Genomic DNA, 227223 nt, shown 5'->3' with positions numbered 1-227223 from the left:
TTTCCTTGGCTGCATGTTTTGGATCATTACTCTGCTGAAATGAAATGTCCACCTGGTTTCATTTTCATCATCCTCGTAGATGGCAGCAGTTTTTTGTCAAGAATGTCTCAGTACATTTGGCCATTCATCCTTCCTTCAATAATGTGAAGGTTACCAGTACCATTTGCTGAAAAGCAGCCCCACCTCATCATGTTCCCACCTCTGAACTTCACTGTTGGTGTGGTGTTTTTAGGGTGATGTGCAGTGCCATTTCTCCTCCAAACGTGCTGTGCATTATGGCATCCAAACAGTTCAGTTTTGCTCTCATCCGACCAGACTATATTCTCCCAGTATTTAACTTGTCCAAATGTTGTTCAGAAAACTTTAAACGAGCTTTGACATGCTTTTTTTCCCCTTTTCCTCAGCAATGGGGTCTTGTGTGGTGAGCGTGTGTACAGGCCATGGCGGCAGAGTACATTTTCCTGGTGACAACAGTACTTGCTAACTCCAGTTCTTGTTGAAGCTCTCCACAGGCGGTCCTTGGCTCTTGGACAACTCTTCTGATTATTCTTTGCACTCACTCCTCTGTCAGAACTCTTGCGATGAGTACCTGATCGAGGCAAATTTATGGTGGTACGATTGGCTTTCCACTTACGTATTATGGCCCCAACCGTGCTCACTGTAACATTCAGAAGCTTAGATATGGCCTAAATACACCCAGTACAATACAAAATGATAAAACGCATATAAATGAATATTTTTAAAAAATAACCGTTTGAAAAGTATTTAAGTGTATCCCAATTTACGTCGCTAATGCATGGGAGGGGTGATTTTGACTTCCAACTGGACACAATTTTCTGCCCGTTAAATCCAAAGTCCATTAAATCAATGTGTATATATAAATATTTGAGAGAAATAGAGCCAGCTCTTTTTAGTGAGCTGATCCAAAAGAGCGGGTTCTCTCAAAAGAGCCATAATTCCCGTCACTCATTTTAACCGCGGTTAATTTCTTTTTATACTTGAGAATGTCAAAATCCTACTTAAACCATTGCGTGTACACTTCATAAATCTTGCATTGTAGACACAGTTGTTTCCATCTGCACTGCCGAACGGAGTGATTCAACATCGGAGGTGCCGCCATGTCCACACGCGTCGTCCTCCGCGGTATAAGAAGCGAGGGAGTCGGCTCCATCACGATGCGTTTTTCTTCTGCCGAGTCCGACATTTAACACAGTCCCTCTGGGAGCCGCCCTCCGGAAAATGTGTCTGAATAGCAAATGAAAACAGAAGTTCCCTTTTTGTTTTATTAAGTGTTATTATCAGCACTTGCAGATAGGCCATGTTCCCCTGATAGATGAGGAGCCATGTCATTATTTCGAAAGGCCAGTGGAACGGAGAAAAATGCAAGGCTGCCAGTGTTGCTCTTTAACAGGCCATTTGACTTGTAATGGAAGTGGCTTCCATATTTCAAGCTGAAGAGGTCTTTACTGGATGCACGGGTGACTGCAAATGCTCATTCGGGTCCGTGTTTTTTCAAGGTTGGAAAGTAATTAAGTACATTTACTCAACTTTTAAGCGAGAGAGCATGTGTACCTCGTGACATTGAAAGCACACATCGGTGCAGCTCGTTCCCTGACACACACTCTGCCTTGCAGACATAAAGAATGTTTCAGGTCATAGTCCATTGCATTCTCCGTTAAGTTATACTTAAAAGCTCTCCGCTGTGTGTGAGATTAACTCGCCGTTCCCTTTACATGTGCAATACATACTCAGTCGCATATCTTATAAACTGTTTCATATTTACAGCACGATGGAACAAAATCCGTTCCGGGCAGCTCAACTTCCAATTTCTTCGGGGTTTCAAAAGTTTTTTTCCTAGTAAATTGAATGAATCTCTTTCAGGCTCAAACTGTCTCCATCATAAAATGATCTATTATCTAAGAAGTAAATAATATTACTACAGCTTACTGAAGAGGTGTGACCGCCTTCATTTATATCCATCCATCCCTTTTCCGTACCGCTTATCCTCACTTTGGTCTTGGTGGTCTGTAGTCTGCATTAAGTCTGTACCATTCTGCCCCCAGGGTGTCCAAGTCGCACACACCAAAGGTTCATTGAGTTGAAGCAAAAAGTCTTGCAAACACGGTTTAATACGTTACATTGTGTCTAATTTATGTTTTCATAAAGTACTATTTTACTTATTAAAAACACAATTATAAAAGATTTTGGGGAACAGACTAATGGTACTTAACTCGCCCTATTTCTTGTGTTGCTGAAATAAGCCGGTTTGAGAGGGCAGCCCTGTTTATGCAAGTGACCAACTGGGCACCTTGCCCGAAATAATGCTGGGGCAAAGGAGAGTACGGATTCAGCTGCCATGACAACGCATAAAACCATCTTCTACAGAGCCCAGAGTCAAGGGGGAGGGGGGGGTGGGCGGGATGAGCTCCAAAAATAATGCCTGCACCTCACATGCAAATGTGTTAGTATAATAAATTGGTATTAATGTTTAACAATGCACAGTCAATTTATATCCGATTATTGGTTTAAGCAATGGGAAAATCAGTAGACTACTCGATTCTAAAAATATTCAGTAGCTGCAGCCCTAAACCAAAGCTCTACTGGGTTGTTTAATTTGACGTGATGTTGCCTGAATTCCAAATTGTAGGATTTATACCATTTGGGGTGTTTGACTTTTGAGATACCAAGACGAACAGCTATGACAGCCCAGACATCACTGTCGCCATCTTCATCCTCTTTCACTGACCGCTTGACCCCTCTCCATTTTGACTCTTGTCACCCATCCTCCCTGCTGAGTCGGGTCTGAATGTAAATCTCAGTTTTCACTTTTTTTTAACTTCACCTCTTAACACGTCAAAAGGGAAGGCGTTTAGAGTCGGACGTAACGGTTCAAAACTCAGACAGACAGCCTTTGTCTACCTGTGTGTGTGTGTGTGTGTGTGTGTGTGTGTGTGTGTGTGTGTGTTGCAGGGGCAACGGTGCTGTTCTGGGGTCAGTCAACAGCTCCAGTGGCTCTGACCTTTAATGGGTAGAGGGTGTCTGCCCAGTCCAAAGGTCAGGGGTGTAATCAGACTGCTAGCCGCCTTCCCAGGCACCTCGGCATTATTCATGCGCGACGTCTCTTTCTGCCATACTTTTGTCTTGCACAACACGTCATGAGGGGCAGTCCCCGACCACATCACGTAACTTTCTGTCTGTGGTTTTTCCAAATCAAATGCAATTTGTTCCGTGACGCTGGGGTTGATGGCTTCTTCATATTGGGTACAATAAGGGAACAGAATGCAAAACAAACTGCTTATATTACAGGAATAGATTTAATGACATTTTAATGAAACAGCAACAACATAAATATGTTCTTTTTAGGAAAGTGCAATATTAACAGTGCAACACTCCCCCCCCCCAAAAAAAAATGAATGATGCAAACAAGTGTAACAGTAACTCCAAATTGTAGAACTTTCCGGCCGTCCCAAGGTCTGGTTATTCAATTGTGCTCGATGAATTCTGCCTAGCAACAAGTGGCCATGCGAACACGATGTGATCACGAAAAAGAATTCTGTTTATCTACGTTGAAACAAACTCGTTCTTCTCTTGTTCCCTCCCCGATGGTGTCTTGGCCCGCCAGCTGGCCTCGTTTACGAGACGAACTTGTCTCCATTGCAAAATGATTGCTATGGGCTTTGAATGCTAATGCTGATTGCTAGCCAACTCTCTCTCTGTCTCGCTCTTTCTCTCTCACACACATGCACACATGCACACACACCTGCACACCCTTCAGTCGCTCGGCTCTGCTGCGTTTTGTTCCCTCCATCCAATCAACGATGTGGTGTGCAGAAGGAGAGCTTTAACAATCAGCGAGTGCAGGGGCCAAGCTGAAAAAAAGCACTGATTTTCCCCTAACAAGACAGCAATTCGAATACGCTGACTTCTGGAGCTACCATTGCTAAAACACATGGCTAACATAGACTGCTGATGCACCAGACGGATGAAATGAAACACAGTAACACACCAATGTTAGATGCTAATATAGGGATTACAAATGCTCATTAAATGGTAACAGATGTGTAGGAGCTAAATAGGACAGAAATGTGTATAACAATTGCTAACTTAGCGATTAGAGGAGCTAATACAGAGCTAACAGACTCAGATATTGTTGAGGGTTGCTAAAGGCTAACAAGCTAATGCGCCACTAAAAGATGCTTCCAATTGCTAACACAGAGATAACAGGCTAAACAGGTAACCCATTCCTACATTGTTAAGAGGTGCTAAAGTTCTGATAAAATTAGTTAAGGCAATGCTAACATAGCCTAATGTGTTGTTTATAGTAAGAGCTAACATGAGGCTCTAACAGGGCTGCTAAAAGGTTGATAAGACAAATAACCTTTGTTGTAAAGACCAACAGAGCCCCACATGCTGCTAATAATCGTATGAACTCCCAAACCGTGTTAGCGCAGTGATGATAAGGTATAACATGAGCGTACCCTCGGCCGCCCTTCTTTCCCCGGCTCCTGTAGCTCCGCCCCTGTCCTGCATACTGGGCCGATAATTTTACAAAGCCGCAAAATGTCCGCGTCTGCGTGTGGAGTGACTGGGCGTGAGTTGTAGCCGATAGCAGCTCTGCTATTAATGTGCATTCTGTTATCGCTCGTGGGAATAAAGCGACTGAAGCGCATCAGGGACTGTGTTGCCCTTGACACGTGCGAGGGCATTACAATGCTAACACTCATAGCACTTAACGTACAAGCTAACAAGGGGCTAAGAGAAGCTCATGGGCTACTGAAAGGTGCCTTAACATAACATAACATGGGGCTAACAGAACCTCAGTAGCTGCTAAAAATGCTGACATTAATAACAGAGGTTAACCTGAAGCTAACTGTGGCTGATGAGCTGCTAATATGTACCAACACTAAAATAGCACTTAGAAGCTAACATGGGGCTGACAGAAACTCAGGAGCCGCGAAAAGGTGCTAACACCAATAGCAGAGGCTAACTTTAGCTATCATCTTTTAAATCCGATTTCATGGTGAAAATACATGCGTTGCCCGCTGAGTGCCAGCAGAGTAAAAACGGTTTGCGACTTCCTGCTGACCGGCTTGTTGACTCTGCGCTCTCTTTCAGCAGGAGATGTGAAGGACTTCAGGATTTATCACCCTCGGTGTCCACAATTATTAGGTAGCCTAGTTTTTTTTCCCCCACTCTGCAGACACACATACTGACTGAAGACTTCCTCTTCTAATAGAAGAACGGAAATAAGCCCTTATGTGGGGGGGAAAGGCCAGGAAATCAAGCTGACTTTGATTGAAATAGACGGCGTCTTAAGTGACGGACCTTCGCGTCCTTCGACCGGTCAACCCCGCAGTCGTCTAACAAGGCGGTTTGGTTCTCATTAGTGCGATGTCCGCAAAGACCGCCTCTCAGCTCTGGATGGTCTCTCGTGTGATGGATGCCTCGGGTTTGTGTCCTCCTGCATGGCCAAACAAGCATTGCGGTGGAATCAGCCCCCCGGTGCACAACTGTATATAATAAAGAAGGGCACTAATGGTTTGCACACGTGTGTGTACACGCACACACACACACACACCATGCAGTCGCCACCCGTCATGCCAAAGGGAATGGAGTAGTCTGTGTGTGTGTGTGTGTGTGTGTGTGTGTGTGTGTGTTGTTTGTGAGGAAATGAGGTTGCCAGGTTGGTAGGCTGTCATCAGGCAGTGAGGAGGAACTGAGAGTCTTCCTCGCCTCGCATGATCTCACTGAAAGACGACCTGCACAGCTGCATGATCCCCATCTGGCCGCCACAGCTAATTGCTCAACTTGTGAGATTGCTGTAATTACTCACTTTCTCACACACATGCACACGCACGGGGAGTGAGTGGAGGAACATGACGCTGCATTTGTTTAGAACCCAAGAAAATACCTCCTTTTATGTATGAACAGTCTTTGTTGTCATATAACTATAATGCTACGCAATGAAGAGATGCCAAGAATCCAGTAATGGCGACAATCCAAAAGGGATGCGCTACTCCCTTTTGCTCACAACTTAGGAAATCACTGACAAGAGTCACAGTGCAGTCGGTTTTGTGCCTTCACAGGGCTACTTCCCGACATCTGTTGTGCTAGCAACATGCAGCTTGTAGGTCTTTAGGCCATACTCCTACGATGTAATTCATGCTCTGCTTGGGCCCACTGGACACTTTAATATAGAGTTTTTCTCGGCACAATTTACAATTTCATGCATTCTTCATTAACTCCTCTGTCAGACCTGGTGGTGGTAAGCTACAACTGCCTTGGGGGAGTCTGACAGAAGCGTGGCTGCCACTCTGCGCCTACGGCCCCTCCGACCACCACCAGACATTCAACCACATTCATCCGTAGGCAATGCGGGCTAAGTGTGTTGCACGCAACGACGACGTGCGTTTTGGTGGGGATACAAACCGGCGTACGCTACCCTCTGCGCCACGCCGCGCCGCGCCATGCCAAATGGTGTATGAATGCTCAAGTTCGGTACACTAGTCCGCCTCTGAGAGACTTAGAATACAATACAGTAGGGGGCGTACAAAAAAATTACATGGATGGAGTTCTGGATGAGGGAGCATGACGGGCTTGGGTTAAAAAGGAAGGTTAAAGCTTATTTCGCTCATATTACCTACATGAGACAGTGTTTATACGAAGTGTCTCCACCGCACAATGACCTTCATTACCACCTACCCCTTGAGAGGTTCAGGTACTAAAAACTAAAAAGTCTTGTAGAGCTCGAGCACATCCTTAATTGATAATGTCACATACATCTTGGTACAATTACATGAGAATACATTAGGACACTCTGGTCCAATTGTCAGGGATGAACTGGAGATGGATGCTCTCGATGATGTCTGGAGGTTTTCCGTTTCAACGTAAACATCACGCCAGGCCACTTCACTGATGCGTTTGTCCTCCGTGATTAATGGCGCTCACATCGTGACCTCGCCTACTGTTTTTTTCTAATTGCAATTAAAACCAGTCAGACACCATGACATAAAAAAAGAAAAAGGTGTATCCAATCGCTGCAGAAGTGAAAACAGACGCTCCCTTAAGGCGCGCCATGGTGGGCTTTACTTTGTTTAAAAGTGTCCACAGGAATTATGAGCGACGTAAAGATCGCGGTGTGATTTCATTCGATTTAAATTGACTTCACTTTGTGTTTGTTTTAAGAATTCCTTCCATGTGACCAACTCATCCAGTGTACATGATCTGGAATTGCAATTTGTTCGACACTGTCGGATAGGTGCCATTTACTCATGATGTTTAGTTCCATGATTTGAGTTTACAGCGGTACCAATGTACTGTATGGTACAGCTTTTCTAATTCAAAAGGGAAAAAGTATTAGAAACAGTTCTAATAGAAATGTATGCAGTACAGCGCTGCCATGAAAAATGGCAATTTTAAGACCAGCGGCGATGGGCGTAGGCGAAGCTAGCCACGCTAACCGCTATTCTCATCCACCACCATCGTATTTTCAAACTCCCGGCCCCACAGATGTAAGAAGACGTTGTCGGCCGGACATTCCGCTGCTGCACAGAGAGTTTTAGTCCGACGACCGCAGCAGGCGGGCGAGTCGAAAGTCCTCGCCGATTGGAAGATGAGATGCCAAAAACGTGATTTGTTGACTTGTAGCTTTAAATATCAATGAGAGAAAGTAAAGACTAATGGGTTCGGCCCCTATTACTTTGCTATTTCCTGCTCCATTTTGGCTGACGTGCATTACGTACAGTAAACACTAGAAGTTTTATTATTTTTCTTCAGTCCGCTGGATTGTGCAGGTGTATCTAATGAGGTGTCCAGTGAGGGCAATTTAAACCTTGGATATCCTTCCAGGATATTTTGGCACAAAGGTGAATAACACGAGGAATTTCTGGAAGATCCCGTGTTATTCCGGTTTATTGTCACAATTCAGATGTTTTCTTGCAACAAAGCCCCGCCATCACTGCACAGCTAACAGGAAGCAGCTTCAGATGCTATTTCCTGTGAGATACTCCCTTGTTACTCCATCCGTCTTTGGAGTTATTTTTTTTGTTTTTGTTTTCACCATCTGCCACGCTGGCACGTCGAGTGACGTACTCTCGCGTTCGCATCCTCCAACCGACCGCGCCGCCCCCCTCGTTCGAATGGGCGCTGGGTGTCTACCAGCACTTTAAAAGTCACCCGCACCCATTCATCCTTTCCCCACTTTTGTAGCTTCAGCACACTTTAAAGACCCCCCTCATTGCCCAACAAAGTGTCTTGAAGTAAGTGACAGAAAGCCCCTGAGATGGTGCCAACACTTTTTTCCGCCCCCCCACCAGTCCTTTATTTACTAGATGGTTTGTCATCCGTGATTAATATGGTGAATACCAAGTGGAAGCGCTGCTTGTTTATTCTCCTCGTGTCTGCACAGCAGACCTTTAATAACCCCCGCGGTGCCATTACTGGACGCCCTATCGCCCGTGAAAGCCTCTCCGAGACTGCCAGCTTCGTCTTCTCACCGCTAATGTGAGCCACGGTACACTAGTACACAGCAGTCTAATCAGTGGGACGCACGTAGAGGAGCAACAAGTAGCTCATAATCCGAAGACGTTTATGTTGCACTCACTTGAGGCGCAATTTAAAGCTGCTCTTCAGCATTCCGAATAACGGGATGAAATTACTACATGCAATGTTAAAGGGTCACGTTCGTTCACTTCACAGTGCTTTTTTAGCTTATACGGTGGATATAAAAAGTCTACACACCCCTGTTCAATTGCTAGGTTTTTGTGATTTAAAAAAAAAAAGAGCAAGATAATTTCAAAACCTTTCCACAATGAAGGTGACCTATTCCCTGTTATTTGAAGAGAGGAGAAGTAAAAACAAGCAACTGAGATGATGTGGTTGCAAAAGTGTGGACACCCTCTTATAACTGGGGTTGTGGCTGTGTTCGGATTTAACCGATCACATTTCCAACTCATGTTAAATGGGAGTCAGCACACACCTGACACCGTTTAAAGTGCCTTAACTGCAAAGAAAGTCTAGCTGTTCTAGGAGGCTTTTCGTTTATATAACAACTACCATTTACACTGATAAGAGAAACAGTTTGAGTTTATGTGCCCACAAATATTTGAAATATGAATATCTGGATAACTGTCAGCAGATGGACAAGTGCTCTAGAAAGTGGATGTATGGATGCTGCAGTTTAAACAGACGTAAGGTCAACTGCATCATTGATAACTAATGACTGGCAGATGACGCTGACATTTCAGGAAAGATGAAGCTGTCGGAGACGAGTGGGAGGATTGGTGGGGGTCTCGCAGTGAGTGTGTAAGTGGCAGACATTTTCCTCGAACTGTGTGTTTCATCTTGTCTGGCCTGACATGTTTCCATTCACGCAAGCGACACACAAAAATGCACAACTACGTGAGCGCCGCTACCTGGTCCCACATCGTCCATTGTCGCGACAGACTGATCGCCATCTCTTGTCCTTTGACCCCGACGCTGCTGACAAACATATTGGCAGCGCTGTACTCGAGTACTGCCAGTGGGTGCTGGAGGAGATGTCTCCTCAGTGCACATTTCTTCTTGTCACTTTCAGAAGTGGGAGTAAGTTACATATGCACAAGTAAGTCATAAATAAGTCTCAGTTTCAAGTCCCAAGTCACTGTGGCCAAAAACCAAACAAGTACGTCGAGCCACTAAATTTCTAGCAAGCGCACCCACCTGAAAAGGGACCTGCTCACGCTGGCTGACAAAACGTCTAATGTATGACCTCATCGATTAATTGAGTCGACTTGACTATCATCACGTTAGCGTCGGCTCCCCAAACATCGGAAGTCGTTTTCAATCTCTACTCTGCACTCCTCATCATAGCAACCTGGCGGGTTGGCAGGTTTGAAGGCACTTTGCAAAAAGAATGACTTTATTTTTGTGGCGACGTCTGCCGGTAACAGTCACAGGAAAGTTTGCTTTCATTTTCCGGGGGGTGAAAGGGTGGAGTCAATTTGAAGTTTCTTGAAATGTACAATTTAGCTCGGAATTCATTGGAGCACGATGTTTGTTAGAGTGGAGGCCGCTAATTGAGGAAGTCTGCTACAGTGCATCCACAACTGTCTGTATTTCTTGTTGTTGTTTTTAAATGTGCTCCTCTTTGATCTCATTTTGCAACTAAGTCCTTTTTGGCACGGGCTTGGACTTCAAGCATCTGAATGTAGTTTGGATTTAACCTGAATAAATCAAATGTTCCTAGAGATCCTCTGTGTGATTTCTTTTGTGGATTTGAGACTTACTTGGCAGCCTCTGGTCTTAAGGCTTTACCCTCGCTATAAAACTATGCGAGGAGCACGGTGATTAATGTCCACTGATCCCTCTCTCATTTATCTTCGTGAGATTTGAACGTTCCCTGGCTGTTAACGAACTGGAAGGCTTGTTAGCGCTGCCATAAAGATGATGGTTTTATTAACATATCGGATGGGATTAGCGTCCGGTCAGTGAGCTTGTGGTTATGTATGTGTAATAGCTTGAATGTCTGGACCTGTGCTGGGTGGCCTGACGTGAAACACGGCCGACTTGAGAGAAAGCCTGGAGTCTGTCCTCTCGGTGCCGAAATGCTCAATCGTGCACACTGAGGAGAAGATCTACAAGATCGTATTACTTCAGTGCCGCTCTACGTACAGTAATAATCTGTCTCATGAAATTCAGTGTCAGAACTGTGCCAGAAAATTAAGTCTTTACAAACATACTAATGCTTAGTTTGTATTAATACAGCACCGTTTATTATTAAGGTTTTAATTTTGCACTGTTATGCAGAAGCTCACCAAATCTGGAGTAAATGATTATTTTTATTTTTTTTTAACTGTACTGCACACAATGCACGTCTCGCGCACATTCCGGTGACTGAGGGGCGCGGCTTCGGTCCAGAGACGTGACGGGAGGAAGGAGGAGTCAAGGCAGGCCCGATTCAAAACTTGCTAGCAGCTTGGAAACCGCAAACTTCACCTTTAACACTCGAGGTTGAACGACAATGAGATTTTTTGGGGGGTCGGCTATAATGCGATGACAGTCGAAGTCGATTAATCGATGACGTCGTCGCTAGTTTTTCAACATAGTTCAGTGGTCACCGACGTATAGTTGTGCCGCAAATCGGTTTCATGTGACGACATAATTCGACGGACCGGCACAGAAACAGAAATGATTAAATATACAACTCACCAATAAGCTGAATGGAATTACTGTAATCAGTTAACCCCTAAATAACACACAGGTAAATTACCTTGGAAAACTATAAAAGAGCGATTTCATTCCCAAAATAAAAACAATTTACAATGTCAAATGCTAAAATGTGACACTGGCACCTCCGGCCCCTTGAAGCCGAATAGCTTGATTTCAAAAGCCGGTCATGGATCAGCGCCTCCGTTAGCCTTGACGGTTGCCGCCCATGAGCGTGGCCAAAGCAGAAGAAGGGGAAAAAAAAAAAAAAAAAAAGACAAACGGCAACAAGCAAAAGAAATGGCCAGGGTCCCTTCAGGAAACATTCAGTGTCGGACTGAACGTTTTCGCCATGACTTCACTTGACGCTTTGCTTATGCAGAAGGGAGAGCATTTCAAACAATGCGTGTAGTGCACATAACATGCCATTAATATCACACGGTGCAGGAATGCCCTCGCGCCAAGAGTGGCAGCTCGGGCCTATCAATTATGACACCCGAGCCGCTTGTATCAGTCCAAACATCTCGAGGGTGCGGCGGTGGAATGCGATTGAAGGCCCGAGGTAACGTAAGCCAAGGTCAGCCTGTCGCTTAAGCGTACGAATCGGCAAAATAATCGTGTGCCTTCGGGTTCGCCTACGCAAATAAACACTCGTCCTCGCCGAGCGCTCGGGTCGTTTTTTAAAAATGTCGGCCCGTGACGAGCGAGGCGCTGTTAAGAAAGCAAATAAATACGAGAGGACAGGAGGTGGGATCGAGGAAGAAAATAAGAAGAGGAAAAATATACAAAGGAGCGTATCTCTTAAATAATCATTTGTGGGCCCTAACCCCTTCAGGCAGCGCTAGCACTGCTAAGGAAGTGGGCATCCCTTTTTTTTTTTTTTTTTTTAAAAACAACAACCCCCTCCCCCAATATAATGTCCTGAATGAGTTCAGTGTTTTGTTTGAATCGATCAAAAAATGTAGAAGGAGGAGGTCAATATGTAAAATCGGTCTTTTGCTGTGAAAATGTCGGGATTTGGAGAATATGATCAATGGTTTCCAAGATGTCCTAAATAGGCTACATATTTTTAGGGGGAAAGATTTGTATCGGTCAAGAAATGTGGGAGCTGGTGTGTAATATAGCTCTTAATTTGCTCAGTTGACTGTGAAAGTGTGTGAATTGGGGAAACGGGATAATTGGTGCCACTTGTTTCTTGAATGAGATGAACAGTTTGAAGTCGGAATGGTTTGAATCGGTCGAATGTTTGTTTGTTTTTTCCTGTGGAATTGTGGGAAAACTGTCAATTTTTTTTTAAACATTCAAACCTGCTTGAAAGTCCTGAATTTTGGACCAAAGTTGGAAGAATGGTCTGATTGAGTTGAGAAATGTCGAAGGACCAAAAAGATTGAATCAAAACACGTAATTTTGGTGCAGAAGACGTCAGTGCGGAATGGCCATCATGTCATCACTGTAGCTGTTTCTCCCCCCGCCCACGCGGCCGGCCCACCCTCCTCATATCTGCAGTCCCGCTTGGCCGCTATAACCGAGAGGCTGCTGACAGCTCCGACCTCACGTTTACCCGCCGTCGTTCCCCTCACGTCCAGTCCCGCAGCAGGTGCCGGGACCCGCCGACGTCAGCCGCCCCTTTGGCGCCCCCGGGCTACCATCTTGAGAACTTGATTTCTCGGCTGCCGTTAACTTGAGGTAAAAAGCCAAAGCTTCTTTCTAAAAAAAAAAAAAAAAAAAAAAAAAAAGTAATAATATGGTGTTAGTAGTTGGAATGTTACAGAGCTCAGCATTCAATAGGAAATTTTATTTTGGCACATTTCAAGCACTGGAACTTTACCAAGGAACGTTTGGAGGCCCACAGGAGCTATTGCCCAAAGCTCTGGGGTCATTTATCGAAAGGCAAAAGAAGACCTTGTACTCTCGAAAGGTTCCTTCAAGCGGCACTTTTAATTTCAGGATTGCCACTAACGAAAAGTTCCTGGCTGTAGAAAGTCAGGAACGGGTTGGTACTCTTGGGAGGTCCAGAATTGGGGTCTGCAGCTCGAAACATACAGTAACTGAAAGTACCGAGGACTAAAAGTTCCTAGAACCTTAGGTGGCTTTAGCGAGTCAGGCTTTACCTGAAAAAGTGTATTTGCATTTCGACTGCAGGACCTTTACCCTGGAACAAGCACCTTTTGAAGGGTGGTCTCTGAATGGTCCAGGAACCTTTCAGAGGGTCTGCAACTCTGAACACAACTGATCGGAAAACTTTAGAACCAGGAACTACCAGTATAACCTAAACGTTCATGCCCCACCTGAACAAGTACAGGTGTAATTTAACCTTTATCCAGGAACAAGAAACTTTTGAAGGACGACAGTCCTTTGGAAAGGTTCAGAAACTTTTGGGAGCAGGATCTGCAGCTCTGAACACAACTGATCAGAAACCTTTAGCACCAGGAAGTAAAAGTACCAAGAACTGATAGTTCCTAGAGCTTTAGATTGTCAAAGGCCCACCCTGAAACAGCTGCAGGAACTTATACTGAAACAAGGAGCTTTTTTTGAGGTTCACGGCAGCTACTGCCCTATGGCGTGAAATTATTAGGTTGAAAAAAGACCATACTCTCAAAAGGTCCGTGACCCAGACCAGGTCCTTTGCGAGGAGGGTCTGCAGCTGTGAACATCTAATTGGAAACCTTCAGTTCCATAACTACATGGGGGACGGGCGCCTTCAGGCTAGGACCGTCCAGAACCAAACAAGAGCAAGTGGAGCAAATTATTTCAATTCTGAAGCACATTTGAAAAACAAGGATGCGATGAATTGGAACAAATGTCTTCTTTTCTACGACCTTGCCTCCCAGTGTAGAAATTCAGTAGTACGATGCGGCTGGGACCGGTCCCAGGCCGAGGTGGAGGTGATTGATGAACAGTTCCAAAGAAGAGTCAGTGTCAGCACAAAACTTTCAAGCATCGACTAGAAAACCCCGAAATTCTCAGGAAACACCTACTCGAACATCCTGAACTTTATTTGGGGTCAAGCAGCACTCATTTTAAATGGTGGCTAGTGTGTGCTGAGTCGCACTGAACATTTTGAACGTGATCGTTTGAGCGTCAAGCGCGTGAGGTGTGGCCTACAGCAGCTGATCGCGAGTCTTCTCATTTTGTATTTCAGTAAACGAAAGTGAAAGTGCGTTGCCGATTTTTTTATTTCTTATTTATTATGTTATTATATTTTTTTTAACCTTCACTTGATTGGCAGCGTTGTCCTTATTGGCTTTCTTCAACAGTGGCTTACAAATGACTTTTTGCATTTCATGCCCTTATCTTTGGTCTACACTGGACTCAATTTATGCTAATAATGCTGCTCGAGTCCCAATATGCTGCACAGTCAATAGCGACTACTTAAATACTTCAATCATTAAGAAGGTCATGCACTGGATTCAGTCATGCTTCCTTTTGCATGTGAAATTCCGAGACTCGAAAGCTCCTATTAGCATCCATTGACTTATTTGGGCTCGCGTCCCATTCCTCTTCCTGTTGCGCTGGGAGCCAAGCGTCCGTCGCCTGGAGTTCGGAGCGCTCATAATTTAAACCGGGAGTATAAGAAAAGAAAAAAAAAAAAAAATCCCATATGTCACAGTTTATGTCGGCGGTCGTAGCCAGGAGGAAGGGCTGCCTGAGAATTTGCCGCGAGCGACCCAAAAAATGTTCTCCTCCGTAGTCAGTCATTCATCTTTTTTCCCCCCCCAGACGCACCGACGACACGCGCCTGCTTCCTCTCAAAGTGACGCGACTGGCAGGTAAAAACATTTTGCCAAGTCCATGGAGGCTTTTCAAATCATACCTTATAACATGTCATCTCGATATGAATTCACATCCACGTTTACAACTGGATTCTGCATTGTATCATTTGTGTGTTAACTCTTTATCGCGCCAGGAACCATACTTGGTAACTTGCTGTTCAGTGTGTATTCACAGTGCCTCGCTTTGAGCCAGCAGAAGCGTGTAATTTCCCAGGCAATCAGCAAACAAAAAGAATGACTTTAAAGAAAAATGGGATCTGACCTACTAGGACATTATATTTGTAGATCCATCCATCCACTTTCTGTTCTCTGTGCAAGGTCACGGAAAGGTTGGAGCCCAGGAGGAGACAAATGAGGAGTATCTTGCTGTATCATTACAAAATTGGATCTATCTATCTATTAGGTCACTTGGAAAATTACGATTAATCGCATGATTAGACAGTTGATTCACGATTACTCGCAAATCTTAATTAATCTTGAATCTTTTTTTTTTTCTCATATTTTTCACGTTTTCATACTTCTGTCAACATGAGTGGACAAATGTGCTTACCTTATGCAAATGTATGACTGCAAAATTCCAATTTCTAGCCTAACAATAAGCAACATGGACACACACTATACTGTTGCTGTAAAACTAAACACGCAAGAAAAATAATTACAAATGTAGGGCTCTATTTTTGTCGACAGCGCATCCTGATTTTCATGTAAGCTCAAGGGCCGCTGCGTGGGACCGGTCTGCGCCAAGCTGGGCGTTCCGGCGCAGCGAGGGTGTGTCCTTAGGAGATACCCTGGCGGAGCAAGAATTTGGTGGCAGAAAGTCGGTGGAAACTCACGCCTGCTCAGACCACAGCTAACTGCCGGCGGAGGCGAGACTCTCGGTCTAACACGATTTTGGTGAATTTGATTGAGGACCGGCAGAGAAGAGAAATACTGAGCTCCGCAGTGACAATGCTCCACGCGGCACGGATCGCTGCGGTTACACATCGTCCTCTTCCGCGCGGGGATGCCATGCAAGACCGCGACTGTGCCACATTTAAAGGGAATGAGAGAAGCCCCTTTGATTGGCAGAACGAAGTCGGCTGTAAACAAACACCCACAGGAAACGAAATGACCAACACCCATCAAACCCGCCTCCGGCGCACCGTTGCGAGGCCCGCTGTGCCAGATTCATGCCCGTCACTATTGACGGGCTAACAAAAATTAGCATCAAAGTCATGGGAGTCCTTTCCCCTTCAATAACAAATATTCACACACAAAAGCTGTAGGAACGTATACAGACAGATCATATAGCGTATATGTCCTTCCTTCATGCAAAAAAAAAACATTCCTATTAATGCAGTTTAATCATGACTTTCTTTTTCTGGCTATTTAATTAATGCATTGTAGCTGTGTTATGTTCATGCGTGCACCACACTGCCACACACACACACGCAGCATCTTACAGCCTTTAGCTACTTGTTGTTTCATTTCCAACTAAAAGATCCCCCGTTGGCGACGTGAAAATTTCACTATAACTCTTAGGAATCCATCACCACGGCCGCACGTGGCCCTGAAACCTTCCCAAAGAGAGCGTTCAGCTGTAGGTGCAGCGTTCCGCCATGTTTGCGTCCAAGTCGAACCACACACACGCCGGACGAGCTGTCAGCTCGGGCCGATGTTTTACAGCTCACTTTGCAGACAAAACACCTCAGCGGCAAATCCCCTCAACGACATCTGCTGCCGATTTAGTTGAAGCATTCCTGCAGCCTGCTTAATATTCACAGGGGTTAGGATCGGCCTGGATGGGGATGGCGGGGTGGGGGTATCGGGGTCCAAGCGTCCAGGCGGGCTGAAAAATGAGGGGTTAGCGAGGAGTGATCTGGAGCAGAGGGCTGCTTGAACCGTGGGCTCATTTTCTGGGATAATAACGGCGCTCATGGCGGGCGCGGCCGCACAGGAAGTTTACAACACGGCCCCCGCCAAATCAAAACGCGTTTAATCATCACGCAAGCAGCCATTCTGGAGATGCGGACACTTTTCTCGGAGAGTGGGGCCCGACGCAATGGCCGATATAAACCCCTTAAGAGTTGAGAGGGTTTAAATGGGATTTTATTCAAAATGTCAAAGGTGCAACTGCTCCTACATTTACCCGTTGCCTTAAGCAGAAGTCTAATTCTTTTCATATGAAGCATAAAAGTGGCTGTAAACATGGACGCATTTTGACATCAATGGGGGAAAACACAATTTTGAAGCAGCACGTGCGCGCATTTAAGAGGGAATAACAAGCTAATGAATGGATCGTTAAGCCAGAGGCTCCTTTTTAATAGGCCCGCAAAATGCCCCGTGGATCGTTGTGCATCGCTTTATCCCAGGTGAGCACCAAAGGAAGCCGATTTGTTTATGGGCGCACTTATGAGAAATGTATTTGATAGCGCACGGTGTGTTTGTTTAACCCAGAAGGAAATGAAACCTCTCAAGACGAATATGGTTTTATTTGTTTTCTGCGGGATGCTCTTCTCTCTCTTTTCATTCCTGGGAAGATTTCTATTCCTCCTTCGCAAAGTGGCAATTCACGTAAAAACAAACGGAGTCTCCCTTTTCCGTGCTACGTCAACAAAGCCGGCCTGGACTTTACATGACGCGTCCTCGTTCCCGCACTTTGAGCGGGCGACCCGGCCCGGTGGCGACTCTCCCGACAGAGAAGCGGCGCCGCCGCCGTCGTCGCCGCCTCTCCGATGCCAGTCTTCGCGAGAGGGATCGGGAGTTGCCCGCGGTGACAGGCGCCGAGCGGGCGGAGGGATGACGATTGCCCCACCCGACACGTTCTTTTTCCTCGTTAGGCAGTTGAGAAGAGATTCTCATTTGCAATGCGCCCTCATGGCGGAGTTACATATTTACATCATACATTTCAGCATAACATAAGATAATAAAAAGTCGGGGAAAAGGTGGCACAATATGGTATGTATGGTATCGCTCACTAACTTTTTAAATTATGCTCGTGGGAATTTTGACATTCACTCATTAAAATTGCAACTTCTAATTTAGTTCGAAATTTAATTTAATTAAATTTAATGCTTTCTTTCTACATGTTTTTTTTGGACATAATGAATGAATGAAAAAGGTGTGTGAATGCGGTGCAGACATGAACAAGGCCAGTCCGGTGTCCTTTTATTGATTCCTTTTTTTTAACCTTTTAAGGACGGCGTCCTTGTCGGCAATGCACTAACGAGTCCTCGTTAGTCGTGATGGCGTGAATATTAGTCGTTCGAACTGCTCTAAGTGCTCGAGGACTCTGCATCTTTTTGCACAATTGTTTTTTTGTCAATGTCTTTTTGTCTCCAAAGTGTTCTGTAAATTGACCGTCTGTCGTACTCGAGCGGCTCCAACGACCGGAGACAAATTCCTTGTGTGTTTTGGACATACTTGGCAAATAAAGATGATTCTGATTCTGATTCAAGAGATTATGTGGGAGCCAGAATCCTGGCAGGGTTATAGTGGATCAAATACTTATTTCACTCAATAAAATTCACATTATTTTACTCCCCCCCCACACACACACACACACACACACATTTTGACCCATACTCTTTTACCACGATCTAAAAATAAGTATTTCCCCCACTGCGTCCGAGAAACAAACTCATCAAACGGAATCCCAATTCGGTGACGTCAACATCCGGCAACAGTGACGTATGCAAGCGTCTATTTGCGGGCATGCTATAGAAAGGTCAAGGTTATTAACGTCAACATTAAGGAAGCCTCTGGCTCGCTAGATAGCGCACGTTCGGAACATACCAGGAAGTGCGGGAAGGAAACCGTCTATCCAGCGGAGGTCACGTGCGGCTTTTGAACCCGTGATGACCGGAACACATGGAGCTGGCCACCAGCCGCACACAAACACACGATTCATCTCTCAACTTAAGAATGTGCCACTGAATTTCTCTGTATATCTCTGTTAAGCCCCATGTGTCAGACGTGTACATATTTGGGGATTTAACAAGTGGTCTGGTTTTACAAAGTGTACCCCCTGGAGCAGTTTTAAGACTTTTGTTGATCTAACAAGAGTCCACTTAGGTGCTCACTGGTGATCCTATTTAATGTTAGTGTCATTTTGGCATCAACATTTGGGGGTTAGCAGACCCCCGCACGGCTGCCCGGGAAAGGTCTTATCAGCCAGAGTGGCCGCAGGTTAGCTTTTAACCTCGCTGTTGTTCTGCCTCCTGATTGGCTGGCCTGGCAGAGCCTTAACGTGGGCCATCTGCCGCCGCTGTTTACTTGTTGTACGCGCAATCCTCAGCTGAATGCAAAACTTGGCCAAGGTGGATCATACTTATATATGGAGAAGGATTTTATAGATATATATAAAAAAAAAATATATATATATATATATTTATTTAACATTCATTTTTTGATTAAAAAAAAGTTTTCTCTTCTTTTTTCTAAATGTGCTTGAGATTGAAATTATTTTTATCCATATTGTTATTTATTATTTTTAAGAAATAAAATCCAAGTTGAGAAATATATGTTGGGAATAATTTCAATCGAAAAAGCTTTTAACATGAACGTTTTATGTTTAGTTTTTTATTTGATTCATACTGTACACGCCATCGTTTGAATGATGTATGCTTTGTATCGAATGCATACTCGGTTAATTACGCAAACAACCTCTTGCAAAAGCTAATTAGGAAATAGTCCACTTTGAGCTTAACCTTTTGTTCCATTGCAGACAAAATGTTAGCCATGGATAAATAAGTTTTACGTAAAGCGATCCATAGACGACGGATGAGATTATTAAGCGTTTGCCGCATGAACCCGCTTTACGTCCGTCACGCTCCGCGGCCGTCCTGACTCGTCGCTGCTGGGAGCTCGCAGGGGTCAACGGCCCCGGCGCGCGTGCCGCACAGGCACGCTCCGACACGCGCGCAAACAGTCGCCGAGGAAGAAATCAGACGTTATTGTTTGAAAAACAACCGGGTGCAGTTAATTAGCCGATAAGACGCCGCTTTGATTTACTGCGGGGACGATCGCCTGAGAGCACAGTCCCCCTCCGATTAGCATAATGTTGAATTTTTCATCAATTAGCATCCTGAAGGAGAAATGGGAAGGTGTCGATGCGCTCCGGCGGGAATGTGCAGCCAAGGACAATTCTCTGCTATTTGCATATGGCTCTTGTTTGCACTCTTGTGTACGTTTACAACGCGAACACAGACAAAACTCCCGGGAATTCTGCTGCCTGGCCTCACTGCACACATGGACTCAATTGCTTCCCAAAATGGCCACAGACTAACATTCAGTCAGTCAGCTCCTCCCACAGATGTTCAATAGGGTTTGAATCAGGTTTTGTTCTTAGCAATTCTCAAATGTTTTGAGGTGTTTGTTTTGTGTCTTTATCCAGTTTGAGGACTCGTGACCTGTAGCTAAAACCGAGCGTTTTGACACTGAGCAGCGCTTTTCCTTTTCAGAACGGATTGATAGTTTTGAGATTTCTTTAAACCCTTCACAGATTCAAGACACCCCGTGCCGGATGTAGCGAAGCGGCCCCAAAATATAACTGAGCCTCCTCCTTTGTGGCATTTATTCAGCGGTGCCCTGAGATACAACTTTGTCGTTCCGTGACCAAGTTCGTAAAGCAAAACACGTATGAGTATCTCAAATCATTGTTCCCCGGTGAAATGAAATGAAATGCCAAAAATGTTTTTTTTTTTTTTAAAGAAAAATAGTACTCTAAAATATTGTACTTCACAAAACATACATACATGCGTGTGTTTCTACCGCTTGTGTTCAAATATATTGTAATGATAGCTGTAATTGCCGCAGCGTCGATGCTAGTTCCATTATCCCTTCCATGGCATTTTGCATTGTGTGTTAGCATGAAGCCAGTGGACTTTCATACGATGTTTAGTGTGAAAGTAGACCTCAACCGGTGAAAAGCTTGAAGCCTTTTTGTTATCGTTCACTATCCGCCCAACTTCGGCCTGTTGTGAAGCGAGTCGAGTTCATTGTCACCGTCCAGCGCCCGCTCGTATCTCAGGTTTTTCCTTGAAGGTCGCAGCGAAAAATAGGCTACGGGGGCAAAAATCGTAAAGTGGGTCACTTGTAACAGTGATCACAAAATGTCACCGGTGCCTAACTTTTGAACAGGCGTTGTGGGCATACTGTATGTACGTATATATTCTGTAGCTGTGAGTTGATTGTGTATTTTCAATCCATTTTCCAATGGGCTCCAAGGCACTTACCAAGTGGTGAACACTCAGATGGTCAGCTGAGTCATTGTGGCGCTGCAAGCGCACGTACCTCTCCGCTGCGCGAGCAGATATGGAATCCGGCAGAGGCAGAGATGCTGATTCGGGCTTTTATTTTCTGCCTTTCTCTGAGCAGCTGCAGGTCTGCAAGCTTGACCTGTATGAAAGACTTCCCAAAGTGCCCGGTGGCTAATAGCGACACTTTTTGCAGCGCGTCCTCAGATGCCTTTTACACGGTGGAGTTTGGCCAGTGATTTCAAGGAAATCTGCTATTCGGTGTAAATAGAGTTTGCCTAATCTGGGCTGGCGCATTATTCATTCATGGCTGGCCGCGGCCCAAATGCTTTCCAGTTAACTTTCTCCACACGAATGTTTGATTTAGACACGCTCAAATGTTGTTTGGGCAGCCGTGAACCCGCGGTTAAAAATTCAAGCAAGACCCCCCACGTTCGATTCCCTCCCTCATAGACCGGTAGGAACAATTCAACACAAAACAGGTTAGGCAATTTTAAAAAGAAGGCGGCAGAAGTAGATTTCATCCTTTAATGCAAATGTACATGTTCAATAGAAGTCAAAAAACGTATCGGGCCCTAACCTAATTCTGACAACAGATTTGCCTTCGATAATGATAATGACATGGGAAGCTATTTATAGACGACATACTTTATTTCCCTATATACAGTAGACTGTAGCGATCCAAAAATAACGGGCCTACGTAAGATCACCGAGCTAACAGCCAACTGCTTCGTCATCATCGCAGTTGTTGTTGAAAGTCAAGTCTTGAGAGGTATTTGTGGGCCAGTTGTCACGAAAGAAGGAAAACAAAAGAGCACAGCAAGAGAGTGAATGCACATGTCCATTAACCCTTTGGTTAAAAACACGTCCGACCGAGGCCGATCAGCGATGGGGGGGAAATTGCTTCAAGTCGGTGGCGGGGCTGGTGTAGCTGTCTGTCTGAGACTGTTAATGCCTTCGTGGTTGACTGGCAAAGTGACGCCCTCTTGACAGGCGACGCGGCCTCTTAACTGTTCTTAACGAGATAATAACACTGCATGCTATTCCCCCTCCATCATAGGAAAAACTCTTTCTTTGGGGTTGGGAAGGCTGCAAAGTGGCGAAGCAAAGCTCATCCTGAGATCAACCGCGCCATGTTTTGGTTGGAGATGGGCCTCAAAAGCCTGGTTTGCACCAAGCAGAATGATTCAGTTCAGTTGGGTAAGGGCCAGATTTTTTTGGGGGGGGGGGGGGGGGGGGGGTATTTCGAAGCAGTACAATTCAAATCCGTTTGCATTTTTGCCGTTTTCAAACAGTACGGTTCAGTTCGGTGCGAGAATGTAAAGATTTTCCACCATTTCCGAGCAGTTCGGTTTGGTCAGGTATGCATTTTGGCCCTGTTCTCTTCAGTACGGTACACATTTCTAGTTCATTGTGGTACAGTACGCGTTTTCTGGCATTTTCAAGCGGTACGGCTCAGCTCCGTTAGGTAATGTATACGTTTTTGTAACTTTTCCAAGGAATTTGTTTCAGATGAGTTTGATAAAGTATGCATTTCTGAGTTTCTAGGGAGTACACTACAGTTCAGTTTGGTAAGGTGCTGTATGTATTATCAGGGTTATATCCAAACCATATCGCCACAATTCAAGCGGAATTTTTATCACGAGGAGTTAGCCGGATGGTTGCGAGGTCTCGAGACTCTCGGTTGAAATCCTCCGGGCTTTGCTTGTTTCCTTCAAATATGTAAGCAAAGCGGCTCGTGTTACCCCGACCGTGGATCTCCGCGGAGACCCGCGTAACCGTAGTCGGTGGCTAATGTTTCCGCGTTTAAGAGGAGTGGAAGTTCCCAATAAGAGGACACTTGACTTTGGGGCTCGAGGGACGTATAGAGCTTGTACACCGCGGCTGCGTCTGTCAACAGCGTGTGACGTTGTCACGATGGCAAAGTTAGGAGGCTGATTGAGTTAGCCTTCGGCCCTTCCCGAGTTAAGCCGTTTCCTCGGAGCCGCCCTTCACCATCTCCTTCCTGCGTTGTGTTTGTTGAACGAGCACTGCGGCGATCCGTCGCCGCTGGTCTCAACACAGCTGAGGTGCATCCCGCCACCGGTTTATTTGTGCGTTCGCCTCAGAAGCACGATGAATTGGCGACGGATGGTATCGATATTTCTCACGCGTATCAATTGGGTATCGACTACTCTCGTACGTTACCCATAAGGGGCTTTCGCTACCGCGGTAACAAGGGCGTAGCTAGGCTGTTGCAACTTCTTGTCCTCAACCCGGCTTGTCTGACGGGAAAACAAGCTCCCATCGAGGCAGTAAAAGGAATGAACTGTATTTTCACTCGTGGAGGCAGCACTTCATCACCAATCCGCCCATTTACACTTTGTCAACTCGTGTGCATGTGGCGCATGCAGTGGACACGCCAAACACAAATGCCCCGAGCCTCACGTGCATTTCAAAAGTCCATTTTCTCGAATGTGTCCACTTTAAAATAATTGTGCTAGCGGTACAATTCAGTAGGTGTACTTATTTTGAAAAAGGTGACCCCCCTAAATGGTCAATACACGAACATATTACACCCTTAAACAGGCTGCAACCTCTTTTCAGTCTTTCCTTTTATGTTTTGTGCAACCCGGTGTTATTTAGAAGCATTTTGATTATTACTGGTAATCAACCGGTGCCAATGTATTTATAATCTTAAGGAGTGGAACACCTGTGGGCTGGATACATTTAGATGTCACCTGATATCGCGCCCACTATGCCCATCAAAATGACATGAATAGAAACAATAAGAGAACCGTGCGTGACACCTGCTGCCCATTTTGTCCCACGTGGGTTTAATCTTCGCGAGGCTCGCAAATGTTTCCTGTGCAGGTGCGCCGCGAGCTCCGTGACGTCCGTCGTTCAGAGCTTCTTGGCGGTACCGCTGGTTAGCCAACAGCACTAAAAGTTTTTACTATGTGGCAGGAGTCGATTCCGGGCGTCTCTGCCAGATGATCCAGATGTTTCCCCTTGCATCTGTTTCAGCAACACACGCACAAGCACATGGGCGCGCACGCACGCACACACGCACGCACACACACACACACACACACACACACATCGTGTAGAAGCACTGATGTTTTTATATTTATCATAATGAACAAGCACCAATTGAGTCAAGTGGCAAACTAGATCAGAATTGCTCCATTTTTTGGAAGAGTGGCTTCTTGTTGCTAGGCAGAGTTCATAGTTCACTGCCCCTCCAGCCAATGAAAAAATGGAGCCCTACATAAAACACAGATTACAGATTAATTTTACAATTGCATTGCTGCTCTGCATTGACTATAAAATACATAATAAAAGTAATAACTGTAGAACTGATAGCGATAATAAAATGACTAACTGGCAAAATGAAATCATAATCATCATGACAATGCATATTATATTGCTGTTAATTATCCATCCATCCCTTTTCTTTGGCGGTTATCTTCACTGGGCTCGCGGGTGCGCTGGCGCCTATCTCCGCTGGGCGAGAGGCGCGGTACGCCCTGAACTTCTCAGGCGACCAATCGCGGGGCGCGTACAGACAAACAACCATTCGCACTCACGTTCGCACCTGCGGACAATTTGGAGTCTTCGATTAACCTAGCGTGCGTGTTTTAGGAATGCGGGAGGAAACCAGAGTACCCGGAGAAAACCCGCGCAGGCACGGCGTGGACGCCATCCAAACTGAGCCCGCATTTGAACCCGCAACCTCAGAGCTGTGAGGCGGACGCGCTAACCAGTCATCCGCCGTCGCCTGACACTGTTGATTATTTTAATAACAGCGAAGACGTTATATAAAAACGAACAATTCAAAAAGTATATGAATCTAAATGTAAAAAAAACCTCAATCCATCATACACAAAAGTACTGTATAGGTGCTGACTTGTTCATCGCTGTGTGTAAAGAATGTCGTAATGTGTGTTGTCAATCATCCCAAAGCAAGCGTGGAATATTATCCACACTGTAAATACGTCACTCGGTGTTTTATTTTTGTCTTGCAGCCAAGCAAACACGGAGCGCCCGAGGCCTCCCTCCCCTCTGCAGAAACGGGCGGCGAGCGACACGCGTTCCAACAGTGACAGTGAACAGGACCCGAGTCCCAATGCCAGATGGACCTTGAACTCTTTCAAGGGACGTCTGGCCTAGCAGCAATGCCCCGCCCGTCCCCTGTGCCCCCTCCTCCTGACCACAAACTGTAACCCTATCGCTAAATTGTCACGCTCCATATCCTCCCGCTGACCCCGGGCGCAATTATAGAACCGACCCAGGCCGGATGATCTAACCTCGGGCGTCTGTTGGGGGCCGCTGGGGATCGAGGGGGTCCAGCTCCTTGTCTGTCAACTCTGCGTGCACGTTAAGCAGACACTTCCCCCAGTGGTCCCGCTGGGGGTTCCGAGGAGGAAGAGGGGCTCCGATGCGAGGCCCGCTCCCCTCCGACACGTTCCCGCAAGACCAACAATGTGAAGATTCAAGGACTCTCTGACATACAAGATTCGTATTTGTATCTTTAATCAGGGATTTTCTTATATGATCTATATTTTATGAATAAGTCAATGTACAGTAAATCATATCTACAGTATATATTTATATTTGTTTTTCTTTCCAAAATAGCAGTCAGTATCAGCGAAAACCCTTCTGGCATCTGCTAGAAAACAGAAAATGTCAGGAAAAGCCTACTAGAACAGCTACATTTTGTTAGGTTAATCAGAGGCATTTTTTTTATTTATTGTTTTTTAATATCCACTGTATGCATATAATCCTTAGATTCATAGGTGTATATACATTCGATTTATAGGGGTATATACATTTATATACCTATAAACAAATGATGTTACATTCTGTATTAAGTATCGTATGAGTAAATAGTAAATCATTTTATTTATATCTTGGAAAGACGTTTCTTAGTTTTGTTTGATGATCTTAAAATATACCTATGTTTAAATTGTATTTGTGTTATGTATATTTTTGTAATCATGAATGTGACAATACAATGCAAAAATGAATAATAGACCATTTCAATTTTACTTGAATTTTACTACGAATCGAAAGATCTTTGTTTCTTTTGATTGGAGGAACTGGTCACATGATGTGCCTTTTTTTTGGAATGGAGAGGAAGTGAGTACTACTGCATTATGGGTCATATCCAAGATGGCGGCACAGATTCTCACGGTGTGGAGGAAAAGGTATATTTCCTCAATTTGTTATGATTTATGGTGTTACGTTTGTTTATTTTGACTTTTTTTTTTTTAATCCTAGCTCGGCAATTTTTATGTTTGATGCTAATTTCTTTGTATGAATGAGTCGTTTTCATTTTTGTCCGTGTTTACAATTCAAGTCACTTTATTCATTGCATGATACATCAAATAACACTGCGCTGTATACATATTTGAAATCACTCCAAATATGCTTTAAGATTTATGATTGTCGGCCCTGACCGTTTCCCAAGCGGATCGGGAAGGAGGAAGTCACTCTTAACAAACGCCCCACTACAAGATAAGATTTATCAGAAATTGAAATCAAATGCTCAGATTTGTCCCAATAATCAGGAACGAACTCCAAAAGCTATTTGCCGAGCTCAGTTAAAGGAGGAGAGAGGAATCTGCTTTTTAATTTATTTATTTATTTTATTTTTTATTGAACTTTTCTATTTGACTGTTTAGATTGGCATTCCTCGTACCCACGAGACGGCGGCATCTTCGTCATCGTCATCAGGTAGTCATCCTTTGTTTTCAACGTATCGATATGCTAACATGCTAACTAGATATGGCGAACTTATTAGCTGTTCGCCACCTGCGTGAATGTGACCACGTCGTTTTGTTTGCATTCCTTTCGGCCAAAAACGACTCAACACTGTGTTTTCTTAAAATAAGATTTTTAATATTACTTATTATCATAAAGATATATTTACACACTTTACAGAAATAGAAAATAAAAACACAAAGCTACGCATGAAAGGGAAAAAAAAAAAGTACTCCAAGAGCTAAAGCTTATCTTTTATAAATTAGAAACCAAAAGTTCAAATATGTACACAGTATTTCAACCATTTCTGACACACTTGTTTTATTTTATTTGTCATTTATTTTTGCCCACTTCAACATCAAAACAGAGACAGGGGACTGTACATTTGGCCTGGTGAGTAATATTGAGCACACACCTTAAAACGGAATATAGGAGTAATACGTTGTCTTTCTGCTGGAGACCAAGTAACACCGTTACGCCAGCCTGCAATTGACACGACACTTTTCACGCGGATGGAGAATGTGTCACAATCAGCGCAGGAGGGGAGCCTGTGCGCTATTCTAGGTGAATTCTAGTCTCATTTGCCAGGCTACAAGATAATGTCGTTTCCCACGGGAGATCAAACCTAGTTATCCTTTGGGCGGCCCAGGCGATGGGAATACACAGGATTGAATATCGCCCGCGTTGAAGGGGAACAGGATGCATTTTGGGAAAATGATAGAATGTCTCATGTGCCGACCTTCGGGTCTAATTTCAGATCGTTTCATAAATCAAAGTGTAAAATAATCGTGGGATTAAAGCAAATCTTCTTGTGTGAAGGGTAGTAAGTAACACAGGCCTACTGAAAAAAAATCTCAATCCCGGTCAAATCCTTATGGACAAAACAAATAAATCAAAAAGAACGTGGGGGCCATGTGTCAGAAGAAACCTTTTCTAGCAGGAAAACATGCTAACAAGTGCATAGGAACATTACTCAGGCCTCGTGATGCTCACAGAGAAGAAGAACCGGAGAGGAAACATTGAGAGGCGAGGAATGGTTTCTCTTGCGTAAGCCTTGCTGGAAAAGACCATTAGGGCAAATGGTTTAGCTCCCCGAGCAGAATGTATCGGTTTACCGTTGCAGCCCGAGGCCGAACGTGCTTGTCCTTCCACACCGCAAGGCCCATTAATCTGATGTGCTCCGGGCTAAGATCTACAACAAAAAAGGAGGATGCCTGAAAGCTTTCACGCGTCCACGACATATTGTGCTGCAGACTACTTTTCTATTTTGTTACATCCACAAAAGATACAACGTTTCAGACTGTAGTCAAAAAGGTAAGCTTTGGACCACCAGCTAGTCCCAAAAAAAAAAAAAAAAAAAAAAAGACAACAAAAAATGTGTCACAACACAGTGGAGAAAAAAAAAAAAAAAAAAAAAAACACATTCCAAGCCAAGAGACTCTTGATTTCAGGGTGTATTTTTCCAGCAGCATAATGTAATTGCAAAAGTGCAGCCTGGCGAACCCATGCAGAGAGGCCTTGGAGCAAAGCCACGTGTATTTGTTGAGACGACTTCAAACCGGACACTTTGGATCAGCGGGATATTTGGCTTGGAATTTTGGATTCAGTTAAGCAAGATTCCAAATGGGGCTGACGTCGGTTTGCTCTGGTCTCTTGAAGGGCAGCGCGGCCGATGCCGACGGCGAGGATACATTCATGAAGAACAGTGCGGGTACAGACGTTTGGTTCCGTTTACAATAACTTCCCAGATGGGGGCGGGCCGGAGAATATCGATTTGAACGCCTCATCGTGACCCAATCGACTTCTGGCATCGGAACTTCCGTCCCTCAGCTATCCTCCTCGCACCCGAGCACTTTTAATGAAATCTACATCTCTGTCTGAGAGGATTTAAAAAAAAAATAATAATGGTGCAACTGGAATTGCACTTCACGGTGCCCAAGGATTTAATACATTTTTAATCAAGCTATAATCTTGGCAGTGTCGACTACCACTGTGATTTTTTTTATTTTTATTTTTTTTAAATTCTCTCATAATAAAGGCTTGCAAGCCTGTACATTTGATTCAACATATTTGCATGAGACACGGCGACAGAGAGAGAAACAGTGGGGGGGGGGGGCCCCGGGTTTAAGATCAAAACGTATCCTAGATCGGATCTTGCGCTTTGGTCCTCGAGCCTAACAAATGACGAAACGTTTTGGTGTTTGACACGGTTGCACACTGAACCGGCCCGGCGATGGAGTGACGGAGGGCGTCGAGGGGATGGAGGGGGAGGCCGGGGTTCCAGTCAAAGCCAATTTAACCAACGAGCTCAGACTACGTGGCCCCGGTCAGCCGCGGGGAGATCCATCTGAGAAAGATTAACTCCGAGGTTTAACGAGGGTTAGGATCAAAGCCTGGACCACCTGTGCCATGGAAGAGCTGGCCGACTGGCAAGGCAACTGTACCCGACTCGAAGTAGGCAAAAGATCACAACTGGAAAGCGCCGCGACGTGGAAACGGTTATATTGTACTACACGCACTGAGAGTAATGCTGTTTATGAAAATATGTTGATATAAGCTTTAAATGTTCCAAACTCTGATTGTTTTATATGATAGACTGCTTTAGTACAAGCCTCTATGCTAGCACCCTGAGAAAAATAAAGACTTAAACACAGATAATAGATAAACAGTGATCTATTCCAGTATGATGGAAAGGCATACAGTATATCGTTTGGTCAAAGGTTTAAAGCAGCTGTAGGATTAGACAGTAGGAGCATTAGTGATGGACTAATCATGAGCCAAGGAATAACCTGGTAAAAGTGGGCGTGGATCCTGCGAGATTTCACATTTTTGACACTTTCTCATTGAATATTGCAGGGGGAACAAATCCAGGCATCCAGGATGGATGACCTCTTTGAAGGTTTACAATTCGGCTGATCCAAACTGGGAGTGTTCGGCCAGGGTCGTGGTGGCGTTGTCATTTTCTTTAGTCTAATTGAACTCATCGGGGCCAACATTGATTCACCCCTTACTTCAAATGCGTGTCAGTGTTTCATGACTTGAAAATAGAGGTAACTTCTTCCCTTCCCGGCAGCATTTGTGGAGCGGCTTCATTATTTGGCACTTCATTAAAAGGCAAGGCGGGCCTGTCAGTGGCGCAGACCGCCGCCGCCAGTTAACAGTCGTGTGGCAAGAAGGTGGTAGACTTTTTTTTTTTTTTTTTTTAGGTATGGACCGGGAAAGGGATTTTGGGTTTAAGGCTCATCCGAGCTGAAACATGCCGATACTAAGACTTGGAGCGCAGTTTCCCAGCGGCAAACTAGCTTCATATTACAGAATCTCCTAAGTATTGTCGAAGTTCTGTCGCTTATATCAATTATTTAGACAATATGTGTGCTCTTGTTTCAGTTGAAATTGATGGTGCATGTGGATGTCATTGGAAGATGCAAAGCACAGTCAGATGCAACACTCCTGCCTTTCTCATTGAGTATGAAACTGTTGACTCCTTTAAGCAGTCGACATCCAAGCTATCAAATGATAATAATCCTTGACTAATTAACCGTTGTTTCATCAGCACCCTCTGCCATTAGCGCGGCCATTAAGCTGCTACACAGCGACATCGTGGGCCGCTGTAACCTTAACTCTCATTGATGAGGAAACCACACCATAGAGAAGTGCCAGATGCTCTAAGATTCTGTAAGCGAGAGAGTTTGAACCGGGCTCCCTGTTGGCCGCATGTCATGCAACGTGTGTGAGACTCTCAAGGAGACCGCTGTGATTGTGTCTAAAAAAGCAAATGATAGGAGAAGAAAAACAACATTTGGGAGAAGACAGAGCTAGATCAAGTCGTTGAAGGTGACAGAGGAATTGAATCGTATAGCTCGGGGCTCAGTAACTCCCCCACCACCCATCACGGCCCTCCCCCGTTCCTCCGTAGAGCTGAGGGTTGAGCGGCTTGTCCTGATTTTTTCTTTTGTTTTGTTTTTGTTTTTTTTCTTGTGGAGAGAGTTGCTTGAAGAACCAGCAGGTGCTATGGACATCATTCTTCAGGCTGGGCAAGCATAGGCCCTTCGCAGCAAGGCCCCCCAAGGCAAAGGAAGAGCATAGAAATCAGAACCTGGGGGAGGGCGCTTAAAGCAGTGCCTACAAAACAAGAACACAGAAGTATCATCAGCACACGCCCTCTTTTTAGTTTTTGTTCTTGATTCACACAGACATTTCACTTTCATTTCAGGTACGGGTGCCCCCTTGGGCCATATTGTACAGAACTTTCTCTGTGTGGCACCACATGTAATCTTGCGCTTGAAGAAAGAGTGACGTAAAGGTTCATTCAGGCATGTCTCGACCAGATTTCATGGGCCTTCGGTAAAAAACAATTGCATATGTCTCATGTGCGACACAATCGCAACGTTATTCTATGCTTGGGGTACAGGATCAGCACTTGTCCAAATGATATCTTTTATCGTCCGCTAGCGTTTTATCTTCTCCCAGTCTGTGATCGTTTCCCAAGATTCCCCGTACATTTGAGCTCTGTTGCATGAAAACAAGTTGCCTTCACTGATAAGGGCCCATTCTTGAGTCAAGTTGGCATAGTTCTGCAGTCATGTAATGTCCAGTGAAGTGACGTGTATGTGTTTGATCTGCGCTGAGTTGCATATCTGTTTTGTTTGCCGGGTCCTTAGAATGATCTCACTACAGTTGCTCGAGGTCATACACCATATCCAGAAGGAGGAGTCGCAGACCTACTCTACATTTTTGATGCGGGAAAAAAAATCATTGGAAATCTCCATCTCGAGCTTTCTCACGTAGGCTCTCGAGGGGCTTTCAAAAATCGCCCGTGGCTTCCAAATGTGTAATATCCTGTCGTCCTTCTGTCTTTTCGTGGCTTGACATTTATCAAATTGGCCTAACGGAATGATTGAATGTGAGGGCTGGTGATCAAGATGATGTCTTTCATCACACATCTGGAATGTGTCAGGATGAGACATCCACGTTGCTCGCGGCGTCTCGAGGAATAAAAGCTGATCTGTCTGATGATCCTCTGACATCTGCTGGTTGACGGGTAATACCATCTACAATCACCACCTCCAACTATAGGTACAGTTTTTGATTCGACTCTAGTTTTGGATGTGGTTGGATTGTGCGGTTTGTCAGTGAAGAGACACACTTAGCCAAACTGTAGTTGATTGGCTGGTTGTCTCATTCCCCGGTTTAAAGTAGAAGCTCTACTTAAGGGGTAGGCATCATTTCTGTGTTCTGACTAAGAGGAACTGGCAGGTTATCTATCACCAGCACAATTTATTGGTGCATTCGGACCACCGACGAGCCACACTCTTGGCGTTGTAGTCGTTTCAACTCAACAGACTCTGGGTTAACTCTGGGATGTGGTTGCCAAGAATATATTCCCTCATGGACTCAAAATTGGGGAATACTCATTGATGACTTGACAACCAGAGCAAATGGGATTTTGAGGTCTGTTTAGTATTCATCATTACAACAAGTAACCGGTTACTTCTAGACCCCAAGCCATCCTACTTTTCCTAAAAGTCTTTAAATGATCAGACTTTGAAGCAGAGAGGGATGTTAAATGATGTTTGCAGAGACGGCGTTGTGATTTACTCAACCATTGAATTTCTAGAGCCACTTCCCTATTGTGTTGCAAACACTTAGCACTCACAAGTTGTTCAGAGGGTTCTCTTCTGTTGCCGTCTGGCCAAGAACACTGGGTGACCAATGTTCCGTCAAATGCATGTTACTTCTTAATGTCGCTCATTGTTTGCTATTATTAAGTCCTGAATGGAAGGCACGATGATAAACTTCAAAGAAAACATAACTCCAAAATAGAAAAACGCCATAAGGATCATAAGTCCCTGTGGATGGTGAAACCTCTGTCTCGCTGTCCAAATTGTGTGGCTCTTTCCTCTAAAGCGATTAAGCATGCCTTGGCACCCACGGGCTGCAGCCTCCTCTCACTTGGGCTTGAATTTATGGCGGCTCTTTGCGGGGCAGTGTTGTCTGCCTGGGCACCTCCTGGGGGGGATATTGTGTCTGGGAGAGTTCCCCTGTCTCTTAGCACGTTTGGGAAAGATGTCCGAAGAGATCTTGTGTTTCTGAATGCACACATATTCATGTGTTGCCGTTGCTTTCCACCAAGAGATGTGCAAACATTGGCGAGTGCAGTAGGCCAACCGTGTTGTATGTGCTGTACATTTGATCTTGTTGCCCTTGCATGTTTGAGTTTCTCAGTGACGCCTCGTCTGTTTTCTTTTGAAATACAGCAAGTTTGCTTTGGTTCAGTGCCGAAAATCAAACTGTGAATAGGTGAGAAGTAAAATATTGTCTCGGAATTTTGATGAAAGATTTTTCACACAAGGGATTGTTTGACTTGACAGCAAGTGAAACATTCTCTCAAGCACTGGAGGTGAAGCTGAGAAACTCAATCCTAGAAAGTGTTATCTTTGCTAAAGGGTTTTAATTGATTAATCAGATGAACAGAACTCACTTATTCCAGCGGAACGGACCCGAAGGTTAAGTTTCTAACAATCACGATGTCCCGTATGGTTAACCGAATGAGGTTTCTGCGGGACCCGCCTGTGTCGTACAATAAAGGCATGCAAGTTCATGAATCTGTTGAGACGGGCCCTTTCTTTTAAAGTCAACAATAGCATTCTTTCCAATGAATACAAACTTTCCGGTACTATTGTGAGAGTTTTGACTCTTTCATCACCACAAACATTCAAAATGATTCAATGCTGTCTAAGAAATGTTACGAGCCTCCTTGAACCTCACCTTGCTCTAGAACGGCATTGGCCCCTTGTGGGAAAGACGGGGCCGTGGGCGTCTCCTCTTCCAGCCGGCTGGTCTGTGGCTCTGACCGCCCCTCGAGGGGCTTTGCTGGACCAGCTTTCTCACTGGAGCTGCTTCCTCCAGCTCTCTGCCATGTTCCGTGGAGGCCATCGGACCTGCGAGATCCAAGCACAGGGAGAAATAAACCATTACATTTGGATCAACAAGTATGAATGTCACATTTTGATGATGGTCTATTAGAAGAATGTGTAGGAAGACAAGGAGATAATGGATGAGGCACCACGAGACATGTATGGATATATGTGTGTGGGCTATTTCAAGCCCACCTAGTACAATTGTCCATCAAGTGTGTGTGGCGGTAGCTAATGCAGAGCAGATTTACATAGTCGAAGCAAAAAAGAAAAAAGAAAAAAGCCCATCCCTTGTGTTTCATGTCTCAGTCACTCTGCCTGTAGATTCTAAGAAACACCTCGCAGTGACAGGACCTTGCCGAGGTGCATCCTATCGCTTTGTTTGGCCCCAAGATTAGAGATGAGCCTGTGCGTCTCTCAGAGTGTGTGCGAATGTTTGAAGTGTGTGCGTGTGAGCACTGGCGTGTTTAAGAGTGATCCCAGATGTTCTCTGTTAGCTATTGCTGAAAGCTGGCCTGGTTCGTGTAACAGCCTGTGGTCCAAAATGCTTTTGGTCCACCTCTGGTGTATCTCGGCGTGCTCAAACTGTCATCATCTGAAAGATCCTAAGCACCCTGTTCTGGAATGGGATATTTATAATGGTAATCTTTGACTCCATATTCAAATTTTATAACCCCATAGAACACGTAGTACAACATGAAAGCCTTGATGGATGGAGCTGTTGATGGATTGTTGAAATGATTGATGTTATGATATCTATTCTGGTGTCTAAGCCCCTCTGATTTGAAATCAATTTCTGTTTTCCTGGTTTCAATTTGAGTTCACCGATCTCCTCTGCACCTCCAAGGCTGCTTCAGAACAAAGAGAGAGGGAACACAAATTCCCACTGGGCACCGTCAAAAATCTGATTGACATCACTGACACGGGGTCATGACATTCCAGTTTGCTCGCAGACACTGGCACCATTTTTAGAGTTCCCCAAAGAGTGACCTTTGGAAGCTTTACAAGGGCTCGCTGGAGGACACAGCTTGAGATAAGTCACAGGGTGGACTGCAGCGCTGAGGCGGGGCGGGAGTGGCAGCTCAAGTCACTTAAAAAAAAAAAAAAAAAAGGTCGGAATGAAGGTGCAAATAAATATTTAGATGTTTAAGTTAACAAAGTGCAGCTCGGACTTTAAAGACTTTGAATGATTGACTTTGTTTTGTAGTATGTCAGAGCAGGTTTCGTCCCTATCTGGCAGATCTCATCAGATCCGCGTATAATTTGTCGTGCTTCGGTGGGATACACATAGCAGTTCGCCCCCTGAAATTCAGAAGAAATTCGGAATAGCGATGATTTCCCGTAAGATCCTAAGCTATAGATTGATTTCGAAGGTGGGCAAAAAAAAAATCACTTGATCATTCTTACTATAAAGTGAGTAAAAACTCCATCAAGCACTCAAAACACACTTTTCTTAAGTTCACTAAGGTTGATTTTACGAGAAGTTAGGAGGCTTTTGAATCTTTTCCAATGATTAGCAACCTTCGTCTGTGCTATACTGAAAGAATTGTCAACAGGAACAACTGAGAGAGCTGGGAAGGCGTTTGTGAACTGCGTCACTGCGCTAGTTCATTGAGTGTTTTCTACGTGTTATCCCTGAAACGCCAGACGTCTCGAGTTCCATTTCCACACTAATCCCCTTTAGCAAGCACATTACACGCTATATTTGTGGCAGAACACTAGCTTAATTCATGGACCTGGAGAGAGAAAAAAAAATCCCTGTTGCATATTTCCGCATCTAAAGCCCATCTTTGCCGCCAGGAGCTTTAATCTGCACATTATCCTTTTGTTATTGTTTCTTGATGCAGAGAGAGAAAATGGGACATTCACACATTCTGAAGATATTCTGCTCATTTCTTTCCAATCCAAGAGGCTGAACCTTAATGCACGCGTTGTTTGGGTAGGTTTTAGGGCTAACTGAAGCATCCTGGAAGGATTTAGCCTTTCCGGCTGGCAATCAGAAGTGACTGAAAGACTTTAGGCCTCACCTTTAATGTCACTTGCATACATACGTTCTTTCACCACTCTGGAGTTTGAATGAAGTTGCATACTTTTTCCTCAAAGACAAAAAAAAAAACAATGTCCAAGACACGGGTCAATATCTTGAACGACTGCTCTTTCGCACACTATATGAATTGCTTTGATTGGTGTTAATTGGTGATTTAGCAAAGAAGTGATAAAACTATAGCTGACTGTGTTTACGAGGAAGTTCCTTTTGGTGGCATTTTCAAGGTTCTCACAGTTTTTGGGGGGAAATCCACATTTTGGACGAGTTTCCATTTCCTTCCAATTCATCCATATGGCATCAATCTAAACATCCTAGCCTGCATTCACACCTCAATGGCCAGGTGATCTGTGAAATGACAACACCACAATCAGACTGCCAGAACCCGTCTGCTGTCGCAGTCGCTCATACTGTCACATCCTAGACAATTTCCACGTCCACTCGGCGACCGCTACGCACCGGGTCGAACATCCCGGCCAATCTCAATCAATCCATTCTGTCCAAACAGATAGAAAAGTGTCATGACAGCTGCTAAAATACCCTGCAGCCCCGTGATAAGACTGGCAGTATGGATTAACTCTCGCAGCCTGTAGGGAAAGTGACTTGTGTGACAGACGGCCACATCTCAGCTGTGTGGAATACAGACCAGCAACAGGATCAAACCTGATGGATGTTGCCGTGGCAGATACTATGCGTGCGTGTGCGCGCGTGTGTGAGTTATATGCACGCCTGATGCATATTTGATCTCCATCAGCAAGGATATTTCAGCCACCTTATTGCTTTGAAATTGGAAGCAGTCCCTCTTGTATCTTCTTTAATCTTTTCTCATGAGAGATACCCGTGTTTCTCCTAAGCTGCTAACGCAAAAAAAAACTGTCAGGATAACATATGTCTGACAACAATAAACCTCTTAGCTCTCCTCTCCGATGACCTTGGTCCCCCATTTCTCTCTTTGCACCAAATCTTAACTCTTATCCCCCCGTTGCTAATTCTCAAATTAAAATATAATGTATGGGGAATTTGAAGAATGTCTGGATGCTATTTCCGCATAGATGGATGTAGCGTGTCGCGGCAGGATGCAAATGAAGTTTGAGGAGGATGGGGAATAGTTGTCAGTGCACAGATGAGCCGCTCGATTCTCCGTCCTGGTTTCCTGAGGCGAGATGTTGCTGTTGTTGTTTCTTCAAATGGCTTTCTCGTCCGTTTAATCACGGCCCGGTGCGAAGAGGGGTACTGACAGCTCATCCGTGTTGATACTGCACAACCCGTCATCAGCATAGCAGCTTTTAGGGATTGCTATATATCTTCCAGGGAAGATGGGGGGGAAAAAAAATGGCCATCCTCTGATTTAACGCCAAGTTCATCGGCTGCCCTCGTGGCAGGCGAGAACAAACTGCACATCGCAGCGCTGCCAATGGGCCGGAGCTGCTTATGAATAGTCGTAAAGCTGATTTGTGTGAACCGAGTGCCAAAACAACCACATAACAAATGTCCGCGCTTGTAAATGGAGCGACAACACACATTTTTCTGTCTTTAGAGCAGCAGAGATGAATTTACGCAAGACTGCGAGTGGAACAATAGCGCTTCAGAGCTCATGTCGCAGCAGATGTACACGGGCGCCGCTGTCGGCCACGGACGCCGACATTTAATCTGCGTTCGATATTCTCCGGTTGATCGGCTCTCAGATCCTAACGGCCGTTTGTTTACCCGCCTCGCGCCGATTGTGAATCCGCTGCGTCGCAATCTCATCGATCAAATCTCACGGCCGGATGAGCTCCTCGCGGGCGTTTAATCTCTCCGCCGAGTTCACTTTATCTGACACCTCTGCGACACGCACTGCAGATTGGACAGATGTGCACGTAAACAAACAGCTAGCAGAAGAAGGAAGTTTGCCATCGGAGTGCTAAAGTAAGATACTTTAGGTACTGGAAATGAACGAAACTGCAGTTTTTGTTTTGGGGGTGCGCCCATTTTGCCAAGCCCACGGTACGATATGGCACTTTGGCATAATAATCAAGAAAAGAAATGCTAATTTTCCATCCTCCATCCTTTTTCTGTACACCCTGGACTAAGCACTAGTCAGTCGCAGTTCGGCATTGTGTGCGAATGACAGACGACTGCGTGAACCACTACACTATCATGTCCAAAACAAAAATGTATCCGTGTATCCCCCACCATATTGCATTTTTTTTTTTAAAGTATTTTTATTTTATTATTTTTTTTATGGCTTTTTACAGTACAGTAGTGCCTTGGGATACGAGTTCGATTCGTTATCGCAATTCATCTTTCCCCACTGAAATGAATGGAAATGTCATGAAGTGTTCCAGCCTCCCAAAAGAACATTTTAAAATGTTTTAATGAGAACAATAGCACTCTATAATGTTGTACTTTTTAAAAAACATACATTAATGACATTATTAAATCGAATTTTAAAGAAACAGTGTTCAAATATCAGTTGCTTGAGGGGTTATATATGCATTCATGATTATGTGTTAGCATTAGCATTAAGCTAGTGGACCAAGGCTAAGATGTTATTTACTGCAATGCCCTTGTACGTGAGAATCACTCGTATCTCAAGGTCGCCGAAGCCTTTTATCGAACGGCGGGAGAACAGTAATAAAACACAAACACAATTGGCACACTAATGCAGAAACTGCTGTCAGCCGCAGCTCACGACCAGACACTCACACGCATCAAACGCCACCCCATCAGGCCCCGCACGTGGGAGAATTAAAACTTGTATGTTTCTTTATATGATCCCTCCCTCTATATTGTGGATTTTCAGCTGCTGTGCGCGCGTCTGTAACGTATCACGTGCGACGAACTGGGGTTCGCTGTGCATACTAGTGATGGTGGATTCCCTCCAAATGTGTATGTGAATGCCGACAAATGCTATGACTGAAGACAGAAGGGAGTCGATGACTAGAACGCTGGTTAATCCATCACAGCGTATGATGGCAATCCCCAGATATCATGCAAAGACGCGGCCTAGCATTTGAGCAACAGGAATGTTTTTGCTTTTTGTGCTTTGGATGCTTTTGCAGAAATAGCACCAATTCGGAAACTGTTAAAATTATAGTTCCGCCTCTCCCAACTGGGATGCACGGTTTATGATTTGATTGAATTTGAATCCCTTTGAGCAAAGGATAAAAATGAGCAGTAAAAAGAAAGTCTATTTTTGGTCACACAATAGAATTAAGTGTCAATGATTGTCTCACTGCAACCGCACATTATAATATGTTCCTGGCAGTTATCGTTAGTAATAAAATACATCATAAAAAAGAGAATAACAAGCTCCGTGGTTGCGGCGATATTGACAATGTGCGAACCTCCTGGGTAAGCAAACATGATTTGCCTTCGCCGTGGAGAGGAAGAATGAGTTCCCCGGAGGGTGTAGCCATGGTTATCGCGTGACGTCGGAGGAGCAGACCCGCGGTCTCCCCTCCTTCATTCACTAAACGGAGAAGAGAGCCGCTAACCCGCACAGCCAGACGCGGCCGAGATGCTTGCCACGGCGTAAGAACATTAGAGGATCAGGATTATTTAGCCGGGATGAAGCGTTAATTGTGCTAGAACAATCCGGAACTCTCTTAGCCTCGAGTGAGCCCCTCGCGCTGTCACAGCATCACATTTGAGAGATTTGTCAGCTCTCCCCGCACACGTCCATCCCACACATATGGGAAGGTGTCGAAACAAGCGGGCAGCTCTTCGCGAGCCTTTTAGTGTCAGATACGATGCCCCCCCCCACCCCCCAGTAATTCTGGGCCTTGGCAGAAAGTGGCACCAATTGCTGACTTTCAGACCATGTTACCATGGCAGCCACCATGAAGGCGCTCAGTTCGGAGCAAAAACAATCACACGGTCGGTTGAAATAATCAAAGTTTTAATGCAGGGGTATCCAAACCATGGCCTCGGGGCTATGTGCAGCCGGTCATCCGGATTTTAGCGACTTCAATTTAGCATATACTTCAATTTAAAAATGACACGATTGTATTACTCACTTCGCACACTGAGCGGCAACGACGGCGAGACGAAGAAATTCACTGTCATCGCTCACGTCTTTGTTTCCCACCATTCACACATCATTCACAATCGCTAATGGTGTGACTGTGTCAAGGTCAGGTTAGGACCGATTGCTTTTGGGGGGTTTTCTGAATGTGATGCTGCTGCTGCTCAGTACAGGCACAGTTGTATTCTAGTAGGATACAGGACCGCTGGCCACCCAAAAATCTTATCCAGCTGGGATTTTGTAAAATAAATCGCTTTTGGGCAGACTCTTCGCATCTCCAAAAATCACAACTTTTCAGGAAATCAAGACCAAAACGCCATCTTGCTTAATTGACCAAACGCTGAATCATTCAAATTTGTATTTGACCTTATATTGCTATCATATACCGTTGCACACCAACATCAGCATACCACCACACTCAATTGCTCAATTATTACACTGTCATTGATGAAAACAGTAGGGCATGTCGCCCGCGGCAACCGATCGCATCAAAGTCGGCGCTCATGCTGAACAGCTGACCAGACAAAAAGCCTTTAATACTTCACAAAAGCAAATGACTGGGGTTCCATCAAGTTCATCAATTGTTTCTCTAAAGTGTGAGAGCCCTGATTTAGGCAAGAAACAAAACATGACTTCATGGCTGATCGGTTCTCTCTTCATCAACACATTAGAGCGATACATCTTTACTTACTCCAATGTATCTGAACCTATTTTAACTTATGATTGCCTAAAAAAAACACACACACCCAGACTTTCGATCTTAAGGCGGCGCAATGCCGCGGACGCTCCCGCAGAGTGAAGGAAGAGGCGGAGTTTTCCAGCGCTTCTCAGACAGTTGAGTGTTCAAGAGAAATCACACACATTTGTTCTCAAGCTATTTTCAACACGAAAATTGGTTACTAATACATAAACAGACATCGTGGGGACAGACCAATAGTATCAATTTGTGAAAAAAATATTCAATTGACCATATTTGGACGAAGAAGGTGATGATTAAAAAACAAAAAACATCATCATTGCATGACATGTCTTTCCCTAGACTGATGGATTGGTTTTACCGTGTTAAATACATCCAAGGTGAAGAATGTTAAAGCGGTCCTTTCTTACCCTTCGATTTTGTTTGTATGCGGCCCTCGGAAGAAAACCTTTGAGCCACCCTGTTCTAAATTCATAGATTTCATGATCTATGACGACGATATCTGTGATTTTAAGCCTCCTCGGTGTTTTGTACCATCTTTGATTTGGGCCGGGTCGGGCTGTTTGATATGCAGCATTGTTGCGCTGCGATAATGCCGCGCTTGTGGCCAAGCTGAAGGCCGCCTTTGTCCATTAGGACACCAAAGTGCACGAAAAGTTTCTCCCGCAACCCCCACGAGTGAAGGTTCAGAGAAAATGAAGATGAAAAACAAGCGGCCCGCGACTTTCTGCAGATGTCCCTTTGAGTCAGCCTTGCCTTGCGCCCGAATTAGCGAGCGTATGAAATGATGAGGTGTGAGACGGCGTGCTCGCCGATGATCAGAGCGCTGCCAGTTCAAAGGGCCGCCGGCAGCAGCGCCGAGCCGGCTAATGAAGCTCTCGACTCTCCGCGCTACTTGACTGCCTGTCGCTTTATTTGCAGTCGCACTTCTAGTTGGAGGGGTGAATTTGTGGCTACAAGGTTACTGCGGGTTGTGGGGGGGTTGGGCGGGCTTCTGAACTCCAGCAGCCAGACTAAATAACTCCCCCAAAACGTTCCACCGGTGAAGTAAAGCGACAGAATCTGAAGTCGCCAGCCGGACTGCGAGCCCAAACGGGATAAGCCGTTATGGAAGATGGATGCAGTTGAAGTCCACCGTCTCAGAATAAAGGGCGCACCAGACCAAAGCTGGCCGCCAACCAAGTGCTGCGTCTGTCGCTGGAACCATCCTGGTTATTGTAGTCTAAGCGTTTCATTAAGTGTCTTGAATGTCTTCTTATGTCCTCCTCCACTAAACCTAGCTCCTTCCCGCACAAAAAAAAATGTGAAACCATAAATATGCCGGGGTCATACAAACAGATAACTTGCTTCAAAGTTGCTGAACCTTTTGAAGGCATTATTCTTTTCGAGCTTCCACGAATCACCCAAGAACTCTAAACACAAACTTGTGTGGGGAAAGTTCCAGCACTGATTGCATCTTCAGCAGCTTGTCGTTTGTGTTGTTCTCTCAAATATAGTGGGTTTATTCTCTTGACATTTACCTACATGTACCTTCTTGTCGCCTGAGAAGAAAGTTTTCTTGGAGTCCAGCCATTAGTCCTAAGAGGAACATTAGTGCAGATTGTAGCTTGAGGGCCACAATTGCACTCCTGCTACATCCCAGACAGCGTCTGAGAGGCTAGTATCCTTAAAGATGGCATGTCAAGGGCAAAGGAAAACACAGCCCCGCCCTCTCCCTCGCTCTTGTGTCATCATCATCATCATCACCATCCCACCTCCCCCTGGGCTGTGAACCCGCTTTCTCCTATTTGACGGGCTGGAGGAAGCGAAACAGGAGGGGAATGTCACTATGCAGGGGCCTTTGCTCTCCCCACAACACACTGTATATACACTTGCCATGACAGGAAATAGCAGCCACGTTGCATCAGACTGCGTTGGCTCCTCATGCTTAACCCTGGACACACTGGGTGGACTACCTGCAGCTTAAGACGGTGGTAGCTTTGCATGATATCAGTGGAAACCGTTTGCACTTATTCTGAACCCAATCACGGTGATCTAAATTAGATGTGGATTTATGCTGTAATAGGAGTAGCGATAAATGAGGACAGATGGATCGAGATGGAAGCTGCCAGTGTTGCAGATGAACCGCAAGGTCTTCCTTGGTGTAAACTGTTTCCATTATATGGATAAATGTTTATGAATGGTTTTGCTAATTTTATAAACATCTGTTTCCATTCTCCCTAACACTGGCGAGGGGCCCGGTACTGATCCAGGGGAATCACCTGTGCGTAGGCTAGACCTGTGCTATTATTCAGTGACAGGTCATTTGACTGACAAGATTTAAATGTGTGAAATAGTCGCCCGGCGAACAACTACACCTGCATTCCAACGACGCAACAAGTGCGATGAATAATGCATGATTTCACTCTCCGGTGAGTGATCTCCACTTGTGTAGGAAACGGGAGGGACGTTGTGATTTTCAAGCGTTTCCTTCAAAAGTGAGAACACGGCGAACATGACAGTTTGAAACCACTTAAGAGGCACCACAATAGCTTAGTGATGGAAACATGTTGCCCACGTCCCCCGCGGGAGAAACTTTCAAAATCCAGACCGAATTCTCCTTTCTTTGACCGCGTCTTCGTTGTAGTCCCAAATCAGACTGAGAACAACCAACTATGCTTCGCTTTTAAAACACATCTGAAAAGGTGTAAAAAAAAAAAAAAAAAAAAACGTTGTTTCCTACCGAAACATCCAAAGCAATACTTTGTAATCTTCTTCAATTGAGCATGTAGGTAATTAAAGCACCTGCATTCCTAAAGAGTACAATATTTATTGTGGTCTGACATCTTGTTCATAAAAGTGTCCGCTCAGATCTTGATCAGTAATTTGATCTGCCACGACAACTGCTATAAATGTATAATGTTCAAAGAGGGGGTCATAAATAATAATCTTACTGGGCACTGCTGGGAAGCTGTTATTTGGGGGCGGGGGTATCTGTCTCTAATTAAGGGGGGGGAACAGCGGGTCCTCAAGAAAAGTTCTGACCATCACATGGGATTTGCTTAGCCCTCCCTCGGCACCGCGTCATGCCCGGAGTTCAGGTTATGCCCTCTCGATTTTAAAGGTGGCGTACAGGAGTTTAATTTGCTCCATGACTAATGTGTTCGTGTATCAAATCAATTTTCCCCATTGTAATACATTGAAATGCCATTAATCAGTTCCAGACAAAACATAGCAATTTTTTTGGTTAGGTTTTTAATAAAGAAAAATGACAAGGTTTTTCTATAAAACCATCATTTCAAAAAGAATGTAAAGAAATGGACTGTTTTTCAAAAGTCTACGTAGAGTAATCTTCATGTTTTGGATTTATGCCTTTAAGGGGTGTGGTCTAATGCAGCGATTCCGACGCAGATTTTCGTCTAACGCGGGTGGATTTGGAAGGTTTCCCCCGCGATGAATGCGGGGGGCGTTCACTGTACTCGGTGTTTATAATTTGGCACTTTATGGGTGGGCTGGCACTCCAGCACCCCAACTATCTTTTTTTACGCAAGCAATGAAAAAGTACCTTGTCCATAATATTTCCCCTTTAAGGGTGCGGTTCGCACCATCCACCAAATGAATGTCGTGTCCTGGCCGGCCATAACCGGCTGTGAGATTTCCGATGAGACAACCATCCGAGCTCCTACGGGGATAGCCTTGCTCCAAGTGCACCCTTTTATTTTAAAGTCCCTCGGCTTTTCTTTTTTTTTTTTGACTTGCCTTTGCTCTTTTTTTCACCCTCCCTCCCTCCCTCCCTCCGCTGCATCTGCTCTCCAGAGAAGATCGAAGTGAGTAGATTTATTCATTCAAAGGGTTCTGAATTGCATTACGGCAGCCCGGCGCTTACATATGCCAAAGTCTTCAACAGTCTCCAGGGTGCGTCGACCCGAAGGTTAGCCTTATATCCCCACCAAATGATTTAGGATTTTTCTCTCAATCGCTCCCTTAACTCCCACTTGCTGCGGAGCAGTTGCGGGTGCCATTCACTAAGCTCACGTCAGGCGATATTTCACAGACGTCTGCATGTCTTTAATTAATGCGCTGGTTTGAGCCTCGCACGTGTCTCTGTCCGGACGACCAGTGTGGCAGCTGGCACGGCATTCTTCACTTCAAAAACTATGGCCACAATATTAGGCACACCTCATCCCAATCCAGTGAGATCCAACGCAAGAGCATGTGTTTTTTTTCTTCAAGTTTATTTATTTGATACTCAAAGGGTCTCACAGGCCCACAGTCGGCAAAGATAGACGAATATGAGCCCCCCGAGGGTAAACTCAAAACCCCATTGGGGGAGAAAATAAGAAACCTCAAGAAGGGAGCACAGATTGAGGGATCCACCTTTCAGGATGTCAAGTGGGCAACGTTGATCACGCAGTACAACGTTCACCGAGTCGACGATTCACTTTCATGCAGTTGACCACATTCGGTTGTTTTGTTGAACAACCTTATGTAGCATAAGGTTGTTTAAAAAAACAAAAAAACAATATTGTCACCGTCCAAGAAAATGCTAAATCCATTTTGAATTGATTATGATGATATACAGTGTGGGACAGAATTTATGAATCACTTGTTTGTTGTATTTCCAAATGTGCATGTTTTATTGTTATTTTATTTTGGGATTTTGTATCCTAATGTGCTTAGCCGCTTATTTAAACATTTAAAAAATCTTCACAATTCGAGTATGGCGCAAGCTTAGAGAAACGTGTTCAATGTGTGAGATTGTTTTGCTAAAACACAGAACATCAGTGAAGTCTGCACAGTAACGGGTGCATTAATTCAATGTATACATTTGTGTGCTAACAATACATTTTTCATGAATTTATGCCTGGATATGATATGTGTCTCCTTGTTTTATAATATTTAGAGTGAGCGCATATCCTGTATCTAAAATTCATGAATTCTGGCCCATATCTCATTTAACAATGTTTATTATAGTAGGGCAGGGGTGTCAAACTCACATTCACAGTGGGCCAAAATTAAAAATTGGGGACAATGTCGCGGGCCAAACTCAATAATTAATGAAAAATCACTGCGATGTGCATGTTTCCCTTTTCTGCAGAAATGTAGCGTTAAGGTTTATCATTGACAACAAACTTACATTTTGCTTAAACACTGAATCTGGAATAAAAAAAAACTTTAATATTATAAACACGAGAGATCAAATTTGCAATACAAGACATCAGTGGTATTTGTTTGTTGTTTTGTGTTTAAATATATAACATGAATTCTTCTGTCTCTCCATCTTCTATTTATCTATCTCCAACTACCTTTCTTTTTGATGTAAATCTTTTTTCAAAGGCCAACAACAAAACAACCCAAAAAAATAAGAATGTCCCTCAATAAAAATCTAAACCTCAAACTATTAAGTCCCTGCCTAGGAGTTGATAAAGGGCATTAAAAAAAAAAAAAAAACAACATGAATTCAATGATGTTCTATTCTTTGTTACAGCCACGTTGCTGGTCTGTCTTTTACTTCAGTGAACAGACAGTCTCCCTCCCACCTGTCTTGGAGGTTAACCGTTTTCCATCTTTCGTTTGGCCATTTTTGGGAAGGGGAAGTGTAAATTTGCTCGAGGAGACCGGTAGCATAGTTGCTAACGACCGCGACAGAAAGGGAAGGCGCGCTCGCCGGTCTAGACCGATGGGCAGACACACTAGCAAAGCATTCTGGGATTTGTAATATTAGTGGCGCATGTGCTATATACTGGCGGGACAGCTCTAATACTATATCAAAAATTTGATATGGTCTTGCAGGCCAAATATAATTACATCGTGGGCAAAATTTGGCCCCCGGGCCTGAGTTTGACATATATATATATATATATAGTACGGTGTTAAATTGCACGACTGTAGATTACGTTACATCACTGTGTATCAAATATTTTGGTTCCCTCAGTTAGCTAGATGAGAGGCAAAATATATAAACCCACATTCACTGCCAGCCCTTGTAGATAACATGCATATCTGACGTGCGTATATAGCCGTCAATGGCAGCCAATGACTTCAGTAATAGTTAGAATTTTTAATGCAGCTCTTGTTTTGGATCCCATTAGATTGGTTAAAGGTGTACCTAATCAAGTGTCTTGTGTGCGTATCTAGCCATGTCAGTTATTGGTCGCCATGCAAACACCTTTTTAAAGCTCGAGTTTAGGAAAATCGTATTATTCTTGCAGTGGACTAGATCTGACCCGCTGTGTTTATGAGTGACATAATAACTCGTGCACGTCAATTTCACCGACAATCCCATGCTAACATTCCCACAGTCCGCCCCCTCCCTTCTGTACAACACTTATTAAGATACTCCTGGACATCTGGAAATGTTTAGCAGCGTTTGTTCTCTCCTCAGTCACCGAAATCACATCCAAAGGCACAAACACCTTCTTTGCATTAGCGCGCCCCGCGTAATGATTTACACTTGCCAATCAGATGCTGTTTTCTGGCCCCCTCTGAGATGCTTTGGCTGTACTTTGACCCCGTGACGCCGGGTTGAGCGCTGCAGCCCGGACAATACATCAAAGTTTCATACGGAATAATAGCGGCGCTGACAACTCGCATGGTATCGCCCGCTTTCCAGGCAGCCGATTTCTCGGGCTGATAAAAGCAGCGCGTCAGGGCCGCATGACTACCTCACCTGTTTACCCAGCTCGAACAATTACGCGTGTGTGCGGGCGCACGCGTGTGCGTACGTGTGTCAGCTGCCATGATGTGTTGCTATGGGCTGCAGAGAAATGGATGGATGCCCTCGCGACAGACACAAGGAAGGACTGTTCGCATCTCGAGAGTCCGAGCGAGAAAGAGAAAGAGCGATCGGCCTCGGGGATGAATTATGGATGGCACACGTCTAAAGCTGGAGCGCGCTCTTGAGCCAGAGTGCTTTTCAAGGATGGGTAATTGAAGTGCACAGCTAGAGGATGGCAGCATTACGCAGAGAAGGCCGCTGCTCTTTTTGGGGGGAGATGATTTAGAATTTTACAAGGTGCTTGGGTACCACTTCCACAATAGCATTTTCAGCTGCAATTTGTTTTTTGGGAGTGTGAAAGTACTTGAAATGGCATCCGAAAGTGGATGCCTTTTTGTTTGTTTGTTTGTTTGTTTGTTTGTTCGTTTGTTCGTTTCCCCAAAGAGATCAACCATAAGATGTAGAAAGCAAAGAAAAGGGACCATAGCACTTTTGTAGCATTGAAACGCTTCTCAAATGAAGTTTTTATTTATTTATTTTATTTTATTACTTTTGGGCAGTGGGGTGTTGGAAGTTATTGCGATGTAACGTTGTTGTTGTTTTTTTTTTTTTTTTGTCTCCCAAAACACAGCATCAAATATCTACAATGGATATCAAAGTTGACACACCCCTGTTTCAATTCCATGTTTTTGTGTTTTCGAGACCAAGATCAATCATTTGTTTAATGTGACTTATAACTTCTGTTTTTCATGAGGAAATCTAAAAATAACCAACGGAAATGAAGTAGTTGCACAAGTTTGCACACCCTCTTCTACCTGGGGTGGTGGCAGTCTTCAGAATTTACCAATCGCATTCAAACTCACAATAAATGGGAGTCAACACTCAACGACTGCCATTTTGAGTGCCTCTGATTAACCCCAAATAAAGCTGGAGCTGTTTTAGTAGGCTGTTCCTGGCATTTTCTTTGACTTTCTGAAGGTTTTGTGCTAACGTTGACTGGTATTTGGGACTGTTCAGAATTCCATCCACCCTGTCTGTGTCCCCAATTCCAGCTGAAGAAAAACAGAGAAGCCAGAACATGATGCTACGCTACCATGCTTGACCGCAGGTGTGCTGTTCTTTCGGTGATGAACAGTGTTGCATTAGCGCCAAACGTACCTTTTGTAAGTACGGCCCGGAAATTCAAACTTGGTTTGTTTTCGTTGGACCATAAAACATTTTCCCAGAGATTTTTTTTGTGACTTTTAAGCAGAATTAGATTTTTCTGGCTTTCACCACCTCTGCTTGACTACTATACTGATAATAAATGCTGCCATACCATATATGTGTTAGTTACACTTGTCTGCAAGATATATAAGATTCAGTTCAATTTCTTGATTATTTGCTTCAAAAAGTCTTCTTGCTTTCTGGGCGCCACCTAGTGGGTCCCAAGTGGCCGCTTAGCTCACTCATGCCTCAGGCTAGTGGCGAAGCATGGCACGTTTATAAGCGATGAATCTATTTTGAAGAAAGACCATCTCAATTCAACTTTGTGTCCTGCAGTTAATAAGCAGTTGGGGCGTGCATTGATTGACATCATGTTTCTTCATGTGGTGACATCGCCAACTATTGGCCTGGCATGTGAATTACAGTGTCTTCAGTCGGCGTCGCAGGGCCAGTGAGCGTTATGTCAACAATGCCTGTCCATAAGTGAAACTTTCTGAAAAATGTTTCCAGTGAACGTACCCTCGCACATGAAACCCTTAAATCCACTCTCGCTCCACAATGCAACACTGTATGCGTACATGCAGTCTCGCGCCCTCGTGCATGTTTGCCTAATTTCCCAGACACTTGCGCGGCTTAGACAGATGCCCGATAAATCGGAAGCGCATTTGTCTTCAGATAAAAGCCTTCACACCTACTGCCTACATGCAGAGCTTCTTCCGACACCTTCCCGCGACGGCGCATGCTGCTTGTGCCTAGCAGACGCACTCCAGCTAGCATCCCTCCCCACACCCATCACCGCCGCAACACACTTGCCTCCCTTCGTCTCGACCAGCTCCCGTTTTCTCCCTTCCTCCCCATCTACGGGGCTCTGGTACTATACGGTAGCAGCCCAGGGGTAGAAAAACGAGGCACATAAGCGGCATGACTGCAACAGACACTGAGAGGGATAAGCTGCGGTGAACAGCCTTGTGTGTGTCCCCCCGCGGGGCTACGCGAGGCGCCGGGCGTGCTTCGCCACACGCAGGGGTGCGAAAAACGACACCGGCCGTCATGATGCAAGATAATTGCTTCCTATTCCGTCGCGTCAGACACAAATAGCGCGTGTCGCTGTACGGCAAATGCGCAGGGAAGCATGTGAAGTGGACGGTGCCGCTCTGGCGGATCGATAAGCGGGATGGACGGCACCCCGGTTGTACAGCCTCTTTTTTCAAATCCTGACATGCAGCGTCAGTATGGACTCAATCACACCTCGCAGCCCGTAGAATTCTCCAGCCTGTGTGTGTCTTCCAGGCCGCTGTAGTTGGGAGGAAGGTGATAATCCCAAGAATGGCCCGGACATTTACACAAGGCCAAACTGTTTTTTTTTCACACCACGGTGTTACCTGCATCACATCTGCAGGCTTGGCCCATCCTCCACCCCCTGCCCCCTCAAAGAAGCCACCTTTAAACCCCCCCCAAGGCAATAATGTGCAATATTAAACATCACATACATCCACACACAGTCCGAGAATGGCTCCAGCAGCACTTTGCGGAAATGTACTGTGACAAGGCGTCAAGACTGAATCGCGGGAGAGAGGATCCACTCATCTGGAATGTGTGTCTTCTCTTCACCGACCTGTACAACAATTACGGTCCTCATTATTCTCGCCACAGGAGGCTTCTATAGGCAGCGTGTTTCTCTGCTGCACGATCAAAGTCACGAAATAATCATCATGCAACGCAGGTCAGATGGAACACAAGCCCGACAATTCGTCAGATTCCCGCCGAGGCTTGTGGAACATGTGCCGTGCATCGCGTACATTTCATAACAACAGACTGCCGTGCGCCCGTCAGCCGCACACACGAGCCTTCGGTATTCCGTTTGCAGCTCGGCTTCGCGTCGGGGTGAGACTGGGGGGGGGGGTCGTGATGGGGATGATAACGACGCACCTAAGCCAGGAGAACACATTCAAGTTGAGGCCATTTGAACCACTGCAGTGCAGTACTGTACCCGGCCAGGTGCTCCTGTATTCCTGCTGAGAGCCCACACATGCTGGGTAACTGATCAACCGCACACACAAACACAGATCAAGCCCGCAGCAGTACAGACGGGACAGAAATAGAAGGAGAGGAAAAAGCAAGAAGAAGCTGCGCGAGGGCTTGCCTCGCTTGTACTCACCAGCACTGGCAGAACACAGCAGAGACACCAGGAGCACAATCACCAGCGTCAGAATCTTCACATTCATTTCTGCACTCCCCTCTGGCTCGCCGCTAGTCGCTCGCTGATATACTGGCGTGCTGTGTGTGTGTGTGTGTGTGTGTGTGTATGTGTATGTGTGTGTGTGTGTGTGTGGATGGGAGGGAGGCGAGAGAGAGTGCAAGTGAGGGAGAACCGAAGAGACTGTTTGCTCTGCGCTCTCTCTCTCTCTCTCTCTCTCTCTTCTCTTCTCTCTCTCTCTCTCTCTCTCTGTGTGTGTAAGAAATGAGTGTTGTCTAAATGCGTATTTGTGTATCCGTGCGTATGTGACAGCACCAGTCCAAAGACCGGAGGCACGTCTCTATCCGAGCTCCCCCACGGAGATGTGTGTCAGGAAATGAGCAGCCGAGTTCACTGGAACTGTCTGTGAGCGTCTCTCTCTGGAGGTCCCGCTCGCCTCGGATAAGGAGGCCGCCCGGTCGTGCGGCTTATGTATCGCAGACCCGCTAGGTCACGGAAAAGCCACCTCCCCCCGCCCCAAGTCAGTAAGTGTGCAGGGGCCGGGAGTTGGCAAAAAGCGAGGGAGGGGTGTGACCAAGCAGAAGAAGAAGAGGGAGCCTGGAGGTGATGGCGGCGGGCGGGGGGGTAGCGTGCAGGTTTATGGTAATAGCCCGACAGATGCTCTCGTGGAAATTGGCAAAGCAGGGCAACGTGCCAGGAGGGCATCAGAAGAAGCGGCTGGAGCGGCCCAAAGAAGGGAAGGTGCGAGATGAGCTTCCTGCTTTTGTATCTGGAACCCTGGCTCCGTTCCTTCCAGCGCCGCTGGCTAAATAGCTTTGCGTGCCTTCAATCACTCGGCGCCGTTTCAAGTCGGCCTCCGTGACAGTTGGGGAGTGAACGAAGGAAATAATCTATCAATTATTGGGCTCCCGCCTCCTTTAAGCGCTCGATTTTTGACATTGATTGTATTCTTTTCACTAACAAAGGCCGATAAGAGAGCAAATTATCTTGGGTTTTGTTTGTTTACCACACAATAAACAGGAAAGGTTGCTTTTTCTTGCAATGAATTCTGAGAATTCTCAGTTTTCTTATCGCAGCGAACCATGTAGTGAGATCAAGGCGGCATAGTTTTTTTGCGTATGCTCTTGAGAAGTTTTTTTTTTTTTTTTTTTTTTCTTCTCAAAACTGGAACGTGTAAAACATTAGCGGTGTTTGATGGCATCACAGGATTTGGCTGGCTACCGGCGCCGTAGCGTTGAAACAATGAAAAAAATGAACTCAATCTCATGCAATCGTTGATGGTCGCACGTAGAACAAATGCCAAGACAGAAGTGCCCAAGTACTGCATACATCCCAAAATAACGGCACACGTGCAAAAATTCATCTTTTATAAATTCACTCTTTGAAATTGTTGGAATTTTGCGATCCCAGCCGATTGGCTGGGAAGCACATTCGGTGCATTTGCGCAATCCAATGAGATGCAAGACAACAACTTGATCAAGTCACAGAAATCCAATTTCCACCGTTCTGTTTTGTCTTGTTGTTGTCTTTAAACAGGCCACTCATTTAAAATACATTGTTTACCGCCCCAAAATGTACCCATTGTATTTCAATACTTTTTTTTTTTTTACTTATTTATTTATATGTTTATGTTTACTCGAGATACTGAAAAAAGAAGAAGCGCCGCCCACTTTTCATGACGTTTGACTGGGCGAAATCACACGGTTCGACTCCCTTATAGCGAGGCGTGTTCTGTCCATTTGTGGGTCGAAGCTACTGCATGTTACAAGGAAATATTGTCATGAGATCCAATACAAGAACTCCAAGTAACAGAAACCCAATTTCTGCCACACAAAAAATACTTGGGAATGTTATGGTTTTACACGTCATACAATACATTTTGCGCTAGAAAAGTTTTTGTTTTTTTCATTAATTAAGGCTTTGCCTGTATGCTGCTTTTACAAAGAAAATTATACTCCGTTTTCTATGACGTTATCAGATTAGTATTCGTTTACCATGCATTGAAATTGGGCATTATTACATTGATGAAAGTTTTGATAAACCTCGTGCATTAGATCTCAGATTGTGAAGGTATACGTATTACGTACCTACTTTTGTTTAGCTCAAATGGTGTGTGTGTGTGTTCACTTTTGGGGCTGGAGGTCCTGGTCCCCAAAGGCATGCAGTGACACATGATGGATGAACCGCCTTTGGGTCCCACCCTCCAGACCCCTGCCCCCGCCCCACCAACGAGGCTTCTTCGCTGTGTTGTCACCAAACAGTCACACTTTAGTGGTGCGGACCTGAGAAGAGGGGCCCTGTGACCCCTAACTCGCCATCTCCTGTTTCACAACAGCCTGGCCATTGTCCCCAAAGCCCCCCCCCCCCCCGAGTCCTGGAGGGCCAACTCTGTTTGTGCCACCCACTTGAGATTCAACAACAGGAGCACCTTCCATTTTTACACACGCCCATTCACGCGAGGGGATCCTCCTGGCCCTTATCCGAGCCCCTTTTCTTAGCCAGGAGATAATTAGCTTGGTTGCTTTTAGAAGAATTTCTTCACGACGTCGTCTCATATGTGTTCACTGATCACTGACAGAAATCCTTCTCAATCGACGGGGTGGGGGGGGGTTAATGGCGCCATTTCCAGCCCACTTAGTAGTTAGGAGTAATTCCAAATTCAATTAATCCAACATTCAGGAAGGATTTCAAAGCGAGACCGCAGATATATTTCAAATGAACAGTAATGTGCTTGAGTGGGCTATTAAACCTTTGCGCCCGATCCAGGTGCTTGAACACCCCCCGCCGTTTTGACAATTTATGACTGTGGATTTAGCAGTCATTAAAAAAAATCATCTGGCTATAGATGGGAATATGGGCGACATTGTAAAGTTGGCAGTACCAGCTCAGACATTTGCACTCTATTAGCTTTAATTGTCTTAGCTCGGAGCAAAGCCTCGTAATGAAACCGTAGCAGATGGCATTTGCCCGCCGTGTGCGCCGGGTGGACGTCAACCCCGAGCCAGGGGATGACTGCACGTTTACACGCGGGGGGGGGCTGGGAATAGTTTGAGGGGGGTCAACAGGACACGGGCCGAGGTCGGAAGGCAGCAATAGGCAATAGCCAAACATCTGCCTCAACACGGGAAACACTTGGCTGTTTACAGGAAGCGCACATGGAGGAATGTCGTGCATGTCTTCCTGATTCCCGACAGGCAAACGGACATTCCTCACATAACACGTACTGTATAATGCAAATGGCATCTTTTTCCTCTTTTCCGATGTCAATGTCCGTGGCAGCAATCGTCAACAGGTGGCTTCTCTATTCAGCGATGGGCTAAATCAAGCCCGTGATCTCATGAGTGTACACAAATAATTGCGTTTTCCTGTTTATTTTCCGCTTCCATACAAATTCCTGATTCCGGAAATGCTAATGAAGCATTCGGATGTTTGTTCGTATTGTTGTTTTGCTGATTGAAGGCGGACGCTGTTGCTCTTGCTGAGCAAACGTGGAAAACCTCCGCCTGTCTGTTGGATATCTTGCACGTTTAATGAAGAAAACAGTCATAAATTGGCGTCAGGTCTTTAATTGCTCCTTTGGAGAGATTATCTGCAGCGTGAAACGATGACATCTTATTTCGGATGGTTCAAATACTTTTTTTCTGATAAGCTGGGAGAATCATTTGTGGCGTTCGCACTTCTGAAGAGGGTAATTCTGGTCCCTCCCTTTCATCGAGCCAGGAAATGTCTTGGAATACAGTAAAGTCTTAAAAATAAAAGCTTAAAATATGAATTTGATGACCTTGAAAGTTCCACAAGAGGAACCTGAAGTTTTAGCCACGTACAGCGGCGAGAACGAGACGACGTGCGCGGTCGGTTAACTCGAACTTTGTCCGTGAGCGAGCGAGTGGCTAACACGCGTTTGGCGTCCAAGTACCGCGACAAGTGATTGGCTGACATAAGATTTTAGTATTTCGATTTTAAAATATTAGTGGCTGTTTTTCTGGTGGCATGTGTTTGTTTTGGCTGTGATTTAAATGTTCCTGAGAAAATCTGCTTCTGGAAGGCGACGAGAGCGGTTGGCATCTCAAGACCTCGCGAATCATGTGAGAAGACTTCAACGCAGTGACCATCGAAACACAAGGCCCGGGGGCCAGATCTGGCCCGCCACATCATTTTACGTGGCCCTCGAAAGCAAATCATGTGCGTCAACTTGCATGATGCTTGCTAAAATCTCTACCAAAATTAACATTTTTCATATTTAATTTAATAAATAGTGCAGTTGGGTTATAGCATTTTTTTAAACTCCTGGTCTTCTCTGTATTTGAGTTAAAAAAAAAAAAAAAAAAAAATCCCCCTGGCGACTATATAAGGAAATGTGGTGAACACATTTTACATCCAACCCCGGTGAGCATGTGCAGAACCTGCAGCAGGCCCTCATGAGCGTGTCAAAGGCAGATATTACAGAACCACAAATAGCCACTGAATCAGTCTAATCAGAACCCGGAATCTTGTGAGGGTGTGTGTTCGGGTGCCAGGTGATAGCAGCGCCCTCCTGTTCCTCCGCTAGCGTTGATTGCCTCTTCACTTGTCAGCAGCCATCTTCAGCTCGGCCTTTAACCTCACCCGTTGCGCGTCGGTCGGTACGCGCTCTGCAGTGGGGGCAGCCGGTGGCAGTGTGCCAGCTCCGGGCTCCGTCCAACCAGCTTTAAGAAAAACACACACCAGCCTCTCGCTTCCCTGAGTGCTCGTGTCTTTGTTTCTCAGCAGATACGCCGACGATCCGGCCTTGTTTTTCATTGTAAAACGGCATCAAACGCAGTCAAAACAAGCTCAAAGCGAGGAGGCGTTGTCTCCAAAGTGGCTCTCTCTCTCTCTCTGTCGCTCGCGCGCCAATATTGTTGCTCTTATCAGACGAGCGATCCGTTTGGAAACGGCTGATTTGTTTCTTGTGGACGTAGTCTGGTAGGCTGAGGGAAGAGCGTGCCGGGGCCTGGACTCGCCGACTCACGGCGGGACGGAGAGATGTGACGTGACAGATGAAAGATAAGCAAATGTTTTGTAGGAGCGGGGGGGGGGGGGGGGGGGGGGGGGGGGGGTTGGGTCGACAGCCCCTGAAAAGAGACATGATGTGTCTTTGAAAGAGATTTTGCGCCGCCCAAGTGAAGGCGCTGAAGAAAACAGAGCTCATTGAACCTTTCACGACATCCTCAGGCCTTCCGCCGTCAGCAGCGAGACAAAGAGTCTTTTTGTTTTTCATCTTATAACACAAGATCCTGAACTTTTAAACCCTTTTAATGTCAAAAATGGTTTTGCCTTTTCAGGTTTTATTTTATTATTCCAAGCACATACGGGCGTATTCCTTCCTCGTCCACGTACTCTCGCCATGACCTGTGCTCCTAGATGGTGTTCAAGTTTGTTCTTTTCTTTCATGCAAAATGTTTGTGTTATCAAATCATGTTTTTTGTGGGGGGGGGGGGCGGTACATCAGAAAATTGCAGTTTTGCAAACATCCATCCTTCCATTTTCGATATATTTTCCATTTTCTCTTCTGAAACTGCAACAACCCTTGTGAAATAAGGCACATTTGGCCTCTGTGAAATTTCCCCCAAATGTTTTCAGCCTTCCGTCATGATGCAAGGTGGCTACTCTTGCCACGACCTGCAATTTCCAAAAAATGTTTACCTTTCACCCAAAATCAGGAGATTTGTAGTTTTAAATCTCCACCGTTTGTTTATTCACATGATCTTATCATCGCGAATCCTGCGACCTGACACCTGATTTGCTTCACGGTGAGGAATATGATCGTGTATGAAGCGCATTCATTTTCTTCCGCCTTTCTTTGCACGTGACTCACGTCTTTGGTCTTTCTCCTCTGACATCGAACGTGAAGAATGAACGGAAAACAACTCTCAGTCATCACGAACGCTTTCAGTCGAGCGAGAGGAGAAAAAAAAACTTTGCTTGGAACAACGTGGCTTCTTTTGTTCTTTTGTCTGCTATCTCGCTGCAAAACTTGTCTTTGTTTTCTTTCCTATTATGAAATCTCGTCGCTGCCTCGCAATCCCGTGTTTCACCAGCTCCCTCAATTTTTCCCCTTCCTATGACGATATGGGCAATCAAATGCGATTATTGTTGAAGCATTCTCGGTTTATCGCGTGCTAGCAGCGTCTAGTGGCTGCTTCGTCTTTAGCTGCCTTTGTAATGACAAATTAGCTTTTATGTGAACTACGGCTCAGTTCGTTGCTCTTTTATGAGAGGCAGTCCGGCTCATGTGCCTCCATTAGCCAAGATGAGATCCATTAAACTCACCTGAATGAGGAACACATGGAGAGCACCTGACAGTATTTCTCTTTTTTCACATGGAGATCACCTGACAATATTTCTCCGATTACGCTTTTTTTTTTTTTTTTTTAATTCCATTTTAGTTGACCTTTCAAAATAAGGAAATCTGGATATCACTTTATTTTGCTAGCATTAAAAGCAATTTGTATCCGAATGTGAAAGGAGTTCAAAAGGGGGGAGAGAAAAAAGAAAAGAAGACAAACAAAAGGATATGGTGTCCTTTGTACTTGACACGCTGCTTGATGAATGGACGACTGTGAGGGAGTCACGTCTCCATCGAGGACGTTTGACCTCCTCGCTGACATAGCGACCAGCATTTCCTCTTTGGAATAGGATTTCAATGCTTTTTTGGTTTTGTTTTTTAACACGCACAAACTGTCCATTTTAATGAGAAGAATGACATCTATCCATCCATCCATTTTCTGTAGCGCTTTATCGTCGCAAGGGTCGCGGGCGTGCTGGAGCCCATCCCAGCTGTCTTCGGGCGAGAGGCGGGGTGCACCCCGAACCGGTCGCCAGCCAATCGCAGGGCACATAGAAACAAACAACCATTGGCGCACACGTTCACACCTACGGGCAATTTAGAGTCTTCAATCAACCTACCACGCATGTTGTCGGGATGTGGGAGGAAACCCACCCACGCACGGATTTCAGTTTCAATTTGTTTTCAAAAAACGTTTCCACTCTTAACGCTCCATTTAATATTATTCTATGAATTGAAACCCTTCAAAAGTAAAAACCTGGCGTGAGAAAGCAGGGCGGTAAAACTTGTCGAGATGATGGGCTGATGAGGATGATGATGATGATGAAGAGAACGCTCCAGATCGCTGTTCATAGTAGAATGGCAGAAGATAACAGTTTATCGGCTGCTAACGGCTAACGGCTAGGCACAGTCGGTGCCCAACTCAGGATTTGCCAAATACCGTATTTTAAAAATGAGAGTATTGATGAATCGGTGAGTAAAAAAAAGCTACAATGCCTAATAGGAAAGTAGTACTTGGTGTGTTTGCGACAAAGTACATGCCAGCGCCCTCGCACTTCCAGTGCATTGTTGGGGACTTTTCAATTCTAACATCATAATATTACTGCCTTATCAATGTGTTATTTTGGGAAATGTGCAGATTGGCGCTAATAGGTAAGGGTTTCTAAAAAAAAAAAAAAAAAAAAAAGAAAAATTGATTGGCAAGGGCTGACTGACTGTATGTGCCTCAGAAGTCAAATATAAAAAATATTGCGATATAAATAGAAGCTCAGTGAGCTTTCAAAACATTAAAGACCCTGTCAAGTGAATTCAGAGATTTGTTGCAAAATACAAAATAGGCCTACATGTTTGAAGATAAACGCTAAAAATATACAAAAACTGACAACTTTTTATTTCTGAGGTATGGAACTATAGCGTTAAACTGTTTTTCACCCTTTTGGGTGGGGGGGGGGGCCACTTGAGAGCGCCTCGTTGTCGCACGTGAGTATATGCACTTTCGCAGAGAAGGCGGAAGAACGAGGTCAAACATTTTTTTCAAAACTGTTCTACGCCACAGCCAGCGTGTGGGCCAGGTCTTCGGGCTTGTATGGCCACTTTAGAGTGCACCGTTGTCACGGCATGGAAAAGCCCCATGACGACCCAATGGGATATATTCTTGCCACCGGAGGCTTTAGACGGCTCAAAGACGTAGCGTGTGTAGGGATAAGAAAGATGTTCAACACAGTTTTTCCAGGTCGTAGCATTGGTATTATATTGTCGGTTGAGCGGGGGCGTGGTTTCAGTGCATTCAGTGGACACGCCCACAGCATTTGAGAACGAAGACAAGGGCTTGATTTTATTTATTTGTATTTATTTTAAATTAAATTTCAGGATTTTGAAGCCTCATTTCATATCTTGCTTGCATTCAGATTTGGTAGGGGTTGTGGACAACGTTCTTCTCTGTTGTCTGTCAAATTTCGATGACATGTGACCGTAACTTGAATAAAAGTTTTATGATGGTTTACGACAGTTTGAGTGTGGAACACATGAATTTACATGACATTATTTCCAATGGAGAATTGTTATGGACTTCAGCTGACTGGATTGTGTTCCCTTATAGAGCTTCCACACTATATGGTTTCACTTAAAGCCAGACGTTGTCTTTTCCGAAACTAGACGACACACGCAATGAACGGCTAATAAGTGCTAACCCGCGTAACGCATACACGCATCAACGCGGGCAGGCTGGAGTGTTTCAATCCGCCACACATTTCCGTGCACTGTTGCAATCTTGAAAATATTGTCTGGTGTTTTATTGGAGAAGAAAGATTCACATGCTGAGGCATCTGTTAACGCAAACTTGCAGATATGTTTCAAATCAGTCCAAGTCCTGCACTTTGATTCAAATGCCTCAGCCAATGTAATTATGCAAAGATGTTTGCAGTTTTGCAGTGCTGATTGAAAGAGACTTTTTTTTTTTAATTTTTATTTTTTTTCCCCCCAAACTTTTCAATGCGGTTTTATGTATTGTATAATCCATTATTAGTCATGTCACCCCAAACCCTAGCACTCCCATCTATTTCACTTTCACTGCCACTGATAAGAACTAAATACAGATATGCGTGAAGAAATGGATATTTCTTCAAGCACATTCGTTTGTTCGCTCATATTCTGAGTTCTGTGAGGTCATTCTATCAAAAACAATGAACAAAAATCCCGAATGTTTATATGTCAGCGCTTACAGAGTAATGAGTGTCACTCTGCGGACCCGTGGGGTGTTTATTGCTCTCTGTGGTGCGTTCTGGATGTGTTCGTGTTTTGCGTTGACTGCTTCCCATTTAACATTCCCATCGAACCGTTGCGAAGGCCCGCTAAGCTCCGCGCGAACATCGTCCGCGTAGCCCAATGCTCTTCGATCGCTGCAGAAGTTGTGAGTTCAGAGTTCAACAGGAACGAGTGAGCGGTCAAACCAAACTCAAAGTGAGAAGAAATGACGACTCTGTCAAAAATTGAATGAATAGTGAATAGCAGTTCTCCTTTGCCGTGATAATGTATTAACCTCGCAGGAGGAGCCAACCCCCAAACCACTGGATGTTGGTTTATCCCATCTTATTCAATCATTTTCTGGCTTCCCAAAAAAAAAAAAGGGAATTCAATACAATTATAATGTAAACGCAAAGGGGAGTGGACCAACATTCCACAGGCCACAATCGACAAAGCGATCAACTCTATGCAAGGGAGATGAAATGGTGATCACACCAGATACTAACTAATATGGCTCCTTTAATATATTTTGTAAATAACGCATGAATCTTCAAGGCCAATTCAGTCATATTCAAGCGGTGAGGTTGCACAGTTTGTTGTTGGCCCACATTTGGATCGTTTGACCTTGGCGGAGGTCTGTATCAAGCAACTTTTTTTTCTCTTTCTAAAAAAAAAAAAAAAAAAAAAAAAAAAAGAACAACAAAAAATCCTTATTATCCGTGTAAGAGGACGGTGGAATCCTCTCTATTTGCTCGAACTCGCAGACATCTAATCTCGTCTGCATGTTAGCGTGGCAGCGCGAGCAACGGCGGTCGACTTTGAAGTCCAAATCGTCGGCTCTGCGCTCTCACGGGCGACACGAGCCGGCCGCGCTCCTGCCGTTTTCGAGCACGTGACCGTGATGATGTCTGCGTTTTAACAGGCGGTACGAGGTTACGGATCGATCATGTAAGTTATTTCATTAACCGACTTTCAAATGTCTTTCTAGAACTGTCGGTAAGTTCATATTGTGAGTGATCGTCGGTGAGGTCGTTCGCGGTTTATAATGCGACTTCATTGTGGTTTTTCCCTCTCGTCCAAATATCTGCATTGTCATTTGCAAAGTTTTAGAAATTGTAACAATTTACATTTAGTCGCAAAAGGCAAGTATTTTTTTCTGGATTCGATCCAGTTTCGCTATGGTACACGATAGCAGTAAAAATGAAGCAAAATGTTTATTGTCAGTTCACATAACAGTATCAAATTCAAGCGTCGTCTTCGGTCTTTGGTGCCAGGCAGTCCCTTTTCCGTTATCCCTTTTCCAGGAAATCCAGTCAGACGCGAATGAGCTTTTCACAGCTGGACGCAAAATTGAAATGTGAGACCGCATAATTGCAGATTTGATTGCCTCGAATGTGCGCCGGGTGCAATTTTCCACAAAGTAAATCTTTTAATTTACAAACTGCCAACTGCTGGTGGAGAGATAGAGAGGCCATCCTTGGCTTTGACTGAAGATGTGCCACCGTGAATGAACATCCTTTTTTATGTGCAAGCATCACTTTTTACCGACGGATGTAAGCTTACGGAAATAACACCAGATGATGGGAATGTGACAAACAAATTTAAACATGGACAATTTTGCAGAAAGCATCCATTTGCGCCACTCGAAATTGTTCCTGTGAGAAAATACTCGACACGGATGAAGATGTCATGCAGAAAACATGGAGTGCTGTATTTCTGTTAGTCCATCATTTCCTGCTTCGGACGGACCGTACCATTTTGACTCGATGTTTGTGTTAAATGTTTCCTTTGATGGTAAACTCTACAAAAGTAAGACTTCTTTATATTTATTGGTCAGTGTGCAAGCAAACCAGATTTCGTCTTGCTTTTCCAACTAACCACTAGGAACTGCTCTAATTTCTGCCACAATTTGGGTGGGAAATGGGGTTATGTGGTTTCCATGTGATCCCCGTTGACTGACTGACTTAATTATCTGGTCTCCAACCGACAACTGGAAACAAGATGATGAAGGACGTGTGGCCCATCCTTCGGACAGACGTTTTACCCGTACTGACGTCTGGTGGTTGAGCTTCAGAATCTTCCGCTGAACGTCTTTGACCAACCTGAAGTCTGTACCGGTAAAGCTTTATCCCTCGCCGACGCATCTGCTGACTCGAGCTTTTGTTGACACTGAGTCCGAGTGCATCCGTTCAGATATACTTTCCCTGACTTTTCTTGAACACCTGCTTTATGAGTTTGTGGTTTTCCTCAGTGGTGGCAGTAGCAGGCCTTCCATTGTCTGGTTTTTATCAAGAACTTACCGTGTTTTGAGAAACTTACCATGGGTAGCATAAATTGTACTAGACTTTCGAGCAATGTGACGGCCGCAAAGCTTCTCAAAGTGGCGCAGAACTGCAGTCGGGCACAGAAATACTTCTTGGCGGGCGCCAATTTTGCAACTGTGCTCCAGTGTCGATTGGCGAGCCACGCAGAAGGCAATGATAAATGCTAAAGTGTCAAATGCCGATGGCCTCACGTCTGTCAGAATGAAGCCTCGAGCAAGAGTTGTTGAAACGCATTTCTGATCAAAAGTTCGTCGTCGCGCCACTGAAAAGGTTTGAAATCAGTCGGCGCATGCGAGCAAACCGACACCCTGAGGCCAAGCAAAGTCGGCGTGGGCCATCTGTGTGCTATTTAGTCCGGTCCCGGCAGTCCTGGCTGCTTAATTCCAAAAGTGCCGTTTTGTGCCGGCCGGCCATTGAAAAGTTTCAGGTTTCATTAGGGCACAGGAAGGGCCACATTACCCTCTGGATTAATGTCAAGTTTGGCGTTGCAGAGCTGCAGGATTGGATGGCATTTATGTGACTGCTTTGACCTGCCTGTTGAAATGCACCCCAAGTCATTAAGCTCAACGCAGAGCTTAAATAGCTCATGAATTATGGACATTTTCCTTCGAGCCGCACGTTTGTCGCAGCACGGAGGTCTCAAAAATCTCCTGGGAATGATTCCGGATTGCGGACCTCCATGTGAGGGGCGTTATCTCAAGGCAACATTGCATCATCACTGCCTGTTTCATAGCAACGTGCGCTCCGGTGCGGTGATGGGATGCGGGCTGGTTGTGTTTGATCATGCCGCACGTGTTCTGTCATGAAAGTTGACATGCGAGCTCACTTATGTCATACAAGACAAAACAAGAATAGAAAAGTAGAATGGAAATGAGTGCAGTACAAACCCAGTCCGAAGTTGGATGTTGTACAACATGTGCGCGTGTCCTGCAATAAGCCTCATTTGGAATCAGGAGGTTTCTATCAGACACTGGCAAAATGTGCTAAAACAAGATTTTTTGCGATAGTTCCATGACACTCCCCTCCGTCGAGGCAGAACAATCCTAAATTGACAACACCAGTTTGTACAATTCCTGCATTCGTCTGAAGTCTCAGGTAAGATTCGAGTATTATCCACAGAGAAATTCAGGAAAATGTGGACAACTACAAAATACTTTTTACAGAGCTGGAAAAAAAAAAGCTAGCAAAATTGACTGGCTTCTTTTTTTTTTTTTTTTTTTTAAATGGTAAATTTGCAATCCCGCAAACTAGCAAAAACACTACAATGGCACACGTTGGAGACTTCCGACTTCCGCCAAGGCCAAATACATTAGAATAGGACCATGTTTACAACATCAACAATGCCCACCCCTTTGCATACGCCAGACATTTTGGAGGCTAGCAACTGGTGGTTCGAACTTCAATCTGAGTTTCCACAAGTCTCCAATAACACCGCCAAAATGAACCTGGAGCCGGCTGGGTTTCATTGCATACATATCAGAGACCTTTTGGTAAGAAACCTGCGGGGAAATGCTTGTCTGCTTGAATGAATTATTCATCATTTACTGAGAAATGAAGAAACCTGACACAACAACAAACCCATCAAGCTACGTTTTGCACCACATGACGCGTTTCTGCGTGTATAGCTTCATCATTTTGTAACGCACGAAGCCCGGTGTTTGTGTTTTTCTGCGAGAACTTTTGAGGCCCTTCATCGCAGAACGATGTCGAGCAGCAGCGATTCGCGGAGAGCGCGGCTTGTTACGCTCCTGCACTGGTGGGATCTGCTTTCAGAGTTCATTTTCTACACGTTGGACTCACGAGGCGGCGCAATGCGAATGTTTGACAGGCGGTTTTGGACTCCTTTCGTCTGCTCTCCCCTCCACGCTCGGCCTGCGGACTGTTATACGCGAGAGAGAGGTTGTGCCCGTGATGTGCTTGGGAATCCTTTTTTTTTTTTTTTTTTTTTTGGCAATCAACACTGTTTGTGCTCACACAGGAGGGATGCCGACCTTTGCCAGAAATAGCTCAGTCAGATCAATACGTATCATATGTGCAAAAGTTAGGACTCGTCAACACTGTCAAGATATTTAAATGGTTCATTTGGTGAGCAAAATTATTATTATTGTTGTTGTTTTTTTTTTTTCATCAAATGTCATCATCGACCCAATGCAGCACGGTGGATCGTAGGGAGCGCATTTGCCTCTAAAGGCTTACTAATTGTGGAGTCCTACCTATATTTATCAATATCATGACCGTGTGCCTCAAAATGACATACAGGTACACTCTGTGGCCACATCATTAGGTACACCTGCGTGACCTAATGCGAGCCATCACCAGAGAAATAATCTTCACGACCTTTGTCACGATGCTCCCTTTAGATTGAAGTGCTGATTGAGCAATGTGCCTGTTATTCCGGTTATAGTTTGTACTTCACCATTAATCGGGCAAGTCAAAGGGAGCAGCAGGAATACTGTTGTCCTCTATTCTGTAATTCTGTAAACTTTACATGTCACCGGCTGATAGACTGGGAAAAGACATTGCGTTGACTAAAAACACAACCTTGACCCACTTTGAACAACAAGGCTGCGCCGTGGGAAAGGAACAACGCAGACAAACTCCATGAAATCCGCCCGGAAGCTGAGACAGACCGAGAGCGAGTTGAGTCGTATTTAAGTGGACGCCACGACGGTATCAACAAGTGCTGTTCACGACAGTGGAAAGATCCTCACGATGACGGAGCACTGAGTGAATTTCGATTGCAAGCCTCCCCGGAGCATCGTTTGGCGCTGTCGCTGCTCGGCCGCCAATTACTGAGCCGCTCCCGGGCGGCTGGCGTCGAACTGCAAGCGGAAAATTCGATGGCGAAAGGGGGTGGAGGGTGGGGGGGAATAAAGAGAGATTTGAAAAAAAAAAAAAAAAGGGTACAAAGCTTGCGGCTGGGATGCGATAAGGACCTCTTGGCACGTGGACAATAGACAATGCTGACAAAACTATCAAATTCAAGATGTTTATTGTCATATGCACAGTAAAAACAACAACAACAACAACGGGAGCACTGAAAAATGACGTTCTTACATTGTTCGTCTCCTTCCACTTACAGTATGCAAAGAATATAAAAGATAGAATTTAAAAAACTCACGCACACACCTTCCAAGTAGTCTATTGATGTGAATCGTTACAAGACTTGAAATCAATAACAACTAACAATTGATAGCTTTTCTCTGATTGGTCCGCTTGTTGCTAGGCAGAATTTGAAAGAAAGGAAGTCAGACAAACACAGTGAAATTCCAGTTAGCGCTGTATATTCATAAATATCATTTTTGCAGTTATTGGTAGTGTAGACCAGTGAAACTGGTATATTATTACATTGATGGCCAATTTATTAATTTGTGCAATTTGTGTTAATTGGAAAAAAAATATTGGTGAAATATCTCATGTTATGTCCTTGTGTACTGTATTTTGTGAAATATAGGAAATGTATTTGCACTTGATTAATTTTATATGCCCTGCTCAGTTAGTTACGTAATGACTTTTTAAATGCTTTTTATTCATGTGAAAAAAGACGTCCAAAGTGTTTTTAGAATATTTCGCTCGATTTCGCTTCCGTTAAAGATGGGTAACAACTTAATGACGGAAAAAGTAAATGAATTGAACACCCTTGATATAGTGGTTCCCATAGCTGACTTTGATGCGCAGCTGTGGTGGTATGCGCTCATTGTAATGATGAAATGCACGGATGACTTGATTTTGCAACGAAATCCCCGCTCTCAAAGGGGCACGGCCCCTCTTGCCCCTTAATGCTAAATCAGCATAATCGAATAAAAATAGGCCTTCCCCTCATTTCGTCAGTTTTCCAAAATGGAGTGAAGCTGCAGTTTCCATCGCGGTGTTGACTCAATGAAGAAAACCTCTCTTAAAAACATTTCTCTTTAGGGTTCCAGCGCAGCTGCCTTGAGCACTCTCAGGCGAGGGGAGATGGATAAGATTGCAAAGTGCCGCTATGTGACATTGGCGCGGGATGACTGTGTTCCTTGCGACCGCACACGTGAAGGAAGCGGGAGATTGGCCGAGGGAGGCATATGCCCAAACGGGGCACGCCCGCTTCCTCGCGGGGCGAACGCGACAGCTGCTTTGTTCGTCACCTCAAGCCTCCAAAAAGTCACTGGGGATAAATGGCCCCTGCTGGAGAACTCTCAGTTTTAGGGGTCCTGAGCTCCCAGCCAAGCAAGATAAATGTTACTGTTTTGTAGGGCTGGGAAATAAAAAAAAAAAAAAAATAAATTAAAAAAAAATCCAAAATCAAATAACTCTGCTAAGTCGACTTGAAACATTTCTACCTCAGAGCTCTGCAAGATAGATCACTGGACATTTCATTGGCTACACTTCTACAATCTACTGAACTTTGTTGAGAGTTTTCTTGTCAAGCGACAAGCAACACTGAGCGTCACCCCACGTGTTCATCGGAAACATTTTGCAACAGCTTTTTTTGTGCTTTATTGAGTGTGACTGTTCACGAAGCCACCATTGGGCCACAGGAGGTTCTGCGATGAAGAAGATAAGAAACACCGTAGAATTCAAGAACGAACTTGTCGCAAAATGTGAAAATGGCAGATTCCCCTTCCAAACAATCACTTCCTCTCTCGCCCCTCCTTGCTGTCTTTCGTACACCATCAAAAGTCTTCAATAAAGGTAAAAGTGAAGTTTAATATTGATTTATCAGTTTTTGTTTGTTTTTGTTTGTTAAACTATAGTTATTCTCTATAAAAAGGTATTTTTGTAAATATTTTGGGGTGTCTGGAACGGATTAATTGGATTTACGTTATTTGCTATGCAATGCATTGCTTCAGTTTTCATACGATTCGTACGTTTTCACGATTCATGGAAACTGAGCTTTTTCTGTCCAAGATAGGATGGGAGACGACGAGAACGTAGCATTGTTTTTGTGAATCGTGGTCTCAATTGCAAAAAGACAAAAACAAATGTTTGTCGGTCCGTCGTTGTGTTTGCAGGCGACTTCCGGATTCATGGAAAAATGTGTAAGGTGAAATAAATTCCTCAAATCAACAAACGATTTTTCAAAACAAAAATCACGGCGTGGCGTATTTGTGTTTGTTTGTTAGTTAGCAGGCCACTTCCTGGTTTACGGAAGATGCGGTGAGATGCCAAGACTCTGACCGTTTTTTCTTGTGTCGTGAGGTTAGCTGTTCCCTCGTGATTCAAGTGTCCAAAAAAAAACCAAGTCAAATTCCTTATGAAGCGCTCTGTTTGTTATTATACGTTTGTCACGTGGCAAAGTCAGCCAATCGGAGAGCAAAAATACGAAACAAACATCAATAAATGTAATTTCTAAACCTAACCTAACCCTCCCAAAAATAAAGCTGCTTTCTTTCAGTTTATAGGGCAGTGTTTGCCTGCTCAATCCATTAGCAGGCAACATATTTCACAGTGTGTTTGAGTTGTTGACTCGCAACAGATGTGCTGACGCTCTGAGTCATTTGTCATCTCGCTTGCGCATGCATCTTCCGGACAAGTTTGGTCTTTGCTGCAGCGGAGTGCTTTACGGTGCCACGTTTGGACAGCGTTCTTTGCGTTGTGACGACGGATATTTTTCTCTTTTTTTTTGTCTCGGCTGCGAGGTGCGCGTAAAGTTCGTCCCTCGTGGCTGAACGTGTTGTAAAACAGAACGCGCATTGCACCACTTGGACCGTAAGAGCTTGCATATACTGTCGATGATGACGGGTGGAGGTCGTCAACCTCACTCATTGCTGGCTTTTCTCTTCCAGAATGATGCATGAATGATGCATTTGGTATGTGGGACCACTTTCTACCAACACTATTACATCGCAATTATAGAAACCATCAATAATACAGCAAAAAAAAAACGCATTAGAACAGAATGCAACTGTGCCACGTAAACAGCGGTGAGTTGAGTACTGAGTAACTTCTGATTTCTATAACTAGGCCATGAACTAGCCCAAAAATATAAAATAGGAATTCAACTATTGCCCAAATATATCACATTATATCAATATTATTTGTAACGACAATAACAAAAGGAAAGATTTCTGCCATGTTTCACGTGGATAACTAACTTTAAAAATGCGGAGACGCTGTGCGGTCATGTGACTGCCTGGCTCTGTTTGATTGGTCACTTGTAGTTACGTTGGATTGGTGGAGCAGAGTCATGTGTCAGGAAGTCGCTGATGAAATAAAAGAGATTGTACAAGCAATAATAACATACAAACACAATTAGCGAGCGTAATGTAGCTCAAGTAACAGTAAAAGTTCTGTTTCTTCTTTAAAGAAATACAAATAAAAATACTCCAGTAAAAGGAAAAAGTCATTGCATTCAAATCTACTCTGACAAATACAATTCATCCAGAAAAGTTGCTTAAGTAAATAACGGCATAACGGCGTAAATGTAGCTCGTGGCTACCCACCTTAATTTGCATGTACATCATCTGGAGCAGTTCAGAATCGATATTTATCTAATATCAGGACAATCGAGCATTACTTATTCTGAATTCTATAGTGGCGGGCTGAGGCTGAAATCTGATTGGACAACAAAAAAAACAAATCTAACATTCACATGAACTGAAAACGGTGCAGCAAAAAGAAGCCCTGTCGGGAATAGATGAATGGAATTTAATGGAACAAATATGATAAGTCGGGTGTGAATGTAGGTCAGTCAGGTTTTCCGATGAGTATTTAGGTCAGCAGAGTTTCTGACCTCCCACCACTGATTTTTCTTGCTTGTTCCGTGTGACCCGAGAGTGAGGTTTGAGTTGCCAAGGTCACCTTCGGTGGTCTGCTGATGGTTTGGAGGTGAGCTGCTGCTCGCGGGTGGCGTGACAGTCAACACGCGGAGACATTGGACACTGCGGGGACTCCGGTCAAGGTCCAGAGGAAAGTGAAATGCCACTCGGGGCTTTTGTGACATTTGCACCACGCCGAGCGTGTCTGCGACGGTTCAAGTGTCAAGTGAGGAGGGAAAGTGGCAGCCATGAATATGAATGACTCACGCTAACGTATACATGCGGGATTTATGCAGGCTGCTGATGAGCGCGTTGAGCTCCCGTTTACCTCGGCCCGACGCCGGAGGTCACGTTTTTACCCGCGCTTTTCGTTATGTTTGTTGCCAGCCGAACCGCCAAAAAGGTGCGAAGGGTTTAGAACCAATTGCTCGGGATCTGAGTTTTGATTGCGGTAGGTGCGTATGTAAACTGATCAATATTACTACATATGGTTCCTTAATCTGGACATCGACAATTCTCAATGGAAATTTGGTGAGTGACTTGACTGGGGAAGAAATGAATATAATTCCGAATATGATCTGGATTGGAATCTGGAATCTAGATACGTATTCAGATTCCGGATCTGTACTTTTGTTGCGTAGCTCCGATATGACCCAAGGACCGGTCTGTTTTACTTTTCCGCCTGAAAAGTTACTTTTCCGCTTACTCGTGCCGATCATCCAATCTCGGAGGTTCGAGGTTTGTGAAGGCGTCTCAGCCTGCAAGTCCCGCAGATGAAAGAGCGTTCAAATGCTTTCACGCAGTTAACTCGAAGCACGGTCTGACGGCTGCTTGGTTGACATACAAGCTTACTAAAGGGAGTTGGTTGATAGTTTCTTTTTGCTCGTTTTGCCCACTCGCCTGTCCCTCGAAAAAAAGAGAGGGAAAAAAAAAAAGGCCGATTTTTGGCAGACTCGGGCGGGAGCGCAGCGAGTCAGGATTACATTTTGAGGAGGTGTTCTTTACATTGTTTTGTTTTACTGGCTTTGGTTGAGCGATGTGCTCTCCAAGTGCCCTTCTAGTTTGAAGCATTATCCTTTTTTGTTGTTACTACCTGCTTCTTATTTTTAGGACTAGCGCTCTTATTGGTGATTTCTGTGAAAAGATCAAGTTTGAATTTAGGCAAATTGACTTACAAAAGGACAATTAGTATGAGCTGGTCCTACAATGAACTGTAGGCATTTATCCTCTGTACACGCAGTTAACATAATGGGCCATTTTCACTGCACAGGATTTCCGGTACAACAGAGGATTACTAACCTTGTGTTCAAATAAAGCGGTTTTCGTAATCTGCTTTAACGGAGGCTTTTCTGTATGACCAGTCTGATTGTGGAAGTGATTATTCGCCCTCACCATCTCAACTGGTAATGAGGGGGAGTAACCCAAACAGAAATCCTTTTCCTCTTGGAGTTGTGTTGAGGTTGTCCAAAAATCTGTTAGAGTTTCAGATGCGTTACCGCGTGTCATGTGACTTCCCGCCAGTCAGATGAAAAGTGCTGATGGTGTGCAAGATGGGAAACGTTCAAATCCTTGCACGGGAAGCAGCAGAGACCGTCTGTCTGGTGCCCTCGCAGAAGTGTGATGACATGCCTCATTGAAGTCCTTACTGAACTAAAGGGGGCCTCAACGAGCACGAGGGTCCGCTCCATAACGCCGCATACATTCACTGGATAGAACCGCTACGGACCATAAACTTGCATGATGTGGAACTCAACTAAAATTTGGAGGAAAAATACTCTGAATGTACCATCGGCTTAAACCGTGATCATCCATGCCGTGGCGGTCTTCGCTCGAATAGCGGAGACCCCCAGTTTCCATGACATTACAAGGCGCTACGGTAATAAAAGTTACATTAGCAACCGTTCTGGTTCAAACCGAACCCACATCCTACCCATTACTTTTTGCACACCTTCACTTCCCATTCGGATGTAAGAATGCAATCAGTTTGAGAACATTATGTTCACTTTGTAATCTTCATCTAATCTAAAGTCAATCAGCATTTCCAATTGGGTTTAATCCAACAGCCAATTGATCCCTCCTAACCGGTTCATTGTCTAATTGTTTAAATCCAGACAGTGAATAAGTGGGCCTCCCTTAGTTGCGGCTCCTGAAGGACTCTCATGGGGGCTGACTCCCCCATCATCTGTCCCATTGTCCTAAACCCAAAACATCCACGAAGAGGACGCATAACGAGGCTCAGCCGTCCGGTCGGTTTCACTCATGCGTGTCCCTTAATTTGCTGATGGCTCTGGCGAGGATCACTTGTTGGGGATTTGAGAGGCGCTGCGAGCTCGCGGAGCGCTTGGCGGAGGCCCGGTCTGGGATCTTAGCGTGGAGGGCGGGTGACGGCGTTAGCGGCCGCCATCTGTTTCCCGGGCGCGGCGTGCTGCGATGCCCCCATTGCGAGCGTTTCAGCGCAACTCAGCTTGTTGTCGCTGGGTTTGATTCTACTCGCATTGTCCGTTGTTTGCCTTTTTTTTTTTTTCCCCCCCCCCCACCAACTTTTTTCAACTCGAACACAAGTGCAGTCATGCTGAGTTGGTACCGCTATTCGCCATTCACCGTAGCCGCAACTTTAGCATAACCCCTCACACCCCGAAAATGGTACAGTTCGGTGTCAAGGAAATAAAAGAGACAGAGAGACGAGCCAAGTTTAGCCTGGGTTGTTAGTGGAAGATACAGAGAGTCGCCACACTTTCTAATTGCGGCTTTGCTCGGTTTCTGATGTAGGATTACTGCACGTCATGTTTTTGGGCCAGCATGGTGCCCTAGTGTTTAGCGCGTCCGCCTCACAGTTCTGATGCTTGGGCTTCGCATTTCAAGTCCGGGTGTAGGTGGGCGGGGCGTCACCGTGGCAACAAGCTAGATGCTGATATTTTAAGGTCAAATGACTGAATGTTGTTCTCTCAAATTGCAAAACAAAATGCATTGGACGTTTGTTTGTTTGTCTTTTCGCTTGTGCACTTTTCCCATGAAAATGTTGCTCAAGATCGACAGGACGCAGAGCGAGAGCGGCGTCGGTGTTTTGGCGACACTGGCGACTTAGCATGAGCGACCATATCGTTTTCTATTTGTCTTTGTTGGCCAAACAGCAAAGGAATGTTATAAGATCAGTGGGGTCTCATCACTCAACCTTTTTATGAGAGGAGCCCACAAAGGGGGCGAATCACTCTTCCTCACCGTCTCCGCTGTCACCCTAAGGAAAAGCCGGCGTGCCGTAAATCACCTTGGCAGCTCTGCGCTTCCGAGCGGCTACTGTCATTTTATAGGCTTTTTTTTTTTTTTTTTTTGCACCCTCTGCTGTAACCGCGAAGCCTCTGAAAATCACAGCGAGTGGGCTCAATGTGGAGACGAAAAGACAACCCGTGGTTATGAAGGAGAACTTTTGTCCAGTGGCTGAACCTCGCGGGTTCTTACAATGGTACTATTTTCAACAGTTCCATTATAGGAACGCAACACGATTTTTAACACTTTAACAAATTGGCAAGCGAGTTCCTAACTGCTCTTAAAGTGTGTGGTGTACTCGAGACGATCAACACAGCACAGGACGTGTAACAATGTCAGTTGTAGTACCAAGATGGACCTGTGAGGGGCAGCACGGTGCCACCGGGCATCCAGACGGCCAGAGAATGTTCAAAGAAGAAGGGAGCAGTCTAATAGTAGTAGCAATAATTAAAACATTCATTCGTCTATCCATTTTCTGTCGCGCTTCTCCTCACGCGGGTCGCGGCAGTGCTGGAGCCTCTCCCAGCTATGTTCGGGCGAGAGGCGGGGTACACCCTGAACCGGTCGCCAGCCAATCGCAGGGCACATAGAAACAAACAACCAGTCACACTCACATTCACACCTACGGGCAATTTAGAGTCTTCAATCAACCTAGCACGCACGTTTTTGGGACGTGGGAGGAAACCGGAGTGCCCGGAGAAAAGCCACGCAGGCACGGGGAGAACATGCAAACTCCACACAGGCGGGACCGGGGATTGAACCCGCAACCTCAGAACTGTGAGGCGGACGTGCTAACCAGTCGGTCACCGTGCCGCCGAATTAAAACATACAACATATCATCATTTCAGGAACCAGAAAAAGTCTGGAAATCTTATATTTTGGAGTTTAAAAAAAAAAAAAAAAAATGGTGACCTCAAACAAGGTTTATACTTGAACAAGGGAACTTCAAACATCTTTGCAACTACAGCTGCCGTTTACAAACGGCGCTAATGAGGACAAGTTGGATGGATGGATGTGTAAAACTACCAGTATTTGCAATCGAGAGCAATGTACTAAAATGTGATCAGTGTCATTATACATTTTGAGGAAATGTTTCTTCCTTTGTGTGTGTCAAACAACATTTAGACACAAGGTCGTGTGTTTGCCTTCCCGCTTAGTCTGTGCAAGTCTAAGCTCCAGCAAAAGAGAGAGAGAGGGCCGGATTATTATTTTCCCCCGATGCCCTTTTGTTTGAAGAAAAAACGTTGTTGAGTGACAGCCGAGCTCCTCGACCGGACTCAGCCAGAGTTCAACGGGGATGCCTGGCTAATGAGCCCCACCGCAGGGATTATAATCAGACGGGGAATATTAGCGCTCCGGTGTGTCACTCAAGACGAGGGCAAACCTCGCGCTCTGGCCGTTTCGGAGCGAGCTTTCCCAGCTTCCGACCGGCCGCTCCTTACCGCGCCGAGTCGTCTCATCGAGGCCTAACGAGTTCCCGCGTGCAACGCATAAGATGAGCACTGCAAACAAATACAGCGCAGCTCAGCCTCTTGCTAGCGGGTACGTGGCTAGCAATACGCTTTTGGCAGGAATGTCAAACTCGTTTGAAACGGCATTTAAAAATGTAACGCACTGTACATGTTTTCAGAAGCTATTTTGACACCCCAAAAATGCTCGATTGTTCTTAAGTTCAATAAAAGCGGGCTGTGACTTTGCAACAACAATAGGTTGAGTTGAGAACCACTGAGCTGGAGTGGGTGAAGATCCAAACCCTCGAGACGCTTTCAAGCGATGGCCAGAGTCCAACGTTAGCTTCCGATATGCTTCCCTTACTCGACAAAGTTATTGACGCAGTTGCGATGCAAGTTTATTTGTGTTTGGTGATGCGGCGATGCACCACAAACACACAGCGAATTGTGTTTTCATTGTGTTTTCTTTGGACTCTGCTTCCTGCTACAAGTGGCCTGGCATGGATGTTACATTGATTTTAGTCCGCTTTTACAAGGGATCCTTTCTTTTTTTTTTTTTTTAGTCAACCTTTTAAAACACAGAGGGCGCTACAAAACCTAGAAATGTTCTCCTGTCAGCTTTTTGCCTGTAAAACGTGGCCCGTCTTTAACCTCCTAACAATCATTCAGAGTAAATGTGTAGGCGTCGGCCGAGCCTGATTTTTTTTTTTTTCTTGAAATTAATCGCCATCACGTTTGACCCGCGCCAACCTCGCCAGCGTTCACCCCCTCCGTCGCCCGCCCGGCCCCCTCCCCGCCCAGCTCGGAGCTGTTTAAAGAGCCGAACAGAGCAAGAGATGAGAGATTGAAAGAAAAACATTTGAAAAAGTGCGCACACTCTCCAGGGCCGGGTGACATATGGAAGCCATCACGGGCCTGTCTGCGTGGACTCCCATCTGTGTCGCCGCCAGTCCCCACACAGGATGGCAATAATCCACGATCCGTGGATTTGTCACAAGAGGAATCTCAATCCGCTGAGATTTCTTGTACGGTGGGCGTATGGGACGGGATTGCTCGCTCCGCTTAGGTGCAGAGCAGAAAACAGGTGCCCGACAGCTCAGTGGGCTTCAGCTGGCTTTAGCGAGGCTCAGTTTCTCACGTTTTTTTTTTTTTTTTTTTTTTCTGTCTGCGACTGGAACGTCCTCACGTCGGCGTGTAACTGAGCGTAAACGGGACGGCTGTGATATTTAAGAAGATTGTAGAAAATGTGCATTTCCTTTTCTCGCAGGCCCACAGATCCATTTTTTGTGTGAATGAAGTTGAGCAACTTCGCCTTGAATTGACAGCTTCAAAATCAACAATTAGCGGCGGTGCCAACATTAGGTCGACAGAAAACGTTACATAAATAATAACCGTACCCATTGTATTTTAAAAAAAAATCACTATGAATTGTTTTACACAGTGTCGCTTCGGGGAGGAATCCTTGTATCGCCAAAATCAGGAAATCAAAACCGAACACCGCGTCGTTCAAGTTGGTATGATGCGCTATCTTCTATTTCTACCATATGCCATTGCGCACTGAGATCAACGCAACACCACCCCAAAATCATGTTCAAATGCTCATTTCATAAGCAAAAAAATGCTAACTTATTACACTGTCATTGATTAAAATGGTCGTCCTGCCATCCACATTAGTCTACGCTTCAATACTTCGCAAAATCAAACGACTGTGGTCAATTGTGGTCATCATCAATAACTCTTTTCCCAAGCTACGAGTGATGCAATGAATAAAACAATAAGCAGAGTAAGTAGTGGAATAGGCTGCTCACCAATTCGTCCTGCGCTGAAACGTTACAGCGATCCCTTTTTAACAAAATGTTATTTTCATGTTATTTTCGACCCAAAAAAAACAAAAACGCTCAGAATTTCAATCTTGAGGCAACATAATGCTGTATGGCTCCCGCAGAGTGAGGAAAGAGGCGGAGTTTTACAACAGTTCACAGATTTGTTCTCAAACTATTTTCAACACTTTAACGTGATATGGGGACAGACCAGGATTATTATTATCATTATTAATTCTATTCGTTTTGGGGGCATACTTTGCCTTGCTTAGCTTTATTATTAGATATTTATATTTACTACGAGTTGACTTTAAAGTAAGTTCGAGTTAACTTGTGAAAGGGGGCGCCCTGGAGCAAACAATCATTGCTTGCTGTGGCTTTAACAACGTTTATACGAAAGGTATTACCGGCGAAAGTGAAGTGCGCGTCTCCCCGGGCGATCTCATCTTAATTTATATGTTTGTGTTGTTAAATTAGCGTCAAGGAATGGGTTAAAAGTGTTGCTTTAGGCATGCGAGCAGTGCAGCGAGGTGTGATGCATGAGTCTCCTGACCCACATTTGTTGGTTCACGCTTCATTTTTCACTCGACTGCGGATCTGTTCAGGAAGTTCATCTCCTGTTCTTTTTGTCCTTTGTCTAAAGAGTAAAATGATGCAATAGAGCCCCTTTAATCAGACAAAAGATGAAAAAGTTTGTGTGCCTGACACGGGCCTATTTTTTGCTAACTGGCGCATGTTTGCCTGTGAAAGATCTAGTGAAGCCATTTTTTCATCGCCCAGTTTCAGATATCGAGGCGCCAGATCAAACTGTCAAGCGCGCAGATACGTTGACGTTGCGGTTTAGGGGAACCGAGTGTCTTCTCCAAATGAGCTTCGCGCCTTTAATTTGGATGAACAAATGATGTTGAGTGGCAGTCCCCGAGTCCACACGCCCCCCCCCCCCCCCCCTTCCGCTCAGCGGGGGTGCTTGAGGACCCTTCAACGAGTGTGACACCAACAACACCCGCTTTGTATTAGGCCGGAGTGACACTGCAGACCCCAAGTGCCCAATTCCAGTTCAACAGCTATGAAAAAAAAAAAAATGCCTGGACTATTTTCATGTCCAGTGGCGCCTTGAGATGCGAGCGAACCAACGTACGCATGCGAGCTATCGTTGGGCCCACACTCGACTCACAACAAGCAGCAGTTTTGCAGAGTGGCAGGTCATTCTTAAAGAGGCGCTGCGCTGCTCATTGCGCCTCCCGCTTGAAGTTTACATCGAACAAAGACAGTTGTACATTCACACAGCCAACATAGCTTTGCTTTTAGAGTCCGATTAGCTTGGTGCTAAGAAATGATGCAAAACGCCATAGATGGGCTAGCGTATAGCATCTGTCTGGCGGTGTTATAACACTTTAAGCAAGAGATATTTGAACACAAATGGTGCATCAGCACATGTAGACAGACAATACTCACAGGTGTATACTCTTTATCCTCTGCGGAAAAAGAGCTAATAATACTGCAGTTTGCCGAGTCACTTATAGTAGTTGTGAAACTCTTCTTCGTTTAGGTCTGCAGGACAGTATGCAGTGGCCAAATTGCACATACCAGAAGGAGCTGCAATGAATTAATCAGAATGTGCAAGTCTTTAATTCCGGTATCTTCAAATGACGGACCTCGGACTGAGTCTCGGTCTCGTGCGGATCCACGGTCAATTGCTGCAGAATAAAGTGAATGTGTGCGTGCCGTTACGCAGCATTCTTTTTTTTTTTTTTTTTTTTTTCCTCCCATGGGTCGCTGTCACAGACATTGTGACGAGTACAAACTTTTTTCAAAATATTTTTTTATGTCTAATGAGCTGCACACGTCTGTTGAGCAGAACATTTCGAGACAACGAGGCCTCTTTCAGGAAGTGCGCTTGTCACCCTCGCTGTCAACTTCATCTCCGTTCCGCTCGCTGCAGTCAAGCGCTTATCATCGTCAGGAAGTCCTTCTGCAGGAGATATGCCTCCCTTTATTTTGTTTTGAGGATTTTGTTTGTTTGTGTTGAAACGTTTTCATTTCCACACAGCAACGGCGCTTCCTGGCGGGAGCGGGCGAAACGTGGCGGCGTCGCGTGCAGCTGGAGGGTGACGCAGCATGCGGCGCCATGCAGTAATGGAGTCATCCATCAGCAGGCCCCAATGAAGAGATTTTGACAAGCCAGCTGAGGCCCTGGCGACCAGACACCCGCTTGCTGTTTTGTTCTCAAGTCCACGAGTAAGAACATTAGATTTACTGGGTCCACCTGCAAGGACACATAAAAGCTCCATGCTGTCATCACCTCATATACAGTGGATATAAAATGTCTGCACACCCCTGTTCAAATCGGAGCTTTTTGTCAAATTAAAACAAACAAAAATGAGTCTAAGATAAATAATTTTAAACCTTTTTCCAAACATTAATAAAATCTTTTCAAGAGGGGAAATGAAGATAATTAAGGTAATGTTACTTTTTTTTTTTTTTTTTTTTTTTTTTTAACCTTTATTTAGCTAGCAAAAACTCACTAAGATTAAAAATCTCTTTTACAAGAGTGTCCAAACACTTTCAAACCAAATGAAGTGAAGAGTCAACAGCCTGATGTTTCGGCCTCCGAGCTGCTTAAAAGTCCTTTAAAAGTGTTCAACGAGACCAGATCCTTCAGTTTTAGCTGCTGCTGAAGATTATTCCATGAGGAAGGACCTGCATATTTAAAATGATGTTTCCCCCAGCTCAATGCGAATCACAACTAATGCGAGATCGTCAGGTGTGCGATGGGAAATTATCCAATTTCACTTTTTCACCACACAATTGGTCCAACAAATATTATTTAATAAGTATAAATAATAATAATAATAATATCTTTGTTTCGCTATCGCTGGACGTTAGCACGCCGCCGTACGCCAAATGCGGAAGTGTTACGTATATGGAGCCCATTAAACGCTCTTCCACTAGCTGGCAGATGGTACAATGAACCTGTGCAGCCACCTGTTGCCGATCATACAACAGACCGCGTCATCACGGCTTCCTGCGAGCAGCTTTGTGCGCAACTACATTCAAAACCAGGAACCCAGATTTCAGGATGCGTAATTCAATTGAGACGAGATCATAATTATTTCAGTATGTATACTGTGTGACATTTTTGTTTGTCGGTGTACGTGCAAGACGTTTTGAATTGTAAATATGTGCCTTGTAGTGATGTGCGACGCGATACTAAAATATCGATACCTCAGATACCAAATTGCTATGCTCTTCGATGGATTCACAAATCAAATTATTGATACTTTGAATACTTCGGGAATTGCAGACAATGCACGGGTGGATAATTAAACGGAACACGTGGAAAGTAGATAAACTATTGACATCTTGTCTAAATGATACGTGGTTGTACTTGGTAGTACTTTTCCTTCCGCTCTGTCAGATCAGAAAGGAACTCCGTCGTATCGAACGTCACTAGTGCCTTGGCTTAATAAAGGTTGGGGAACAATGAATAGAGAGAATTTATTTTATACACTCTTGTTTGTTTTGCTGGTTCAAATGTCTTCTTCTGCTTTTTTTTTTTTTTTTAAATGGAGCATGGTGGTTTTCCAAGAAGTCGCAGAGGCTTCGACAAGGCAATTATGTGCAATTTCAGCTCTTCAGCCCATCTTCCCTCAATCACCATGGCGATATTTCAAATGTGTTTCCCACTTCCTGTCTCTCTGCCGTGCAACGCTAATATGTTCTCTTCTGTGATAACCGCCCTGTGTTCTCTGGCGCTTTAACCGATTTCTGTTCAAACGCGTCCTTCCCAGAATCCCTTTTCACCCACTTAATTGATGTTTTGCTTGACTTCATTGTCCAATTGGAATAGCTGTAGCGAGCAGATGGCTTCGATTATTGTCTGCTTGAATCCCTCGAATCCTTTCGAGGGTTTCTCATCCTGTGACTTGCGGTTGTATTTATTTATCATGCGGGTCTTGCTGTAAAAAGCCCGGTGAAGCCCTCCGATGTGTTGCTTCCATCTCTGAGCGGTGATTCCTATTCAGACGAGCGTATCTGCTCCATCTGCAGCGCCAACAGTCATCTTCCTGCATTCCACTGCTTTTGTTTGCAGCCGTGGGGGGGGGGGGACATTTGCGTGTCTTCCGTTAGCTTGACATCCTTGGAAAGTCAGTCGCTGCACACGCCTAACACCTGCCGTTTAAAAAAAGAACCCAAAAAAAACAGTCGAATTCTCTGTGTTGATGTCGGATGTGCCGCCTGGAAACGATGCGGGCGGCCGAAGGCCCTGAAGGCTGCGCAGCGCGCGTCGAGGAAACGGCCGACAATCTGAGCGGCCATCAGGGCGGCCAAGAATGTGGCCATTGTTTTTCTTTTTCGACTGTCCCTTTGCTCATGCTGAGCACCTGGAGACTTAATATCTGGAAAGACCCTTTGTGTTGAGTGTTGGGGCAAGGGCCAATGGGTTGTCATTTAGAAGCGGCAGCAGCCCTGACCTAAGTTGTTTCGTCAAACAAGTTCAATTGTAACAAGCAATACTGTGTTCTCGCATATTTGCGGTTTGGCATTCGCAAATTCTCCTAGTCGCGGATTTTGTCGGGGAATTTATTCTATTTGTTGTTTTTGAGTGCTGGCCATTAGCCATGTTGAATAAAAGAAATTGCTTTGGCGCCATCTGATGGCATCTTGGTGCTCAGCAACTATGTTGAACTGAGATGAGGAGCTTCATTTAGTCCGGTCATAACCTTGTCTAATAGAAGAAAGTGCTTTGCTGCCAGCTTGTGGGCTCTATGGGCAATTAACGTGCTACCTTGACTTAAGAGTGACCCGACTCACTATCTTTTGGAGATACAAGCATGTGGTGGGATATTTGAACAGAAATGGTGCAACAACACATGCAGACAGACAACATAATACTCACAGGCATCCTCTGTGAAAATTGACTCTTATTACTACATCTTAATGAGTCACTCACTGCGATTGGCTGGCATCCAGTTCAGGGTGTACTCCGCCTGTCGCCCGCTGACATGGCCGTGCATCTAATTATCTGAATGTGTGAAGCCGCAACAGCTTTGGGAATGTCCGAAAGATGCAGGCAAATCAAATCAATCTCCTATTATGCCCGTGATTTGCCGATTTGGCAGAAAGGCAAAGTCAGGAACTACAAGGTCATCAACAGTTCCATAATCATAGCGAATAGTGTAATCATTTAGCTTGGAAACAAAGTGGAATATTAAATATGTTAGAGTGATATTGATCTATACGACAAATGCTATCAGCATGTGTCAAAGCGTGTGACTCAGCAACTCTTTAAAGAGCAAAGTTTTGAAACTGTACAGTTCTACAGACACCTGATACAGTGCATCTGGAAGCACTTAGGACTTTTTTTTCTTCTCTTTTTTTTTTTTTTTTTTTTTCAATTTCAGAAGCCATATATTTACAGAATTCAAGCAAAATGCAAACTTGCAGGTTCGTGGAAAACGGGTAGCTTCGAAATGAGTTAATGAAACATCTGGTCGCACAATTTCAGTTCTACCAACCTCAATGTATGCAAACTCGCTTGATTTTCTAACTCCAACCTTTGTTACCAAAAACTTCTGGCAATTTCCCACAAATTCTCATTCAAAACCAAAGTTCCCATGAAAAGTCTGAACAACGTTCTCTGTGAGTAAATCTGCAGAATGTTAAAAAAAAAAAAAAAAAAAAATCGCTTGAGGCTTTTTGAATGCAGCTAGAAATTGTTTTGGCATGCCTTAAAATGAGAAATGCATATGGATAACCTCTGCAACGTTTCTCGATGCAGCCAACAAATCAGTCATGTTCAATTATGAGGACATTTACATGCCGGTCCAGCATCATTTCAACGTATCGGGAGACAAGCTATTTCTTTCTTTCTTTCTTTTCTGCATTACTTATAATATTATGCTTGGCTTGTCAACACTTTGCAGATGTGGGCCGCTTAAATCATTTTAAATAGTAGATAAGGGTGCACTGAAAGGTATGTCTAAAAGATAATGTCCGCAAAAATAGCAATAGTCCAAAGGAAGTGTCGCTAACTGGATGACGCCACGAGACTTCGGAAGAGTCTCAAGCTTTGCTGCTCCGCTTTCTCCGAAAGGACGTCTTGAAATTGGAACCTCAAGCTCTTGCAGTATATGAGCAAAATTTGCCATAAATGTTATTATTCCACCGTTTGAAGTGACATGACGTAGCATTTAAATGTCTTCTTTGTGACTGTGACTTTTTTAGAAGTGCATGTAATATATATTTTTTTTTTCTTTAGATCAAGGATTTTGCTGTTAATTTAGAAAAGTGTCAGTTGACATGAGCACCTTGCAAAATTGGGAATGTTTTTGAAAAGTTTGACGAAAAAAAAAAAATATATATATATATATATATAAAAAATACTACTAATAATATACATGCCGGGTTCGGCAGACAGGTTAACAGGTGGGCTAGCTTATCTGGTGAAACTGTGGTTGCAAACTCTTTTTCATGTCATTTTGATTGTGGTGTGTGACTGTATTACTCACTTTTATGTGAAATGAGGTCGTGTTTGGTTGAACACAAAATTATGAATCTGTAATATGAATGGCAAGAGGCTCATTGGATCCTCTGCCATCTAGTGGAGGAGCATTTAAATGAACTGCCTGTCACGATATGTCGCTGGCATAGGCGGACAGATAAACACAGATACATTTTTTGTCGTCAATATTTTTTTCATTTGGAATAAAACATTTTGAGACACGATCATCATTATTTCAGTATCCATGTTTTTAGTGACGTTTTTGTTTAATATGTGCCTTGGCTCAAAGAAATTTGGGTCATGTGGTACGCAAAAAAATCACTTAAAATGTTCCAACTGTGCATAATGTTACAGTGGATTAAACGTTTTTTTAATCCACATTTTACATTTTAGGTGTATTTAACTTTTAAGTACAATACCGTTGCATTTAATATTTTAGAACTGTTTTTTTTTTTTTTTTTTTTTTTTTTTTTACATTTATTTAGATTTTAGCAATTTTAGCAATTTTTATTTAACTTTTAAGTACAATACCGTTGCATTTAATATTTTAGAACTTTCTTTTTTTTTTTTTTTTTTTACATTTATTTAGATTTCAGCAATTTTAGCCATTTTTATTTAACTTGTGTGCAATACATTTTAAGGAAAACATTATTTAGGTGCAGTTTTTTTTTCTCTCTCTCCTTTTTCCATGTGCAGTATTAATGTCCAAACCGTGCATACGGTAATGTTACAATGGCTTACAATAATAATAAATATACTAAAAGCCATTTAGGCCTATGACGTTACTTGTAGGTGGTACTTGGAAAGCTCAGTATTTTTCTTAAGGTGGTACTTGGTGTAAAAAGTTTGAGAGCGACTCATTACTTTGACCAGAATGAAAACTGTGCCTGAACTTTGCTGTTGTAATGGCCCGAGTCGACTGGTCGCCTGTGACATACGCTGCTCCTTTTGTCATGAGGTGAGCGGTTTACAAGTGTCGGAGGGAAAGAGGAATTTGCCACTGCGAGTCGGAGGTGACTACCTTTTTTTTTTTTTTTTTCCCCCTCCCCCCTCAGAGCTGTAGTACCGGCTTGTTTTGAAAGGGCAGGAGGTCAAGTTAGGCACTAATCCCCCCTCTCAAACTCCTTATGAACTCCTGAATGTTCGCAAAACAAATTGAACCAAAACTAGTCCGTGCATCAACGCCAACTGAGGAGTCCTCATTTGAGATCTTTTCACTTCTTGACGGCGTCTATTCAACCAAACACTCACAAGTAGCAACTTTTTGTCCGAGCTCGGCGCAGTTCAAGGAGGACTTGAACCGTGGCTGAAGAGGCCTGAGTCCACTTGTTTTGATAGCAACGGAGGTTCCACTCGAGGAAAGTTGAACGGATGGCTTTCCAAGATGGATGTATAAATCTTGCGTGTAGACCGAGCGATAGTCAGGCTGCCGATGCAAAGAAGTGCGCCAAAGAGAGAGAAAATTGCGTCGCAACATTCGCTAATAATTTGGCAGTTTGCCAGGTAGTGAACAATATTTTCAAAACGAGGCCAAATGTTTGCGTCAAGCTGTCTATTGCCACTCTCGGTTGAAGTGTACTGGAAAACTAAAGAAAAAAACAAGGAGAACGACACTTTATGTGTTTAACCAAACGCCAAATAACTTTGTCTGACAAGTCCGCTAGCTTAATGCTAACACCCAATGCGAAACTAGCATCGATGTTGCGTTATCACCCAGACAATAAAACTATTCTCACATCCGTTCTCATCCTCTGCGAAAAACAACTATTACTCCAAGTTACTAAGTCACTTAGTTATGAAATTATTGATCATGTGTATGCGTGTGTTATGCTGCCCCCGGAGGCCAAGGCGCACACACCAGAAGGAGCCGCACTATGAATACATGAAATCGTGGTGCGCAAAGCATTTATTCTTTAAGTTGTTCTCAATTATGTTATTGCTGAATGTTTTTAGGCAGTGCACTACTGTAGAGTGATTTTTTGTTTTCTTTTTTAAAAAAAAACATTTTTTTGTTGTTGTTGGCGTTATAATGGGGGGTTTAACGGATCAATGGCATTTCCGTTCATGTCAATATTTGAGATACGTGTGGTCATGAAATGAAAAAAAAACCTCTTAAGTCAAGGCACCACTGTAATATATTATTGTTATTATATGACGTGGATGTCATATAATAAAAAAGGAACCGATTGTGCCGGGCGTCTATTAGAGAGATGGAAACTACTTGAGAAATTATGGTATTCAATCATCTATGACTTTATCGATTATCTATGATGACAAATTAACAGAACACGTTACAATTAAAACCATTATTTTTTTTCATATAAAGGCAGAAATGTCTACTGCTTCGATAAGAAGAATAGCTGATGATTGATCTGGCAGACGACAGATGCTTCTGGGGATTTTTTTTTAAGATTTATTTTTTTTTTTTCTCCCTCACGTCATCTGGCTTCACTCCGAAATTATTTATCATTTACAAAGTTGAGAAATGCTCGAATTTCTTGGACTAATCAAGCCGTCGTATCTTTTGCAGGTCCCAGGAGTGTGTAAGCGTGCGTGTGTTTTGAGTGCAACCGCTGTAAAGGTCAGTGGACACAACGCATTCCGACACACACACACACACACGTACCCACATTCTAACGGAGAAAATTCCTCGGCGCAATTAATGATACCAGTTATAGATATCGCCGTACAAACAAGCTGACACAATGTCAGATTCACACACACACACACAGTGGATATCCGCCAATGAGGAAGCCTTGTTAATCGATCGGAAACAACACGGCGTGAGCGCAGCGCGGTGTGTCCCGGGTCCCCGAAGGCAACGCGCCTTTCCTGTTTACCGAGCTCCTTATTTGGGTGTTTTCCTTCGTCAACAACTTCCCGAGAATGAAACGACCTGGATGAATGAGAAATTCTCATTGAGAATATTCACAGGCAATCAAATGTCATCGGCCTGAAAATGTCAATGTACAAGACGTAATCCGCTTGGAACTGAAGAACCACGCGGTCCAACGCTAATGCTAACGTGGTAGAAAACCAGCAGGTGAACGCAAATTGCAGTTCCTTGCGTCCTACTCGTGCCAGGTTGTTACTCATCGAGAGTTCTGTGACAATTGGCGTCGGAAGCGGGATGGTTAGCCAGGAGGTGGTTTGAGACCCGCCCGCTGTGAAGGACCGGTGACCGCTGTGTGATAGACTCCGAAGACTCCTCTCTGGGACAGCGAACAGGTTCTTCAACCCAAGAGAGACTCTCATCCAAATCTGGAAGTATCAGAAGTGTGACGGCGAGACGTGAATTCAGATGACTTTGTTTCTGTGGTTGAAACAAGACTTTTCACTCACTGTTTCACATATTTCGACACTAAATACATCGTGAGCCATGACATCATCATGCCCATCAGTTTGCTATATCCACGGAAGGGTTTTGCTTTGTCGCGTTTTAAATTTTGTTTTTGTGTTAACAATGCTACAGAGTTTTGTGAATTTCTTCAAGCGGACTAGAGCTGATTCAGTTATTGGAGGCAGACATTGAGGGCTTGCAGACTCGGACTGGTTTGCTCCCGGGAGGCGTGCGCGCCGGTGTTTTACAGTCAAATGTGATACGGCCGCATTAATCCTGCCGATTGGAAGCAATTTGGGTCGGAGTGTGTGAACGCATGCCGATGCACGATGCGCACACATCTGTTTTAGTGTGCATGGGGCCGTACAACAGTGGCGAGGTTGAATTACGGGAACCCCCGCCGTCAATAGATTTGAGATGTGTTTTATATTTAATACAGAGTAGTAATTCTCTGTAGCGGCGTGCCCTTTACTCCCAGGTTTCCGCGGAGACAACGTTGCGTCTGGAAGCTTTTTGGTGTTATGAACGTGTCTCCTAATTCTGATCGTTTATTGGGTGTAATTTCCTTAGTGCGACTGTGTTCCTGTCAGACGTCCCCGTCCTTCATCTGCTGTGTGAGGGCAGTGAGCCATGTGCCCCAGGTTGCCAAGGAGACAGCACAGGTAAAGTGATGGTGTATGCAAGCATTTTCATTTCTTTGTTTCCTAATCCTTATGTTTTTGGGTGTAACTTCCACCTGCCGCACCTCGCTATCCTTTCTTTGCCTCGTGTGGCGACGGCAAATCGTTGGCCCCAAGTTGCCATGGAGACAGCAGAGGTAGCGTAAGAGTGTAAAGCTTTTTATGACGCACTTCAGGATGCATGCGTTTTTAAAAACACATTTTTATTGGGCCTCTTGAATTCTGCTATTAATTAACAAGTGTAACATTATAGGGGAAACGAAACGAATCAGAGCAGTTCTGCTGACGTTCGGTCTCGCCTGCTAAACTTAAAGTTTTATAAAGAATCCCCTCGACCACTAGTTCTTAAACTTTTTACAGCAAGTACCATCTTGAAAAATACTTTTCAGGCAGCACCGTACTGAGTAGCATTCAAATGCAGTAGCGTTGGAGGTTTTATTCCTAAAAGTCATTGTCAAGTAGTTTTTCATTCGTGTCGAGATGGCTCTTATGGGGGAAATGCAGTCAGACGGAGAACAGCCAGCGCAAAAGAAAAACAACAGAGAACAATAGCAGTATCAAATGGTATACCATAATATTACGCAGGAGTCACGTTCTGTCGACAGTATTTTCTATGGACTGGGAAGTCTGCGCACTTTAGAACGTGACTCGTAGATGTCTGCATCGTGTGTTGGCAAGACGAGGCCTCGACAACCACCGCCCGCAGTTAAGTGAGGTTGAAGTCCGGCGTCCATCTCCGCCGACGGCTCCCGACCTTCCGGTAATCTCGGTCTCGGTCGCTTATCTGCGCCGCCGTCGTCCCGCACGCGCGTGCGAACTGCCGCCGCCAGCATCGAAGCAAATCATCGCCGGCCCCCGTTCGTTCGTCCTCGGCAATCACACTCGAGACTGCGTCGTCGGCTATCGCGTTGGCCGCGTTCCCGCTTTCAAGTCCGTTTTGTATCTTCTACCCCGGCCTAATATCGCGCTGGACCTCGTTTGTCCTACCCTGGTGGAATGAGAGAGAGAGAAAATGCCAGGACCTCGTTTCGTTCGGGCTCAAGCTACTCAATTAAGTCCTAAAACCGGCGACTTATGTCTGACCCCGGTCAAGTCGTGTGACTCGAGTCCCCCACGTCTGTCAGTTCTATCACAACATTCAGCTGCATTCGCAGTGACAATATTTCACGTGTTGTCGCACAAAGCGCACGAAACGCATTAACGCTACGAGCTACTAAACCCGGTCGATGGTTGTCAGTTTCTCGCAAGCTGACGGCGATGTTTGCGGTTGAGCGACCGCTCGCTGTTGACTCAGCCGTGCGCTATCTAGGAAAGCCTTGTTATCAGGGCCCATCTGCTATTAATTAACCCTTAGTGCACGTTTATGAACTTTTGCCCCTTATGGGGGGTCAGGTCGGCTCTCAACTTGAGCACTCGTAGTTGAAAAGAAAATATCTTCTCTGCCTCCTTTTTCATCTTCGAGTGTCCACGCTGGCTTGCCTTCCCCTCTGACTGAGCTCTGACTCATGCGCTCTTCTACCCCGTTACCACGGCTACCGTTTATTAATATTGATCTTTAACTTTGTGCCTCATCACCCAGTTGCACAGTGACACTGCCTCTCTTTCGCACGCACACACACGCACACACGCACACACGCACACACGCACACGCAGCTCAGAGTCCAGCTGATTGGCTTGTTGTTGAAGCACGTTTGTAGCGGCTGTTGGAGGTTGAATGGCTTTGACAACAGTGCACCCTTGTGGTCGTTAAAGGTTTCACACACAATTCAGATAACTGCATCAGCACCAAATAATACATTATTAATACTGCAAAACTTATATTACTGTAATAAAAGAATTCTAATAATTGCGATATACCATAGGTACTCATTAATAATAATGCAGGTTTATATTGTAATTAATATTATAATGATAATAGTAATATTCGTAGTAATAATAAGAAGAACAGAAATGTATTACTGTAAAAAAGCAATGCTAAAATAACGTGAATAATAATAATAATAATAATAACGTTTTTATTAACAATGATTAATTGTGTACAATAATAATAATTTATGATTATTATTATTATGTAGTAACTCCATATGAGAATAATGCATATTCTGATGTAGAAGCAGGGTCTTATTAATACCACAAAAAACACATTCACTCCCTTAATCAAACAAAACCACTGAATGAAATTTAATGCGAATGCACAACTGCACACCACATACACATTTTATTTGTATACGTTTTATTTTTATATCGTGAACAGCACTTTTTGTGAAAGTGCTGTACACTTTGTTTTCAAGTGCTCTATAAAAAATTTGAGTTGAGAACTGTGTGTCAACACTTGCATAATCACTTTAATGTCCATCCTCTTCCAGTTTTAGCCGTTGATTATGCTTACTAAACAAACTTTATAGCGGCTTTTATTCCACTTGATGGAATAAAAGCGTATTATCTCAGCAGACATGTGACCGCAAGTAAGAGCTTGTCGCAAGAGACCTCCTCAATGATGCGAGTTCATTGGTCAACTGAGAGATGACGGAATCGTTGATCTGCTGATTTGATTTAGGGTCATCGTTAATGGTGTAAATAAGTGATGTCATATATTTGCCAGGTGACTTGATGATAGGCAGAGTTCATAGTGTTCAGTCACAAAAGTGACATATTCCAGCTACGGCTAACTATAACGAACTTTTCCGCCTCGAAAAACACGACAGTGGGGGGGGGGCGGGGGGGCGGCCGTGCCATCACTTAACTCCGCCTCTGCAAATTGATGTCATTTATTGGAAATGTTTCCTGGCTTTAGTAATAACTTAATTGAAGCTGTGTTCATATGACTACTAATTCTACCTTTATCCTTTATCTCATTGACTGTTCTGAAAAATAGAGGCGCTAGCATTGGCCAAAAAATGTTGAATGAATTCAACATGGATTCCGTCCGGGCCAGGCGCCCGTCCCGGTTGCATATTTTTGAATGCGTTATGTGATTCTGTGATGGTTAAAGGAACATCAAGGCTGTCTTTAATTTGTGTATTTAATTGAGGCATGTTTAGGTCCCGAATAAAAGTTTCAATTTCTTTTTTATCTGGGTTGTTCGAAGATGCGTGTAAGCTGTTATAAAAATTGTAAAAAATGTCATTTATTTCTACCGGTGACTGTGTCCAGTTGCCGTTTGAATCTTGAATGGCTGTAATTAATGATTTTTCTTCATTGCGCCGAAGTTGGTTCGCAAGGAAGTTTCCCGATTTATTATTGGACTCTTAACTGTTGTTGTAGAAAATCTGTTCTTTTTGATACGATAACATCTAACTGACGTTTTGCCTTTTGAAGTTGGTTTCTCAGGGTATCTATCTGATTAATTGCATTTTCTTCGAAAGAATAAAAATCTGGGTCCTTCAATAGCGTCACGTTTTGGCGGGGGTCCCAAATTTGATTTTAGATGGAGAGAAATCGGTGCCCCCTCCTTGAGCCGTCACCTTGTCGTGGTGGAGGGGTTTGTGTGTCCCAGTGATCCTAGGAGCTAAGTTGTCTGGGGCTTTGTGCCCCTGGCAGGGTCACCCATGACAAACAGGTCCTAGGCGAGGGACCAGACAAAGCACGGCTCAAAGACCCCTAATGATGACGACAACCAATGGACTTCGTTTTCCCTTGCCCGGACGCGGGTCACCGGGGCCCCCCACTGGAGCCAGGGCTGGTGGTGGGGCTCGAAGGCGAGCGCCCGGTGGCCGGGCCTGCACCCATGGGGCCCGGCCGGGCACAGCCCGAAAGGGTAACGTGGGTCCCCCTTCCCATGGGCTCACCGCCTGTGGGAGGGGCCATAGGGGTCGGGTGCAGTGTGAGCTGGGCGGTAGCCGAAGGCGGGGACCTTGGCGATCCGATCCCCGGCTACAGAAGCTGGCTCTAGGGACGTGGAATGTCACCTCTCTGGCAGGGAAGGAGCCCGAGCTAGTGTGCGAGGTCGAGAAGTTCCGACTAGATATAGTCGGACTCGCCTCCACACACAGCTTGGGCTCTGGTACCAGTCCTCTCGAGAGGGGTTGGACTCTCTTCCACTCTGGAGTTGCCCACGGTGAGAGGCGCCGAGCAGGTGTGGGTATACTTATTGCCCCCCGGCTCGGCACCTGTACGTTGGGGTTCACCCCGGTGGACGAGAGGGTAGCCTCCCTCCGCCTTCGGGTGGGGGGACGGGTCCTGACTGTTGTTTGTGCCTATGCACCAAACAGCAGTTCAGAGTACCCACCATTTTTGGAGTCCTTGGAGGGGGTGCTGGAGAGCGCCGCCGCTGGGGACTCCATTGTTCTGTTGGGGGACCTCAATGCTCACGTGTGCAATGACAGTGAGACCTGGAAGGGCGTGATTGGGAGGAACGGCCCCCCCGATCAGAACCCGAGGGGTGTTCTGTTATTGGACTTCTGTGCTCGTCATGGATTGTCCATAACGAACACCATGTTCAAGCATAAGGGTGTCCACATGTGCACTTGGCACCAGGACACCCTAGGTCGCAGTTCGATGATCGACTTTGTGGTCGTGTCATCGGACTTGCGGCCGCATGTCTTGGACACGCGGGTGAAGAGAGGGGCGGAGCTGTCAACTGATCACCACCTGGTGGTGAGTTGGCTCCGACGGTGGGGGAAGATGCCGGTCCGACGTGGCAGGCCCAAACGTATTGTGAGGGTCTGCTGGGAGTTTCAACTCCCACCTCCGACAGAACTTTGCTCATGTTCCGGGGGAGGCTGGGGACATCGAGTCCGAGTGGACCACGTTCCACGCCTCCATTGCTGAGGCGGCCGACCGGAGCTGTGGCCGTAAGGTGGTCGCTGCCTGTCGTGGCGGCAATCCCCGAACCTGTTGGTGGACACCAACGGTGAGGGATGCCGTCAACCTGAAGAAGGAGTCCTATTGGGCCTTTTTGGCCTGTGGGACTCCTGAGGCAGCTGATGGGTGCCGGGTGGCCAAGCGGAATGCAGCTCTGGTGGTCGCTGAAGCAAAAACTCGGGTATGGGAGGAGTTCGGTGAGGCCATGGAGAAAGACTTCCAGACGGCTTCGAGGAAATTCTGGTCCACCATCCGACGTCTCAGGAGAGGAAAGCAGTGCACCACCAACACTGTGTATAGTGGGGATGGGGCGCTGCTGACCTCGACTCGGGACGTTGTGAGTCGGTGGGGAGAATACTTCGAAGACCTCCTCAATTCCACCGACACGCCTTCCCATGAGGAAGCAGAGTGTGGGTTCTCTGAGGCGGGCTCTCCTATCTCTGGGTTTGAGGTCACCGAGGTAGTTAAAAAGCTCCTCGGTGGCAGGGCCCCGGGGGTGGATGAGATTCGCCCGGAGTTCCTAAAGGCTCTGGATGTTGTGGGGCTGTCCTGGTTGACACGCCTCTGCAACATCGCGTGGACATCGGGGACAGTGCCTCTGGATTGGCAGACTGGGGTGGTGGTCCCCCTTTTTAAGAAGGGGGACCGGAGGGTGTGTTCCAACTACAGGGGGATCACACTGCTCAGCCTCCCTGGTAAGGTCTATTCAGGGGTGCTGGAGAGGAGGGTCCGTCGGGAAGTCGAATCTCAGATTCAGGAGGAGCAGTGTGGTTTTCGTCCTGGCCGTGGAACAGTGGACCAGCTCTACACCCTCGGTAAGGGTCCTCGAGGGTGCATGGGAGTTCGCCCAACCAGTCTACATGTGTTTTGTGGACTTGGAGAAGGCGTTCGACCGTGTCCCTCGGGGAGTCCTGTGGAGGGTGCTTCGGGAGTATGGGGTACCGAACCCCCTGATACGGGCTGTTCGGTCCCTGTACGACCGGAGTCAGAGTTTGGTCCGCATATCCGGCAGTAAGTCGGACTCGTTCCCGGTGAGGGTTGGACTCCGCCAAGGCTGCCCTTTGTCGCCGATTCTGTTCATAACTTTTATGGACAGAATTTCTAGGTCCGGTTTGGTGGCCTCAGTATTGCATCTCTGCTTTTTGCTGATGATGTGGTTCTGTTGGCTTCATCGAGCCGTGAGCTCCAACTCTCACTGGAGCAGTTCGCAGCCGAGTGTGAAGCGGCCGGGATGAGGATCAGCACCTTCAAATCGGAGACCATGGTCCTCAGTCGGAAAAGGGTGGCATGCCCTCTCCGGGTCGGGATGAGATCCTGCCCCAAGTGGAGGAGTTCAAGTATCTTGTGGTCTTGTTCACGAGTGAGGGAAGAATGGAACGGGAGATCGACAGACGGATCGGTGCGGCGTCTGCAGTGATGCGGACTTTGTATCGGTCCGTCGTGGTGAAGAAGGAGCTAAGCCGAAAGGCAAAGCTCTCGATTTACCGGTCGATCGAAGTTCCTACCCTCACCTATGGTCACGAGCTGTGGGTCGTGACCGAAAGAACGAGATCCCGGACGCAAGCGGCCGAAATGAGTTTCCTCCGCAGGGTGTCCGGGCTCTCCCTTAGAGATAGGGTGAGGGGAGGATCTCAGAGTAGAGCCGCTGCTCCTCCGCATTGAGAGGAGCCAGATGAGGTGGCTGGGGCATCTGATTCGGATGCCTCCCGGACGCCTCCCCGGTGATGTGTTCCGGGCACGTCGCACCGGGAGGAGACCCCGGGGACGACCCAGGACACGCCGGAGAGACTACGTCCTTCGGCCGGCCCGGGAATGCCTCGTGATCCCCCCGGAAGAGCTGGATGAAGTGGCTGGGGAGAGGGAAGTCTGGGCGTCCCTGCTAAAGCTACTGACCCCGCGACCCGACCCGGATAAGCGGTAGAAAATGGATGGATGGATGGATGGAGAAATCGGTGCGTGATCGCTGAAGATGATCGGATGTATTTTGGGAGTCATTCTTTGAGCTGCCGAATTGTTTGAAAGAACGAAATCTATTCTTGAGAAAGAGCGGTGAACTGACGAGAAAAATGTGGATTCTCTTTTTGTACGGTTTTTCAGCCTCCATACGTCAACGAGACCAAAGTCCTCCATATACTGCTCTAGTATGTTGGAACATTGTGGCTGATTACTATTTTTGAGATTTGAGTGTTCTATTAGGGGATTTAGCGTAAGGTTAAAATCACCTCCCGTAATAATTGTAGAAGTGGCTGACAAGTTTCACAAGTGTGAAAAGAGCATGTGAAAAAAGGCTGGATCATCTTTATTTGGAGCGTATACGTTGACAATTCTATAAAGCTTGTTAAATATTGTAGCCTGTATAATGATATATCGGCCTTCTGGATCTGCTACTGTACTATTTATTGTCAAAAGTAGTCTTTTATGGACTAGTATCGAGACTCCTCTTGGTCCCGTATGTTAATGTTCTGCGCTGAAGGTTTGAACGCGATGATTGTTATCTTGAAGTGTGTAATGCCTGACAAAAGCATGCTAGTAAGCGACTGCTGCACAGATGACGTAGGTCCCCCCCGCCCCCCCGAAAAAAATGCAACATGAATTATTGATGTTAGCTTTCCAGAGTGGCACCTGATATGCCCCTTTGGTGCTTCCTTGGCTTTCCGCCACTGTTTATGCACCAATCAGCATGAAGGACTCAGGCCGGGTCCATAATATCATCAAAAGGCTCAGAGAATCTGGAGAAATCCCCGCATGTAAGCGGCAAGGCCCAAAACCGACGTTGAATGCCCGTCCGTGACCTTCGATCCCTCAGGCGAGAAATCAAGTTGATCAGTTTGAACGTGAAATATCTTGTCTTTGTCGTGTATTCAATTGAATATAGGCCGAACATGATTTGCAAATCATTGTATTCCGTTTTGATTCATGTTTAACACGACGCCCCAACTTCATTGGAGTCGGGGTTGTGGAATCTGGGATGATTTCTTCCGACAAGAATGTGCGCTGCATCTCGTCTTGCTGGTGTGCTAAGCCGGCCGGACACAGCTGCGTTCCCTTCCTGTTATGATTGATGTACCCTGACTTGTCAACTTAAGCCCCCTCCGCAAAACCGCAACAAGTGGGACACAACGCGTCCTTCCTACTGATGACAGAACGAGTTGTATGCAGGACGCATAACAAGGACGTGCGTTCTTGTTCGATTCATAGTTGTGCATCTCTCTTAAAGTGTCATCGCTGCATTTCATTTTCCAAAACACGACAAAACTGCCTGAAGAAGCACCATCACTGCGTTCCCGATGAAGTGGCATAAATGCACACGTTCGTATAGAGAGATCTTTTCCAAAACAGTAAAGTCGATTTTGAGGATTCCGTTTAAAGCTATAATCCACAACGGTTTGTTTGTCCAAAAAAAAAATCATTTTCACCCAAGCCACTACTAGAGGAGATGACACAATGCCGATTAAACCATTCAGCTCCATCTTAGTTTTTATATTTAGTGAATGCCCTATTCATGCCTCTGCCCTATTGTGTCCTCTCTCCGCTGCTCTTCTCTCTCTACACGAACCAGCGCACCTCAACGCACCCGGCTGTCAAACTCCTGAAGTTTGCAGATGACACCGCAGTCATCGGCCTCATCAAGGACGGTGACGAGTCTGCATATCGACAGGAAGCGGAGCGGCGTGCCATAGTAACCTCTGCCCCATTTGCACACTGACTGAGGAGTATCTGCAACATTTGCACAATCGACATTGTCCCAGATGATCGCACTATTCGTCACTTTAAACCGCATACACGCCTCGAAGTCTCGGCGCCCTTTGCACAACGCTCATTGCGCCGGACTATTACGAGATCAGTCATTCAAACTGCTCTATGTGCTAGAGGACTCTGCATCTTTCGCTCAATTGTTTAAAAAAAAAAAAAAAATTAATTAAAAAAAAGAATTGGACCGGCATTACCAGATAACTAGCAACCCTTTATTGCTCAGTGACTGTTTTTGTCAATGTCTTTACGTCTCCAAAGTGTTCTCTGTCAATCGATTGTATGTCGTCGCGCTAGAGCGGCTCCGACTCCCGGAGACAAATTCCTCGTGTGGTTTTTTTTTGGACATATTTGGCAAAATAAAGATGATTCTGTTTCTGATGCACCTTCCCCAATGCACATGCCGCCACACCTCCAGACACTGTTCCACATCTTGATAACAAACAAGTCCATAAAAGGTCATGGAATGTGATACCACCTACTCAGGCTGTAATAAAAAAGAGCACAGCCGTTAGATAACCCTGACACAAACGTTGATGTCAAAAAGCAATGCAAAATGGCCTCTGCTTTTTTAAATCAGGCTTTTAACTAGTTTCGGAAAAGAGATATTCAACAGTCCATACGTTCGCATATGTTTCAAGTATAAAAGTGTATCTAAACATTTTGAATTGAACAAGACGAGAGAGTGGCATCACACGTTATCATTTTAGGATAGCAATAATGATCATTAAAAAAAAAAAGAGAGAGATAAGAATGCACAAAGTTCCCGTGATTGCTGTCAGGGGACAACTGAGATGAGATGGGAGGAGGAAGAGGAGGAGAGAAGATGGTTGAGAGAGAGAGAGAGAGAGAGAGTTGTAAGCCAGATCGCGAACGTAACACTTCTCAGCGCACACTCGACGGCGCACCTGCTCCAGTCAGGCCCGCTCGGTGTACGCGGATGTGCTTCGGAGGCCAGATGTTCTCCGTGTTGGCTCTGCTTCTGCCGGCCCTGACAGGTACATTTAAAAGAAGAAGAAGAAGAAAAAGAACAAAAGCCAAGGTTTTTCTTTGTCGTCATGGCTGGGATTCTTCCTCCGCTTGTGTTGGCTCACCTTTAAGACTGCTGTTGTTAAAGCTGCAAAGTCCAATTTGCCTTCAGAACAAATTGATTGTTTTGTTTTTTTTCATATTGTGCTCATTTTTCTTGAAAGAGAAAGCTCATCCTGCAAAATCGAATTGGCTCTCTGCTCTCTACTCGCGTTTCCGTGCGTCAAAATGTGTTCTTTATGGAATTAGACGTTGTGATTTATTGGCTCGCTGCTGCTTTGAAGTCGTGCCAGCGTTGGCGTCCGATGCGAAACCGACTTGGTACGAAACAAAAAGTGCTGATAAGACGCTCTCTTCTCATTTCAGGGAGCGTCAGCGGCGTCGCTTTGTTTGAGGCCGCCGAGAGGAACTGTTCTTTGTCCCCACCGGTGCGTGAGCTCAGCGTGCCAGACATTTAAAATGCTCATTTGTTCCATTTTCTAAATACGATGTTCAATCATATTTCATGAATAATTAATGAATTTGAATTTTTTTTAATTTTTTTAATTTCTCCACAATTTGTTTTCGATGGCCATGCAGATTTGCATTGAAGCGAAATAGTTTAATTATATTTCATTCGCAAGTAAAATATGCATATATATTCTTATATAAATCATTTTAATAAATACTTTTTTGTTTCACTTTGTTCATCATGTATGTTGCAAGATCTTTGGTTGATCCGCATGCATGCCTGGTGGCAAATAAATACAAATCCATAAAAGTAAAGGTCCGAACGACAGTTGAATTTATCAAATTATATTTACATTTTTATGCATATATTTTCTTAAATCAGTATTTTAAAAAATATATATTTGATCTTGAAATTCTATAAATATAAAGCAGATAAAGATAGTTTTATTTTATTTTTCAAATATGCTTTTAATAAATATTTTGAAAAGATGTTTTTGCTGTTATGTTAATATTGCAGGTACTTGAAATTCCATAAAACTAAAGCTAATAAATGTGCAGAATTATATATATATTTACAATTTTCTTGAATCAATATTTTTAAGAAATATTTTCTTGTTTTGGTTTTGCAACATCTTACAATTGCTTTAATCCCTTGAAAGTAAAGCTTAACAAAAAAATAAACAATAAAAAAACAATTTTCAAATATTTTTCATATTTTCTTAAGTGTTTTTAAGAAATATTGGTGGTGGGGTTTTAGTTGAGAAACACATTGCAAGTACTTTAATTCCATAAAATGTAAGCTAAGAATGATGATTCAATTCCAATTTCTGTTATAAAATGTTTATTTTTTTAGAATATTTTCTTCAATATGTATTTGTAACAACTATTTTTGCCATTGTGTGATTTTGTGAAGATGTTGCAAAAGCTTCAATTCCACAAGCTCACGAAGATATTTTGAATGTTCATGAAGTGCAAACAGTTATGACTTCCATTTTTTTTTTTTTTTTTTTTTTTTGAGTCCATCAATGTTCCGAAAGATATGCGATGATTGTTGTTCCGGTGACTCGTGCGGCGATTGCTTCGCTCGCCGCAGGCCGTTAATGATCACAACGAGAGCCACGGGAAGTGGCGAATCTGCAATCTCTGGTGTGATTAAGTCTGTGTTTCGCTGTCAATGTGTGCGCGTCAGCACCTCCCCAGCACAGCCGTGAACAGCAGTCTCCGACTGCGCCACTTGCGAGAACGGATGCTGGCCTCCAAAATCTCCGCCTACATTATCCCGGGCACAGACGCCCACCTGGTACGGCGGCCGCCGCTCGTCATAAATTGCATTTCCTGTTTGTGTTTGCGTGATGTTTGACGCGATCTGTGTGTGTCAGAGTGAGTATATCGCCCCACGTGACGCAAGGGTGGCCTTCATGACGGGCTTCACAGGCTCCGCAGGTAGCGTCTTCCTCCTCCTCGTCCTCTTTTTCTTTGTCCTTCCGGTGACTCAACGTCGCACGGCCGAGCTGCTTTCATCCTCCTCCCCCTCAAAAAATGAAATCAAAAATGACGATTTACTCGGGATTCACGGGCAAACTCGCTTTCTCCTTCCATGGTGAATAGCGAGACAAAAGACGGCAACTGCCTCACGTGATTGGCTCGCTTCAGACTTGCTGCGTCCCCTTTCGCGTACGTTGGCCAAGAGTAGCTGCACCGCGTTGCGTTCACTGGCATCTGTAATTTTCAGGCACAGCCGTGGTCACGCCGAGCAAAGCGGCGCTGTGGACGGACAGCCGCTACTGGGTCCAAGCGGAGAGACAGATGGACTGCAACTGGGAGCTGCAAAGAGACGGTGGGCCCCGACGCAATTGCACGTTACCCGGCCGGGGGACCTTTGACCTTTGACCTGCCACCGACGACAACAGGCAGAAACGCATAAGCGGACGTCTCCGTTTTTTGTCACTTGAGTAAAATGTCTTGGTTTAAGCTAATAACTTGTATTTAGGATTTATTGATTTCTTCTGCAAGGAAGTCAGGAGAGGGGTTTACATGAAGCCAGCTATTCTGATTCTAATCGGTTTAGAAGCCCAAACCAAAAGAACGTGCTCCATATAAACACGTCAATCGGAGTTAACAGGCCGAATCCGAATGGGATTGAATTTGGTTTCGCAGGGGTGGAATGTTCCTTTTTTGCCAAACCGATCAGAAGTCAATTTTTGCCATGTGATCCGTGAATCGGCAGTATGACCCACTACGATGCGAACTGCGTGTTTGTTGTCAAAACAATTTTGCCTCAAACCTGCAGCGATCAATTGTTATTTACTCATCTACAAAGCGCGATTGTCGATCGCCGGCGCATCGTCGGGACAGTTGCCGTGTCCGAGCAATTGAGGCCGGCCCCCTTTTAATTGCTTATGGATGCCACAAGATGGCGGCAAGGCACTACCTTTTCTATTCGACAGGGCTCTGGCCTCGTCGAACGAAGCGCCTCCCCGCACGTCAACACAGTTCCTTGGCACCGAAATGCCGCGATATGGGGCGAATGGGGAATGTGCGGGGTTGCGCTGTCGTTTGTTTGCAGTGAAGCTTCTACGAATCGTTTCCCGTTGTACGGAGCCTCATTGCGCTCTTGACTGTTGAAATTGAACGTTAACGATGGATTGCTTTTCGGATGTGTAATGAAGGCGGGCGTCGTGCGTGCGTGGTTCCGCAGCGTCGGTCAGCAGCGTGGCGGAGTGGCTCATCTCGGAGGTCCCGCGCGGCGGCCGCATCGGCTTCGATCCGTTCCTCTTCTCCCTCAGTGAGTCTCCATCGCCGCGCCCGTCGGTCCTCGCCGACCGTCCGCGGGACGGGCGGCTCCCTCGTGATCGATCGAACTGAAGAGTGCCTCGTCGTCTGCCGTTTCCTCTTTTAGAGACGCAGGAAGACTACGGAATGAGTCTGGAGTCCAGCAATCGGAGCCTCGAGTCGATGCCTGGCAACCTGGTGGACCAAGTGTGGAAAGAGAGACCGCCCGTCCGGCCCGACGGCCTCATCCGCCTGCCGGACAGAGTCATACGTGCGTCCTTTATCTGAACGCCAGCAATGAACCTGCCGATGGTTTTACGGCGGACAGATTGAATGCGAATTTGGGAAGGAAGTTGTCCCGGCGTCCGTCAGCCTGATTAGCCTTTAAGGTCGCGCGCACACGAGGCAAAGGGAACAAACGGAAAGATCATAAATCGAGTGTTCGTGCATGCATTTGACAGCAGATCTGGATAAGGACACACTTGCCACGTACGAGACGTCATCGCTGGCTGATTAACGCGTGTGTAAATTTACACACAAACTCAAAGAAGCATTATTTGGTTTAGGTCACCTTTACTTAGTCGGCAGGTGTTTGTGTAGACTCGCCCAAAACGGTGGCATTAAGGGCGGGGGGGGGGGCGCTTTTCTAATATATGCAGTACAGTATCCACAACTCCAAACACTTTAAGTATCATTTCATATCGTCTTAAAAATAATTGGCTTAGTGTTGATTTCATTTCATTTCAATTTGTTGCAAAGACTATCACGCCTCTTCCGCTAACAGCCCAGGCTAATCTCAGCTCCTCCCCCGGCACACAAAGCTCGCTCGTCAGTCGAGCTGTATCACTTCAGCATGCGGGTGTGCAGCTCAATCAATGAGGATAGAGCAGAAAATTATATAGATTCGTCAAACACACCCAAACGAACAAATCGCTGCCTGATGTTTTCATTCAAAATCATTTTCTTGCTTTCTTTCGACGTTAATATTCTAGTTTGTAGAGATGGTGAGCTTCAGATGTGTGTGTGTGTCCAAGTGTTCCCTTGGACCGATTACCAAACTACATTGGCACCAACTTGTGGGATGTGAAGTTGTTTTAGGAAGAGCGCATTATTTCTATTAACAGTGGTTATACACACATTGCAAAACTATTTTGACTCATGTAAGATGACGATGTCCGCAGAAAGGTCGTGGCAGATGAAAGTGGAGCAAATCCGGAATCAGATGAAGGCCAATCCGTACGAGCCCACCGCGCTACTGCTCTCGGCGCTCGATGAAACGGCCTGTAAGTCGCTTTATTAGGCACAGCACGTTCGTCACGCTTGGACCGCCGAGCTGTACGCGGTAACGCGTTTGTCGTTTTCAAGGGCTGTTTAATATGCGCGGCAACGACATCCCGTACAACCCTTTCTTCTACTCGTACACGCTGCTGACCGTGGACAAGATCTGGTACGTTTTTCCCTTGATTGCGATGATTACCGCTTCCACATTTGACTGAAATGCTCTCGTACACACGACCGTTCAAATATTCACTCACACGCACTACGAAATACACAAATAGCTTCGCTTACATACACTACTGAAAGGCTCCCCCACCGCTGAAACACACACACGCTCGCCTGAGAATGGATTCACGCCTGAAACATTGAAAAGCGTTGGCGTCCGTCAGGCTGTTTGTGCACACGGAAAGAGTGACGGAGGAGCTGAGGGCGTACCTGAACGCGTCGTGCGGCGGCCCGCTGTGCGTGCGGCTGCAAAGCTACGACGCCGTCGCGGTCGGCCTCGAGGCGTACGTGAACGGCCGGCCGGGGGCCAAAGTGTGGATCGGCACCGAGTACACCAACTACGCTCTTTACGAGGTCATCAAATCCCAGGTGTGTCATTGGCGCTGCATCTCGAAGCGCCGATTTGCGTGTGCTCCGTGTGCAAAAGCCGTGATATGAAATGAACCAGATCCATTTGTCTAAATGCCTTTTCTACTGACTCGCATCCCGTAGGACAAACTCACGGCCACCTCCTATTCTCCCGTGTTGACCACCAAAGCTGTGAAAGATGACACTGAGCAACGCATCTTGAGGGACGCCCACGTGAGTCGTCCACACGCTTGAAGGCAAAAAAAAAAAAAAAAAAAGACAACAACTCGTGAAATCTTGATTTCGAACGTGATGGGTGAAATCACCGCAAGCGAACTCAATTCAAATGAAAAAAATGACACGTTCGAAAAGCTGTAGGGAGACATCGAAACTTAACACAAACAATATTAATACTTTGTATTATAAGTAGTACTTTTATTATTAGCAGTGGTGTTTTTGTTTTTATTTTACATTTAATTCGGAATCATTTTTTTGCGGGAATATAGGTTTAATTAAAACAAAAAAGCCAGTATTTGTATTATGTTTTATTATTTTTATGTTGAACAGGTTAATTTTGATGACGACGATTAGGAGTAGTAGCAGTATCTCGACTACGTACGCCAGGGGTGTCAAACTCATTTCTGTCTCGGGCCGCATCGTAGTCCTGATTTCCCTCCGAGGGCCGAATCATATTATTACCATTACGCAACGAATTGAGCGATAACTCGTTTTGAAATCAGAAGACTCGGATAATAGTTTGTTCATGCATTGACTGAAGAAGAAGGGTTTGGTAACAGAAGAATGCAAATGCTCAACATTATTGTTGATTATTGTGACAATTTGGAATTTGGGTACCGATTTTAGCACAAATTGCGGAAGTTGACGAGCATGATTTGCTTTCGCGGGCCACAGAAAATGGTGTGGCGGGCCGCATCTGGCCCGCGGGCCTTGAGCTTGACACCTATGACATATGCCATCATGCATTGAATTTCCTCATAATGTTTTAAGTTAATATATCTTCTATTTGAATAAAACATGACTTTTCCCGATGTTTTAGCATTAGTCGCACTCTTGTTGTTGCTGAGATGATGACGATGATTTGTGCACTTATGTATTTGATTTGAACAAAAACATTTGCAGTTATACGGTATATAATTTCAAATAAACAATTTATGACTGCCATGATTATTTGTCACAGTAGTAACACGAGTAGGTAGTAGTAGAAGGACTGCATGCAATGATTTTATCCGAATAATACGTGACATACGAAGTCGAATACATTCTTCTTCTTATTATTATTCGGACATTTTTTTTTTTTTTTTTTGCACGGCGACGGTGCGTCTGTGCGGCAGGTGAGAGACGCAGCGGCGGTCATGCAGCTTCTCGTGCGGTTGGAGACGGCGGCGCCGGACGGGAAGGAGACGGAGCTGAGCGCCTCCGCCTACGTCGACCGCTGCCGCAGGTCGGTCGCGCCGCTGGCGAGTCCCAAAACCTGCAAGCCCAAATATCATTGTGAAACCTTGCAGCAAACAGAAGGACAACAAGGGCCCGAGTTTTGAGACCATATCCGCAAGTGGGCCCAATGCTGCGCTGGCACATTACAGGTACATCTCCTCGCGCACGCCTGTCAGGTAGCATTTTCTTTGAATTCCTTTCAATTCTGACTTCTAGACTTATAACGGAAATGTTGTCGTCACAAAGGTACACCTGGCCAGTCTAAGTGCGTTAGAGTATCTGTCTCTGCCTTTACGAAGGTAATATTGCTCAGTTTGATTGATTCTGTGCGGCCGTTACACTGAAAACAACCTCATTTGGTCGCTTGGCATTTACAGTGGGTACGGAAAGTATTCAGACCCCCTTAAATATTTCACTCTTTGTTAGATTGCAGCCATTTGTTAAAATCTTTGAATTTCATTCCCCCCCCATATTGACAGAAAAACAAAAACGGAATTGTTGAAATTTTTGCGATTATCACTCAGCCATAAGTATTCAGACCCTTGGCTGAGTATTTAGTAGAAGCACCCTTTTGCGCTAATACAGCCGTGAGTCTTTTGGGGAATGATGATTTCGTTTCGTTGGTGGGCAGCCATTTTCAGGTCTCTCCAGAGATGCTCCATTGGGTTTAAGTCAGGGCTCTGGCTGGGCCATTCAAGAGCAGTCACGGAGTTGTTCTGAAGTTACTTTTAGCTATTTTAGCTGTGTGCTTAGGGTCATTGTCTTGTTGGAAGGTGAACCTTCGACCCAGTCTGAGGTCTTGAGCACTCTGGAGAAGGTTTTCGTCCAGGGTATCCCCGTACTTGGCCGCATTCATCTTTCCTTCGATTGCAACCCGTCGTCGTGTCCCTGCAGCTGAACCCCCCCCCCAGCATGATGCTGCCACCACCACGCTTCACAGGGGATGAGCAGTGCCTGGTTTTAACTTCGAATTAAGGCCAACAATTTCTATCTTGGTCTCATCAGACCAGATAATCTTATTTCTCACCATCTTGGAGTCCTTCAGGTGTTTTTTTTTTTAGCAAACTCCATGTGGGCTTTCGTGTCTTGCACTGAGGAGAGGCTTCCGTCGGACCGCCAGCTCTACGAAGGGTTCTGGTCGTCCCAAACGTCTTCCATTTCGGGATTACTGAGGCCACTGTGCTCTTAAGAACCTTAAGTGCAGCAGAAATGTTTTTGTCACCTTGGCCAGATCTGTGCCTTGCCACAATTCTGTCTCTGAGCTCTTCAGGCAGTTCCTTTGACCTCCTGATTCTCATTTGCTCGGACGTGCTCTGTGAGGTCTTATGTAGACAAACAGGGGTGTGGCTTTCCTAATCAAGTCCAGTCAGTATAATCAAACACAGCTGGACTCCAATGACGGTGTGGAACCAGCTCAAGGACGATCAGAAGAAATGGACAGCACCCGAGTTCAACATATGAGTGTCACAGCAAAGGGTCTGAATACTTATGGCTGTGTGATCTTTCAGGTGTTCTTTTTTTTTTTTTAATAAATCTGCAAAAATGTCAACAATAAAAAAAAAAAAAAAAAAATCTGTCAATACGGGGCGCTGCGTGTACATTAATGAGGGACTTAGTGATTTTAGCAAATGGCTGCAATATAACAGAGAGTGAAACATTTAAAGGGGTCTGAAAACTTTTCGTAACCACTGTAAGTTAACGACTGGGGGGAAATCAATTAAAATGGAATTCATTAAATGCATTGAAATAAATGAAAAATATATGCATCACAATACAGTATTTAGAATGTTCTCGTGTTTGAAAAACAGGACTAAATATTTTAAATGGTTTGTGTAGTCGAACCACGCTAAATCCAAATGGGTGTTGTTTCAAATATTTTTGATGATGGGACCAAAATATTAGGAACACCTCTCAGCGTAATCGGTGTAATGTCACAATAATAAACATACAGGTATTGTTTAATAAAGTGCTGTCGATATAAACTGACCTTCCAAATATACTGCATTGTTATTCATGAGTTATAGAAATGTATACAGTCAAATATATCGGTTTTATGATTTGTACAATAGTTTTCATAATTAACCATTTTAATGAAGCGATTTTATTTCTGCATATTTAAATAAAAAGACAGTACTCCAGGACATGTGTTTCTGTTTCTGTTTCTAGCCCAGTTGCTTTTCTTGACTTGCTTGTTATTGAGCTTTTTTGATGGTTTTGATCTCGCTCATACTGCAAGTGGGTTCGGGTGTCCATTCGTTGTCTGCTTGTGTTTTTCATGCTGCAGCCCAACAAGAGAAAGCAACAGGATGCTGACGGTGGACGAGATGTACCTTGTGGACTCTGGCGGCCAGTACCTGTGAGTAAGAACAAACGCGCGCGCCTCACCCGGGCTTGCATTGGCGTCATATCTCCTCTCCGCGCCGCCAGCGACGGGACCACCGACATCACGAGGACAGTCCACTGGGGGACCCCCACCGCCATGCAAAAGGTGACAGTCGTCGCGAGAATCACTCTACGCTTTTGTAATACGAAATGAACTGAAATGGACTCGTCTGGCGTCGTTAAACCAGGAGGCCTTCACCAGAGTGCTTATGGGAAATATTGAAATATCTCGAACCGTATTTCCATCAGGGACCAGAGGTGGGAAATGTTCATTGATACAAAGTCCCACACAACACGAGGTGGTACTGTTGGACTGTTGCTGTGTTTGCAGCAGGTTGTAAATGTGGTGCTGCGTCCCCAGGTGTGAACATGGAGATGCTGGGCCGCAGAGCATTGTGGGAAGTGGGCCTCAACTACGGCCACGGCACGGGACACGGCCTTGGCAATTATTTCGGGGTCCATGAGTGTACGCCGCCTCTTTCGTCTCTTATTTGCTCACGCGCATTGCGTCAGAATTCATGCAAATTTGGACCCTGCCGAAAAACTTTAGGATTGTCGATCAAATACAGAAGATTTTGGGGGGTTTTGTTATAGTTTTATTACACTTAATACATACTAATACACACTTCAATCCTTTTCTGGTTTTCTGTTTTTGTATATAGTTTAATGTATTGATTTATCTTCTTCTTATTTGCCTATTTACTTAATGTTAACTGTGTAGTGCAATTGTATATATTTTTTAATTTTAAAATTGTATTATTTTATTTCATTGTAGTATTTTTCAGTCGTATTATTCTAAATGATACACTAAATAAATATTAATACCATTTACTATTTTTTGGGAATTTCTTTTGTTCTATTTTATTCTATTTTTACTTTTACTCTTATATTTTGTTTATTATGATCTTAAATAATACACTTCATAAGCACTAATGTACACTACTATTTCTAGTTAGTTTTGTATTTTGTTTGTTTTATTGTATCATTTTTTTAATCATTTTCATTTTTATTTGAAATAATACACTAAATACTAATGTACTTTGCAATTTTTGTCTGTTTTTTTAAATATTTTATTCCTTGTGACTTTTTTTTTTTTTTTTTAACTATAAATATTACACTAAATCAATATAAATACCAATATACAATAGTTTTTTTATTTTTTTATTTTTTATTTTTATTTTTTTTTGTCCAGGGCCAGTTGGTTTTCAGGGTAACAACATTCCCTTTCGAGAAGGCATGTTCACATCTATAGGTGAGACTTGTTGTTCAGAAATCATCGTTCGCATCATTTCAATGAAGATGAAATTTACATGAGGCCGGAGTATCGACCATATTGTTTCCATAGAACCCGGTTATTACAAGGAGAACGACTTTGGGATCCGCATCGAAGACGTCGCAGTGGTTGTGCCCGCTCATACAAAGGTACAGACAGCCTGGACATCATTGAACATCCAGTCCTTTATTATTAAAAAGCGGCATATGTCGCTGTCCTGCTCCTACAGTATGGTCATAACTACTTGACGTTTGAGACGGTGTCCTTGGTTCCGTACGACAGGAAGTTGATTGACACCTCTCTTCTGAGCCCAGTCCAGGTAATTGTACGATAATGTAATGTTGTAAAGAGAACGTCAAGATCCTTAAATCTTAAAATGGCGTCCGGTTTGTCGCGATATCATGTTCGTATGCCCCAAGCTTCCTGTTCCAAAGGTGTAAACAACGTGTGGCGTCGTAACGTGTGATGTTCGAGATGTTTTCATTTCCCTCCTCTTCAAGTGCTGGTTTCCTCTTAAAACCCCCACACCCTCCTTTCTTTTTTTTTTTCCTCGCAAGTGAAAGACGAAAGTGTTCATCAAAAAAACATCTCCAGCATTTAAAAAAAAAAAAAAAAAAAAAGACTCTTATAAAGTACAAATACCAGCACACTAAACAGTATATATGTAAAACACAAGAAAACAAAACTCAAATACGCAGTAAGCATGAAACCTGCAGAATATGGCAGTGTAATGCAATGGGTATAAATATACAATATGAAAATACTATACAAATTATCACAATATATACTGGCGCGTCTCAGTCAAATATTATAATGTGGAAAACATGTATATCCAGTATTTCAGTAATTCAATTCAAAACATATAGATTCAGTACACACACACACACACCGAAATATTTTCTAATTTTATCGAATTTTTCTATTACACTATATTCCTGATGATATCCTATAACGAAAACCCAGTATTCACCACCTCAATAAATTTCAAATAAATTAGCGTTGACATCATATTTTTTAAAAAGCGTTCAGTTTGATGCAGTAAAATTCAACACCACAGCAACGATAAACATTGTTAAACTGATGAATGTCAACATTCTATTATACTGCAGCTCTTGTATCGGATTAGAACTTCTTGTGCGGGTGTACCTAATGAAGTGACCAGCGAAACGTTTATTGATTCAGTGTATTTATCGAATGGAAAAGGTCATTTGCAAGTGTTCACACAAAGCACAAGTGGTTCCGGTAACCACCCCTGTGGAACACCAGATGCCATTGAAGCAATACTGTGCTACTTTCTTAGAGAGTGGTCTTTTCTCTCTCCAGCTGCAGTGGTTGAACAAATACTACGAGACCATTCGTAGGCTGATGGGTCCCGAGCTGGACCGCCAAGGCCTCCACGAGGAGAAACGCTGGATGCTGAAAAACACGGAACCTTTTGGACAGTCCGGATCCTCTTCATCCAGCCCCTCCTCTTCGCTCACCCTCTTCCCTTTGGTTGTGGCGCTGTTCAATTTTGCACTCTAAATGTTACGGCGATGCATAGGTTGTATATCAAGGGGAGAGCGCCACTGAAATTTGTGCACTGACCTTTTTGTTCAAGTTTGAAAATGATCTTATGTATAAATTAGATGTAATCAAACTGCTCAACTTATTTATTGGATTTGTTGTCATGTTTGAAGTAAATGTATGACCAGGTAATTTGGCCCCTTACATTAATTAACTCTAATGAAAAACTTGGTTTTTTTTGACCGACGACAAAAAGCATACGTTATTTGTACCCTGCTACATTGTGTTTATTTGAAACGGCAGATCCTTCAATTAAACTAGAATGTGATTCACTTGCAATTCGATTCGGACTTCCTGATTCTACCATGCAGAAGTACACCGGTGCTTTGAGATACAAAGTGACCAGACTTACAAGGTTGTTGTTTTTTTTTATAGGTCCAAGCGCTAGATGGTGGCGGTGAAGCAGCAGTTTGGTAGACAGTGAACAATTCTTCTTCTTCTTCAAAAAAAAAAAGAGGCTTCAAGCTTTTTATCGCTAATCCCGTTTGAAGTTTGAAGTCAAACTAAACAAAAATGTTCAAAAGCAAGGATGGGGCAACACTTTGTGAACAAATAGTCCAACAGTTTCCGAACGTACAATTGCAAGGACCTGAGGGATTTGACCATCTCCGATCCATATCACCCAAATTGCATTAGAATTGTGGATACAGCTCTTGTATTGGATCCAAGTCAATTGTGCAGGCGTACAGGAGAGTTCGCCGTTTCTGTGACGTGCCAGCGAAACGTAAACTTTGTTGTAGCGAGCCGCAGCGGTGTGAGAGGAAACAGAAGTAGGGCATCCTCATTTCATGTGGTTTGCGAGTGCGCCATAATAACAAGCTAGACTTGTGCTCAACTTCCCCGTCTGCTTTTTTTTTTTTTTTTGGTCCTGTTCGGCTGTTAGCTCAAGCCGAATGGAAAATCTGAATCCCTTGTATGCCGAAACAGCGTCACAGTGGAGTTTTGAAGGTTCCGCTGTGGTTTTATACTTGAGAATCAGACTTGATCAATCGAACAGAACAAAGTTTCTAGAAGGGAGAAAGAAACAAAGACAAAAGACAAAGCACTCATTGTAAACACGATGAGAGAAGTCAATCGTGACACTATCTACAACAATGAAACGTTAAATATGAGTGTTGCGTGGGGCTGCAGCGCTACATACACCCTGTGAGGGAAGGACAGGACAAGATAGAACGGGACAAGGACAGGAGAAGAAACACGCAGGACCGGGGTCGTGAACCCGGCTGTGCAACTGCAGTGCGGTGGCATTAATGATGTAAATTATAAAAGTCTACAGGACGAGAGTTTAAGTGAGGGGATACACAAGCGATTTACTGATTCATGAGCCCGGCGGACGGGACAAGTCCCACACCGAAGGACCCGGGGCGGTCTGCCGGCCCCGCCGTGGCGCCCCGACAACCGGCCGCCCGGCGGGGGCCGCAGGGACCCGATGCCGCCCCAGATGGAGAGCTCTTTAGGCAGAGTGAAAATTAATTGGGCTTTCCAAAAAATGTAATTCGCACAGTTAATTCGTGATTTAACAAGCTTGACTTTTTCCACACAGGGCCATGTAGCTTTGAACTAAATAAGATCACCGTGTGAAAACTGCATCGTTTACTTGGGCCACGGTCGATTTTCAAGTCATCCAGCGGTCGATGCCTTGAAAAAATGATGCTGTCATTTACATCTGATGAAAACCTCAGAACAATAGAATTTGCCTGAACAAAGTGTAGCTTTGCTTTTGGTGCTTTTGTGTTGGTTCATGGAAAAAGGCCCCGTCCTTCAGACGTGCTGACAAATAGTCACAGCTGAGCCAAATAAGCTGAAAAAGCCCAATTTGACAAGATGAGCAACAGCTTAAAAAAGAGCTAGCGTGATTCACGTTCTGCTGTAGAAGGAGGGGGGGGGGGGCGTTTGGAAAAGGACTCTCCTGAACAATACTCAAAGAGCTGACGGCACATGTCGAAGTGTACTAACATCGGTTTGTCGCCGTGTGGTCACGTGACTTCCTCTTTGCGTTCGCTCTCGTTTTAGCGGCGGGGGAGTGAAACGTGTTTTTGTGTCATCTCTTTGCACATCTGCCGTCGCGACCCAGAGAGCGAGACAGAAACTCAGCTTTGTTGCTTTTGTTCGAGGGTTCCTTCGTTCCGGTCAAGACGGCAAAATGTTGAGGCGAAGGCCTTCCAGCGCCTCTGAGAAGGAGCAGGTGCAGAAGAAGAAGGTGAGCAGAGCCCTTTTTTGCTTTCAAATGCGAGGGGACTTGAGCAAAAGTCTTATCTAAATACATAAATACACACATAATAGACTGTACCGTCAAATTTGAAGTTCAAACGTATAAAAGAGTTTTGCTTTAGAACGCGCTTATGTTAGAGCAAACCTTTGTGGTTAAGCTCATCTAAACAATGTGTGAGCACACATGCGCAGTTCAACCGCTTGCACTTGTTAATTTATGAGAAGAAAAAAAACAGATCTAGTTCCTTTTATTCTGGCAGGATGAATCATGGCTGCAGAAGACAAAGCTTCTGCCTTCGACACTGCTTCATGTCGGATCCTCGTCAATGCACACGTACAACCCATTGCAATGAAACCCAAAATTGTATATATTTTTTAAACATAACTATACTCGTGCTTACGTGACATCCTTCGGTGCCTTTCAGACAGATGTCAAAAGTACTGCTATTCAGTACTTAAGTCAAAGTACTGATACTTGTGCAAAAAAAAACAAAAAAACAACTCTGATAAAAGTAAAAGTACTGAATCCACTCCCTTACTTAGGTAAAAGTACAAAGTACACACTTATGAATGTACTTGAGTTAAAAAAGTATCAAGTCAATTGACATTTTTTTTCACCCTAATAATCAAATCCACACTGAGATTTTTGGATCACTCCAGATGATTGGCATGCTTTCTCTGAGGGCGACAATGGGCAAAATAAACAAAAATAAAAACAGGTAGGCTTAAATGAAAAGACGGGCATACATTTGTATTATTGAAACAAAATTGTGTACAACATAAATAGTTAAAAAAAAAATTAAAAACTAGATTTGGTTCAACTGTCAAAACATTTGTTTGCCCACTTGCCAAGCGGGAGGGGTGGGGGGATGAACTGAAATTAGTACAAAATGAGCAAATGATGACTATTTTCAGTTGTTGTTGTTTTTTTTTTTTGTTTACGTTTTTGTTAAATGTGTTGGAAATATATGTTAATGCTCAAAAGCGGCCTAATCTACTACCAGCGATCCAGACGTCAACAAGTTAGCTTTCGACGTGGTTCATTAGAAAAAAGATCCCAAGAATATTTTCAACTATGAAAGGTTATTCCCAGTTCGGCGTTCCCATGTCGTGATTGTCGGACGTGTGCGCAACCGTACGCAGCACAATGTGCAGGCATCCTTGTTGTTTTGCTTTCCGACCGCGCCGTCCCCAAACATGGAATGCGCCGGCACTTTGCCCCCACTAGCTTAGCGTCGTCGTAGTCACGCAGCTGAAAGAGGCGTGTCGTATGTGCGATGTCTATGAACAATGCGCTTGACTAGTTACGTATAGCTCGTAACTTTGATATATAGAAGACACAAAAAGGACTCTGCCAGTGACCTGAACCAGAACAAATTGCTTTGTTTTGGTTTGCCAAATGCAGAAGTCAATTTTTTTATGTTTTAATGTGATAACTTTTTACATTATAACGTCAACCTTATCACATTTTAATGTAATACTGAACCTTTTTTTATTTTTTTTCTGGTGTGGCAGCAATACCCTTCTCTACTCAAGTAAAGTACAGATACCTGAAAAATCTACTCGTATAGTTACTTCCCACCTCTGCTTTCAGAGTACTTTATGAAGAAACTGGGGCTGACCAAACCAAAAAAACGTACACATTGGCACTGATCTCTTGTTTTTCGGCAAGTGGAAGATCAATATGAAGGCTGTAGACCAAAGCAACTCGCTTCCGAGAAACGTTGTGCACATTGTCTTGTCTTCACACGCTTGAGGTGGTGACGAGATGCGTACACGCCTTTGATCTTATCCGGAAAAAAATACAATAAAAATGTGTGTTTTCAGCTCACCCTGCAGAGGTCGAGCAGCTTCAAGGACTTCATGAAGCTGAAAGTCACCTCGCCTGTCACGCCGGCCAAGGAGTTTGTCCTGGACGAGGCTGTGAGTCCGCCTCTCTGTCAATCAGAAGTCCACTAGGGGGCGCCAAGATTTTGTTTTGCTTTTTGGATTTTTACATTTTCCAGAGAGATTTAGTGATGCAGCTCTTGTATGGCATCCCATTAAGAAAGGCCTGTGTGTGTGTTATGAGGAATCCCACTTGTGTTCTAGGCAGGACAAGCTCTGCTGCAATATGATTGGTTGCTCTATCCTGGCACAACATGCCCAAGTGCTTCCAGACAGGAATTGATATGAATCCCACTAACCGTAACCCACCCAAATCAGCCTAGTACTAACCCATCCTAATCCTAACTGTAACCCCATCTGAACCCCACCAAACCTCTTGTGTTTTTCTTTTGCACAAATGTGACCCATATTCGGCTGGCCATCTCGTTCCATCTGTGCAGCCTTGCCCTTCCTGCCACGCGGGACCCAATCAGGTTGCAGTGAGGCGTGTCTGGCCTGGAACGCGACCCAATCAGGTTGCAGTGAGGCGTGTCTGGCCTGGAACGTCAGTGGGAAGTCTTGGAAGGCTAGGACAGCCGAAGCTAGCCAGGCTAACTGCTATTCTCATCCACAACCATTTAAAAAAAAAAAAGTGCTTTTGAGCATAACGTGCGGGCAGGACGTCCTTTGCGCGACGGGAGGCAGTCAAGCAGAGAGCCGCGACACGATGTCTGACAAACAGTCCACAGACGTTTCACTTCGTTTTTCTTGATAAGCGCACACAGCACCGTGTCGGAGTACCTTTGCCTTTGTCGGTGTCAATAAAGCATCGGAGCCGCCGAGAACTAGAGTGGACGCACTGCGTTGAGTTAAGTACAGAAATGAATAGACGAAAGGCATATCTTGCAGATGAATACTGGTCCAAATCAAGGTTTAGTTCCATTTCCCCCCCCCTGATTCATCAGAGCAACACTGGGCAAACTCCTTTGAAAATGAGGTTCAGCCATTGATAGAAGACTCAGAAAGTAAGTAGCGATTTAGCTGGGGTCTTTTGTGCGTATGAATGTGGAATATTCTTGATCATCTTTCATGAAAATTGTATAGATTTGACGTGTTGGATGTGGACCAGTGTTGCACTCAACATTTTTTTTTGTCTTCTTCTTTTCCTCAACCTACTGGGAGTTCTTATTATTACAGCACGTCAGTTGCAGATAAATGTGCAAGCAATAAGATGATCCAGTATGAATTTTCAAGATGCTCCGAGTCCTTTTCTGTCTCAGCAAGAAATTCAAACCTTGCACAAGTCGGACAAGTGTCGTCATGTTCTCCATCTGCTGTGGATATGACGACGCATTGTGCGGGAAACGTTGACGACGGTGTGTCTTCTCAGGTTGAAGGTGACACGGACGGAGGGGAAATTGGCAGCAAACTGGGCAAGAAGTGGCGCAACGCCATCTCCCGCACCATGACCCGCAAGACCTCCAAGATGGTGCAGAAGTTTCTGGCTGAGGAGGGGGTAAACAGGATTTCACACACTCTGCGCTACTTAATAATGACGTACATTATATCATATTGGATTGTATTAAATAAATAAATATCAAAACATTGGAAAATCAATATAAAGTAAAGTATTCAAGTAAAGGCACTGTATCGCGGAGAAATGTGCGAATGAAGAAAATGGAGTTTAATTTTTCAAATACGGTGGATCCCCGCACATTCGTGGGTCGGCATTTGCAAATTCATCTATTTCCGGATTTGTATTCTTTTTTTTACATTTTTGCTATTTGCGGTGGCGCTTGGTCCATCCGGTGTCTGTTATAGGCTCTTCAGGGGGAGAGCAGTGAGCAAATGTCCCCCATGTCGCCCAATTGGGGGAGCCAGAGGACGTCCACGTGCTCTACGGGCTCAGAGGACACCGTGTCCAGTCCTGTCACCTGCCCATTTTCCGGCAGTAAGACCGCCTCGCCATCGCCCCACGTTGCCTTCGAGCATCCTGGTCTAAACGTGTCCTTCCTCTTTAGACAGCGACAGACAGAGCCCGGACAGCGGTTACTGCCAGAGGGACAGCGTGAGACTGGACGAGAACGTGGTCTCATTCAACGGACCTTTCTGCGGCCGAGCCGTGGCGCACACCGACTTCACTCCCAGTCCTTATGAGGTGGACTCCCTGAAACTTCAGGTGAGTCCGATAGATGACATTCTCAAATCGTCGTCTTCATGTTGAGCCTCAAATGACTGGAAATATTGTAAGGTGCATGCAGTGTTGGCACCTGAAGGAACACCACCTGCGTTTTATCCGAAATTAAGCGGTGTACAAATGGTTCGCATGGGGTTAGAACCAGGTCTCAGGGTTTGGGCTTCAGTTAGGTCAGGCGTTAGGTTTAGGCCTACAGAGTAGGTATGAGGTTTTAAGGTTAGTTTTTGTTTTTTTGTCTGTCTTAGGGTTATGGGTTGGGGATCCGTTAAAGTTGGGGTTCCTGCCAGCGGGTTAGGGTTTGGGGTTAAGTTATAATAAATATCATGTTTGTGCTTCCTCCCTCCTCCAGAAAGGTGACATCATCCACATCATTGAGAAGCCTCCCGTGGGCACCTGGACAGGCAAACTCAACCACAAGGTGGGCTCCTTTAAGTTCATCTACGTCAACCTCCTGCCGGACGAGAGCCCCCCGGTCAGGCGCAGACGTTGTGACAGCAAGACTAACCGAAACAAGTCCAAACCGTCGACCCTGGAGGAGGTCCTGGACTGCATTGGTCTGACGGTGCGACGCCTAGTAATCGGTTTCTCTTGTGTCCGTTCCTGTCCCTCATCGTACAATCGATACTATAGATCATCATCATTGGCCAGAAGGTAGCTGTTTGAAACAATTTCGTGTGTGCTCCTCTCCCGTCTCACACACTCCGACGACAGTGTCACTGAATGATTGCTTGCTTGCTGTAGATGTATGACAAATGAGCGTCAATATCTACCTTCATCCTATTCCAGGAGTTGACTTCCTTGCTGTCCATGCATGGATTCCAGACCCTGGAAGACTTCACGGACCTAAGGGAGTCTCACCTCAATGAGCTGAACATCACCGACCCGGATCAACGCGCCGAGATCCTGAGTGCCGTCGACCTGCTCAGAGACTGTAGGTTTAATCCTCCTCCTCATCGTATCTGTATACAGTCGTAGTTCAACCGCACGAAGGTAGACGTGATCAGTGCAGGCTGGTGGAGTTTCCTCTAGGGTGGGCGCTGGAGAGAGAGAAAAAAACAATGTATATATGTAGTTCAACCACAAGCACATGCTTACCTTTTTAAAGGTTGTTTTACATGATGAAGAACGTCTTCGCTGTCAGTCAAGAGGTCATTTTGTCTGCCCTCAGACAAAGGATTTGTGCCTCTAAGGAATCTTTTACGCCACCGTCGCACTTCTCCGCCTCCGCGATATAATGAGCAGCTTTTCACTGCTCACTTACGCAGCCTTACAATCACGCTCGTGTTCAGTCTTTTGTGGGATCTTGATATTTGAGCTCATCTTACCTCCACAAATTGGCTTTTTCATTTCACATTCAGCCTCAGGCAACTGTGAAATGAACTGCAGAAACTCTTTGCTAGCCACACTAGAAAAGTTGAAAAGATTGATCAAATCCAGCATGTGGTGTAAAATGTTCAATACCGTGGAAAAGGTCTCCTTATGGAACACAATCGTGCTGTTTGATCTATAAAACCTCTATTTTATATCATTTGATTGTGAATTAATCATAAATACTACTAAATATTATTCTCTCTCTCTCTCTCTCTAAATAATAGTACCAGAAAAAAGTCATAACGTTACAAGAATAGTAGCGTAATATTATGGAAATAAAGTTGTAATCTTCGAAGAATAAGTTGTACTGTTGCCATAATCAATTGGTAGTCACTTTTTTAAGAATTGAAAAGATAAAAAAAAAAAAAAAAGCGTTATTAGGAATAAACATGAATGATTTGGCAGCTGAGGATGAATCCAGTCCGCAGCAGGAAGGAGAGGAGGTGGAGGACAGATCCGAGGAGGACGCCAAGGAGCCGAGGGACTCGGGCTGTTTCGAGAGCGCTGAGCACCTGGATGTGAGGCCTGAGGAGGCTAAACCAGACAAGGAGTTTCACGATGAGGAGACGGAACAGGAGGAAAAGATGGCTGATGTCCAACAACACCTGCAACAGCTGAATGTGCAAGACGCATGTTGAAGAGTCCACAATGGTTCATGTAAATGTTTTTCATGGTGGTTATGGGGGAGTTTTTGGACAGAAGCGGTGAGAACTCTCCATCCAAATCTGTTGTACTTTGGTAAACAAACTGCTTCGTGTGGGTTCCAAGAAAGTGACCTTTTCAAATTGTCATTATCTTCTTGTTTTGTGATTGCATTTCACCCTTCAGTAGGGAGTAGTCTTTTTACTCGTACTATGAGCTGTATTACACTCTTCCACGTGCTGTAAAATGATTCTTTTGTAGTGTCTCCCATTTGTGCATCTTAATGACAATTCATAATGAACACTGAAAACATTACATTGACTTTTAATGTTTTATAGCCATTTTGTCTTACATAATTGCATGTTAACGACATTTAATTAATGCTAATTGAACCCAAAATGAACTTCCTCATACATTGTGTAAAACCGGTTGCCATGAAAATGAATCAACTTAGCTTTTTTTTTTTTTAAAGTAACTAGCTGTATCTCACATTTACCAGTTTGTTCTTTTAAAAAATATATTTTTTTTTAATTTACTGATTACATACAGTACAGAAAATGGACATGAGCTCTATAATCATTGCGTTTAGTGCACACAATCTAATGGAATTTACTAAGGTTATCTCAACTCACAATATATAATAGAAATAAATCATCCATTTTCTACTTCGCTTATCCTCACTAGGGTCATTTAACGTAGAATAGTGCCATTGAACATTGTTTGCAAAGGAAAAAGTAACTCCCAGAATGCATTTGAGTCATTTATCAGGAATGAAAGAAAATAAATTATTTTCATAATAATATTGTTTGTAATTTCAGGGTTTGATGCTAAGTCAAATGACTAACCCTTTTTGATTACTAACCAATTTTCATTGATCATATAATCCTAAAACCAGCGAAAGTGCTGTTTTTGACATGAATGAGGCTGTGTGGGGTGCCACTGGGTTTAATTTTAGGGCCACTGCTTTTCTCTGTGTATTTGTTGCGCCTGGGACAAATCCAGAGAAAGCATGGCTTTTCCTTTCAATGTTATGCTGATGACGTTCCAATTTATGTCCCTTTTGAGTTTCAAAATATCAACTGTGAAAGATGAATAATAATAAGACTATGGTTTTATTTACAAGACATATTTAACATGTAAAAAGAAATGGAGTAACTGGAATGAAATACACAGTAGTATCACAGTGTTGAGACCAAACGAAGTGAACATAAGGATTACTGTCTACATGATGTCATATATATATATATATATATATATACATATATATATTATATCAGAGCATTCAGATCTGATCACAGCATTTTATCACCCCCAAAAATATCATACATACCATTTAAAGGAAATATTGGATACTGTTATGAATATCAGTCGCATACATTCACGCTTCTCCAAATCTCTTCTTTTTCCCCTCATATAGTAAAAAGAAATAGTTAGTGTTCATGAAAAGGCTCCAATACCGGTCCTCATTTCTTAACATTTTCACAACATCGTGTCACAAAGAAAATCAGCTGCCAGGGATCACCAAACTTCGCAAATCAGCAATTCCTTCGCCACTTCGGCTACTGTATAATATAAATTAACCCACGTGAGTAATATATTAAAAATGGCCACTTTCAACCACAACTGTTGGCAGGGTCTGACACTTCTCACTTCTACACACTAACACTTGTTCTTTCTCGCATACGACACAACGGTGCACAATCACAAACTCGCTAGCGTCGTTTTCAACACCAAGAATGAGCCTGACTTTGATCACACTTTTCCTCCTGCGACTCCAGCCTCATCGTTCACGCTCATCTCCTCCTCCGGTTTTTATTTCCTGCAGTAAAGACAACCTGCACTGGAACCATGCAAATGAAAATGCAAATTTGTTTCCTCTGACAGGGCAGCTGGAGAAAGAGAGTGGACTCCTGGGGGAAGATTGGCTCGGGTGTGATATTTGGGTTTTAGGCGGCGCTCGGGAACAACCTTGCTTCTTTTGCCTCTTTCACTGCATCCACACTCGTAAATATATGTACAATTCAACAATGGCTTTACTTGTTATTGGGGTTTTGGGGGGGATTTTTTGCGTCTTACTCACCACTGTCCAAACGAATAGTTTTCACTCCTCATCGCGAGTTGGAAGTGCGAGGTTTCCCCCCCCGAAATTTCTAAGAACAATACTCGCTCAAGAAAGTGCTTAATCTTGTTGGGTTTTCTTGCTGCGAGTCGGGACGGACTGATTTCGTTAGCTTTGGCCGAGTCGGTCTAAAGCCGGCCGGGCACAGGAGGGGTTGAACAGATTAGCCCACGAGTCACTTCGCGACTCCGAATTGACGACTAAGGTTTGAGGTTGACTCACGGCTAATCGCGTATTCGTGGCACCTTGTCCTGCACTCGGCCAAGTTACAGAGGAATTCCGACTTGCCCGCTGCGTGGCGCAGCGAAAAGCCCAGCCGACATGGCGACGCAGTTACCGACGAATCAATTTCAACTCTACTTTCATCAAATTATCATTGACTACAAACAATCTTTAGTCCTTCAACTCCTAGTACGCACTTCGATTATCGGTCGGAATTTAAGCATTGTTCTTCTTTTCCGATAAGAGTCAGCTCAGGCCCGATTATTGGACATCTCTGAAAGATTATCCCGAACGATTATCCTGTGGTCTGGGGTGCGTCGAGTGATTTTTCCTTCCCGATGGGCTGGGAAAACGGTCACGGCAATAACCGCAAGTGTTTACGATCGCAAATCCTTACGTGTGTGGTAAACACCGAGTCGGGCCGAGCCACGGATTCCGTGACTGAGATGTCCTTTCATTTCTTCTTTTAGTGCTACTCTCATCGTCTTCTATTTTGCAGCAGTCTGAATGCCCTGTGGCACTTTGCTGCCTCTCACGAGTCAGTCATGGTACTACAGCTGACTTCTGGTTTGGGGGGGACGTACCCCGCGATTGTCGGTCGAGAAATCGCCATGTGAGCGCTACACTAAGAGCACAGATGCTTTTTTTTGTTTTTGTTTGTTTCCTCTCTTTCTCATCACGCTGTGTCTCTCGCATGATAAAAATCGGTTAGAAATCGGTACGGGTGTACCCCACTTAAGTGTTGATGTGTGCACAAAAACATCACCGAAACAGTTTTATTTGTTTTTATGTTTAAAGATTAACAACGGAGGACTTGTTTAAACTTGTATGACAGCTACAAATGTAAAATTGTACATAGAACTTCCCGTGACGGATTATTTCTATTGGCATTATTTCCAATGGGGAAAAGTTCAAAGAAATCCGCAGTGGGTCAGAAGGGATTCCTCCGTGTCATTTCCTCTCGCGCCCTTGCCTGCAGTCTTGGCAGATCTGAAACTTTTTTTTAACCTCGTTCTTTACCCCAAATGTATGCTACGCTATGCTAAGCGATGATCGCCACGCCTGTGAACTGGAGGATCGGAGTCTCAATCTTTACATGTGACTCTCAGCAAGAAAGTAAATAAATGGGAAACCTATTAAGCACTACTCACAAAACGATCGGGGCTGTTGGACTGTGGTGAACTTTTCGGATGAAGGAAAAATGCACAATAAGCAACATTGAACAGTTCAACGGTTCAAAACGACTTATATATTGGATTTCTTTCTTGAACTTTCGCCTGAAGGTGTATGTGGCTCTCTCATCTAAGAGTTTCGATCTTGACATTTCTTATTTAACACTGTTTGGGGCGTCTCCGTTTGCAGACGTGTTGCGTCCATTATAAGGCACAGTTGCTACTCGCTAACACACACACGCGCCCGCACACACACACAAATGGGGAAGATACTGTATATCGTGCGTAAAGCCAGTGTCACAGAATATGATACACCCCTTGAACAATTATGTATATAAAAAAAGGAAGGAAGGAAAGACAGGCATTTCCATTGCTAGTAACAGTACTGACTGCAGCAGTTAACATAATATAAAACATCCAATGTCGAACTTGCCTGAATGCGTCGGCGACACACAAAGACCGCTCGTCCAGCCGTGTCGATTTGCATAGAGCATGTCATGTGTGCACGACGCAAAGAGGGGGCGCTACTGAATGAGGCTTGACACGTGTCGGCCGCTCGCTTGGAGTATATTGGCCGCTCGCTTTCGAGTTAATACGAGGTTTGGAACAAAAGTCATCCGATCGGAGCTCCCGTGGGTTTCTCATGCAGACTTTTTGCCCTCCCTCGGCGAGACTCGTCAAGCCGAGTGTTCGGGAGACGGGAAGATGCCGACGTTCCGTGAAATCCTTCCTCGCCCCGGAGGAGGACGCGTCACTCACGTAGGGGAAGGGGAGGAAACGAGTCGCCGGCGCGGCGGTCGGCCTCGAGTTATTATGAGAGTTCCCGCCCGGGCAGGACTCGGAGGAAGGCGGCTAGCGGTTGTGGTCCTTGGCGGCGGAGGCCTCGGCGTCTGTCTCGGGGGAAGCCAGAGGCGGGACGAAGGACGAAGGGGGACGGTCGTCGTCGTCGTCGTCGTCGTCGCGTTCCGTCGGGCCGGCGACGCCCGGCTCGGCGTCGTCAGGCGTGTGCTCGTTTGGGATGAGCGGCGCTCGGGTTTTCTGGGAGCAACGGACATCGAAAATCATCAATACGTACGTTGGATCAATTAAAATTGGTCTTGTGATTTTACATTGGATTGCCAAATTGGTGCGCTGAATTAAGGCCATCTTTTTCACGTCTTCCAAACGGTAATCCATGTCTTCATCAATTCTTGGCTGGATTTATTTCAAGGTTCAAAAACAAACAAATGCGTCAAATTATCTTCACTGACAGACTCAAGGTACAGATAAAAAGACGCACAATATACAGACAAGCATTCAAAATAACAACACATAAATAAAGAACAATGATTCAAATACATGCGAACATTTGGCTACCTGAATGAGTCTAAAAACTGGAGGAATATCTCGCCTCGCTTACGTTCGGGTCAGTCAGCGGCTGTATGATATTAATCCTCGACTCAATTTAGCCTACAAATACATTTATCCATAAAGGTCCATACATCAACTTCCTAAGCAATGCTCGGAAGCCTTGGAGGGCTTTGGGTACAAAAAGTTACTCAAATCTCACAAGCTTCTGAGCATGACGCTCGAACTGCTGCCGTTTCGAGTCGAATTTAGTCGGTGGTGAACTCATCGTAACTTGCGAACGGCGACGGAAACGGGCACAAAACGGCTGCGCGTGCCCGTGCCCCTCGATGGAGTCGGAGCCACACATCGGATGTGTCTCTTCTCCCTCACTCACTCACACTCACACTCACGCTTTCCTGCCATTGGTTAAGATTCCGTTTTATGTCGGATACGAGGGGAGCCGTGAGCGCGGGGGAGGGAGAACGTGCGTGCGTGCGTTATGCTCACGGTGGTCGGTGGCGCTGCCTTGCTGTTATTGGAGAAGGATAACGAGGAGGAGGAAGATGGTGCGGCAGACGATGTCGAAACGGGCGAATCTTCGTGCATCAGGCCCCGTCGGTCCAAGACGCTAAAGAGCAACACACAGCAATGGCTCAGTAGAACCGAGCCGCCCGCAAACGAGAGCGGCCACAAACGCATACGAAAAGGTTCGACTTCGAAACGCAGCCACGCGTGTGTGAACCCGAACGCGATATGGAGTGCAAGCTGAAAAGAAAAACGTAGGCTATTTTATAGGACAGCAACAACAAAAATACAGGATCACAATACGTTTAAGCCACAAACTCATAATATTAGAACTATTTGTCGATATGATTTTTTTTTTTTCCTTCTTGTTAAACTTCAACTCGAATGAAGATGTGTTCAAACGAACAATAAGAATACGCTTGCGTCATGACACGACAAGAATCAAGCTGCAGTACTACAAAAAATAAAAATAAACCTTGTAAAGTAACAATAATAAAGTCACAATGTCACAAGTGTATTCTTGGAGCCATTTTTTTCCTTGGAAAAATACAATTCATGTAACGATATGTTACTGATAGAAAAACAGTATAAATAAGAATACTCCTATGAGAATAAAGGTATATAATTACGTAACAAGGTGTACTTTTAAGGGAAAAAAAATGCATTTAAAAAATGACCTTTTAGCAATTCTGCTATGAGGCTAATTAGTTCTTTCCAACTCGGGCCTAATACTCCCACTTTATAATTCTTTGAAACGATGAAGTAAATATGACTCAAATAAAGTCAATTATCCAAAGAACACACTTATACTTTGTTCAAAGGTTTTGGGGACTATCCGTCGATCCATTTTTATTGGAAGAGAAGCACCTCAAATCAATAATAACGACATTTAATTGTATCGTCTTGGGCCGTACCTCGGGTACGTGGGCCCACAAAGCACCTCGCAGCAGTTTTTCAAGATGTTCTTATGACTGTAGGGGTTCTGCACTCGGTTCTTCCCTGACCAGGATCCTTTGATCTGTCAGAACACAAAAACAAACAAACAAAAAAAAAAAGAATAAATACAGATGCACTACAGTCACCAATACAATAAAACAATATTTCCACCGACCAGTATGAAAGCGCATGTGAGCGATGTCAACAAATTGAACGCACCTGCTACCCGTTCACAACTAGGCCCAATTTGGACATTTTCGCTTTGGGGGTGTATTCACTTTTGTTGCCAGCGATTTAGACATACATGGCTGTGTGTTTTTGGTTTTCCCTGGGGACAGTATGTAAATTGACACTGTTATGCAAGCTCTAACACTGACTAGTTTCAATTGTAGCAAAGTTTTACTTCTTTAGTCTCATCCAAAGAAAATGTTTGTTTATTATTTTTTTTTTAATGGAAAGGGTGTACTCACTTTTATGAGCTATCGTTTGCCTGTGAGTGTTGTGTGTGTGTGTGTGTGTGCACTCTTTATACTATATGTGTTGCTGCTTCGTGTTAAAGTAGCATTTAATTGCTGTAACAGCTATGCTCATTTCCATTAGTCCGTCCGTGGCATTTTGCAGGATGTTAGCATTACGATGGTGGAAGTTAACAGAATTATAAGGTTTGGTTGAAGATTCTGGTGTTTAAATATACAATGTGTAATAAATACTATTTTGTTTTGTGTGTCGGTTTTACAGTAAATATCAACTGAGAGTGACAAATAGCTTGAAGCAAACATGCTTCGCCTCTTATTTGGAGAACCCTGCGAGTGAGAGTGAGAGCACTTGCTAAGGACTACTTTTTAAAAGTGTGTTTAAATAAGCTTAGCATTTGTTGAAATGGAATAAAAATGTATTATACTGTCTCGAAATCGTGGCGCGTCACCGATTGCAGGTGGGCTTAAACGGGGGTTCGCAAAAAAGCTATCGCTTTGCCGAAAACAGAGCGCCGCGCTCAGCGGCCCTTTCCAAAACATTTTCCCGGGGCTTATACCTTATTCAAAGGCAGAGATCTATTTTTAGATGTTGTTCCCAGAGGCTGGGCTTTGACCTACTAAAAAGGATCTCGTCAAGGATTTAATGACTCCTGCTTTGGTGCGACAAAAAAAAAAAAAAAAAAATTTTTAAATATGGGGGGAGGGGTGGGGGGCAAATGCACGTAGAAGCCAAGTCAATAATTCATTGTGAAATTAAGAGACAGGGGAAAAAAAAAAAAAGGGAAAAAAACACTTTTGTGTCTTTTGAGGAATACTAAAAGCTATGACCTTTTTCACCATTATTGTACAATAGACACACACGAGATGTCACAAAATCAGCTCCACTTATGCTCTACAATTGACTACTTCCAGCAGTTTCTCTTTCTAAAATGTATTTTGTATTTAATACAGATTAGGAATGACATTGTCATCATGTCAATCATATTGAAATTATATTTATTTTTTATTTTTATTTATATTCATATTTTAAGTGGGAATGCTGCAGTGTCCCACATGATTTATTTTTTTTTTTTTTTAAATTTAAGCATAGCTTTACTAAATTATTTAGTTGCTGTATTACGTATTTTACAGTTCACAAATATGAATCCGTTTGTGACCTTTTTCAAAATGTTGCACAGTGAACTGCCGCATGTTTGCAATTCAGCATCTGTGAATTTTTAAAAAAAATTTTGGGTGGGGGGGGGGGGGGCAGAACTCATCCTCTGTAATTCGTTGAAAATCTTCCCAATTGCACGCCACATCTAATCCAAAAACATTGCTTGGGTGCCATCTTGTGACCAAGCAACTACGTTGAAGTGGGGGGGAGGAGCTTCATTTAGTCACGCCATGGCCTTGTCTAATTAAAACAAAACAAAAAAGTGCTTTGCTATAATTAATAGAGTAGTGAGTCAACTGACAATTTAACATGGATATATAAACGTCTCATGATTGTTAGTTTTGTTTATGAATAATTTCCTTTGGGGCGTGAGGGTTATTTCCTGTTCCCGCAAGCGTGTTCTAATGTGAAGTGGCCGTGGCTTGATTATATCATCTTTATTTCATTGGCCTCTGGGGGAAGAGCCCTTCAGAACTCCGCCTGGCAACAAATGGGTCAGCGTACCAAAAAAACAAAACATTTATTGTGTTTGTACTGGTTTTAAACTTTGCTGAACCACACAGAAGAGTTTGTAAAATGTTGGTTACTTTATATGTAGCTACACTGTATGAGAGGGGCAAAATATTACAAAGAACTTTCACAACAATGGATTCTGTAGTGTTACCCTTACTCACTAATAGTCAAGGATTTAGCCATCTTCTACAGTTACTATATTCAGTTTTCTCCTCTCATTTTCATCCCCCTGTCAAACACCCCTCGCCCCCCGCCCCCCCTCCGCCGCGGATATTTTGGCAGGCGTCCTGTTCCCTGCAGGTATCGATGAATCTATTCTTAGACCGTTTGCAGCTACGGAAACGGGAAAACAGCCGGGCTGACGAGCATTGTTGCAACTCCTGGAGCAACGTCACACGCGCGCCGTCGGTGCAAATGAAACGGCTTCATTACTCATGAAACGGGGCGGAAAGGAGCCCAGCCATTCCCGTGTAAAGAGAAAGAAAAAAAAAAAAAAAAGTATGAATTAATCATTCAAGCAGAAAGGGGGGGGGGGGGAAGTATGACTGCACTCTCTCTTAAAATATATATATATATATATATATATATATTTTAAAGTCTATACGCCCCTGTTCAAATGCCAGATTTTTGTGACGTAAAAAAAATACACACACATATAATAATAAAATAAATCAGTTCAAAACCTTTTCCACAATTAATGTGACCTTTAAAACTGTACGACAAAATATATTTTTATCTTTAAGAGGATCAACGAAAATCAACAACGGAGATAATGTGCTTGCATAAGTGCGCACACCGTCTTCTAAGTAGGATGTGGCCCAGTTGACATTCAAACTCGTGTTCAATGGGAATCGGCACACACCTGCCAACATTTCAAGAGCCTCTGATTAACCCCAAAATAAATTTCAGTGTCATTTTTTTCCCCTTCTAATAAAATCTCCAAAACAGGTGGGGAAGCATGTTCTGGTTCATGTTAAAGGTCACGGTGGTGGGAAAAGTTTTAAAATTATTTATCTTGGTCTCTTTTTTGTTTTTTGGGGTTTTTTTTTTTTTAAATCACAAAACCTAGCATTTCAACAGGGGTGTGTAGACTTTTTATAGCCACTGTAGTTGTTGCTGTTTTTTTTTTTTTTTTTTTACATATAAATCTAACTAATATGAAATGAAATGATTTAAAAGCACGATAACGACGGATCGTATCCTAAAATAAGTATGCACTACCCGTTTACACTTCTTTATTGGAAGAGCACAAGCTCAAGGATCCGGAATTGACCCACAAAAACCCTTAACAAGCATTGCAGTATATATTTTTGCATATTTAACTGCAGTGTATCAATAATGTATAACAAAAGCTAAGACCCACTTTGCCGTATCGATCGTCTGTCCTATCCCTACTCAATCAATCAATACATCTCCACATTTTCTCCCTAATGCCCTAAACCGGACGAGCGTGCGTTTCGTTGTCTTGTCAGCTCAGTTGCGCTTTTTTACAAGAGGAGCCGTTTGTGTTGTCGGATGGTGCCCGGCCGGCCTCTTTTGTTTCAGGCTGTTTTTAGCTTTCAAAGCGCTTTGCGGCCAATTTGTCACATGACTCAGCTGCTCCGTTGGCAACGTCTCCCTTGTCAAGACGTTCGTGGTCTCGGTGTGAATGAAATGTTTAAGGTGGGGGGCCGAGTAGCCTTAAGGGGCTTTCAAAAAGAGCTAGGAGAAATGCACTTTATTGCTTCGTTGAGGATTACAAATAGGAAGACAGAAGATTCAAATCCTAACAAAATGTGTCTTAATACACAAACTATATTCAGTATTGTCCAACATTCAGATTCTTTTATTTTATTTTTTTTTGGACTACTGGCTGATGTTTAACAAGTTACACTCAGCTGACCCTTTGTCCTTGGCTTGTGGGGGAGGCGGTGCCGTCGTCATGGTAACAAGCGGAGTGGTTCTTTCGAGATGGTCGTGTTTACGCCCTGTCAGTGTTTATCCTTCCAGCCGTGTGAAGCCACACACGCACTGGATCTTGGCTTTAAATCTCATGAGAATTACACTTAAAAAAACAAACCAAAAAAAACACCCAAAATCAGTTGGCTCTCAGTGTGATGTTGTTGTTGTTGAAGTCAGCTTGCTTGCAGCTCGAATTTGTCAAGCTTGGTAAAGATGACGCCGAAACGTTGGTCAATGTACTATGTTTGTATTTGTCAATGAGGTTCCAATTGCTGGTAAAAATCTGACAAAATAAAGGAAATGTTACCATTTTTGTGCCAATTTGAGATACTGTAACTAACACACTAAATTTGAACGTGATACACATAAAGCTATGTTTTAAAACTTGTAGAATCTGGAAAAATGCCTGAATATGTGTATTTTTTTCTTGGGTGATTTATTTTTTTTGTATTTATGGTTCCAGGTTAAAGTACATTTTTATTTAGGGTATTCTAAGCAACTGAGAGGGTAATCTGGAAATAACGCTAACTTTTATTGAAAAGGTATTTCAAAGCGGTCCTTGATGTCATCGCAAAAACCAGCCAACTCCAAGAAAAAACGTTGTGTTAACAAACAGAAATCCCAACTGTTCCCACAACTGCAGTTTAAGGGGAAATGTTTGCGGGTGTACATGACGTAAATACGTATGTGCTCATGACATACGTGTGCGTCAATGGAGACGACAGTAGCTGCGGTAAAATACATACGGCACTTGTCAATTTCTGCATTTAAAAAAAAAATAAATAAATAAATAATTATTATTTTTTGGGATGAGTTTTACATAGTAGTGGTTCGGTTTTGCAGGGTTAGGAAATGCAACGCCGAACAATTCCACGATAAGCAGTCTGCTAGTCTGCGTGGCCCTATCGGCTTTTGCGTTTCAACTCTTCATTTACAGAGATTTTATTTCTTAAGGCATTTACTCAACTGCACACGAGGGAAGGCATCGAGTAGGGGTGTGGTGCCTATATAATAATAAAATTATACGCGTGGAGTTTACATGTTCCGGATCGGACCGACGACAAGAATTAACAATTGGGTCGTGTAGAGAAATATTTGGAGACTTACGTCCTCATTGGTGGTCTGGTTGAGCGAGATCAGGTAAGTGTGGAAGCCGGTCAGGCCCACCACAGACCACAGCGTGAAGAAACACACCAGCACCTCCAGCACGGTGACAACTTTGAGTCAAGGGAACGGCAACAGACGTTTTGCGCTGCATTTGCTTACCCAGACGTCCACGTCGTCTACGGGAATGATATGAAACGAATACATTTGTATTTTGTCCGCACGTTACACCTATTTGGTGGCCACAAATTTACATTTTGTGTACACATCACATCTATATTGTGGCTACAATTTCATTTTTTCCCCGCCAGTGTCATGTCTGGCGAGCTATAGTATTGACATTGTATTAGTTTATTAAAAAAAAAAAAAAAAAAAAAAAAGGATATGTTCCAGGCGTTTCCTTCAAAGTGCTCAAAAAGCCATCATCCACTGAACCTGTAAAACACAACAACACACACACACAAGTGAGACTTTTTCAGCAATAAACAGTGTAGATTTTGTTATCTCAACTGAAACTACAGAAATATGTCGTTTTAAAAAAAAAAAAAAAAAAAAAAAAAAAAAAGCAAATTGGCCCTCATGTATCAACTATGTGGGGTTTTTAAAAAAAATAAAAGAGAAAATAATGTAGCTAGTGTGAAAAATCTGTCACATGCACATCATGTTGTGCCTCAAGGCGGCCATGCAGCTCTGACCTCTTATTGAGGTCAGAGCCGCATGCGTTTGTGGGTAAAGCTCGCCCTTCTCGTCTCGTCACATTCCTTCTCGCTCCAACACGCCGCCGCCGCCGCCTCCGCAGGATACTCACGCATGACCACGTGGACGATGTCAAAGGTGAAGATGTAAATGGTGAGCAGCGAGAGCGAGAGCGTGAACAAGTAGAAGTAGCGGTAGTTCCTCTTGCCCACGCAGTTGCCCACCCACGGGCAGTGGTGATCGAAACGGTCTGAAGGAGGGGGAGGGGGGGGGGGGGGGGGGGGGCACAGATCAAAACAATGGTGAAAATGCGGAATGCGGTTCAGACAGGTTTTTTTTTCTTGTATTTTTTTTGGGGGGGGGGGGGGGTCATCAAAGGAGATGGTGGTTAAAAATACACCCAAATCAGCCGCTGTTGGAAGGATGGCCTTGTGCATTGCTTTTCTGTAAACCGGCGGTCTATATTTAGTGTTCATTTCCTTTTTCCTCGCCTCTTCTGAGGAAGAGAATCAGATGCGAGGCAAAATGAGGTGGAGCATTTTTCTCCGGTACACCACCACAAAGGATTGGCAATGAAACAAGCGGCCGGATATGGAAAATTCACTTTTTACACTGCATTCTCTCACTTTTTTCTTTTTGAAATACAATAGAGTCGTTGGTCTTCTAGCAATAAAGTATGAAATTAAGCAACCATTTTGTTATTGCCTATTGCTGAAAGTGTCCTCAAACGTGCATGCATTGTGCAAATATGAATGAAGCATAATAAGAGTAAATGCCCTTTTATTTTGTTTTTAGTTTCTCGTGTGTGTGTGTACAGTAATACGAGTGTACGGCGGTACCGCTTGCTCGCTCATCACTGAAAATCTACACCTCATTAAGCTCTTGATTGCTTTATTTCAAATCTATTGTCAACGTCAAAAACTTTTGCTTCTTTTTCTTCTTCTTTATTTTTATGCAAAAAACAAACCAAAAAAATCAAATAATCTTCATTGGTGACTGCCCAAACATTCCTTCCTGTTCCCCGATTAGGCTCTCAAAACAATTGATGGCAAACACAGAGGCGAACGGTACGAGACGAGATTACTGACGCGAGGAGGAGATGGCAGGCAGGCGCGGCAGTTTGTTTGGAGATAAGCTTCGTTTACGGGCGCTCGGGCTTCAGAGGGTGGCGACACCCGTGATTGACTTTACGGCGAACGGATGAGCAGCCTTGGATTCCTCTGCCAAGAAGGCTTTTATTGCGGCCAAGCGACAATGAAAACCGACGGTGGGGCAAAGCAAGACTTATTTGAAAGTACGCACGTGCCTAAAACAGGCAAGTGGATAATAAAGACAAGAATTGTTCTCATTATTGCTATCATCGTTGTTAATGTTATCATGTTGACTCACAAGAGAGGCCAAATTATTTGTGTTGTAAGAAAAGGTGGCAACAGACCACAGTGTAATTACGAAGGTACTTTTGCGTGCCGGGTAGTAGAATAAGGGAGGGGCGACTCATGCCAGGCCTGCTCGCGTCATCGGGCCTCGTTTTAGCCAAAAAAGAAGAAAAGGTGAACCCGCAGGTGCCCAACCGCGAGTATGCGAGGGTCCACTGTACACCTAATAAAGCTTTTATCATGGTGACAATTTGATCCTAGAACAACGTACTTCTATTTTCATTATTTCCTAAGGGAAATAAAAGGTCAATCATTACTTTTAAATCTACTGCTTGTCACCCAATTTAGAAAGCGCGAGAACAACAATAGCGCCAGCAAGTTAAGTCGAGCTGCATACCTTCAAAATAGATTTGCAAACGTTTCCTCAAGAGAACAAACGACTTTTCTGTGGTCGCATAAATAGAAAGTCGGCATACAGATTTCGAAAGAGAACCGAATTAGATGATGATGAACTCATCAAACTCCGAACGTGGAACACGACTAAGAGGTCGTCTGTGTCTTTATACATACAAACGTGCTTGGGTACAAAAGTAGTCATTGTCGACTGTGCGTTTGTGTGTTTACAAAAGGAGCACAATCTTCGATTATTTGTATCAAGGTCAGCGTCGGTTTGTAGATCCGTTTGTAAATCTGTCTCGATAAGTCACCACCGTGAAAGCAGAGAGGTCGCCGGGATCACCGCTGGCTCTATTTTTGCCACACTTGAATCAAAAAGCAATGACTCTTTTGGAACGGTAAAAACAAAGCGGCTCAGCTGGCGCTTACCGACGCAGTTGTCGCAGATGCTGCAGTGGGACGCTCGCGGAGGCCGGAAGATCTTGCACGTGTAGCAGTACTTGAGCTTGACGATCTGGTTGTTGATCTCAACGTTGCGGATTCGAGGCGGCGGTCGCTGCCCGCTGGGGACGTTCCCGTTGGCCGCTTCTGCGGGAGCAAACACTTGGAGACTGATGCCTGTTCCGCTTGTAGGCCTAAATATTATTACGGCGCTACCTTGACCTACGAGATTCATTTGTTCTGTGACCGAGATCGTAACTGTTGTATAAAATACATTTTCCGGTGCCAGTAAACCATTCTTTTAAAAAAAAAAAAAAAAAAAAAAAAACACACCACTATTGTTTTTAATAAAGAAAAATAGCTTAAGCAGCTTGCACTCCTCTGGTGTCATTTAAAATGATTGGATAATTAGCTTCACGACTGATGGACTGATGACCTCGCAAACAGTGTCACTGCAAAAGCATTATTATCTTTGTAAAAGCACAATTGTTGATACAGCTCTCATATTAGACTTCATTTGATTAATTTAGTTCCCCCCCCCCCCCCCACAGAGCACCACCCCAAAATAATACTTTGTTCTCCGAGCATCAGCAGAACATTCAAAATAAATGAGTAATGTAGCAGGCCCAAGTGTATATATATCAAGCGCGAGGCAGATGTTTTTATGCCATAAGAAGTATATTTATTCTCGGAAGCCACTGTAACATTATGCACACTTTGAACAAAAGTTGAGGACAAAATTGTACTTAGATGTTCAAAAACAAACAGCTCTTTGAGATTAAATGCAAATGTATTGTACTTCAAAGTAAAAAGAAATGATTGTACTTGAAAAGTTGAAAATGTACTGTAGTAGATAACCAAAAAAGGATGCATGCATAGCTGTAAGCAGTTCTAATAAGTTTGACTGTATTGCAAGTTTTAAATGTTTATTTGTATTTAATCCATTGATTCTTTTGCGTACCACTCGTACCATGGAAACGGCCGCATTGTAGTTTGCACGTGTACCTAATGTTGTGGCCACTGTGTGTTTTTGCCCTACATTGTTCACGTCGCCGTCATCCGCATGCCCCACTCCAAGAGCAGTTTAGCTCTGGCAAGTATCCATCTCCGATGATGTCACAGCGGTGTCGCGTACGACAATGCAGCAGCGCTGACGACAGGCCGGTGGAGAGTACGCCAAGTGATTCAGTCGCAGGAAGCTGCGCGAGTCTGCGAGCAGCATCGCATATTCCGAGAGGATGCGACTCCTCCTTTACGGCGCAGTCGCCTTCCCCTGGGGGCCTCGCGCTATCACACCGACAAAGCAGCAAGGCTGCAAGCAGATACGCGTTTATGGCCTGCGCGGTCTTCCCAAATGATTTGAGTATTTTCTTATTAAGTGGAGTACAGTACTACACTGGGAGGGCCAAGCGATCGGCGGTTTTTGTATATGTCAAGTTAAGGTCATCGGCTAAAAAGGCTGTGGTGACTGAAGAGCCCTCTTCCTATAATTTGCACGGAAGGACATTTAACGCTATTACACCGATTTAATGATCCTATTCACAATGGCCATTCTGACATGATCAAATCGTTAATAGCGGGAAAGATACAGACTTCAAGCATGACATCATGACTCTTACCCTGACATTCGTTATCGATTCCATTTACGGTTTCATACGTAACTGATCAATTAGTTGTTTCCTTCATTATTTTTCGATGTGTTTTTAACTTCATTTGTCATGTGGCTCTGAGGTGCATTTCAGTGATTGCTTTACACGTATAACTGTGTAACTATTTTGAAGAATCATTTGGTGTAAAGCGAGGTCACACTAAATACTTGCAAAATAAAAAAATATGAAAACAATATAAGTAAATGACAAAAGTGGCAATTGCATTTTATTTTCACAGCGTACTGTGTACTTTGTGATGTACAGTATTCCGGTAAAGGAACTGAGAAACAATTATACACGGGCATCAACAACACATCTAAATCCAATGACCTATTAACGAGACAAACTATTTTTCAAGCATACAAGCGCGTGCGCGGGAGGACGTTTTTCAGTTCAACGAGCAAACACACTGAGATCATTGTGCCAATTTTAAAATTGGGAACATTTGCAAATAATATCTGAAGATGTTTCGTTGACATTATTGAATGCTGGCTGTTGTTTCCACAGTAGCGATGAGTAGCAAAAACAAGGCTTCATTTTCATAAATTGGCACGCTGATGCCTTTATAATGTCCTGCTCCATTTCTCAAAACGGACGAAATTGCAGGAGCTCATCATGAGGATAATTCAACCGTGAGGCTTTTTTTTGGGGGGGGGGGGGGTTTGTTTTTTTGTCATGCATCAAGCTGAATGAGTCACGGTGCTCATGAGAGAGGAGAGCGTCGGCTGGCGGCCGCACGGCCGTCCCCTGTCGCCGGGCTCCGCCCGCGAGCGCTTTTGCGGAGCGAGATGGCTGCTGAACGACGCTGCGAATCTTTCACGCAGACAAAGACTGAGCAGCCTCCCGTGCACGCGTGCAGGGTGGGGGGAAGCAATAAGGTCTCCTGCAGAAAATACTGCGCTACGGTTTACTCTCCTGGTCGTAAAAAAAGCAGCTGAGGGAGTGAGGGATGGAATTGCTCGGAGAGACGGGGATTAGGGTTTATTTGTAAAGCATTAGTCGCTATTACTTGATTTGGATAATGAAATGAAAGCGATACAATGAGAATGTTTGTGCACCGACATCCACAGATGCGGACAAAAATTTTTTTTTTTAATTTCAAAATAGACTAATGTTTAACCAGCAACTTTGCATGCAAATGTTTCTCATTGAAATGCCACAATCTCACTGACTGCCAGCCGTTTTCAAAGCAGTTCCCAAATCCATCCATCCATCCATCCATTTTCTACCGCTTATCCGAGGTCGGGTCGCGTGGGCGTTAGCTTTAGCAGGACTCCAAAAAGGGTGGGTACTCTGAACTGCTGTTTGATGCATAGGCACAAACAAGTCAGGACCCACCCCCCCCACCCGAAGGGTACCCTCTCGTCCACCGGGGCGAACCCCAACGTACAGGCGCTGAGCCGCGGAGCTATAAGTACACCCGCACCTGCTCGCCGCCTCTCATCGTGGGCAACTCCAGAGTGGAAGAGAGTCCAACCCCTCTCGAGAGGACTGGTACCAGAGCCCAAGCTGTGCGTGGAGGCGAGTCCGACTAGATCTAGTCGGAACTTCGCGACCTCGCACAGCAGCTCGGGCTCCTTCCCTGCCAGAGAGGTGACGTTCCACGTCCCTAGAGCCAGCTTCTGTAGCCGGGGATCGGATCGCCAAGGTCCCCAACTCGCACTGCACCCGACCCCTATGGCCCCTCCTACAGGTGGTGAGCCCATGGGAAGTTCCCAATATCGCTAGCCCATTTACAGCATTTCGATCCCTCTTTCAAGAGCTACAGAAGTTCGTGTTCTGTGACAATATAAGCACGAACATACCAAAGGAAAGAGTAGAATCTCTTCTTTTAGCCAAAAAATAAATTTAAAAACATTTTTAAATTGATTTTTCCGTTCTTTAGTTATCAGTATGGGTTGGTTTTGTTCTGGGCAATTATTTTGATTGATATTGAAATCACGATTATTCAATTGATTTCAAAGCCAAAACTTGAGTTTAAATATAACTGAAAAGAACAACCAGAAAATATACTAATAACAAGTAAAATACTAATAGATTCAAATAATCGCACTAAAAAAAACGAAAAAAAAATCTCATGTGCAGTGTTTGAAATCAACTCACCGATTTCCATCTCGATGAACGTGGCCTCCTCAGGGAGCGCTCGAGGAAGGACCCCCGGGTCACTAAAGCTGGTCCGAAGTAGCATGGCTATGACAAAGAGGAAGAGCACAGCGGCGAAGACTGGGATGGCGGCGGACAGGTGGACAGCCAGGTACGGACATCTAAGGGGAGGGGGGAAAAAAAAAAAAAAAAAAAAAAAAAAAAAAAAAAGAGCATGAGTAGTGCGACGCACCTTTTCCTCCCACCCATAAATATCGACCGTAAAAAGGCAGAACAACATATCGTCCAACGCTGGTCTGGGCTCGAGGTCGTAAAGTGTGACAGCATGAAGTCGGGGCTGGGAATAAATAACATCCTGCCACACTGCCCTCACGATCTGGAGGACTGGAGACACCTTAGCATAAATCACCAGGCCGGGCACGACCACATAGTGCAGTGGAACCTCAATGAATACGCACCTAAAATTCTTAATTCTGTGTAAAAAGAAGTAAACCACTGTTTCGTATAAGGATGGAAAAACAATAAAACCATCTTATATGGGACAGAGAAGGCGAAATGGACTTAATGGCTTCTACACAAAGTGTAGAATAGTCTGTGGAGTGTCCGCCCACCCATCAAGTGTTCAAACAAAACAATCTTTTGTTATCTGCCATTTTCTCAAAATATGTGCTCGAGCGGTTCGGAATTTTGCCGTGTTGTGACACAACATTGGGGATAAGTTGCAAAATGTCACGTCTTGTGACTCTTGTGGCAGCCGAAGAACCACCAGCTTTTGGCGTTTAAAAAAATTAAAAAACAATTTTGTCAGCTGTTATTGTTAGCTAATTTAGCATTTTCTGTTAGTCAGTTCGCAACGTTAGGAGACCAATGCGAACATGTTTTCGTAGCATGTCCAGTTATTTTTTTTCCCTTCTCAGTACGAGCACGATGCAAGTTGATAAAAATAAACGGGTAAAGGATTTCCTTGTGCCAAGTTATCAAATCAGCTATTGTATATCACTGACAGGTAAGCCTACACGAATATTTATACTTCTAATTAAGTACAGAGTACTTATGCCACCTCTGACATAGTTTTTGTTGCACATTTTCTATCAGCAGCTGCTACTATGCAAAGAAGACCATTGGCATTGCCATCCACCTCCCACGTAGCATGGATAATATAGTCATAATGTCACATTAAAATTGCATTTCTAGTTATTGTGGCACATCCTGCACAAGTCGCATTATTGTGGATCATCAAGGAGCTGAGCGTTCGCTTACGTGCACGCTCGTGACGGCCTGGGGAGAAGAATACGGGAGGATTTTAACGACCGCACAAATGAATATCTGGCTATAAATAAGTATTAACCGATGTTATAAATTAATTATGCGGTACAAGAGGAAGCCGTGCCATCAGCAGCATCAATTTGGGCTGGAAAGCGAAATTGCTCTCTTTGGTAGTAGAAATTCTGCCCTTCACTGCTGCAAACGTGAGAGGTTTTGAGCATTTTCAGTTCCTCGGTCCATCCATTCTCGAGACAGCTCATCACGTTCCTGGAGCGGGTCGCCAGTCAATCACGTGGTTGAAAAATGTTGACACACAACCATTCATAGTGCGTGATGACAGGACAGGACAGGACATTTCAATTTCAACTGAGCAGTGAGGAGCAGGTAGGATTAAATAAGCTTCTTTCTACTCCTTGTTGAACATGCTTGAGTTTTTTGTTTGTTTGTTTTGCTGCGTACTACCATGTTCAAAATAAACCCTTCATTAATTAATTCATATCCACATCTATGGCAAATTTCTTGTCTTCCAACACTCAACCTTTTTGCTGTGGCGTTCCAGTGCTAACACCACTTGGCCATTTGTTTCATTTCATTTGAACGCAAACCTTGTGGAAATGTCCTCATTTTCTCAAATACACTTCATGTCACAGTTAACAACCTTCACAACAAACCATCTACAACCATCGTTCCTCACGTTATCCATTTTTGACTATCATCAAAGAAACAAACACGTCGCATTTGTGTGCAAGAGCCTCGCGTCATATCACATACAGTTGCGTTAATGTTTGTAAGCTTTTTGTAAGTTTTGGTTTGTAAGCGCACTGCATCACAAATGGAGGTTTTTCTCATATTCAATGTATGTTGCAATGTAATCAGAGTAACCTCTTCATGCTACGACGACACAGTAACATATTGTTGGTAGAATGTAATTTCCAATTGAGGACTGTTTTCATTTAGATGACAGAATTTTTTATGCAAATACATTCTGCAGGTTGTTATTGTTTAACAACTGAAATAAGATGCTTGCACAAGTGTGCACAACGTCTTATAACCGGGATGTGGGTGCAGGGCCGGCTCGCCCATAGGGCGAGATTAGTAAATGCTAAGGGTGTCGTGGCCTCTAGGGGGCGCCAAAACTGAGTACAATTCACATTCATCATACAGTAATTATATTAAAACGAATTATGACTATTAACTCTTTTTTTCGAATCAAAATGGTTCAACATTAAGGAAAGGAAAAGGGGTAAACTGAAATTAATATACACAATTCATAAAATAAGACACGAGGACTCACGCGGAATAGTTTGAAATCAGCGTTCCGGCCCAGAACATTAAAGCGACGCACCCGGCTACTGATGCTAGCAACTCGGCTGTTTTTCTTCTGCTTGAGCTGAGGCCTTAGACAAGGTGGAGGGAACTATGAACAGTTCAAAATAGCAGTAAGTGTTAGTGCATAACCTTTAGACTTCGGCTAGAAAGCGCTAAAATGTCAGGAAACGCCTACTAGAAATGCTCAACTACATTCGGGGTTAATTAGAGGCTCTTTAGTTGTGTCAGGTGTGTGCTGACTCAATTATAACCGGGTAAGCACACTTGTGTACCCAAATTAGTTTTGTTTATTTTTACTTCCTCTCTTGAAAAGATTTTTTTTTTTTTTTTTTTTTAATTAAAAAAAATTATTTAAAAAATCAATTAAGTTGTACAGGTTATAGGTCACATTATTGGTGGAAACGGGGGTGTGTAGACTTTTTATATCCACTGTATATCACAGATTTTCACCTGCTGGGGATGGCTCTGGAACATATCCACCACGAAAAACATAGCAAGCTAACCACAGCAAAGAATCAAAGTCCACCAGTTTGTGCTGATTAACAAGTATGTCCGAATACCTAAACACACACAACTGCAGAACCGGTCTGATCTGTCTGAATTTTCCCATGATACGAAACAAACGTCAGCGTTCAAACAGATTGCAAGTCATTTCCTCCGGACCGAGCGTCTAAATGAGGCGTGGGCCATTTGTCAGAAGGCAGCCCGTTGATGAAGTATAACGCCGCTAGTTGAGCGGCCGTCGTCCGAGTCACGCGCTATCATCGATTCCCATCAGGCCTGCGCTTCCTGCCGGCACCGCTTCCTGGGCGGCCGAGGAGCAGGCTGACGATGCTACGGTGACACTATGAGGTCATCATTCACACAGTGAGCAGAAAAAAAATCTGAACTGAATCACCTGCTCCTAAAAAGGGGGGGGGGGGGGTTCATCTGTAAGGCTTTTTGAGCTTATCAGTGCGCCCTCTTCTCACTCATCTTGCTAGGTCGTCATTTGGGCGTCTTGTGCAAGGTCAGATGCATTTCACCAATTTATTAAAGTCTGTGTTGAGAGTTATTCTCCATCTTCAGTGGCAAATCGATACCTTAAATTACTTGCAATGAGTCATTATTATATACAAGGTTGAACATAATCTGTTCAGCGATGCTGGTCCACCTCGAATTTTCCCCATGAGAAAGAATCTAAATTCGGGGGGATAAATAAATAAACATTCGGTGTCAAACTGCTGCAATCACAAAGCTTGTATTACCTTGCATGCAATTTTTTAAGTTTTTAAGTAAAAAACCAGTTCACCACAGTTGACGACCAAAAGAGTAATGTGAAGGCAATTCTCGTTACAAATGAGCCTCACGTGCCATATTTAGAGAATTTAACCAATGTCAAATGTAGCAACAAAAAAATATAATAATAATAATAAAACAAAACAAAAAAATAAAAACAATGTTCATTTAATTATGTATTGCTTGCCAAACTGAGGTCTGGTGAGGTCCGCTGACATCTTGAATGACAATTTATCATGACGATTCCTCATTGTGAATAACGGTTGCAAAAAGCAAACGCGCACACCGATGTTTGCTGAGCTGATGCCCCCCAAATATACTGTTGAAATGCAAACTGTACGACTTCAGAGGTTTGCTCTATAGTGAATTGACAATATTTCTTGCTACTATCTATTATCTGAAAAAACAACAACATTTCAGTGTCAAACTGCTCCTATGATAAAACTGTAATTTCATGTAAAGGTAAAAAAAAAAAAAAAAGATTTTGACAGCCTTAATTTAAACGCGTACGTAAGGTGATTCGTGTGGCAAATGTGCTTCACGTGTTACTTTCTAACATTCTTGTCGTCGCACAAGAGGAAATAGAAGCTAACCACTGTAAAATCTTCAAACAACAAAAGAGTTTATCTTAACTTACGTCACCAGAAACATAATTAATGTTGGGGCTTGTTCTTCTTTGGATTAAGTGTTGCAAAAAAAAAAAAAAAAAAAAAAAAAAAAAAAAAAAAAAAAAGCAAAACGCGTACAGTTAATCCTACATTACTTCCTGAACTGACATATCATGTGAGGTGACATGGTGCTTCATCAAGTAAGTCAAAAACGTCAAAGAAAAAAGCAAAACACACAAATGGAGATAATGATGTTAATTTGAAACGACAGTAGAGGACCTACTCTCCATAGGTATCTTCCTACCTACCAGTATACCATCTTTGAATATGGTTTGGCTGACGTAATTCTGTACTGTTTAGAAATGGACGTCACCTTGCTGAGAATCCTCCAATCAGCCGTTTATATTGCAACCATAAAAGCCACAACAGACGCGTTCGGCATCGATGTTCCTTACTTCCACGTGTTTGCCCAATTATGGTTAGGGTGCGTCTACCAGGGACTTTGAGCCACAGGGTTCTCTTCGCAAGCAAAACATCCATCCGTTTTCCGTACCACTTATCCTCACTCGGGCCGCGGGTGTGCTGGAGCCTACCTCAGCTAAGTCAGGGCGAGAAGCAGGGTACACCCTAAACTGGTCGCCAGCCAATCGCAGGGCACAAATAAACAAACGACCGTTTGCACTCACATTCCCACCTACGGGCAATTTAGAGTCTTCAATTAACCCAACATGCATGTTTTTGGAATGTGGGAGGAAACGGGAGATATTTACTGTACATACACGATATAAAAAGGACACGCCCCCCCCCCTCCCCCCACACTGACATGAAATCAGACGAAACTGTTATTTCGATTTTCTAAAATTATTTCTATTTTCTAAATGCCAGAATAATTAGAGGAGGATTTCCTGAGGCAATTTTTCATTACTTTCTTCAAAGTCCGAAGTTTACATGCAGTAAGATTACTACGCCTTTAACAATTTGGGGAAACCAAATGTCATTTCTTTGGAAGCTTCTGATGGGTTTATTGACATCATTTGCGTTTATTAGAGACATACCTGTGGATGTACAGTATTTGAACTAGGCACACTTCAAACACAGCTTCTTTGTGTAACATCATGGAGAAGTCAAAAGGAAATCTAAGCCTTTACTCCAAAAGAAACATCACAAAGCCAGATTACAGTTTGCAAATGCACACGGGTACAAGTAACTTCATTTTGGGAGCCATATCTGACGAAAAAAGAATTTAACTGTTACTGAACTTGGAGGAAAAAGAGGGAAGCTGGCAAGCCTGAGAACACCATTCCAACTGTGAAATCAGGGGTAGCAGTATCATGTGGTGGGGTTGTTTTTCTCCAGGAGGCACTGGTGCACGTCACAAACTGGGCGGCATCACGAGAAAAGAAAATTAATGTGGGAATACTGAATCAACTTCAAGACATCAGCCAGGAAGTCAAAACTTTGACGCGAAGCATACTACCCAACTGGTTACAAAGTGGCTTAAGGGTCATAAATTCACAATGTTTTGGAGTGGCCATGCATATACACTTCTGACTTTGAATAAAGTTATTAAAAAAATGCATTATTCTGGCATTTCGCAATTAGAAATGATTTTGGTAATACCAATTGACCTACAACAGGAAATGTTTAGTCTAATTTCATGTCAGAGTGAGCAATTTGTTTTCGTATTTTTATATAGTGTACTTTGTAAACATCTACTTTTACTTAGAGGTGGCCTCTTAAGGTAGGACATAAGTAAATAAAACCACACACTGGACCCAGGTTTAAAACACATTGTCAAACCACAGTGACTCATACATCGATATGAATACTTCACCGTTGCAAGCGCTGCCCGACTTGCCGGAGTCCTGCCGTCATGCATAATGCAACTGGCTGTGCCGGGACACGACCAGCGGGGCTTCTAGCCTGAAACAACGGCGTCTTATAAACATTTGTACCCTCTGACTGTTTGTTTCTTTTCTCGGGCATTGGCTGGAATGGAAGAAGAAAAAAAAAAAAAAAAAAAAGGAGAACTAAAACTACTGCCTCATCGCAAATGCACCTCGGTAAATATCCGATGAGCGTGGAGCTTCTTCGACTCACAGCAGCTGAAAACTCACACAACCTTTGTTGGTTTATTGCAAACTTCTCAAATCTGTACAGAAATATAATTGACACCGGGCATTGAATCATGTTAAGTGCAACAGAAGATATATTTGTCAAATAAATACATTAAACCTGCCCTATTCGCAGGGGATAGGGACCACGTAGGTGCTCATTTTGCAACTTTACCTTGAAAAAAGAAATGGATTTATGACGATTTGATTTAAAAGGAAATGCATCTTAAGTGCACATGTATGTCCCCTTCATAATCTGACAGACATCCGTCGCTTGTTAGCTTGAGCTTTTTAATAAGTCACTTAGCAGAGCAAAAACGCAGCATCAAAGACTAACTTCCACTAACAACCCTGGCTAAACTTAACTCCTACCAAATGTGCAAAAATCTTAGAACAGTCAAAATGCATCACTTTAAGATACTTCTTTGACACCTAGTATCACTTTCCTATTAGCATGGGCTTTGGTGACATCTCAAAAGCACAAAAATCACAAGGAGGTGATTTTGTTCAGCAAAGAGCTCAGGATAGAGTTCTGAGTTTCGATGGGCATGAAACTATTCAAAGATTGCAGAAATATAGTACCGCCGGAAAAGCGGTTAGACTTGGGAAATGATAACACTTTTTATCAGATTTCTTGTACGGCTCTTTGTGGACTCAGGTGTAAAAGTAGCCCAAGCAATGTGGGGGGGGGGGGGGAGGAAAAAAAATAAACGAGAATGTGCACTTTCAACTGGCAGCTCTTCCATTTTTGCATGAAGGCGTCCTTCAAAACTCTTTGAAAACCTAATCCAGAGTATATGAAAGCGGCGAGTCTGAAGCTTCAGAGGATTCAATCTGTTCCCCCCAGTTTAAATCCATCTTTCTTGTTATGCAACGTTTGAAAACCATATGAGAGCGTGAAAACATGCGAGCCGGGGTCATGGGCCTTTTTATGAGATTAAATATAGGATTGGAGCGGTTGCATCATACAATGTCCACGAAGTGAAACGAAGAATAATGATCAACTAGGTGAGTTAATATATCCCACGTAAAAAAAAAAAACATTTTTTTTTTTTTTAAACTGTTTTTTTTTTTTTTTTCCCCGTGTGGAAAAGTGGACTCGATTTGTCTGGCAACCTTAAAAACAAAAAGAAGAAAAAAAAATCAATACACAGTAAGTGAGAGAGAAAAATCTGACTACAAAAAAAACAAATGACACCTCCAGAGGAAGCCAGTGACAAAGCCTGTAGATGTGTGTTGGATAAATGCAGCAGGGCATAAATCAGTTTACTGAGATATGAGCAGAGCCCACCCGCCGCTTTGCGATTGGCCGGCCGGGGGGACAGGAAGCTGAAGGAGGCTCTGGTGTCGGTTACGAGATGTGCAGCCTCTCTGCGGGCTTGGCCCTGCATGCCGCCGCCTCCTCCACTTTGCTTTTCCTCACGCAACACGCCCCGAGCGGACAGCCGGACACACCGAGAGCTTCCGCCCGGTGACACGCACGCACAGAGGCGAGCGCAGAAGCTCCGACGTCCTGGGGCGGACAAACATATGACGCGCGCTTATGCTTCCGCCAAGCACCGTAGCAACGGGCTTTACACACACGCGTGCTCACTAATGCCCAACCAGAAAGAAGCGCTTGCTTTAAAGTCTTACGTCACAACACGTCATTCGCCAAAGCAAGCACCTCTGATGCTGCATTCAGGGCTAGTAGAAAGTGGGAAATATCCCACCTGAAGATGACAGGGTTCGACCTTCATGCGAACAAAGTCAAATGTGAATTAAAATACGGTTGACAAGGAGGGTAGAGCAGTAGTATTCGTTTTATTTGCGTAGTGCTGTGTTCAGACCAGATCGGGGCAGCCAATCAACTTTGAGAATGGTGAGCAAAGGCCCACCTGGGGGACGCGACGTCACGCTGGTTGCTGTCGCCGGACGCGAGAGAGTGTTTTGATATGGATGCCATTTGTTAATCGCTATAGACGGATTACATCGTTTTGCATTGGGTTAGCATTAAGCTATCAGACTTTCCTGAGGCGAACGTATGTTGTTTTAAAGACGAAATATGCAACTCCTCTTGTTTTACGTTTAGTTTGACTGTAAACTCCAACTGTGAGTGACAATAAACTGTTCGAAGACTTTTTGAAGAACAGTTCACTATCTGCAAAACCGCTTGTTGTCAAGTTCGCTTCCACCATCTAAGTGCTCGTATCAAAAACATTTTTGCGTGCAAGTCAAAGAAAACATTTTTTTTTTTTTTTTTTTTAATTAAAAATAAAACATACAAAATGATCAGCCAGGCAACGGCTTGCATCTCAAAACACTTGTGAGTCGGGTCACTCATAGGTCAAGGCACCGCTACCTGCCAACCACGCCAAGCCAGCGGTTGGCAATGTGGCTGTGCAATGAAACGTTGCGCACATGCGCACCGATTGATCAACTGATTGAGCTTATCCAAAATGGTTGTCAATACCCCTCATCGGCGTATGCGTCACTTTTACAAACAGTAATACCCCCTCCATCGCTGAGGTTACGATCCAACCAACTCTGCAATGAGTGAAAGCCGCCATGAAGAAATACCATATTTAAATATACGCATGGCCATGCCTTTAGAGCACTTGAATTTTGCTAAGGTCTTTAAACACACTTAGCACAATGCTAACATGAGACTACTGCTTTCAAAGTATAAACAAAAGGACAATTTGAGACTATCTTAGTTTCTTGGAACGCAGTATCAGTAAGCGTCCAAAGCAAAGGATAGACATAATGCCAGAGGGTATAAAACTAACATTTGAAGCCCACAAGAGCTGTGAAGAAATCGATTCAGCCCAGCAAAGCAAGCAAATAACCTGGACGCACTTTCTTGCCGTTTATCCTTTTTCCATTTGTGCACCCGGTCCCCCGTTTCCACAATTGAACGCTAACGAAAGCGAGGTTCCCTTACAAACGGAGCCCACAGCTGCTAACAAAAGAGAGACGTCACGTCGGCTTGCCTGCCGTTGGATCAAAGCCAGTCAGGAGGACACTGTCTGCTCTGTTCCGCGCTTCTCGGCCCATGCATGGCTCGACTTTTGCACACAATATGGTGATTTTGTATTGCAAGGATTCTATAAACTCCCATCACCTGTGTTGGTAAAGAACAACAACTTCCGATGACCGCATGTACGCTACTACACAATATAAACAGTTGCTTAGCTGAAATGTTAAGCCTTGGGGTGTTTTTTCACAAAATGTCTTTGCAATGCGGTCTTCTGATGACTTTTAAGATTACACCCACGCAGGTCTCAGCCTTAATATGTATCCCTCCATCAGAGATAATTACGCTGAGCTGTACAGTGGTATGAACGTGGCACACTAACGACTCTCCAGCTATTAGTCTGTGCAGAGCCTTGCACCATCATTATCATCTCGCTTCTCTGTGCGCAAACAGCTCCTTCTAGCAAACCACACAAGATTTCCCAACAATGACATTCTGGCAAAATGCTGAATCTGGACGGAGTGGCCGCTTCAACCCGTGTACAACGCAGCAAGGATTCTCAAAAAGGGATGGTGGGTTCCGGAGAAATTGTATTTTTCGTGTCCGAAAGGAATTTGCCTTTTGGGGAATGTTTTTGTGGGATATCAAAAATATGGCTTAAAACAAAACAAAAAAAGACACAACTTGATTCTTTCTCAACAAATCTCCTCGGCCCTTTGCTTTTGTCTGCTACTCGGGATAACTCCTTCTCTAATTGGCTGGCAAGTTTTAGTTAAAAATATCTACTCAGAAGGTAGTAAGGGCCAAGATTCCGAGGGGTTCTCCAAGTCGACGCGTCAAAATTACCATGACGTTTTAAACGGCATCATTTGTACTAAAACTTGACTTCGGATAAATAGGGCAAATGGAACATTATTCGTGTTGATGCGTTTAACAAGAGGCTCAAGGTTTTTGCTTCAGCTTTTAACTGATTTCTTTAGACATTGTCTGATCGACTCACTTGCTTATTCATTTATCTATTTATTTTTTGTATCCAATGTTATCGCATCTCCTTTTGCCCTTCAGTTTTGATCCTGTTCTTTGTAGGTTTTACTGCGATCGGTGTGCCCGCGGGGATGTCATCCTGCAGTTTCCCCGGACCGAGGAGGGAGGCTGGGGGGGCTGCGCACAATGTGGGGAGTCCCACCAGGTCGTGGTGGTCTCACTGAGGGCATCTTCTGTGGCACCTCTGGGTGCGGGTGGCTCTCAGTGCCTTGCCGTGTCTCTATACTTTTAGGCAATAGGTGGCGTGTTTGTGTGTCCGTTTTGATCCCTGCACAGCAATCCGTGGGCGCAGGTCAGCGTACAGGAGAGCTGGCAGACTGGTCCAAGCGGGAGTGCTCGGCGGGGCACACCAGAGCAGGCTGTCCGGGCACAGAGCGCGGAGAGGAACCACAGGAGTCCGGCGAAGCTAACCGCTGGCTAACGAGTGGCGAGGAAGTAGCGGCGGACAGCTAAAGGCTGTTTAACGACTCTTTCGGGGTCGCAGAGTGTTAGATCGGGTAAGCCGGTTGTTACAAATGGCTCCAGCGCTCATATGAGGCAACCTTTAGTAAAACAATAAAACTAGGTACAAAATAGAGAAAACCGCGACGGAGGCGCAGCAGCTGGCTAGCTGTGCCGCCAGTCTTCCTATGTTGTATTACATACTGTATGTGCATCTTGTGAAAAGCTTGGCTTTTAAACTTGCATTAGTTATCATAATACCTAATACATCCGAATACGGTTACCGTTTATCTTTGTTCCTTGTGCAATTTATTGCAGTTTGCTTCAAACTTTGTATTTTGTAATATTTATTTATCATATTAACATTCATTACCACATAGACGCATACAAAACCCTAACCCTTGTTTCCGAGAATAAAGGACCCCAGGAATCACATCACCTGATTATTAACATGTTAACTGATTTTTAAAATGTGAGAAACCCCAAGCATGACGAGGAAAGAAATTCCTACCAAACTTGAACACACGCACGCGCAAAGTTTTGCAATCGGAAATTTTGAACAGGTCTCGTGTATACTATTGACGGCCCCAACTGTTTTTCGAGCAGATCGGGAGTAAAACTCACTTTTAAATACATCCCACACCGCAGCAAAAAAAAAATAAAAATACATTCGGAGTCATATTTGGACAACACTGAAACACTTTTAACAATTACAATTGTCAGCCCCGAGCAGATGGGGGAGGGGGGGGGGAAACAAATCACTGCTAACACACCTCACACCACAGGATAATCACTCAGGATCATCTTTCAGAAACATCCTCAAAACCATTTTGAACATCTTCAACATTTACGATTGTCGGCCCGGAGTGTTTTCCAGGCACATTAGGAAGGGGGGGGGGGGGGGGGGGGGGGGTTATTATTCTTATTATTTTGTGAATAATGTTTTGAAGGCATCTGATAATCAGGCCTTTGCTGACTTTGATCACAAGGGACAATGCTTGAAACTGGGCCCGATTGTCGATATGTGAAGCGTACCCTGAAAAGCCCATGATGGCCTGTTTGTGTAAAGTGGACTGCTTCAGTGTTTCTTGAGATGTGTCAGAGAAATTCCAGATCTCCGGGAAAGTACATTAACTACATGTGACGAGATGAATTGTCACATTCAACTTCCAACTCCTCTAAAATTCAGCATTGCGGATGTGTCCGGGAACGTTTCGGTCAATAAGTGGCATGGCGATTGCAAAAATAAAAAATAATGGAAAATCCAGGGACTTACTCGAAGGCGAAGAAGAGGGCGCAGGTCCCGATGATGAGGAAGAGGGTCAGGTAGAAGACGCCCTTCTGGCGGGCCATCATCACTCGTCCATCGCAGCAGAAAGTGTTCTTGCCCGGCAGCTTCTCCCATTTCCGCACCTTCCTGCTGCTGATCATCACCGCCGACATGACGCTTGTTGACGAGCACACTTCAGCTACGTTTAAAAAAAATAATAATAATAAAATAAAAATTTAATCCTACTGATGTTACTCACTGAGCAACGTGACACATTTCTGCATGTTCTAGGGTTTTTGGTTTTTTTTTAAGGAAAAAGAGAGAGAGAGAGAGAAAAAACGATAGAAAAAAGGGTCGCAGTCACATTGTCGTCAGCGGCGTTGATTTCCACTTTGCGGTCCTTTTCTGCGGCAGCTCATTCCCACGACGACGCCGAGAGCAACCCGGGCTCCTTCCTTCACGCCCTTTCTGGAAGAGATGAGACATTCATCCGCGGGCGCTTGCTGCAGACCTTTCCCCACCCGCGGAGGAGCGAACCTTGACCCCGGCTGACAAACAAGTCCACGCTTGACCAGGCAAGCGTTGATTTACAAAAAAATAAAAAATAAAAAATATTTAATTAAATAAATAAATAAAAACTACCACTTCATCTTCTGATGAAAATATCTAAGATTAAACGTTTCAAATATACCTGCGTGGCAAGTGAAAATAGCCGATTCGTGTGTGTGCTGCTTGTTCAGCCGCAGGACGCCAGATTCACTCACTGTTTGATTCAATGGCAGCAGGAAACACGCCTCGATTGAACTCTCCCCTTAAAGGGCCAGCACAGGTAGACGCTACTAGTGCAACATGGAAAACAAAGGACACAAGCTGGCCCACGCTATTAGGCCGCAAGGGACAGTACACCTGCACCAGCTAATATAATAGGACTTTATTGCAGTGGTGCACGACCTTTATTAAGCTTCGGCACATATTTTACATGTCACAACCAAAAAACATACCCCCCCCCCCCCCCAAAAAAACAAAACAAAAAAAAAGGCACAAAAAGTGCACATGGGTCATTCCAGCCATGGAGGACATTTTCCATCCATCCACTTTCTCCTCACTAGGGTCGCGGGCGTGCCGGAGCCTATCCCCGCCATCTTCGGGCGAGAGGCAGGGTACACCCTGAACCGGTCGCCAGCCAATCGCAGGGCTCATAGAAACAAACAACCATTCGCACTCACATTCACACCTACGGACAATTTAGAGTCGTCAATCAACCTAGCATGCATGTTTTTGGGGATGTGGGAGGAAACCGGAGTGCCCGGAGAAAACCCACGCAGGGTTAAAGATGAAAAGAAACTGTCCTGTGTTGTCCTTTAAAGTTAAATACAGCTGAGTTGTGTTTGATTGCAATGCATGTGTTCTACGTCGTATTTCTTGCAGTGATTCTTTCGTGTACCACTAGAGAGAGGCCACAGACCACTAGTGGCACTTGTACCACACTTTGAATATCACTGATCGAGAGGAAGAGGGGGAAAAAAAGTGAGCTCCGTGACTCAGCAGAAATGACATGATCAAGCTAATTGCGCTGACCATGTCGTTCGTGCCTGAAGGTTAGCCCTCTCTTCTATTTTCCAAATTTTTTTCAATGTTTTCAGCCATCATGTCGTGTCACTCGAGCCACTGCGATCCTGTTACTTGTATATCAGGAAAGAAAACTATATTAATATCACTTTTTATTTTTAATTAGATAGTTATGCTCTTCCAGTATACCACATATGTCAAACACGGGCCAAATTTGGCCAACGATGTATTTATATTTGGCCCGCAAGACCATATCAAATGTGCCAGTATATAGTACATGCGCCACTAATATTCCAAATGCCAGGAATGCTTTGCTCGTGTGTCGGCCCATCGGTCTCGACAGGCGTGCGCCCCTTCCCTTTTTGTTGCGGTCGTTAGCAACTATGCTACCGGTCCAAATGTTTAATTCTGGCCCACCGTGAATTTGAGTTTGACACCCCTGCACTACACCATCATACATGATCATTATTTCTGTTTTGGTGGTGTGTCATGAGGTTTTTCTCATGTCAAATATGTGCCTTGGCTCAATAAAGGACACAAGTGAAGTGAAACGCGGTAACCAAACTTTTCTTTTGTTCCATCCATTTTGTATTATGCTTGTCCTACTTAGGTTTGCAGTCGGCTGGAGCTAGAAAATAATGACGTTTGGAACTGTTCAACATTGCTGCTTATTACACAGCACATTCCGACTGCACACAATTAGAAAAGGATGTATGTTTACCGCAGTATGATTTGTCGTTTGCAGTGGCTGTAAAGGCGGCAATATTTACTGTAACGGCTGCTGAGTGACTTTAATAGTGATGCGATGAAAGTTCAATATTGGCTCAGCTCGATCACACGGCCATTAAAGCTTTCATGCTGAATGCATAAGAAGAGAGAGGAGAATAAAGAAGGGGGTGGCTGAACCTTAAACGACCCAAAAAAAAAAAAGCCACACAACACAACATTGTGGATAGTTCTATAGTTTGACAAGTGTCCATTTTTTAAAATTGTTTTTATTTTGACGACTCTGGGTTCAAAATTGTAGACAGCTAAAGTTAACGATTAACTGTTACATTAAGCAATTTAGTAGAACGCAGACCTTGCAGTGTTAGATTGTGCAAAAAACAAAATAAATCCTGGACATTGGTAACCCCTTCACGAGCAAATACAAAGCAAATAAAATATATCCATCCATTCATATTCACACAGTAGCAAATTAGAGTCTTCGATGAACCTAACATGTTCTTGGGATGTGGGAGTACCTGGAGAAAACACACACAAGCACAGTGAGAACACGCGAACTCCATACAAGTAGGCCGGAGCTGAGATTCAAACCCGGGACCTCTCAACTGTGAGCCAGATGTGCTGACCACTACTTCGCCGCGCTGAGAAAATAAACAACCATGTAAGTATACAAACATGTGTGCAACATCAGAGAGCATCATCTTCTAAATGACAGTTATCGTAAATGGTTATATTGTCTATTGCCATGAATATAATAAGCCGAATAAAATATCAAATGTGAGTCATACAAAAGAATTTGTGGTATCAGAAATGTATGCGCATCGATAAACGTTCTTTTTAACTGTAAATATTGTGCATGTTTGTGAAAGTGTAAATTGAACATATTTACGGCCATAACCTGTCAAAGATGCGAAATATCATCAATATCAAATGTTTTGCGGCCTCTGTCGGCAATAGTCCGCGACTTGTCCAAACTACGACTTTTTTTAAGCAAATTAATTAATCGCAAATTGATTTTGCTATGGATTAGCATGGAAGATCAAGACATTATTTTAGTGTAAACTCGCCATTAAAATTAATCAACAGCTGAATTAGTGCTGTTACTGTAGTCCGTCGTTTTTAATCGTCCGGATGGAAACAAGCACTGTGTCGCTGAAAAGCCCGCGTTGCTTGTGTTTACAAATTTTCATATCGTCATTCTTGGAGTTTATTTTAGAAGTAAATCTATTGTATTTTGTATTTCAAATGGAAACGGTGCCTTGCCTCCGCGTGTCTCGTTGCCGTGCTCAGCAACTCAGGTAATCTACTGAAAAAGAATGGCTTGAAGCTAAACTGGTAGAGGTTAGCATGGTTAGCGAAAGACGTGTACAATCAATTTGCCCAGACTGATTTACACGTTTTTTTTTCTTTTTGGCTTGTCATAACGTTAACATCATTTCATGTCTATTAATATACAGGCAACAGCTCCAACCCCTAGATTTCCTAGATCGAAGTTTATGTATAGTGAACGAGCCTGCTGGGACTGTCCTTCTGCCCATTTTACCTTCATCTTTACCACGACTGGATGTGACGTTTCTAAAAGAAGTGGCAACGGTTTGGTGCGAGGTAATGAACACTTCATTTAATGAAACTAAATTCACTTAAACTGCCTCCCTAAGGTGAACTTGCATCGTCCACAGCCTTCTCTGCTGTCCAAGAAAGAGAGAGGCCAGAGGAGAGGTGACGAGCTCGAGAATTTCCTCCAGGAGTTGGTGGAAGCTCATGGAGAAAGTTGGACGAAGGAGTTGAGGGAGGATCTGCCCCGCAGCTTCCAGCGGCATGGAGATTTAGTCCTGCTGGGGCACAACTGTTTCTCCCTGCCTCTATGGAAGAAAATGGGTAACGTTGCCAAATTCCTGCTTGTTTATTGTCTTAAGTAAGTCCACCAATCGGATTATAGACGTTTTCCTTCCGTTTATTTTAGATCAACGGCTGTGGCGCGCGGTAGCCAAAGGCCTGGGAGCCAAACGACTGGCGAAGATGAGTCGAATATCCAGCGACGGCTTCCGATCTCCTCGAGTGACCGTGCTGCTGGGAGAGCGGAGCTGGGTCAAACATGTGGACAATGGCATTACGTGAGTGCGCTTCCCACTCACTGAGGACCCACTCTTTTACCCCTGTTGTTCACCACTGGGAGTTATATATACTCAGCAGCCCGAACATTGGGCACAACTGCGTCATACCTGGATAATAGTATCCAATATAAGTGCTGCTTTTGAGTTCAAAGCCCATCAACCTTTGCATTACAACTATTGGAAATCATATTGAAGATGTTTTTGTTAATATTCCAATTGAATACAATGTAGAAAATGGATTTTATGGAAAATAAACATTTTTGTCAATGTAGTTATACTTTAGGAACCACCTGTATGAGGGTTGCACTGTGTACAGGTACTAAAAAAAGTACCGCAATACCATGTTCCTACATCTTTTTAGTACCGGTATTTTTGGTTTGACCGATAAGCAAGCAATACTCCAAATAAGAGGCGAAACGTGCTTGCTTCAAGCTGTTGATTTGTCACTCCCAGTTGACGTTTACTGTAAAACTGACACATACAACAAAGAGAATTAAATAACAATAGCAGGGCTAGTAAAAACTGGAGCACTAACTGTTAGCAGGTACCCGTATTAAATACACAATGAGCAAGTGAAAAACCGCTGGCGACTTAAAATATGTCTACGGACCTTATTGATCTATATCTCTTACAACGATCCTCACACCCACTTAATGACTGTCTGTTGTATTGCAGGTACGAGTTTGATGTCACCAAATGCATGTTTTCTGCTGGAAATATTACAGAGAAGCTGCGAGTTGCTGCATTCGACTGCCGGGGCGAGACAGTGGTTGATTTATATGCAGGTAAGGACCATGTTTTCCCATTAAAGTTCCCGTTAAACACCAAGTCACGGTTGACATCCTTACTGACTTTTCTGTTTTTGCTCAGACTAGCTTTTATTGCATCCAGCCTACCACTGTTAAATGGCAACAAAACAGCAATATGTCATCGAATTGACTTGTTTGTTTTGTGCCGTCAGGTATAGGATACTTCACACTTCCATATTTGGTCCACGCGAATGCGGCACATGTCCACGCCTGCGAGTGGAACCCACATGCGGTCGAGGCTCTGCGTAAAAACCTACCGGCCAACGGAGTACAGGGCCGCTGCACAGTTCACCCAGGGGACAATCGACAAGTAATGTATTTTATATGTGCTTTTCAGCTTCAATATACTGTACCTGTACACTAGACAGACACAGCATTAGGTACACCATAAGTAATGTACTGTAATTTGAATTGGACTTTTGGATTTTCACCTTATCATACTGAGATGTCAATGTTTTTGTCACCGTATTTAGCCTATGGGGGACAGAATGATAAAAACCGTAGTATTATGCAGAAACTACAAGCACAATGATAAAAAGCCTCTCTGAATCTGTCAGAACCGAGATTTATTCACCTAAAGGCATCATTTGAAACAGATCATGCATTTTATTTTGATAGACTATGTACTGTGTGTATCTTAATGTTATGGCAAGTGGGGATAAGCACTTTGTACCTGTACTTGGTTGGCCTGATAGAAAGTATTAAAGGTATGTAACGCAACAATAGTATTCTCATACATTTCACCTTAGTCTAGACTGGAAATTCCTTTTTACATCTAGTACACAAGTAAGTAAATCAACCCAAGAACATTTAAATGTTGTTATTTTACGAGATGCTATTATTATGAGGGCATCAGAATGGTGCAACGCTATATTGTCCACAGGAGTGAATACACACACAGTCATACCTTAGGTTCTACCAGGTATTCAAATCAACAAGAAATTGAAGAAACGAGGGTGGTGAAATAATTTCTCCCATGTAACATATTTATAACATCGTATTTTTAGCCATTGTCTAAATCGCTGGCAGCAAAAGTGAGTACGCCCTGTAGTGAAAATATCAAAAGTTCACAATTTACCACAAACTTACAAATTATTATCTATTTGATTTTTTTGGTTGTTTTTCTTTTTTTTCTCAGGTCCAGCTGTGCAACGTTGCAGACCGGGTGAACCTGGGTCTCATACCGAGCTCTGAGGACAGCTGGCCAGTCGCCTGCCGCCTGCTGAAGAAAACGACTGGCGGTGTTTTACACATACATCACAATGTCACGTCACCGAACACCGCTGCCTCCCAAGAAAGGGATGACGTGGACTACAGCGTATCTGGGAAGAGAGCCGACAGAGAGGCGTGGCGGGCCTGGGCTGATGATGCCACGAACCGCATCGCGTGTCTCTTGAAAGAACTCACCGCTACCGTGTGGCGAACCAACATCCAACACATTGAGCATGTGAAGTCATATGCGCCTCGTGTACATCATGTTGTGCTGGACTTGGAGTGCAGACCGGCCTGAATGGAGATAAAAAATGGGGGGGACTATTCCTTCGATTCAGTGTCATTCAAGAGACGGACGGTTAAGAGTTTTACTTGAGCTGACTTTATTATCGAACAGCACTAGAAAATGGCAAATTCACTGGGGCACCATATAGTGGATAGGGAGTGATTCTGATCACAGCCTCAGTGTTTCTTCGCTCTAATTCCCCAAATCTACATGTGGGTATTCAAAAATACAACACGCTTGTTGTTGTTTTTTTTCTTTCCTATTTTTATGTATTGGGGTGGACAGGTTAGCCTGTGTGCCTCACAGTTCTGAAGTTCAGGGTTTAAATCTCAGCTCCAGCCTTCATTCACTCATGAGCGAAAATATTGGCGGGGGTATTTTTCTGCGAGCAAATGTATCTAAAAATAGCAAATTATGATGGTCACTCCAGTAGGGTGGTAAATCAAACCTAAAAACAGAAATAATATTGGTGAACTGAGATGACAAATGGGGAAGGTCAATCTACTGCCTAGGGTATGACCTGATTTATGCCTTATGACCTTGCAGTCGACATATTTAAACTGACACTCCTGGCAGACTTAAAACTAGTTTGTACACTCTCAACCCCATCCATCCATTTTTTGGAGCCTATACAAGCTAACTGTGAGAGGTGGGGTAATCACACTCACATTCATACAATTTAGTCTTCAACGGACCTAATGCATGTTTTTGGAATCTGGAAGGAAGCCGGAGTACCTGGAGAAATCCCACACAAACGCAGAGGTAACATGCAAACGTCACACAGGAAAGCCCGAGTCGGGAGCTGAACCCAAAACTTCAGCAATCTGAGGCAGACGTGTTAACCACAAGATCGCCGTGCTGCCTCCCGCAATTTATTAGCAGTAAATGCGATGGTCGTAGAAAAGTGAGCAACATTTACATACATTTTAAAGGGGGGGAACGATCATTCTGTCCATCCTACATGGGTCAATTTTGATGCAGTCCTCAACTTCATCGTCATAAATCAAAGTGAAATGTGATAGTTGGCAAAGGTACTCACACTCTGTGCTTTATCTCAATAGAGTTACAGATCTGCAAAGGTCGATAAGTTGTCAATGTTCAAGTTTGACAAAGCCCAGCTGTCTTCCTTCAAATGTAGGAAATAAAAGTGAAGTCACAAAAAATATAGTAAAATATAGATACCTGAAAAATCCACTTAAGTACAAACTACAAATAATTATTTAAAGGCAACTTTCAAGCCACTCAAGGTCACCGTACAAACACGATTTTTTTTTTTTTAAGTTTGCAATAACAATAACAGCATAAACCAATTAAAATGGCAAATGTTAAAGTGAGTAGGCAGTTCGGAATAGTGGAAAGTTTTTTTATTTATTTTTATTTTTTTTTACACTGTACATGAATAAGCTATGTAATTGCTTATCTCCTCAGTGTTGCACTGTGAAATGTCATTGACTGAAATGAACTTACAAAGTACACTCAGGTACTTGTAATTATGTATTATGCAGAGATTCTCAAAAATGTGGTGTGTGTGTACTGTTAACAGTACATGTGGTTCCTCTAGTGCTACGTGCTAAAGAAACGCTGCCAACGTACAATTCAGTTGTATTTAACTTTTAAGCACAATACTTTTGCATTTAATAACACCTGTTTGTTTTGAAACTCTAATTTCAATACAAGTTTTATTTTTTTTATATGCAGTACATTTTAAATGAATTTAAGCGCCAACACTGCCTAATGTTACATTGGTTCGCAATTATTCATTTGATTTGTATATATATTTTAATACAAATATATAATTATTTTTTTTCTTTTTTTTGGGGGGGGGGGGGAGGGGTTTGGGGTGTAAAAAGATTGATAACCGCAGTGCTTCCTGTTGCCAGCGTCAGTGTCCAATCTTCCTGTTCGTTCACTTCCTCCGCAGCATTCTCACTCTTCAGTGGTTCTTCAGTGGAGGTGCATGTAAACCAGGGTTATTATGGACCAACTCTCGTCGGAGGAGCCGAGAGAACTGTAAAAACTAGTCCCAGGTAGTGTTTTTTTATTTTCCATTTTCCTTCGAGGGGGTGAACAATTCGTTTTTTGCAAAACGTGATGACGTTAGGATTGACTTTTCAGCAACAGGTGTATGTAATTAGACGAGTGAAACCAGTTCTCGCGTTTTGTAAACTTTCCGCAAACACGTCGTGTTTGCATATAAATGTCCGTCGAATGACTAAATGGTGAGAAATAACTTGAATTTCGCTTTAATTTGAGTGAACCGACTATGTCGGAGTTATGTGTTGGCATCTTAGCGATGTGTTTTTTTGGTTTTTTTTTTTTTTTTTTTTTCTTTTTAAATATATAAACTCGTTTGACTTATCGGCCAAGCCAAAAAGAAATCTCGCTTTCTTACTCCGACCTGTCTATTAAGTGTAACATGTTTAACAACGATGTTGTAACTTTTCAGGATTAAAATGACTTTGCTGAGTTTCTGGGACATTTTGGATGGGGCTCAACTGCGCATGCGCTGTTTCCGTCTTACTTTGCTGAGTTTCTGGGACATTTTGGATGGGGCTCAACTGCGCATGCGCTGTTTCCGTCTTTCCTTTCTCGGTTAACAAATTGCCTTGCAGGTATTTTTTTCTTCTCTCTACCTGATGTTCACTTTGCCATTCTCTAGGCCTTCAAACAACTTTACACATGCCTTGTAAAAGTAGCTCATTTGTAGGCAATTCAAATGGGGCATACTATTTCAGACTGCAAACTTGATGTTTGTTTTAAGTAGCTGCAGAACTCTGTACCTTTAGAGGGTGGGAACCCAGACTGGAAGCCAAGTTGATGTTATTTTTGCCTGCCCTATATTCCAAACAACCTTTCATCGGGGCATCCTGGTTTACTTCCTTTTTAATTGTTTGTCATCTTAAGTAAAGCAAGTTAAGAATGTTCTACAGTTGCATTCTGAATCCTGGTCATGACACTCCCATGAGTTGTTGTGGTTTTGGTTATCTGAAGTATTTATGTGTGAATACTTTTAAAGCAGTAATAATTGTCATTAGTCAAATGATTTCAAAACACTCCACTAAAGGACTTATTTATATTTTTTTCCATATGGTCCTCAGTGGCACGCTGTGTATTTGGAATCTTGGCCTGCCTTCAATGTCTGTATGTGAAGAAACTTTTCAAGTCGCTTTAAAGACACTTGTTTCATTGGAAAGGGATTGGAAAACCTTTTAAAATGATGTCAAAATTCTTGTGATATCTTCACTACTCATTAAATTAAGCTTTTTTTTTAAAATCTATATATCAGTAATTGATGTATTTTTAAAATTTTAGTAAATTAGCCTTTTGTGACCTTCCCCAGTTTGGTTGACACCATGATTATTATTATTATTATTATGGGACTGCTGGAAAGTCAGCAGTACCACTAACAGTGGCTATTATCCTCACACGGGTCGGGGGCGGGCATGCTGGAACCTATCCCAGCTATCTTCGGGCGAGAGGCGGGGTACACCCTGAACTGGTCGCCAGCCAATCACAGGGCACATATAAACATCGCATACAGATTCACACCTATGGGCAATTCAGAGTCTTGGATTAACCTAATGACCTTGGTCATTTCATTCTCAGGGTATTTCGCTATCAAGCTTTCAAAAATGCGCCTTTCGGCCTTGAAATAGTCAGCAGGCTCATTCAAAATTTCTGTGTGATTTTTCTTCTTGGCAAAGTTATTAGGCTTATCAAGCCCATTTGTTTGGAGTACATTTCTAATCCCCATATCTCCGTTCATACAAGGCATAATTTGACATTTGTTGCCTTTCCAAGATGTATTTAATGAGCCAAAAACACACGCATGTACTGGCATCTGCATACATGTAATGGAAGTGGTGCATCCCAAGTGAAATGCTACAAAATGATGAGAATAGAGTGTTTGGAACAAATTAATATAATTGTATGGAACAAATATTATAATTGAGGTTGTGAATGGAGGTCAGTGCTTCTGATGGTTCGGCCAGCAAAGGCGGGCTTGCCAGATCTAATCATCCACCACTTGGTATTTTCAGTCATAAGTCGGGGAAAATTACGTACCAATGCCACATCATTTCAGTAAAGGACCTATTTGTTTTTGTCCCTATAATGCCCTGTAATCATTGTTTGGTTTCCCCCCATCAGGCTGACTGGATGCAACTCACTTGGATTTGGTTAAGCCACCAACAACAGCCATGCCTTCGCCAACTGACAATATCGCCCTGGAGTTCCTCTCCGACACCGAGCGGGATTTGATCCTGGAGGTGCTGCGGCGGGACGAGGAACTTAGGCAGGCCGAGGAGCAGCGCGTTCGGTAAGGAGTTTGCTTCTTCCTCTTTTCTACGCTGTCCAGTACCAGCTCAATTTAGGGCCGTCTATTTTCATTTGTATGCATTTGTATAATGAGTTAAGTAATGTCATCTAAATACTACACTCATTCAAACATATTATGATTATCCATCGCAAGTTTTACCTAAATGGTTTGTTATAGTTTGTGCTCGGAAACCTGGCTGGGATACTAGAAATGGTACCTGGTAGGATGCCATTTTGATAATGGGAAAGGGTCAATGGCACGTTACGTACCTTACCAAAAAAAAGGGAAATATAAGTGAAAAAGGGACCGTCGTTTTGGTATTTTTACAGGGTGTTCCACAAAATTGAATGACATTTCTTAATCTAATACCATAGTTAAATTTTACACATCATTGGAGTGTGAATTGACTATGTTGAATGGTAAATTTAAGTTGGCGTTTGCTTTACTGGCATTTTGTGTTTCACTATGCTCAAGCACAGTCAAACAATGTGCAGATCGGGATGTGGCACAAAACGATTGCAAGATGAAGGCGCTGTGCATATTGAACATTTGTGAAGTTTTTGGAAATTGGTCATAAAAGCTGCCTATACCTGTTTGAATACAGTATGTTGGTGGAAATTTAATAAATATAGTTTTACAACTTGAAGCCTATTTCATTTTGTTTGCCTAGGACATGTAGTTACTCAGATATTCATATTCGAAATCGTTTTTTTTTTTTTTTTTAAACACCCTTTCTGTCATTTTGAATATTTTTGTGTTTGAGGGAGGGGAACATTGTTCCAATGTGTTTTTCTAAAAAAAATACTGTGGTGGCCGCAACATACAGTACGTAAATTAAAAAATTAATAAGAGATGTACTGTATATTTTGGAGCATCCTAGTCAATGTTATCCCAACGTATCTGCCTTATTTATTGTACAGTCTGAACTTTGATACTAGCACACACAAACGGAGAAGCCGGACTGCCTTTTTCTGTGGCCATTTTCAACATACTGTTCTCCTTTTGTTGTTTCTTTTCAGCCTGATTGCGTGTCATTTGCCCTGTTGTGTCGCAGGAGGCTGAAGGCAGAGTTGCTGGAAATTAAGAGGAAAGGGGCCAAACGTGGCAGCGGGAGATACAGTCAGCGCAGTTGCGGCCGATGCCAGGGCTCTCTGAGTTTGCTGGCGTTCACCTCCAAACAATGTCCGCACTGCCACCACCTCGTGTGCAGCAATTGCAGAGCCAGCCTCCACGATGGATTCTGGCTGTGCGTTGTCTGCATCAAAGAGTCGTAAGGGAATTTTCTTAGTTACTCCCATTTCACATATTTAAGACTAACCGCTTAGTTGGCAGCATTAAAAGTTGGCAGGAGATCTGTTAAACAGATGATCCATTAACAAACATACAATTACAATTCCTTATAGGGACCTAAGAAAGAGTACAGGTGACTGGTTCTACAATCTGAGGGTTAACCGATTCACCACCACGCCTGGCCACGAACTCGTGAGAAGCAGCCTCAGACAGAGGCCTGTGTGTGAGTACATGAAGAGGAAGCGGGTTCTGATTATTTGATAAGAAATGTAAACGGCACGCCAAGCATGGCATGCCAAAAGTGACTGGAACAGTCTAGTCAAAATGTAAATGAGGAAATAGTTTGGTGTGTGATTCAGTGACTTACTGACTGTTTTTTTTAAGTGAAAAAATACGTGGCAATGGGAGACGTTCTACTTAACAATTCGGAGTCGAGCCGAGGTCCACCCGTTCCCATCCCCAGGCAGAAGGGCAACGCCACCAGCAAACGGTGCAGCACCATTTCCCACTCGACATACTGGACACTACTCGCAAAATGTTCGAGATATGGGGCTTTCAGGTGAAATTTCAGGTTGAACTTCAAATGCACTATAATCTTTACTAGGTGAATTAAATTTGACCTTCTCTAAACTGTTGAATGTACAATACAGACTGACCTTTTTTCAGGATTCCCACTTGGTCCTGTTGGAATACCACAGGATGGGTGTAAATTTCACTATTTACGTGATTGGGCAAGAGCCTTAGCGAAAGTCACCGCGAGCGGGAACTATGACAACAAAATCTTTTTTTTTTTTTTTTTTTTTTTTAATCCAAAATACCTCCAGATAATGGAGGCTGACTTATTTTTTATTTTTTTTTGCCACTAAATCCGTCAAATCCCATTCGCTTCCAGTCGCATTATAAATTTCCGGCTGTGTTGGACGTACGTCCGTGTGTGACTGTGCGTCTTCCTCATTGCGCCTGCCCTTGGATGATTGTCATTGGCTGGCTTCAGCTGTAATTCCACGCACAACATGAAATGAGGTTTTGTGATTGGCTGACCTTAGCATTACATTTAAGAGTGATCTAAGCTGTACATGCTGTTACGACCGGGTGAAATCTTGCTATGCACTGAAAAACTAAATAAACATTGCCATTGTAAGTAATCCATCACATTTCATATTTTAGCTTTGATTCAATGAAAATGGAAATAAAAACCTGTTGAACACAGGTTTTTATTTCAACAATGTTTGAATGTTGGAACAAAAACATTACCAGTGTTAGCCAAAAACGTTGGCTCGTGCTACCTTAGCTTATGTTAGTTTCGAAGCACGGCAACGAGGTTCAGTGCTATTACACGTTCCCACTCTCGTGCAACCCTTCACACAAGGCACAGGCTCCTGAACAAATGTCAGCCTCTAATGCGCATGTCCAACTATTCAGTGTTTCACAAATTTATGCGCAACTTGCTGTTCTCTCTGTTGCAACCAGCTGATGACACTCTGACACTCCAAGCTCAGTGGCCACTTTTCTCTGACGGCATCCTGTTCGAAGCAGATTGAAATGTATTGGTCCATTCATGGATCAGACGCTTGTTGTGAATTTTGCCAGTCAGCTGCTTGTTGGAGAACTGGAAGTTATGCAAAAATGTACAATAAGATTGCACAGTTGGATATTTGCATTCAAAAGTTTCAATGTAGTCAAATTTAACCTGCAAAAGTTGGTGCATTTTGGCTTCATCCTGAAATTTTACCCAAAACCCAAATGTCTCTAACTTTTTGAGTAGTGTATCATAACTGTTGCAATTTCAAAAGATTATTAAAAAAAGATTTTCCCACAGTCCGTCCAGTGAGAACGGCGGCGCAGTGACTTCGATGGCGTCTTCTGAAACGAAAGGGGATGGATTTGTCTATCACGGTCCTCCCAGTGAATACTCTGGGTCTGTTGCTTCAACGGCGTCTTTCGAATTGAAAGGGATTGATGGCCTGTTAAAGCCGTCGCAAAGCGACACCGAGTCGGCAGAAATCGCCAGCCTCACGAGCAGTAAAACAAGCACAGAGTCTAGGCGCACGACCCCTGACCTGCCCAGGTAAACTCAATACTGTTCCTTAATTATTTTTATTTTTTTTATTATATATAATTAGCTCTTAACTAGAACTATACATTGGGTACGGAAAGTATTCAGAACCCGTTAAATCTTTCACTCTGTTATATTGCAGCCATTTGCAAAAATCATTTAAGTTAATTTTTTTCCTCATTAATGTATACACAGCAACCCATATTGACAGGAAAAAAAACTGAATTGTTGAAATTTTTGCAGATTTACTAAAAAGGAAAAACTGAAATATCACACAACCATAAGTATTCAGACCCTTTGCTGTGACACTCATATATTTAACTCAGGTGCTGTCCATTTCTTCTGATCATCCTTGATGGTTCTACACCTTCATTGGAGTCCAGCTGTGTTTGATTATACTGATTGGACTTGATTAGGAAAGCCACACCTGTTTGTCTATACAAGACCTTGCAGCTCACAGAGCATGTCTGAGCCAAATGAGAATCATGAGGTCAAAGGAACTGCCTGAAGACAGAATTGTGGCAAGGCACAGATCTAGCCAAGGTTAAAAAAAAATCTGCTGCAGTTAAGGTTCCTAAGAGCACAGTGGCCTCCATAATCCTTAAATGGAAGACATTTGGGACGACCAGAACCCTTCCGAGAGCTGGTCGTCCGGCCAAACTGAGCAATCGGGGGAGAAGAGCCTTGGTGAGAGAGGTCAAGAAGAACCCAAAGATCACTGTGGCTGAGCTCCAGAGATGCAGTCGGGAGATGGGTGAAAGTTCTAGAAAGTCAACAATCAATGCAGCCCTCCACCAGTTGGGGCTTTATGGCAGAGTGTCCCGACGGAAGCCTCTCCTCAGTGCAATACGCATGAAAGCCTGCATGGAGTTTGCTAAAAAAAAAAAAACACCTGAAGGACTCCCACATGGTGAGGAATAAGATTCTCTGGTCTGATGAGACCAAGATAGAAATTGTTGGCCTTAATTCTAAGCGGCATGTGTGGAGAAAGCCAGGCACTGCTCATTACCTGTCCAATACAGTCCCAAGAGTGAAGCATGGTGGTGGCAGAATCATGCTTGGGGGTGTTTTTCAGCTGTTGGGACAGGGAGACTGGTTGCAATCGAAGGAAAGTTGAATGTGGCCAAGTACAGCGATATCCTGGACGAAAACCGTCTCCAGAGTGCTCAGGACCTCAGACTGGTCCAATGGTTCACCTTCCAACAAGACAATGACCCTAAGCACACAGCTAAAATAACGGAGTGGCTTCAGAACAACTCTGTGACTGTTCTTGAGTGGCCCAGCCAGAGCCCTGACTTAAACCCAATTGAGCATCTCTGGAGATACCTGAAAATGGCTGTCCACCAACGTTTACCATCCAACCTGACATAACTGGAGAGGATCTGCAAAGAGGAATTGCAGAGGATCCCCAAATCCAGGTGTGAAACAAAAAGACTCTTGGCTGTATTGGCTCAAAAGGGTGCTTCTACTAAATACTGAGCAAAGGGTCCAAATACTTATGGGTGTGTGCTATTTCAGTTTTTCTTTTTTAATAAATCTACATTTCAACAATTCCGTTTTTTCCCCTGTCAATATGGGGAGCTGTGTGTACAATAATGATGGGGAAAAAATGAACTTAAATGATTTTATTTAGCAAATGGCTGCAATATAACAAGTGAAAAATCTAAGGGGGTCTAAATACTTTCCGTACCCGCTGTATGTCATGTATACTGTATTTGGATGAATTTCATACTCTTATGGATTTATGTCATCCAGAAGAGCGATTCTTCCACCTCACAACAGCCAGTCCAATGTGACCCTCTTACCAGATGCTGTCATCATTCATAGCTATAGCTCGGAAGCTAACACTGTAAGTGCGGTGTCATGTTTATTATTTCTCTCTCAGCTTTATCGCTCTACTCCTCTTTGACCTTGATTAGCCGTTTACAGTGGGAGGAAAAAGTAGGTCAATTTCTTACATTTCTGCATAAATTGGTCATAAAATGTGGTCTGATCTTCATCTACTTTAAATCATGAGACGAAACACTGTGCTTAAACTAACATCATATTTGCACTGAAAATAACGTAAACATTCACAGTACAGGGAGGAAAAAGTAAGTGAACCTGTAGGCTACGGATTCCCCATGAGCTAATAAGTCAGGCGTGAGCCAACCGGAGTCAATAAATGAGATTGGAGGTGTGGCTTAAAAATTGCTCTGGCCACTAGAAAACACACCAGTTTAGAATTGTCTCTTGTCCAGAAGCATTGCCTGATGTGTACCACGCCTTGCTCAAAAGAGCTCTCTGAAGATCTACGATTATGAATCGACTTGTATAAAGCTGCAAAGGCTTACAAAATGCCTCTCAAGGTCTTGATGTTCATCATTCCATGGTTAGCAAAATTGTCTATAAATGGAGAAAGTTCAGCGCTGCTTCTATTCCAAGGAGTGGGCGTCCTGTAAAGATGACTGCGACTGCACAGCGCAGAATGATTACTGAGGTAAAAAAAAAAACACTAGAGTGTCTGCTGAAGACTTACAGAAATCACCGGCATATGCCAACATCTCTGTTGACAAAGCTACTCTCAGTAAAACATCAAACAAGAATGAGATTCATTGGCGAACACCAAGGTGGAAGCAGCTGGGGTCTTAAAGAAAAAACACATTCCTGCATGTTTGAAGTTTGCTAAAGAGCACTTGAATGTTCCACAGCACTACTGGCAAAATATTCTGTGGACACATGAAACCAAAGTTGAATTTATTTTGGGGGGGAGGATCATGCAACGTCACGTGTGGAGGAAAAATGGCACAGCACACCAACATCAAAATCTTATCCCAACTGTGAAGCATGGTGGAGGGAGCATCATGGTCTGGGCGTGCTTTGCACACTCAGGACCTGGACAGCTTGCTTTCCTCAATGGAAAAATGAATTCAGTTTATCAAGATGTATTACAGAAGACCCCGAGATGCTGTGGCATGACCTTGAGAGCTATTTACGCCAGACATCCCAGGAATCTTGCTGAAGAGGAATGGTTCAAAATCCATGCTGATCGTTACATACGTCTGGTCTGCCACTACAGGAAACGTTTGGTTGAGGTTATGGCTGCCAAAGGGTCAAGGGTCAACCAGTTATTAAATCCAAGGGTTCACTTAGTTTTTCCCTCCCTCTCCTGTGAATGTTTACGTTATGTTCTATAAAACTACGAAAACATAATTGCTTGTGTGGTATCAGTTTAAGCAGACTGTTTATTCTTGTGATCTAGATCAGACTACTGTACATTTTAAAACCAATTCATGCAGAAATGTAAGAAATGCCATAATATACTTATATCACATATGTGCTCCCACTGTATGTCCTTACAGGGCCCAGAAAGACAGCAGGCCGTTCCAAGCCCAGAGTATGATGTTGACAAATTCTTCAAAAAGAGCATCAAACATGTTCAGGATCCTCCTGGTAAGCCTCTTGTTGTTTTTCCGACACTGGAAAGAGAATTTGGGTGCGACTCGTGTTCATTCCAGACGGTGTCAACTACGGGCTGGGTGTTTGCGATCAACCTGAAGTCCCAGTGGATGGGAGGAGCCAATTTGTGCAAGGGTTGGACACACAAGTGAGTAGAATGATAATGTATTGCATTACTGTACAAGGATTCAGTTTGCTTTTTTAAAATTGTATTCTTCTCTACAATTTAAAACCTGTTATTCGATCACCTGGGAACTGTCTGTAACGCCTTCATCAAAATACCTCAAGAATTGTATTGCGTTATGTGCCCTATTTCTTGTCTAGCTGAAATGACACCGTCTTTCGGGGGCTGCTCTTACTCATGTGAGAGCGCAATTGTATACCACAGCCCATATTCTGCTCGGCCAATCCATGACAAGCCAAGAATGGGGGTGGGGTGGAGGTGGAGGTGCAAGCTCCTACAAGGAAAACGAGCGTTTTCCTGAAGGAGGCGGGACTACTATATCTACTCCTCTTTGACAATGATTAAGCCATTCCGAACAGAGTTTGTAGTTGAGAAACTCTTCAAGAAGAGTGTCAAGCATGTTGAAAATCATCCTGTTCAGCCATATATTTTTCCTGATGTTGTTTTCCTACAACATTGCGAGGATTTGGTTGTAACTCATGTTCACGACAGAATGTGTCAAATATGGGCAGGGTATTTATGATCAACCTGACCCGCATGAGGTCCCAGTGGATGCCAAGAGCCAATTTGTACAAGTTTTGGAACACACAAGTATATTAATGTACTTCATTCTTAGTTTTAGAGTGTTTTCTGTCATAAATTGACCGCTAGAAATTTTAAATCCTCAATTTTTAACTGAAGGGAACGTCTTGGGTGTCACATTTAATGAAATCTTTCCCACTGCGTGGATACCTATTCTAAAGCAGCTCAACTTGCTATTGGCGCATTTCCATTGGTAAAAGCAGGTACTATGTGGTGCTGTTTCTCATACTTGGCCAGTGGGACTTTTGGGCGCGCTGAGCTGATATCATATGGATGAGCTAAAAAGTGTCCACTTTGCTTCTGTGGTCCATTTTCTTGCTTTCGCAGTCTCCTCTTGACTAAATGTATCCCTTGAGAAAGAAATGCAGGAAACCGTCGTCTTATTCAGGCCGAGGTGTTCAGCGTGGTATGTTTTTTTTTTTTGAAGAAGAAAATCTGCTGCTCCCAAAGTGAGTCAAGCACAGCGCAGCTGTACAGTGGAAAAGCCAGATTTCCACGACGTTGTGTTGTCACAATAGAGCTGGCAATGATGTTTGGCTCTCACTCTGGTCATAAGGCGCTAACACTTATGGTGCTGTCAAGTAGTCATGGTTCTCTGTCTGCCTCAGATTTCTCCATCTACACATTTTTTTATCGTGAATAGCCGTTTGTCCTCAGGTCCCAGAAATAAAGCAAGCCATTCCAAGCCCAGAGTTTGACATAGACGATTATGTCAATTATGGGCTGGATGTATATAATCACGCTCACACTTATGAGAGCCTGGAGGACATCAAGAGCCAAGTTGTCCAAGATTTGGACATGCAAGTAAGTAAGACCCATTTTTAGGGGCTGGCTCTTTATGTAAGTGAGCCTGAGGAGTAAGCAGTTCATACACTACTCCATCTACTTCTCTTTGAACATGAATAGCCATTTGTCGTCATAGGTTCCCGATATAAAGCAGGCCATTCCAAGCCCAGAGTTTGACGTAGACGAACTCTTCAAGAAGAGCGTCAAACACATTGAGAATCCTCCTGGTTAGTCTTTTATTTGTCCTGCTGTTGTTTTCCCTCATGAGAAGATTTGGTGATAACTCATCATGTTCATTACAGAATATGTCAATTATGGGCTGGATGTTCATGATCACTCTCACACTTATGAGAGCCTGGTGGACATCGAGAGCCAAGTTGTCCAAGATTTGGACACGCAAGTAAGTAAGCCCTGTTTTTTTGGGGCTGGCTCTTTTGTCATGCAAGTGAGCCTGAGGAGGAAGCAGTTCATGCAATACTGCATCTACTTCTTTTTGAGCATGAATAGCCATTTGTCGTCATAGGTGCCAGATATAAAGCAGGCCATTCCAAGCTCAGAGTTTGGCGTAGACGAACTCTTCAAGAAGAGCGTCAAACACATTGAGAATCCTCCTGGTTAGTCTTTTATTTGTCGTGCTATTGTTTTCCCTCATGAGAAGATTTGGTGATAACTCATCATGTTCATTACAGAATATGTCAATTATGGGCTAGATGTATATGATCACTCTCACACATATGAGAGCCTGGTGGACATAAAGAGCCAAATTGTCCAAGATTTGGACCCGCAAGTAAGTAAGCCCTGTTTTTTGGGGCTGGCTCTTTTGTCATGAAAGTGAGCCTGAGGAGGAAGCAGTTCATACACTACTCCATGTACTTCTCTTTGAACATGACTAGCCATTTGTCGTCATAGGTGCCAGATATAAAGCAGGCCATTCCAAGCTCAGAGTTTGACGTTGACGAACTCTTCAAGAAGAGCGTCAGACACACAGAGAATCCTACTGGTTAGTTCCTTATTGTCCTGCTATTGTTTGCCCTCAACAAGCGGATTTGGTTATAACTCTTTATCTTTATTACAGAATGTGTCAATTATGGGTGGGATGTTTGTGATCAGTTTCACACACATGAGAGCCCGGTGGACATCAAGAGCCAGTTTGTCCAAGATTTGGACACGCAAGTAAGTAAGCCCCATTTTTAGAGGCTGGCTCTTTCTCGTGCAAGCGAGCGACTTTATACCCCACCCCATATAATGCTGTGCCAATAGAGAGGCTTGCTTTTTTTTTTACCATGACAAGCCCAGAATATGGGATGGGGGACCAAGGGCCCATAAAGACGACAAAAGCCTGTTAATCGAGGAGACAGCAGTTAATACATTACTCCATCGACTCTTTGAACATTAGCTGCTTGTCCTTATAGGACCCAGAAATAAAGCAAGTCCTTCCAAACCCAGACTTTGATGTTGACCAACTCTTCGAGAGGAATGTCAAGCACATTGAGAATCCTCCTGGTACGCCTTTTGTCTTACAAAAAAAAATTCCCACAATGCAGAGAGACTTTGGTTGTAACTCATGTTCATTACAGAATGTGTCAAATATGGGCCGGATGTTTGTGATCCAGCTGACTCCTATGAGGTCTCAGGGGACTTAAAGAGCCAATCTGTCCAAGTTTTGGACACCCAAGTAAGTAATTTCATGGCTGGCTTTTTCTCCAAGTGGGCGAATTATATACCCCCGCCCCATATACTCTTGGGCCTATGGCAAGTCGTTCTGTCATTACCGTGACGATCCCAGAATGTTGGGGAGAAAAAAAGCAAGTGCCCGCAAAGACTATAAAAGCATTTCCTCAAGGAGGCAGCACTTAATACTTTAGCTCATCTACTCTAGTCCTCATTGAAGGTGATTAGCAGTTTGTCCTTATAGGTCCCAGAACTAAAGCAGACCAGTCCAAACCCAGAGTTTGATGTTGAGAAACTCTTCAAGAGTGTCAAACGCATTGAGCGGGATATTTGTGGTCAACCTGGTTCACATGAGCCCCCGGTGGCTGCCAAGAGAAAATGTGTGCAAGTTTTGGACTCGCAAGTAAGTAGAACAGTACTGCACTTCAATCATGTCGATCACATTTTCTTGGATTGACTGTCTAGGGTTTATTTTATTGTTTTACTCAAGGGAAAAATCCAAGCTGACACATTGGGTGCCATATTTTCCACTGATTGGTACCTACTCTGCTCAGAGCAGCTCTACTTGCTATTGACACGTTTCCAATGGCAAAAAGCCAGATGAGCTACTATTTGAGGTGCCTGGTCAATGGGCCTTCCAAGCATTGATGAGCTTATAACATAAGGCTGATCCAAACCACTGCTTGTTCCTCAGTGTTGCATCGTTGTCACAATACAATCATTTCATGTTAAGAAATGTCAAACATAAATACAGTCTGGCTGCCCTCGGTCTGTGCTTGACGAAAATGTGAAATTTCAGGTTACACAGCAAGAAAAAACAAACATTAACAGACATTGTTCGGTCTCCACTTTGCTGCATTTGTCTATCATTTTGCTGTGTGCTCTCGACCAAAATGTCTCTGAGAAGGAAATGCAGGAAACCTTTTTTTTTCTTCGGACTGATGCATTTAATGTGGAATGTTTTTTGCAGTTTCCCTCTGCGTTACTTTTCGGCAAGTACAGCTGAGCTGAGCCAGTATTGTGTTGTGGAAAAGCCAGATTTCCCAAACGCCGTGTTCGTGTGTTGACAATGGAGCTGCCAATGATATTTGGCACACACTTTTTTTTTTTTTTTTTTTTTAAATTTATTATTAATGAGGAGCTAACACTAAGACGCTATCAAGTAGACATGCTTCCATTTTGGCCCAAGCCTTCTCCATCTACTCCTCCTTGAACATGATTAGTGCATGTCCTTGTAGGTCTCAGAAGTAAAACGGGTGAAGTGCAAGCCCAGAGTTTGACATTGACAAACGCTTCAAGAAGAGCGTCAAGCAAATTGAGGATCCTCCTGATAAGCCCCCATAGTGTCTTGATACTGTTTTCCCCATAACACAGAGAGAATTTGGTTGTAACTCGTGTTCATAACAGAACCTGGCTCCGATGATATCCCAGTGGATTTCAAGAAACTGCAAGTAGAACAGGATTGTGCTTCGTTAATAGCGTTGCGTTCATGACCGGATTGATGGAGTGACTGCTAAAAGCTTCAAATTAGAAATCAAGGGCACGTCTTAGTTGACTCCTCTTCCCAACTGCATGGGTACCTATTCTGCTCAAAGCAGCTCTTCTTGCTTTTGATGCTTTTCCGTTGGCGTACTGCAAGGTACCGTTTCTCATACCTGGTCAGCGGGGCTTCCAGGCATGCTGAGCTGATATCATTTGGGCGATCTAAACAGGTTCCACTTTGCTGCTGTCGTCCGTTTTCTTACTGCCCTCAGTCTCCTGGTGACTAAATGTCTTCTCCTTGAGAAGTAAAGTCAGGTAATCCTTGTCCTGCTCTGACCGATGCGTCCAACGCGGCATGGTTATTTTGATGTGGAAAAGCGGCTGCTCCCAAAGTGTGACAAGTATAGCTGAGCTGGTACTCGTTCAGTGCAGTGAAAATGCCAGGTTTCCCCAAAGCTGTGTTGTGTGTTGACAATAACGCCGGAAATGTTTGGCTCTCACTCGAATGTTAATCAGAAGCTAACACTGTTGCGGTGTTGTCAGGTAGACATGATTCTATTTCTGTCTCATGACTCGCCATTTGACCTCAGGTCCTGGAAATTAAGCAGGCCGTTCCAATGTTTTGACTCTTCAAGAAGAGTGTGGAAAAACATTGAGAATCCCCCTGGTTAGTTTTTTTTTTTATTGTCCTGCTATTGTTTTCCCTCAATGCAGAGATGATTTGGTTATAACACGTTCATTACAGAATGTGTCCGTTACAGGCTGGATGTTTGTGATCACTCTCTCACATATGAGAGCCTGTTGGAGATCAAGCGCCAATTTGTCCAAGATTTGGACACGCAAGTAAGCAAGTCCCATTTTTAGGGGTTGGCTCTTTCTCACGCAAGTGAGCGACTATCCCATCCCTTACAGTATACGACTTGCGGTGAACCCAGAATGTGGGTGGAAACGCAAGCACCCATAAAGACAAAATATATTTCCTCTAGGAGGCAGCACTTCATACACTACTCCATTTACTCTTCATAGAACATGATTAGCTGTTTGTCCCTTTATACTATAGGTCCCAGAAATAAAGCAGGCCAGTCCAAAGCCACAGTTTGGCACACAGATTGCGAATCCTTCTGGTAAGACCCATATTGTCCTGATATTGTTTTCCCCACAATGCAGAGAGAATTTGGTTGTAACTCATGTTCATGGCAGAAGGTGTCAAATATGGTCTGGATGTTTATGATCAACCTGATTCTCACGAGGTCCCAGTAGCTGTCAAGCGACAATTTGTACACGGTTTGGACATGCAAGTAAGTCGAATAGTAGGAGATATTTCATGCATCTTTTGACATTGCAAAACAGTTCCCTGGTGTTTTAATAACATTTCTGTGTCATGCTTTAGTGAAATTTACCCCAATGATTTAAAAAAAAAAAAAAAAAAAATTTAATAAAATAAAAAAACTCCACAATGTTGTGTGGTGACAACAGGCACTGGTAATGTTTGACTCTGCTTTAATTCTGCTGTTTTGGCTGTCTATGCTACTGTAGGTCCCAGAAATAAAACAATTGGGTCCCACCCCTGAGTTGGATGTTCAGAAACTTTTCAAGAAGAGCGTCAGTCGTATTCAAAGTCCTCCCGGTAAGCGTCTTATTGTCAGTTTTGTTGCCCCTCATAGTGAGAGAGATGATGTTCCGCTCTGCACATTCACAACAGAACACCTATCAACACTGGATTTGCATGACAATCGGGACAATTTAGCATTACCAATGGGAAACAGGAGCCAATCTGTTCCAGATTTAGACATGCAAGTGAGTATTGCCATTTTATGCTTATTGTTAAATTTCTTTAAAAAATTGGATTATGTGGCAAAGTCGTAAATGTGTGAAGTGATGTTATTGATGATGATTTGACAGGACGATGAAGAGGAAGACATTGACAGCTTGGTTAACTTTCATAAAAGTGCGATGGCTTCCAGTTCTTCAAGTTTAAGGGTAAGTTAGTAATATTTTAACGTACACTTCCTTTTGATCTGTTCTGGTTAGCTGTACTGTGAACCCCCGCCTAGTCACGGTCCACTTTGTTTTTTCCTGTGGCGCCCTATCCTACTGTAATGCTCTAAGATGGTACCAAAGCCCTGACTAATGGGAAAGTAGTAATCTGTGCCAAGGAGGTATAGCGGTACCTTGAGATACAATTGACCCGACTGCACTTTTTCGAGATGAGAATTGTCGTTCAGATTTTTTATTTTTTATTTTTTTTGCTTTGACTTCCAAGCAAAAATGTGAGATTCAAGCGTTGTATGGTGGCAGTGAACTCAACTCTCCTTACAATCAGCAGTTTGGCAGATAGTGAACTCTTAAAAAAAAAAAAAAAAAAAAAAAGAGGCTTTGACCTGTTCATCACCACTCCAAGTTGAGTTTGTCAAATTAAACAGAACAAAGACGATTACATGTGTATTTAAGACCACCACATAGGTTTGCCTTAATAGTCTGTTTAGCTTAATGCTAACAAAAAACACAACCCCTATTCCAATGAAGTTGGTACGTTGTGTTAAACCTAAATAAAAACAGAATACAATGATTTGCCAATCATGTTTAACCTATATTTAATTGAATACACTACAAAGACAAGATATTCAATGTTCAAACTGATAAACTTTGTTTTTAGCAAATAATCATGAGCTTGGAATTTTATGGCTGGAACACGTTGCAAAAAAGCTGGGACAGGGTCATGTTTACCACTGTGTTGCATCACCTTTTCTTTTTACAACATTCAATAAACGTTTGGGAACTGAGGACATTCATTGTTGAAGCTTTGTAGGTGGAATTCTTTCCCATTCTTGCTCGATGTACAGCTTCAGCTGTTCAACAGTCCGGGGTCTCCGTTGTCGTCTTTTACGCTTCACATTACGCCACACATTTCCAATGGGAGACAGGTCTGGACTGCAGGCAGGCCAGTCTAGTACCCGCACTCATTTACTACGAAGCCACGCTGTTGTAAGAGAATGTGGTTTGGCATTGCTGAAATAAGCAAGGGCGTCCATCAAAACTATGTTGCTTGGTTGGCAGCATATGTTTCTCCAAAACCTGTATGTACCTTTCAGCATTAATGCTGCCTTCACAGATGTGCAAGTTACCCATGCCATTGGCACTAACACAGCCCCATACCATCACATCACTTTTGAACTTTGCGTCCATAACAGTCCGGATGGTTATTTTCATCTTTGGCCCGGAGGACACGACGTCCACAATTTCCAAAAACAATTTGAAATGTGGATTCGTCGGACCACAGAACACTTTTCCACTTTGCGTCAGTCCATCTTAGATGAGCTCGGGCCCAGAGAAGCCGGCGGCGTTTCTGGGTGTTGTTGATAAATGGCTTTTGCTTTGCATAGTACAGTTTCAAGTTGCACTTAGGGATGTAGCGCCGAACCGTATTTACTGGCATTGGTTTTCTGAAGTTTTCCTAAGACCACGCGGTGATATCCTTGACACACCGATGTCGGTTTTTGATGCAGTGCCGCCCGAGGGATCGAAGGTCACTGGCATTTAATGTTGGTTTTCGGCCTTGCCGCTTACATGCAGTGATTTCTCCAGATTCTCTGAACCTTTTGATGACATTATGGACCGTAGATGATGAAATTCCTAAATTCCTTGCAATAGTACTTTGAGGAACATTGCCCTTAAACTGTTGGACTATTTTCTCACGCACTTGTTCACAAAGAGGTGAACCTCGCCTCATCTTTGCTTGTGAATGACTGAGCAATTCAGGGAAGCTCCTTTTCTACCCAATCATGGCACTCACCTGTTCCCAATTAGCCTGCTCACCTGTGGGATGTTCCAAACAAGTGTTTGATGAGCATTCTTTAACTTCTGTCTTTTTTGCCACCTGTCCCAGCGTTTTTGCAATGTGTTGCAGCCATAAAATTCTAAGTTCATGATTATTTGCTGAAAACAATCAAGTTGATCAGTTTGAACATTAAATATCTTGTCTTTGTAGTGTATTCAATTAAATATAGGTGGAACATGATTTGCAAATCATTGTATTATGTTTTTATTTGTTTAACACAACGTCCCAACTTCATTGGTGTCAGTGTCACGGTGTTATGTCCCTTTTAAGCAATGGGTATTTGAACACGAACAGTGGAGCGATACACATAAGACAATATAACAAAAGTGACAGGCATATATTCTTGAGCCTTTCCAAAAAAAAATGCAGAATATTACTGCATCTTACCGAGTCAGCTCTGAAACTCTGAAAAAGTGACTCCCTGTGTATGCTGCGGTTGTTGACATAAACGTTTGAACAACATTTTAGCAAGTTCAGGTTCCAATGATCATGTCAGCAACCCGCAGCATACACAGAGAGTCCGCAAACCTGTTTTCCAGGTTTGGTCACCTGATGTACGTAACCATCGCGGGGGTAGGTGCGATGTTAATTTTGGTTACCGGCAGAGGGTGATATTGCCATGCCCAGAGTTTGCTGGTGAATGATGATGAATTATTCTGTTTCATTCTCATTCCACGAACGCAATAACCAGACAACCGTATTCTGATTTCATGGTGGCGCCTACAACATATTCTTGCAAAAAAAAATAAAAAAAAATATTTAAAATGTGGGTTTACCTTAGCTTTAAAGCTGAACTCATGCATAAAGTCTTAAAGGCGTATCTGTCCAAATCCAATATTTGGTGTCACTAACTTAACTCAGCAAGACCAGGAATTACCTCACAAAACCTGAACTCCTCGCAGAGCACGAGCATGACGAGCATTTACAGTGACTCTGGAGACAATTACAGCGTGGACGTGAGAGGGGAGGTGGTCTTCACCATGTTCTACGACGAGCCCACCCAGAGCCTGCAGGTCTTAATTAAGGAGTGCCGCAAGCTGGCCTATGGCGATACGCTACGGCAGTTTTCCAACCCGTAAGTATGACAGTGTTTTCCATTTCATCCCGTGAGCCACAACCATTGCACTGCTCGTGTTCAAACATTTGAGATGGCTGCGAAACGTACACTTTTTCTCTTCTGTACACACTCGGCGGAGATAAGCGGCCGCTGGCTGTGTGCTTAAGTGCACGGGGAAATTGAATGTCAACAAACGCGTCCAGAAATGCAGTCATGTGAGAAAAGTTAGCATGGAGAAAACAGAGCTGTTTCTTATCGTTTCTCAGTTACGTCAAATGTTACCTCCTCCCCGACAAATCTCGTCAGAGCAAGAGGAAGACCACCATCAAGAGGCACACCTGCGACCCAGTCTACGAAGAAACTTTCAAGGTACTCTTCAGACGAACGCCTCCTGTTCTGTGGGTTTTATGGACTCATTGCCTGGCTGGCAATGCGACTCCTCATCACACCTACGGAGGCCTTAGGACGACGATTGATTTACAGTAGCTCTTGTCAGTGTTGACTCAGGTCCTGACTCCCAGTGGAGAGTCTGTTTGAATTGGGCCGTATAACCAAAGTGCTCAGATGGACATTGGCTAGACCTACTGTATTTCCCCCGCTATATTCCAGTTGGCCTAATGCGGCCACGCTAGTTTGCAGATTATTTTGTGTGGAATGTATCTACTTATCTGTCAGGGAAATATCAAATTTTTTTGTTGTTCGGCATTTTTGAAGTCGCCTATTCGTGGATTTTACTTTTTTGGTATTCCCTGAAAAACGGACCTATTAATCTATTATAATCTAGCGAGCCCCTGTTAAGACAATGAAAGCATTTTCACTCATGGAGGTAGCACTTCATACTGTATATGGCAAACGCACGCATCCAACTGTCAACTTCAAGTAATCAACGATGTGCTGCTAATTGGAAGCTTGTGCTGATTTGTGCGTCCAACAAAACACATTGCGGCTCTGCTTACCTTTGGACTTTGATGTGACAACAGGGGCCGTCGCACCAATGGAGGATGTGGGTGTTTTCTGCGTGATAGTGCCCTCGGATGCAATTGTCCCATTCATTGTCTCCTCCACAATTAGTACTCCATTCGGCGGAATCAGCTGCTAACTCGAAGCATGCTGATATCGGTGTGGCATCACGGCCATCTCAGCAGCAACCCTTTCCTGGGAGAGGTCGAGATCGCTCTGGACTGCTGCGACCTGGACTCCCCGCACGAGGAATGCATGCCCCTCATGACAAAGGTCAACAAGGACCAACTGTTCTAATTTCGAAAAGAAAATCTGTATTTTACCACTGCGTAGCCCTGAGTTTTCTTTTTTTTTCTCCCCCCCCCCTCCTTCGGTCTTGTGTATTCTGCGGGGCAAATTTGACCTATTTTGATGTTTGACAGCCATAAAAATACCCTAAATGTAATTATTTTACCCTGAAATTTGACGACTTCCTGTTAATGATATTTATAAAAAAAAATAAAAAATTTGTATAGGTGCTACAAAGTAGCACTTTGGTACTGAGGCTCTTCTCAGTCACAATCGAGAGGTCTCCTATAATAGATTTGAGTTACCAGTGTGTTAAATCAAGGACAGTGGTGGTAATGGTTGAAATCTTGAAACTTAACCTCCCTTTTGGGGGGGGAAGGGACACAGAAACTTGCTTCAAACAGTACTGAGAACTGTCTGTATATTCGCCACATTAGCATATGTTTGCATAGGACCTGTTGGTCTTGGAAGGGAATTTCAAAAGCATAAAACAACATCAGAATGATTATCATACATGCTAAACATAAGGATCAGAAGTTATACAGAGGTTTAGTAGATTTTTATCCAAAATGAATGGTGAAAAACAATGTTCCCATTTCTAAGCAACTAGTAATCATCCATTTTGTCATACTCCTTCATCTTCAGTTCATAATTTTTTTTGTGAGGCTATCCTTGGCCAGTGTCATAATAGAAATGAAAAGTATGGAATGGTTAATTCCTAATCCAAATCAGCTTTCATCATGTAAAGAAATGTACTCGTTTCCCTTCAAGGCTCCGTGCTGCATACCAGCGTCGGCCTTCACTCATTTCAAAGGAGAGATGGTGATCTCCTTGAAGTTCGTCACACCTAAAGCCCCCCGGGTGCAGAAATTCAAAGGTGACGCTGCGGGCAAAGCTGATTTATGGCCATGCTGGCCGCTCTTAAACTCAAGATTCTCGCTCCCCCTCCAGGCAAAAAGGTAGTGGAGGCGGAAAGCGGGGAGCTCCACGTCTTGATTAAGGAGGCAAAGAATTTGATGGCCATGAAGGGAGGAGGAGGGACATCTGATAGCTTTGTAAAGGGGTGCGATAGAAACACGACTCTGAGCCATTCCTATGATGACAATTGTCTCCCCCCCCAACCTTTTTTATTTATTTATTTATTTTTGCTGTGCCTTTTCAGCTACTTGTTCCCGTCTAAATCAAAGACGACTAAGAGAAAGACGCCCGTCATGAAGAAGAACCTGAATCCTCACTACAACCACACGTTTGTGTACAAGGAGCTGTCGCTGGAGCAGCTGACGTGCATGTGTCTGGAACTGACCGTGTGGGACAGAGAGCCCATGTTGAGCAATGAATTCCTCGGAGGAGTGCGCCTCAGCTGTGGCAAAGGTAAAACGCTGGCCATTCAGCCAATTGGACTTGTTGTACAGGTTCTTTTGAATCGATTAGAATAGTGTGGATAACTGAATTTTGTGTCAGTCGTTTAATTTTAAAAAAAAAATAATAAAATACAAAAAGTGAGACTCATATTTTATATCGTTTGACCACAAAATGATTCCTTGGTGTCAAGGAACTAAAGTGGACCCCTCAATCGGCGTGGTTGGGGACCGAGCCCAACCCCAAATAGCAAAAATCCGGACATAATTGAAGCCCCTTGAATAAAAATATTTTGAAAAGAAAAACCGTATCACGTTAAGAAATACAGGGTTGCCACAAATAACGGGGATAGGTTCCTCCCCAAAACTCCACCATTTGGTTAGTTTGCTAATACCGAACCATGAAAATGCAGGGTCCGCTATATGTTGAAATAAGCTGAGGATCTTATCAACCTTTTTGGGGCGCATCAATTTGTCATAGATTTCCACTGTTATAAGAACACAAGATTGAGCTTTCACAAATTATCTTAATTTTAAAGTGCACCAATTTGACCTTTTGTAAACTTCAGAATGCACATGTCTGATTATTCAGTGTCGCAGTACGTTTTGCACCACTTGTTGTTCTTTAAAAAGCCTATTCACGGCAAAATTCACAACGCAGGTGTTTGAACCATGAATGTATTTTTTGTGCTCGTGAAATGTCATTTTCACTACAATTTAACAACCTGCCACCCCTTTCCCCCCCTCAGGCAGTGTCAAAATGGGAAACGATGAAGTTGGGATGGATTCGGTTGGAGAAGAGGTCAGCCTGTGGCAGAAGATGATGCAGTACCCCGACTCATGGGCAGAGGGCACTCTTCCCTTGCGTACCACCATGAGGAAGAAGAAGAAGGGCAAATGAGGACGCTGGGATCTTTTGCGAGAGAAAAAAAATGTTGGGTCAGAAACAATTTGATTGTGTGCAATTATGTTTATTTTGCAAGAACAGAAACTCGCCTAGCGACAGGACGGGACATGCAGCCGATTGGCTGTGAGGAGGCTTTGGCTTCCCACTCATTGGGCTCGAGTTTTGACATGTTTCTGATGACAAATGTGCCAAAGATTACTCAAATGTGGGATTATTTTAGGAACACTCTCACTTGCTTTGTTTTTAAACCGCAACCACACAGAAAGTGTCAAAAGGTTGTGATGGTGTAAAGCAATTTATATTGTAATCTGCACAACCAATTGCGCTCATCTATTTTATATAGCGATTGCTGTTTGTTACCAATATAGAAACTATTTGTACAAGGGTTGTAAAGTCTTTGTTGGAAACAAGTTGCAGATGGATGAGATTTTTAACCCGTGGTTACTTCGAAGTTGCCTCGACTATCCTATTCAGCCAATAAACATTGACCAAACATTTATGGATTATTTTTGTTGTATCTCGACTTGAGAACTTGATTTGATCTCATCTGACCTCCACATGACCTTGTCTACTGTCTACACTGCGCCTCACACCGATAATGTTCCATTTGCGTTGTTTAAGTCGAATTTTGAAGGGAAGTGACGTCGCTGTAATTTTAACGGCTCGACTTTAAGAATCCCTCAGAATTTAGGCCCATAAGCGCATGTTAGTGGATATTTATAACTGAAACTTGTCAACTGATCGTAGAAGAGTTCCCCGAGTAGCAGATGAGGGAAAGGAGGAGATAGATTGAGAAATACAGTAATCAAGAATACTGTTTTACTCTAATTTGAAGGGTTTTGTACCGTTTTGCTTGGTTTTTTTTGTTTGTTTTTCTTTACCAGATTTTCTATAGGCATTACAACATAAAAGCGTTTCCCCAAGAGGCCTTTTTTATTTTTTTAAATTCATTCCTTGCAGAAAAAAAATTCTATTTCACCTGATTTTCTAAATCTTTGCGACGTCGTACTTGGGTTGACGTGGCCGCTCCAACTTGACTTTGCATTTTTACAGCGTGTCATCATTGGGAACTCTTGTCAAGTTGCTAAGTGAAGCAGAAGGACTTGATGAAGTCAAGGGCGTTAAAGCAAAAAAAAAAAACCATTTAAGTTCGATGAAAGTGAAGTGTGGGGGGGCCAAAACGCTTTCTTTACATTCTATTTTGTTATTGCTGTATGCTTTTATACATTACAATATTGTGCAGTGCTATTTTGTTGGAGAAAAAAATGTATACAAAATTCTGGGGTGTTTTTGGAAGGCTAAAATGGATTAATGGCATTTCCGATGTAGGTGGAGAAACTTGATTTGGGATAGGAGTGTTTTGAGTATGCAAGTACTGCAGATGTGTGTTGTGCTCTATTTCGTTAAGTGACTTCTATTGATGATGAGCACGAAGCACTTTAGCGTGGGAGGTCAGAACCGTGTACCTTTCCTCCTGCCCCACGCCCATCCGGCCCTTTCTCAGCACTCTCCTCATTTTCATGACCCGATGAGCATGTCACTTTGTCAGTCTCTCTCTCTCTCTCTCTCTCTCTCTCTATTTCCTGACTTTAGGAATCACAGAAGTCCCTGTGGAGCTCGAGCTTCTCCCGCTCGTCTTCGTCCAGCACGAAACTGTCGATGTAGGAGAAGAGCTCCTCCGACGCCAGGGGGTTGATGAAGCGCTCCCGATCCAGCCCCAGCTTGTCCACCAGAACCATGCTGAAGTACTGCCGGGAGATTCGGAATGTGAGCCTGCGGGGGGAAAATCGTTCAAATCCGACGGAATCCGATATTAGGCACCGAGTCAGACGTGGGATTAGTGTGTGTGAGTGTGTCTGCCGTGGGCTCGATGAGAGCATTTTCCAGTCTGGAAAAGTGAGTCGTGCCGCCACGCAAATTGGATTGGCTGGTGGAAAGTCTATATACAGTATTTGCCTCTACTTGGCTGAATAAGTGATTCTGTTCATCCAGTGGGTACGGAATGTATTCAGACCCCCTTAAATTGTTCACTCTTTGTTATATTGCACCATTTGCTAAAATCAAGTTCATTTCCTCAATGTGTACACAAAAGAACGCAATTGTTTTTGCTGATTTATTAAAAAAAGAAATACTGAAATATCACGGCTTTAAGTAGTCAGACCCTTTGCTCAGTATTTAGTACAACCACCCTTTTATTTCAACAATTCTTGTTTCGTTTTTTTTTTTTTTCTGTCAATATGGGGTGCTGTGTGTACATTAATGAGGGAAAAAATGAACTTAAATGATCTTAGCAAATGGCTGCAATATAACAAAGAGTGAAAGATTGAAGTGGGTCTGAATACATTCCGTACCGACTGTATATGCCCCGTCTTTGGAGCCATTACTGCTAGAATGTTTAAAGTTGAATGTTACTAGGGTTAACACAATTTTCTAATTAAAAAATATATATATATATACACATGTAATTATACAGGGTGAATATAAGGACCAACCTGTGCTGTGAATAGCAAAAGTCTGCAAGTAATTGATGACCCCCCCCCCAAAAAAAAACTGTTTTTAATTGGCTATAGATGCCACAAGATGGTGACAAAGCATTTTCTTCCTAATAGACAAGGCTATGGCCTGACTAAATGAAGTTCCTCCCTTCACCTCAACATTCTGCCACAAGATGGCGCCAACGCACAATGTAGCGAGTGAGAGCGCAAATATGTGCGTGTATTCACGTTACTGAGTGTACACTTCGGCAGTACGATACTTCCAAAGGCGGAGTTATTCGAATCCAGTCGGAGTTTCTCTCGACTTTACCTCAACTCGTCGATGACCGCCGAGGTCAAGTTGTTCTCCTTGATGCGTCCCGTCTCGCGCGGCGACGAGCCCAGCAGCTCGATGAGCGTCACGTGGCGCAGTTGTAATCCGCAGTCTGCTTTCTGCGGAAAGATTGAATGGATTGCATGCCTTTCGGGGTTATCTGCAGCCAAGGACGTTCACCTCACTTGTAACATGACGTTCTGCAGGTGGTACTCCGGGTCGGTGATGTCGGGCGCGGACAGGATGAGAAGGCGCCTCTTCTGGAAAAACTGACGCAGCAGAGCCGACGCCGTTTTCACATCCGACTCGATCGCCATGGCTAAAACACACGAGGTTGATGACAAAATAACGGATGGATGAATGTAATAACCCTGATAGCATGTACAGTGGACCCCCCCGCTATTCGCGGGGGATATGGACTGGGAGAGACTATAGAAATAATGTTTTGAAATAGAAAAACACAAGTAAGCGGGGTTCAACTGTACTTGGTACTCACGAGCGCACTCCGCAGGGCCGTCGCTCCAGCTGCCGTCAAACTGGCAAACCCGACTGGCCGCGCCCCTGCGCTCGTACCCGCCGTCGCAGAGGTGGACGCACGCGGCGCCGTAGTTGGTGACGTCGGAGGAGCAGGCGAGCGAGCCGTGCATCGGGGGGGGCAGGGCGGGGCATCTCCTGACTGGAAGGAAGGGGGACACGGCGGGCTGCTTTTATAATTCACTGACGCCCGAATTCTCACATTTCGCCGAATTGGCCCTTTACTAAAAATAACGTATATTATTATATGCATCGATGGCAGCTCGGTGTTCAACTAAACGGGCCCAGTTGAGTTGAGTTCTTCGATTCGTCGTCGCAGCCCTAATTGAACGCACCCAAAAATGACGAGCATAAAACGTATAGAAAACCCTCTCGGCATTGGAGTGTGGATGTGCTTTAAGCGCGTCGTCTGCTCACCTTCGACCCGAATGATAAACTTGCAGGCAGCTCTGTTTCTGGCTTGATCGTAGACTTTGTAGCGGATGATGTTGGCTCCCTCCTTAAAGTCAGTGCCGGGCTCCTGGCCCACGAGGATCACGCTACGGAGAGAACAAGGTTGAACTTTTCATTCCATCGCAAACAGGGAAAAAGGTCATCAAGGTTCAACAGGGACATACTCGAGTATTTTATCGGCTGTGTCTGTGGCCACCGGTGCATCCCAAGTCACTCTGGCAGTCAGTTTTGCAGGTTCCGCTACCTTGATTCTGGATCTCGGGCACCTCATTTTGGGAGGTTCTGTATCTGAAATCAGAAATAAAAGTCATTACGTAAATGTTTCTTTCCAAGATGAAGTCGCAATAGTTGATATTAAGAGACAGTTGAAATACAACCGGATGAAAGTATGACTTTGATCCTGTAATAAAACCTTTTTATTTTCTAAAAATCGATTCCACATTTATGTGATGGTGCGTCATAATCACATCAAAGCTTTTAATTGGCCCAAAGGTGGAGTCATTGTTTTAGTAGTCGTTCATTTTATTTTATTGTTGTTCCCATATGTAGGTGTGCACACACACACAAAATAATAACTTATTGTCAACAATTTTGCAGAAGTCCAAGCTGCAGCTCGCAGACCTCCATTTTGAGAACAACTGCTTTAAGGAAATGTGGACTGAGTGACTCCCGCTTTGGATTCCATTAGCAGCGTGAGAGGAAATATGTTTACTTTAGTGAAACTGAGTCCCGAGAGAGCTGCGCTTGTGAAGTTTAAAAAAAAAAAAAAAAAAAAAAAAAACACCACAAGTCAGCAAAGCAGATGGACTGAGTTTAGTTCCATTTTACGGCAGCAGATTGAAGCTATCAAAAGTCGTGAAATTCCTCATCCCTCACAGTGCACTTTTGTGTCTCTTATGGACAGATTTTTCAGCTACCAGTACTTTACTTGAGTACTTTATTTTTCTGATGACTTTTTACTTTTACTCCCACCTTTTGATTACAAAAAAAAAAAGTCAAAGCAAAATCTCTGCCTTCAAAGCTTCACAGTCATCACTTTTCCGCTTGGACCAATATTACTGCAGCCTCACGCACCACTCCATGTTGAAATACGTTGCCAGCGATGGCGTGTGTAAAAGAATGAGTGGTCAAAGTTTGGGATCATTTCGCACGCTATCTATGTGTGTACTGCAAAGCGGAAATAAGCAACGTAACACAACACGCGGACTGGCTAACGTTTGGCTAATGACCGCGAGGCAGCCGCGAGCTTGGGCTCACAACGGCCAACTCTCCGCTCGCGTGCGCCGACTCCCACGTCATTCACCAGGTCAGGCCCCGCCTTTGGAAAAACACATTCACTGCCATTGACGGCTTGAGAAGTCAAATATCCATGTTGACTGGGAAAGCTGGCAGTGACTGAGTTAAACCCACACACACTAAAAGTCACAGACATGAATTATCGTGTGGAACGTGAGCATGGCGACCCTAAGTGGACAACAAGAATACCTGCGCCTCAGATGCACATTTTCTTGTTCACAATTGGGCTAATAGGTAGAATAATTGATTCTAAAAAATATTCGATACCAGCAGCCCTAAGTTCAACCGCAGTTGAGATCTGGACTTACTGCACAGTATAATTGCCAGTAAAAACTTTACTTTTGTACTTTAAGTACATTTCAGAATCTGTACTTTTTTTTTTTTTTTTTTTTTTACTTTTACTTAAATACACAATTTAAATCAATACATCTACTTTTAAAAAATATATATTTTCTTTTTTTTTTTTTTTTTTTTAATTTATTTATTTTTAAAACACGTCTGCACTTCTACTTAAGTACAGAGCTTGAGTCATTTTGCCCCGTGCTCGCGTAGAGTACCTGAACAAATGGGCTGCACGCCGCTCCACGTCCCGCCATGCCGGCACGTGCGGCTGTGCTCCCCCTCGATGCGGCGGCCGGGCGTGCAGGTGAAGTCGCACCTGGAGTCCGCCACGAAGCCCTGCGTGCACGTGTATCTGCCGTGCGGAATGAGCGGCAACACGCTGCATCGCATCTCTGCAAAAAACATCGACATCGCTTTGAAGCTGGGATGATACGATGTTCGGTCACGGAAAAGCTGAGGCTTGGAGCAATCGTTTTGAAACGTTTTTACAGTTTAGGGCCACCCTTCAGTGTATGGTGACCGCACTCCTGGCCACCGCCTGGCTCCGCCCCTTATGTGACGTCAAGTCAAGTTGAGCTAGCGTGTTGTTTAGGCTAGTACGCTAGCTAGTACGATTGATGATCCTCATGTGAAGGTGGTTTGTTTGTGTTGTTTATGTAACTTAGGTTCACGGTTGTGTACGTGCTAGCTTGCGCGGTGTTGATGCTTTATGATCCTCCGTACTGTGATATCTTAAGGGTGACTTCCACTCACTGCGGCAGACAGCGGTGCCGGACCAGCGGCGGTCGGCGAGGCACTGGATGGAGCTCCGGCCTATCAGGCGGTAGCCTCGGTCGCAGCTCATGTTGCAGCGGGTGCCCTGCGTGGTCCGATACGCTCGGCCTCGGGGGGAGTGGCAGGACAGCTCGCCGTTGACGAGGCGCGGCGCGTGGCACCAGTGAAGTTCTGACGGCACAGAGAAGCCGTGTTTAACGTGTAGGTACAATATACTGTAAACCGCAGGTGTCCAACTGGTGGCCGGGGAGCCAGATCCGAGCCGCCGCGTCATTTTACGTGGCCCGTGAATGCGAATCATATGCGCCGACTTCATGTTTCTTGCGAAAATATCAAAATTGCAAATTGTTTTCACTTGTAACAATGTTGCAATATTGCAAGCCTTTTTTGTTACCGTTCCTCCTTGTAAATTTCATTCTAGTTGAACATTTTCAAAACGAGTTGTCCATCATTGTTTTCATTTGTAATTATATGAGGTGAGAATTCATTTAGACGGGTTCAGAGTCATAACGGGAAGTCATAACCACAATGTGGCCCATGACAAAAAACGAGTTTGACACCCCGGCGTACACGCAAACATATAGATCAGCTCTTCTTTGTGCATAAACGGAAGATACTTACTCTATAATAAATAAGGGTATTATATCATTATCTTCCTCTTTTGTAATAAATTACCAGTCCTGGGCGATTATTACAGGTAAGGTGTTTATTAGGGAGGAGTCCTTTATTGGCACTAATGCACATTTATAATAAATACATTGTTATGGATGGTCTAAGGGCAGTGAGTCTCAAAGGGTGGTACGCGAGAGACTATTATTCGTTTTTAATTCTACTTTCATATTGCGACTACTCGAGGCGACTGCGTCATTTGCATACATACGGGTGTAGTCTAGGCGGAGTGCGTCGTCAGCGTCCACGACGTCATCGTTGCCGCCGCCCTCCTCGGCGGTCCCACGCACAGCTGCAACCAGGGAAACAGAAACATGCGGAAAAGGCCGCTAACGAACCCATAATAAAACTCGGGTCGAGATGATTCCAGGGGACGATGCGGTTCCTTGGCCACGGACACTTTTTCTGACATTTACTGGTCTGATGATGCAGAGGATTCTCGGTTGCACAAGCTTCCTTTAGCAGAAGTTCAGTAACGTTCCAGCATTTACACATATGGAATTGCTATCGCTGACTGCTTAAACAGACGAGCAGCATGTAAAAAAAGAAATAAAAAAGAAATAAAACAAAAATGTTTTTCCCCTCATTGCACCTTTTAACACAAAGCGATCAAAAACACGAGCCGCTGAGAACTGGAGCGGCCTAACCCTTATTTTTGTTTTTCCAAATGAATACTGGTCCAATCGATGTTTAGTTCCGATTTTGACCGACAGGGGGCAGTCCATTGTTGCACTCAGCACTTTGTCCTGACTGATGAGTGCGACACTGGGCCAACATCCCGGAAAGTGAGCTTCAGAGTCAGAAAGTAAGCTCGGGCGCCAATGCATCTGCACGTTGGTTAGTGTCAGTGAACGTTGTTTATCAACATGAAATCGATTGATTTGACACGTTTGGACGTAGACCACGATTGCACGAAACTGGTTTTTTGTTGTTGTTGTTGTTGTTGTTGTCGCCCCCCCCCCCCCCCCCAAATCCCAGTGTGTTTTTTTTTTGTTTTTTTTTCCCCCCCCTTCTTTCAGGCAATCTAGATCACACTGAATGGGATCCAACCGGTGGAACTAAGATGCTGACAGCAGCTCAGTCCTCGAATGCACCTCTCGCAAAGTCCAAAGTGAAAACGAAAGCATGTTTCTGCTTCTCTCCCAATGCAGCTACTAGTTTCCAGTGGAGTCTAGTTCAACCCTCACATTTAATATTTTGTGTAAATGCCCAATAGGAGAGTTTCATGACTTCATAGCATTTGTGTAAAGTGGAAGTGCGCATATTTCTTTTGTCCACGTGTGACGTGACCTCCGTTTGTACCAGCATGTTATTTAGGCCACAATGCGAGCTAGTATTCGTGATGGGCCTCGTGAGAAGGTGATGTGTTTAATGTTGATGAATTTAACTACTTTATGTAACATGGGTTCATGATTGTGTACATACAGTGCCTTATTTCCTAACTTGGAATCGATGACTTATTTCAGGGCTGGGACTGAAATAACTTCATTCTTCAAGGCATTTGAGACACTTGACTTTCAGCCGGTCAATGTGAGCTCAGGAGCTTCACTGGAGGATTAAATGGAGATTTTTTTTTGTTGCACACTTGGCCCACTACCCCTGTGTAATTAACTGGAGGACACGCCGTCAAAGTGAGGGGTCAGCACATTCAGAAGCACCGGAGAATCAACACAAAAGCGTGCACACGTGCATTCTCTGTAGCGCTTGTTCTCTTTAGGGTCGCAGGTGATCTTAAAGTCGACCCCTGAGCCTAGATTTGAACCAGGGACCTCTTGACTCTGAGGCAGACATGCAAACCACTTACCCACAGTGCTGCCAACAAAATGCTTCATTTATTCTTTTTTTTTTTTTTTTTTTAAACCATGTGCACTGGATTATTGCTGAAATGCTGAGGAATCCCAGCTGTTGTTTTCCTGAAATTGGAGTGGGTTCCTAAAAACGTTTCGCTACATCTGTATGTAATGCAGATGTTATTCATAAAGGGGAAGACTAAGACATTTGTCCGACTTTTCTGAGAGAGATCATGCCTGCCCATATTCACAGACTCGCCACTATCCCTCATAAAAGGTTCAATGACTCACCTGTGACATATAAAAAGAGCAAGAAGAGCACCAGGCTCCCGGGCATAGTCAAAAGTCTGGTCGGGCAAAAGGATGGCAGCAGGAGGGGGAAAAAAGTTGTGCGCAGCTTCTTGTTAACGTCCCGAGTCAGACTCTCCCAAAAATGTCGACACTCCACAAAACCTTGACAAATTACACTAAAACCACTTTTAAAAAGCCCCGCTGGTTTTTCTCCGGTGAGAAATTGCAGCTTTTTGTTTGTCTTGTCTCAGGAGCTCAGCTCAAAGCTCTTCGTCACTTCAGTGGTAAGTAGAAATCCACTGGAGGGCGCTAATGTCTCTTTTCTCTGAATACGGCTCGTCAATAAAAATTTTTTTAAACTAATTCATCAAATATTTAAAGTGTTAGTTTGTTCGTCGATGTATACACATACATTTTTTTTACAGTTGTTAACTACATTCTTATAATTGATAGACTTGTTTTAATCGCTTCACGACTATGGTTATTGACTGTCACTCCTGTATAAACTAGCGAGCACCCAACAGGAAGTGTGATTACCTTCAGAATAAAGTATAAACAATTTGTCTGTTACGTTCATTCGATTGATTATAGCACTGAATTTATATCACAGATTTACATTTTAAGTACTTCTCGATAAAATATATGAATAAAAATTACGTGGACTAAATATGCAATTTGTTTCCCCCGTCACTGACTTTAATTTGAAAGCAAGGCCGGAGAGTAACGCTTTTAAAATGACGGCTAACTTGACGCAGCAGGAAGTTAACGCACGTTCATCATAAAATATTAATAATACTAAAATGATTGCTGATTTATCTCAATCAAATGACTTTGTCTGAAGCCGCTAAATGCGGAACGTCCCTTGGCCAAACCCGGAAAACAAGTTACTGGGCTTCCTGTGTATGCCGCAATAACACGCAAAACAACTGGTTGATGACACGATTGTTTGAACCCAAATGTGCTAAAAACAAATAATCCCTTTGACTGGTGTCTCCAGACAAAAGTTAAATGTATAACCTCATTTTATACAAATATGATATCTCTTTGGTTGCTCTGCGGTGACACTGTTAAAAACAAAGAGATTGGAGTCGTTGGCAGTTCCTACGGGTGCTTTGGAGGTCTCCTTCGCCAGTCACCGGCGAGGCCATTATTTTATTGTGAAAGCAGCGCCGGATGTTAACAGGTTTAAACAAGATCGCTAACTTGACTTTTGTAGGATTGTGGATCCCTTTTTTTCCTCTCCCTGGAAAGCGACACCGGGTCAATGACGTCACTTCCCATTTGCGCTTGGACGCCCCCCCCCTCACACACACACACACACACACACAAGAACTTTGGCTTCTTCAGAGGTTGCCTTGAGGAGAGCTTTCATTTGTTTGACTTTTACGCCAAACTAAAGAAGCCGAACATGTCGCCGCCTTCACGGCGGCTTCAGACGAAGCCGGTCATCACCTGCCTGAAGACTTTCCTCATCTCGTACAGCCTCATTTTCTGGGTGAGCGGCGACCGTGTCGATGGGGAGGCGGAAGGGGGGAAGGGGGGAAGGGGGGCCGGAGAACAAGCTAACAGTCACAACAAAGAGGCTAACAAGCGCTCATTAAAACAAGAGCCCAAATGACGTTGTAAACTTAGGAAATTACGTACAGTTATATATAGCATTCGTCATAGTTGATTTTTAATTTTTTTTTTTATTTTATTTTGCCGTGATTCAGCCGCCGGCGATTGATTAAAGAGGATTTAAAACGCAATGACGACACTCGTGACGCACACAATAGCTGGAAATGATACAGAAATCTTTTCTTTTCATAAAATGTAATGTTTAGTCCAGAAAGACGTCAAGGTTTATCAGGGCTCCACAAGCAGAAAGCTAAGACAAGTAAACAAAAAAAATCTTGGTCACAGTAAAAAAAAAAAAAAAAAAAAAACCAAATGTTAACCCGTTGTGCTGAAAGCTGACGTCACTGCTTACGCACACGCTAGTTTATTAGAAACACTGCAGTTTCTCTCCCCCCCCCCCCCCCCCACACACTTCTTAAACTGTAATTTGTTGTACACAATTAAAAGACATTAAGGTTTATAATGACATCACAAGCAGAACATTTAAGGCCAATATATATATATTTTAAAAAAATATTTCATACCTCAGCTGCCTTTTTCTTTGTTTTTTTTTTTTGGTTTGTTTTGTTTGTTTTTTGGATCAGAAAGGACTTAAAACATGACGTCGTCACCGGTCACGCACGCAATCAATGCATTATCTTTACTGTTTAGTTTCCCTTCCCGAGCCAACACGACCAACAAACTAGAACAGCGATTCTCAGTGTTCCGCGACGGACTGCGTCTAAGTGCTGTGCCACACGGGCTGCGTCTAAGTCCATTTGTAGTCTGTCTAAAGATGTTGAGGGTTTTATTGACATCATAAAGTCAAGACAAGTTAAATTAAAACATTGAAATGAGATTTGAGTTCAAAGCTACCGACGATTAATCAATGAGCGGACTTAAAAACGTGATGTCACCATTAGCTTACTTTGTTTATTCCTTTTCTTTAAAAAAAAAAAAACAACAACATTCAATATTAAGATGGGACACAGGCATAATTTTGTGTTGGTATTTAATTAATAGCATTCTTTTCTATTAATTTCTTCAATTTGAATCACAGTTTTATTCCAATTAAGGTTTATATTGACATCACAAGCTAAATGTAAAAAAAATAATTAATAAATCAAAACAAATGGAATTAAATCGTTGTCCATTGATTAAAGGAACTGATGAAGTCACTGGTCACGCACACATTAACGTCTGTTTGTTCCTTTCCCAGACCAATTTAAATGATTTAAAAAAAAAAAAAAAAAGTTTAGCAAAGAGTTGACTTGAATCTATATTGAAAATGTTACCACTCCGTTACACTTGAAAAACCTTCTAACCCTTTTAGAATCATTTCACGTCATTAGTCCAAAATCCAACGACGAGACAAGCAGAAAAGCCCATTTACCATAATTAAACGGATTATGATTGTTATTTTACTGGGTTTACTGAAACTTGAATGTAAAAACAAAACAAACAGCAGATCTTAATCGTAACGTTTAGAGCTCTAATTGAAGATAGCACACACACACACACACACACACACACACACACACGGAGAAGATAATGATTGTTGTTGCTGGTTTTTATCTTTGCACGCTGCAAACACAATCTGCAGTCAACACAAAGTTCACTTGTAGTGCGCTTTTTTTTTTTTTTTTTTTTTTTTTTTACAAAACCAGGGCATTGTTTCAGTTTGACAGTGCAGCAAATGCACAAATTGATGATGATTCAATGACTTAATTGATCCGTAACATCTGTCAGAAAATCGGCAAAAATGTTGATGATTGTTTTCCAAAGTAAAAGCAGATGTTTGCAAGTGTCTCGTGTCTTGACGAAAAACACAAAGATAATCTGCTTTCATGGAGAACGACATAAATCGGAGACTATTTAGTCTTGAGAGGCTGAAATTCTGAGGATTTGGACAATTTTAAGTTCAACAATAACTCCAACGGAAGAATCGATTTTCAAAATAGTTGTCGATGAATTTGATAATCGACTAGTCGTCGATTAATTTTTGCACCTCTACCTTATAGACCGTGGACTGAGACCGACTGTCTTAAAAATGGCGTGTTGCCGAGTTGCCCTGAAGCGAAACATCTTCATTACGATCGCAAAGCGTCATTGCATTATCGAGTATCGTACTCGGGTGGAAGTCCTCGTGCCGGCGTATGTCATGATACGGCGATGCTGATTGTGGCCGCTCCTCGTCGTCAGTTCACGGGCATGATCCTGCTGGCGGTGGGCGTGTGGGGGAAGGTCAACCTGGAGGCGTACATCACGCTGGTGTCCGACGACACCACCAACGCGCCGTACGTCCTCATCGGCACCGGCGCCGCCATCATCGTCTTCGGGCTGTTCGGCTGCTTCGCCACGTGCCGCGGCAGCCCGTGGATGCTGAAACTGGTCAGCGGGCACCCGGACGGCTACTTTGAATGATCTCCGCGGTATGTTTGAAGCTTTCTCTCTTTGCGCAGTACGCCATGTTCTTGACCGTGGTCTTCCTGGCCGAGCTGGTGGCCGGAATATCGGGCTTCGTCTTCCGGCACGAGGTGAGTTATCGGTGGCCAAAGAAGCGCGACGTGAAAAGAGGCGGACGAGAACGTCGTTCCTTTTTTGGGTTGGACTTTTGCAGATCAAGGCCAAGTTAGGCAGCGCGTACAAAAACGCAGTCAAGTCGTACAACAGCACGGAAAGCGGCAGAAGTGCGGTGGATGCCATCCAACGGACCGTAAGTAGTCGCCCTTCGGTTCTTTCGTCTGGCCCAACCAGCGTTTTCGTGATCGAGATTTCTCGAACAATTGCGCCATTCATTTAGCCGTGTTTTCCTCAAATTGATTCGGTTTTTTTAATTCACTTACATTATGATTCATTATGTTCTTCTTAAAAAGAATATTCGTGAAATAAATTATTGTAGATATTTATTCCATTTTTTTTTAATGCTTGATAAATTATAATTATTAAAATAGAAATTGTTTTTTAAGAATTCTTTTATCATTTGCCGGATTTTAATAAGTAAAAGTAAATAATAAATTCATTTTATTATTACAAAACATTGCAACATTCATTTATACATACATTTCACTATTTTTAAATTAAATATTTAATTATATATATCTAAATTGATTCTATTTAATAAAACAAAAAAAGGCAATTGAACTTTTATTATTTAGAATAATATTTACATATTTTACACATTTGTTATTTTTCAGTTAAATATGTGCTTAGTTAGAACTACATGAATCGTAAATAATAAAATGTGTTTTTTCTTGTAATATTTGACCGCCTTTTCTTCTGCACACGTTGTTGTTGTTTTCACGTGCAGTTGCAATGCTGCGGCGTGAAAAACTTCACGGACTGGGCCGACACGGACTACTTCAAAGAGCAGGGCATCCCCGCCAGTTGCTGCAAAGTCAACACCAACTGCCCCCCCGAGACCCTCAAGGACCTGGACAAGGCTCGGAATGAAGTGTACGACACCGTGAGTTTCCACGTCCACTAAATTGTGTCGTGGGCTGAACGGTCTCTTAGTTTGTGCGGACGTTATTCTATAATCTTGAATGTAATATTCATCTCGCCGCTTTCTACTGTATAGCGCTTGTCCTTATTAGGGTTGCAGGTGATCTTGCGCTAATCCCACGCTTGACACGTTTTTAGGGGGGCTGAAGTGCCCCCTAAAATAGGCCTAGCGACGCCAAAGTGACATTATGTGACGTCAGAGTGTGTAACAATATGGCGCCCTCTCCTGTCACCGTCTCTCGACTTACTTTGACTCGCCTTTGATGGAGCCTGACTTACTTCGCGCCCTCTGCTGGTTGCATGGTGGACTTGCGCATTAGTACATCGGCTCGAAAGTTTAGAAATTCGGGGTTCAAGTCTTTGTTCCTGCCTTCCAGTGTGGCGTTTGCATGAACCCCCCCCCCCCCCCCCCCCATGGCAATTCCAAAGAGTCAGTGTTGTCTTTGTGTGTGCGTGCGTGCGCAGGGCTGCTTCTCACTGGTGACCAACGTGATGGAGTCCAACCTGGGCATCATTGCCGGGATCTCTTTTGGAATCGCCTTCTTCCAGGTACTCGCGAATGATAAGTCGCAACGCCCCCCCCCCCCCCCCCCCCCTCGCTGAAGTCGGGCGCGCTACCTTGACTTGCGCGTGCCGCAACTTCCAAGTTTCTCGCGTTACGAGCCTTCGCTCGGCGGATTTTTTTGAATAGATTTTTGTTGTTGTTGTTGTTTTGTTTTTTTGTTCCGTCATGTTGCAAGCTCAAACTTTAAATTCGGAGCGAGCTTCGGATACGCCGCCGCCTTGAGCGAAGCGAAAAAATAATGAGTCGTAAGTGGAGCGTCCACGTGACCCGTGAAGCCCTTCGAGACGTTTTTATGATTAAGGGCTGCACAAACCAAATCAACTGGACTTGGGAATTCCTGTGCTCAGCTCATCGGGATATTCCTGGCCTGCTGCTTGTCTCGATACATAACCAACAACCAGTACGAGATGGTGTAAAGATTGGCACCGCCTCTCGCAGGTAATGAGCTCTCTATTGCATCCAGTTGAAGCAAAAAAATAAATAAATAAATGTTTCAACACTTTATTCCTTCCAGGTGACTCCGCGTGCTGCTCTCGACTTCAATGACTGACCCTCCTGATTTTTAAACGTTTGATTTTTTTTTTTTTTTTTTATAAGCATGAGAAACCAAACTCTCCGCCTCTCCGTTTTTTGTTGTTGTTGTTAATTCGCTCGCGCGACACAGCAGAGGAGCAGAAAGGGAATATTGCAAAGGGAGCGTCCTTTCAAACATTTCAACTTGAAAGAAGCAACGTCAAGTCCAGATAGACGTCGACGTTTTCACTTTTAATTGTGCTAAAGTTTCAAGTGTCTACATTTCTCACCCTCAATGCCTAAGCCGTATTTTAGAATTTTGATCAAATGTGTGGAAGTATGACGACAAACTGACAAGGGGATGTGCGTGTGGGGGGCGCATGTAAAGTGCCAATTACAACAACTCACGTTTTCATATCAAAGTCATCAGTGTTTTATTGCTTTTCGTCGGCGGATGCATGTGAAATATTGGGAGAATAAAAATAAAATAAAAAGTGAATTCACATAACTTGTGTGTCTACTTATACATTAATGGAGGGGGAGGGACTTTATTTTTTTATAGATAGTGGATATAAAGTCTACACACCCCTGTTCAAATAGCAGGTTTTTGTGATTTCTAAAAAATAAGACTCAGATAAATCATTTCAAAAACTCTTCCATTAATGTGACGATAATCAGTACAACTGCAGTTGATTTTTCTTTTTTGTTATATATTTATTTTCGATAGCAGAAGTCAAAATAAACTGTTGCAAAAAATGTGTGCAGATTATTGTTCATGTTTTTTTTTGTTATGGTCCTTGAGCCTGTCAAATAAAGATGATATCATTACTGTGAATGTGTTTAGAACACTTCACACTTTATATTATTTGAGCATTTAGATGCTCGATAACTTGAAGTCAGTGAAATAAAAATGCTTGGCTGCGAATGGATGACATTTTAATAAATGTTACCAGAATACGGCAAGGTTTGTCTCTTTAGATTATGACAGAATTATTGTAAAACTGCACTTACTTTTCCTTTTGGATAATGTTGCGTTGTGTGGATCAAATTTAACCTTTCACCACAATCACAATGATACATATAATCATTGTTCGTATAAATTTATATTGCTAAAATATGAGGAATGTTATCAGTGTCATTCAAGGTCTTAACTTTGAAAGCATTCTAATCTCACAGGCTAAAACATGAGCTGCATTAAAATATCGACCTTTGCAAATGTTTTTATTATTATGGAATACAAGCCGAAGCAACCATTTATTGTGACCTGCATTACAGGACAATCCTAATAATAAACAGATTTTTTTACATTAATATCGCTTGAGATTGTCCATTGAATCTGAGCCTTATCGTCTTTGCAACTTGAGAGAAAATATATTTTTGATCTAACTTTTGTACTGTTGCCAAATGGCATGTCTAGTAACTTTTGCTTTCAAGTTGAGTGTTTATCAGTGTCATTTATGATCTTCACTTTTAAAGCATTATTCTCTCACTGGCAAATGGAAATAAAATAAATGAAAAAGCTAACAGAAAAGTATATATTTTATTAACAGTTGCTCTTTTACTACCACCATTATTTAATGAGCGAAATGAATTTAAAAAAAAATGCTTTTCAATTAGGCCGGCATGTAAATGCATATAATACATTTAAATCATTTTAATTGAGTAATTCTACAGAAAATTAAATGCAAAAAAAAAACCCCCACATTATTATTAATTATTTATAATTTTATTATTATTCAGTCACTTCCCCGAAAACGATCCCCCCCCTCCCGGATTGAACATGATCACTTCCGCTGACGTCACGAACCAAGTTACCCTTAACTTCTTAAAGCGTTCAAAACGATGAGCGGTGCAAGCGAACCAACGCCGAGCGGCGCTAGCGGCCAACCAACGTAGCCGTGAGGCGTGACGTTAAAACAGCTCGCCTGCCGGCACGCTGTGTGACAAAGAGGCGCTTTGTGCGCATAACACCAATCGTGTATTTTATTTCGACGTCGCTGCTGTTTGTCGTCGAACCTTCAAAGAAACCGACTGCTAATTGCGCGCACGAAAGGGCTTTTGATTGACACACGTCAGGTGATTTACGATTGGTTCAAACCGATCATACGCTTTCAAGCCCCGCCCTCCTCCGGCTCCTCGGCCAATGGACTCGCCGGAAACGGGCACACGGGCGGGGTTTGGCTTCCCACGCTGCAAGCCGCCGGCTGTGCGCTATAAAAACGGGATTCGGCCGTTCGTCGGACGAGGAAATTTGTGCTTTTCCTTCACGGCGGGTGCTTCTCGGAGCAGCCAGCCACCACCCACCCACCCAAAAACAACAACAACAACAACAACAACAACAACAACAGCAGCAACACTTGGATATTTGACGAGCAGCGGCCCACAGCAAGCATTTCCTCGAGTCACCACCTAATTGAGGTAAGTGGTCTTTTCGGAACGCAGGAAGGCAAGGTCACGCAGGCGGATTAATGCCCGGTTGAGAGTCCTAATAGCTGAAGTCGGACGCTTGCTTTTGCAGCTTCGAGCCTCGACTGCTGCGCCCGAGGAGCCACGATGCAGATGAGCGGCGAGCGCGCCAGCAACAAGCACTCCCTCATCAACGTCATGCACCGCTTCATCGCGGCGGCCAACAACATGGACGAGACCATCATGGTGCCGAGCCTGCTGCGGGACGTGCCGCTGGAGGAGGAGCGGGCGGCCGGCCGGACGGAAGCCAACAACAACAACAACAACAACGACGACGACGACGACCGGCGCGCCAGCGAGCAGCAGCGGGACATGTACGAGCACTACCTGCTCCTCAAGTCCATGAAGAACGACATGGAGTGGGGTCTCCTCAAGCGGGAGATGAGCACCGGCGGCTTCCTGGAGATGGCCGTCAAGCAGGAGGAGCCCAAGGCCGTCAGCGACAGCGCCGACCTGGAGCGACAGTTTCACTTCCACCTGCGCGGACTCTTTGGGGTTCTGTCCAAGCTCACCTTGCAGGCGGACCACGTCACCAACAGATACAAGCGAGAGATCGGAGGCGGAAACTTCATCAGATAGAACGGCTTTCGTCGTCGTCGTCATCCTCCTCCTCCTTCGTCTTTGCGCTTTTCGCCTCCTCGAGACTGCTTGACGTGATGGGCTGTGTCACCGAAATTGTCTCTGCGTCCCCGCCCCCCCCCCCCCCCCCCCAAAAAATCAAACCGGCGACGACCGCTGCACTTCGTTTTGTGTGCGTGGTGGCGGTCGAAGTGTCCCGACGAAGCACAGCAACTCTTGCTTTGTGTCCACAGCGTGAATCAAAGATTTGACAGTATAGGAGTCATTGAATGCTGGTTATTCTGTCCCTCCTCTTCCCCCCCCCCCCCCCCCTTTTTAGTTTTTATTGTTTTATTTTTTTTTATTGAAATGCTTGAAGGGCTCTCTTGTGTAACGGGGCGTGCCTTGATGTGGCCCTGTTCGTTCACATCCTGTTTGCTAACGGCTCATCTCATTTGTCCTCCCCCTTTTGTTTTACATTGTGCAAATAAATAATTGGAACATTTGACTTTTTTTTGTTTTTGTTTAATCTCTTTCGAAAATAAGTTTTTCGACTTCAAAGTACCGAGTGGTACAGGGTCTCCCCCTTGTGGTATGGGAAAGTATCACAATTTTTTTTAATTTTTTTTTCTCCCATCAACACACAGACCTAGTCCACTACTGTATTTTACTATTGGTCGTTATGGCAGTATGAGGAGGGTTTTAAAAAAAAAAAGTGCTTCCAGGTTGTGTTGGGTGGGCACGCATAGCAGCTTTGTGGGGGATTTAAGGCCAGAAAAGGATTCCTCTTAATTTAGCACGCGGACTTAACGCGACACGCTCGGACTATTCATTAGGTACGCCCGCCCGATGTTGAGCTCAAATACAAAGCCGGTCAATTTAAAGCTATTTACTGCTTAGCGCCGCTGTCAATATTGTGACATAATGGCATTTTGTTCTGCGCGTGTTCTTTCTGCCACTTTTGGATGACTTTAGCGTTCCTGATTTCCGTTTTAAAGTCTTGTTTGAATATCGAATGTTTGTACCGCGGCCCCGGGATATTAGTGTATTCCAATGGCACGCCCTTTTCAAAGCTCTTCCCCCCCCCCCCCCCCCCCGCCTTGATCCAACAATCCGCATCGTCATGAAAACCGAATGCCCCGACACGTCAGCGGTGATAACGCTTTCGTTTGGTGCCGCAATAAATTGGTTTATGAAATGGCGGCCACGTGGAGGGCGCGACCGCGTTTAATAACGCTCTGCTAGAAGGCAGTCTGACGTTTAGCGCTTGTCAGTCAATCACCAACGTCTGCCGTCAAATTGGTATAATAGACAGCACGGCGCTCCAAGCGCCTTCTACGTGACGGACGGCCCGAGGCCCTCCATTAGCAACAGCTTCACCATAAGCAGCCAATCCGGCTGCCCCACCCCCCGCTAAAGGGCGACGACGACGGCCGCCCGACCCACGAAGGGCGTCCGCCGCTTTTATCGTGCCGAACCTTCGTTGCGGTCTTTCTCTTTGGGGTGCGCACGAGCGACCGTCTGGCAAGATGGTCGGGTAAACCGGGTCGACCAGACTTTGGACAGCTGCTCCGGCGACGCACGGACGCGAACACAGGCGGGCTTTTGTGTTCTTTGACGATATCAAACTAGGTTAACGTTAAATCCACCAAGATCTCACGGCACGTTTACAAAACGCAGTGATGCTAACCTTCGACATTAGCAATGCAAGAGCGGCAACTTTGCGTGATGTACAGGAGGCGGCGTCGCACAAGATGGCAGTGTTTTCGTACATCTTTCCTATTTAAGCAATTGCAAACTAAAGACGTGTGAATAAACTTCATAAATGCTAGTTTGCCACTCAAAAAGGCAACTTGGCATAAGCCCATTTTTTCATTGGTCAACAGTTGAGCTCTGTGAATTTGACCAGCAGCGTTTCTCCAAAGAATTTCAGCTCATCGACCAAATTTCAGATTGATTTCCTTCCCAAAACATCCAAAAACTCCACCGAAATTTGACGCCGAATATTACAGAGCAACTACGCACGGGGGCTGAACATGCAAACCAAAACACAAACAACAAATAAAATAATAATGCAATACGATAATAAAACAACAAACAAAATAATAACCAAACTTGAATATATACTGACGCTCATTAGACAGTCATGATTTGAAAAAAGACATAAGAAGACAAAAATTGACGGCAACAACCATGCATCAAAAAGCCCTTTGCCAAGAAATGGTGTGCTTGCTTTGATTATCAGTACAATATGATTGAGTCTGACAATCGTCAACCCAATTCAAAAGGATCCGCCACCCATTTTGGGATCCCTTCGCTTGGGAAGAAACGGTATTGAATATTACCGGAGGCTCGCCGTCGTTAGCGACACGCCAATGTTTCGTTTATAAAAGCCGCACTGTCATTTCCTGAGAATGCACATCAACCCCGTTGCATGTCCGGACAAAAACAGGCCTCCGAGCAGCGTGAACGCCGACGCTCCGTGCACGAGGCTCCCGCGCTCGTGTCTCGAGAAACCCGAGAGCGAACATTTGCAGCCAATCGGCACGCGCCGGTCGCCCGTTTCCTCACGTCTCCGCGGCAAAAGTCTCAGCGGATGGCGCAATGGCTGCGTCGCAATGTGATCAGCGGCCTGCGTGGAGCTGCGAGAGCGCACGCTTGGCAGGCGATGTCACCGTCTGGTGCCCCTTTCCGTGGCGGCTGGCGGCAGGCGGCAAATGAAAGCGTGGGCGGGGCTAGCGTGGGGCCAGGCTACGATTTACCCAACCACACGGACGGCAAAAATCCACGCGATCAAATCACACAACTGCAAGACAATTGCAGCAAATCCGGCTGGCGATTTAGATCAACAGAATTGCTCGGATTTGTCTTTGTTAGCTGTTTGTCTGATGAGTTCACAGCACATGACGAAAACGTCTAATAAAAAAAAAAGAACGGCACAGACCAGCCACACATTGCTGTTCCCTCTGCCCCACTTAGCAGAGGAAGGACAGGGATATTCGACAGGAACAGGAAGTTGGCAGACATACCGAGGTGCCTTGAAAAAGCCTCCATACCCCAAGAACTCGATGCGACCTTAACATCACAAACTCGAATACATTTAATTGAGATTTTCTGCGAGAGACCAACACAAAAGTAGAACGTAAATGAAGTGGAACCAATTTGAACTACGATTTTCCAAATCTTAAGCGGATACAAATCGGAAAAATGGCCTCAGCGGTCGGTTCGAGAAAACGAGTGAACGACAGCGTCATGAAGACCAAGGGACTCGCCGACACCCTCGATTAATCGGCTTCAGCTCGAGTTTGTATAGTATATTTACTATACAAACTCATGCAGCAGATGGACTAACGGCGCTTTGCAGTTTTTCCAAAAGGTAGCCCGCAGTCCGGCGTTGGGTAAGACGTCATACCGGTGCAAGCCTGCAGCGAGGTCAGGCCCAAACGGTCTCGTAGCGCAAGGGAAGAACGCGTCATCGTGCGCCGCCGGGCCTCACAATTACGGCGCCTTGTGCCGCCGCCGTAACGAAGGCCGGCGCCGATGTCGTTAACGCTCTCGGAGCGCACCGCAGACGCGCTCGCCGGACAAGTCCCACGCAAACACGAGACGGGCTCCGTTCCAATGCGCCAAATGACGAATGAGTTTCTTGAATGTTTTGTTGCCGCCGCCGCCGATGATGCGGGAGGGGAGGGGGCGTGGCCACCCTTCCGTCTACGGCGGCCACCCCTGGCCACCCGCCGCCCCCCGCCCTACTAACAATCTACATTTTTACCACTGTGATTGGACTTAGCTGGATTTCTGCCGCGCGGTTTAAGTGACACCATTTTTGTTTTCCATCGCAGATGCTGGCTGTTCAACTTTACGCTGATGTCAAAGGTCACGGGCATTCAATGCTGTTTTATTTTGGCTTTGGCCTTTTCTCCAGATTCTGTGAATCTTCTGACGCTTTATATATAATTGCGCATGGAGAAACGTTGTTGTTAACCCGTCGGTTTGTTTGCTGACGTAGTTGTTGACAAAATGCTGAACCTCGCTTGGTATGCGCAGTGTTTTTGTTTGGCTGGGCAGAATCGGCTTCCGACGCTCTCCTCTCGGCGGGAGGACAACGAGGTCTTGTAGCTTGTTTGCGCGTGTTGCTCCCCTCAGCATCACGCTCGTAGAAAGCGCAGCCCACATCGTCCGATCCTCATTGTCCAATCGCCTCGCATCTGTATGGGTGTTCACGGCACCCGCACGCACGGGCGTCTGAGGAATGAACGTATATGGTTATGCAAGCGCTCCGGCGGGCGCGGTGCCCATGCAGCCTGACAGAGAGAGAGAGAGAGACAGACAGTTTGGATTGGTTTCCAGTGTGCGCATGCACCTTGTCAGGACAAGTCCTTTACGAGCGACGTCGCAATGTTCGCCACAGGACGGCGGCCGTCTTTGCAAGGCGGCGAGCCGCAGACTTTCCATCTAATCGGCAGCAACGGCGGGGGGAACAATAGCGCCATTCTGCGTTGGCGTGCGAGCGCGGGCACGCGCGTGAACGTCAAGGCCCGTTTTGTCCGAGGAGTTCGTCGACGGGCCGCACCCGTTTGGAGTTTGCTGCATAACTCGCGGGTCTTAGGTTTGGGGTTAGGGTTGCCGCATGCGCCCAAACTCTTTAGAACTCTGGAGTTCCTCGGGAGTGGGGAAACTTTGACATTTTCTAGAACGCAGTAAAGCCCTGTGGAAATAAGCAACGAATACGTTGGTGTCGGGGGAAGTACATTGAAGTGATACGTCGACCGAGAGACAAGCTTTGCATGTTGGGGGCGGGGCTAAGTTTAGCCCGGGTTGTTAGTGGAAGAGGTTATCGGAGAGTCTCGGCTGCTCGGGCAGGCGCCTTTTCTCTTCGGTTGGCGTTCACTTTTTAAGGGCAACGTTGGTCTTCGCTATTTGCTGCAGGGGGCGCTGTGCCAATGCTCCACGAATGGCTGGGATTTACTGTTTGCTCAATTTGACCCCCCAAACAAACAACAACAAAAAACGACATTGTCAAATGCGCTATCGGTGGCTTGAATAGTAAACAACAAGCTCAAACATTGTTGTCTTTCTTTCTGCTTTCAGGCTATTCTCGATCATGTGTAGCATTTCAACAGCAAACCATTTCCCTCAGAAATTTGTCATAATAATAATAAGTCAAAAGTATACGCGTTGGGGGTTGGTCGGTATTCAATGTTGAAGAAAGGAAGAACACATTACGTACGGCTCGGGTCGTACGTAATCGGCGTATTTCGTGCTGGACACATCAGCACAAAATATGAAAAAGGGCTTGTTATTCAAATAATATTAGTAGTTCTTCGCGGAGGATAAAGAATATATGCCCGTGCGTGTTGTTATAGAGAGTGTTTCAAAAGTCACTATTGTTTATTGAAAATGTAATTGAAACATAGAATAAATGAAATTGACAGGGTAAAACGCCGATGAACTAAGAATAGTTGCGGTGCCATCTTTGATTTGGGACGTTCATCCATAGGTCAGTGGCACGCCTCGACCTTTTCCGCGGCGTTCCAGCCACCGATTCACGCCCGCCCGACCGACTCGAGCAAACGCGTTTCCGATGCGTTGGCGGATCCCGAGGACCTCGTCCCGAGCGGCGCCCGCGGGCGACTTCGCTTAACTGTGTTGTTTGTCGTACGAGGTCGTGGCGCCTTGTCGTAACGAAAAGGGGGGGGGGGGGGGGGGGGGGCAGGAATAAGGTCGTGTTATTTCCCCTCAGTGTGCGCGAGCGATATATTTAGAGGCTGACATTGCACAAACCGCAGTCGTTAGTCGTTCGAGGCTGACACGTTTGCTTCGTCCGTGCGTCTTAATGCTCCCGAGGAGCAAACATTCGAATGGACCGTGCACACAAGAGAGCCCCCCCCCCCCACACACACACACTTTTATTCCCATTCCAGCTTTTGTTGTCGCTACCTTAGCATTCCACTCAGAGGGCTGTGTTTTCAAAGCGGCAAAAAAAGAAAGTATCTCGCCAATGGAGCAGGACTTCCCCATTTCTTTTTTTTTCCTTCGGCGCGGGCTATTACATAAGCTAGTCTGAGTGCCGTTAGCAGATGTCCGCTGTGAACTCAGCACACTGAACACACACGCACACACACACACACACACTATTTAAGACAGAGCAGCCATTACCTTGCATGAATTATTGTATGTGCTTGTATAACAGAATAACGCAGAATTTGGTGATTTATTTCTAAACATACTTTTTATATTTAATACAGAGCAGTGATCCCGCCTCTAAAATGATGTGTACCGTATAATTACATGTGGAGGCTGAGAAGCTGGAGACAAAAAAACAAAACAAACCAAAAAAACCCAACAATTTTCAACCACGTTAGCTAACGTCAGCTTTGCTAAATCTGCAAAGTTGATCAATTTCAGTCCATTACCTGTGCAAACGTTTTAAACACACACACACACACACACAGTCATTATGAAGCGTCAGTAGTTGACATTTGACCTCCAGCGTATGTACAGTATGCTCAACCTTTGTGTGCCCGCACAAGAACGAGAGGGCACAACAAAAGGGCGGCCTCGCTCTCCTCTTCTGCATGTCAGTCTGTCAGTAGGTCTTGTGCAGACTTGCCCTCCTTTTTCAGCCAATCACGCGGCCGCCGGCTCGCAGCGGGCCACCAATGAGCAGGCAGGCCCGGCGGGGGCTCGGTGAGGAGGCGCGGGCCTCGTATGATGTAATCGGGCCTCACTTTGCAGGACGGGCGAGTCCAAATCGCGCTTGAAGTTTAAAGAAAGAAGATTCTCGCTGCAAATACAGGCACAAGTTTGCACCGTTGATCTTTTCAACCACAAAAAAAAAAGAAGTGTACACAGATTTTTGGGGGGGAAGTAAAAATCTTAGCAGCATTTATAGATGCTGGCAGATAAAGACGTGTCTGAAATAACCTTTTGGGTGAGGGGAGGAGGTGCGTGTGTTTAGAGTGTGCTGAGAAGCATCTGTGCATAGGGGCCCGGCGAGGGGGCTCGACGGGGATGTCCCAGCTGTGTCACACCCGGAAATATCGAAGCATCACACTTTTGACACCGAAGTGCGAAACAGTGTTGCCAAGAAACTTGTTTGCGAGACCTCGAGTTTCCTTTCACAAGCAACATTTTGGATTTCATCTTTGTGTCGTACCGTTGGTTCTACATGCGTTCTACTGAAGCAACCGCTCAAATGATTCCCAGCACCCCTACAATTTGAGAGTGAAAAAAAAAAAAACCCCCAGTTGTTTTGAAACAACCTAGAAAAGCGTCAAACCACACTACTTGGTTGTAACGTCATATTTTGACAACAAAAATACAGCAAAGCCCCCTTGGCCTCAGAAATGGTTTGCTCCACCCGGTCGACTCCGACCTCGCTGCCTTTTACAGTCGTCGGCGTGCGGATCTGCCCGGCCGGCTTAAACCAGGTCATGTGGCGCGTTTCTTAACTTCAACCATGCAACAGCAGCACGATTGTCAATACCAGTCCTCATTTGTACCGCGTTTGGTCGTATGTCACAGTTTGTCCGTCAGGTAGGAGTTAGCTGACATTTTGTTTTTCTAACGATTCCGGTAGTAGACGGACGGTACCACTGCCCTCACTTTCAATTGGGATAAGAGAAGTAGTTGTGTCACGCACATGTTATGATATTAAAGCCCATTTTTGGGGGTGCTGATCAAACACCCCTAAAATGTCAGATCCGAGAATTGCCCCTGGTTTCACTTATGTTGAGCACCATATTCAATCATATTTAAATGTCCTTCCAATGTCATCTTTTTTTGTTTCTAAGAAGTTCATGGAGCCTCGACAAGTATGTCGCAACTAAAATATCTCTCAGCATCGCACGTTCACACCAGGACATTAAACTGTCCTGCCAAAGTTATTCATATATTTGGAAGGGCCCTTAATATGTCCATTTTGTGTTGTTGTTTTTTTAACATGAGAGAAGGTTAATGTGGCCTCGACGGGGTATTTCACACCTGTGGAGTACATGAAAATATCTCAGCCTCACACTTTTGACACCACAGCCTCCAACTGCTGCCAAATTAATTTATCCATTAAAGGCCCTTCATACGGTATGTCCTCTTTTAACAATTAAAGTTTATTGCGAGCCAAACTAATCAACAAGTCTTAAAAATGTCTTCCCAGTCATTTTTTTTTTGGAACATTTAAAGAGATTCCTAGATTGTCAACAGGTATTTATATTGCATAAAAACATTGACAGGTGTGTCCAACCAGGTTAGTGCACGGAAATACCTCCGTGTGTCGCCAAACGGATCAATATTGCTTTCAATCTTTTTTTTTTTTAAACATTAAAAAAAGTAGACAGGGAAATCCATGTGATGGATTTCATCAGCGTGGCTCAACCTCTTGTGGCTCAGCCGCTCTTCAGGCAACTCAAAGTGAATTTGCAACATCTCACATGATGCAACCTCCGGACCGGATGCAACCATCCCTTTTTTTTTTTTTTTTTTTTTTTTTTTTGCATAACAAGAATGTACATTTTCCTTCATGCCACTTCCGGATCGCGTACGTGCGTCCATGTAATTATGAAGTGATAATAGTACCCGCCGTGAATGATTTAGAATCATTTATAGAAAAGGATTTCAACCACGTGAAGGGAGAAAGAGGAATTGGTGGGAGGTTAAAAAAAAAAAAAAAAAAAAAAAAAAAAAAAACCTTTGCCATTGGCCCTCTCTAGTGGACAAATGAAGCAAACCAGAATTTGCTGCAATTTTACAGTTCCCCATTTTGATACGACCTCGGAATTAATTCCGTGCCAGATGTGCTTACCACTACGCTGCCGTTCTAGTTACTTTTATTTGATTTTTTTGCAGTTTTAAAGTTTAGTGAGCCAACCTGGTACACACAACAGATAATAATAAAAAAAAAAAAGTATGATTTACAATCATGCTTTATTCTTGATTTCTTATAAAAGAATCAAACAAAAGTCTCTTGCAACACTGACGCACTCCTCGCTCTTGTTTTTTTTCTTCTTCTTAAAATCAACTCCACTTTCTTAACGGTTCTTAAATATCTTTTTTCATTTTTATTAAGTTTGTGATTCCAAACCAAAACTTCATTGATTGTCAACACAAAAAAAAAAAATCTATTATAGCACCAGTACAATAAAACTGTACTTTCGCTTGCTCTCAAATACTGTTTTCAAACCGGGTTCGGGGCAAATAAAGGGATCCTAATAAGTACATGAAGCACCGACCATACAAAGCAACTATCATACATAGACAAGAGGTCAAATATATTAAGGAACATTAAATAAAGCACAACAAATTGAGCTGTCCAGAGACACAAAGAACAAAGCCGCACGTGTCCGGGAGAGGGGGGGGGGAAAAAAAAAAAAAAAAAAAAAAGGATTCAGTGAAGGAGGGTTTGTGTCATTGCAGCTCTGAGGTCCATCCACCACAAACATGTCGAGGAAGAGGAGGGTGGAGTAAAGGCGTTTGGAAAAAGGAGGGCTGCGGGTTCCAATGTGTGACTATTGTGCGGTAGTTTCGTCTCAAGGGACGGCCCGGACTTGCCTGAGCACAAGTCGGGGGAGGAACCTGAAACGTGAGAGATCGGACGGAGATGTTCGAGTTCGTCACGCGCTGGGCTACCGACCTCGCGGCTTCTCCTCCTCCTCGTCCTCCTCTTCGTCGTCGTCGTCTTCCAGGATGTGAACGGAGGAGCCCAGCAGTCTCTGGAGCTCGGGAACGCAGCGCACCAAATGCACCAGCCCCTCTTCCTCGTCCTCTTCGCCCTCCTCCTCCGCCTCGTCGTCCTCAACTTTGTCCTTGCTGGCGGAATCCAGAGGCGAGCCCACCTGACTGATGAGAACCTGCCGGCCGAGCTCGATACGAGACAAGCCGGCCACCTCCAAGTGAGGGTGGCGGGCACGGAAGACGCGCGCCGACGTCTTCAGACGCTTCAGCACGTCCGACAGCAGGAACCAGTTGCAAAAGCTGCAGGGACGACAGTGCAGACAAACGGGAAGGTTCAAAAAAAAGGGGGACAGATGATGGAGAATTGATCTCTGTCTCCTTATGTACAGTGAATAGAGAAAGTCTACACACCCCTGCTCAAATGCTCAAAGGTGTTTGTGACATTTGTTTAAATTTTGAGATGAATCGTTTCAAAACTTTGTGACTTGTAACCTGTAGACCTGAATTGAAAGAAAAATGGAATGAAAAGCCTACGAGAACATGTGAACTTTATTAGGAGTTGATCAGAGGTCCGTTAAATGGTGGCAGGTGTGTGCTAAATCCTATGTAACATGAGTTTGAATGTGATTGGTTAAGTCTGACCATAGCCACATCCAGTTATACAGGAAGAGGGTGTGCACACTTGGGCAACCAGATTATATCAGTTGTTTATTTTTACCTCCTCTTTCAAAAAGATTTTGGTTCCTTTTTAAATTGAATCGTACATGTTATCATGCACATTAATGGCGCAAAAAATTGTCAATGATTTATCTCGGTCACATTTTTTTTAGGGGTGTGCAGACTTTTTATACCTACTATATGGTCTCAAAGAAGGTAACCGTGAGTAACTGGAACGCTGTAAAGACACCAACTCGGAAAGAATGTCTCGCCAAAGCAACGACAATGATTCAGTTGGGGCCTTTAGAACTGTTTTTAAAAATCGTCATTTATCACTGTTATCAAATGATAGATTTGATCGCTATGTGCATTTACCCCAAGTCATCACGGTAATAATAACGATGAGGATTCCGGACCCTTGGGGTATTTTCACAAACGCACGTGACAGACACTCCGTGCGACTGTTGCAAAATGTGATTAAAAATCTCCATTGAGCTTTGATTGTCCGAAACCTTGACTGCAGAGCGCTTTGCGGTCAACTCACCCCTGCGTTACGGACACCTGCAGGTGGTAGCAGGGCAGGAGAGGCTCCGAGGAGAACTCGAACACCAGGGTGTCTTTGTCGCATTCCCTGTCGGCGTTCCCGCACTCGCCCCCGGCAGACTCCTGGTTCTGCTGCGACAGCAGATAGTCCCAGCAGGGCTCCTCGCCCGTCTCTGCGGGGGGGGGGGGGGGGGGGGAAGAAAGGTTGCACGACGTTAAGTGGCCCCCAAAAAAAATTAAAAAAAAAAAAAATGGTGGAAACTTTGGAAAAAATACTTTGTGAAAATGACGACGTTACGAGAGACCGAAAAAGTTCTCAGTCTGTTGCTGTTTCTCTCTTTAGTTGGTGAGGTGAAATCGGTGATAAGGAAATAATATAGGCGCTAAAATAGAAACGTGCAGAAACTATCCAATCGATTGGCAATGTTTGTTTGCCAAATCGAGTGCTAAGTTTGACATTTTTTTCGACTTTTGAGATCTGTTGAATCTGATTTGAGAGACTTGCTTTCTTCACTACGGTCGAACACAGAATCGGCGAAGGCCAATTAATCCATAAAATGAGATATCTTTGACAACAGAATCTCATTAAAAATCTCATTCAGGCTGCAACTGTGTCCGCCATTCCACGGTTGATGCTAGAAATACATTCAAACCGCAAATACTCAAGCCATAATTTAGAACGATCGATCATCGAGTAACGATTATGTTGTTCTTTTTATCCTATTACACAGTATTCTGTTCCGCGGCAATGTTCTTGACGTAATTTAAAAAATGTGGAAATTTGGACAAATTGTTCTGGAACTGAATTTCTTTACCGTTGGCAGCTCTGCAGTCGTAGCATTAAATGCAATTTTACGAATAACTGGCATAATCATTTCTTTCTGCGTTTCCTCTTTTCAGGTTTTCCGTTTCGGCCAAGAATTTTACATTTGGCGCGTCCCTAAATAAAACCAATGTCGACTATTTATTTGTCTGTGTAATAAAAACCATCAAAGTTATTTTGTTTCAGCAGACTGCCAGGCTTGCATCATTTTTTGCAGAAAAACAATCGAGATGTTTTCGTCAGCGAGCGAATCGAAATATAACGTTTCTGTTGGCCCGCTGCTTTTGCCAGACTCAGCACTTCAGTCGTTTCAGCATTCCCCGCTCACGATTACGACTCCAACTCGCGCAGGCCTCAACTCGTCTTCATCTCCCGCTGAGGATGAAGGAGCCTCCCGTCTCTCGCTGACACGTTTTCTAACCGCCGAACGGGAATGTTTTCCTGTTTTGCGACATTGAGACGGAACTTACCAAACAAGGAGCTGCTGTAGAAGTCCCAGTGCAAGGTGGGATCCTGCTCACCGCGCCCTTCCAGGTCGATGAAATACTCTGGAAGAACGACCAAGGCAACATGGTTGCCATGCCAACTGAATTAATGGCGCACACGGGGAGGGGGGGGGGGGGAAATCAACCTTTATCATACGTAAATGGAGACGAGCTCATCATTATTTCAGTAGATATACTGTTTGTTTGGTGGTGCACAACCAAATCTTTCGAATGTAAAATATATAGATATGTAGATATATATCTATATATATATATATAGATATATATTCTACATTATAGAACCTGCTAAGGAAGCCATCATAAGGTCGACTAGAGAGGCCAGCATCATCGGCCGATGAGCAAGCAGCCAATTCCTAAATTGATAGCACCAATTGAGACCCTTGCTGTTTAAAAGTCATCAAATCATGTCTGAAAGGAATAATTATCTTTTTAAATTATGAGGAGACACGACAGGCAATAAATGAATACTTCAGCGGGTAGATGACTAAATAAACCTCCGCATGTGATGAAGCGATGCTCACACTGATTTTTATGCTCCTGACCAATATTTCAACAGCCTTCCATTAGAAACCGTTGCTTGTGCTTACGTTCCATTTGCCCCCCCCCCCCCCCCCCCAAAAAAAAAGCGGGTGGCGCTCACCTGTAAGGAAGGACTTCATGGTGTCACTGTGCGCCAGTTTGACCGGGGTGTGCCCCGAGTAGGTGGCCAGCGTCGGGTCTGCGCCGTGGTTGAGGAGCAGCCACACGATGGGCAGGTTGTCGCTAGCCACCGCGTCATGAAGCGGCCTGCGGAGAACAAAAACAACCCAGATTGTAACGCAAAATACAAACCGCAATTGCCATGAAGTTGGCAATACCTTGCGAATCTTCTTCAACCTATTTTCAATTGCATACACAACAGAGAAAAGGCATTTCATGGTTAAATTGATAAACCACAGTATTGTTTTTACAAATATTCACTCAATTGGAAATTGATGATTGCAACACATTCCCAAAAAGGCTTGGAGAGGGGCATGTTTACCACTGCGTTCCATCACCTTTCCTTTTGACAACACTTACGAAGTGTTTGGGAAGTGAGGACACGAATGGTTGAAGTTTTTGGAGGTGGAATTCTTTCCCTTTTCTCGCTTGACGTACAACTTAAGTTGCTCAAAAGTCCGGGGTGTCCGTTGCGGTATTTTGAGCTTCATAATGCGCCTGCACACGTTTTCAGTGGGAGACAGGTCTGGACGGCTGGCAAGCCAGTCTAGTATTCGCACGCTTTTACTAATGTAATTGCCAAGCCACATTCTGTGGCTTGGCATTGTCTTGCAGAAATAAACAGGGATGTCCCTGGAAAAGACGTTGCTTGGATGGCAGCATATGTTGCTCCAAAACCTTTAATGGTGCCTTCATAGATGTCCCACGGGCACAGACACACCATAACGCACACCCTCACCTGATGGTTTTAGTTTATGCTTGCGAGTGATTTCTGCTAGTTGTCTTGCTAATACTATTGATGAGCCTCATGTGACGGCGATTTGTTATATCGCTCATTTTCATTTCTTTTTGGCATTTACAGAAGCCTCACCGTGTTCCATCTTGAGCGCTGCAGTTGACATCGGCGCCGTGTTTCAGCAACATCTGGACAATCTGAGTCCAGCCTCGAGAGGACGCCTCGTGGAGGGCGGTGTAGCCCGCGTTGTCTCGCCGATTCACCTCCCTGATGTCCTTTTCGAGACAGTACTGCACCACTTCCTGATAAGCCAACCCCACGAAAAGCTCAAATTACTGTTGAATTACATGTTAATTAAATGTGATATTTACCTGATAGCCCAAACGGGCGGCACGTTGCAGCAACGTCTCCCCAGCATTTTTATTGACAATCAGCCGCCGCACCTCGGGAGGGATCGGCCGTTTGGGGGGAGACTCCGGGCTCCCGTTTTTCCCTGACGAGCTCATTTTGCCGGACAACGATGACGGCAGGCTCTTGGCAGGGGGCGGGGGGCCGCTGTTCTCCGTGGTCGCGTCCTCATCCAGAGCTGCGGCGGCGCCGCGTTTGCCCAAGCTGCTGCGCTTGGTCTTTGTCTTTTAAAAAAAAAAGAATAGAGGAGAGTGACGACTTAAGTCAAATGGAACGCATTGAGATCTCGGGCAATAGGTGAAACCTAACAAAGGAACAGGGGAGTAAAAAAAAAAAAAAAAAAGAAAGACAAAAGACAAACAGCCACAGGGGGGCACTGCTGGCTTATGTGCTGTACTCATCAAATGACAGCTGCATTTGAAAATACAGAACCTTAAACATGACTTGGAATGTAACATAAGTTGCCTTGCATAAAATAGGCTCACTAAAAACGACACACGAGGGACGGTTTGAAGTTACCTCGTGTAAAGATTAAATGCATCTGACTTTGTGGTGTGCATCAGGGTCAGAATCATTTCATCGGCCAAGTGTGTTATAAAACAAGGTGATTGTCTTGTAAGCACTATTCCTTCCATGTTATTGAACATATAGTAATGAGCAGCCTGGACAGAGAAGCGTGCGCCGACGGCTTGGCTCAATTGTAAAAGAGATCTAGCCGATTGTTTTAATTGGACGAGAGGTTGGGTTCTTCTTTTATTATTGATGTCAACGTATTGTTGGTTTAAGCACAGGACTGGGCAATACGGCCTTAAAATAAAATCAGAGTTTTTTTCTTGTATGCTCTGTTTGTGTGTTGTTGCTCATCTGTTAAAGTAGCACTTGTTTGACGGTTCATAATTACTATATCGATGCTCATTCCTTTTAGCCCATCTATGGCGTGTTGCACTATATGGCAGCATTAAGCTAGCAGACTTTTTGTTGGACCAAATGATATGGTTTGGTTCGAACATTTTGGTGTTTTAAATATTGAATGTGTAATTATCTTTTGTTTCATGTGTCAGTCTGAAAGTAAACTTCAACTGGGAGTGACAGATAAACAGCTTGAAGCAAGCACACTGAGCCTCTTATTTGGAGAACTGCGCGAGCGAGAATATTCTTTCCGTTTCGTCAAAGTGACACTTATATGATAGTTTCATTTGACAGCGAGTGAGTGACAACAGGTCCTCAGAAATACTTGAATAAGTGTTTTAATAAGTGTAAGTGTTTTTGATTATGTTTAAATGTGTTAAGCATGTGGGAGGTTTTTTTTTTTTTTTTTTTTTTTTTTTTTTATACGTTCTTTCTAGGAAGCAGATTTTCACCTATCGCGGGTGAGTCGGGAACATATGGTTTCCCCAGCGAATAATAATAATAATGTGAAAATAAGTACTTACTCTTGGAAAATGTCCCTTTTGCCAAGACACGATCCTTAGTAAACTGAAATTTCCTAATGTTAATTTAATTTAACATCCAATCCAACCCAACTGTATTTGTTAAGCGCTTTAAAAGCACGCGCGGTGCACCAAAGCGCCGTACAAAGCAATAAATACATAACACGTAGACACAGAGGTTCACATAAAACACAAAAATGGGTACATAAATAAAATTAAAAGACACAAATGTCAGTCATAAAAGGAGCAATAAAATCAGTCGGAATAAAAATAAATAAAGATGAACGAGCTGACATCGCAGTGGGTATCAAAGGCCAAGGAGAAGAGATGAGTTTTAAGAAGTGATTTCAAAACAGGTAAAGAGGAGGCCTGTCTAACGTGCTGCGGCGGTTCGTTCCATAGTTTTGCGCGGCAACAGCAAAGGCTCGCCCCCCCCCCCCCTCTGAGCTTCAGCCCCACTTTAGGGACAGTCCGGAGCAGCTGGCAAGCCGACCCGAGAGAGCGCGTGGGCTCGTAACATCGTCAAACGAAAATGAACACTCAAGCGAGGCCAGGCCGGTCCATATGTCTTTTGTGGAGTTGCTCCCTCACGCGCTCCTCGTGCGCGGTTGTACAGGGGAGACAAAGCGACCAGAGCAAAACAGCAACGAAGATCGACCGCGAAATCGAGGGCCTCGCCTTTCGGCTCCGCTCCTCCTTCACCTTTGACGGACCGACACACGAGTCCGCATCACTGCGGCCGCCGCATCCATCCGCCGGTCGATCTCCCGCTCTGTTCGTCCCTCACTCGTGAGCGAGACCCCGAGATACTTGAACTCCGCCACTTGCGGCGGGATCTCGTCCCCGACCTGGAGAAGGCGCTCCACCCTTGATTTGGCCACCGAAATAATTTCGAGAGACTTTCGTGGCCGAAACGCGACGTCGTAATAACGATGTCCATGTTCTGACAGAGAATATGACTCGCCGATTATAATGCGAGTTGCTCCTCGCTGAACCAATCGTGGCGTCAATAGAACCATGCCAACGTTAGGTTGACGCACACGGCACATTAGCAACTGCACGCGACGGATGCGAACGTTAGCTAGCCTACTGGGAGAGCGCTGGGGAAAAGAAAGAAAGAAAGAAAGAAGCGTTGACAAGAAACGGCCGACAGGTTTGTCAGTGTGGAGTTATTTTGGCTTTGTCAAGTCGGACAAGAAAGAGCAGCACGCACCCCGTGTGGTTATATGTGTTTTATTTGTCTGGCACAGTTGTATCATGTTCCGTGTCATGTTCAACTTTTGACAGAAAACTTTTTCAATCAAAAGGTTAAGAGTAACAGGGAACCTTTAAGATGGAAAAAAAAATGGTGATCCGTTTCATATCGTGCTACGTATCGATATGAACTGATACGACAGAAATATATGTCTTGTGATAGGATTGTTTTCCGTATCGCCCAGCCCTATTCTGTGCGTTGTCGGAATGACAATGCGAAAGAAACGATTTCATTTTGTAATGAATGTACTCTTTGAAGCATGACTATTGATTCATGCAATTGAACCTAACATGCTGTGAGGCAGACACCCTAACCACTGGCCCACCGTGCTGCTGTTTCTTTGTTGAGTTTTTTTTTGTTTTTTTTTTGCGTTTATCACCACCGAAAGTCAACTTTAAGGGGGCGCTCAAAGTCAGAGGGTCGAGTTGAAAATAAAAGCAAAGCAGCTCACCTTTTGCTCATCACTGTCACACAAATGTTTGCTTTTGAACTTCCTCTTCCCAGAAGGCTTGTCGTTGGACTCCAGCGATACGTCGCCGGCCTGGTAACGAACCGATCCCGAGCGCGTGAAGGAGGGTCTCCGGACAGGTGCCGGCTCCGGACTGGAAGCGGCAGGACTCGGACACTGAGCCGTCTGTGCATCTGCAAGCGTCGGTTTGGATTGGTTAGATGTTATTACCAGTTCAAACATTTTGGCCCCGGTGGGGAGAAATCTTTCCAAGGACCCCGTCATAATTCTAACGTCAGAACTACCATGTGTACGCATAAATGCCAGAGCAATTTAAAAGTTGCCTCGTCAAAATATTACTGTAACAGATTCATATTTTTAGAGACGAAAAATGTAATGTTACGAGAATGAAGCTGTATTTTTTGGAAAGCAAAGCTACAAGAACAAAGACGTATTTTGTCCTAATGTCATGTAATGAGTATAATGTCATAATATTAGGTCAGATTTAGCAAGAAATAAAAAGTCATATTTTAAAAAGTGAATTAAAAAACATACAACTATTCTTCTAATATTAGGCTTGTAATTCTGGAAAAAGCACCTTTATTCTCACCCAAAACGTTTGAAAAAAATACACCCTTTGTTCTCATAAAATTCCTGTAATATTTGTTGCATTCATTTAGCTGTTTCTTTTCCTGAAATTGGTTAATTAATGGTATAGATCTTTCATTTTTTATGTATATATAATTTGTTAATTGATTTGGACAATTTTACATATGCATGTAACACTTAGTATTTTATTAAATAGATGGTTAATAAATTCTAATTACATTTGTCAAAATAAAAAATGAGCATGAATTATGTTGTTGACAAAAACAATAATTTCACACGGATATAACCTTTTTTATTTTATTAAATAGTTGGTCGATAAGTGAATTCAATTAATTCAAAATGAAAAAATGAGGATGAAATATTTTATTAATAATAATTACTTTACATATGTATTACATTTTTTTGATGTCTAAATTGTTTCATCAATTCCACGGTTGAAACTACATGTTTACATACACTATATAAAAAGACATACGCTTTTTCATGAAATCAGACTAACCTTTTCCCGTTTAGGTTCATTAGGAGTACCAAAATTATTTCTATTTTCTGTATGTCAAAATAACCACAGAAGGATTTTTTTTTTTTTTTTATATATAAATAAGATGACTAATTTATGCCTTGAAACAATATGGGAAACCCCAGATGATGATGACATGTCATTGGTGATTTATTGACAAGATTTGAGTTCATTAGAGATGCACCTGGGGATGCATTTGAACTAGGCACTCCTGAAACACACCGCTTCTTTGTGCAACATCACGGGAAAGTCAACAGAGATCAGGAAGAGAATTCCTTGAAAACCAGACGTGCGCAAGTTGGGTGCAATTTCCAGATGCCTGAAGGCGCCACGTTCATCTGTTCAAACAATTCTACCCGAGTATAAACACAATGGCAATGTCCTGGCTTCATACCGCTCAGTAACGAGACGGGTTCTGAGTCCCAGAGATGAACGTACTTCGGTCTGAAATATCCATAGCGACCCAAGAACATAAGCAAAAGACTTTGTGAAGATGGTGGCTGAAGCTAGTAAGAGTGTGTCATTAGCCACAGTGAAACGAGTACTGTACCGACAGGGGGCTGAAAAGCCACTCTGCCAGGAAGAGTGAGAGTGAGAGCACCATTTCAACTTTGAAATATGGTGGTAGCAGCATCTTGTTGCAGGGTTGCGGAAAAACTGAATCAACATCTCAAGACATCCGCCGACAAATTAAAGCTCGGACGCAAACGGGTCTTCCAAATGGACACTGAAGCGAAGCGTACTGTCAAACTGGTTACAAAGTGGCTTAAGGGTAACAAAGTCAATGTTTTGGAGTGGCCCTCACAACGTCATGATCTCAATCCTATTGAAAATTTAAGGGCAGACCTGAAAAGGCATGTGAGAGCAAGGCGGCCTGCAACCTTAACTCAGCTACACCAGTTCTGTCAGAAGGACAAAATTCCTGCCAACTATTGTGAGAAGCTTGTGGAAGGATATCCAAAACGTTTGACTCAAGTCATACAGCTTAAAGGCAATGGTACCAAATACTAATGAAATGTATGTTAACTTCGGACATGGAAGAAAGTAATGACAAATTAAAAAATAGAAATACTTTTGGTTATCCTAAATGACCTAAAACGTTTACGTTTAGTCTGATTTCTTGTCAGAAAGTGAGGAATTAAATAGTGTATGTAAACTTCTGGTTTCAACTGTAATTAAATGAATTAAAAATAATCAAAATGAGCAAGAATTATTGCAATACATGAAACTTTTGTTGCATCAATTTAGCCTTTTTTTCTCAAATGGGTCAGTTACAATATATTGACCAATTGATCAAATTAAAAAACGCGTTAACGGAGTTAGAAATTGCAAAATGAAATATTAGTTTCCAAAAATTACATACAGTATACATTCGTTTACAAGTGTTGATTCATGACAATTACTTGTACATGAATGATGAGCACGAATGATTTGATCAAGCAAGCAATAAACATACCCGCTGTGATTCCGCTGTCCGACTCATCAAGGTGCTCGCCTTCTTCCAGTTTGTCCGTCTCGGTGACGTACTCCCCCATCTGGTACTTTCTGTTACGGCAGTGCTGCCGTCTTTTATGCGCCGGGGCGTCGTCCTCCGCGTCGCCCGCCTTGACCTTGTTCCGGACGTCCCGCTTTGACGAGCGAGGCCTCCCTCTCGGACGGCGGGCCGGCGTCCGCGGGAGTGAGGGGGAAGGGGCCATTGGAAGGGGCGGCGGCGGCGGCGGCGGCGGCGGAGGGGGGGAAGGCGTCGCGAAGCCCCAAAGGTCCAGTCTGGCCTCGTCTGCGCGCCGCCGTCCTCTCCTCAACCTCGGGAAGGAGGCCTCTTTAACGGCGGCCTCCTTAGCGGCCGCTCCGGACTTCAAGGCACGAGTCTCTTCACCCTCGGGACTGCTGCCGCCATCTGTAACTCATTCAATCGCGTTTGACTAGTTACTCTCCCACCGGCTCCCGTGCATACAGGTGCAGGTGACACATCGAAGGCGTTCCGATTTTTTCGTTTACTGACGTGAAGAGTAAATGCATGTAGCTCAATACACAAACAACAGCGTAATCAAATGTGACATTTTAAGGAAGAAAACGATGATAACCTGTTTTGTCGTGGGGTTCCTCGTCCTTCCAAGTCTGCTCTTGACTCTGACAGGAAAGTCGTTGCTCCAACTCCGATGTTTTTTGTTTCTTCTGCTGAAGGAGCCGGAGGACAGGACAGATGTTATCGAGGATGCAAATGACAACGACATAAATTTTGGCACAAACATTGACTACTCACAAACCATTAGGGGCAGGGACGTCGTCCCGATCGCATTATTTTGCACCAGAGTCAGAGTCCGGGTCACTTTATTTTGTTATTTTACCGGTAATTTTTTTGAGTGAAACCTTGGCAATGCATTAATAAAAAAAATAAAAAATAAAAAAAAAGAAGGCATCCAAGTTGTCTCAATTATCTTATTTTGATTTACTTGCATAAAGGTATCCCAAAGTGATACCCGTTTACATGACTGAAGGTCAACAGGGGTTCAAATCAAGTAAACAAATAAATTATTTTATTCTTGACTTAAGAAATTAACTCAATTTAAAAATCTGATCATTTTCAGCCGACACCGATCAGCTGAATATCACATGATCGGGCCCGATTTCTGATCACGTGATCGGATTTAAGGGGATCGATCGGCTTTTCGGGTGAAATTTCAGGCTGGACCGAAGGAGCTATAACCTTTACAAATGAGTTTCACTTCTGCACTGTTCAATGTTTCAGCACTTTTTTGCACAATGGCAACATTCACGCGTTGGCTCCATGACTTTCCACCCACGTCCACTTTTATGCCTTTCTGTGACCCTTCCAGTCTCCGTATCTCGGTTGCAACCTGCCGACGACAATTTGTAGCCACTTCCCTCTGAGAACATCGTTTTTGGAAGCCTCACTAAGGCGAGGTAATGTTGATCAATTGTTAGGTGTCGCCTTGGTCTCATGACGTAAAAGCCTTCTAATTAAATGTATTGATCGATTCGTTGGTCAAACGACTGCTGAGATTGTTGCCTTTCGGCTCCTTGTGGGAGAACAGCAAGTTGAAACATTGAACAACTGGAGATGAACCTCGCCCGTAAAAAGGTTATGGCGCATTTTAGTTTCATCCTGAAAGTTCACCGAATAGCACCGCATTTTTGTGAGAAGTCTGTTTTAAGGTGAACAAACCCAAATGTTGATCAACATACTTTACCTTCTTTTGGGAAGACACTTTGATCGGTGTAACGTCTTTCTCCTTCTCTCCGGTCGTCTTCTTTGCCGACTCCACTGGTGACCTCTCCTTTGTGGGCTTCTTAGGACTAACTTTCTTCTGTTTAACAGCTTTGGTTGGCGACTCTTCTTTGGTTCCGTTTGTTTTCTTCTCGTCGCCTCGACCCGGGGACCGGCGTGACAGAATAGAGGCAACTATACCTCCCAGGTTTTCATCCGGAGGAGCATCTGACTCTTTGCTGTCTATTTTCAGCACCTCCCCCTCCAACACCTGAGCCAGTTTGCTGTCCAGCCTGTTGCCATTTGTTGATGCGTTGCTTCTGAGGCTATGAGACTGTCCAAAGGGCTTAGAAAAACCGTGCTTGTGTTCTACCCGATGACTGTGTATCTCTGCGTTATTCTCCGAGGTCTCGGTGGGTTTCGACCTTTCCGGCCTCTTCCTGGATGGAGTCAAACCTCCTCGAGACAACACTCCAGGCCAGTTTTCCGTGGACCAGCTTGCTGGGGGTTCATTTAGAGAGGCCTGTTTGGACGGGGTGTCTTTGAGAAGAGTCATAACACTGTCTTTTCTCGACACTACAGCGAGAGCGTCGCTCGCTGGTGCGGATGTTTCCAAGTCTTGCTGCTTCACGATGGACGCGAGGTTAGAGAGCGCAGACGGGTTCACCTTCGAATCTTCCGCAGGTATGGAGGGACTCTGGAACTTGGAACTTTCCACAGTTCCTTTGGCCGTTTGGGAACCCGGTGAGATTTTTCTCTGAGCCGAAGATGCTTGGTGCGGAGCATGCGGGGACTGTTGCCACGCCGAGTAGGGACCCGCCGCTTTGCCAGACTTCAGATGCGCGGTTGTTGCGCTCGAGAGGGCCGTCATTAGGGCTCCTTTGGCAGGACACTTCTTGGTGATGGCTGTGCTCGTGTTTTTAACATGCTTGACGTTGTGAGCATGCTTCAGCGAGGGGGGCTTCTTACCTCCTGAGGTTACTTGTTCTCCTTGATCGATTATTGATATAAACTCCTGCTTAGCAAAACTCTGGAACTCTTCTACAAAAGTCCCTTTTCCATCTTTTCCGCGAAGTGTAGAGGCCAGTATGGGACTCGCTACGCCTACGTATGTTCCAGGGATATTTTTAATGGGCTCTTGTGAAGCCCCCTTGCTCCATACCGGCTTAGGTTCAGAGACGTGGTGATTCTGAGGCCGGATCGATTGCTTTGGATGGGATCCATTTCTGTGGGTAGTGGGTAAAACGGGATATTGCCCAGTTGCGCTATATGTCCTCTTTGAGTTTACAAGGTCCATTTTATTGGACTCGCTGCTTTGAGGCTCCTTCGTTGAAACCGCAGGGTCATTTGTGCATTTTGGACGTTTCGATTTGGCCGACAAATCCAGGGGTACGTCCCTCGGCTCTAGCGAGCATGCTACTCTGTGCTCCTCCGTTTTCAGAGCGCCCGTGGCAATCTTGTCTAAGCTGAGGCTCTTCTCCACCTGGTTTAGAAGTCTACTCTGAGAGGCGATGGTGGCTAGTGCGGATCCGCAACAAATGGCTGCAGTGGGCGACAACGTGTAGCGGGTGGGTGCCGCGGAGTTCAGCGACGGGTGCTGCGGCGGCAGGGCCGTGCCCGGCGAAGCCGCCGCCGAGGCCAAGGACTTATGTTCCCCAACAGATTTGGCGTTCTTGCTGGACGAATGGTTGACTTTAAGTTTAGAGGATTTTTTGTCAGAAGCCGGAATCCGGGCCATGGAGAAGGGATAGTGATAGGTCCGCATAAGGGGCGTCCCTGCTACACCTGAGGTTTGAGCTTGAATGTCTTTTGGAAACTGGCTAGCAGTGGCTTCTCTCAAAGCCGCGATCTGCCCCAATGCTGGTGGGAGAGTGACTTTACAAAGGGGGGAGGAGAAATCGGTGGAAGGCAGGAAGGCAACTGGCTGGGCTGGTTTGAACAAGGAGCACTGGAAACCAGGTGGAGCAGATGGCGTTTGCGTCTGCGATTTCTTGCTGCGACAGGGATTGGCCGAGTCCTCCCGGCTGGCTTTTATGCCGCTCGACCGCTGAGGAGCGGGGAAGGCCCCCGTGCCGTCGTCCTTGATTTTAGCGGCCTCTACCGCTCTTTTGTCTGTCGTCTTCTCGGCGCCGGCGGGGGCCGAGCTCGACATCGGTTCATTGTCGAGCTGCCGGGGCGGAGGAAGCTCGGGGCCGAGGTTGTAATTACTGGTGTCCGGGCAGGCCCTCGCTGTCTTACAGTCTGTCGTCGGAGCGGTCTTGTTTTGCTGACCGAGGGTAACGTCGCCTCGAAACTCGAGGGGCAGCGTTTGGGGAGGATTTCCCACCATGCTCGTGGACACCTTATTTGGAGCACTGATTTCTCTGCTCACCGTGCCTCCATCCCCTACATTCATTAGTGAAGAATCCACCTAGGTAATAAAGAAAAGCCTTCAAGCAGCCATCTTTAATGACCTACTCCCTGATACGAATACAACCGTCATAAAAAAACAAACAAAAATTATACCTGCATAGGTGTTTCTTTAACACAACATGCCTCGCAGGGTAGTCGAGTCAGTCTGATGCGTTTTTCTTTCCATACAATAATTGGCTGCAAAGAGAAAACCATTTCAGGACAATACAGTATATACTCTGAAGCAACGTTTGAGTCACAAGAAAACTTCCTTTCTGCTAGATTGCCTCCGAGGTCAAACATGATACAATTTCCTGAGAGCAAGTGGCTCTTTCCATGTAGAAAAGAAAAGAAACGCTGCGTACTTTTATCTCTTTTTTTTGTTGCCGTTGCACACAAGAATGGAATTCCTCTGTTGTTCAATCCCCGTGTGAATGGAAATTGCATGTTTAAAAAGTCCAGTTTCAATACGCGAGTTGTTTACAGACGTCGCGCACGACCTCACGCCGGCTCGTGATAGGGCTCCAGTTAACCGATCCAATTAGACTAATAAAGGACAATGAAATCTCTTTTTGTCATCATACTAAAAGATATATATATACTTCACATCTTTTATGCAGAATGAAATTGCTCGTTCGCTTTAAAGAGCGGGCCTCTTTACGGGGTACTTTTTTTGGTGCCCTTCTAAATGCTGACAAACAGCCTCAAGGTTCTCTGCAGTGACGAAGCCTTGCACGGAAAGTCAACAGATTTGGGGCAAATTGTCAGCACGTTAAGCAGCACCGCAAGCAAGCGCAGAACAATAGCGATTCCCAACCGCTGCCATCGGCCGCGCGGGTGTGACATTTATTGACTGCAAATATTGTATTATATCTTTGTCCAAGTGTGTACACCAGCGACGTATAGCGACGCCACCTCTGGCTCTCAAGTGTGTGACGTGAAAACGGTTATCGGACCAGCGTCGCGATAGTTGGGAGCCGGATGTTATTTCTCAGTTGCAGTGGCAGCATCACGCCACGCCGACCGGGTCGCTGCATGGCAAACAGATGGAAGTTGCCCCGAAAACTGTCCGAGAAAAAAGAAGCGCTGCAAATGTCTCAGGCAGTTTCATGGACTTTTGTAATCAAGCGGATCACATTTCCTAGGGTATATATATATATATATATATATATATATATATATATATGTATATTTGTTTAACGAGCGCTACGCCTTGTTTTGCACTTTTCAGAGATATCTCGTAAAGTGTTTTTTCAGGCAAGGTGGTGATGAGTTCTTTCACGAAAACTAAACGGTCAAGAACAGCAAACGTACGTGCCAATACTGAAAAGAGAAAAAGTGTTTGTTTGAGCCACGTGCGCTAATGATCAGAATGGTGCCACCTCCGCCTCAATTGGAGCCAGGAAACACCCTGAACTCTCTTATAATAGACGGCGGAGGGTACATAATGAACCTGTGTATCCACTATTTGTGACATCTTGGTGTGCCGTATGATTTTCTTTTTCTTTCTTTTTTTTCCAATGTAAAATCTGTGTCTTGGCTCAATGTTGCAAAACATTACTGAGAAGACACACACAAAGAAAGAAAACGGCACCACGAGTAAGAAAACAGCAAGTACAGGTGAGGGCAGAGAGCAACTACAACGGGACGAGGCAGGAAATGTTTTTAGGGGTCAAAAAAGAAGAACTGCATCGCCTTGGGGTCAGTCGATAGCAAAGAAAGAAAGAACGAAAAATCACGCCACAATGTCCAGAAAACGGTGCAATCTCGGCTTGCTTGTCCTTGTGTGGGCCAACACACGCACGCACGCACGCACGCAAGCAAGCACGCCGAACCGTGCATGCGGCGCGCAGCTTCGCAGCACCACTTTGGGCTTCGCTTTGCTGCCCGGCACGGAGGAAGTGCAGTCGGAACCTCCTAATGCTGCAAACATCAGAAACAACTCTAATGGGGGGCGACAACGACACTGGGGTGGTAGCGGCAAAGGGGGGTCTTCCCAGCCTCCTCCACTCCCCCCCCCCCCACTTCCTCCAAAACAGCTCATCTCGATGCCACATTCGCGAAGGCGACAACAACAACGACGAAATCCTCAATGAGCCAAACGCCCGTCTGCACACAATCAATATCAAAGTCACGGGGGGATAAAGGATCAAGTGAGACACGGGGGGATGGGGTGGGCGACACAAGTTAACGTGCTCCGGAGCGGTCGCCGCTGTCACGGACGAAGGAGGAGAAGAGAAGACGGAGCCCGACAACTCCGCCGGCCGCTCGGGCAGCGACGACCGCGAGCGAGGCTCGCGAAGCTCGCTCGCTCGCACGCACGCACGCACAGCCGACCTAGCACGGAGCGTCGGGTGTCCCGTCCTCTCGAGCCACTTGCGAGGCTTCCGTATGCGGACCCCGACCCCGCGAAAGCGCCAGCACCCACCCGCCCCCCTCCACCTTATTTTTTCCTCTCTCTCGCCACATAAAAGATGTCCAATGACACGAGCTGCCCGCTCACCCGGATGGGACGTGAACGTCGCACGGCGGACGTCTACGTTCCGCGGCTGCCTCTTCGGCCTCCGGCGGTCCGCGGCTCCTCACTAATCTCGACGGTTTTCGGTTCTCAAAGTCCGGGGAGGGGGGTAAGGGGAGGGGGTGGGGGTGGTGGGTGGTGGGGGTCGTCAAGACTGTCCGTTCCGTATCTCCAGTCTGGTGGGAGCGAGAGAGGGAGAGAGCGGGGAGGAAGCCCCTGGGAAATGTAGTGCTCGGCTACCCACGCCCAGGATTACGCCGGAGAAGCAGGGAGGAGTGAGGACTACAGGTCCCGGAATGCACCGCGACGTCACAGCCGCTTCGGGAGACACGAGGGGGGATCGAGACCACAGCGGTGCTGCTGGTGGTGCGATTTAACTGAGAGAGAGAGAGAGAGAGAGAGAGAGAGAGAGAGAGAGAGAGAGAGAGAGAAAAAAGCCTTTATCTGAGCGTGTCACCGAGTCGTAAACTGTCACTTTAAAGCCAAGATACCAAAGAGGAAATGTAGTAAAACGAGGAAATTCTATGTGGGAGAGGTTCGGGTTCGTTGGTGAAGATGAGGAAGCGAGTGAGTCGAGAGGAAGGAAAGAACACAAGCGCCTCTACGTGGAGGTGTTCCAAACTAATGACACGTCAAGTCGATTGTCACTTCACGTCACGGCTTTTCGATCCCCCTCCGTAAGTGTTCGTTTAGAGCTGGAGTTTACTCAAATTTTCAGATAAGACCCAGATCTCCCATTTGCCGCCGCAAAATCCTGGTTGAATGCCAGGATTTACTGGTTAGCACGTCTGCCTCGCAGATCTGAGGTTCTGAGGTTGAATCTCGGTTCTGGCCTTTCGCCCAAAGTCGGCGCAGTTCAAAAAAATGGATGGGCGAAAAATGACACCATGTATTAACACATAGGTTCACGATAACAACAAGGTGAGGGGAAATCGTACGCGCTAGCTTGACAATGAATACTAAAACACAAACAGCACTTCGGAACTGCCCAAAGTTTTGGAAGCCCCCATTTAAAAATAAAAGACCCTTCAAACAAAAGCATGAAGTCAAACCGCTTTTGAACCAAGTTGACGTCTTCCGTCTCTTTAGGCGCACTAAATTGCACTGACGCTATCGATCGCCGGTGTTTGTGAGCGCTGACGATGAGTGGAAAACGGGCACGTCCAAATGGAAATGACATTTTATTTGAATTTGTCATTTGGTTGTTTGAAATGAAAAACGGAATATTACAGTATGATCGCATGTGGCCTGACCGGCCTCAATAAATGGGCCAAACCGAATGTATGCACAAATAGGACCGGCATGTTTATGAGCTTGTTCTAAGCTCTATCATTTCTAGATTTATCCATCCATTTTCGATAGCGCTTGCCCTCATTCGGGTTTAGCCGGAGTCGATCCCAGCCGACGTCGGTAAAGGACCGAGGGGGCGCGATGGACGGCCGTCGCTCAGGACCGACCTCTGACCCCGAGGTGCGCGTCGACCCACGAGCTCACAGTCACCCCTGTGGCCCGTTGAGAGGCTTCAGTTCACCAAACACGGATGTTTTGCTTCTGTGGGAAGAAGCCGGACGAACCGGAGAAAACGCACACGATCGCAGGGAGAACATGCAAAGGCCACACAGGAAGGCCACAGCCTACTGTAGATTCGAACCGCCAACCACAAAACCGCTTCGATGGCCGTGACAATTCAACCGTTCAAAGAACATTTCTCTACAGTCAATCACTCGCATATTCGCCGTTCGCTATTCACTAATTCACCTGTTTGCATTTCTTACATGCTCGAAGATGATGACACACAGCCCTGTCTAAATAGGAATTGTTCTCAAGGAAGTATGCTGAAGTGACACATCTCGACCGAGAGGCGAGATTTGTATGTCAGGGAGGAGCCAAGTTTAGCCTGGGTTGTAAGTGGAAGATACGGAGAGTCTTTGCTGCATCTAGCAGCCATCCATTTTCTTCCGCTTATCCGGGGTCGGGTCGCGGGGGCAGCATCTTAAGCAGGGGAAGCCCAGACTTCCCTCTCCCCAGCCACTTCGTTCCAACTCTTCCGGGGGGATCCCGAGCCGTTCCCAGGGCACGGCGAGAGACGTGGTCTCTCCGGCGGGTCCTGGGTCATCCCCGGGGTCTCCTCCTAGCGGGAGGCGTCCGGAGGGTATCTTAACCAGATGCCCGAGCCGCCTCATCTGGCTCCTCTCGATGCCGAGGACCAGCGGCCGTACTCCGACCGAGCTTCTCACCCTGCGGAGGAAACTCATTTCGGCCGCTCGTATCCGCCATCTTGTTCTTTGGGTCACGAAACACAGCTCGCGACAACAGGTGAGGGTAGGAACGGACATTGACCGCTAAATCACCTCGAGAGACCGATACAGAATCCGCATCTCCGCCTGTCGAACTCCTCCACTTGGGGCAGGATCTCATCCCCGACCATCCCCGACCCGGAGAGGGCACGCCACCTTTTTCCGACTGAGGACCACGGTCTCGGATTTGGAGGTGCCTATTCGCATCCCGGCCGCTTCACGCTCGGCTGCGAACCGCTCCGGTGAGAGTCAAAGATCGGGGCTCGATGGAGCAATCAGAATCACATCATCTGCAAAAAGCACCGACGTAATAATGATATCGCCAAACCGGACACCTTCAACACCCCCGTGCAGTTTTCATTCAAAAAAAAAAAAAAAAACACTATTTTTTTTTTTTTTTTTAATGACTGAAAATGTACTGTTCCAAACTATTACACGCAAAAAAAAACATAAAACATTTTCTAGGTGTTGAAGAGCTGAAAATCGTCAGCTGAATTTGAAGCATGAGGAGGTTATATGTAAAGTGAGAAATGAAACCAGAAGCTAGCTCAAACAAAAACATCTTTCCATGTCATGTTACATTTTAACATAAGAAGCCTTTTTGAAAGCAGCTCCACAATTCTCACATCCATTCAGCTTGTAAGTATTTTGAGAGTTTTCTGCCAGCACCCTCATAAATCTTTTTCTTGAGGAGGCTCCAAAGGTTCTCAACAGGGTTGAAGTCAGGGGAGCACTGGGGCCACACCATGACCTTTGTGCTTTTTATGCCCACAGCAGCCAATGTCGTTTGCGTTGATCATTTAAGAATATCGGACAAAATGATCATTGGCGAAATTTACACCAGGTCTCCAACGCGGATGAGCAATTGAAATCCCGAAGCTCAGAACTCATTGATACACTATCGACGGACAACAACAAGAAACCCCGATATTATCCATCAAAAGTGAGCTGCGTTATCATTGAAAGCGCAGACTTTTAGATCCAGCTCTTGTATTGCGTCTCATCCGCTGAGTGTGCACGTTGCTTGTGAAAGCAAGTGTGAAAGGAAAAGTTGCACTAGCGGGATACATCTTCTTCTCCCCCCTCAAAAAACTAAACAAGACAAAACATTCTACGTTATGTTTATATGACCATACACACATCTCTCGCCATAATCACATTTTGTCTCGGTGCTTAAGCAGCCTTTGCTGTAATTAGGCCACTTGTCTTATTCAAGCGGATCAGTTTCTTCAAGGTATTTCCTACTTTTTCTCAACACTTGTTCTAATGAGGAACTAGACAAATTATACACAAGGGGGTTGTGTGTGTGTGTGTGTGTGTGCGGTTTTTGCATCCAGCCCCGGTGTCGGGGCGGCGCGGGGCCGGGCAGCGATCATCGCAGCGGTCCGGGCTGAAACTATTTGGCTGCGTGGCCCATCGGCACGCGGCCATTCGCCCAGTAATGGCTGCGCACACGCGGCCACATCGCCGCCGACATGGCAACCCCCGCTTTTAGAAGAAAAAAAAAAAAAAAACAGGAAGGGACATTTATCAACAAAGCAAGCAAAAGATCCGCCAGCCCTCTTCCCGGTCGTGAGCGCCCACTCCGGGCTTGGGCCACCTCTGTGAGTCGGCGTCGGAAGTGCACAAAATAGTCCAATTCGGCGTTGATGTTGTTTTTCGCGTGTGCGTGTTTTGGGGACAAGACACTCGCCTTCTAAGTGGTCGCCCCCCCCCCCCCCCCCTTCTTGATAGACAATTTTAGGCCGCCATGGCCTCACTAAACGAGGATGTCCCGTCTAAGTTCACCTGGAGGGGGCAAGCGGGTATCCATTTTGGCGAAAGTCATGACTAACGTCAGGTAGGGAGCTTGACGTTCTTGTTCGCCGGCGTCGTGCACATGATGTCAAAAAAAAAAAAAAAAAAAAAGCTCGGCACCTGAATGCATCACTTCCCGTGTAGTTTGTGTGTGTCTCACCCCCCCCCCCCTCCCCTCCCAAACACAACCCCTTGCTCCCGACACATCACATTGTCTTTTTGCAGACACACACCTCGTCATCCCAACTTGCTCGCATCCAACACACAATGTCGCGGGATAGCAGCGAGACGTCACCGGGGCGGCGGGGAGGGGAGGGGAGGGGAGGGGGGGGGGGGGCAAGATCAAAATGACGACAATGAGAACACATCCAGGTCAAAGTTTGGCAGAGTTTGGGCTGGTGCTCAGTGTCCTTGTGCAACGTGCGCCCCCTCCCCGTGCCCGTAACGCCTTTGTTATTAGTAATCGCACGCTATTGCGCCGCCGTCTTCTTACCTTGGCGCTCCGAGCTGTGTGCCGCCGCAAAGGCTGCGTGTGCACACGGCGCAACAAGCGAGCCGTCGTCCGCGGCTTGGGGCGGGAGGGAGGGCTGTGTGTGTGTGGGGGGGGGGCGGCTTCGGAACCGGTGGTCCCGCCGAGGCCGCTTCTCCGCTAACAATAAGCAGAGTGGCCGCTGCAAGAAAATGTTTTTGTTGTTGTTGCTTGTCGTGGCGATCTTCGCTTATTGCGCGAGCTTTGGGTCTGCAGCAGCTGGAGATGAGAATCGCGCACCCTGGGTCCTAGCGCCGTCCGCGAGAACCCACAGGTGAATCCAACCGACACATTGGAGCTCAGTGGGCTTCCATCTTTCACGTTCTCGGGTTTGGGCTAACCCGGGGCTGTATATAGTCATTCGGGGGGGCCAAAAGGCAGGCAGTCCTCGTCGTGGGGCGTGTACTAATAAGATTGGCAATATTAAAGTCCATGTAAAGTAAAAAAAATAAAAATAATAATTGACACGCCACAGAGAAGTTTGAATGATTAAAAACAAATCAACTAAGATAAGGCTTGAAAATCATGAAAAAAAACATGTCGTTGTCTCCGCTCTCAAACACTGTGGGTGGGTCTGCTCAATGGGTGAAATCACACCTAAAAAAAAAACGACTTCATCTGGCAACTTTCATCTTTCTACAAATTCCTACGTTTGAGCCACGAAAACATAGCCACTTAAACTTCCGGTGGCTGGTTTATATCCACGCTGCAATGCCAGGTGCTAGCCACCAGCTAGCTTGCAAGCTAACAGGCTTCCGGGGCGCCGACGGGCTGCAGGCTCGTCCGCGGTGTCGTCTCCTCGCTCGGGCATTTAAATAAGGAGCTGTTCTGAAGATGCATTTTCGGGGTGTAGGCATAGCTAATCTCCAAAGGGCTTCACTGAATATATTAGCCACGCCCCCACCCCACCCCGCCCCACCCAAATCAGGGAAACTGAAATGGTGAATAACAATTGAAGTGGTGTCGAAACTACGACCTGGGGGCCATCTGCGGCCGGCCTTCCATTTTTTGGGCCACCACAAAATCTCATTATATTCATCAACATCATTGAGGTAAATTAAGATTAAATGAAAATGAAATGATTTTGGATTGATACCTGAGAGGAGCGAGTTGTTGTCA

General features: G+C 44.3%; 10 protein-coding genes and 1 long non-coding RNA gene across 31 annotated transcripts; 6 read left to right on the top strand and 5 right to left on the bottom strand.

Moving 5' to 3' along the window:
• The first annotated feature begins 26335 nt into the window (after nt 1–26335).
• Nucleotides 26336–107485, top strand: xpnpep2 (X-prolyl aminopeptidase (aminopeptidase P) 2, membrane-bound). Of its 4 annotated transcripts, XM_061686663.1 has the most exons (22): nt 26336–26382; nt 26860–26911; nt 77401–77588; nt 84386–84436; nt 85766–85857; nt 97640–97744; nt 98577–98692; nt 98807–98950; nt 99861–99962; nt 100045–100126; nt 100347–100551; nt 100675–100764; nt 101883–101992; nt 102057–102134; nt 104270–104341; nt 104413–104473; nt 104556–104625; nt 104729–104833; nt 105560–105619; nt 105713–105789; nt 105870–105959; nt 106964–107485. In XM_061686663.1, exons 5-22 carry the CDS (start codon nt 85826–85828, stop codon nt 107162–107164), a joined length of 1800 nt encoding a protein of 599 aa, XP_061542647.1. In that variant the 5' UTR covers nt 26336–26382; nt 26860–26911; nt 77401–77588; nt 84386–84436; nt 85766–85825; the 3' UTR covers nt 107165–107485. The 4 variants fall into 4 exon arrangements, 3 of the variants coding, with proteins under 3 accessions (XP_061542647.1, XP_061542648.1, XP_061542646.1); XM_061686664.1 differs by lacking the exon at nt 77401–77588; XR_009769242.1 differs by lacking the exons at nt 26336–26382; nt 26860–26911; nt 77401–77588; nt 84386–84436; nt 85766–85857 and adding exons at nt 95217–95426; nt 95824–95885; nt 97097–97207; nt 97287–97350 and having other exon boundaries at nt 98606–98692; nt 105841–105959; nt 106964–107044.
• Nucleotides 28343–51134, bottom strand: apln (apelin). The gene is made up of 3 exons (XM_061685715.1): nt 50667–51134; nt 33707–33879; nt 28343–31060 (listed from the first exon to the last, which is right to left on the bottom strand). The coding sequence occupies exons 1-2, from the start codon at nt 50731–50733 to the stop codon at nt 33713–33715; spliced, it is 234 nt and encodes a 77-aa protein (XP_061541699.1). The 5' UTR covers nt 50734–51134; the 3' UTR covers nt 28343–31060; nt 33707–33712.
• LOC133408156 (uncharacterized) lies at nt 101117–111482 on the bottom strand. Its single transcript, XR_009769243.1, has 2 exons — nt 111250–111482; nt 101117–102022 (listed from the first exon to the last, which is right to left on the bottom strand). It is a non-coding gene; the product is annotated as an uncharacterized LOC133408156 (long non-coding RNA).
• sash3 (SAM and SH3 domain containing 3) lies at nt 109125–115808 on the top strand. Of its 3 annotated transcripts, XM_061686668.1 has the most exons (9): nt 109125–109406; nt 111245–111340; nt 112674–112799; nt 113105–113234; nt 113305–113462; nt 113830–113898; nt 114111–114131; nt 114267–114411; nt 115257–115808. In XM_061686668.1, the coding sequence occupies exons 1-9, from the start codon at nt 109350–109352 to the stop codon at nt 115487–115489; spliced, it is 1035 nt and encodes a 344-aa protein (XP_061542652.1). In that variant the 5' UTR covers nt 109125–109349; the 3' UTR covers nt 115490–115808. The 3 variants fall into 3 exon arrangements, with proteins under 3 accessions (XP_061542652.1, XP_061542651.1, XP_061542654.1); XM_061686667.1 differs by lacking the exon at nt 114111–114131 and having other exon boundaries at nt 109127–109406; nt 113830–114042; XM_061686670.1 differs by lacking the exons at nt 109125–109406; nt 111245–111340; nt 114111–114131 and adding an exon at nt 111359–112308 and having other exon boundaries at nt 113830–114042.
• Nucleotides 115557–146726, bottom strand: zdhhc9 (zinc finger DHHC-type palmitoyltransferase 9). 2 transcript variants are annotated; one of them, XM_061686666.1, is made up of 11 exons: nt 146645–146726; nt 146318–146421; nt 145960–146152; nt 133648–133808; nt 129884–130042; nt 127795–127932; nt 127375–127421; nt 126990–127094; nt 121775–121878; nt 120843–120963; nt 115557–120044 (listed from the first exon to the last, which is right to left on the bottom strand). In XM_061686666.1, exons 3-11 carry the CDS (start codon nt 146124–146126, stop codon nt 119859–119861), a joined length of 1188 nt encoding a protein of 395 aa, XP_061542650.1. In that variant the 5' UTR covers nt 146127–146152; nt 146318–146421; nt 146645–146726; the 3' UTR covers nt 115557–119858. The 2 variants fall into 2 exon arrangements, with proteins under 2 accessions (XP_061542650.1, XP_061542649.1); XM_061686665.1 differs by having other exon boundaries at nt 146318–146519; nt 146645–146725.
• A 2659-nt stretch (nt 146727–149385) lies between these two features.
• On the top strand, nt 149386–154414 carry trmt12 (tRNA methyltransferase 12 homolog). Its single transcript, XM_061685922.1, has 7 exons — nt 149386–149546; nt 149706–149853; nt 149928–150126; nt 150212–150362; nt 151038–151147; nt 151324–151481; nt 152310–154414. The coding sequence occupies exons 1-7, from the start codon at nt 149494–149496 to the stop codon at nt 152679–152681; spliced, it is 1191 nt and encodes a 396-aa protein (XP_061541906.1). The 5' UTR covers nt 149386–149493; the 3' UTR covers nt 152682–154414.
• A 110-nt stretch (nt 154415–154524) lies between these two features.
• sytl4 (synaptotagmin-like 4) lies at nt 154525–177390 on the top strand. Of its 9 annotated transcripts, none has more exons than XM_061685704.1 (31): nt 154525–154696; nt 156819–156987; nt 158042–158257; nt 158391–158500; nt 158662–158767; nt 160097–160345; nt 162089–162182; nt 163675–163765; nt 163831–163919; nt 165195–165341; nt 165460–165550; nt 165626–165723; nt 165847–165937; nt 166013–166110; nt 166233–166323; nt 166399–166496; nt 166736–166826; nt 166901–166998; nt 167239–167397; nt 169537–169600; nt 169677–169774; nt 170013–170103; nt 170179–170273; nt 170379–170456; nt 173217–173389; nt 173638–173740; nt 174443–174604; nt 175391–175496; nt 175571–175682; nt 175782–175990; nt 176727–177390. In XM_061685704.1, exons 2-31 carry the CDS (start codon nt 156869–156871, stop codon nt 176876–176878), a joined length of 3579 nt encoding a protein of 1192 aa, XP_061541688.1. In that variant the 5' UTR covers nt 154525–154696; nt 156819–156868; the 3' UTR covers nt 176879–177390. The 9 variants fall into 9 exon arrangements, with proteins under 9 accessions (XP_061541688.1, XP_061541687.1, XP_061541686.1 ...); XM_061685703.1 differs by having other exon boundaries at nt 158662–158836; nt 169680–169774; XM_061685702.1 differs by having other exon boundaries at nt 158662–158836.
• Nucleotides 176676–186117, bottom strand: srpx2 (sushi-repeat containing protein X-linked 2). 3 transcript variants are annotated; one of them, XM_061685711.1, is made up of 10 exons: nt 185842–186117; nt 183972–184052; nt 183071–183262; nt 182533–182709; nt 180844–180967; nt 180644–180765; nt 180189–180368; nt 179878–180011; nt 179690–179811; nt 176676–178657 (listed from the first exon to the last, which is right to left on the bottom strand). In XM_061685711.1, the coding sequence occupies exons 1-10, from the start codon at nt 185885–185887 to the stop codon at nt 178474–178476; spliced, it is 1362 nt and encodes a 453-aa protein (XP_061541695.1). In that variant the 5' UTR covers nt 185888–186117; the 3' UTR covers nt 176676–178473. The 3 variants fall into 3 exon arrangements, with proteins under 3 accessions (XP_061541695.1, XP_061541696.1, XP_061541697.1); XM_061685712.1 differs by having other exon boundaries at nt 176676–178632; XM_061685713.1 differs by lacking the exon at nt 185842–186117 and having other exon boundaries at nt 183968–184222.
• Nucleotides 186118–187086: 969 nt separating this feature from the next.
• tspan7 (tetraspanin 7) lies at nt 187087–192763 on the top strand. Its single transcript, XM_061686467.1, has 8 exons — nt 187087–187336; nt 189640–189828; nt 189900–189974; nt 190058–190153; nt 190748–190903; nt 191407–191490; nt 191854–191944; nt 192021–192763. Exons 1-7 carry the CDS (start codon nt 187106–187108, stop codon nt 191920–191922), a joined length of 900 nt encoding a protein of 299 aa, XP_061542451.1. The 5' UTR covers nt 187087–187105; the 3' UTR covers nt 191923–191944; nt 192021–192763.
• Nucleotides 192764–193859: 1096 nt separating this feature from the next.
• On the top strand, nt 193860–195545 carry mid1ip1l (MID1 interacting protein 1, like). The gene is made up of 2 exons (XM_061685754.1): nt 193860–194437; nt 194538–195545. Exon 2 carries the CDS (start codon nt 194573–194575, stop codon nt 195062–195064), a length of 492 nt encoding a protein of 163 aa, XP_061541738.1. The 5' UTR covers nt 193860–194437; nt 194538–194572; the 3' UTR covers nt 195065–195545.
• An 8414-nt stretch (nt 195546–203959) lies between these two features.
• bcorl1 (BCL6 corepressor-like 1) lies at nt 203960–226281 on the bottom strand. Of its 5 annotated transcripts, none has more exons than XM_061686389.1 (12): nt 226069–226281; nt 219078–219161; nt 216556–218982; nt 215428–215521; nt 214800–215240; nt 212221–212411; nt 209048–209308; nt 208812–208978; nt 207882–208027; nt 207206–207283; nt 205914–206085; nt 203960–205012 (listed from the first exon to the last, which is right to left on the bottom strand). In XM_061686389.1, exons 2-12 carry the CDS (start codon nt 219081–219083, stop codon nt 204664–204666), a joined length of 4332 nt encoding a protein of 1443 aa, XP_061542373.1. In that variant the 5' UTR covers nt 219084–219161; nt 226069–226281; the 3' UTR covers nt 203960–204663. The 5 variants fall into 5 exon arrangements, with proteins under 5 accessions (XP_061542373.1, XP_061542372.1, XP_061542369.1 ...); XM_061686388.1 differs by lacking the exon at nt 226069–226281 and adding an exon at nt 221467–221602; XM_061686385.1 differs by lacking the exon at nt 226069–226281 and having other exon boundaries at nt 219078–221438.
• Between the last annotated feature and the right edge of the window lie 942 nt (nt 226282–227223).

Source organism: Phycodurus eques, chromosome 9, assembly GCF_024500275.1.
Source record: "Phycodurus eques isolate BA_2022a chromosome 9, UOR_Pequ_1.1, whole genome shotgun sequence".
In the NCBI taxonomy this organism is placed as follows: domain Eukaryota; kingdom Metazoa; phylum Chordata; class Actinopteri; order Syngnathiformes; family Syngnathidae; genus Phycodurus; species Phycodurus eques.
This window is presented reverse-complemented; position numbering and strand designations above follow the sequence as displayed.

Bases quoted from the DNA above. Each gene is read 5' to 3' on its own strand.
- mid1ip1l (XM_061685754.1), top strand. From the start codon at position 194,573: ATGCAGATGAGCGGCGAGCGCGCCAGCAACAAGCACTCCCTCATCAAC.
- trmt12 (XM_061685922.1), top strand. From the start codon at position 149,494: ATGGAAACGGTGCCTTGCCTCCGCGTGTCTCGTTGCCGTGCTCAGCAA. The intron at 149,854-149,927 runs GTAATGAACACT...CATCGTCCACAG, and splicing joins TGGCAACGGTTTGGTGCGAG to CCTTCTCTGCTGTCCAAGAA. The intron at 151,148-151,323 runs GTAAGGACCATG...TTGTGCCGTCAG, and splicing joins AGTGGTTGATTTATATGCAG to GTATAGGATACTTCACACTT.
- sash3 (XM_061686667.1), top strand. From the start codon at position 109,350: ATGTTGAGGCGAAGGCCTTCCAGCGCCTCTGAGAAGGAGCAGGTGCAG. The intron at 109,407-111,244 runs GTGAGCAGAGCC...GTGTGTTTTCAG, and splicing joins AGCAGGTGCAGAAGAAGAAG to CTCACCCTGCAGAGGTCGAG. The intron at 112,800-113,104 runs GTAAACAGGATT...TGTCTGTTATAG, and splicing joins AGTTTCTGGCTGAGGAGGGG to GCTCTTCAGGGGGAGAGCAG.
- xpnpep2 (XM_061686662.1), top strand. From the start codon at position 95,228: ATGGGAGGAGGAAGAGGAGGAGAGAAGATGGTTGAGAGAGAGAGAGAG. The intron at 98,951-99,860 runs GTGCGTCCTTTA...CGATGTCCGCAG, and splicing joins CCTGCCGGACAGAGTCATAC to AAAGGTCGTGGCAGATGAAA. The intron at 100,765-101,882 runs GTGAGTCGTCCA...TCTGTGCGGCAG, and splicing joins GCATCTTGAGGGACGCCCAC to GTGAGAGACGCAGCGGCGGT.
- tspan7 (XM_061686467.1), top strand. From the start codon at position 187,106: ATGACGTCACTTCCCATTTGCGCTTGGACGCCCCCCCCCTCACACACA. The intron at 189,829-189,899 runs GTCAGCGGGCAC...CTCTTTGCGCAG, and splicing joins GCCCGTGGATGCTGAAACTG to TACGCCATGTTCTTGACCGT. The intron at 190,154-190,747 runs GTAAGTAGTCGC...TTTCACGTGCAG, and splicing joins TGGATGCCATCCAACGGACC to TTGCAATGCTGCGGCGTGAA.
- sytl4 (XM_061685702.1), top strand. From the start codon at position 156,869: ATGCCTTCGCCAACTGACAATATCGCCCTGGAGTTCCTCTCCGACACC. The intron at 163,766-163,830 runs GTAAGCCTCTTG...TGTTCATTCCAG, and splicing joins ACATGTTCAGGATCCTCCTG to ACGGTGTCAACTACGGGCTG. The intron at 165,724-165,846 runs GTAAGTAAGCCC...TTGTCGTCATAG, and splicing joins TCCAAGATTTGGACACGCAA to GTGCCAGATATAAAGCAGGC.
- apln (XM_061685715.1), bottom strand. From the start codon at position 50,733: ATGAATGTGAAGATTCTGACGCTGGTGATTGTGCTCCTGGTGTCTCTG. The intron at 33,880-50,666 runs GTGAGTACAAGC...TGGATCTCGCAG, and splicing joins GCTGTGTTCTGCCAGTGCTG to GTCCGATGGCCTCCACGGAA.
- srpx2 (XM_061685711.1), bottom strand. From the start codon at position 185,887: ATGCCCGGGAGCCTGGTGCTCTTCTTGCTCTTTTTATATGTCACAG. The intron at 180,369-180,643 runs GTGAGCAGACGA...CCTTCCTTCCAG, and splicing joins GTTTATCATTCGGGTCGAAG to TCAGGAGATGCCCCGCCCTG. The intron at 179,812-179,877 runs GTGAGGTGAACG...ATCTTTCCGCAG, and splicing joins TGCAGAACGTCATGTTACAA to AAAGCAGACTGCGGATTACA.
- zdhhc9 (XM_061686666.1), bottom strand. From the start codon at position 146,126: ATGTCGGCGGTGATGATCAGCAGCAGGAAGGTGCGGAAATGGGAGAAG. The intron at 130,043-133,647 runs GTGAGTTGATTT...TTGCTCCCGCAG, and splicing joins GTTCATCGAGATGGAAATCG to AAGCGGCCAACGGGAACGTC. The intron at 127,095-127,374 runs ACATATCCTTTT...CTCAAAGTTGTC, and splicing joins CTTTGAAGGAAACGCCTGGA to ACCGTGCTGGAGGTGCTGGT.
- bcorl1 (XM_061686385.1), bottom strand. From the start codon at position 219,410: ATGCAATTTCCATTCACACGGGGATTGAACAACAGAGGAATTCCATTC. The intron at 218,983-219,077 runs GTATAATTTTTG...TTTATTACCTAG, and splicing joins TTAAAGAAACACCTATGCAG to GTGGATTCTTCACTAATGAA. The intron at 206,086-207,205 runs GTAAGTTCCGTC...CCCCCCCCGCAG, and splicing joins CTACAGCAGCTCCTTGTTTG to AGACGGGCGAGGAGCCCTGC.